Below are 288,358 nucleotides of genomic sequence, written 5' to 3' on the forward strand. Positions count from 1 at the left end.
TTTTGCTAATAAACCAACTAGTTAATAGCAATGTGTTGCTCTGAATTCTTCAGCAAAGAACCCATGGAGCAAATACATTGCAGTGACCCAGTAGAGGTTTTGAAGATGATGAAAGGTTTCGATAGAGTAAATAGGGAAAAAAATATTCCCTCTGGTGCGTGCGTCAGTAACTAGAGGTCATAGATTCTAAATCATTGGGAAAAGATCTAGCGAGGAGATGAGAAGAAACTTTTTGACTCAGAGTTGCTGGGGTCTGCAACGCTCGACCGGAAAAGGTGCTGGAAGCTGCAAAAAAACCCAAAGGCAACATGAGGGAAACCTGTTTACTCAGCGAGTGGTTAGGATCTGGAATGCGCTGCCTGAGAGGGTGGTGCAAGCAGACTCAATTATGGCTTTCAAAAGGGAATTGGATAAGTACCTGAAGGAAAAAAAATGTAGGGTTACGGGGAAAGGGCGGGGGAGTGGGACTGGCTGAGGGGCTCTTGCAGAGAGCCGGCACGGGCTCGACGGGCCGAATGGCCTCCTTCTGTGATGTAACCATTCTATCATTCTATGATTCCACAAATCATTTTCAAAGGGAGTTGGATGTGGCCTTGAGGTTGAGGAACTTACAGGGTTACCGGCAAAGAGCGGGGTGGGGGGAGGCGGGGGGACTAAGCACGATTGCTCCTTCAAAGAGGCACGACGGGCCGAATGACCTCCTGCTGTGCTGTCGGTGTCGATGAATCTATGAGTTCTATGAACCCATACAGCTGTAGCTCTGCAGGAAATGGTTAGAAAGTTGCCGCTGTGGGATGTACACCAAGCTGAACTCAGTGCCGATGGGGAAAGAATGGTCAAACAGCAAGGCATGAATGTTCAGACATTGTGTTACCGAGGAATATTGTCCCAACAACACGCCCGTCTCATTTTTCATGCAATTGCTGGAAAAGTTCAGTGGGAGCTTTTGTCCCTCTCGCCTTGACCAAATCAATCCTTCTTTCTCACATTGAAAGCTGTTTGGAAGCTCCATCTGTAGGCACGACAGTTGGGCCAGCGTGCAATCGATCGAGAGAGATCAGAAGATGGCATTCTCAGCTGCTGGCCTGACGTCGATTGGTGAGCTCAGCGGGGATGACAGTAGGGGGCGCTACCATTGGCTTTCGTGCCTCAAGGCCAGAGAGAGGACCATCAACCAATGGTCCCCACTCGTGACTTCTATCTCAGTTCGCCAACTCTGGTTGGACAGATTCCGAGAGGTGTGATCACATGACTTCCGGCCCCTGCCCCACATTCCCGCTATTGGTCGCCTGACATGACCGCCCCTTTAAAAAAATTCGTTCACGGGATGTGGGCATCGCTGGCAATGCCGGCATTTATTGCCCATCCCTAATTGCCCTCGAGAAGGTGGTGGTGAGTCGCCTTTTTGAACCGCTGCAGTCCGTGTGGTGAAGGTGCTCCCACAGTGCTGACTGTGTCGTAGCGGTTTGGTACAACGGAGTGTCTCGCTGGGCCATTTCAGAGGGGCAGTTAAGAGTCAACCACATTGCTGTGGATCTGGAGTCACATATCGGTCAGACCAGGTAACGACGACAGCTTTCCTTCCCTAAAAGACATTAGCGAACCAATTGGGTTTTTCTGACAATCCGGTAGTTTCATGGCCACCATTACTGATACTGGCTTTTAAAAAAAATTCGAGATTTATTTAATTAACTGAATTTAAATTCGCCAGCTGCCGTGCTGGCATTCGAACTCCTGTCTCGGGATCATTAGTCCAGGCCTGTGGATTACCAGTCCAGTAACAATATCACTATGCTACCATTCCCTGTAACGGCCTCACAGCCGCCACCAATTCGACAGCGAACAGACTCGTCATTACCTGATTGGATGATTCCCGACTATCAGTCAAACAACTTTTCTTCTATGTCTAACATCTTTATAACTAGTGCTCAAAAGTGCTCAAAGAACTGTTTTTATTAAAATGCCCCGATGATTTTACTCCTGGGTGTGCTCGCCGTGCCTGGGAGGTTAAACGTTCATTCCTGGAGACCAGGGTAACCCTGGAAGGCTGGTGACCCCGGTTCTACCCAGTGATTGTGCTGGAGCGTGCGTGTGTATAGACGCTGGGTGAGGGCACAGGACCGGGCACAGGAGAGTGAGCAATGAGGAAGGCCAATCGCCTGATCATAATCGTGTTAGCTGTGGCTCAGTGGGTAGCACTCTTGCTCCTCACCTCTGAGTCAGATAAGTCGTAGGTTCAAGTCTCACTCCAGGGACTTGAGCACAAAAACCTAGGCTGACATTCCAGTGCAGTGCTGAGGGAGTGCCGCACTGTCGGAGGTGCCGTCTTTCAGATGAGACGTTAAACCGAGGCCCTGTTTGCCCTCTCAGGGTGGATGTAAAAGATCCCATGGCACTATTTTGAAGAAGAGCAGGGGAGTTCTCCCCTGTGTCCTGGGGCCAATATTTATCCCTCAATCAACATCACAAAAACAGATTATTTGGTCATTATCACATTGCTGTTTGTGGGAGCTTGCTGTGCGCAAATTGGCTGCCGCATTTCCACATTACAACAGTGACTGCACTTCAAAAAGTACTTCATTGGCTGTAGAGCTCTTTGCGACGTCTGGTGGTTGTGAAAGGCGCTATAGCAACACAGTTTGGTTCATCTACCCAGAAAGATCCTGAAGTCCTCCACTTTCAGCATCCAGTCGTTTCTGAAGTTATTCCAAGATTTAAGCTTCCACTGCCCTCTGCCCCCTCCCCACTGCCCATTGCTCCTTCTCCCCCCACCCCACCGCCCCCTCCCCCACCCCACTGGCCCTTCTCCCCCCGCCCCTTCTCCCCCCACCCCTGCCCCCTCCCCCCCTCAAATAGCCGACCCTCACTGCCCAGGCATCCAGAGGGATGAAGAGCTGTGCGTATTGAAGGGAACACATAGTCAATTGAGCCATAACCCTGCAGATTAATTAGCTGATTCGGAGTAATTAGCAACTTTAATGGAGCGATATCATCATAGGCAGTCCTTCGGAATCAAGGAAGACCTGCTTCCACTCTGAACATGAGTCCTTAGGTGGCTGAACCGTCCAATAGGGGAGCCACAGTCCCTGTCACAGGTGGACAGATGGAGCGATATATGTGTAAAATGACACAGCTTCATTTTCTCATCGGTTCGAGATAATGATTATAGTGCATTGTCTCTGGCTGTGAATAATGTCATGTGTGCAAACTCTTTGTAGTCACCATGTAACTATGTACGATGTACCACCTGAGGGCGCTGCTGTTGGAGGCCCCAGGGGTTACCTGCCCAGGTGTGCAGGGGCATATAAAAGGCAGCCAGCCATGCTGCCCCTCACTTCAGAGTCGTATTAAATGGACTGAAGTCACACAGCTCTTACTCACAGTACAAGGCCTCGTGGAGTTATTCGATGGTAATTGCAGACGTAACAAATATCACCTGGGAGGGAGAATGAAGGTTTCATCGTGGCTTCCTGCTGTTGGATGTGGTCCCAGTAAATACAATAGTCACACCTGGCAGCAACTGTCCAACTGGTGTGTATCTGAATACTAATAATCTGTTTCTGCTGCGCAAGCTGCTAATGAGCTCCTTAATTGCTTGTGAAGTGGGAATATTTGTGAACCCAGCTGTCTGAACACACCCCACAGGCAGGGAAGCCGCTGTGTGAACAGGAAAGGGCAATCATCTCCAGGAAGGTGGACATTTTCCCGCAGGCAATCTTCACACAGTCTCCACTATCCGTCTTCACCCAACGCCTGCTACCTGCCCATGCACCAGATCTCTTGATATCCATGCCGAACAAAAGTCTTTCCATCTGGAGAGTCTTGATACGAAAGCTAAAGTCCCTTTCCTGCCGAAGCAGTCCATAGTTTTGGTCTCCGTATTTAAGGAGGGGTCATCATCATCATAGTCAGTCCCTGGGAATCGAGGAAGACTTGCTTCCACTCTAAAAATGAGTCCTTCGGTGGCTGAACAGTCCAATACGAGAACCACAGTCCCCGTCACAGGTGGGACAGACAGTGGTTGAGAGTAAGGGAGGGTGGGGAGTCTGGTTTGCCGCACGCTCCTTCCGCTGCCTGCGCTTGATTTCTGCATGCTCTCGGCAATGAGACTCGAGGTGCTCAGCGTTCTCCCGGATGCACTTCCTCCACTTAGGGCGGTCTTTGGCCAGGGACTTTCAGGTGTCGGTGTACTTACATTGGAGGCAGTTCAGAAAAGGTTTACGAAGTTGATTCCCGAGATGAAGGGATTGACTTATGAAGAAAGGTTAAGCAGGTTGGGCCTACACTCATTGGAGTTTAGAACAATGAGTGGCGATCTTATTAAAACATATAAGATACTGAGGGGGGCTTGACAGGGTAGATGCAGAGAGGATGTTTCCCCTCGTGGGGGAATCTAGAACTAAGGGGCATAGTTTCAGAATAAGGGGCCGCCCATTAAAACTGAGATGAGGAGAAATTTCTCAGAGGATTGTAAATCTGTGGAATTCTCTGCTCCAGAGAGCTGTGGAAGCTGGGTCATTGAATATATTTAAGGTGAAGAAAGACAGATTTTTGAATGATTGGGGAGTCAAGGGTTAAGGGGAGCGGGCAGGGAAGTGGAGTTGAGGCCAAGATCGGATCAGCCATGATCTTATTGAATGGCGGAGCAGGCTCGAGGGGCCAATGGCCTACTCCTGCTCCTATTTCTTATGTTCTTATGGCTCTGTGTTGCTATGGCAGCCCTCAGCTGTCCTTTACCACGGCAACCTTCACTGATTTCAGGCCCTAATGGCCGGCACCGATTCCCGACATGGCAGACTCTCAATCAAATCCACGATGGCAGCCCGCACACTGCACTGAATTAAGTTACAACAGATAAGCCAGCATTAGCTCAGTTCACTTTTGTGGTTGAGATTTGTTTATAGAGTCATGTCATTCATAAATTCGAGAAAGTAAGAAAAAAGAAAGACTTGCATTTATATAGCGCTTTTCACAATCTCAGGTCGTCCCAAAGCGCTTTACAGCCAATGAAGTGTGTACAGTGTGATGGAACACTCTCCACTTGCCTGGATGAGTGCAGCTCCAACAACACTCAAGAAGCTCGACACCATCCAGGACAAAGCAGCCCGCTAGATCGGCACACTACCCACCACCTTCAACATTCACTCCCTCCACCACCGGCGCCCCCTGGCTGCAGTGTGTACCATCTACAAGATGCACTGCAGCAACTCGCCAAGGCTTCTTCGGCAGCACCTCCCAAACCCGCGACCTCTACCACCTAGAAGGACATGGGCAACAGGTGCATGGGAACACCACCACCTCCACGTTCCCCTCCGAGTCACACACCATCCTGACTGGGAAATATATCGGCTATTCTTTCATCGTCGCTGGGTCACAATCCTGGAACTCCCTCCCTAACAGCACTGTGGGAGCACCTTCACCACACGGACTGCAGTGGTTCAAGAAGGCGGCTCACCACCACCTTCTCCAGGGGCAATTAGGGATAAAAGCTGGCCTTGCCAATGACTCCCGGAACGAATTTAAAAAAAAGTACTTTTGACAGGTACTCACGGTTGTAATGTAGGAAACGCGGCAGCCAATTTGCGCACAGCAAGCTCCCACAATCAGCAATGTGATGATGACCAGATAATCTGTTGTTGTTATGTTGATTGAAGGATAAATATTAGCCAGGACACCAGGGGATAACTCCCCTGTTCTTCTTTGAAATAGCGCCGTAGGATCTTTTATGTTCATCTAAGAGAGCAGACGGGGCCTTGCCCTTGGACGTCTCATCCAAAAAGATGGCACCTCCGACAGTGCAGCACTCCCTGCTGTGTTAACCTGGAATTTACTTCCTTGGAGTGGGACGTGAACCCACAACCTTCTGACTCAGAGGCGAGTGTGCTACTCACTGAGCCACGACTGACAGCCCTACCCTAGCACTGTTACATTCTTACACTGGTCCTTCATTGAAACACCAGTGAACTCGTCCCTTTTTGCCGTGGTAGGAAGTCATCCTCGATTCGAGGAACTGCCTAAGAAGAAGAAATCTCGCAGGAAGTTACTGGATTGTTCACTGTCACAACTGTCCTTTCATCATTCTAATTTGATTGCAGACATTCTTTTTGTAGTGTTTTGCTGTTCCTGTTAACGATACATTTGCTCACTAATTATTTCACGTTGTTTTTGATGTGGGTCTTTGGTTCCTTTCAAAAAATGTCAAAAGCCTTTTAGTTTTTGAAATGGAAAATATTTTGCAAGTGCAAAAATAACAATTATCAACTCACTTACATTCCTTAAAGTTTTTTCCGACACATTAACATATTCAATGACTGCAAACTGTTTAAAATTATTTGTTTTAAAGATTAAATTAAAATGCGGAGTCAATGCTCATGGTTTCAGTTTCAGGGAGCACTGCAATTTAGACCCTTTTCTCCACATCTTTATTACACGGGTTATACGGCACAGAAACAGGCCATTGGGCCCAACCAGGCCATGCCGGCGTTTATGCTCCACTCGAGCCTCCTCCTGTCTTTCCCCATCTAACTCTATCAGCATAACCCTCTTTTCCTTCATATGCTTGTCTAGCCTCCCCTTAAATGCATCGATACGAGTCACTTCAACCACTCCCTGTGGTAGCAGGTTCCACATTCTCACCACTCTGTTTATAGAAGTTTCTTCTGAATTCCCTCTTGAATTTCTTGGTGACTATCTTATATTGATGGCCTCTAGTTTTGCTCTTCCCCACAAGTGGAAACATTCTCTCTGTATCCACTCTATCAAAACCTTTCATCATTTTAAAGACTTCTATTAGGTCACCCAAAAAGAGGCCCAGCCTGTTCATCCTTTCCGGATATGTATACCCTCTCATTTCTGGTATCATCCTTGTAAATCGTCTCTGCACCCTCTCCAGTGCCTCTATGTGCTTTTTATAATATGGCGACCAGAACTGTGCGCAGTGCTCCGAGTGTGGTCTAACCAAGGTTCGATATAAGTTTAGCATAACTTCCCTACTTTCAATTCTATCCCTCTGGAAATAAACCCGAGTGACTGGTTTGCTTTTTTTATGGCATTATCTTCGAGTTGAGTCTATGTCATCATAGGCGGTCCCTCAAAGCGAGGGTGACTTGCTTCCACGCCAAAAAAGGATGAGTTCACAGGTGTTTCAATGAAGGACCTAATATTCCAGGTCCTGAACTACATCCTGAAGAGTGGAAGATGCCTGTGCGTGTTTAACGTGTGGTGACCGTTGCACACCAGCCACCCACAAGGGTTGACAGAGCTAGGTCTTGGTCCAGTGGCAAGGATTGACCAAGACGACTGGAGACCAGCTCTGCTGCACGGGCCTAGTGCGTACACATATCGCAGTGTGGACTGGGCCCGTGCTGCCCCTGGGCCCTCGGCTCCCCTGGGCCCCGATCACGTCGCTCCACCATCACTCACCGCTCCTGTTGTACCTGCCCACGCTCCAATCAGCGACCTGCGCCGAATGCCGGGTCGGGCCACACGCTGTTCCTTTGAAGGCCCCTGCTGATGGTCCTTGCAGTTTGGGGCCTCCGTGCCGGGATACACTTCAAGGTACAGCGCGTGCTGGAGAGTGACGGCTGTGAAGAGGACGGCTGAGCCTATGTACATAGTGCCCCACTGCAGTAACAGCGAAAGAGCTCAGAGAGACATACAGCGTTCCAGTCGGCCGCAGCAAGATACAGCGGCAATGCTCAGTGATAAACAAGAAGGGTTTATATTTACTTTGAATTGTCATCAGGAGCACCACCCCTGTAAACAGGGCCGTCTGCATTACTATCTTTTGTTTCTGGCACTGTTGGGTTCCTGGCAGCGAGACGAAAGGTAGTCGTTCTGTATTAAGGGCTTATTATTAATCTATCTTGGTGCAGGGTCAGTCTTCTGATGATATATGCTTAAGGGATGCACTTAATAGCAAGCTAAACAGTTGAAGGTACTGTAATATACAAGTCTTACATTTATATAGCGCCTTTAATGTAGAAAAGTGTTACGAGGTGCTTCACAGACACACAATCTAAATAAAATGGAAGCCTAAAGAAACGACGTTAGGAGAAGTGACTAAAATCATGATCAAAGAGGAGGGGTTTAAGAGAAAACCCGCAGAGAAAGGGTTTAGGGAGGAAATTCTAGAGTGTGGGGCCTAGGTGGCTGAAGGCATGACCTCCAATGGTGGGGTGAAAAGGGGGTCATTGAATATATTTAAGGCGGAGATAGACAGATTTTGGAAGGATAGGAAGTCAAGGGTTATGAGGAGCGGGCAGGGAAGTAGATTTGAGGCCAGGATCAGATCAGCCATGATCTTATTGAACGGCGGAGCAGGCTCGAGGGGCCGAATGGCCGACTCCTGCTGCTATTTCTTATGTTCTTATGAAAGCACGAGGACAGAGTCAGAGGGGCAGAGTTCGAGGGTGGAGCGGGGGAGGGTTCGGTGGAGGTTGTCAGGCTCGATGAGGTTACGGAGATAGGAAGCAGCAAGGCCGTTCGGGGATTTAGACACATGGATGAGAATTTTAAATGAGTCTTCCTTAGCTCAACCTGCAGCCTTAATTCATATTCATTTCTTAACCAACTGTTTCTCAAGTGTAAGAATTCTTGGCAGGTTGGGCTGTGATATTGTGTTGATCGTATTATAATTTTAACGAGTGTCACGATGTGTAATACTCATTGAAGGAGAATTGAACGCGATACAAAGTAAGTTGTGGTTTTGCCTTATTCTTCAGTGATGTGTAGGAGTTTTTCCAACGTTCATTACATCGAAACCTCCTCATTGCTCTCGCCTAAATTCAGTCCGAATGCCTGGTCTATAATGAGTGCCGATGGACCTACACTGGCTCCTGGTTAAGCACCGCCTCGATTTCAAAATTCTCATCCTTGTTTTCAAATCCTTTCTTATGGCCCTCGCCCCCTCTCCCTATCTCTGTAATCTCCTCCAGCCCCACAGCCCCCCAAGCTAACTGCGCTCCTCTAATTCTGGTCTCTTGAGTACCCCCGATTTTAAATGACCCACTATCGGTGGCCGTGCCTTCTGTTACCGAGGCCCCAAGCTCTGGAACTCCCTCTCTAAACCTCTCCGCTTCTCTACCTCTCTCTCCTCCTTTAAGGTGCTCCTTAAAACCTACCTCTTTGACCAAGCATTTGGTCACCTGCCCTAATATCTCCTTATGTGTCGCTTGTAACTTATATATATATATATATATAGCACCTTTAATATAGTGAAACGTCCCAAGGTACTGCACAGGAGCGTTATTAAACAAAGTTTGATGCCGAGCCACATAAGGAGATATTAGGGCAGGTGACCAAAAGCTGGGTCAAAGAGGTAGGTTTTAAGGAATGTCTTAAAGCAGGAAGAAAGCTTAAGGACTTAGCAACTAAAGGCACGGCCGCCAATGGTGGTGCGATAAAAATCAGTTAGTTACCTGACGGTTTACATATTGAAAACCACGGGCGGTAGAAATTGGGAAGTGGCCATTTTGAGCAAGGCTTGAAGACATTCTTAACATGTTGGGAAACTGTTTGCTCTATCAAAACCCTGAATCATTTAACACTTTTGAAATTGTTTCACTTCCACAATGTGAAACACTTTAAATTAAAGATTGTTGATAATTGCCGCTAAAGTGAAGTCATTAAACCTCATTCTTTGAAGCTGCAGGTGTTGGCATGCAAGGACATGAGTCAAGTCAGAAGCTGGATCTGAAGCCAAATTTGGCAATGTTTTGTTCAATTTGCATAGTGCAGCATTGCCGCAAAATGCACCCGAAGGTGCCAATTAAAGCTTCTGTAGATATGTGAAGAGAAAAAGATTAGTGAAGACAAACTTAGGTCCCTTGCAGTCAGATTTAGGTGAATTTATAATGGGTCACAAAGAAATGGCAGACCAGTTGAACAAATACTTTGGTTCTGTCTTCACGAAGGAAGACACAAATAACCTTCTGGAAGTACTAGGGGACCGAGGGTCTAGTGAGAAGGAGGAACTGAAGGATATCCTTATTAGGCGGGAAATTGTGTTAGGGAAATTGATGGGATTGAAGGCCGATAAATCCCCGGGGCCTGATAGTCTGCATCCCAGAGTACGAAAGGAAGTGGCCCTAGAAATAGTGGATGCATTGGTGATCATTTTCCAACAGTCTATCGACTCTGGATCAGTTCCTATGGACTGGAGAGTTGCTAATGTAACACCACTTTTTAAAAAAGGAGGGAGAGAGAAAACGGGCAATTATAGGCCGGTTACCCTGACATCAGTAGTGGGGAAAATGTTGGAATCAATTATTAAAGATGAAATAACAGCGCATTTGGAAAGCAGTGACAGGATCGGTCCAAGTCAACATGGATTTATGAAAGGGAAATCCTGCTTGACAAATCTTCTGGAATTTTTTGAGGGTGTAACTAGTAGAGTGGACAAGGGAGAACCAATGAATGTGGTGTATTTGGACTTTCAAAAGGCTTTTGACAAGGTTCCACACAAGGGATTGGTGTGCAAAATTAAAGTACATGATATTGGGGGTAATGTACTGACGTGGATAGAAAACTGGTTGGCAGACAGGAAGCAGAGAGTCAGGATAAATGGGTCATTTTCAGAATGGCAGGCAGTGATTAGTGGAGTGCCGCAAGGTTCAGTGCTGGGACCCCAGCTCTTTACAATATGCATTAATGATTTGGATGAAGGAATTGAGTGTAATATCTCCAGGTTTGCAGGTGACACTAAGCTGGGTGATAGTGTGAGCTGTGAGGAGGATGCTAAGAGGCTGCAGGGTGACTTGGACAGGTTAAGTGAGTGGGCAAATGCATGGCAGATGCAGTATAATGTGGATAAATGTGAGGTTATCCACTTTGGGGGCAAAAACACGAAGGCAGAATATTATCTGAATGGCGGCAGATTAGGAAAAGGGGAGGTGCAACGAGACCTGTGTGTCATGATACATCAGTCATTGAAAATTGGCATGCAGGTACAGCAGGCGGTGAAGAAGGCAAATGGTATGTTGGCCTTCATAGCTAGGAGATTTGAGTATAGGAACAGGGAGGTCTTACTGCAGTTGTACAGGGCCTTAGTGAGGCCTCACCTGGAATATTGTGTTCAGTTTTGGTCTCCTAATCTGAGGAAGGACATTCTTGCTATTGAGGGATTGCAGCGAAGGTTCACCAGACTGATTCCCGGGATGGCTGGAATGACAGATGAGGAGAGACTGAATCGACTGGGCCTTTATTCACTGGAGTTTAGAAGGATGAGAGGGGATCTCATAGAAACTTTGGCCCCAAGTTTCCACATGATTTGCTCCTGATTTTTAGGAGCAACTGGTGTAGAACGGAGTATCTTAGAAATCGGAATTCTCGTCATTTAGTTTGCTCCAGTTCTAGTCAGTTAGAACAGTTTCACTTTGGAACAGAATTTTTTTTTCAAAAGGGGGCGTGTCCAGCCACTTATGCCTGATTTCAAAGTTTCGTGAGTGAAAACTTACTCCAAACTAACTTAGAATGGAGTAAGTAAAGATTTTTGTACGCTCGAAAAAACCTTGTCTACACTTTAGAAAATCAGGCGTAGGTTACAAATTAGGCATAGGGAATGGGGGGGGGGGGGGGAGGGGAGGGGGGGGAAGGGAAGTCATTAAATTCTACAATCAATCCTTAGTTATACTTATACAAATATTATACAAATAAATCCAACCTGAATAAAAATTTATAAGCAAAGAAAAGATTAAATAAACCATGTTCCTACCTGTGTGAAAGTGCTTCAGGCAGGCCTTTCATGTTGGAGACAGGCAGCGGTGTGGCGTCAGTGTCTCGACGGCAGCGGCAGCAAGCTTCGAGCTGAGCTGCAGTGCTTGAGGCAGGCCTTCATTCTCTTTGTGGCTGGCCGCGAAGAAGCAGCACCGGACGGACCCGAGGCCATTCGGCCATGAGATATCAGCGGCGTCAGTGGCTGGCCGGCAGCCGAAGAATCAACACCTGACACACGCAGCTCTTTATGGTGCTTGAGGCCATTCGGCCACGCTTTAGGGGCGGCGTCAGTGGCTGGCCGGCAGCCGAAGATACAGCAGCAGCCTTCGAGCTGTGAGGGGGACTGAGGCCATTTGGACAGGGAGAGGCAGCCACATCGACAGTTTTATATTTAAATTTGCAGAATGGGTGCTGCATTGTCAACACCACGTATTATTGCAAAGTTGAACTGGCACTCTTATTTCTCCAAACACACAGTCCTTAATTTGCATGCACCAATGCAGACCGGTTCTGCAAGTTTAGCAGTGAAAAGCTGAACTCACTGATTTCAGCAGGTGATTTATTCAGCAGTGCTGCTAAAAGCACTCCCTCACACACAGAAATATCAAAAAAAATTAAATTACAAGCCTTTGCAGGGGTCCAAGAAACAAATCTTCACTTTTTCTGCAGTATTTTTAAAATTGGCCGAGTGCCAATGTTTGTGTGAGACTGCGCGTGCGCACACGCTCCAATGCGCACGCGCAGGGTTGCTGGCACCACGAAGGCTAATTTAAATTGTACCCGCCCCCTGCTACGTAGAAAATCGGCGCGAGTGTTAGGCTCCGCCCCCTTCTGCGAAGAGCGCGCGCCACGCCACGCCAAGCAGACATCGAGCTCCAAGGAGCTCGAGAATATCTGACTTTTTTTTAGGCGCAGTTTTCGGCGCGAAAAACAGGCGCCCAGCTCGGAGGTGCGCCGTTTTCGCCACGGGACGAAACTTGGGGCCATATAAACTTCTGACGGGACTGGACAGGTTAGATGCAGGAAGAATGTTCCCGATGTTGGGGAAGTCCAGAACCAACGTACACAGTTTAAGGATAAGGGGTAAGCCATTTAGGACTGAGATGAGGAGAAACTTCTTCACTCAGAGTGTTGTTAACCTGTGGAATTCCCTACCACAGCGAGTTGTGTTGATGCCAGTTCATTGGATATATTCAAGAGGGAGTTAGATATGGCCCTTACGGCTAAAGGGATCAAGGGACATGGAGAGAAAGCAGGAAAGGGGTACTGAGGGAATGATCAGCCATGATCATATTGAATGGTGGTGCAGGCTCGAAGGGCCGAATGGCCTGCTCCTGCACCTATTTTCTATATTTCTATGTTTCTATTAATGAACAACTGTATTGTGCAGGAATCTGAATCAGAATGTCAAACAGTGTAAGAATCTGAGCAGAGCATTTAAATTGCATTGGGTCTTGCACAGAGAAAGAGTTTCCTTCCCCTTCTGCTTCTGCCACCTTGCTCCTCTGCCTGCCTCCTCTTTTGGAGGGGCTGATCCCTCACTGGGGCACTGTTCCCGGAACCCCAGGAATTCCCTGCGTCCAACTTCAGTGAGTCTTGGCAGGTCACTTGACTGAAGGAAAATGTGCTATAGGACCAGGAGTAGGCCATTCAGCCTCTTGACCTGCTCCGCCATTTAATAAGATCATGGCCGATCTTCTACCTCAACTCTACCTTCCTGCACTATCCCCATATCCCTTAATTCCCTTAGTTCCCCAAAAATGACCTCTGTCTTGAATATACTCAACAACTGAGCATCCACAGCTCTCTGGGTAGAGATTCCAAAGATTCACAAGCCTTTAAGTGAAGACATTTCTCCTCATCTGTCATGTATGTACTTTTGGAATCACCAGCCACGAGATGGCGTCACTGTTGGAGGCCATTGGGCTGCACGCACATATGTGCAGCCCAAGTATAAAAGGCCAGCCATTTTGTATATTAGTCACTTTGGACCTTAATAAAGCAGAGCCAAGGTCATACCTCTTGGAGTTAAATAATACCAGTCTGACAGTTATGGCATCCACAAATTATCTCAGTCCTAAATGGCCGACCCCTTATTCTGAGACTGTGACACGTATTCTAGATTCCCCAGCCAGGGGAAACATTTTCGAAGCATTTAATCCTGTCACACCCCTTAAGAATGTTATATGTTTCAAGTATATCACCTCTCAATACCCTTACCCAATACAAATCTATCGATCTCAGTCTTATAGGCTCCTATTGTCCCCTGCACCCACGGCCTTGTGGGGCAAGAGATCCAGACTTCTACTTTTCTTTGTGTGAAAACCTGCTTCCTGATATTGCTGTTGTGTGGCCTAGCTCTGATTTTAAGATTATGTCCCCTTGAGAACCCATAGCCAACACATCAGCAAACACTTGGCTGAGCACAGACCAATGCTATTTACAGTGACAGCAGTATCCATGCCTAGAACTCTTCAGTTAGCAGTCCAGTTAATTTGCACGGAAGGGATTTACCCAGATTGTCATTCCTTGGAGCAGATCAAAGCATACTGCAATACTTGCCAATAGCCAGAGACCATTGCACGCGTGGGGCAGCACAAAGCTCAGAGACTCAGATTACACTGCTGACTCCGCATTGCAAACTGGAAAAACATCTGCTCATCAGCCTTCAAATCCTGCTTAAATTAATTGTCAGCAAACTGTCAGTGGGACTATCGGCTCCACGTATCTCCCACTCCTATGTTACCTCCAGACGTGACCATTCCAACGCACTCCTGGCTGGCCTCCCACATTCTACCCTACATAAACTAGAGGTGATCCAAAACTCGGCAGCCCGTGTCCCAACTCGCACCAAGTCCCGCTCGCCCATCACCCCCTGTGTTCGCTGACCTACATTGGCTCCCGGTTAAGCAACGCCTCGATTTCAAAATTCTCATTCTTGCTTACAAATCCTTCCACAGCCCTCGCCCCTCCCTATCTCTGTAATCTCCTCCTGCCCCACAGCCCCCCCCCCCCCCCGAGATGTCTGCGCTCCTCTAATTCTGCCCTCTTGAGCATTCCTGGTTATAATCGGTCAACCATCGGTGGCCGTGCCTTCAGCTGCCTGGGCCCCAAGCTCTGGAACTGCCTCCCTAAACCTCTCCGCCTCGCTACCTCCCTTTCCTCCTTTAAGACGCTCCTTAAAACCGACCACTTACCTGCCCTAATATCTCCTTATGCGGCTCAGTGTCAAATTGTTTTGCCTCATAACACTCCTGTGAAGCACCTTGGGACATTTCACTACGTTAAAAGGTGCTATATAAATACAAGTTGTTGTTGTTAAGGACTTGTCCACTTGCCTGGATGAGAGCAGATCCAACAACACTCAAGAAGCTGGACACCATCCAAGACAAAGCAAACCCCATCCACCACCTGTACTTAAAATAGGAATATCTTACGACGTTGATTCTCGTGTTACTTGTTACAGGAATGATAACAAATATAGTCGCAAGCTGTAACCTTTAGAAGTAATGACAAAAGCAGTGTATTGACGTAGGTAATGCAGTCAGTACAAAGCTAATGGCAATTAGACTATTCAAGTCCAGGCATGCATCTCATGGACTCCAAATTACAGGTTGAGAAGGTTATTTTAACACTGTGAACTCTGTGAATTTACCACTGGAACGTTGTGTGCAGAATAGAGAGGATGCAACTATCAGGGAAGACTAAGCAGGCTGGAACTCTTTCCTCTGGAAAATATAAGACCCGATAGAGGTCCTCAACACTATAAGGAGATTCGATAGAGCGGGCGGGGAGAAATCGGTGAGTCCAGAACAAGGGGGCACAATTTTGTTTTTAAATTCGTTCTAGGATGTGGGCGTCGCTGGCAAGGCCGGCATTTATTGCCCATCCCTAATTGCCCCGTGAGAAGGTGGTGGTGAGCTGCCTTCTGCAACCATTGCAGTCCGTGTGGTGAAGGTGCTCCCACAGAGCTGTTAGGGAGGGAGTTCCAGGATTGTGACCCAGCGACGATGAAGGAACGGCCGATATATTTCCAAGTCGGGATGACATGTGACTTGGAGGGGAACATGGAGGCAATGGTGTTCCCATGCGCCTGCTGCCCTTGTCCTTCTAGGTGGTGGAGGTCGTGGGTTTGGGAGGTGCTGCCGAAGAAGCCTTGGCGAGTTGCTGCAGTGTATCTTGTAGATGGTACACACTGCAGCCACGGTGCGCCGGTGGTGGAGGGAGTGAACGTTGAAGGTGGTGGGTAGCGGGCTGCTTTGTCCTGGATGGTGTCGAGCTTCTTGAGTGTTGTTGGAGCTGCACTCATCCAGGCAAGTGGATAAATATAAGATTAACCACTAAAAGATTTAATAAAAAATTGAGGAGGACTTTCTTTACACTGAGCGTGGTAAGAATGTGGGTCTTGCTATCTCATTGGAGAGGGTGAGCTGAATAGCTGGATGTGTTTAGGGGAAGCTCGATAAGTACATGTGGGTGAAAGGACGAGAAGGAATATACAGTTTTGACGAAAGGTCATCGACCTGAAACGTTAACCCGGTTTCTCTCTCCACAGATGCTGCCTGTCCCGCTGAGTGCTTCCAGCATTTTCTGTTTTTACTGATTATTATTTAAGGACAATGTCAATAGGGTGAAATGAAGTAAGTCGCGTCGGAGGAGGCTTGGGCAGAGTGTATACACCAGCACAGACCGACTGACCTGTTTCTGCACTGTCAATGCGATGTACTTCCATCAGTTCATCATCTGCTTCTGGTGGTGTGGATGGGTTGCTGCCACATGGAATGGGCGAAGCAGAGAAGTATTGATGCACTTAAAGGGGAGGCTTGGTGCATAAACGGGAAGGAAATAGAGTGAATATGGGGGCAAGGTGGGAGGAGGTAATCAGGGTTATCGTCTGGAGAATAAATACTGACGGAAGGCAGTTGGGACGAACGGCCTGTTTCTGTGTTGTGGATACACGGGGGCTGAAATTGCCCCTCTCCTTAAAGCCTGTTACCACCGCAAATCGGCCAAAACCAGCTTTCACCTGGTGGTCCAGTGAGGCTGTGTCCTTCTGCAACGGTGGTGTGGCTTCCCTTAAAGGGGAGGTTACACTGCCGCTGCCGGCATGTTTTATTTTGTCGGCCGACTACCGGACTATTTTGCCCCTGGATTCGGCCAGGCAGCCAACAGGCAGTCTGGCACCACCCCCCCCCGACTCTTGGGCGCCAAGCTGTTAGCCCGGCCGGAACCCTCCCTGGCGGCCCAGTGAGCCGAACTTTAAAAGCGCGGAGGCTCTCCCCTTTAAGTGACATCATCGCGGCGGTCACTCCGCTCCGCGCCCACCTTCTGCCCCTCAGTTGCCGTCACCGTCGCGTGTACGCCCCCCCCCCGGTGCTGTCACAGCCCCCATTATCATCGACTTCTGGATCCACGGGGAAAAAAAAACCCAACAAAGAGCCAAATGTCGCTCAAGAGGCGACCTGAACCACAGCTGCGGTAAAAGCCATCAAAGCAGGGTGGGAGCGCCCCATTTGGGGAGGGGGGCAATTTCTAACCCATTGTAATTCTATGCTGTGCTGTGCCTTCCGAGCAGCACTGATGTGTTGGAGAGAGACACGCGATAAATCCCTATCGCCAGTCCTTCAGCGGGGCTGCCATCATGGACAGAACAGCCTCGACATTGATACCATTCCAGCTCATGCTGCCAAATAAGGGCCTAAAGGAAATAAAACTGCTCGCACCAACACAGATACAGTTGCTGCTTTTTTTGGTTGGCATTGAGATGAAGTTTAACCCAGCTAAGCTTTACCGCTTATTGCACTCCGTTGAAAAATACTCTGCACTCCCGACCTTAACCCCAATGATGGACGGGCTATTTATTTCAAGCATTTCCTGCTTTCACTTCAGCCTGCTGAGCGTTGTGGGGCTTTTCACCTGACCTTGTGATTGCTGCTACACAATTGCTCCTGCACTTCCGTTGGTCTCCCTCCGTGCAGAACAACAGAAACAAAAAGATTGTGTGTGGTTGCGCTGTCGAGACGGAAAAGGGGAAGTCAGCTCCTAAACCTCTCTTCATTTATTTGGCAACACACAATTCGATTTGACATCAAGCGCGGCCACTTTAGAAACATAGAAAATAGGTGCAGGAGTAGGCCATTCGGCCCTTCGAGCCTGCACCGCCATTCAACAAGATCATGGCTGATCATGCAACTTCAGTGCCCCACTCCTGCTTTCTCTCCATACCCCTTGATCCCTTTAGCCGTAAGGGGCACATCTAACTCCCTTTTGAATGTATCTAACGAACTGGCTTCAACAACTTTCCGTGGTAGAGAATTCCACAGGTTCACAATTCTCTGCGTTTTTCCTCATCTCGGTCCTAAATGGCTTCGGGGGTAAGAATTCACATCCCTAGGGGCCTGCAGCATCTCATCCCTTCCTTCATTTTGTTTAAAAATCCCTCCATGGCCTCCCTATCTCTGTAATCACCTCCAGCCCCACAACCCTCCGAGATCTCGGCGTTCCTCTAATTCTGATCTCATGAGCATCCCCCGATTTCAATGGCCACCATTGGCGGCCATGCCTTCAGCTGCTAAGGACCTAAGCTCTGGGATTTCCCTCTATATAACCCTCTCTGCCTCTCTTTCCTCCTTCCCCACATTACAACAGTGACCACATTCCAAAAGTACTTCATTCTCTCTTGTAAAGTGCTTTGAGACATAAGAACACAAGAAATAGGAGCAGGAGTAGGCCATACGGCCCCTCAAGCCTGCTCCGCCATTTAATACGATCATGGCTGATCCAATCATGTACTCAGCTCCATTTGCCCGCCTGGTGGCCGTGAAAGGCGCTATATAAATGCAAGTTATTGCCATGGTAAAGTAAGAATACAGCACATGTAACCGATGAAAGTGAAACTCACCATCGTTTTTATTCAGGCAATGACAATGGAAAAAATATATTAGTACATGGAATTCAAATCTTATAATATCTTTTCAGATTTTTTTTTGTAGGTACAACTTTAAAAATCTTTATTGAACTATAACATATAAAAGACAAATATATCTGTATATAAAAAATTATGCAGGTGAAGGTTTCCAAAGTGAAAAGCAGCTGAGAATGGCCAAGGCAAAACAATGAAAAGAGACGACAGAGCTGGTGCGAGGTGTTCAGACAAGTCATGAAGTGGAAACGACACAGTAAAAGGACCTGTACTTGAATCACCAACACCCTATCTGCATTGGCACGGACACGATATCAGAAAGTTACTGATGCAGGCAGGACAGAAATGGAATAAGATCTCTCATGGAATTGCTGAGCGCAATCAGCGGGGAAGGTTTCGGAAATTTACAGCTGCGTCGAGCTGTAATCACTTGTGCTGTTGTGGAAGAAGCGGGGACAAACACAAGACTGTGGACCAAGCGTCTGAGCGTATGTACTATTGTCTGTCGGTCTCAAGGCTCAACATTTTCTCTAATTATTAAACGTGTATTGTTCAGTGTCGAGAGGTTTTTGTGCGTTCAAAATTCCATTATACTGTTGACATAGTGGGTGTGGTGGCATTGTGGTTAGGTCACCGGACTAGTAATCCAGAAGCCTGAACTAATGATCCAGAGACAGGAGTTCAAATTGCACCACGGCAGCTGGGGAATTTATATTCAGTTACTCAAATAAATCTGGAATTAAAAGCTAGTGTCAAGTAACAGTGACCATGAAACTACCGGATTGTCATTAAAAATCCAACTGGTTCACGGATGTCCTTTAGGGAAGGAAATCTGCCGGCCTTACCCGGTCTGGCCGACATGTGACTCCAGACCCACAGCAATGTGGTTGGCTGTGAACAGCCCCTGAAATGGCCCACTCAATTGGACCAAATCGCCATAACGATTCAGGATGGTGGCTCACCACCACCTTCTCGAGGGGCAATTAGGGATGGGCAATAAATGCCAGCCTTGCCGGCGAGGCCCACATCCCGTGAACAAATAAATAAACAACATGATGGCACCTGTGCAAATGTAAACACGGTTACGCTTTGCAGTGTCTGGCAGAAGCTCTCCTTGCTGTAATGAAGCCATTCAAGTGTGTGTGTGTGTGTGTGTGTGTGTGTGTGTATAACAGTACTGTGTGCTAACTTCTCAACCCGCAGGACCAGGCTCCCAAAACATCAACACGGTGAGAGTCCTGAGAAAAATGAGTTCCTTCACCTAAACCCAGTTAGAAATACGTTGCGATGCTTCAGGGTGGCACCCATGTCCTGCCTTCAGCCTGGCTTTCCCACCTCAGCCTCATTAACGACAATGCGTGTTCTGGATCAATGGCTCATCAGATTGGCCTGCAGACCTGGCTCTCTCTCTCTACCTACCTACCTGACCCCCCACAGAACTCTGGCCTCCGACAGCTTGGGTCCTCCAAAGGGCAAGATTCAGCGGGGGTTGGGGAGGAGAAACATGCATCAATTCCCACTCGGTTGGATGCACCCCGAGGTTGAAGTTTGGGTGTGTGGAACGTCTCGGACAAGCAAATCCCTCACGAGCTCTGATCAGGTTTTGGAGGCTCCTGTGTGAATGGGACCTTCAACCCTTAAAGTGGTCCTGGGAGCGATGCTCTCTCTCTCTCTCTCTCTCTCTCTCTCTCTCGTTCCATCGATGAGCGCGTGTGCTCCCTCAGTATGTCGAACAGCAAAAGCAATATTTACCGCCAGTACTTTTTAAATAATGTATGCCACAAAATGTATTATCGATACTGCTTTAAGAAAAGAAAAAAAACCCATTATTGACGTGTTCGTTGGGCCAGCGGATTGTTCGAAGGCCATGGAGCTGAAAGGGTCGGAGGTCACGGGTAACTCACTGGCCTGTCGAGAGTTTGCGATAGTCAAAGAACTCAAACTGGTGCACCCGCGCTGCCCATGTCAGCATTCACTTCAGAACCGAGCTGGGCACTGCTTCTCGAGAATTGCGGCACCAAAAACACCAAAACCATGAGCGCGGTTAGAACTCACCGCACGGATCCGCCAGCAGCAGACGCAGGTGGCGGAAAACATATCTGATGATCAAAGGCCAGTGTCACAATTACACACAGAAAGCACTGGATGGCACCGTTAACCATTCTATATTTAGTGGAGGAAGCGAGTACGATTGGGCGACGACAAAGATGGCACCGACGTGTCGGCAAAAGCAAATGACACGTCAGGGTGACTGGGCGGCGACAGGCTCGGGAATGTTTTGGCAATCTCGTGTGTTTGTGCAGTAAATATTGCGTGGAGACGGATCCAGCAGCCACGTGGTGCTGTGCAGACGATTGGGTGTTGCCGCTGTAAAGGGGGGGTCAGATGCGTTGTATTCGGGCAAGTCTCTAAAGTAAGGCAGCGTGCTCTAGGTCTGCGGGAAGCTTTATCGTGCACAGTGTCAATGTCGGGTCGGCAGGCCTCAGTCACTTTTCCCCAGTTTGGCAATCAGCTCATCACAAATCTTGGTCAGCTCTTCAATCTCTTGGTTCTGCGAGTTAAGAAAGAAAGACTTGCATTTATATAGCGCCTTTCACGACCACCGGACGGCTCAAAGCGCTTTACAGGCAATGAAGTACTTTTGGAGTGTGGTCACTGTTGTAATGTGGGAAACGCGGCAGCCAATTTGCGCACAGCAAGCTCCCATAAACGGCAACGTGATAATGACCAGATAATCTGTTTTTATTATGTTGATTGAGGGATAAATATTGGCCTCAGGACACCGGGGAGAACTCCCCTGCTCTTGTTCGAAATAGTGCCATGGGATCTTTTACATCCACCCGGGAGGGCAGACGGGGCCTCGGTTTAACGTCTCATCTGAAAGACGACACCTCCGACAGTGCGGCGCTCCCTCAGCACTGCACTGGGAGTGTCAGCCTAGATTTATGTGCTCAAGATCCTGAGTGGGACTTGAACCCACAACCTTCTGACTCAGGGGCAAGTGTGCTGCCCACTGAGCCACGGCTGACACCTAAAAGAAAGAAATGACGTTGGCAATCCGAAGCTGGAGTCATCGCCGACACTTTGGGTTTGCATTAAAAGAGAAAGTGTCGCCATTGGCTCCCCAATTGTAAATTTAAATGGGTGGTCACATGGTCCCTGCGGAGGGGCACAAAGCCACGCACACCAGGACCTTTCCTGTCCCGACGTGGGGCCGCGCTGATCCAACCAGCACAGTGCAGACAGTGCGGTAATCAGCCTCGACATTCCTGAGCGATGGAGTGAGAAAGTTCCCCATCCCAGCTGTGATCCCGGCTGGAAGTTGGGCGCAAGCTGAACTAACTGTGATGGCACCCAGGGGCGAACAGCCCACACACGTTCATTAACCCATGCCCACTAGCCAAAGTACCAGAATATAATCCCCATCCACAAAGAGACAAGCATGGGCAGCGTTCAGGAGAGGAGCGGTATGGGGGCCGGAGGGGGTGGGGGCGAGATTGAAGGGAAAAAATAAAGAATTATGATCATTTTCCTCCCCTTGAAATCTCCCGACACCACACACCCACACCACAGCTGTGAGCTGGGTCATTGAGGAGGGGCAGTCCAGTGTGACCTGCTCTCTGATTTCATTTCCCTTCCTCAGGACTGCTCCCAGTTTACATAAAGGCTATAAAGACAGACTTGCATTTATATAGCGCCTTTAAAGACCTCAGGACATCCCAAACCACTTAACAGCCAATGAAGTACTTTTGGAGCGTGGTTTCTGTTGTAATGTGGGAAACGCGGCAGCCAATTTGCGCACAGCAAGCTCCCACAAACAGCAATGTGATAATGACCGGAGAATCTGTGATGTTGACTGAGGGATAAATATTGGGCAGGACAGCGGGGAAAACTCTCCTGCTCTTCTTCGAAATGCCATGGGATCTTTGACGGCCACCTGACTGAGCAGACAGTTTAACGTCTCATCTCTCCAACGGGCTAGACTGAGATAAAGCAGCAATGCTCTGATTGTTGGAGAATAACGCGCCCTACCGCCCTGTAACATAATGCACTAGCGCTCTGACTTCCAAAGCTCATCCGCTTGTACCTTCTGTTGAATTGTCCTGTCCATGGAATCCACCTTCATCTGTTCCTTGCGTAGGCTCGCTTGCATGGCTGCTCCTTCTGCGTTCGCCTTCGCTCGCACTTGGGCAATCTCCTCATTGGCCCTGCAATAGGTCACAAGAGTTACTGAGCAAACCCCCTAAGGTGTGGGACCAGCAACATGGCCTCGGTAATGTGCTCGCACTTGGAACGTCAAAGCCCTCGAGTGGCGAGGTCTTCACGGCAGTCGCTATTATGAACGCGCGGGGACAGGCCATCAGTTCCTCTCCACCTCCTCGTATCACCTGGTCATTACCCAGTCCCAGAGATGAAAGGAGTGCTTCTCCGGAACATATCCACCCTGCTCTCACACCTCGCCCTCTGCACTCAGTGCCTCTTCATCCTCAGTGATTTCAATCTGAATCTCAACTCCTCTTGTCCGCTCTCCTGCCCTCACTGAACCTCTCCCTCCACATGAACTCTCTGACTGGCATTCACAGCCAAGCCCACGACCTTAGCCATCTCCTGTGGCCTCTTTATTCCTGTGGTCTCTGACCACTTCCTTGTTCTGCTCCAGCTCCACTTCCTTCTGCGTCCGTCTCTGGGCACTTGCAAATTCGCACCTGCCCAGCCTTTGGCCCTTACATTGCCACAATATTTCTGCAAGCTGTTGATGCGCTCAATTGCTCTCTCATCTCCCAGTGTTGATGCCCTCAGCAAAAGTTTCACTCGTCCCCCAGCTCGGCTATTCCCCCTGGTATAGCCCCATCATGGCTGCTACTCAGCTACTTTCGACATCAGCAGTACTGGCTGGGCTATATCAAGCTCTACCGGGCCCCATTCTCCTCCGCCAAATCCGCCCACTACTCGAGAATCGGCCTGTAACAGCAACAACCTGCATTTATATAGCACCTTTAACGTGGCAAAATGTCCCAAGGTGCTTCACAGGAGCGGTACCAAACAGAATTTGACAGCGAGCCACACAGGGCGATATCAGGATGATGACCAAAAGCTTGGCCAAAGAGGTAGGTTTTAAGGAGCGTCCCTCTTATCTCCAGACACCCATCCACAACCTCCAAACAGTAGTAGTGATGTTGGGGAGGGCATCAAACAGGAAATTAGGAGTGCATGCAATAAAGATGCAGCAGTTATAATGGGTGACTTTAATATGCACATAGATTGGGCTAGCCAAACTGGAAGCAATACGGTGGAGGAGGATTTCCTGGAATGCATAAGGGATGGTTTTCTAGACCAATATGTCGAGGAACCAACTAGGGGGGAGGCCATCTTAGACTGGGTGTTGTGTAATGAGAGAGGATTAATTAGCAATCTCATTGTGCGAGGCCCCTTGGGGAAGAGTGACCATAATATGGTGGAATTCTGCATTAGGATGGAGAATGAAACAGTTAATTCAGAGACCATGGTCCAGAACTTAAAGAAGGGTAACTTTGAAGGTATGAGGCATGAATTGGCTAAGATAGATTGGCTAATGATACTTAAGGGGTTGACTGTGGATGGGCAATGGCAGACATTTAGAGACCGCATGGATGAATTACAACAATTGTACATTCCTGTCTGGCGTAAAAATAAAAAAGGGAAGGTGGCTCAACCGTGGCTATCAAGGGAAATCAGGGATAGTATTAAAGCCAAGGAAATGGCATACAAATTGGCCAGAAATAGCAGCGAACCTGGGGACTGGGAGAAATTTAGAACTCAGCAGAGGAGGACAAAGGGTTTGATTAGGGCAGGGGAAATGGAGTACGAGAAGAAGCTTGCAGGGAACATTAAGGCGGATTGCAAAAGTTTCTATAGGTATGTAAAGAGAAAAAGGTTAGTAAAGACAAACGTAGGTCCCCTGCAGTCAGAATCAGGGGAAGTCATAACGGGGAACAAAGAAATGGCAGACCAATTGAACAAGTACTTTGGTTCAGTATTCACTAAGGAGGACACAAACAACCTTCCGGATATAAAAGTGGTCAGAGGGTCTATTAAGGAGGAGGAACTGAGGGAAATCTTTATTAGTCGGGAAATTGTGTTGGGGAAATTGATGGGATTGAAGGCCGATAAATCCCCAGGGCCTGATGGACTGCATCCCAGAGTACTTAAGGAGGTGGCCTTGGAAATAGCGGATGCATTGACAGTCATTTTCCAACATTCCATTGACTCTGGATCAGTTCCTATCGAGTGGAGGGTAGCCAATGTAACCCCACTTTTTAAAAAAGGAGGGAGAGAGAAAGCAGGGAATTATAGACCGGTCAGCCTGACCTCAGTAGTGGGTAAAATGATGGAATCAATTATTAAGGATGTCATAGCAGCGCATTTGGAAAATGGTGACATGATAGGTCCAAGTCAGCATGGATTTGTGAAAGGGAGATCATGCTTGACAAATCTTCTGGAATTTTTTGAGGATGTTTCCAATAAAGTGGACAAAGGAGTACCAGTTGATGTGGTATATTTGGACTTTCAGAAGGCTTTTGACAAGGTCCCACACAGGAGATTAATGTGCAAAGTTAAAGCACATGGGATTGGGGGTAGTGTGCTGACGTAGATTGAGAACTGGTTGTCAGACAGGAAGCAAAGAGTAGGAATAAATGGGTACTTTTCGGAATGGCAGGCAGTGACTAGTGGGGTACCGCAGGGTTCTGTGCTGGGGCCCCAGCTGTTTACATTGTACATTAATGATTTAGACGAGGGGATTAAATGTAGTATCTCCAAATTTGCGGATGACACTAAGTTGGGTGGCAGTGTGAGCTACGAGGAGGATGCTATGAGGCTACAGAGTGACTTGGATAGGTTAGGTGTGTGGGCAAATGCGTGGCAGATGAAGTATAATGTGGATAAATGTGAGGTTATCCACTTTGGTGGTAAAAACAGAGAGACAGACTATTATCTGAATGGTGACAGATTAGGAAAAGGGAAGGTGCAACGAGACCTGGGTGTCATGGTACATCAGTCATTGAAGGTTGGCATGCAGGTACAGCAGGCGGTTAAGAAAGCAAATGGCATGTTGGCCTTCATAGCGAGGGGATTTGAGTACAGGGGCAGGGAGGTGTTGCTACAGTTGTACAGGGCCTTGGTGAGGCCACACCTGGAGTATTGTGTACAGTTTTGGTCTCCTAACTTGAGGAAGGACATTCTTGCTATTGAGGGAGTGCAGCGAAGATTCACCAGACTGATTCCCGGGATGGTGGGACTGACCTATCAAGAAAGACTGGATCAACTGGGCTTGTATTCACTGGAGTTCAGAAGAGTGAGAGGGGACCTCATAGAAACGTTTAAAATTCTGACGGGTTTGGACAGGTTGGATGCAGGAAGAATGTTCCCAATGTTGGGGAAGTCCAGAACCAGGGGTCACAGTCTAAGGATAAGGGGTAAGCCATTTAGGACCGAGATAAGGAGAAACTTCTTCACCCAGAGAGTGGTGAACCTGTGGAATTCTCTACCACAGAAAGTAGTTGAGGCCAATTCACTAAATATATTCAAAAGGGAGTTAGATGAAGTCCTTACTACTCGGGGGATCAAGGGGTATGGCGTGAAAGCAGGAAGTGGGTACTGAAGTTTCATGTTCAGCCATGAACTCATTGAATGGCGGTGCAGGCTAGAAGGGCTGAATGGCCTGCTCCTGCACCTATTTTCTATGTTTCTATGTTTCTATGTACATGTACGCTGAGAACACCGAGCTCTACCTCTCCATTACCTCTCCTGAATCCTCTGTACTGCCAGACTGCTTGTCCCACATCCAATCGGGAATTAGTGATAATTTGCTCCAGCTAAACATTGGCAAGACGGAAGCTATAGTCTTCAGCCTCTGTCACAACCTCCCTTACCCGCACCAGTAACTCCATTCCCCCATCTCGGGCTGAACCAGGCAGTGAACAGTTCCGTGTCCCATTCAGTCCTCAGCTCAGCTTCCCACCCCCGTATCTTCCCCGTCACATTGCTCAACTCTGCTCCTACCTCGAGGGGAATGGCAGCATGGTGATTATGTTACTGGCCTGGATTACTGATCTGGAGTACACAACTTCAAATGCCAGCTGGGGAATTTAAATTCAATTCATTAAATCAATCTGGAATAAAAAGCTATGAAACTACCGATTGTCGTAAAAAGCAATCTGGTTCACTAATTTACAAAAGGAAATCTGCTGCCCTTACCCGGTCTGGCCGATATGTGACCTGAGACTCACGGCAATGTGGTTGGCTCTTAACTGCCCCTCTGAAATGGACCACCACACCACCAAGGGCAATTAGGGAAGGCAATAAATGCCGGCCTTTGCAATAAATGCCAGCCTTGCCAGCATCGCCCAAATCCCGTCAGTGAATTGAAAAAATATATAAGTCACTGAATCTATCCAAGCCTGTGTCACCTCCACACTCGAGTCTTGCATTGCACTCCTGGCCAGCCTCCCATCCTCCAGCCTCCAACACATTCCACTGCTGGAAAACCCTGCAGCTCGTATCCTATCCCACTCGGCCATCCCACTCGCCCTCACTGTAACGTGCTTAAAAACTACCACCCAAACGCTCTCTGACCTCTTGGGTATGGCCTCCCCGTCCACCCCACGTCTGATGGCTGTGCCTTTAGCTGCCTGGGCCCTCTGCTCTGCAATTCCGCCTCCACACCACGCACTCCTCTGTTTTAAAGACTCTACTGGCACCCAGCTTTGATCACCCCGCCTATCTTTCTTTGGCTCGAGGTCATTTCTGAATTGGCCTCAGTGAAGCACTTTGGGATCTTTCTCTGCAGCAAGTTGTTCCAGGGCACTGCTCAGCAAAGTTGTAATTTACCAAAATTCCCTGGATTCCGGGGAGGTCCCAGCAGATTGGAAAACTGCAAATGTAACGCTCCTATTTAAAGAAGGAGGCAGACAAAAAGCAGGAAACTATAGACCAGTTAGCCTAACATCTGTGGTTGGGAAAATGTTGGAATCCATTATTAAAGAAGCAGTAGCAGGACATTTGGAAAAACATAATTCAGTCAGGGAGAGTCAGCATGGATTTATGAAGGGGAAGTCATGTTTGACAAATTTGCTGGAATTCCATGAGGATGTAACGAACAGGGTGGATAAAGGGGAACCAGTGGATGTGGTGTATTTGGACTTCCAGAAAACATTTGACCAGGTGCCACATAAAAGGTTACTGTACAAGATAAAAGTCCATAGGTTTGGGGGTGATGTATTAGCATGGATAGAGGATTGGCTAACTAACAGAAAACAGAGAGTCGGGATAAATGGTGCATTCTCTGGTTGGAAACCAGTAACTAGTGGGGTGCCGCAGGGATCAGTGCTGGGACCCCAACTATTTACAATCTATATTAATGACTTGGAAGAAGGGTCTGAGTGTAACGTAGCCAAGTTTGCTGACGATACAAAGATGGGGGGAAAAGCAATATGTGAGGAGGACACAAAAAATCCGCAAAAGGACATAGACAGGCTAAGTGAGTGGGCAAAAATTTGGCAGATGGAGTATAATGTTGGAAAGTGTGAGGTTATGCACTTTGGCAGAAAAAAAATCAAAGAGCAAGTTATTATTTAAATGTAGAAAAATTACAAAGTGCTGCAGTATAGGGGGTACTTGTGCATGAAACACAAAAGGATAGTATGCAGGTACAGCAAGTGATCAGGAAGGCCAATGGAATCTTGGCCTTTATTGTAAAGGGGATGGAATATAAAAGCAGGGAAGTCTTGCTACAGCTATACAGGGTATTGGTGAGGCCACACCTGGAATACTGCGTGCAGTTTTGGTTTCTATAGTTACGAAAGGATATACTTGCATTGGACGCAGTTCAGAGAAGGTTCACAAGGTTGATTCCAGAGATGAGGGGGTTGACTTATGAGGAAAGGTTGAGTAGGTTGGGCCTATACTCATGGGAATTTAGATGAATGAGAGGTGATTTTATCGAAATGTACTAGATTATGAGGGGGCTTGACAAGGTGGATGCAGAGAGGATGTTTCCACTGATGGGGGAGACTAGAACTAGAGGGCATAATCTTAGAATAAGGGGCCGCCCATTAAAAACAGAGATGAGGAGAAATTTCTTCTCTGAGGATTGTAAATCTGTGGAATTCGCTGCCTCAGCGAGCTATGGAAGCTGGGACATTGAATAAATTTAAGACAGAGATAGACAGTTTCTTAAACGATAAGGCGATAAGGGGTTATGGGGAGTGGGCGGGGAAGTGGAGCTGAGTCCATGATCGGATCAGCCATGATCGTATTAAATGGCGGAGCAGGCTCGAGGGGCCGTATGGCCTACTCCTGCTCCTATTTCTTATGTTCTTATGTAATCCTACAAACCAGTGTTGTTCACAAGGATCCGAGGGCGTGGTGTACACTGCACCAATAATAACTTTCACGTGCTATCATATAAGCAACCGAGAGATACTCACTTGTCCAGCTTTTCCTCCGCGTGGAGTTTGAGAGCTTGGTATCTCTGCTCCTCTTGTTTAACCCGAGCCAAATAATCTTGGGCGCATTTCTTCAATACTTCCTCATTCTTCAGGTACAAGACAGAAAATAAGTTGCTTTACTTTTGTCATGCGGGGGGGGGGGGGCGCGATAGGGTACGTGTTTTTTGTAATATCCCCATTGGAAATTTCTGTAACTTTTTTAACTAATGACACGCTTAAGAAAGACGAAACCAAAGTGACATGTACCTTTTTGAATCCTTCCAGCACCCCTTTCATGTTCTCATATCTCCTGAAGAGATCGGATAAGGACCTCTCCACTGAATTAAGGTCTGCCAGAGCCTGATCCCGCTCCGTAATCAGCTGTTGCATGGACGTCTGAGAAGCCATTTTATTCTTCTGTTCATCTTCTGTGAGCAAGAATGGATGAAGGGTCACGCCAAGCACCCTGACACTGGGTAAAGACTTAAAATTCACTGCGGCTCAGTGGGTAACACTCTCGCCTCCGAGTCAGAAGGTCGTGGGTTCGAGCACATAAATCTCGTCCGACACTCCCAGTGCAGTGCTGAGAGAGTGCCGCACTGTCGGAGGTGCCGTCCTTCGGATGGGACGTTAAGTTGAGGCCCCGTCTGCTCTCTCTCAGGTGGATGTAAAAGATCCTATGACACTATTTCGAAGAAGAGCAGGGGAGTTATCCCCAGTATCCGGGCCAATATTTATCCCTCAATCAACATCACAAAAAACAGATTATCTGGTCATTATCACGTTGCTGTTTGTGGGAGCTTGCTGTGTGCTAATTGGCTGCCACGTTTCCCACATTACAACAGTGACTACACCTCAAAAAAAAAAGTACTTAATTGGCCGTAAAGTGTCCGGTGGTCGTGAAAGGCACTATATAAACCCAAGTCTTTTTCTTTTACATTTAGTTTGCCATTCCTCGTGATGCCTGTAGAGAAGGAACTGGGCAGGCCGAATGTCCAGCAGAGAACTGATGTGACAAATGGAAAGGTTGGGAATGGAGAAGTCAGAAATGTATTTGCCTTGCACCTCAAATAAGTAGCACAGTTGTGTATTATAACGGGCTAATCTATTGTACAAGTTTCCACTGGTCCTGCATGTTACTGGTGTGATTCACATAATTCCCATTAACAATGCCCACTTTATAGTGACGTTTAAAAAAACTTCAAAAAAAGACTTGCATTTATATAGCACCTTTCACGACCTCAGGACATCCGAAATGTGCTTCACTGTCAATGAAGTACTTTTGAAGTGTAGTCACTGGTGCACAGCAAGCTCCCACAAACAGCAATGTGATAATGATCAGATAATCTGTTTTTTATTGTGATGTTGATTGAGGGATAAATATTGACCAGGACACCAGGGATAACTCCGCTGCTCTAGTGCAATGGGATCTTTTACGCCCACTTGAGAGAGCAGACGGGGCCTCGGTTTAACGTCTCATCCGAAAGATGGCACCTCCGACAGTGCGGCACTCCCTCAGCACTGCACTGGGAGTGTCAGCCTGGATTTTTGTGCTCAAGTCCCTGGTGTGGGGCTTGAACCCACAACCTTCTGACTCTGAGGCGAGGGTGCTGCCCACTGAGCCCCGGCTGACGCAACGTTGTAACTTGTATTTTGTTTGGAAGTTAATTCAAGAACTATTTGTTAGGAATAGAAAAAAATATATAGAAAATAGGTGCAGGAGTAGGTCATTCGGCCCTTCGAGCCATGCTTGTCGGTGAGACAAAATGCAATTTTTAATTAACTTCACGTGATGTTTAATGCCGTATACCTCAGATCTAACGTCTGCCCATGGCGGCGGAGATCTGGGACTGTATGTTATAAGATGGAATTCTCTACCACAGAAAGTTGTTGAGGCCAGTTTGTTTGATATAGACATGGCCCTTACGGCTAAAGGGATCAAGGGGTATGGAGAGAAAGCAGGAATAGGGTACTGAGGGAATGATCAGCCATGATCTTATTGAATGGTGGTGCAGGCTCGAAGGGCCGAATGGCCTACTCCTGCACCTATTTTCTATGTTTCTATGTCCATGATGTACAAATGGGTGCTGGGATAACAAACCCTTGTGCTTATTTAAGCGCTGATCACAATTTGTAACCATGTCGATTCAGGGCAACGTCGTGTTTGTGGATCAAATAAGATCCAGAATAAAAACAACGAAGCAACTCGCAAGATCAAAAGCACAAAGCGAAGATCGCCAGTCAAACCCACACATCTATGGGAGCAAAGGTACCTTCCTCTGATCAAACGTGCTGAGTAAAAGAGACTCCAAAAATCAGCACAGCATGCTTTGGAGCTGTGGAGAATTCAGTACGAACCGTGCACCTAGAGTGGGGGAAATTTGCCCTCGTGTCTTTGTCAAAGGCTCCGCTTCCACGGAAAATTGACATCATCTCCATGAGCGCGTATCCTGCCCTCAAATCTTGTGGGAAGTGACGGATTGATATTGTCACAAAAGCACTGCTCATCCCCAACCACACAGGGATCCAGGGACTAGCTTGGGTGCCAGTACAGTTATCAGCCAAGTGGGGGCAGAGAGAGGGGCATGGCAAATCAGCCTGGGCCTTAACTGGAGTTTGCTCCCTCTCATTATGATGTGCGCAGGGTTGCTCTACGCCTTGGAATGCTGAAGCATTAACATGAACAGTCGGAGCAGCTCAGCCAGGGCCGGATTAAGGGCCTGATGGGCCGAAGGCAAACTGATCCAAACGGGCCGATAGTTATAAAAACAGAGCATGCTGGAAATCCCAGTGGGTCGCGCAGCATCTGTGGAGAGGAAGCCGAGTTAACGTTTCAGGTCGATGACCCTTCGTCAGAACTGGAGAGTATTCGCAAAGATCCTTAACAAGCGCTGAAAGGGGGAGGGGAGGAAAGAACAAAAGGGGAAGGTCTGTGATAGGGTGGAAGGCAGGAGAGATTAGAGAGACAAAAGGGATGATGGGCCAAATTCAAATGGTAATAGCAGGAGTTAGAAAAGCATTAGTCAAGATAGAGTGTAATGGTGGGATAATGACCAACTGCCATTAGAGACAAGGAGAAAAAAAGAAACAGGCTCCGAGAGGGGTGGGGGTTGGGAGGGGAAGGGAGCCAAAGAACATAAGAAATAGGAGCAGGAGTCGGCCATACGGCCCCTCGAGCCTGCTCCACCATTTAATAAGATCATGGCTGATCTGATCATGGACTCAGCTCCACTTCCCTGCCCGCTCCCCATAACCCCTTATCCCCTTATCGTTTAAGAAACTGTCTATTTCTGTCTTAAATTTATTCAATGTCCCAGCTTCTACAGCTCTCTGAGGCAGCGAATTCCACAGATTTACAACCCTCAGAGAATAGATTCCTCCTCATCTCAGTTTTAAATGGGCGGCCCCTTATTCTAAGATCATGCCCTCTAGTTCTAGTCTCCCCCATCAGTGGAAACATCCTCTCTGCATCCACCTTGTCAAGCCCCCTCATAATCTTATACGTTTCGATAAGATCACCTCTCATTCTTCTGAATTCCAATGAGTAGAGGCCCAGCCTACTCAACCTTTCCTCATAAGTCAACCCCTTCATCCCTGGAATCAACCTAGTGAACCTTCTCTGAACTGCCTCCAAAGCAAGTATATCCTTTCGTAAATATGGAAACCAAAATTGCACGCATTATTCCAGGTGTGGCCTCACCAATACTTTATATATCTGTGGTAAGACTTCCCTGCTTTTATACTCCATCCCCTTTGCAATAAAGGCCAAGATACCATTGGCCTTCCTGATCACTTGCTGTACCTGCATACTATCCTTTTGTGTTTCATGCACAAGTACCCCCAGGTCCCGCTGTACTGCGGCACTTTGCAATCTTTCTCCATTTAAATAATAACTTGCTCTTTGATTTTTTTCTGCCGAAGTGCATGACCTCACACTTTCCAACATTATACTCCATCTGCCAAATTTTTGCCCACTCACTTAGCCTGTCTATGCCCTTTTGCGGATTTTTTGTGTCCTCCTCACACATTGCTTTTCCTCCCATCTTTGGATCATCAGCAAACTTGGCTACGTTACAGTCAGTCCCTTCTTCCAAGTTGTTAATATAGATTATAAATAGTTGGGGTCCCAGCACTGATCCCTGCAGCACCCCACTAGTTACTGATTGCCAACCCGAGAATGAACCATTTATCCCGACACTCTGTTTTCTGTTAGTTAGCCAATCCTCTATCCATGCTAATATATTACCCCCGACCCCGTGCACTTTTATCTTGTGCAGTAACCTTTTATGTGGCATCTTGTCAAATGTGTTCTGGAAGTCCAAATGCACCACATCCACTGGTTCCCCTTTATCCACCCTGTTCGTTACATCCTCAAAGAACTCCAGCAAATTTGTCAAACATGACTTCCCCTTCATAAATCCATGCTGACTCTGTCTGACTGAATTTTGCTTTTCCAAATGTCCTGCTACTGCTTCTTTAATAATGGACTCCAACATTTTCCCAACCACAGATGTTAGGCTAACTGGTCTATAGTTTCCTGCTTTTTGTCTGCCTCCTTTTTTAAATAGGGGCATTACATTTGCAGTTTTCCAATCTTCTGGGACCTCCCCAGAATCCAGGAAATTTTGGTAAATTACAACCAATGCATCCACAATCCCTGCCGCTACTTCTCTTAAGACCCTAGGATGCAAGCCATTAGGTCCAGGGGATTTATCTGCCTTTAGTCCCATTATCTCACTGAGTATCACCTCCTTAGTGATTGTGATCGTGTTAAGTTCCTTCCACCCCCCCCCCCCCCCCATAGCCCCTAGTCTATCCACTGTTGGAATATTGTTAGTCTCCTCTGCCGTAAAGCCTGATACAAAATATTTGTTCAGAGTTTCTGCCATCTCCATGTTCCTCATTACTAATTGCCCAGTCTCGTCCTTTAAGGGACCAACATTTACTTTAGCCACTCTTTTCCTATATACCTATAGAAACTCTTACTATCTGTTTTTATATTTTGTGCTAGTTTACTTTCATAGTCTAGCTTCCATTTCTTAATCATTTTTTTAGTCATTCTTTGCTGGCTTTTAAATGCTTCCCAGTCTTCTGTCCTCCCACTAGTTTGGCCACTTTGTATGGCCTTGTTTTTAATTGGATACCGTCCTTTATTTCTTTAGTTAGCCACAGATGGCTATCTTTTCTCTTACACCCTTTCCTCCACACTGGAATATATTTTTCTTGAGTTGTGAAATATCTCCTTAAATGTACACCACTGTTCATCAAACGTCCTACACTTTAATCTATTTTCCCAGTCCACTTTACCCAACTCTGCCCTCATACCTTCATAGTCTCCTTTATTTAAGCTTAGTACGCTGGTTAGAGATCCAACTTTCTCACCCTCCATCTGAATTTGAAATTCAATCATGCTATGATCACTCATTCCGAGGGGATCCTTTACTAGGAGATTGTTTATTAATCCTGTCTCATTACACAGGAGCGGATCTAAGATTAGCGGTTACGCTCTGAAATTTTTGAACTCGATGTTGAGTCCAGAAGGCTGTAAAGTACTAAACGAAAGATGAGGTGCTGTTCCTCGAGCTTATGTTGAGTTTCACTGGAACAATGTAAGAGGCCGAGGACGGAGAGATCAGAGGACAGAGGCGCCTATAGTTATGTGTGTTCATGTTCATTACATACGATATATGATTCTGATTGTGAAAACATAGGCCAGTATATTCAACAATGAAAGCATATATTCTGTACCAAGTTGGTATATATTAACCTATACTTTATATATTAAATATAATATATAATAACAGTTAAATAATAACAGATAAATAGTAAAGATCTTGTCTCTGCAAAAATAAGTCTGTACACGTTAGGCCAATAAATAATATTTTCCTCGGCCTTGTTCTTCCTCTCTTATTGTCGATTCTATTCAGCCTATTTGGGAGGCCTTGTATTTTATTTTCCTGCATTTATTTGGTGGGCCTGGGGCTGCAGCCCCATCCGCCCCACGGTCAATCCGCCCCGCGGTCAATCTGTCCCGCATTCAATCCGCCCTGCGGTCAACCTGCCCCTGGGCTCAGCGCTATTCTAACTGAATCAGACAACGCAACGGGAAACATACCTATCATCTGTGCGATCGTTTTTTCATACTCTGCAACAATTTTTCTGCAAAATGAAAAAAAAATCAACAGTTAATTGATTTGATAATCAGAAAGCATTGATTATCAACACGCACAGTTTGGATCATGAAGGTCCTTTGTTGCTGCCGTTGACATTAGCTCCGCCTCCTTGCGCTATCTTTTGCGTGAGTGCGCGGCAGTGTTTCTGAATGAACAGCCACACTTGCGACTGTCACGATTTGTTGAGTTATTTAATGCCAGCAGATAAGAACATAAGAAATAGGAGCAGCAGTAGGCCCCTCGAGCCTGCTCCGCCATTCAATAAGAGCGTGGCTGACCTTGGACCTCAACCCCACTTTCCCGCCCTGATACGTCCTTACTACACAGTATAAATGCACACGAGGCCCATGCTTGAAAGGTCAGTCTGTGACCTGTCCTTTATTCCTTAGCACTCAAGTGATGAAGGTGGGTGGAGCTTCCCCTTTTATACCTGAAGGTCCAGGTTAGGAGTATCTCCCACCTAGTGGTCAGTGTTCTCACGGTGTACAACTTAGGTCAGTTTATACATGGGTTACAATGCTGGTTGAATACATGACATCACCTCCCCCCGCAAAGTCTTATTGGGATCACAGGTTGAGTCTCTCTGGTGGTTTACGCTCCCTTGTAGAGCGCCTGAGTTGGGGCTCCGGTTGTTAGGCGCTGGCCTGAGTGTCTGCTGTTTGCAGTGCCTCAGGCCTGTCCGGACTGCCCACAGTGACTGGGCTCTCCTCCCTTTGATTCCGGTGTTCGGTCACCTGTGGTGGAGTGAACTCTATATCGTGTTCTTCCTCTGCTTCTTCTATGGGGTTGCTGAACCTCCTTTTTGTTTGATCTACATGTTTGCGGCAGATTTGTCCATTGGTAAGTTTAACTACCAGAATCCTATTTCCCTCTTTGGCAACCACAGTGCCTGCGAGCCATTTGGGCCCTGCAGTGTAGTTGAGGACAAAAACAGGGTCATTTACATCAATACATCGCGCCCTCGCATTCCTGTCATGGTAGTGATATTGTGACTGGCGCCCGCTCTCGACAATTTCTTTCATGGTGGGGTGTATAAGGGATAATCGGGTTTTGAGCGTCCTTTTCATTAGCAGTTCTGCGGGTGGAACCCCTGTGAGCGAGTGTGGTCGGGATCTATAGGCCAACAGGAGGCGTGATAAGCGGGTTTGTAGGGAACCCCCTTGGAATCTGAGCATCCCCTGTTTGATTATCTGCACTGCTCGTTCTGCCTGGCCGTTTGAGGCCGGCTTGAACGATGTCGTTCTAACATGGTTAATTCCATTGCCTGCCATGAAGCCCTGGAATTCAGTGCTTGTGAAGCATGGGCCATTGTTGCTGACCAAGATGTCCGGTAGACCGTGGGCGGCGAACATTGCCTGTAGACTTTCTACCGTGGCAGAGGATGTGCTTGAACTTAAAATGTCACACTCGATCCATTTGGAGTAGGCGTCTACTACAACCAAAAACATTTTCCCCATGAAAGGACCTGCGTAGTCCACATGGATGCGTGACCAAGGCTTGGCGGGCCATGGCCAGGGGCTAAGGGGGGCTTCCCTGGGCGCATGGCCCAGCTGGGCACACGTGTTGCACCTGCGAACACAAAGTTCCAGATCTGCGTCTATCCCTGGCCACCAAACGTGTGACCTGGCAATTGCCTTCATCGTGACAATGCCCGGGTGCCCATCGTGGAGTTCTCTGATGAACACCTCTCTGCCCATCTGGGGCATGACTACGCGGTTTCCCCACAGTAGGCAATCGACCTGAATCGAGAGTTCATTCTTGCGCCTGTGAAATGGTTTAAATTTCTCAGGGCATGCCCTGTACGTGGCTGCCCAGTCCCCATTCAGGACACATTTCTTGACTAGAGACAATAGCGGGTCTCTATTTGTCCAGACTTTAATCTGACGGGCTGTCACGGGTGAGCCTTCGCTTCCGAAAGCTTCAACAGCCATGACCATCTCAGCACCATGCTCGGTGGTGGCTAGTGGGAGCCTGCTGAGTGCATTGGCGCAGTTTTCGGTGCCCGGTCTGTGCCGAATTGTGTAGTCATAGGCAGCTAACATGAGTGCCCACCTCTGTATGCGGGCCGATGCGTTTGCATTTATGGCCTTGTTGTCGGCCAAAAGGGACGTTAGGGGTTTGTGATCTGTCTCCAGCTCAAATTTCCTGCCAAACAGGTACTGGTGCATTTTCTTTACCGCATATACACATGCGAGCGCCTCCTTTTCTACCATCCCGTAGCCCCTTTCTGCCTGGGACAGACTCCTGGAGGCATAAGCTACCGGCTGTAACTGACCCTTGGCATTGACATGCTGCAACACACACCCGACACCATAGGACGACGCATCACACGTTAACACAAGTTTCTTACATGGGTCATATAGCGTTAATAGATTGTTGGAACATAACAAATTGCGTGCTCTCTTAAAAGCCCTTTCCTGGCTGTCCCCCCAGACCCATTCGCGACCTTTGCGTAGGAGGACGTGTAGCGGCTCTAGCAGCGTGCTCAATTTGGGAAGAAAGTTACCAAAATAGTTCAGGAGCCCCAGGAACGAACGCAGCTCCGTCGTGTTACGGGGTCCAGGTGCTCTCTGGATCGCTTCCGTCTTGGATGCAGTAGGGCTGATCCCGTCTGCTGCTACCCTCATCCCCAGGAATTCTACCTCTGGAGCTAGGAAGACGCACTTCGCCTTTTTCAGTCGCAGACCTACCCGGTCCAGTCTGCGCAGCACCTCCTCCAGGTTGTGGAGGTGTTCTTCAGTATCGTAACCCGTAATGAGGATGTCGTCCTGAAAAACCACCGCACCTGGAATCGACTTGAGGAGGCTTTCCATATTTTGTTGGAAGATCGCGGCGGCCGAGCGAATCCCGAACGGACATCTGTTGTACTCAAACAACCCCTTGTGTGTCGTGATGGTGGTCAGCTTCTTCAACTCACTCGCCAGCTCCTGGGTTATGTAAGCTGAGGTCAAGTCCAATTTTGAAAAAAGTTTGCCACCGGATAGCGTCGCAAAGAGGTCCTCCGCTCTCGGTAGCGGGTACTGGTCTTGGAGTGACACCCGATTGATGGTGGCCTTGTAATAGCCACATATCCTGACCGACCCATCCGCCTTGAGCACCGACACAATTGGGCTCGCCCAGTCACTGAATTCGACTGGCGAGATGATGTGGTCCAATTCGCCTTCTATCTTTTCCCGCATCACATTCAGCACTGCTCTGGCCTTGTGGTGTACTGGTCTGGCGTCCGGGTTTATGTGAATCACTACCTTGGGCTCCATGAAAGTGCCAATGCCGGGTTGAAATAATGAGTCAAATTTGTCCAGGACCTGTGAGCATGATACTCGCTCCACAGAGGAAATTGCATTGACATCGCCCCATTTCCAGTTCATGACAGCAAGCCAACTCCTCCCCAGTAGTGCAGGACTGTCCCCTGGGACAATCCAGAGTGGCAACCTGTTCTCCGAATCTTTGTGGGTCACGACTACCGTGGCGCTGCCTAGCACCGGAATGATCTGCTTTGTGTAAGTCCGTAGCTGTGCGTCAATCGGCGATAATTTTGGCCTCCTGGCCTTGGATGCCCACAACTTTTTGAACTGTTTGATACCCATCAGGGACTGGCTGGCACCTGTGTCTAACTCCATTGATACTGGGATGCCATTGAGGAGCACTTTCATCATTATCGGTGGTGTCCTGGTGTATGAACTGTTTACGTGCTCCACATGAATTCGCTGAACTTCAGCTTCCAGCGATTTCCCCCAGTGTCCATTTCTGCAATTTCTGCAGGTATTTTGCTCATCTCTGCAAACTCCGGCTGAGTGTATGCCTCCACGCCTCCAGCATGAGTTGCGGTTTGAAACAAAAGGTCCCTTGCCAGTCGATCGTCCCTGACTGCCCCTGTTATTGTCCTTGAGTGCACCATTAACAGGTGTTGATGGCCCCATTACTGGCCGCATTGTCCCTTGCAATGGCATGAATCGCTGTTCAGCTTGTCATTGTCTCTGTCGAACTCCCCCTCTGGGTTCGACTACATGTTGGGGCATGCCTGACTGCCCTTGTCTGCCTGAACTGTGTGCTGCTTTAACAATGTTGAATCTCTGTCCCAACCATTCCTTAACACAGTACCTCTCGTCTGTTCTGCTAGTGGCCATGCTCGCGTGGTTTAAATCCCAGTTTCTTGTCGCCATTGATACGTCCTTACTATACAGTATAAATGCACACGAGGCCCATGCTTGAGAGGTCAGTCTGTGACCTGTCCTTTATTTCATAGCACTCAAGTGATGAAGGTGGGTGGAGCTTCCCCTTTTATACCTGAAGGTCCAGGTTAGCAGTGTCTCCCACCTAGTGGTCAGTGTTCTCACGGTGTACAGCTTAGGTCAATTTATACATGGGTTACAATGCTGGTTGAATACATGACACGCCTGATCCTCATATCCCCCGTTTCCCCTCGAGTCCAAAAATCTATCCATCTCATCTTGGATATACTCAATGACTGAGCATCCACAGCCACTTAGGGAGGGAACAAGTCACTCTCTCGTTCTTTTTCTATCTCGATGTATTGCCCGCAAGGAAGTAAAATTGCAAATCAATAATAGGAAATACTTAAGATTTTTATCGCGCCTCCTCACAATAAAATGGCTCAAAGCTCTTCGCAGAATGAGTAAGTCTTCAGTTCCAGTAACCGTTACATAAGCAGCAAATTCGGAACAGAATTGTGATTGTTGACCACGCTTGGGGAGATCAAAAATAGTTTTTTTTCCACGAAAATAAGATCCTAATTTTTCTCACTGTGCCACATAAAAAGATTAAAAGCAGGCGGTTTCGCAGACTGCTGCGCCTGTACCAAACCCAACAGCTGTCCAAGGTATCTCACGGCCCTGCCTCTTGGTAGCAGGTTGACTCTCCCGTTTCCTTTGATCTGCTAAGACGTCAGAAAATCAAAGGGCAAAGCAATCAGAATGGTGGTGTTGTTGATCCTGGCTGCGTGGGTTGGGGGTGGGGAGAGCAAAGGTCACATGGCGGGGAGCGAAGAGGAGAGACAGAGTGTAAGTCACTCTGAGCCACATTTGGACAAAGGCAAGTTTGCCTCACCGTAGGGAAGGGCCGGGGGCAGGGTAAAGCAAGACTGAGGAAACGCCAGCGATACATAACCAGCACTGGTGTCGAATCGGAGGGAGTGCTGCATCTGCGGAGGGGGGGGGGGGTGGAGGGAAGTTATAGGAGATAGGAGGGAGCTGTACTCATTGGAGTTTAGAAGAACGAGAGGTGATCTTATTGAAATATGTAAGATTCTGAGGGAGCTCGACAGGGTAGATGCAGAGAGGAATCTAGAACCAGCGGGCACAGTTTCAGAATAAGGGGTCGCTCATTTAGAACTGAGATGAGGAGGAATTTCTTCTCCCAGAGGGTTGTGAATCTTAGGGATTCTCTGCCCCAGAGAGCTGTGGAGGCTGGGTCATTGAATGTATTTAAGATGGAGATGGACAGATTTTTGAGCGATAAGGGGATAAGGGGTTATGGGGAGCGGGTGGGGAAGTGGAGCTGAGTCCATGATCAGATCAGCCATGATCTTATTAAATGGCGGAGCAGGCTCGAGGGGCCGAATGGCCGACTCCTGCTCCTATTTCTTATGTTCTTATGTAGACTGTTCTTAGAGATGGAGGGACCAGAATTGCCACCCGCCCCAATGGGGCGCACCGACTGTTATTTAAGCAATGCGGCGATTTTCAGGCCTTTGTTGTTCTATTCCAGTCGGAGCGGTGTTGCTGTCGTCAGCGGGGTGCAAGTGCAGGCGGTCAGAACGGCCGATGCTCCGAGTCATCAGCGTCACAATGTTCCTCCCCTTCAGTTAAAGGGGAGGGTCGCTGCGGGCTCTGCAGCCACTTTAGTGGCAAACACTGGGCCACCAGGGAGGGTTTTGGCCGGGCCAGCAGCCCGGTGCCCAAGAAGGAGTACCGGGCTGCCTGTTGGTGGTTCGGCCGAACCCGTGGCTACCATTGTCGGACCAACCTCGGAGTCAGCCGACAATTAAAATAAAATGGCGGCTGCGGCAGTACGCCCTCCCCTTTAAGGCCGGACGTGTCGCCCAACCACACATGGCTTCCTGCCGGGGAACGCTGTCGGGGGCAGCGAGCAGCGGCCGATCCACTCCCACGCCGGGGCGGAAAGGGGTCACCGGCGGTCGGTAAGGGGTCGGCGCGTGCCCGACAGGGCGGGAAAACGCCCGGGGCGGTCCCGTACACCGCTCCAAAAATAAAGAAGGGCAACTTACAAAATGGCGGCTCTCCGCGCCAACCGAGCGGCGGGTCCTCGCCGACCCGTGGGCGCCTCCTTGAGGCAGAAAGGGACAATTTCAGCCCCGGAGTGTTTGATGCCAGTCCAACTTGCTCTGGCACATCCTTCTCTCCGAGCGATCAATGCCACCCTGAGCAGATTTATACGTCCAATAGGCTCAAGTTCCATAAGGCGGGTTAATGAGCCCTCGGCCCCCTCCTATTCTTAAGCCATTAATCTAAGATGGCAGCTTATTGAATCCATACATCTGAGCAAGATAAACCGAGCTGGTAAAATGTGTGTAACAAAGCTTTCTTTCAATAATATTCTCAAATGCTCAAATGTCAGTCTAAAGCTCTGTCTGTACTTCATTGGCCGGAAAGGTCAGTGTTGTGATTCCTAAAACCCGGCAGGTTCCATTTCACCCGGTTTATTCCCACCTTCTCCTTGCTGCGCGTGTCCTCAAGGTTCTGAAGTCGATTGTTCCATAGCTCGGCTCAATGTTGCCTGGCGTTTTAGGAACTTGCCGGCCGCTGCCTGATGGGATACCCTTTGAAGCCACGGGGCTGGATTTTCCGGTCCCTTGCGTTCGGGGTTACGCCCCGGAGCGGCGGGAAAGGCAGCGGTGACGTCTCCAGCGCCTCGCCGCGATCCACCGGTCGGGCTTTGCGACGGCGCTCAGCAGCTCCGCCGGGAAAAGCTTCGCCGAGTGTGCAACGCCTCTGGCTGCGACTCCGGCGCGGGTTTTACATTACTTTACCTTTCTCACCGCCGCCGGGATCGTGGGACCGTTCCGATTTCCCAGGCGGTCGTTGCGGGCGCGATTCCGCCCGGAATGATCCCGGCGGCGGTGAGAAAGGTAATGTAATGTAAAAATAAGTGCGAGTGTTTTTTGTTTTATATTTTTGTGAGATTTGTGTTGTGGTGGCGTGGGCAATGATTTAAGAATGTTCCCCCCTCCCCCCCGGCCTCTCTCGGAGCGTTCCCGACCTGGCCCTTTAGCTCGGGAGTTTCCCATCCTTGTGCCACGAGAGGTGTACGACGCCTCCCTTCGCGCTGCGCCCCCTGACACACGGCCCAGATGCCCGGACTTCCTTACCAAGGCGCAAATTGTTCCCGCCCCGCCTCCGATGTCGCCTCGAAAACCAAAGTCTAAAATCCGACCTTTTGACTCCTTTTGTTGTTTTGTAAACCCGACTCAATGTTTCTCTTCAATCTTCCAGGAGATTGGGTGGGGCTCTCTCAATATATCTTTCGAGACCAATTTTCGAAAGTCTGACACTATCCTTACTGCCCTCCTTTGAATTTTTCCCACTGCCTTCCATTCTTTTCATTGGTGGCATGTTCAAAACTTGAGACAAAGTGCGGCCTGTCTATTGCTTTGTCGAGTTTCCGGCCCCGATATTAGCGGGGAGGGTGTGGGGGAGCGGGGTAGTGTGTACCGCAGTGGGAGGGGTCGGGGGAACCTGGCGAGTCCAGGGATGCGGAGGTCTTGCTGAATTTAACAGCAGGACTCATTAGAATGTTTTTCTTCCTTGGGGACAGCCCCTGGAAATCGTGATCGTGGGGCAGGTTGGAGATCGGGGTTGGGCGGGTGGGGGGGTGGGGGGGTGGGGGGATGGGTTACTGGGAGGTCATCCCTCGCGGCCAGCTGTAAGAAATTGTGAATTGGAAAAAAATAACTTGAGACCAAAAGTCCCGAGACTGGTGTTAGGATTGAAGCCAATAGCTAAAGTGACTTGAACAGTGTGAACATAAATAACTGATAACAGGCAGCTCCAAACATCCGAAGGCCAAGAATGGCCTGTCTGACTCCAATCGTGGGGGGGGTAAATGTGAAGGGGAGGGCTTCACACAAGAGTTGAGGCAAAGAACTCGACATATTATAAGTTAAATGGATCCTGCTAATATCCTACTCCCGGCCCACCCCTAAAAAGAGATTAAAAGAATGACCTACAATGCGTTTCAGGGCAGACGGTGAAGGTTAGAAATGTCTGTGCCACCAGCCGTATGTCCGATCGGGACTAGTACCAGCTACTTGTCACGGTCGTATGTCTATCTTAATTGTGTGTTGTGTTTGACTATATTTGAACTACCACTCCCTTAATAAAATGCCTTAAAAGTCCTAAGACCCTTTGGGTATGTGTGTGTGACCTGTGATCCTAATCATACAAAGGAGGCGGGGGGGTGAGGGGAAAGAGAGGTCGCGATCAGTAGAAGGGAGGCCCGGGGGCATGGTGTGGGAATGAGGATGCACGCCTGCTCCTCCTGGCCCACAAAGTGTGCTATAAAAGGTACTTAACACTTACTTTCCGCCTCCCTTTCACTGTCGGGTTTCCCGAGACCTGGGAAACCCGGCCGGCAGCAGTTCCCCACCTCACCGTGCAAGCCCGCTTTAAATATGTTAATTTGGTGCCCCGCCTCTCCAGAACAGGACACCCGCTCACTTCGCTACCCGCCACTGCACAAATGCCAACGGGCGCGTACACGGAACGTTGGGGATTCGTTTCCTGTTTTTTAGGGTTTAAACCTTCCCCCCACCTCCTCCCACCCGTTGTGGGTGGGGTGGGGGGGGGGGTGGTTAATATCGAGGCCTCTGCATCACTTCTTTTAAGATATTGGGGGTAATTCCGTGATCCAGCACTCACAGGGTCCTCGTCTCTGAGCTTTGCTCCCTCCTCAAGCCCGGCTTCCACGCTCGGAGCCCTGGATCAGAAGTTAACCCTGCCACAGACCGGTGGCATTTGCCGCTTGCAATTGACAGTTCAATTCCCGTGACAGGCAAGCATGGGCTACGCTCAAAGGCCACACGTGGGTACAGTTCTTCCTGCAGTTGGTGCTCCATCGGCTCCAGCTAGAACCTTCCCAAGGTTTTGTTTAGTGTTGTTGTGTGCCAACAGTGCTTACAATTTCACTGCAAACGTTTTGCACTTATCTCAGTCAATGCACACGGTGATGCACTCACTAATATCTCCATCATCCCGCCTCTAGCACGGACAAACCTGGAAAATCTGACTGCAAGATCCAAGTGACCTTGGCCTCTTCGAAAGCTGCAATACCCTTGGTCACTTGGCCAATGCAATATCTTTGAATCTGTGAATTTTGGGCGTCCGCTGTACTTCATTTGGGATTTATCCCCGCCCTGAATTAAATCAGTTGAAATTGTTGCTAACTTGGCATTTGGCTTACATTTTAAGGCCAAACTTTTTTTAATGGACTGTTTACAACAACAACACAAACCCATCCACATCCAAACACTGAACCATATATGGGCTCAGACGTTCTGACTGATATAATCCGCGTGATGTTGATGCTTCAGAAATAAGCCAAAAGAATTCTGTTTATATGTGAACTGGGTGCTCACTAGGCAACCAGTAACTCCTGTGTTGTTTCTGTTTACCAGACTGCGAGCGAGCGTCGTATTCTTTCTCATTGTGCCAAGGACTTGTGCCAAACCAGTCAAAACAAGAGATATTGGATCGTTCGATGAAACCTTCAGGTTCTCAATAGCCTCGTGACTCTCGCCATGGTTTAGTCTGCACCGACGCAGATCCGCAGAACCTGTGCCTCTAACCCAGAACACATTTACTCTGCAAGTACCCTGCACCCTAATCGAGAGAATTATTCTAGTGCTCCCCTGTCCTTTCATGCCCTAGTCCCCTAGTCTGCCCCGACCGTTCAACATCTGAATCAGCCTGAGGTACACAGCCCACAGGAATCAGGGTCAAATGTATCTTTATGAATAAATGAAAAACATTTCTCAAACCTTGTACATGAAACACAAAACGTTAAAATGCAGGTACAGTAAGTAATCAGGAAGGCAAATGGAATGTTGGCCTTTATTGCAAGGTGGAGGGGGGGATGGAGTATAAAAGTAGGAAAATACTGCTCCAACTGTACAGGGCGTTGGTGAGGCCACACCTAGAGTACTGCGTACAGTTTTGGTCTCCTTAGAACCACAAAAACATATAAATTTACAGAGTAGAAGGAGGTCATTTCGGCCCAGTGTCTGCGCCGGCCGACAAAGAGCCGCACGGCCCTCGGTCAGCAGTCCTGAAGGTTACATATAAACCTATGAACAATGACGGAAAGACAAAGAGCACCCAGCCCAACCAGTCTGCTCACCACAACTGCAACACCCCTTATACTGAAACATTCTACACTCCATCCCAACCAAAGCCATGTGATCTCCTGGGAGAGGCAAAAACCAGATAAAAACCCAGGCCAGTTTATCATAGAAAAAATCTGGGAAAATTCCTCTCCGACCCATCCAGGCAATTGACACTAGTCCAGAGATCACCCTGGCCGTATTCTATTCCGTGCAGTACTTACCATTATATCTGCGCCGTCCAACAAAAGGTCATCCAGTCTAATCCCAATTGCCAGCTCTAGGTCCGTAACCCTGGAGGGTACTGCACTTTAAGTGCCCATCCAACCATCTCTTAAAAGTGGTGAGGGTTTCTGCATCCACCACTCTTCCAGGCAGCGAGTTCCAGATCCCCACAACCTTCTGCGTAAAGAAGCCCCCCCCCCCCTCAAATCCCCTCTAAACCTTCCACCAACCACCAAACTATGCCCCTTCGTAATAGACCCCTCTACCAATGGAAATAGACCCATACTATTCACTATGTCCAGGCCTCTCAATATTTTGTACACCTCGATGAGGTCTCCTCTCAACCTCCTCTTTTTCCAGTGAGAACAAACTCAGCCTATCCAATCTGTCCTCATAACTAAGATTCTCCATTCCAGGCAGCATCCTAGTAAATCTTTCTCTGCACCCTCTCCAGTGCAATCACGTCCTTATTTAAGGAGGGGTATACTTGCACCCAAGGCAGTTCAAAGAAGGTTCATGAGGTTGATTCCTGAGCTGAGAGGATTGACTTATGAGGAAAGGTTGAGCAAGTTTGGCCTATACTCATTGGAGTTTAGAATAATGAGAAGTGATCTTATTGAAAGATTCTGAGGGGGCTGGACAGGGCAGATGCAGAGAGGATGTTTCCCCTAGTGGGGGAATCTAGAACTAGGGGGCATAGACTGAGAATAAGGGGCCGCCCATTTAAAAAGGAAATGAAGAGGAATTTCTTCTTTCAGAGGGTTGTAAATCTGTGGAATTTTCTGCCTCAGAGAGCTGTGGAGGCTGGGTCATTGAATATATTTAAGGTGGAGATAGACAGATCTTTGAGCGATAAGGGAGTAAAGGGTTATGGGGAGCGGGCAGGGAAGTGGAGCTGAGTCCATGATCGGATCAGCCATGATCTTATTGAATGGCGGAGCAGGCTCGAGGGGCCGAATGGCCTACTCCTGCTCCTATTTCTTATGTTTTTATTTCTTTTTCCATAACACAGTACCTTTAACAAGCACCAAGATCTCAGGAAACAAGAATCCAAAATATACTGCATCAAGCAGCTTTTGCAACACAGCTGTCAAAAAAGCTCGAAGAGAAATACATTTTCTTATTAAAAGGCGTTAGACTGTAAAGTTGTACCTCATTTCAATTACTTCTTGTCTGCTCTCTTCATATTTTTGTTTCCATTCATTTGCTTCTATTTCCTTAGCCACAATCTGTAAGGAAGATAAAATTTGCCATTGACATGATGTCTTACAGGTGATCTAACACAATGCTAACAAGCCACATCATACAACTTCACAACAGCAATTCCCCGAGGCCCCTCAGTTCCGTTTCTTTACATTATTCATTCACAGGGTTTGGACGTCACCGGCAAGACCAGCATTTATTGCCCATCCCTACTTGCCCTGGAGGAGGAGGAGGTGGTGAGCCGCCTTCTTGAACTGCTGAAGTCCACGTTGCCGCGGAGTGTCTCGCTGGGCCATTTCAGAGGGCAGTTAAGAGTCAACCACATTGCTGTGGGTCTGGAGTCACATATAGGCCAAGACTGGGTAAGGGCGGAAGGTTTCCTTCCCGAAAGGGCATTACTGAACCAAATGAGTTTTTACGATAATCCGGTAGATTCATGGTCTCCATTACTGACTCTAGCTTTAAATTCCAGACTTATTAATGGAAATTAAATTCCCCAGCTGCCGTCATGGGATTTTAACTCCTGTCTCTGGATAATTAGTCCAGGCCTCTGGCTTACAAGGAACATAGCCAGATCCTGTTCCTGAAATCCTGATCTCAGTTCTGCCATCACTGGAATGTGTCACACATAGACCACCTGGCTCCCCTTCCCCTACCCCTAGAATATTGGAGGGACAGCCACCTGGAACCCACTCTAACACACACACCGGTTATACAGCAGCGTGGGTACAAGCCTGGTTAGGAGGCCACCCTCTCCTGTCTCATGTGGAGAAGGTGCAGGCGCAGAGAGACCGAGAGAGGACACACGTGGGGTAAAAAGAAACTTCAAAATTAAATCAAAAACTAGTTGAGAAGAAAGTCAGATGTTGATAAAGGATGATCACATTACAGGCCAGATTGAGGGAGTAGGAACAAACATATATACAACTTACACCATGCAACAACAACTTGTATTTATATAGCACCTTTAACATAGTAAAACGTCACAAAAGCGTTATCAAACAAAATTTGACACCGAGCCAAATAAGGAGATATTCGGGCAAATGAAAGTGGCAGATTTTAAGGAGCATCTTATAGGAGGAGAGAAATAGAGAGGCGGAGAGATTTAGGCAAGGGAATCCCAGGGCTTAGGCTGCCGAAGTGATTAAAATCAGGGATGTGCATGAGGCCAGAATTGGAGGAGTGCAGTGATTCCAGAGGAGATTCCAGAGATAGGGAGGGGCGAGGCCACAGATGGAGTTGAAAACAAGGATGAGAAACTTAAAATCGAGGCGTTGCCGGACCGGGAGCCAATGTCGGTCAGCGAGCACAGGGGGATGGGTGAGCGGGACTTGGTGCGCGTTAGGATATCGGCAGCCGAGATTTGGATGAGCTCAAGTTTCTGGAGGCTGGCCAGGAGAGCACTGGAATAGTCAAGTCTGGAGATCATTAACATAAGCAGTGCCTCTGAAACAAGGAAGACTTGCTTCCACTCTCAAAGTGACCGAACAATCCAATACAGGAATTACAGTCTCTGTCACAGGTGGGATAGACAGTGGTTGAAGGAAAGGGTGGGTGGGGAGTCTGGTTTGCCGCACGCTCCTTCCGCTGCCTGTGCTTGGTTTCTGCATGCTCTCGGCGACGAGACTCGAGGTGCTCAGTGCCCACCCGGATGCACTTCCTCCACTTTGAGCGGTCTTTGGCCAGGGACTCCCAGGTGTCGGTGGGGATGTTGGACTTTATCAGGAAGGCTTTGAGGGTGCCCCTGAAACGTTTCCTCTGCCCACCTGGGGCTCGCTTGCCGTGTAGGAGTTCCAAGTAGAGCGCTTGCTTTGGGAGTCTTGTGTCGGGCATGCGGACAATGTTGCCCACCCAATGGAGCTGGTTGAGTGTGGTCAGTGCTTCGATGCTGGGGATGTTGGCCTGAGTGAGAACACTAATGTAACAAAGGCATGGGTGAGGGTTTCAGCAGCGGATGAAGTATACTTGCTACTGCTGCACAACAATACTCAAGACAAAGCAGATGAGAGACCATTTCCACTTTACAGCAAATAATTGGATACCGAGCGGGAACAAGAAGCTGGTCTGACTGTTCCATTCCTCTGACAGTTACACTGAGACATAATTATAGCATCCAATCGGAGATCAGCAGGAGTTAACTGAAACCTATAATTGCGTTCGTGTGTCGAGGATCTCAGCAAGAACAAATTGGTACAATTTTAAAAACCTCCGGGGATGAAACCGAGGGACAGCTGTAATGTGACTTGGGTCAGCAGCGGAGAGATGAGTGACCAACTACTTCACTCAGAAAATGGTCAGTCTTCACAAGAATCAAACCGAGACACCGCCCCTGAAAAATCTAAAACTCCACCGAACAACTCTGCCTCCTCCATTTAAAAACAAATTGGTTTGCTTCCCGCTGTTAGATCAATCATGAATCACAACGGGAGAATGGTTGATGCCAGTGGGCTTATTATTCGAGCCAATGTGATCAGTACTTACTTACTGTGACAGGGGTATAATTTGTTTTTAATTTATTCGTTTGCAAGATGTGGGCATCGCCGGCATTTATTGCCCATCCCTAATTGCCCTCGAGAAGGTGGTGCTGAGCCGCCTTCTTGAACCGCTGCAGTCCGTGTGGTGAAGGCGTTCACACAGTGCTGACTTTGTCATAGTGTGTACAACGGAGTGTCTTGCTGGGCCATTTAAGAATCAACCACATTGCTGTGGGTCTGGAGTCACATATAGGCCAGACCAGGCAAGGGCAGCAGATTTCCTTCCCTGAAGGGCATTATCGAACCGGATGGGATTTTAATGACAATCCAACATTTACACGATCACCATTATGGACACTAGCCTTTTATTCCAAATTTGTTTAATTAACTGAATTTTAATTCCCCAGCTGCCGAGGTGGGATTTGAACTTGTGTCTCGGGATCATTAACCAGGGCCTGTGGATTACTAGCCCAGTAACATAACCACCATGCCATCGCACCACGCTAATGATAATGACCTCTTCTCTGATTAAACTCAGGACGGCTGTCTTGTCGGCCTGCATGCTGCTCAGCTCATCGCACACTGCGCCCTCCATCTCGCTCAGAAGGGCCTTAAAGGAGAGCATACTCTCACTGCAGCACATTCCTGGCTCGGAGATTTGCTGCAGAAACAAAACACAGTCGTTAATCATAAGAACATAAGAAACAGGAGCAGAAGTCAAACATTCGGCACCTCGATCCCGCACCACCATTTAATAAGATCACGCTGATCTTCTACCTCAACTCCACTTTCCTGCACTATCCCATATCCCTTGATTCCTTTAATATCCAAAAATCTATTGATCTCTGTCTTGAATATACTCAAAGACTGAGCCTCCACCGCCCTCTGGGGTAGAGAATTCCAAAGATTCACCACCCTCTGAGTGAAGAAGTTTCTCCTCATCTCAGTCCTAAATGGCCGACCCCTTATTCTGAGACTGTGACCCCTGGTTCCAGACTCCCAGCCAGGGGGAACATCCTCCCTGCATCTACCCTGTCAAGCCCTGTTGAATTTTATGTTTCAATGAGATCAACTCTCATTTATTGATCCAGTGACAATGAGGGAATAGTTATCTGTGTCCTCATAGGATGATGTGTGACTGGGAGGGGAAATTGGAGGTGATTGTGACATCATCATCATAGGCAGTCCTTCGGCATCGAGGAAGACTTGTTTCCACTCCCAGTGAGTTCTTTGGTGGCTGAACAGCCCAATACGAGAGCCACAGACCCTGGTACAGGTGGGACAGACATTTGTCGAGGGAAGGGATTGTGTATCCATGGTGTAACTGCTCTTGTGCTCAAGAACATAAGAAATAAGAGTCGGCCATTCAGCCCATCGAACCTGCTCCGCCATTCAATAAGATCATGGCTGATCATCGACCTCAACTCCACTTGCCAGCCCGATCTCCATATCCCTTTATTCCCTTAAACTCCAAAAATCTGCCTATGTCAGCCTTGAATATATTAATGACCCAGCCTTCACAGCCCTCTGGGGTAGAGAATTCCAAAGATTCACCACCCTCTGAGCGAAGAAATTTCTCCTCACTCATATACCTCTTTGTTCAACCTCAGTGCTCACTTTGGCCAACATGTTTCAGACAGGCAACAAACGTGGTCAGTCGCTGGGGCCTGACAGAACATTAATCTCCAGCAAATCCTGGGAGAAAAATCACGTGGGGACTTTTTCTTTTTAATTGTATGTTTTTTTTCCATTTTCTGTGAACACTCTTTTATTAGATATAAATATATTGGAGTTGGTTACAAGGGTTGTTTAATTGACAGCCAAGAATTATCCAATCGGGTAATGAGTCTCTCCGCTTTCCAATTAGCGTTGGTCCGTGAGGAGGGACCTGTTGGGCGACCAATATACACCAAATCATTTTATACATCGAATTGGGTATATAGAATTATGAGGGGCCTAGATAGAATGGATAGGAAGGACCTATTTCCCCTTGGCAGAGGGGTCAATAACCAGGGGGCAGTGATTGAAAGTAATTGGTAGGAGGTTTAGAGGGGAGTCGAGGAGAAATGTTTTCACCCCGAGGGTAGTGGGGGTCTGGAACTCACTGCCTGAAAGGGTGGTACAGGCACAAACCCTCATCGCACTTAAAAAGTACTTCGATGTGCATTTGACCAAGGGAAATCAGGGATAGTATTAAAGCCAAGGAAGTGGCATACAAATTGGCCAGAAATAGCAGCGAACCCGGGGACTGGGAGAAATTTAGAACTCAGCAGAGGAGGACAAAGGGTTTGATTAGGTCAGGGAAAATGGAGTACGAGAAGAAGCTTGCAGGGAACATTAAGGCTGATTGCAAAAGTTTCTATCGGTATGTAAAGAGAAAAAGGTTAGTAAAGACAAACATAGGTCCCCTGCAGTCAGAATCAGGGGAAGTCATAACGGGGAACAAAGAAATGGCAGACCAATTGAACAAGTACTTTGGTTCAGTATTCAGTAAGGAGGACACCAACAACCTTCCGGATATAAAAGGGGTCAGAGGGACTAGTAAGGAGGAGGAAGAGGGAAATCCTTATTAGTCGGGAAATTGTGTTGGGGAAATTGATGGGATTGAAGGCCGATAAATCCCCAGGGCCTGATGGACTGCATCCCAGAGTACTTCAGGAGGTGGCCTTGGAAATAGCGGATGCATTGACAGTCATTTTCCAACATTCCATTGACTCTGGATCAGTTCCTATCGAGTGGAGGGTAGCCAATGTAACCCCACTTTTTAAAAAAGGAGGGAGAGAGAAAACAGGGAATTATAGACCGGTCAGCCTGACCTCAGTAGTGGGTAAAATGATGGAATCAATTATTAAGGATGTCATAGCAGTGCATTTGGAAAATGGTGACATGATAGGTCCAAGTCAGCATGGATTTGTGAAAGGGAAATCATGCTTGACAAACCTTCTGGAATTTTTTGAGGATGTTTCCAGTAAAGTGGACAAGGGAGAACCAGTTGATGTGGTATATTTGGACTTTCAGAAGGCTTTCGACAAGGTCCCACACAAGAGATTAATGTGCAAAGTTAAAGCACATGGGATTGGGGGTAGTGTGCTGACGTGGATTGAGAACTGGTTGTCAGACAGGAAGCAAAGAGTAGGAGTAAATGGGTACTTTTCAGAATGGCAGGCAGTGACTGGTGGAGTACCGCAAGGTTCTGTGCTGGGTCCCCAGCTGTTTACATTGTACATTAATGATTTAGACGAGGGGATTAAATGTAGTATCTCCAAATTTGCGGATGACACTAAGTTGGGTGGCAGTGTGAGCTGCGAGGAGGATGCTATGAGGCTGCAGAGCGACTTGGATAGGTTAGGTGAGTGGGCAAATGCATGGCAGATGAAGTATAATGTGGATAAATGTGAGGTTATCCACTTTGGTGGTAAAAACAGAGAGACAGACTATTATCTGAATGGTGACAGATTAGGAAAAGGGGAGGTGCAACGAGACCTGGGTGTCATGGTACATCAGTCATTGAAGGTTGGCATGCAGGTACAGCAGGCGGTTAAGAAAGCAAACGGCATGTTGGCCTTCATAGCGAGGGGATTTGAGTACAGGGGCAGGGAGGTGTTGCTACAGTTGTACAGGGCCTTGGTGAGGCCACACCTGGAGTATTGTGTACAGTTTTGATCTCCTAACTTGAGGAAGGACATTCTTGCTATTGAGGGAGTGCAGCGAAGATTCACCAGACTGATTCCCGGGATGGTGGGACTGACCTATCGAGAAAGACTGGATCAACTGGGCTTGTATTCACTGGAGTTCAGAAGAATGAGAGGGGACCTCATAGAAACGTTTAAAATTCTGACGGGTTTAGACAGGTTAGATGCAGGAAGAATGTTCCCAATGTTGGGGAAGTCCAGAACCAGGGGTCACAGTCTAAGGATAAGGGGTAAGCCATTTAGGACCGAGATGAGGAGAAACTTCTTCACCCAGAGAGTGGTGAACCTGTGGAATTCTCTACCACAGAAAGTAGTTGAGGCCAATTCACTAAATATATTCAAAAGGGAGTTAGATGAAGTCCTTACTACTCGGGGGATCAAGGGATATGGCGAGAAAGCAGGAAGGGGGTACTGAAGTTGCATGTTCAGCCATGAACTCATTGAATGGCAGTGCAGGCTAGAAGGGCTGAATGGCCTACTCCTGCACCTATTTTCTATGTTTCTATGTTATGGACCAAGAGCTGGAAAGTGGGATTAGGCTGGGTAGGTCTTTGTCGGCCGGGACCGACACGATGGGCCGAATGGCCTCCTTCCGTGCTGTAAATGTTCATGGTTCAATGGCGGGAGTGTGGGAGCAGGGAGGCCAGGTGATGGAACCTTCAGGAATACATTCAACTTGTGATGGCGACCCTATAAAAGAAAGACTTGGATTTATATAGCGCCTTACACGACCACCGGATGTCTCAAACCGCCTTACGGCCAATGAAGTACTTTTGGAGTGTAGTCATTGTTGTAATGTGGCAAACGCGGCAGCCAATTTGCGCACAGCAAGCTCCCACAATCAGCAATATGATAATGACCCAGATAATCTGTTTTTGTTATGTTGATTGAGGAATAAATATTGGCCCAGGACACCGGGGATAACTCCTCTTCGAAATAGTGCCTTGGGATCTTTTACATCTGCCTGAGAGGGCAGACGGGCCTCGGTTTAACAGCTGATCCAAAAGACAGCACCTCTGACAGTGCAGCACACCCTCAGCACTGCACTGGGAGTGTCGGCCTAGATTTTTGTGCTCAAGTGCCTGGAGTGGGACTCGAACCCACAACCTTCTGACTCAGAGGTGAGAGTGACATAAGAAGTAGCATACATGTAACAAAAAGAATCCTGTATTTTCATATCACCCATACCAGTTGATTCATCTTTAATATTTTGGCATGCAATGAAATAGATCTCCAGGGGATAGAATGTTGGCTTTTAAACAGCAGTGGTGCCGATGATTCCTTGCAAAGCTGTCTGGCCCTCTTGCTCAAGATGCCCGGAGCTTTATCTGCATTATTATTGCAAGACATGTCGACAAGAAGGCCAGCTCGGGAAACTGAAACGTAAGCTTGCAGCCTGCATCATAGTCTTTTCAGCTCTTTGACTGCCTGTGGTGGACAGGAGCCAGAGGTCTCACCGGGCGGGTGTTAGCTCTGCAGACGCCCGTGTCTGGATTAAAGCCGTTCATACACAATCTCCACAATCTCATTTTGCTGAAAGGTAATCGGATGCCCGTCTGGCACACTCTGCGCCCGAGCCAACCACCTGTTCAGGCAAGGTTCGCAGCCCATGCAGCTTGGGATATTGCCCACAGCATTGTATCCGCTCTTAACGTCCCTGATAACAGGCAAAGTGCAAGTGTGCATTTCCAGACTGCTAACAAAAAACAGGTGGGGGGAGCAGGAGACACAATTTATATTCCAATTTCCACTCTTGTAAATATTTGCACTCAAACTTCAGGTGGAAAGATATACTTTAAACGTTCACTCCCTCCACCACCTTCAACATTCACTCTCTCCACCACCGGCGCACCGTGGCTGCAGTGTGCACCATCTACAAGATGCACTGCAGTAATTCGCCAAGGCTTCTTCGGCAGCACCTCCCAAACCCGCGACCTCTACCAGCTAGAAGGACAAGGGAAGCAGGTGCATGGGAACACCACCATCTCCCACTACCCCTCCTAGTCACACACCATCCTGACTTGGAAATATATTGCCATTCCTTCGTCGCTGGGTCAAAATCTGGAACTCCCTCCCGAACAGAACTGTGGGAGCACCTTCACCACACGGACTGCAGCGGTTCAAGAAGGCGGCTCACCACCACCTTCTCAAGGGGCAATTTGGGATGGGCAATAAACATTGGCCTTGCCAGCGACGCCCAGGAACAAATTTTTTTTTTTTTTTTAAACTGTGTTCTCTGGCTACGTACACTGGTTTTACTCAGACTTAGTGCCAGAGTTGGGAGTCAAGGAATTCCTTGCAGCAACCCTGTTTATCATGCAAGATGTTTCCGAAATTAAAAAGGCAACAAAATTTCCGCATTGCTCTAGAATGAAATACCCCTACCCCTCTGACTGCTTGCCAACCTTTTCAAACTATCTTGTTCTGCCTTCACAATGGTTTTTGTCAGTGTTTGTCAGCCATGGCTCAGTGGGTAGCACTCTCACCTCCGAGTCAGAAGGTTGTGGGTTCAAGTCCCACTCCAGGAACTTGAGCACATAAATCCAGGCTGACACTCCCAGTGCAGTACTGAGGGAGCGCCGCACTGTCAGAGGTGCCATCTTTCGGATGAGATGTTAAACCGAGGCCCCGCCTGCCCTCTCAGGTGGACGTAAAAGATCCCATGGCACTATTTTGAAGAGCATCAGGGGAGTTATCCCCGGTGTCCTGGCCAATATTTATCTCTCAATCAATGCCACTAAAGCCGATTATCTGGTCATTATTACATCGCTGTTTGTGGGAGCTTGCTGTGCACAATTTGGCTGCTGCGTTTCCCACATTACAACAGTAACTACACTTCAAAAAGTACTTCATTGGCTATAAAGCGCTTTAAGACATGGTGGTCGTGAAAGGCTCTCTATAAATGCAAGTCTTTCTTATTTCAGCTCATGCTCTTGCCTCACAAAAGGATGCCTGCAAACTGCACTTAACAAAGATCCATCAGCGGCCAAGTGACCTCTCAGGCCCCACTCCCGTATCCCAATCCCGAATTAAAAGGCGCACAATTGGCATTGCAGACCGACTATCACAGACAATGCCAGTCCGCATGTTACAATTTTAAACTCGTGGAAGACACAAATTCTTATATTTCTGCTGTATTTATGAGCCAGTCAAGTTCACTGCTAGAAAATCAGAATGCATTAAGGCGGCATGTGGGATACTTGCCTTTATTAGCCGAGGCATAGAATACAAGCAAAAGGGGATTATGCTTGAACTGTATAAAACACTGGTTAGGCCACAGCTAGAGTACTGCGTGCAGTTCTGGTCACCACATTACAGGAAAGATGTGATTGCACCAGAGAGGGTACAGAGGAGATTTACGAGGATGTTGCCTGGACTGGAGAATTTTAGCCATGAGGAAAGATTGGATAGGCTGGGGTTGTTTTCTTTGGAACAGAGGAGGCTGAGGGGAGACCTGATTGAGGTGTATAAAATTATGAGGGGACTAGTTAAAGTGGATAGGCAGAAAAAAACCAAAGAGCAAGTTATTATTTAAATGGAGAAAGATTGCAAAGTGCTGCAGTACAGCGGGACCTGGGGGTACTTGTGCATGAAACACAAAAGGATAGTATGCAGGTACAGCAAGTGATCAGGAAGGCCAATGGTATCTTGGCCTTTATTGCAAAGGGGATGGAGTATAAAAGCAGGGAAGTCTTGCTGCAGCTATACAGGGTACTGGTGAGGTCACACCTGGAATACTGCGTGCAGTTTTGTTTTTCAGATTTATGAAAGGATATACTTGCTTTGGAGGTAGTTCAGAGAAGGTTCACTAAGTTGATTCCGGGGATGAGGGGGTTGACTTATGAGGAAAGGTTAAGTAGGTTGGGCCTCTACTCATTGGCATTCAGAAGAATGAGAGGTGATCTTATCGAAACGTATAAAATTATGAGGGGGCTTAACAAGTTGGATGCAGAGATGGGGGAGACTAGAACTAGAGGGCATGATCTTAGAATAAGGGGCCGCCCATTTAAAACAGAGATGAGGAGAAATTTTTCTCTCAGAGGGTTGTTAATCTGTGTAATTCGCTGTCTCAGAGAGCTGTGGAAGCTGGGACATTGAATAAATTTAAGACAGAAATAGACAGTTTCTTAAACGATAAGAGGATAAGGAGTTATGGGGAGCGGGCAGGGAAGTGGAGCTGTGTCCATGATCAGATCAGCCATGATCTTATTAAATGGCGGAGCAGGCTCGAGGGGCCGTATGGCCTATTTCTTATATTCTTATGACCTGTTTCCCTTGGCAGAGGGGTCAACAACCAGTGGGCATTGATTTAAAGTAATTGGAAGGAGGTTTAGAGGAGATTTGAGGGAAAATTGTTTTACCCAGAGGGTGATGGGGTCTGGAACTCACTGCCTGAAAGGGTGGTAGAGGCAGAAACCCTCACCACATTGAAAAAGTACTTGGATGTGCACTTGAAGTGCCGTAACCGTGGGATTAGGCTGGATGGCTTTTTGTCGGCCGGCGTGGACACGATGGGCCCCTTCTATGCTGTAAATTTCTATGATTGTATGATTTACAAATTTTTGCTTGCAGTTTTAGCATCAGGTTCTCCCAGGTCAGATTCAGCACAGGCAAGACACTGCACTCTAATCATGTGCCTTCAACCCAGTATTCAGTAGGACACCCCTTACTGTATCTGGGTAACACAGGTACATTGTCCCAAAAACCGGAATTGTCTGAAAACCAGAATTTTTGAGGCGGCCAAGATGGCGACATCGGGCGGCGAGGGACGAGGAAACTGGTAAAAAACGCAGCGCCGGGGGGGCCGCGAGAATCGGCGGGCGGCGAGGAGCGGAGGATCGGCAGGAAATGGCGAGGAGCGCCAGCAGCGAGGTCCGAAATCTGGTAAAACCCAAAAACCGGCATGGACTCGGTCCCGAGGTTGCAGGATTTCAGACGTTGTACCTGTACTTCCAATTCCTGCCTTTTGTTCAGTGTTGCTGCACTGAACTCTGAATTTCCCAACAACTATTACAAGCTATATTTTATTTTACATTTTCTCTGACCAATGGTCTCACTATCAGGGCCCCTTTTAAAAAATCAACCTGCTGCAAAGACTTATGATTGATCTTAATATCCTTTTGTGTTGTCTACCAGTTAGGTTTGGAAGGTTTGCTGAAGCGAGCGGAGTGCGGGAGCTGAATAAACACGCTCAGTTAGTGAGCTGCCTGTAGAGTCAGGTCTCTCTAATCAATCATTCAGGTCCGGTCATTCCTCCAAACCAAAGCTCCTGATCATTTCACCAGGGGCTCACGATTAAAATGAAGAAAACAAGTGATAAGACAAAAGAATGTCAACCCTGCAGGCTAGATATCCCATCACAATGATACGTATCTGCTGGACATAAGGAATAGGAGCAGGAGTCGGCCATTCGGCCCCTCGAGCTTGCTCCACCATTCAATGAGATCATGGCTGATCTTCGACCTCAACTCCACCTTCCCCCACTATCCCCCTATCCCCTGATTCCCTTAATATCCAAAAATCTATCGATCTCGGTCTTGAATATACTCGAAGTCTGAGCCGCCACAGCCCTCTGGGTTTTAATTGGGGATTCAGCTTTTGAGATTTCAACTCTCGTTCAGTAAGAACCTGTGCCAATCCCACAAGGGACAAGTTTGAGCGTTCTCAGCAACATCGGTGGACAAGGCTCCCAACTCAAGTGGCCAGTTAGTTACTTGAGATGCAATGGGAACGCTAGAATAGTAGTCATGTTATTGGACGAGTAATCCAGCTCACGCTGGTCCCTGAAGTGCCATGTCTCCACTCTGCTCCCGGGCTGCCACACCTCCGCTCATTTTATGGCGGGGCCTCCAGGAGGGCGACGGCTTACATAAACATAAGAACATAAGCATTAGGAACAGGAGTAGGCCATCTAGCCCCTCGAGCCTGCTCCGCCATTCAACAAGATCATGGCTGATCTGGCCGTGGACTCAGCTCCACTTACCCGCCCGCTCCCCGTAACCCTTAATTCCCTTATTGGTTAAAAATCTATTGGCTTGGAGGAGGGCGTCTGGATTGGACATCACCAAAATCAAGGTCGCTGATTTAAGCGTGGGCAGATACAGCAGGAGCGGCGAGAGATTGTAGAGCGACGTGATCGGGGCCCAGGAGAGCAGAGGGCCAGCCCACACTGCGATATGTGTGAGCTATCGGTCCGTGCAGCGGAGCTGGTCTCCAGTCATCCTGGTTAACCCTTGCCATCATATAAAGGCCGAGCTCTCAAGCCCGTGTGGTGGCTGGTGTGCAACGATCACCACACGTTAAAATCCACGCACCGGCATCTTCCAACCCTGGAGTTCAGGACTGGAACATCGGGTCCTTCATTGAAACACCTGTGAACTCGTGGAAGCAAGTCATCCTCGTTCGAGAGACTGCCTATGATGATGATGGATGAACTGTTAATGTGTAGAGTGATTGTTAAACTTTTGTTAATAAACCATCTAGTTCTTAATAGCAATGTGTTGCTATGAATTCTTAAACAAAGAACCCATGAAGCAAATACACTACACTGATGAAGATTAAGATTCTTCTCACATACTGTCGCAGGACTTCAGATACTTACAGGTGATAAGGGTACAAGTTGTTCCTGGTCGAATTCTTTTGATTTATCCAAACCTGAAACCGAAGCAGAGAGAGACCCATGTTATGTTGGCATGTAATGGATTATAACATTGTGGTGTGCGACATTTCCTGTGACCTTGTCCACTTTTACTGACTGGGAAAATAGCAAGCTGGCCCTCAGAATCTTCTTCAGCTTGAAGGGAAAGCAATGTGGCATCCTACATTAATAGAGATTTGGTTGCTACCAATAATTCCCCTTTAGGTGAGTTTCCAATAGTCAATATCTCGATTGTAGGTGGAGGCCCTCAGACAAGGGAGGGGGAAAATCAGAAGAGACATACTGGCTCTTGTATACCTCTGAGATACTTGTTAAAGAGGAGCTTGGAAGCAGGTACCTGGGTACCCCCTTTAATCTGGGTAATGGTGCATAGACTGAAAGAAAGGAAAATAGAAAGAAAAACCTGATTTTTTGACATTAATTTCTGCTGGGGGCCCACTTTCTAGTGATACGATAGTGATGCTCAGCATTTTGCACAGTGTGTTTATTGCTTGTCCTTTAAGTATTGTGCAATGCCTCTGATAGTAATTAGTTGTATTCTACGCACTTGGGCATGGTGGCTCAATAAGTGGCAAATTCCTTTACCTAGTGACTTAAAAACTGGCACCGCAATGGCCACCTTGCTGTGGCAATGAAGGTTCTGTAGGCAGACTGACAGGCTGATGTTTCAGCGCGACAGTGTGACCAATGGAACGGGATGTCCCTCATGACCGTGAGCACTGTAAATACAGGGTGGGGGACCTCTGTTCAGCAAACCTCGGCTGAAGGAACACTCCAGCTGTGTAGTGGTTTTTGCAACAGAGCAGTTCTCAATTACGGTTGGAATAGCCCAAAAAACCACATCACACAAACCTCTGTACACAATGGCATTGACATTAGAACAACATTTGCAAAACGCATCATTAACTCATTCGCTTGCAGGGAACACCCTGTTGCCTCTTTTGTTGTTTTAATTTGAGTCCTTCTAGTCCGACTAATATATGTCACTTTGCGACCCTGGGGTTTCATTATCTCTGCACATCTCCCAAACCGCACTGTAACTTCTGAAGGGGGCTGAATCTGGATTTGGTAAACGGGCCATTTGCAACATCTGGGGCCACAAACGGCAGATCCAGCAATCTGGCCATCACCAGCTACATTCACCAAACCCCCAGTGGGGATTTATTCCCAGTACTTTTTGAGCTGGACATTATTTTCAGAGTATAAACGGGCAGAAAGGTCAAACAATTTTTGCCAATTATCCACCCAGTCACATGGCTAAATCCTAACTTTCCTCGATGTCAATGCACGGCATAAATTTTATTTCTCCTTCAGAACTGCTCTTGATTTCCAGACTACAAGTTTTCTGAACTCGCCATTTCTCAGCCTGTGGCTCATCATAAACCTCAACTACAACATGAAACCGCCCCCCCCCCACCGCTCCCCCCCCCACTGCTCCCCCCCCCCAGCTGATCAAAGGCCTTTCTGTCGGAAATTATGGATTTGTGTTGGCAGTATTGCTTTTTGTTAATGTAACGCGAATCCCCTTGTGTCACTGGTTGCGCACGGCTCGACAGGGCCCTTTGTTGTCATGCCAACCATTTCATGAGGCTCACCACATTCCTGGCTCCTTCCACAACAGCCTCTGACCTTTATCTTCATCAGCACAAGCAGGTTGTGGGTAGACATAGGGACAGGAGGAGGCCAATCGGCCCTGCCATTCAATGAGATCATGGCTGATGTGTGACCTAACTCCACATACCTGCCTTTGCCCCACATCCCTTAATACCTTTAGTTAACAAAAATCCATCAATCGCAGATTTAAAATGAATTAATCTAGCATCAATTGCCGTTTGCGGAAGAGAGTTCTAAACTTCAACCACCCTTTGTGTGTAGGAGGGTTTCCTAACTTCACTCCTGAAAGCTCTGGCTCTAATGTTTAGACTCTGCCCCCTAGTCCCAGACTCCCCAACCAGCGAGAAGAATTTCTCTCTATCTACCCTGTCAGTTCCCTTAATATCCTGAAAACGTCGATCAAACATTAACCTCCGATTAACTGTATAAATTCCATGGAATACAACCCTAGCTTGTGTAATCTCTCCCCATAATTTAACCCTTGGAGTCCGGGTATCACTCTGGTAAACCTACGCTACACTCCCTCCGAGGCCAATATACCCTCCCTAAGGTGTGATGCCCAGAACTGCTCTCAGTGCCCCAGGTGTGGTCCAACCAGGGCTTTGTGCAAACCAATGTCATGGCACTGAGGGCCAAAGATAACACCAACCATTTCTCCAGGGCAAAGCGAGAGATAATCTTGTCGGACGGAGTGAACAGTCCCAAGTTGCTCCAGCCAGCTACAATTTGTTGACATCCACACTAAAATGCAAAACCAGATGCAGAAAAAGTTGCGGTTCGGGCGGTGATTTAGGAGGCACCGTGTTTATCACCCGCCAAGCATGCCTGGCAAGTCACAAGTGACACATTGGTGACGTGCATGTGTTGTCACGCTGATCGCCAGCACCAGTAACTATGCTGGCGTCAGTTGTTCCAGAGAAGGCTCGGGGTCGGAGGTCACCATTTTGGTTTTATTTAAGTTGCCTTGGTAGGACAAACCCAAGATTTGATCACTGAAATGGCTGCTCGCGCTCCAGTCTGGTGTGGTAATGTGCGGACTATTTTGAAACTGTTGACAGTCCTACCGACGGACTGCTGTGAGCCGAGTGGGGCTGTACTGACTGAATTCAGCATTCAACGAGACAAACCGAAGCGATTACGGAGCTCAAACGTGTATCTCCTCACGATCCAGAGTCGAGCCCAGTCAGCCATTGGGGGAGCTGCAACATAATTCCTATTGGCACAAAGTGACTAGTCTTCATTGTAACTTGCAAAAATACTCAGCTCTCGATGACAAAGTTGACATCGAGCCGTGAAGCTGGGGATCTGGCAGGTCTACAAACACCTCGTCAAAATCTCGGGTTATTTCTGGTGTCACTAAAGGGCAATCAACACGGGCCAGTTGTAATTAGCAGCCCAGTCCATGGCATTTAGCTGCCAGCTTATCCTGGGCAGCAGCGCAAACTCACAGAAGGGTCGGCACTATGTTCAAAGTGGCCGTGTGACCCTTGCAATGATACACAATGGAGCACATTCACTCGCGACACTCAGTAACAACTTGCATTTATATAGCGCCTTTAACAAAGTGAAACGTCCCAAGGCGCTTCACAGGAGCGTTATCAAACAACATTTGACACTGAGCCACTTGAGGACATATTCGGGCAGGTGACCAAAAGCTTGAGCAAAGAGGTAGGTTTTAAGGAGCGTCTTAAAGGGGTAGAGAGGTAGAGAGGTTTAGGGAGGGAGTTCCAGAGCTTATGGTCCAGGCAGCTGGAGGCACGGCCATCAATGGTGATGCGATTAAAATCGGAGATGCTCAAGAGGCTAGAATTGGAGGAGCGGGAGATCTGGGAGGGTCGTAGGGCTGGAGGAGGCTACAGAGATAGGGAAGGCAAGGCCATGGAGGGATTTGAAGAAAAGCATTTGAACATTAAGCAGCGTAAGACATGACACATCTTCTCGGAACCTGAAACCGCAATAAACTAGAACTTCTAATCGTTTTCCAGTTGCAAGAGACAACAGAAATGCTCATATGTCTCAGATATCTTGCCGTAAGAACATAACTTGTTCACTACCTGCCCCTCAATCACGCGGTTTTAGCCCCAATTCTGCACAATGTCTCTGGCACGGCACACAGCAAACCCAAAGGTGACAGCTGTGGCTCAGTGGGCAGCACCCTCTCCTCGGAGTCAGGAGGTTGTGGGTTCAAGTCCCACTCCAGGAACTTGAGCACATAAATCTAGGCTGACACTCCCAGTGCAGTGCTGAGGGAGTGCTGCACTGTCGGAGATGCCGTCTTTTGGATGAGACGTTAAACCGAGGCCCCGTCTGCTCTCTCAGGTGGACATAAAAGATCCCACAGCACTATTTCGAAGAAGAGCAGGGGAGTTATCCCCGGTGTCCTGGGGCCAATATTTATCCTTCAATCAACATCACTAAACACAGATTATCTGGTCATTATCACATTGCTGTTTGTGGGAGCTTGCTGTGCGCAAATTGGCTGCCGTGTTTCCCACATTACAACAGTGGCTACACTCCAAAAGTATTTAATTGGCTGTAAAGCGCTTTGCGACGTCCGGTTGCCATGAAAGGCGCTATATAAATGCAAGTCTTTCTTTCTTTTCAAAGATACACTTCACACAGACAATGCTGGCACGTGACGAAATGGATGAGAAAACGCACTCGATGTTGGAGATGGACACAGGAGAAATGCAGCATGAAGAAAACAGATTGCCCGCAGGGGCTGAAAAGATAAATGAACCACTGAAAATGTGCACAGGATAAAAGCTTTTATTTAATGCCGATGTTTCTTCACAGTAAGTCGGTGCATTAGCGACAGGCCGATTGCATGTGTCTGGCCTAGTTTCAGGGCTTTGCTCGAGTTCCGAGACGGTCAATTCTCAACGCCTCTGGGAGCATTTTACGCAGAACCTGAGCTACGCGGCTTTGGACAAGCGGTTTGGTCCGACAGCAGACGGGTGCTTCAACCCCTCGGCAGTTGAGCACTGCTTCCCCAGGAGAGAAAGTGTCGACATATATCCCGCTATTCCGTTCTTGTGACAGCGTAGCGAGTTTAAAAAAATGATAAACCCCGCAGTCTCCTCAGCGAGGGACATGCAGCAGGGCCGTTTAAACGCAGAGCAGAGTAAGCCTCTTCGGGCCTGGGCAGGAGGAATGCAGAAAATGTGCCCTTGACATTCCCCAGTCACCGGGAGTCATGAGGGTATTTGCTCTGTGCTATCGCTGCATGGCTTCTGACCCGAGTTTGTGCCTTTTTTTGGGGGCCGCGGGCTTTTCGCTCGGGTCTCGACAAACCGGATGTGATCAAACGATTGCCGCGCAGGGCAGCCTGTGCAAAAACTCGGGCCTAGTCAGGGAGGCCTCGGGCGGCGGCGACGAACCCACCAAATCTCCGAAAAGGAGGCGGTCCGACTTTGGCAGACGGGCTGGGTCGAGGCGCAAAGGCCCCCTCAAACGGGGTTCCTTACCTTCCGAAGGGGCGGCAAATTCTGGTTTACAGGCGGCGGCCAGGAGGGAGGAACATTCAAAGTACTCGGTGTCCTCCTCCACCTCGGCCTTCCCCTCTGCGCAGCCGTGTTTCTGAGTGCCCGAAGTGGTGGAAGCCAGCTTCTCCTCATCAGTGGCATGCCGCTCTCTGTGGGCAAGGTCGGGGACGTCAGATGCTTCGAGGGGCACTGCATCCTGAAATGTAGATAACAGGGTTTGGATATTTAAAGCAGGCTATTCCTGTACGACAATCACCCGACAGCAGCCACTTTATTCCCGCTCACTGACTATTGCATGTTCAGACATCCCCTCTTAAAATCTGACCAAAACTAACCAGGGACTTGAACACACACAAAAAAAATCTAGGCCGACGCTCCCAACACAGTGCTGAGGGAACGCCGCACTGTCGGAGGTGCTGTCTTTCGGATGAGCTGTTAAACCGAGGCCCCGTCTGCTCGCTCAAGGTGGACGTAAAATATCCCATTTCTAAGAAGAGCAGGGGAGTTCTCCCCGGTGTCCTGGGGCCAATATTTATCCCTCAATCAACATAACATAAAAACAGATTATCTGGGTCATTATCACATTGCAGTTTGTGGGAGCTTGCTGTGCGCAAATTGGCTGCCGCGTTTCCCACATTACAACAGTGACTGCACTCCAGAAGTACTTCATTGGCTGTAAAGTGCTTTGAGACGTCCGCTGGTCGTGAAAGGCGCTCTAGAAATGAAAGTCTTTCCTCAATCCCCCTTTAAATTTATTTGATCAATTTTAATGAGATTTTTTTTGAGGAGCTTTGGTCATCGAAAATAATCGGAATGGTTTTTGAATAACCCGATGGCTTCTTTTCCGCGCTCCCGCATTGTCAGTATAACTGCAGGAAAACCGGTTTTCGAGAAGCTGTTGTTGGCCAAGTTTGAGCTGAATTAAAAACTCAAGCGCTCTTTAGCCGAATGAATAGTCAGGAAGCAGCCTTTGTGTTTGGTGATGGGCCTGTGACAGAGACGCAGCTGATTGGGCCTGGGTCTGACCTCATTCACGGAGTCATGAATGAGCACGGAGCAAGACAAGGCGAGCTGCCAGAGTTTGTGGCCCTCTGCGAGCAACAAAAGCTGCTTTTCATTTTAGTCAAATGTAAAGTTAATGAACGTGGATAAGCCATGGTACGTATTAAGTTACATGGCACTCTTAAATACAGAGCGCCGCCTACAGGTAAGGAGGGTTTAATTTGTAAAACCAAAGCAACACCGACAACAACTTGCATTTATATAGCACCTTTAACGTACAAAGACATCCCTAGGCACTTCACAGAAGTATTATCAGATAAAGAATTTGACACCGAGCCACAGAAGTAGACATTAGCGCAGGTGACTGAAAGCTCGGTCAAAGAGGTCGGTTTTAAGGAGCGTCTTGAAGGAGAAGAGAGAGGTAGAGAAGTGGAGAGGTTTAGGGAGGGAGTTCCAGAGCTTGAGGCCCAGGCAACAGAAGGCACGGCCACCGATGGTTGAGCAATTATAATCGGGGATGCTCAAGAGGACAGAATTAGAGGAGCGCAGACATCTCGGGGGGTTGTGGGGTTGGAGGAGATTACAGAGATAGGGAGGGGTGAGGCCATGGAGGGATTTGAAAATAAGGGTGAGAATTGTGAAATCGAGGCGTTGCTTAACCAGGAGCCAATGTAGGTCAGTGTATAAAAGCATATAAATAACAAAATAAGGGTTAAAACTGTGAGGGGAAACAAAAAACTGGGGGGCGGGGGGGGGGAAAGATATATGAAATTCCTCCTACTGATAATTTTAGATTAAAGGTCAGTATGTGTTTTTTCCCCACTAAATGTCTGCCCTGTTTCACCCTGATTCCGGTAGCTTTTTTGCAGTAAAGTTATTTTTAGCTCCATTTCATGGCCAGCTGTACTTGGCAGCACCAATCCATTCAATTTAAAATAATATCCCATAAGAACATAAGAATTAGGAGCAGGAGTCGGCCATTCGGCCCCTCGAGCCTGCTCCGTCACTCAATGAGCTCATGGCTGATCTTCGACCTCAACTCCACTTTCCCGCACTATCCCCTTATCCCTTGATTCCCTTAATATCCCCAAAATCTATCGATCTCTGTCTTGAATATACTCAAAGACTGAGCTTCCACAGGCCTCTGGGGAAGAGAATTCCAAAGATTCACCCCCCTCTGAGTGAAGAAATTTCTCCTCATCTCAGTCCTAAATGGCCGACCCCTTATTCTGAGCCTGTGACCCCTGGTTCTAGACTCCCCAGCCCGGGGGAAACATCCTCCTTGCATCTACCCTGTCAAGCCCCGTAAGAATTTTGCATGTTTCAATGAGATCACCTCTCATTCTTCTAAACTCTAGAGAATATAAGCCTAGTCTACTCAATCTCTCCTCATAGGACAATCCTCCCATCCCAGGAATCAGTCTGGTGAACCTTTATTGCACTCCCTCTATGGCAAGTATATCCTTCCTTCGGTAAGAAGACAAAAACGGTACACAATACTCCAGGTGCGGTCTCACCAGGGCCCTGTATTTTGATCGGGGTGGAGGAGAGGTGAGAGATCGGGGCCCAGGAGCATCGCGATAATGGCCCAGGAGAGGCGAGAGTTCGGGGCCCAGAAGAAGTGAGGGCCAAGGGGCAGCACGGGCCAGCCCACACTGCGATATATGTGTGCACTAGGTCCATGCAGTAGAGCTGGTCTCCAGTCGTCCTGGTTAACCCTTGCCACGGGACCCAGACCTAGCTCTGTCAAGCCCGTGTGGTGGCTGGTGTGCAACGGCCACCCCACGTTAAAAAAATCCACGCACAGGCATCTTCCACCCTTCAACATGTAGTTCAGGACCTCTGTGAAACATCTGTGAACTCGTCCCTCTTTGGTGTGGAAGTGGGCAATGCTCGATACAGGAGGCACAGCCAACTGGGGAACAATTTTCATCGAATCACAGAATGAGGCCATTCGGCCCGTCGTGCCCATGGCAGCTCTTTGAAAGAGCAGTCATACGTAGTCACACCGCCCCCGCCCCCCCCACCACTTTTTGCCTGTAACCCTGTAAGTTCCTCATTGTCCAGCATTTTATAAATCTGTCATCTATTAAACATCTTGCATCTGCATGCACTTCCTGACTACTAAGATTATTTCCTGTTGTCATATTTTTGTCACCCTTTTGTGACAACTTTTTCCGTTATAAATTGTCCGCATTTTACATGGTCACGGGCAATGTAATCATGTCACGCTGTCATTACCCCCTCCCACCAGCAGTGGCGCTATAGGACTTCTGGTTTCCCATCTCTGAGCTTGTGCTGTCGAGAAGCTGCTGCCCTCCACCCAACACGGTTTCCCAAACTGTTTTGGTTTAAAGTTAAAATATAAAAGAGAGTTAAATATTGTATACAATAAAAGGACAGAATGTAGGATTTTAAAATGGGGAGTGAATTCTGCAGGCCCTCCAGTAGTAGCATAGAAAATAGGTGCAGGAGTCGGCCATTCGGCACTTCGAGCCTGCACCGCCATTCAATAAGATCATGGCTGATCATTCCCTCAGTATGCCTTTCCTGCTTTCTCTCCATATCCCTTGATCTCCTTAGCCGTAAGGGCCATATCGAACTCCCTCTTGAATATATCCAATGAACTGGCATCAACAACTCTCTGCAGCAGAGAATTCCACAGGTTAACAACTCTCCGAGTGAAGAAGTTGCTCCTCATCTCAGTCCTAAATGGCCTACCCCTTACCTTAAGACTACGTCCCCTGGTTCTGGACTTCCCCAACATCGGGAACATTCTTCCTGCATCTGTCCAGTCCCGTCCCGTCAGAATCTTATACGTTTCTATGAGATCCCCTCTCATCCTTCTAAACTCCAGTGAATAAAGGCTCAGTTGATCCAGTCTCTCCTCAAATGACAGTCCAGCCATCCCTGGAATTAGTCTGGTGAACCTTCGCTGCACTCCCTCAATAGCAAGAATGTCCTTCCTCAGATTAGGAGACCAAAACTGAACACAATATTCTAGGTGAGGCCTCACCAAGGCCCCGTACAACTGCAGTAAGACCTCCCTGCTCCTATACTCAAATCCTCTCGTTATGAAGGCCAACATGCCATTTGCCTTCTTCACCGCCTGCTGTACCTGCATGCCCACTTTCAATGACTGATGAACCATGACACCCAGATCTCGTTGCACCTCCCCTTTTCCTAATCTACCGCCTTTCAGATAATATTCTGCCTTCGTGTTTTTGCCCCCAAAATGGATAACCTCACATTTATCCACATTATACTGCATCTGCCAAGCATTTGCCCACTCACTTAACCTGTCCAAGTCACCCTGCAGCCTCTTAGCGTTCCCCTCACAGCTCACACCGCCACCCAGTTTAGCGGCACTCCACTCGTCACTGCCTGCCAATGTGAAAAGGACCCGTTTATCCCGACTCTCTGCTTCCTGTCTGCCAACCAGTTCTCTATCCATGTCAGTACAATACCCCCAATACCATGCGCTTTGACTTTGCACAACAATCTCTTGTGCGGGACCTTGTCAAAAGCCTTTTGAAAGTCCAAATACACCACATCCACTGGTTCTCCCTTGTCCATTCTGCTAGTTACATCCTCAAAAAATTCCAGAAGATTTGTCAAGCATGATTTCCCTTTCATAAATCCATGCTGACTTGGACCGATCCTGTCACTGCTTTCCAAATGCACTGCTATTTCATCCTTAATGATTGATTCCAACATTTTCCCCACTACTGATGTTAGGCTAACTGGTCTATAATTACCCGTTTTCTCTCTCCCTCCTTTTTTAAAAAGTGCTGTTACATTAGCTACCCTCCAGTCCATCGGAACTGATCCAGAGTCGATAGACTGTTGGAAAATGATCATCAATGCATCCACTATTTCTAGGGCCACTTCCTTTCGTACTCTGGGATGCAGACTATCGGGTCCCGGGGATTTATCAGACTTCAATCCCATCCATTTCCCTAACACAATTTCCCTCCTAATAAGGATATCCTTCAGTTCCTCCTTCTCACTAGACCCACTGTCCCCTAGTACATTCGGAAGGTGGTTTGTGTCTTCCTTCGTGAAGACAGAACTGAAGTATTTGTTCAATTTGTCTGCCATTATTTTGTTCCCCATTATAAATTCACCTGAATCCGACTGCTATCCCTATCCCTAATACACTCCAGGAAATCCTCCTCCACCGCATTACTACCAGTTTGGTTAGCCCAATCAATATGTAGATTAAAGTTGCCCATGATAACTGCTGTACCTTTATTGCACATATCCCTTATTTCTTGGTTGATGCTGTCCCCAACCTCACTACTACTGTTTGGTGATCTGTACACAACTCCCACTCGCGTTTTCTGCCCTTTGGTATTCCGCAGCTCCACCCATACCGATTCCACATCATCCAGGCTAATGTCCCTCCTTACTATTGCATTTATTTCCTCTTCAACCAGCAACGCCACCCCGCCTCCTTTTCCTCTCTGTCTATCCTTCCTAAATGTTGAATACCCCTGAATGTTGAGTTCCCAGCCTTGGTCACCCTGGAGCCATGTCTCCGTGATGCCAATTACATCATATCCGTTAACTGCTGTCTGCACAGTTAATCCGTCCACCTTATTCCGAATACTCCTCGCATTGAGGCACAGAGCCTTCAGGCTTGTCTTTTTAACACACTTTGCCCCGTTAGAATTTTGCTGTAATGTGGCCCTGTTTGTTTTTTGTCTTGGGTTTCTCTGCCCTCCACTTTTACTATTCTCCTTTCTATCTTTTGCTTCTGCCTCCATTTTATTTCTCTCTGTCTCCCTGCATAGGTTCCCATCCCTCAGCTATGTTAGTTTAACCCCTCCCCAACAGCACTAGCAAACACTCCCCCCAGGACATTGGTTCCAGTTCTGCCCAGGTGCAGACCGTCCGGTTTGTACTGGTCCCACCTCCCCCAGAACCGGTTCCAATGTCCCAGGAATTTGAATCCCTCCCTTCTGCACCACTCCTCAAGCCACGTATTCATCTGAGCTATCCTGCGATTCCTACTCTGACTAGCAATTGGCACACGTAGCAATCCTGAGATTACTACTTTTGAGGTCCTACTTTTTAATTTAGCTCCTAGCTCCCTAAATTCATCTAGTAGGACCTCATCCCGTTTTTTTACCTATATCATTGGTACCTATATGCACCACAACAACTGGCTGCTCACCCTCACTTTTCAGAGTGTCCTGCACCCGCTCCGAGAGATCCTTGACCCTTGCACCAGGGAGACAACATACTATATTGGAGTCTCGGTTGCGGCCGCAGAAATGCCTATCTATTCCCCGTACAATTGAATCCCCTATCACTATAGCTCTCCCACTCTTTTTCCTGCCCTCCTGTGCAGCAGAGCCAGCCACGGTGCCATGTACTTGGCTGCTGCTGCCCTCCCCTGATGAGTTATCCCCCTCAACAGTACCCAAAGCAGTGTATCTGTTTTGCAGGGGGATGATCCCTCATCCTCTAAGCTAATTTTACCGGGAGTCTGCATTTGGTCTTAGCTTCCCCTGTCTGCAGTGCCACGGGAGATGGACTGGTAATGTCAATATTTCCTTCCCAGCTTTACTCAACATCTGTGTCCTTTGAGATGTCAACTAGAGGAGTTGTTGCTGTTCGGCACAGACTCCACCGTTTGCGATTTGCAAACCACCGGGAGCCAGGAGGTCAAGCTCTGTGGCTGCAATCCGATTTGCCGGGACAACGGCCCAGATTCCACACCGCCGCTCTGCATTGCGGCAAAACAGGAGCGGCTTGGCTGCAGCTCCAAAGGTGGTTTGTGGATACGCTCATCTTCTGCTGCTGGGGAAACTGCTCAAAATTGGGATTTACTTTCGATAAAAGCTAGACGGTTCGACCCGCTCAGGGCCCAGCCTCCGGGACACCCACTCCTCCCCCTCTCGGCCTCCGATTGGCTGAATGCAAAACAAAGAGGGAGTGTTGCTTTAATCCGATTTCACCACTTTCATCTTATCGGGGTCTTGCGTTCCAGAGCACTGTGAAGCTTATAACAAAGCCGCTAGTTGCCAGTGTGTGTTAAAGCCAGTGTCGTGTGCGTCTGACGACACTCAGAGATAGCGGCTGTGAAATTCCTTCCACTCAGGCCCCCAGCTGTAACTCCGGCAGGGGCACCGCGAATCCTCCTGGAATCTCAGGGAACAATGGGTACCGTTCGCCATTACATCACAGCCCTAAGTGCGAGCAATGCTGAAATTTAGTTTCATCGGATTCCACGGGATATATGGCACAGAAACAGGCCATTCGGCCCAGCCAGTCCATGCCGGCGTTTATGCTCCACTCGAGCCTCCTCCCGTCTTTCCTCATCTAAATCTATCAGCTTAACCCTCTATTCCCTTCTCCCTCATATGCGTGCCCAGCCTCCCCTTAAATACATCTACAGCTGGAGCGTCCGAAATCCGGAAACCTCAAGACCAAGGCCGTTCTGGATTTCGGAATGTCTTTCTGGAGTCCTTTGCTGCTCTCCCTCACTGGTGTTTTGGTGAATCCAGAGGTTCTTGTATCTGTGTGAAGCCAGTTTGATTGACTGGACTGTTTTGCCTTGCTGAAACTGATTGGACAGTCCATCACTTTTCGGCAATAACCAACCACGGTAGATTTCAGGATGTTTTGCCGATCCCGACGACTGCATTGTGCGAGTCTGATTTTCAGCCGGCTGTTTTGTTGTGCCATTTTGGAAGTTGGCGGAGTTCTGCCGGGGTCTCGCGCCGAAGGTTTTGGGCGGACGGCCGGCGTGCGAGGCTGGGAGTGCCGGAATCATAGAAACATAGAAAATCTGTGCAGGAGTAGGCCATTCGGCCCTTCGAGCCAGCACCGCCATTCAATAAGGTCATGGCTGATCATTCACCTCAGTACCCCTTTCCTGCTTTCTCTCCATATCCCTTGATCCCTTTAGCCGTCTAACTCCCTCTTGAATATATCCAGTGAACTGGCCTCAACAATGTTCTGCGGCAGGGAATTCCACAGGTTAATAACTCTCTGAGTGAAGAAGTTTCTCCTCATCTCAGTCCGAAATGGCCTACCCCGTAACCGAAGACTGTGTCCCCTGATTCTGGACTTCCCCAACATCGGGAACATTCTTCCCGCATCTAACCCGTCAGAAAATTATACGTTTCTATGAGATCCCCTCTCATCTTTCTAAACTCCAGTGTATAAAGGCCCAATTGATCCAGTCTCTCCTCATATGTCAGTCCAGCCATCTCTGAAATCAGTCTGGTGAACTTTCGCTGCACTCCCTCAATAGCAAGAATGTCCTTCCTCAGATTAGACCACCAAAACTGTACACAATATTCCAGGTGAGGCCTCACTAAGGCCCTGTACAACTGCAGTAAGACCTCCCTGCTCCTATACTCAAATCCCCTAGCTATGAAGGCCAACATACCATTTGCCTTCTTCACCGCCTGCTGTACCTGTATGCCAACTTTCAATGACTGATGTACCATGACACCCAGGTCTCGTTCTACCTTCCCTTTTCCTAATCTGCCGCCATTCAGATAATATTCTGCCTTCGTGTTTTTGCCCCCAAAGTGGATAACCTCACATTTAGCCACATTATACTGCATCTGCCATGTGTTTGCCCACTCACCTAACCTGTCCAAATCACCCAAATCGGCATCCTTTGTAGTTTTAATGCGCCCGTGTTCTGGCCGAGGGAAGACCCTGGGGTGGGGGGAGACCCTGTGTTGTGGACCCAGGAGCAGCAGTGCCTGTGGAAGTGATGGCCTACACGAAGGGGTAGGGTGGAGGTTTTGTTTTTTGATTCTCGAGTGTTTTGTGAGTTTTTGTTTTGGGGGATTTCCTGGGCCTGGCTCGCGGCGGTAATCGGCTCGGCAGGGTGTCCGGATTTCGGAGTATTTTCCTGATTCCAGACAGCCCCACCACGGATCAGCCCGGTGTCTGTATTCCAGAGCATTCTGAATTTTGGAACTCCGGATTTCAGATGCTCAACCTGTATACTGTTCGCTTCAACCACTCCCTATGGCAGCGAGTTCCACTCTCTGGGGAAAGAAGTTTCTCCTGAATTCCCTCTTGGATTTCTTGGTGACTATCTTATATTGATGGCCTCTAGTTTATGCTCTTCCCCACAAGTGGAAACACTCTCTCTGTATCCACTCTACCAAAACCTTTCATCATTTTAAAGACCTCTATTAGGTCACCCCTCAGCCTTCTTTTTTCAAGGGAAAAGAGACCCAGCCTGTTCATCCTTTCCTGATATGTAAACCTCGCATTTCTGGTATCATCCTTGTAAATCTTCTCTGCACCCTCTCCAGTGCCTCTATATCCTTTTTATAATATGGCGGCCAGAACTGTGTGCAGTGCTCCAAGTGTGGTCTAACCAAGGTTTGACACAGGTTTAGCAATTTGATAACCACACGCGTTAGGAAACATGTAGCAAGGCACTGGAAGCGTTAATGTGTGCGTGGGTGTGTGTGATGCTATGTGCCCGCCCCATCTAATTACAGCCCGTCCTCAACGTGCCACGTTGAGGTATTTAAAATGTTGACAGCTTGAAATTGTGCCGTAAGACTGTGCTGGAGTCATACTGTTCCTTTGTCTTGGATGGATGCAAATACATTTAAATAAAAAACTGCAAGCAGTGTGGCACCAAGTACACTGATTTTGCTGACTGTTTTCGATGCTGATTGGGGGTTGCCGTGGCGAAGGAGTTAAAAGGCCGGGACTGAACAGGTTAGATGCAGGAAGAATGTTCCCGATGTTGGGGAAGTCTAGAACCAGGGGTCACAGTCTAAGAATAAGGGGTAAGTCATTTGGGACCGGGATGAGGAGAAACTTCTTCACTCAGAGAGTGGTGAACCTGTGGAATTCTCTACCACAGAAAGTTGTTGAGGCCAATTCACTAAATATATTCAAAAGGGAGTTAGATGTAGCCCTTATGGCTAAAGGGATCAAGGGGTATGGAGAGAAAGCAGGAATGGGGTACTGAAGTTGCATGATCAGCCATCATCATATTGAATGGTGGTGCAGGCTCGAAGGGCCGAATGGCCTACTCCTGCACCTATTTTCTATGTTTCTATGTTGTGGCGTCACCGATGCAGGAGACACGGTTGACGTTCCCGAGTGAGTTTGGCGGTATAACCTGCATTTGCCAGCACAGCAGCCAACCCCACTTCACAGTAACACATTGCACGTGAAGGGTTCGGAGACATTCTGGGGGATGACACCAGGCATTGTACTCATGTAATTCCTTGCTTCATCCAAGCCAACAAAGGTCATTTTCCAGAAATAATCAGGAACCTAAATCATCGACATAACCAAGGTTTTGCCCTGCGCGATCCAATTCTGTTTCCAATTTTCGTAAAACTTTATTTTGCAATTTACACAGCGCCTTTATGTAGGAAAACGTTCCAGGGCGTTATCAAACAAAACATGCCACAAAAGGAGATATTGGGACAAGTGACCAAAAAGAGGAAGGTTTGAAAAGGGGAGGGTTAGTGAGGCGGAGAGGTTTAGGAAGGGAATTCCAGAGCTTAGGGCCCAGGCCCGCCAATGGCAGCGATTAAAATCGGGGATGCTCAAGAGGCCAGAATTGGAGGAATGCAGATATCGCGGGAGAATTGCGAAGCTTGCAGAGATCACAGAGCTAGGGAGGGGCGAGGCCTTGGGGGGGATTCGAAAACAAGGATGAGAATTTTAAAATCGAAGTGTTGCCGGACCGATAGCCAATGAAGGTCATTGGGGTGATAGGTGAGCGGGACTTGGTGCGAGGTAGGACACGGGGCAGCAGTTTTAGATGAGCCCAAATTTGTGCAGCATGGAAGAAGGAAGGCCGGCCAGGAGAGCATTGGAACATTAGAACATAGAATTAGGAGCAGGAGTCGGCCATTCGGCCCCTCGAGCCTGCTCCGCCATTCAATAAAATCACAGCTGATCTTCGACCTCAACTCCACTTTCCTGCACTGTCCCCATATCCCTTGATTCCCTTAATATCCAAAAATCTATCGATCTCTGTCTTGAATATACTCAAAGACTGAGCCTCCACAGCCCTCTGGGGTAGAGAATTCCAAAGATTCACCACCCTCTGAGTGAAGAAGTTTCTCATCTCAGTCCTAAATGGCCAACCCCTTATTCTGAGACTGTGACGCCTGGTTCTAGACTCCCCAGCCCGGGGGAAACATCCTCCCTGCATCTACCCTGTCAAGCCCTCCAAGAATTTTGTATGTTTCAATGAGATCGCCTCTCATTCCTCTAAACTAGAGAGAATATCGGCCTAGTCAAGACATAAGTGAAATAATTGAAGATGAACAAAAAAGTGAACTAATGAAGGATTATCGTCTAGAACCTAATATATGAGTTATCTTTATATATTTCTAGTTTAATAAATGTTGCTGAATGTTGCCTGTACCAAATGCCACACTATTGGATCAGGCTTACCAGCAGAGCTGGTCTCCAGTCGTCCTGGTTAACCCATGCCACTGGACCAAGACCTAGCTCTGTCAAGCCCGTGTGGTGGCTGGTGTGTAACGGTCACCCCACGTTAAAAAAATCCACGCACAGGCATCTTCCGCCCTTCAACATGTAGTTCAGGACCTGGAATATTAGGTCCTTCATTGAAACACCTGTGAACTCATCCCTTTATGGCGTGGAAGGAAGTCATCCTCGATAGGAGGGACTGCCTAATACTATAGTCAAGACTAGAGGTAACAAAGGCATGTATAATGCAGTGTGAAAATTGTTATGGTGCAAAATTGAAATCCATTCTAAACTAAACAATCATACAGTTTAAACATTGCATAGATGGTGTCATGACTACAGGGATCAGGCAATTTCCATATTTCACTGGACACTGCAGAGGTGCTCATTCTGTTGGCCAGCAGAGGGCAGCATCAAACCAGATTCATCCCAACACACGGTAAGCTCATCAGTTGACTGCAATGTCAGGCCCTGGTGGGAGGACACTGCAAGGGCAAATTGATAAGATGGCGGATAAGGCAAGTGAGTGGCAAGTGGAACTCTTTAGAAGAATATAGAAAGTTAAGAGGCAAAGTTAAAAAGAATATTAGGAACACTAAGAGAGAGCACGAGAAGTTCTTGGCCAGTAAAATTAAGGAAAACCCTGAGATGTTCTATAAATATATTAAGAGTAAGAGGGTAAGTAAAGAAAGGATAGGGCCTATTAGAGACCGTGAGGGTAATCTTTGTGTGGAGGCGGAAGATGTTGATAGGGTTCTTAACGAATACTTTGCATCTGTTTTCACAAAGGAAAGGGGCAATGCAGATACTGCTATCGAGGAGGATTGTGATATTCTGGATGAAATAAATATAGTGAGGGAGGAAGTATTAAGGGGCTTAGCAGCTTTGAAAGTAGATAAGTCCTCAGGCCCGGATGAAATGCATCCCAGGCTGTTGAGCGAAGTAAAAGAGGAAATAGCAGAGGCCTTGACCATCATTTTCCAGACCTCTTTGGATCTGGGCATGATGCCAGAGGATTGGAGGACTGCTAATGTAATACCCTTGTTGAAGAAGGGAGACAGGGATAGGCCGAGTAATTACAGGCCTATCAGCCTAATGTCAGTGGTGGGAAAATGAATGGAAAAAATCCTGAAAGACAGGATAAATCTACATATGGATAGGCAAGGATTAATTAGGGACAGTCAGCATGGATGTGTTAAGGGAAGATCGTGTTTGACTAACCTGATTGAATTTTTTGAGGGAGTAACCAAGAGGGTCGATGAGGGTAGTGCGTACAATGTAGTATATATGGACTTTAGCAAGGCTTTTGATAAGGTCCCACATGGTAGACTGGTCATGAAGGTTAAAGTCCATGGGATCCAGGGCAAAGTGGCAAGTTGAATCCAAAATTAGCTTGGAGGTAGGAAGCAAAGGGTAATGATTGATGGATGTTTTTGTGATTGGAAGGATGTTTCCAGTGGGGTTCCGCAGGGCTCAGTACTGAGTCCCTTGCTTTTTGTGGTATATATCAACGATTTAGATTTGAATATAGGGAGTATGATGAAGAAGTTTGCAGACGACACTAAAATTGGCTGTGTGGTTGATAATGAAGAGGAAAGTCATGGGCTGCAGGAGGATAGCAATCTACTGGTCAGGTGGGCAGAGCAGTGGCAAATTGAATTTAATTCAGAGAAATGTGAGGTGATGCACTTTGGGAGGGCTAATAAGGAAAGGGAATACACATTAAGCGGTAGGCCACTTAATAGTATAAATGAACAATGGGACCTTGGAGGGCATGTCCACAGATCTCTGAAAGTAGCACGCTAGGTGGATAAGGTGGTTAAGAAGACATACGGAACGCTTGCCTTTATTGGCCGAGGCATAGAATATAAGAGCAGGGAGGTTATGCTTAAATTGTATAATACTTTGGTTAGGCCACAGCTGGAGTACTGCGTGCAGTTCTGGTCGGCGTATTTTAGGAAGGACGTGATTGCACTAGAGAGGGCGCAGAGGAGATTTACTAGGATGCTGCCTGGAATGGAGAATCTTAGTTATGAGAACAAATTGGATAGGCTGGGTTTGTTCTCATTGGAACAGAGGAGGTTGAGAGGCGACCTCATCGAGGTGTACAAAATATTGAGGAGCCTGGACATAGTGGGTCTATTTCCATTGGTGGAGGAGGCTATTACGAGGGGGCATAGTTTTAAGGCGGTTGGTGGAAGGTTTAGAGGGGATTTGAGAGGGGGGCGTCTTTACCCCAGAGGGTTGTGGGGATCTGGAACTCGCTGCCTGGAAGAGTGGTGGATGCAGAAACCCTCACCACTTTTAAGAGATGGTTAGATGGGCACTTAAAGTGCCGTAACCTGCAGGATTACGGACCTAGAGCTGGTAATTGGGATTAGACTGGATGATCTTTTGTTGGACAGCATAGATATAATGGTAAGTACTGCAGGGAATAGAATACGGCCAGGGTGATCTCCTGGACTAGTTTCGATCGCCTGGATGGGTCGTGGAGGAATTTCCCCAAATTTTTTCTCCCTAAATTGGCCTGGGTTTTTATCTGGTTTTTGCCTCTCCCAGGAGATCACATGGCTCCGGTTGGGGTGGAGTGTAGAATGTTTCAGTATAAGGGGTGTCGCAGTTGTGTGAGGCAGACTGGTTGGGCTGGGTGCCCTTTGCCTTTCCGTCATTGTTCATAGGTTTACATGTAACCTTTAGGGCTGCTGACCGAGGGCCGTGCGGCTCTTTGTCGACCGGCGCGGACACGATGGGCCGAAATGGCCTCCTTCTGCGCTGTAAATTTCTATGTTTCTATGTTTCTATTAAGAGCTACAATTACAGCTCATTTTTTCTTTGCAAGCTCTTTCTAAACCATTAGACTATGAGACTTGAGCACAAAAATCTATGCTGACACTCCAGTGCAATGCTGAGGGAGTGCCGCACTGTCAGAGGTGCCGTCTTTCGGATGAGTCGTTAAATCGAAGCCCAGTCTGCTCTCTCAGGTGGCTGCAAAAGATCCCATGGCACTATTTCGAAGAAGAGCAGGGCAGTTATCCCCAGTGTCTTGGCCAATATTTTCAATCCACATCACTAAAAAACAGATTATCTGGTCATTATCACATTGCTGTTTGTGGGATCTTGCTGTGCGCAAATTGGCTGCTGTATTTCCCACATTACAACAGTGTCTAAACTTTTTTTTTTTTAAACGCACTTCATTGGCTGTAAAGCACTTTGGGAAGTCCTGAGGTCGTGAAAGGCGCTATATAAACGCAAGTCTTTTTTTCATACATTATTGTGACAGATATTTATTTTCCTAAGATGCATTTATTTATTATTCGTTCACGGGATTATGGGCATCGCTGGCAAGGCTGGCATTTATTTCCCACCCCTAATTGCCCTCGAGAAGGTGGTGGTGAGCTGCCTTGAACCCAGAGAGGGCAGTTAAGAGCCAACCACATTGCAGTGGGTTTGGAGTCACATATAGGCCAGACCGGGTAAGGGCGGCAGATTTCCTGAAGGATATTAGTGAACCCGATGGGTTTTAGTGACAGTCCGGTAGTTTCATGGTCACTGTTACTGATACTAGATTTTTATTCCAGATTTATTTCATTAACTGAATTTAAATTCCCCAGCTGCTGTGGTGGGATTTGAACTAATGTCTCTGGATCATTAGTCCCGGCCTCTGGATTACCCATCCTGTAACGTCACCACTGTGCCACTGTACCCCGATCTCAGTTGGAAAATTCACAGCAGAAAGACTAAATAAATTTGCATTGGGTGTTTTACAGCAAGGCAAAAGAAACTTGCCAATCAGCAATGGGCCAATCCTCGTCGCCCTTGATTGCAACCTGACCCGTTCCCTCTCTGGGCATCAGCCTCCTATTGTGATGGCTTACCACAATTTATGGGCATGGACACGATTGGAATAAATACCAATCTCTCGTGAGGCTGCACGGGGTGGCAGGGGTTGGAAATCGGATGGAAGCTCTCTGTCAGCCTCTCTTGCGGTCCACCCATTTCTACTCCCTCCCCGGCCCTTTCTCACCGAGCCCTTACGTTTTGCTCTGTCGCTGACCTCTTACAGCCCCTCAGTTGATAGCCCGATGGATTCACCTCTCTTGCTGCCCCTCTTTAAATGCTGCCTCTCGTTATTTCTTTCTTATTAACGCGCATTTGAAGCCAAGCTTAAAAACTGGACAAGCATCCTGGTCAGGAGGTAATTCCTGAATTGGTTAAAGCTGTGATGAAAGATTAAATAAATAGAAACATAGAACTTTACAGCGCAGAAGGAGGCCATTTCGGCCCATCGTGTCCATGCTGGCCGACAAAGAGCCGCACGGCCCTCGGTCAGCAGCCCTGAAGGTTACATATAAACCTATGAACAATGAACAATGACAGAAAGGCAAAGAGCACCCAGCCCAACCAGTCCGCCCCACACAACTGCGACACCCCTTACACCGAAACATTCTGCACTCCACCCCAACCGGAGCCATGTGATCTCCTGGGAAATAAAGGAAATTTTAAACTGAAGGTTCTCCCGAGTTGCAGTGTATCCGAGGATTGGAGAGTCGGTAACATAACGACCATTTTCAACAAGAGAGACGCAGCTAACCTGGGTGATTGTTGATTAAAGATGAAATTACTCCACACTCTATCAGCCATGACCTTATTAAATGGCGGAGCAGGCTTGAGGGGCCTACTCTGGTCCTATTTCTTATGTTCTTACAAAGAAGTTAATTAAGCTGAAGGAGAACCAGCGGAGGTTACACAGGGATATTAATGAGATGGCAGAATGGGAATTCATTGTCAGTAAATGTGAGCTGGAACATTTTAGTTACAAATTGTAGACTTTATATGGGGGTGGCGGGGGGGTGGGGAAACTGGGTGATGTGGAAGAGCAGCGGGATTTGGGAATTCAGGTTCACAAGACCTCAAGTGTATAAGGCCTTCATAGAATCATAGAAGTTTACAGCACGGAGGGAGGCCATTTGTCCATGCTGGCCGACAAAGAGCTATCCGGCCTAATCCCACTTTCCAGCTCTTGGTCCGTAGCCCTGTACCTTACGGCACTTCAGGTGCACATCCAAGTACTTTTTAAATGCGGTGAGGGTTTCTGCCACTACCACCCTTTCAGGCCGTGAGTTTCAGACTCCCATCACCCTCTGGGTGAAAATATCCCCTCAAATGCCCTCTAAACCTACTTTAAATCTTTTCCCCCTGGTTATTGACCCCTCTGCTAAGGGAAATAGATCCTTTCTATCCACTCTATCTAGGCCCCTCATAATTTTATACACCTCAATTAAATCTCCCCTCAGCCTCCTCTGTTCCAAAGAAAACAACCCCAGCCTATCCAATCATTCCTCATAGCTAAAATTCTCCAGTCCTGGCAACATCCTCGTAAATTTCCTCTGTACCTTCTCTGGTGCGATGACATCTTTAAAAAAAAACGAATGGAATACCGAGTTATGTGGCACGAGATATAAGTTGAGATCTTATGGTGAATCTACATGAAATCTTAGTAGGACCACGTTTGAAGTAATGGATGCTGTTTTGGGCTTCTTCGATAGAAAGGACGTTGAGGGAAGAGAGGGCACAGTGTGGATTGACCAGGGTACTGTCGGGCATGAGAAAAAGCAAGACTTGGGAAACTGAAGCTGTATTTTCATTAGCACAGAGGAGACTCTCAGGTTATTTAACAAAGAATAATAATACATTTTGCATTTCAGGTTGTAACACTCCGACTTGCATTGCCACAAAAGATGTGTGAGTTATGTAATGTTTACAAGGAGTTTAGAATTAGTGAACATATTGTACAATATGCAACATGTTGTATCTGCATAACACACAGGATGTTATACAATAAATATGTAAGTGTTACATCTCTTAGTATTTTGTTTCTAAGTCAACCACTTGCTTCCCATCAACAGGCCCCTATAAGCCAGGTCTGGCCCATGTTACATAAGAACGTATGAAGGAGCAGGAGAGTTGGCCATTTGGCCCCTCGAGCCTGCTCCACCATTCAATGAGGTCACGGCTGATCTTCGACCTCAACCCCACTTTCCTGCACTGTCCCCATATCCCTCGATTCCCTTAATATTCAAAAATCTATCGATCTCAGCCTTGAATATACTCAACGACTGAGCCTCCACAGGCCTCTGGGGCAGAGAATTCCAAAGATTCACCACCCTCTGAGTGAAGAAATTTCTCCTCATCTCAGTCCTAAATGGCCGACCCCTTAATCTGAGACTGTGACCCCTGGTTCTAGACTCCCCAGCCCGGGGGAAAACATCCTCCCTGTATCTACCCTGTCAAGCCCTGTAAGAATTTTGTAAATTTCAATGAGATCACCTCTCATTCTTCTAAACTCTAGGGAATGTCAGCCTAGTCTACTCAATCTCTCCTCATTGGACAATCCCAGGAATCAGTCTGGTGAACCTTCGTTGCACTCCCTCTAAGGCAAAGCACTCATTCTTGTATTATTTTTCCACAGCGAAGTATCGTTACTCTTATCACGGAGTACACTTTATTCCTTTTTAACTGTAATTCTGTGCTGTGTTCCAGTCTGTTAAATTAACCGAGAACTCTGTGCAACAGTTGCCCGGACCTCGAGTCAGCTGGGCACTGCCGTGGACCCCTTCCTAGTGACGGCAGCAGAAAGCTGTCTGGAAACGCTGGGAGTTGTGAAGCCCCAATGGAAAGTCTCATCGATGGCAACACCACCCTCCAGCAAAACTGCAATGGGGCAGCCGCTGAAAGTTTTCATCAGTAAAAACATGCTGCTCAGAGCAAGTTCAAAGCTGGGGCTGCCTCTCTCAGCTTATGGAAGGATGTGCGAACCTTTCCAGTTTGTGATCAGAACTTGCTAAACGTGTGTAACTCTCTCTCAGCCATTTCATGCTGTCCGTACTCCTGGCAGGTTAGTGAAGTTGCAGGGAAATGCAATGTGTAATGGAATTCCTGGATAGTTTCTTCACTCAAATGTTTGCGCTAATGATGCTCCTTAGTTGAGCCCGGCGCACAATTTTTTTTTTTGCTTTGTTCACGGGATTTGGGAGTCGCTGGCAAGGCCGGCATTTATTGCCTGTCCCTAACTGCCCTCAAGAAGGTGGTGGTGAGCCACCTTCTTGATAACTGAGTGTCTCACTGGGCCATTTCAGGGGGCAGTTAAGGGCCAACCACATTGCTGTGGATCTGGAGTCACATATCGGCCAGACCGGGTAAGGGCGGCAGATTTCCTTCCCTAAAGGGAATTAGTGAACCCGATGGGTTTTTACGACAATCTGGTAGTTACACAATCACCATACTGATATATTCAATTAACTGAATTTAAATTCCCCAGCTGCCCTGGTGGGATTTGAACTCATGTCCCTGCATTAGTCCAGGCCTCTGGATTACTAGCCCCGTAACCAGTAACCACTACGCTACCGTTCCCATTGAGTGAAGTTGATGAGGGATTGTTGCTGCATTTGGGAGGTTTCGCGATGGCTCAGCCCTGGACCAACCCAGCTGAAAACTCTGCTACAGCATTGCCATGACGATGTATCTAGTACAGTGAGATGTCTTTCCATGGCTGCTTTGGGGTTCTAGGTTAAGCTGACAAATTAACAGTTTGTCCAGGCAGACGTGACGTCAGCAGAACAACACGATGTTGTCACTGTGTGTGTCACCATCGTGCTCGGTGTAGTAACACGACTTCACCAAAGCTACGCTGTCCGAAGGAGCAGCTCCGGTCAGCATGGGAAAACACAGCACCGAAAATAACCAAGGAAGACTTGCATTTATATAGTGCCTTTCACGACCACAGGGCGCCCCAAAGCGCTTTCCAGCCAACGAAGTACTTTTGAAGTGTAGTCACTGTTGTAATGTAGGAACTTAGAAAAGGAAGCCCTCAAAAGTAAAACAATAACCTGCCCAATGCCCCATTTTGGTTTGGGCATGAGCAGAAAGCCAAAACCTGCTAAAGAACATCTCCCTCACAACTACCCCTGAGTTCTGACAAAGGGTCACCGGTGCAATGAGACCTGGGTGTCATGGTACATCAGTCATTGAAAGTTGGCATGCAGGTACAGCAGGCAGTGAAGAAGGCAAATGGTATGTTGGCCTTCATAGCTAGGGGATTTGAGTATAGGAGGAGAGAGGTCTTACTGCAGTTGTACAGGGCCTTGGTGAGGTCTCAACTGGAATATTGTGTTCAGTTTTGGTCTCCTAATTTGAGGAAGGATGTTCTTGCTATTGAGGGATTGCAGCGAAGGTTCACCAGACTGATTCCCGGGATGGTAGGACTATATATGAAGAAAGACTGGATCGACTGGGCCTGTATTCACTGGAGTTTAGAAGAATGAAAGGGGATCTCATAGAAACATATAAAATTCTGACGGGATTGGACAGGTTAGAGGCAGGAAGAATGTTCCCGATGTTGGGGAAGTCCAGAACCAGGGGTCACAGTCTAAGGATAAGGGGTAAGCCATTTAGGACCGAGATGAGGAGAAACTTCTTCACTCAGAGAATTGTGAACCTGTGGAATTGTCTACCACAGAAAGTTGTTGAGGCCAGTTCGTTAGATATATTCAAAAGGGAGTTAGATGTGGCCCTTACAGCTAAAGGGATCAGGGAGTATGGAGAGAAAGCAGGAATGGGGTACTGAATGATCAGCCATGATCTTATTGAATGGTGGTGCAGGCTCGAAGGGCCGAAAGGCCTACTCCTGCACCTATTTTCTATGTTTCTATGAAACATTAACACTGTCTCTCTCCACAGATGCTGCCTGATCGGGAGATTTCCAGCACTTTCGGTTTTTATTTCAGAATCCAGCCTCCGCAGTATTTTGCTTCTGTCCATGCCAACTCAAGTGTCCCCGAAAGTTAATGCCCGACTCTGGCACAGGTTCATGTTCAACGGAGCAAACCGAACACATTGGAGAGAGGCTCCAGTGTTGTATCTTGTATCCTTGCCTCCAATCCATGCCCCCCTCAAGTGCAACTCTTCAATGGCAGCACCAGACTGGTAAACGAACCCTGTTGTCAGTCCTGGTGTTTATTTTTGGAAATATGATGGGAGCAACAGAATATTCGAGCTCTGTGAATGCCGCTCGGTAAGTGGAAGGGTTAGCCTGGTTTCCGTGGCAGCTCTCTCATCTCTGCGCCAGAAGATCATGGGTTCAGCCCCCATTCCAGAGACCAGAATCTAGGCTGACACTCCAGTGCAGTGCTGAGGGAGTCTTTTGAATGAGATATTTAACCGATGCTCTGTCTGCTCTCTCAGGTGGACGTAAAAGATTCCATGGCACTATTTCAAAGTTGAGTAAAGGATTCCTCCCCATCTCCTGGCCAACAGTACTAAAAAACAGATTATTTATCTCATTGCAGTTTGTGGGCCAAATTTTCTGCCGTGTCTCTTCATTACAACCGTGACTGCAATTCAGAAGTACTTCATTGGCTGTGAAGCGCTTCGGGACCTGCTGAGGTTGTTAAAGGCGCTATATAAATGCAAGTTTGAACTGGATTTATAAAGTAGTCAGAAAACTCTGGTGTAAGGACCGACCAAAATATGGGTTATAAGGTACTAGATGGAGCAATGAAAACTACTTGCATGTACACCAGCAGGGCTAGATGGAGATCGTCCTCCTCTCCTCCTCCTCCTCCACCCTACCCCGCCCCACCCACCCTACTCCTGGTCTGGTTAGGCCACAAACCAGCCTGATCACCAGCCACGTAGCACGGAACTATTGGCTATGCATATGAGGTACAGGTTCAGTTTCCAATCACACTGGGAGTGCCTGGCCACAGGGACACTTCAAACCCTCAAAAAAAACACCTGGTCGTGGTCCACCTCCATGGGATTGCTATTCTGCTGGGGCATCATCACTCCTCTTGGGCAGTGCAGCCACTCTGCAGCGATTCACAGTCAGGATAAAAGGCTTGCAACAGGCACAGACGATGTGAAGCGGGCACTGTCGCTAGGCAAAGCTGTGAAGGAGGAAACCCACAAGACCGAGGTATGTACACAATCAGAGTAAGCTTCTTGTACTCACTGATTCTAGATGGGTGGGTGGGCCGAGTGATGAAATCTGATCAAAGGGCACTGTCATGTACTTGCTTCATGGGTTCTTTGCTTAAGAATTCATAGCAACACATTGCTATTAAGAACTAGTTGGTTTATTAACAAAGGTTTAACAATCACACTACACATTACCAGTTCATCCACTAGGCTCACAACTGCATACCTCATCGTGGATGACATAAACTCAACTGGCTGGGGTTTTATTGAGTCTTGTGAACATCATGTGACTGGCTAAGCCACTCCCAGTGCAACCGCTCCACAAATGTGAGAGCATCCTCACAGGTGTATACACCACTGGCGTATACACCACAGGCACGATGGTATTTCTGCTCAATCACCATGTGATAAGACAAGGGTGGAATTTCCCCGCTTTGACCAAACAACATGGAAAATTACCTGCTGGCACACATCCAACACCAGAGACTGATTTTCATACTTCTTCACCCGGCAAGCATTCCTTCACAGAGAGAGAGAGAGAGAGAGAGAGAAAAGAGAGGGGAAAAAAAAATACAGGAGAACAGTCAAATCACATCGTTGCATACAGCGAGCACAAGATATCATCTGACCTCGGTTTGAATAACTCACAGAGCCAATGCGCATGCTTAGCATGTGGGCTGTTAATAGTCAAAAGGAACGAGAAATAGAATTTGCTTGAAATGCAAGAGACTGAAATAAAAAGGAAGCTTTAATTTCATTGCATGCCAGCACAGTTCCAGCCTCCCGGTCGGTGCAAATTAATGTTACATACAGGTTGATTCTGCAAATACAATGCCCAGACAATCTCATTTTACCCAATCGAGATACTATCCCTCCGTGCTGACTGAGGTGCGGGCAAGACAATCGCCGCGAGCAAAGTTTAGTCGTGCTGTTCTGCTTACAAGCTCTACGTTTTATTTGTACTTTAAAACTCAACATTCACAGGTATTTTGCTGTGAATTGAGCCAAATGCACTCAGTACAAACAACTTGTATTTATATAGCGCCTTTAACGTAGTGAACGGTCCCAAGGCGTGTTATAGACAAAAAATTTGACACCGAGCCGCATAAGGAGACATTAGGGCAGTAGGTTTTAAGGAGTGTCTTGAAGGAGGAAAGAGAGGCGAAGAGGTTTAGGCAGGGAGTTCCAGAGCTTGGGCCCTACGCACGGCCACTGATGGTTGAACGATTACAATCAGGGATGCTCAAGAGGGCAGAATTGGAGAAGCGCAGACATTGGGGGGGGGGGGGGGTTGTGGGGCTGGAGGAGGTAACAGAGATAGGGAGGGGCGAGGCCATGGAGGGATTTGAAAACAAGCGTGAGAATTTTTAAACCGAGGCGTTGCTTAACCAGTCCCCAAGTTTACAAACCGCAGCCCAATAACCAGAACATACATGCTTTCTTTTATATATGGATACACGTTCAGGTAGGCATGATGGAGTAGGTGAGGATTTTGATCCCGGTAGTGCTTGCAGATACTTCTGTTCTAGTGATTTTGAGCATGATGTCTGGGGACGTGAAAATCCAATTTGTTAATTAGTTCAGCAAACATTTCAATTCGAAGGCACAAGCTGACGCTTTTTGGTGAATCGCTCAAACCCTTAAACACAATGGCAATGCTGATTGCCAGAAACAGTCATAGCGGACCTTCCCCAACCTCCTCCATCTACTCCTACATTATGGGTGTTCATCAAGATCAGCATAACAGGGTTCTCCTGTGAGGAGAGATTGAGTGGAATGGGGCCTGTACTCTTTGGAGTTTAGCAGAAGGAGCTGCGATTTGATTGAAACATATATAAGATTCTGAGGGGGATTGACAGGGTAGATGCTGAGAGGTTGTTTCCCTCTGGCTGGAGAGTCTAGAACTAGGGGGCACAGTCTCAGGATAAGGGGTCAGCCATTTTAGACTGAGATGAGGAGGAATTTCTTCACAAAGAGGGTTGTAAGTCTTTGGAATTCTCTACCTCAAAGCGCTGTGGATGTTGCATCATTGAATATATTCAAGGCTGCGATCGATTGATTTTTGGACTCTAGGGGAATCAAGGGATCTGGGGATCGGGCAGGAAAGTGGAGTTGAGGTAGAAGATCAGCCATGATCTTATTGAATGGCGGAGCAGGCTCGAGGGGCCGAATGGCCGACTCCTGCTCCTAATTCTTATGTTCTTAGAAAATATTTAGCCCCTGGGAGGTTCGGGTTGGGGAAAATAAATGGCTGTTGTTGCTGTATGATGGCAAGCGGGTCAGTAACAAGGAGTCACCGATTTTTAAAAATTAGCAAAAGAACCAGAGAGGAAATGAGGTGAGGCCTCGGCTGCTAATTAGGGTGAAATTCCTGTCAAAGGTGGAATATGCACTGCCTCGTTAGTGAAAAAGTCCATTTGAATAAAGGGCACTTTATAATGTCTTTACGCTAAAGTTAGCAAAGGCAGCACATTCACCTCCCTGTCTGCCAACCCTCTCAATCAGGCGAAGGTTGTGGTCTGGGCAACAGGGAGGGTTCGTTGGCAACCAATGACCCAGACAAAGGATGATTCATTCATCACTGACAAAAATAATACCGTTTTTCAATAGTCATTGTCACCACAAAAGGATCTCCAATGAATGACTTTGCTTCACATAAGCCCCTCGAGCCTGCTCCGCCATTCAATAAGATCATGGCTGATCTTCGACCTCAACTCCACTTTCCTGCACTATCGCCATATCCCTTGATTCCCTAAATATCCAAAAATCTATCGATCTCTGCCTTGAATATACTCAAAGACTGAGCCTCCACAGCCCTCTGGGGTAGAGAATTCCAGAGATTCACCTCCCTCTGAGTGAAGGAATTTCTCCTCATCTCAGTTCTAAATGGCCGACCCCTTATTCTGAGACTGTGACCCCTGGTTCTAGACTCCTCAGCCCGGGGGAAACATCCTCCCTGCATCTACCCTGTCAATCCCTGTAAGAATGTTGTGTGTTGTTCAAGGTATCAATTACAGAAACACAGTGGTCATTAAGCAACAGAAACATGTACTTCACAAGAGACCAGTCATTTCCCGAGCTTCACAATGCATCAAATCGGAAAAATATACAAAACTCCTTTTTGCTGGTTTAATGCTGAGCCGAAATCAAAAAGTTAAAGCTATCCTATCATCCTCCCCAGGATGCTGCTTTCCTTGTATTAGTTATAGTTTATCGTCCGTCCTCTTGTCACCTCCAGACTCGACTATTCCAACGCTCTCCTGGCCGGCCTCTCATCCTCCACTCTCCAGAAACTGCAGCTCATCCAAACCTCGGCTGTCCCGAGTCCTAACTCGCACCAAGTCCCATTCACCCATCACCCCTGTGCTCGCTGACCTACATTGGCTCCCGATCGGGCAATGCCTCATTTGTGACATTTTCATCTTTGTGTTCAAAGCCCTCCAGTGCCCTCGCCCCTCCCTATCTCTCTAACCTCCCTCAACCCTCAGAGATCTCTGCGCTCCTCCAATTCTGGCCATCTTGTGCATCCCCCTCCGATTTTAATCGCTCTGTCATCGGCGGCCGTGCTTTCATCTCCTGCAGCCCTACAACCCTTGCAGAACTCTGTGTTCCTCCAATTCTGCTCTCTTCTGCATCCCCAACTTTCTTGAGCCCTCCACTGGTGGCCGTGTCTTCAGTTGTTGAGGCCGTTGGCCCTGGATTTCCCTCCCTAAAGCGCTCCGCCTCTCCATCTTTCTGCCCTCCTATCTTTGCAATTCTCTGCTCTAGAGGGCTCTGGATGCCGAGTCTCTAAATATATTCAAGGCTGAGATCAATAGATTTTTGGAGTCTGGGGGAATCAAGGGGTATGGAGATCGGACGGGAAAGTGGAGTTGAGGTCGAAGATTAGCCCATGATCTTATTAAATGGGGGAGCAGGCTCAAGGGGCCGTGTGGCCTACTCCTGCTCCTAATTCTTATGTTATGTTCTTATTTAAGACGTTTCTTAAAACCTAGCTCTTTGACCAAGCTTTTGGTCACCTGTCCTAATGTCGTCTCCTTTGGCTCAGTATCAATTTTGTTGTCGGATTACGCTCCTGTGAAGCGCCTTGCGATGGTTTATGAGGTTAAAGGCACTATATAAATGAAAGTTGCTGTTGTTATTGCTGATCAGTCACCAACTTGGGACCAAATGGTTAAAAAGGGCCATTTTGGGGATTCTGATACGTTTGAACATTAAGTGTCATGGATTTGCAATGCAGTTCGCTTCTTGGAAGTTTTGATTGCCGATTGAAACATTTCTGAGGCAGGTTACCAACGACAACAACGCCCCCCCCCCCCCCCCCAACCCCCTCCCCACTACCTCAGTACTCCCCTCAAAGGCATGTCACTAGGCAACAGTGCCCCTTTAACAGTGCTCCAGCAAGTGCTCCAGCAACAGCTACGTTCCACTCCGTCATTAATCAACAAACAGGACCGTCCAGTCAGATCGAGTTTAGAACATTTTAAAAAGTCGTCCTGTAACTATAAAGGACAATAACCAAAGAAAATGATGCGCAATTGTATTGCCTGATGAAACAAATTGTCCCTGGCTCGGAGCTCTTTAATCTCCTTCAAGACGCTCCCTTTCCCCCCCCCCCCAGACGACAATGTTTCATGTAGAGATGACAGGGAGTCTCGGGCCAAACAAACAACGGACTGTTTGCACGATGGCTGCTAATCCGGAGTGAATACTGTGCAATTTGTATTCATCAATGAAGCGCATACAAGGAAAGTCACTTAATCAAATATAAATCAGCGCAGAGATGGGTCGGCTCCAGTTTAAAGGAATTAGCCGCAAAACACATTTAAGTGGGCAAAAGTAGAATTAGTGCATCCACAGATGGATCAAAAATGCTCAGAAACGCACAGGGATCGCTCCGGAGGTGGAACACCATCAACTGTTGTCTCGGTGGTATAGTAGTGTCCCAGTGCACTGAGGGGTCTGCACACCCAGGGTTCACAGAATAGCCATGCTGCAGTGTCACCCGGACCAGGATAGCCACATGGCATTCAAACACCGAGGGGCAGAGCCAACGATCACAAGACTATTAAACTATCCATCCAGAGAGATCCGAATGTTTGAACAGCCGATTGTTTCCCAAATGCTTCCAGGGACCCCCTGCTCTATCTGGGGGTTTATTCCACATCTTGATCACGTTTTGTGTGGGGAAAAAAAACTTCTTGATATCTTTCCCAAAAATGACCCTTTTCTCATCTGAACCTGTGTCCCTCGGTTCTACTCAGTCGTTGAGTATATTCAAGGCACAGATTTTGATATTAAGGCAATCAAGGGATGTGGGGATGGTGAAGTCAAGGTAGATCAGCCATGATCTCATTGAATGGCAGAGCAGGCTCGAGGGGCCAAATGGCCTTCTCCTGCTCCTATTTCTTATGTTCTTGTGTCTACTTGTGCAATTTAATTTGAGGTGGTATTCAGAGGTAACTGTTTCTATACCCTTTACAAGATCACCTATTCATTATTCACTTATCCTGGCTGAGCAGCTCAAGGTTGGTTACAGCACAGGAGGCAGCCATTCGGCCCATCGAGCCCGTGCCGGCTCTCTGCAAGAGCTCTTCAGCCAGTCCCACTCCCCCGCCCTTTCCCCGTAGCTCTGCAATTTGTTTTCCTTCAGGTGTTTATCCTATTCCCTTTTGAAAGCAGCGATTGAGTTCTGCCTCCACCACCCTCTCAGGCAGCGCATTCCAGATCCTAACCACTCGCTGCTTAAAAAAGGATTACCCTCCTGTCGCCTTTGGTTTTTCTGCCAATCGCCTTAAATCTGTGTCCTCTGGTCCTCGACCCTACCGCCAATGGGAACAGTTTCTCTCTCTATCTGCTCTGTCCAGACCCCTCATAATTTTGAGCCCCTCGATCAAATCTCTTCTCCACCTTCTCTGCTCCAAGGAGAACAACCCCAGCTTCTCCAGTCTCTCCACATAGGTGCCTCATAACTTAAGACTCCCGACACTGGAGATCAGGGGCGTGGTTCTGCTCCAGCTCCAGTGCTTGACTGTCTCTCTTGTACCTTGGTGACCAGAACTGGACGTGATCAGCATCCAGCATCTGACCACAGCACTGAACATTTGATTACCTCCTCTACTATACAGTCCACTGTTTCCGCCGTGTAGCTGAACATCCTCTTGAATTTGTTGATTGTCGCTCAGCATCGGTTGGATAGACTTAGCGTCAAGACTTGACATCTCTCTGCATTAAATATCATCTGCCGTTTTTGTTCTACAGTTACACATTTTCTCCAATTCCTCTACACTCTTGAAGCTGTCTCCACTGCCCCATTTCATTTAGTGGCATCCGCAACCTTCACCACTTTGCATCAAGTTTCGGAGTTGAGGTCAATTCTTTCATTAGAAACAGTAGCGGTCCCAGCACTGTGACCTGAGGCATCGCTCTCAGTACTGATCACCACCCCACCCCCACCCCCACCCGACTCTGAAATAACTCCTCCAACAAATACTTGTTAATGCCGACCCTTCACCCAGTTTCTTCTCCATTCCCAGGGTTTGGCCTACTTCCTCCTAGCTTTCAGTTTCATTGAATATGAGCCCATTGTGTAAACTTTGTCAAAAGCCGATAGGAAATTGAAACACGTCACCGCTCAAGGCTTACCTCAACAACAACTTGTATTTATATAGCTCTTTTAAAGGCATGTCACAGGAGCATTACCAAACAACATCAGCCATAGAAGATCGGCCAGGATCTCATTGAATGGCGGAGCAGGCTCGAGGGGCCGAATGGCCTACTCCTGTCCTAATTCTTATGTTATGTGACACTGAGCCATATAAGGAGACATTAGAACAGGTGAACCAAAGCTTGGTCAAATTGGTAGGTTTGTATTTATATCGTGCCTTTAACGCAGTAAAACGTCCCAAGGCACCTCACAGGTGTATTATAAGAAAAAAATAAATACATTTGACACCACATAACACAAGAAGGAATTACAGCAGGAATCTTGGTTAAAGAGATAGGTTTTAAGGAGTGTCTTGAAGGACGAAAGAGAGGTAGAGAGGTGGAGAGGTTTAGGGAGGGAGCTCCAGAGCTTAGGGCCCAGGCAACAGAAGGCACGGCCACCGATGGTTGAGCGATTATAATCAGGGATGCTCAAGAGGGCAGAATTAGAGGAGCGCAGACATCTGAGGGGGATTGTGGGGCTGGAAGAGATTACAGAGATAGGGAGGGGCTAGGCCATGGAGGGGTTTGTAAACCAGGATGAGAATTTTGAAAACGAGGTGTTGCTTAACCGGGAGCCAATGTAGGTCAGCGAGCGTCTTGAAGGAGAAGAGAGAGATGGAGAGGCGGAGAGTTTTAGGGAGTGACCTCCACGACTTAGGGCCTAGGCAGCTGAAGGCAGTGTCACCGATGGTGGAGCGATTATAATCGGAGAATGTGCAAGAGGTCTGATTGAAGGAGTGCAGAGATTCCGGATGGGGTTGTAGGGCTGGAGGAGGTTACCAAGATAGTGAGGGGCCAGATCGTGGAAGCAGACCTCAACAAAGTTGAGGGGGTTAGACGGGCCAGGCCGTTCCCCTTTGGAATCAATTGTAACTGCTGATAACTAGGCTAGTGTTACACAGATGATCCTCACGTTTAATTCAGATAATCAGTTCCATTATTTTACATGGAATAGAAGACTAATGGATCTGTTGTTGCCCGTGTCTGTTCAGTCACCCTTTTTGAATATAGACACCGCATTAGCCTGTTTCCAACTGTCTGCTGTCTCTCCTATGTCCAGTAACACCCTCATAATGACTGCAAGTGTTTCACAAATCTCTTTCAATGTCCGGGATAAATGAATCTGTCCTCTGGGATCTATTTGCTTTGAGTTCAATTAGCCTGTCTAGGACTTCCATTTCATTGATGATAAAGTCAATAATTGCATTTATATAGCGCCTTTAACATTGCAAAGCATCCCAAGGTGCTTTAAAGGAGCGTTATCAAACAAAATTTGATACATAAGGAGATATAAGAACATAAGAAATAGGAGCAGGAGTAGGCCATTTGGCCGCTCCGCCATTTAATAAGATCATGGCTGATCTGATCATGGACTGAGATCCATTTCCCTGCCCGCTCCCCATAACCCTTTACTCCCTTATCGCTCAAAGATTTGTCTATCTCCGCCTTAAATATATTCAATGACCCAGCCTCCACAGCTCTCTGGGGCAGAGAATTCCACAGATTTACAACCATCTGAGAGAAGAAATTCCTCCTCATCTCAGTTTTAAATAGGCAGCCCCTTATTATGAGACTATGCCCCCTAGTTTTAGTTTCCCCTACGAGTGGAAATATCTTCTCTGCACCCACCTTGTCGAGCCCCCTCATTATCTTATATGTTTTGATAAAATCACCTCTCATTCTTCTGAACTCCAATGAGAATAGGCCCAACCTGCTCAACCTATTTTCATAAGTCAACCCCCTCATTTCCAGAATCAACCTGGTGAACCTTCTTTGAACAGCCTCCAATGCAAGTATATCCTTCCTTAAATACGGAGACCAAAACTGTATGCAGTACTCTACGTGTGGCCTCACCAATACCCTGTACAGTTGTAGCAGGACTTCTCTGCTTTTATACTCTATCCCCCTTGCAATAAAGACCAACATTCCATTTGCCTCCCTGATCACTTGCTGTACCTGTATACTAACTTTTTATGTTTCATGCACAAAGACCCCCAGGTCCCTCTGCACTGCAGCACTTTGCAATTTTTCTCCATTTAAATTATAATTTGCTTTTCTATTTTTTCTGCCAAAGTGGATAACCTCACATTTTTATCACATTATACTCCATCTGCCAAATTTTTGCCCACTCACTTACCCTGTCTATATCCCTTTGCAGATGTTTTTGTGTCCTCACAATTTGCTTTCCCACCCATCTTTGTATCATCAGCAAACTTGGCTACATTGCACTCGGTCCCTTCATCCAAGTCATTAATATAGATTGTAAATAGTTGAGGCCCCAGCACCGATCCCTGCGGCACCCCATTAGTTACTGTTTGCCAACCGGAAAATGACCCATTTATCCCGACTCTCTGTTTTCTGTTAGTTAGCCAATCCTCTATCCATGCTAATATATTACCCCCAATCCCGTGAACTTTTATCTTGTGCAGTAACCTTTTATCTGGCACCTTATCGGATGCTTTCTGGAAATCCAAATCCAAATACACCCCCCTTATCCACCCTGCTTGTTACATCCTCAAAGAACTCCAGCAAATTTGTCAAACTTGATTTCCCTTTCATAAAACCATGCTGACTCTGTTTGATTAAATTATGTTTATCCAAATGCCCTGCTACTGTTTCCTTAATGATGGACTCCAGCATTTTCCCAATGACAGAGACGGATGTTAGGCTAACTGATCTGTAGTTTCCTGCTTTCTGTCTGCCTCGTTTTTTTTACATAGGGGCGTTACATTTGCGGTTTTCCAATCCACTGGGACCTCTCCAGAATCCAGGCAATTTTGGTAGATTGCATCCACTATCTCTGCAGCCACTTCTCTTAAGATGTAAGCCATCGGGTCCACGGGACTTCTCCAACTTTAGTCCCATTATTTTACCGAGTACGACTTCTTTAGTGATAGTATTAAGTTCCTCTCTCCCTATAGCCCCTTGATTATCCACTATTGGGATGTTTTTAGTGTCTTCTACTATGAAGACCGACACAAAATATTTGTTCAACGTCTCTGCCATTTCCCTGTTCCCCATTATTAATTCCCCACTCTCATCCTCTAGGGGACCAACATTTACTTTAGCCATTCTTTTCCTTTTTATATACCTGTAAAAACTCTTACTCTGTTTCTTTATTTTGTGCTAGTTTACTTTCACAATCTATCTTCCCTCTCTATTATTTTTTTTAGTCATTCTTTGCTGGCTTTTAAAAGTTTCCCAATCCTCTGGCCTCCCACTAGTCTTGGCCACATTGTATGCCCTTGTTTTCAATTTGATACCATCCCTTATTTCTTTAGTTAGCCACGGGTAGTTATCCCTTCTCTTAGTCTTTCCTTCTCACTGGGATATATTTCTGTTGCGAGTTATAAAATATCTCCTTAAATGTCTGCCACTGCTCATCAACTGTCCCATACTTTAATCTATTTTCCCAGTCCACTTTAGCCAACTCTGCCTTCATACTTTTGTAATCGCCTTTATTTAAACAGGGGACAGAGATAGGTTTTAAGGAGCGTCTTAAAGGAGGAAAGAGAAGTAGAGAGGCGGAGAGGTTTAGGCAGGGAGTTCCAGAGCTTACGGCCCAGGCAACAGAAGGCACGGCCACTGATGGTTGAGCGATTATAATCAGGGTATATGCCCTAGAGGGCAGAATTAGAGGAGCGCAGATATCGCGGGGGGTGGGGGGGGGGGGGGGGGGTGAGGCTGGAGGAGATTACAGAGATAGGGAGGGGCGAGGCCATGAAGGGATTTGAAAACAAGGATGACAATTTTGAAATCGAGGCGTTGTTTAATCGGGAGCCAATGTAGGTCAACAAGCACAGGGGTGATGGGTGAGCGGGACTTGGTGCGAGTTACGGCATGGGGCAGCCGAGTTTTGGATGAGCTCAGGAGCGAATAAAAATTACTTCCTTGTTCTTCCTGCACACAGAGAAAAATTATCATTGTGCAAGAGTGGGGCCTATTATATCCATGACCTGCATTTCACTGACCCACATTCCCTCTGCTTCTGTAGAGTAGACGTGGCTTTAGAATTCATCCTACGGTATTTCAATTCGTGATAATTCAATCCCATGTAATTTATTGCTTTGGGAATAACTGCGGCAGCAATAATATTTCAACACCCAGTTTTGTGAAGGGGATTTATTTTTGTGCTTCAACCCAGTTTGAATCAGTCAGCAAAAAAGAGCGATTGTGTCTTTGACAAGGATTACTGTTCCAGCTCATATTGTAGCAGCATTTTTGGGTAGTATTAAGAAACTGGTATTTACAGCAGTAAATAGCATCAAACATTTGTAAGGCATAAAATAATTGTCAAAGCCTCTCCTGGAAGAAAAGACTTTGTTTCTTCCACTGAGGGAGATTTCTGCAGTTTATTGCCAGTCTTAAACTGCATTTTTTTCTCAAATTAATTCTTTGAATTCTATTTTATACCTTGAGTGAAGACTTCAAAACCAGCGATGTGCTACACAGAATACATTCTATAATTCTATAGATGCTAAAAGCTGCAGTGCCCCAGATATCAGGAAAACTTTTTAAAAAAGTGCTTGGGGTGGATTTTCGACGACTCTCTGCTCAGTTTCTTGCCCCAGAGCAGCGGCCATAGCGGCGGTGAGGTGCTCTAGCCGGGCGACCAGCCTCCAGCGCCGGGCAGCGATCCTCGGGTCCGGTTTTGCGGCGGTGTGCAACGTCTCTGGTTGCAACACCGGCGCGAGTTTTGACTTCAGCCGACCCGTCCGCCCCGCAACACGCCCCGCAGTGACTGCCTGGGAAATTGGGCGGTCCACCGATACCGACCGCAGAGAGGTGCGAAAGTAACTGTGATTGTTGCTTCTTTTAATTTTTTTGCGATTTGTCTTGTGGAGTGGGCAATATTTTGGGAATGTTTGTGTGTTTTTACTTCAATCTCCCCAGGCGTCTCTTGGAGCGCTCCCGGTCCGGTTCTTTAGCTCGCGAGTTTCCCATCCTAGCGCCCCAGACAGGTGAACATAAGAAATAGGAGCAGGAGTAGGCCATACGGCCCCTTGAGCCTGCTCCACCATTCAATAAGATCATGGCTGATCTGATCATGGACTCAGCTCCACTTGCCTGCCCGCTTCCCATAACCCCTTATCGTTTAAGAAACTGTCTATTTCGATCTTAAGTTTATTCAATGTCCCAGCTTCCACAGCTCTCTGACGCAGTGAATTCCACAGATTTACAACCCTCTGAGAGAAGAAATTTCTCCTCATCTCAGTTTTAAATGGGCGGCCCCTTATTCTGTATGATCAGCCATGCTCATATTGAATGGTGGTGCAGGCTCGAAGGGCCGAATGGCCTACTCCTGCACCTATGTTTCTATGTTTCTATCATGCACTCTAGTTCTAGTCTCCCCCATCAGTGGAAACATTCTCTCTGCATCCACCTTGTCAAGCCCCCTCATAATCTTATACATCTCGATAAGATCACCTCTCATTCTTCTGAATTCCAATGAGTAGAGGCCCAACCTACTCAACCTTTCCTCATAAGTCAACCCCCTCATCCCCGGAATCAACCTAGTGAACCTTCTCTGAACTGCCTCCAAAGCAAGTATATCCTTTCGTAAATATGGAAACCAAAACTGCACGCAGTATTCCAGGTGTGGCCTCACCAATACCTTATATAGCTGTAGCAGGACTTCCCTGCTTTTATACTCCATCCCCTTTGCAATAAAGGCCAAGGTACCATTGGCCTTCCTGATCACTTGCTGTACCTGCATACTATCCTTTTGTGTTTCATGCACAAGTACCCCCAGGTCCCGCTGTACTGCAGCACTTTGCAATCTTTCTCCATTTAAATAATAACCTCTCTTTGATTTTTTCTGCCAAAGTGCATGACCTCACACTTTCCAACTGCCAAATTTTTGCCCACTCACTTAGCCTGTCTATGTCCTTTTGCAGATTTTTTGTGTCCTCCTCACATATTGCTTTTCCTCCCATCTTTGTATCGTCAGCAAACTTGGCTACATTACACTCAGTCCCCTCCTCCAAGTCGTTAATATAGATTGTAAATAGTTGGGGTCCCAGCACTGATCCCTGCGGCACCCCAGTGTACAACGCCTTCCTTAGCGCTGCGCCCCCTGACTCAGGGCCCAGCTGCCCAAACTTACCTACTGAGGCACAAACTGTTCCCGGGCGCTAACCTTACCGCCATGCCGCTATTACTGCCCCAAGATCATCAAAGCCCAAAATCCAGCCCCTTGTCTTGTTAAGCTACTCCAAAAATACTACACTTCCATCCGGTGGTTGTAAGCAAGTTTCGACTCTGGCTTTATTCACCAATTTCCTTTCTTAACGCCGATGGTGGCACTCGTTAGCAGCAGTGATTTTAAGCCCCCATCACGCGGCATGCTACATGCCGATTTCCGAGGGTTACTGAGGCTATGATGTCACTGTACTCTCTCCGCGGTCTCCCAGGATGCCTGATGGCGATTGGCTCCCATGGCTTCCCCAATGACGCACCTGGCCTCCACTCGGCTCGTCACGTCACGTGACTCCCATTTGCATCACGGGACTGTTTCCATTGGAAGCAGTTCTGTTCTAGAAAGCCAATTCCCTTGCTGCCTCTGCTCCCCTGTTCATACTATAGCGAAGGGTGTCAATGAAAGATAATGGCACATGTGTGAGATTTCATGGCCCATTTGTGTCTTTGCTGGTCTGGCTAGGAATTGTCGCTATTAACGGATGTCTGCAGAGTCCAGAAATGTGGGACACACACTGTGCACATGGGCTGTTCTCCTATCCTGCTCCTGGCCAGATCTGGCCATCGTGCATCATGATGACCATAAGAAATAGGAGGAGTAGGCCATTTGGCCCTTCGAGCCTGCTCCACCATTCAATGAGATCATGGTTGCTCTTCTACCTCAGTGGTCAAGACACCAAGCATGGCCTCCTATCAGAGGAAGCCGTGGTGGCCCCCAGCAGCAGTGACACCAATTTCTTCACAGGGTTGCTTCCAGCTGTGTTCTTGCCCATGTAGGCAACCTCATAAAGGAAGTGGCTTTTCTCTCTCCCTCCCACAATCTTTGGCTCGATTCCCCGCTGGCTTTGACACCGACTCCCTGCTCATTCACACAGATGCTACCCTGGTGGACATAGGTGAATGTGTGAAGGGGACAACCCAAAACCCACCCAGCCACCTCCCTGCCCAAGTGTTGTTCATCTCAGCGATATTGGTTAACGTCATGGGGCACTGCAGTTTTGCGGACATCACTATTGAACAAAACGGTAACTACGGAACTGTACGATGCATGCAATGAATTAGCACAATAAAGAAGCAGAATCTGATCGTGCAAGGCAGTTCCAGGTACTTACATCAGAAAACAGAGAAACTTCACTTGCTCAATAGTCCTGGTGCACACGCAAACAAGAGATCACAAGAGAAAGACAGGAAGACAGACACACAGATGGAGAATCAACGGGTTCACAAAGACAAAGGGAGAAAAGAAAGATCACACAGAAAAACTGGTAAGTGCAACACAGTTGTTAGTCAAAGGCAGCTTCGGTGGAGCATTGCGATGAATTATTTTATTGCGTTGGTTTGATATAAAGGAGAACATTGCTGCTCGGCTTAACATGACAATGCCCATCCCCCTGGTGCTTTGACAGGTTTGCCCTACAATCCTTCGAAGCAGTCACCAAACCTGGCATTTCATTACGTTATCCGCACACTATTTTGATTGATTAAAAGTAATATTTTATCGTCATTAGCTTGAGCACACCAAAAGCCGCACTGATTCCAAACATGGAGATTGGAAACTCTTATCAAACCTCAACCTTAGAACGATTGCCCCGCTGTCTGGGATTGAAGGGAAAGCCCGGAATGTTTTGCATTGCTGAAAATTCTCACTTACCTGCATTATCCCCATCCAGCTGCACATTCTACAAGCAGGGCTTAACCAAAAAAACAATGCAGGGTCAGGAGCAATCATCAGGCAGTCATGAAAGGAGACAATGCTTTGAAACCTGCAAGGTCACCCCTCACTTTGAGCTCGTCAATGACTCCGTGGGTAAGCTTGGTGGCTGTGGTTTTCAGAGACCCGGTATTGGTTGGCCCTCTCCACCCTCATTCCTCAATCTTTGTGATACTGCAACTCAGGGCAAAACGCCGCAGAAACACCACTGGGTTTGTTGTTGCAAAAAATAGCACATGCTCATTGCAGCTGCCCATCTTACCAGTTATCTAATAATGCCTCTTCGTGGATCATTCCCCCTTCATTAGAAAAGCTCCCTTCTCCCCACCCTCATCCCCCGGGAAAAATCCAGACAGCTATGTGCTTTAAAGAATCGGGAAAACTCGATTCTCTGTGTTGATGTGAGACACAGCCTCGCAGTTGGGTTCTGAGGAAGGGTCATTGACCTGAAACGTTAACTCGGTTTCTCTCTCCACAGATGCTGCCTGACCTGCTGAGTGTCTCCAGCATTTGCTGCTTTTATTATTCCGGCTGGCCATTTACTTGGCTGCAGCGAGGATTTTCTCAGGAAGGAGGGTAAGGTGTCGGAGCCCCTTCCTCGGCAGCTTCCTTTCCCGAGGGCCGCGATTCCGCCTGTAATACGGTCCCCACTATTGGTGCTGGCAGCCCGTGTGTAACATAGAAAAACATAGAAAATAGGTGGCGGAGTCGGCCATTCGGCCCTTCGAGTGGCCTATCCCAGTGGCCTCTCTGGCGTGATTCTGAACACCTGCGAGTGGACATTCGGTCTTCTGCCGCCCCAGAGGGGCAGCAATGGCGGCGGAAAGCACTTGTGCCCGGGGGCCAGCCTCCAGCGCCCCGCTGGGACATTCGGTGCCAGTATGGATGGGGTGCGGAGCATTACTGCCCGGGAGAGGCGGGCCGGTATGCAACGCCTCTGGTCGCGACACCGGCTCGATTTTTGGTTGCTGCCCGACCCGTAGCGCCCCCTGGTGGGACCGCCGGTGAAAGCGGGCGTACCGAGCTTTGGCGGCCACGGTGAGGTCAGTAATGATCAGATTGTTCAGCATCATGCTGCAGCCACTTGACTTATACTGCGTTACTTCACTGAATGTTCCAAACGCAACAATATACCTGCTGTATTACACCAGTAATGGATCACAGACACATCTGTGCGTTTAAGAAGGCCCCTAAATATAGAGGGATAGCGTAATCTGTTGTACAGATTGGTGCTAACACCTTTCCTGTCTCTATTTATTTACGTCACCAAGCAGTTAACAAAGATCTCACTGTCTGAAAATTTTCCTCGTGCATTCGGGGAGCGGGCCGGTACTGGACCTATCACAGGCCCTCACTTCCTCTCTCCCCTCAAATGGATATCGCAGCACGGCTGTTCATTCCAGCTCTGCGGCATCCGGGCACAACGCGCTGATACGCAGGGGCGCGTGCGGGGAGAGGAACACCAGGCCAAGGGGCAGCAATCTGGGCTGAGGAAGGGAGGGGCAGCGAGAAGGAGGGGCAGCAAGAGGAGGGGAGGAGCAGCGGGAGGGGAGGGGCAGCAGGAGGGGAGGGGCAGCGGGGTTTACTCTGCGTCCACTTCTCTGCCACTGGGACCTGGAGCCAGAAAGTTAAAGTGGCTATTGCGACTGTGTGAAGTCCTACCCAGTGTGTTGAGGAACAGGAGATGTTTCCCCAACAAATTGGGAGAATGGGAGTGTTCCTATTTTTAAACCTGTCTGAACTCCTCCGTCCGCCCCTTGAGACCTCATCAGCCTCATCGTTAATCCATTCCAAAGCTTTCAGAATGTCTGCAGCGCGTAATATCCATGCAACAGCTGGGGCTGCCAATTGCCAGTGCTAAATATGAACGCTGAGGGGCCCCAGGTTCATCTCCCGCTGGTCCTCACACCACTAACACTTTACTGTAGTGAGTGTCGCTGGTTCTTGGCCAAACCACCTCGTGAAAGATTCAGAGAATGCTTACAGCACAAAAGGAGGCCATTCGGCCCGTCGAGCCCGTGCCGGCTCTCTGCAAGAGCACCTCAGCCAGTCCCACTTCCCCAGGATTCGGGAGAGTGCCATATACTGTCTCAGATAGAGGGAGCACGCATCAGTAAGATCGATTCAAAAGTTTGCAGCTTCTAGTCGCTGATAATAAGGTAATGACAGCAATTTGGAGACATCTCAAATATTCACTCCCTCCACCACCGGCGCCCCCTGGCTGCAGTGTGCACCATCTACAAGATGCACTGCAGCAACTCACCAAGGCTTCTTCGGCAGCACCTCCCAAACCCGTGACCTCCACCACCTAGAAGGACAAGGGCAGCAGGTGCATGGGAACACCATCATCTCCAAGTTCCCCTCCAAGTTACACATTTGTAAATATATCGGCCATTCCTTCATCGTCGTTGGGTCAAAATCCTGGAACTCCCTCCCTAACAGCACTGTGGGAGCACCTTCACCACACGGACTGCTGCGGTTCAAGAAGGCGGCTCACCACCACCTTCTCAAGGGTAATGAGGAATGGGCAATAAATGCCGGCCTTGCCAGCGACGCCCACATCCCAGGAACGAATAAAAATATCAATGGCCCAATCTCTCTTTCCCTCCCCCTCTTTCAACCACTGATTGGACGATCCTGGAGTTATTGTAGCAACAGTGAAAAGGGCACTGTGGCACTTTGTGCACTGATAAATTGCAATAGAAGCTTTTACCTTGTGGATAAGATGAGGGGGGAGTATTTTATGGTCCACACTGTGTGGGTGATCAAAAGAAATGCTGCACCTTATGGATATTGAAGACAATTTATTGCATAGCTGTCTAGCACAGGGACATGCACTGTTCAAGTATAAGCGCCAGACAGAATAAAGGAAAGCATCTCTGGAGCAGGAATTCGAAGAGTGCCGCAGTACATTGTGATGAAGGTTGGGGATCCAGTCAAAGGGATCTACAGCACGGTAGCACCAATTCTCCCGCCTGCTCTCCCTCTGAGTAAGGGATTGGCAAATTTACCGTACAGCGCATTGAGAAGGACTGTTCTAAACGCGTGCAAAACCCCGGTGTAAGAAACATTCGGAGCGCTGCACAGAAAACAGTTGTGGCCAATGTTCCCTCTAATTTTTTTTTTAGGACGGGCCCCTTTAACGGTCTGCGCTGCTCATTCAAAATTCTGTGCATGCGCGTCTTTTTCCCCCTTTAAAAGCCGGCTGGGCGGGACCTCCAGTGTGCTGCTGGGCCGCGCAGCTTAAAGGGAAGGTCAGCTGTGGCTACTTGCGTTGTCTGAAGTGCCCCGTCCCTGTGCAGCATCCGAACAGATGGCCCAGTGCGTTCTGGAGCGCTGACTCTCCACCTCCCTCCCTCCCTCCCTCGTTCCACCATACACGGAGACCAGGTTGTTGCACGGACTGCCGCGTGGTGAGCGAGGTGCCAAGCTCAAACTAATTCAAATAAAATTCCGGGGATTGAAAAAAAGATTGAAATGTTAATTTAAAATATATTGTGTGGCACATATACAAAACTGTCTCGTGCAGACGCAGGCGTAGCAAGCCGACTGGCTGCCTTCTGTGCTGTGCAAGTCTGTGCACATATCAATCGGGAGAGTGAGGGTCGGGACTAGAGAAATACGGTATCTGTGAGCGGGTGGAGTAAGTAGAGAGTAAATCCTCATAGACAAATAATAAGTCTTGCATATTTAAATAATCTAAATCGCTAACCTCTATACTGAAGAAAATAGATGGTTTTAACCACAACAAACTTTAACATTTACAAATACAGGTACGACATCTCAAATCTGGCTGCCCGAAAATCGGAATTGTCCCAAAGCCGCCCATTTTTGAAAAAATCCCAATTGATTTTCAGTAAAATAAAATCCTCAATTACTGTCCAAAAACCGGCGGGCCAGGATAGTTATCTGCTTCGACGCTGTGCTTTAAATGGTGTGCGATCGGTCCGAGCCTTGCCGAATGACCCTCGACCTGGCCGGCCATGACCCACCCTACCACTAGTACTTTGCCTGTCTTGGTAGCATACATACACTCCTGATTTTCTTGTCCGAAATCTGGAAAAATCCCACAGCCGGCATGGTCTCGGTCCCGAGGTTACCGGATTTGAAAAGTCGTACCCTTATTACTTCTCGCTGTGCTGCGGCGATTCCCGAATACAACGCGATACTTAACAGGAGGGTAAAGGTATTAATTTGGCAAAAACTCACGTTATCACTCGAGGCCTCGTCTTCTTGGGAGACGCCTTGGCCGCTTTCTCGTCGTCTGGAGCTCCCTCGGGATTGGCCAGTCCGTTGCCGTCGGTCGCTGGCTCGGGTGGGGCGAGGGCCTCCGACCCATCGGCCAAGGTCTTCGAGGGCTTGAAAGGGTCAACCGCACCGTCAAGGCGATCGGGGTCAAACTTACAGGAAGCCTTTGTGGGCGAGTTCTGCAGAGCGGAACAGCCGCCAAATGGGTTGAAGTTGGGGTCGTCCCATTGGCTGGAGTCCAAATTGTAGGACATTTTGGGAATGGGAATGTCGTCCAAGTTGGCGCTGGGGCAGCCAGCGTCCTTTTCCATGGGGGGAGCAGCGGCAGCGGCGGGCTTGGCGACTCCCGCCCTGGCTTTCTTCCCGCTCAGCTTGCTGCCGAGCTTTTTCCCCGCTTTCTTCGGCGCCGGTAACCTGTGCTCGGCATTTTCCTTATCGTCCGAGAAGTCAAATTCCAGCTTGAGGGCCGAGCCCTTGGGCTCCGTCTGCAGTCCCGCCTCACCCACCTGCGGCCCTGTCGCGGCCTCCGGGGAACGCCGCCGGTGAGCCGGGGGAGAGTTCTGGAGCTGGGAGCCTCCCGTGTTGAAGGGGTTCTGAGCTTGGTCAAAGTCGTCGGGGTCGAAGTTGTAGGAGGACGCCCGCACCATCGTGGCAGGGTCTGCCGCCACTGCCCCGGCCTCCGGGGTCTCGACTGCCACCTTCTCCAGAGTCGGAGGCTTGGCCTTTTTCCGCTTGGAGATGCTCGGCGGGATCTGCGCCTCCGAGCCTGCAGCCTTTTGCTCCGTTGCTGGTGGGTCTTCCTCGGGGACAGTCATGTCTCCGTCCCGTGCGCCGCTGCCTTGGTTTTGTGACGGGGCGTCGGGGAGCTGACCTGCTGACGGAGGTACCGGTGAATCTCTCTCTGTCCGTCCTTCAGCCGCAGCGTCCTCGATCGTCGGTGAGGCTTGCACTGCGGAAGAGCTCGTGGCAACACCGGAGGCATCAACGATTCTCTCCAAAGCTGCACAGCCAATGGTAGCAGTTCCTATTTGGTCGTGCGGCTGGAAGCCACAGGAAGCATTGCTCGGGACCGATTCCGACAACGAGTCTTTCTCAACGAGACTCTTTAAAGGCTGGGCAGCTTCTGCTGACAACGGCGTGTCTTCTGGCTGAACGTCTGCAATGGGAACGGCGGTGCGGCCAATAGGAAAGAAAACAAAGAAGTGAAAGACTGCGATACAGACACCGCGATCTCAGCAGAAACAGTGCATCCGATCTGTCCTGGCTTTATTGAGTCTGCACTATCGGCTATATGGCAAAGAAACAGCAAGATCATAAGAAATAGGAGCAGGAGTAGGCCATTAGGCTCCTCGAGCCTGTTCCGCCATTCAATAAGATCATGGCTGATCTGATCATGGACTCAGCTCCACTTCCCTGCCCACTCCCCATAACCCCTTATCCCCTTATTGTTTAAGAAACTGTCTATTTCTGTCTTAAATTTATTCAATGTCCCAGCTTCCACAGCTCTCTGAGGCAGCGAATTCCACAGATTTACAACCCTCAAAGAAATTGCTCCTCATCTCAGTTTTAAATGGGCAGCCCCTTATTCTAAGATTATGCCCTCTAGTTCTGGTCTCCCCCATCAGTGGAAACATCCTCTCTGCATCCACCTTGTCAAGCCACCTCATAATCTTATACCTTTCGATAAGATCACCTCTCATTCTTCTGAATTCCAATGAGTAGAGGCCCAACCTACTCAACCTTTCCTCATAAATCAACCCCCTCATCCCCGGAATCAACCTTGTGAACCTTCACTGAACTGCCTCCAAAGCAAGTATATCCTTTCGTAAACCAAAACTGCACGCAGTATTCCAAGTATGGTCTCACCAATACCCTGCATAACTGTAGCAAGACTTCCCTGCTTTTATACTCCATCCTCTTTGCAATAAAAGGCCAAGATTCCATTGGCCTTCCTGATCACTTGCTGTACCTTGCGTTTCATGCACAAGTACCTCCAGGTCCTGCTGTACTGCAGCACTTTGCAATCTTTCTCCATTTAAATAATAACTTGCTCTTTGATTTTTTTCTGCCAAAGTGCATGACCTCACACTTTCCAACTGCCAAATTTTTGCCCACTTACTTAGCCTGTCTATGTCCTTTTGCAGATTTTTTGTGTCCTCCTCACACATTGCTTTTCCTCCCATCTTTGTATCATCAGCAAACTTGGCTACGTTACACTCAGTCCCTTCTTCCAAGTCGTTAATATAGATTGTAAATAGTTGGGGTCCCAGCACTGATCCCTGTGGCACCCCACTAGTTACTGGTTGCCAACCCGAGAATGAACCATTTATTCCTACTCTCTGTTTTCTGTTAGTTAGCCAATCCTCTATCCATGCTAATATATTATCCCCAACCCCGTGAACTTTTATCTTGTGCAGTAAGCTTTTGTGTGGCACCTTGTCAAATGCCTTTTGGAAGTCCAAATACACCGCATCCACTAGTTCCCCTTTATCCACCCTGTTCGTTATATCCTCAAAGAATTCCAGCAAATGTGTCAAACATGACTTCCCCTTCATAAATCCATGCTGACTCTGCCTGACCGAATTTTGTTTTTTCAAATGTCCTGCTACTGCTTCTTTAATAATGGACTCCAACATCTTCCCATGGGCTGATCTGATCCTGGCCTCAACTTCCCTACGCCACCCACTCCCCATAACCCTCGACTCCCTGATCACTAATGCGTCCATTATCTAATACGGCCAGGGTAATCTCCTGGACTAGTTTCGATCGCCTGGATAGGTCGAAGAGGAATTTTCCCAGATTTTTTCTCCAATTTTTATCTGGTTTTTGTCTCTCCCAGGAGATCACATGGCTCCGGTTGGGGTGGAGTGTAGAATGTTTCGATGCAAGGGGTGTCGCAATTGTGTGGGGTGGACTGGTTGGGCTGGGTGCTCTTTACCTTTCTGCCATTGTTCATGGGTTTATATATAACCTTCAGGGCTGCTGTCCGAGGGCCGTGTGGCTCTTTGTCGGCCGGCGCAGACACGATGGGCTGAAATGGCCTCCTTCTGCTCTGTAAATTTCTATGTTTCTATTAATGTGTCAATGGTTCCACCAAATGCACCAAGCTGCTCTTTGCCACTGTACCCAACCATTTCAACTCAAGAGTGTATTGGACGCTGCTTAATAAAGGGAATCAGACAATTATGAAGTAAGTATAAACGCAAAGAGGCACTATTAACTGTCTCGTACATGCTGGTACCAGGGACGCACACCGAGACAGACATCAGCTGCTGCTGCTGGAGGGCCATTAACTCGGTGAAAGACGCACTTTGGTCTTCCCAACACTTGCTGGTCTTCCAGAGCAAGGAGATGTCCACGGCCGAATGTTGCAGACTGGCGCAATCCACGGTCCAGGAGTAGGTGGTGAGGGACGCACTAAAGGTTGGTGCAGTCGCCGCAAAGGCACGGTGGGGAAGAGCCACAGTAAACCCGGGGGATGGAATCAGACCCCCCTCGAGCTGTACTTGTTAATCTGCTTGTATACATAGAGCACCATGTACTGAAAAACACCTGTGTTGTGCCATGTATAATGAAAGTTTCTGCACTGTTTAGTAACTTGTAAAGAAATGTAAATGTATCCCCATCCTGTCCATGTACTGCTTTCATCTGCATAGTGCTACATGTAATGTGATTGGTGATCGGTATTGAAATGTATCCTGGAATGTAATGTAAACCTGTCCTTACCTGCTCCATGTAATACCCTTATTTACACAGTGCTACATGTAACATGATTTACGGATTGTACTAAACTGTACCTTGAAATGAAATGCACGCTAGTGCATTGTATGGAACTGCTGTCAGCATCCAAACAAAAATTGTATGGAATTGCTGATCGCAAGCTACTGAGCTATTTTCCAATGTATTGGGAAAATTTTATATGAATAAAGTATATTTTTGGAAAGAAAAGTTCAAGTTGCTACCAGTTTCACCCCGTTAAGTGACGCCGTATACTGGAACTCCTGTGTTGCAGTGGGCCCAATCTTGGATTTCTCTCAACTTTCTGATCTCAACCATGCCACCAGGGGAGTTGCAAAGGAGAGGCCAAGCCCTTCCCCACAGCGATGGAGGATCGGCAAAATACAGGCGAGACCACAAAGAAAAAAGACTTGCATTTATATAGCGCCTTTCACAACCGTCGGTCGTCTCAAAGCGCTTTACAGCCAATGAAGTACTTTTGGAGTGTAGTCACTGTTGTAATGTAGGAAAGGCAGCAGCCAATTTGTGCACAGCAAGCTCCCACAAACAGCAATGACCAGATAATCTGTTTTTTTTCGTTATGTTGATTGAGGGATAAATATTGACCAGGCACTGAGGAGAACTCCCCTGCTCTTCTAAATAGTGCCATGGGATCTTTTACGTCCACCTGAGGGGGCAGACGGGGCCTCGGTTTAGCGGCTCATCCGAAAGACGTCACCTCCGACAGTGCAGCACTCCCTCAGCACTGCACTGGGAGTGTCACACTTCCCTCCCTTCCCCGGTTGCCGACGTCACTTCTCGGTCAAGGGAAGGTTCTTGGAGCACGGAGACTTGGAAGTAATGGGAAAGAAGAGAAAATGAATGAGGAAAAACGAATGCGTGATGCATAGAAACATAAAAAATAGATGCAGGAGTAGGCCATTCGGCCCTTCGAGCCTGTACCACCTTTCAATAAGATCATGGCTGATCATTCCCTCAGTACCCTTTGCCTGCTTTCTCTCCATACCCCTTGATCCCTTTTGCCGTAAGGGCCACATCTAACTCCCTTTTGAATATATCCAATGAACTGGCGGTAGAGAAATCCACAGGTTCACAATTCTCTGAGTGAAGAAGTTTCTCATTTCGGTCCTAAATGGCTTGTCCCTTATCCTTAGACTGTGACCCCTGGTTCTGGACTTCCCCAACATCGGGAACATTCTTCCTACATCCAACCTGTCCCGTCCCGTCAGAATTTTAATCAGACGCAGAAACGGGGAGACCCAGAAAGAGCGCTCAGAGATCTGTGTGTGGAGAGCGAAGGGTCTGGGGGAAACTCTGGGCAATAATGTGGTGCAGGGACTTCAGTACCTTCCAAAGCAAATGATGTGACCAATATAACGTGAAGGGACAACATGAAACGTACCTAAGGAGGGATATACTTGCCATAAAGACAATGCAACAAAGGTTCACCAGACCGATTCCTGGGATGGGGGGATTGTCCTATGAGGAGAGATTGAATAGACTAGGCCGATATTCTCTAGAGTTCAGAAGAATGAGAGGTGATCTCATTGAAACAAACAATATTATTACAGGTCTTGACAGGGTAGATGCAGGGAGGATGTTTCCTCCTGGCTGGGGCATCTAGAACCAGGGGTCACAGTCTCAGAATAAGGGGTCAGCCATTTAGGACTGAGATGAGGAGAAACTTCTTCACTCGGAGGGTAGTGAATCTTTGGAATTCTCTACCCCAGAGGGCCGTGGAGGCTCAGTCTTTGAGTATATTCAAGACAGAGATCGATAGATTTTTGGATATTGAGGGAATCGAGGGATATGGAGATCAGGCGGGAAAGTGGAGTCGAGGTCAAAGATCAGCTATGATCTTATTGAATTGCGGAGCAGGCTCGAGGGGCCGAATGGCCGACTCCTGCTCCTAATTCTTATGTTATTGTATCATGGAAGGTGCATGTTCCGGAATCCAACAGCTATTTCTGTTATGATTAGACAGAATAGTCACTGATTTAGAAAAAACAGTCAACCAGTGCCCGCTTTGAATGGAATCTGTGCAGCATCCTACCCAGAAGGCACTTCAGCGGATACAAGGTTTGCTTCCCAAACCCGCCAGTGATATCTGCCACAATCAAAGCCAAACAAAGTCGTAGCTAAAGGCTATTTGCTTTAATGGCACTTGATAGCTTAAATCTCTGAGCCGACAGGAAATGAGGTGTCATGGTACATGAGCCATTGAAGTTTGGCATGCAGATACAGCAGGTGGTGAAGGCGGCAAATGGCATGTTGGCCTTCACAGCTTGGGGATTTGAGTATAGGAGCAGGGAGGTCTTACTGCAGTTGTACAGGGCCTTGGTGAGGCCTCACCTGGAATATTGTGTTCAGTTTTGGTCTCCTAATCTGAGGAAGGACGTTCTTGCTATTGAGGAAGTGCAGCGAAGGTTCACCAGATTGATTCCCGGGATGGCAGGACTGACATATGAGGAGAGACTGGATCAACTGGGCTTGTAGCCACTGGAGTTTAGAAGAATGAGTGGGGATCCCATAGAAACATATAAAATTCTGATGGGATTGGACAGGTTAGAGGCAGGAAGAATGTTCCCATTGCTGGGGAGTTCCAGAACCAGGGGTCACAGTCTAAGGATAAGAGGTAAACCATTTAGGACCGAGATGAGGAGAAACTTCTTCACTCAGAGAGTGGTGAACCTATGGAATTCTCTAACGCAGAGAGTTGTTGAGGCCAGTTTGTTAGATATATTCAAAAGGGAGTTAAATGTGGCCCTTACGGCCAAAGGGATCGAGGGGTATGGAGAGAAAGTAGGAAAGGAGTACTGAGGTTGAATGATCAGCCATGATCTTATTGAATGGTGGTGCAGGCTCAAAGAGCCGAATGGCCTTCTCCTGCACCTATTTTCTATGTTTCTATGTAAAAGCAGTGTGGCCAGAAGGACAACGCAAACAACAGGTTTAGAACCACTGCCAGAGCCGTGGGAATGACGCACTTTTGCTGCTGCTAATCGCGGTCCACACACCGCCCCCGGATCAATAATGCAGTCAGGCTGAATCTGTCGCACGTGATCAAAGGCGGCATCTTGTATCTGCTGGCCTGGAGTACCCCTGCTATAGGGTCCTGCAGAACCAATTCACACTTTATTTTAATAGGAGCTTCAGAGGAGTTGGAGAGAGATATTTTGGGAACGTTGTGTTGTTATATTAAGGCAGCAGCAAAGGGAATAAAATCCTGCATTTATATAGCACCTTTCACAACATCAGGACTTCCCAAAGTGCTTTACAGCCAATGAAGAACTTTTGGAGCGTAGTCACTGTTGTAATGTCAGAAAAGCAGGCAGCCATTTTGCACACAGCAAGCTCCCACAGAAATGTGATAATGACCAGATAATCTGTTTTTTTTTTTAAAGTGATGTTGATTGAGGGATAAATATTGGTCAGAACACCGGGGATGACTCCTCTGCTCTTCTTCGAAATAGTGTCATGGGATCTTTTACGTCCGCCTGAGAGAGCAAACGGGATCTCGGTTTAACGTCTCATCTGAAAGATGGCACCTCCGACAGTGCAGCACTCCCTCAGCACTGCACTGGGAGTGTCAGCCTGGATTCTTGTGCTCAAGGCCCTGGAGTGGGATTCGAACCCACAACCTTCTGAATGTTTAGGACAGCTTCAGGGGCACAGAATATGTTCATTAGGCAGGTTGAAATTATGTTAAATAAAATAACTGGATCGGCATTTGCAATGAGGAACGTGGATTGCGACTCTCATATTTCAAGTTATTATTTTTTCATACATAGAAACATAGAAAATAGGTGCAGGAGTAGGCCATTCGGCCCTTCGAACCTGCACCACCATTCAATATGATCATGGCTGATCATGCAACTTCAGTACCCCATTCCTGCTTTCTCTCCATACCCCTTGATCCCTTTAGCCGTAAGGGCCACATCTAACTCCCTCTTGAATATAGCTAATGAACTGGCCTCAACAACTTTCTGTGGTAGAGAATTCCACAGGTTCACAATTCTCTGAGTGAAGAAGTTTCTCCTCATCTCGGTCCTAAATGGCTTACCCCTTATCCTTAGATTGTGACCCCTGGTTCTGGATTTCCCCAACATTGGGAACATTCTTCCTGCATCTAACCTGTCCAATCCCGTCAGAATTTTATATGTTTCTATGAGATCCCCTCTCATCCTTCTAAATTCCAGTGAATATAAGGCTAGTCGATCCAGTCTTTCTTCATACGTCAGTCACAGTAACAAGTAGCCTCATTGTATTTTACCATAATTTTCTTAAAGGTGTATGTCGGACCCAGTGAGTGCATTTCTGACCAGTCGGTCCTGCCTCCCTCAGGATTGGCTCAGGTGCCAGATACAATCACCGACACATGACAAACACATTACAGTTCCACTGCCAAATGAAACAATCTCCTTTAGAGGGAAGTGACCTCAATCCGACACGCTGTTAACAGGCTTCCGTAGAATTCAACGGGGAAGCATTTTGACCATTTTTTTAAAAAAAACACTTAATGATGGAAGAAAAGTTGGTTTGTAAATAATGCAGCATGCATTTTTCATCAGGCTGCAGATGTGGTTTCCAAGTTGAAAGTTATTAATTGGACTCTGGAAACCAACGCTCCTTAATTTGTGAGACTCAAGTCATAGAATCATATAGAATGGTTACAGCACAGACCCGTGCCGGCTCTCTGCAAGAGCACTTCAGCTAGTCCCACTCCCCGCCCTTTCCCCATAGCCCTGCGATCTTTTTCTTTCAGGTATTTATCCAACTCCTTTTTGAAAACCACGAGTGCACTATTTGAGCGCACTGTAAACCTCTGCCCTGATCCAAGGCGTGTTTAAATGTCACTCATTGCCTCTGCAATCAAAGATTAAGATGATCTGCAAAGAATGTTACTGCCATTTGTTCACAGGTTGGTACTGTAATGTTACGCACTGGTCAACGGTGTAATCTTCACCCCGGGCCATTCAACACTTTCCCCCCTCGTTCCTTTTTCTCTCTATCCTTCCCTGACCGCTCTCTCCTGTCAGCATGCCTCCTTCCATCTCTCCTCTCTCGGATACTCTGCCCTCCCCAATCCCTACCGCCATCCTTCATTACGCTTCGACCTTCCTATTCTCCTGCCGCCGTCCCAGGCTTGACTCCCTCATAGATAAGCTTACAGCCTCCCTCTCTGCCTCTCTTGGCATCCAACAAAGGGCCCATCGAGCCACTCATCACCGCCTCCTTATGAGCAGCAACTCAACCATCGGTGGCCGTGCCTTATGTTGCCTAGGCCCCAAACTCTGGAACTCCCTGCCTAAACTCTCTATCTCTCTTTCCACCTTCAAGATGCTCCTTAAAACCTACCTCTTTGAAGCGCTAATTTCTACTTGTGCTTCTCGATGTCAAATTGTTATCGCATAATACTCCTGTGAAGCGCCTTGGGACGTTTCACTGGGTTAAAGGCGCTATATAAATACAAGTTATTCTTGTTGTAACTGAAGTAGCTTGTTGGGTTTAAGCGTTCTGAGGCGAGGTGTTTTCAGTCCTATTCTGGGTTTGTTCAGAGACCAAAGGTGGGACAACAACAAGATTGGGCCAGTCTGGCCCACAGTCAGGCTGCTACTCACCATAGCTTGGGAGGAAAGCACACAGGCTGTTGCCCACTTACAGATCAGGCCTGGCCTTTCACTACTCATGTGGTATTGGCCTTTCAACTGTTGGATAATAATTCCGCACATTAGAGGAACATCAATTCTGTCATCGCGTTCATCGCAACGGTCTAATAAACCGAATGCCACGCATGTACACGCAAGATATATTGTGGATATTTCCATCTCCAATAACCAATCGATGCACAGAGGCAACACTGCAGACAAAATAACCTCGTACTTTAGAAGTAAAACGTGTTTTTTTTTTCATTCCAGTGCATGGGCATGTGACCTGCTGCAAGGCTTCTGCTGCTCGCAGTGGAGCCTGGCACCACTTCCTGTCCGCCTCCTGCCCTCTGATTACAGAGCGTACTGTGAGGCACTTCCAGTTTAATGATATGGCTGACATCGGGCACTCGCTTCCGATTGTTATAGCGAGTGGTCCTAATGGAGACTTGCTGCTTTACTGAAACGGGAATCACTCATTCTGGTCAGCCGTGGCTCAGTGGGTCGCACTCTCATCTTCTCATCTCTGAGTCAGAAGGTTGTGGGTTCAAGCCCCACTACAGACACGTGAGCACAAAAAACTAGGCTGACACTGCAGTGCAGTGCTGAGGGAGTGCTGCACTGCTGAAAGTGTCTTCCTTTGGATGAGATGGTAAACCGAGGCCCTGTCTGCCCTCTCAGGTGGCCATACAAGATCCCATGGCACTATTTCGAAGAAGAGAAGGGGAGTTCTCCCCGGTGTCCTGAGGCCAATATTTATCCCTCAATTAACATATAACAAAAATAGATTACCTGGTCATTATCACATTGCTGTTTGTGGGAGCTTGCTGTGCGCAAATTGACTGCTGTGTTTTCCACATTGCAACAGTGACTACACTCCAAGAAGTACCTAATGGCCTATAAAGCACTTTGAGACGTTCAGAGGTCATGAAAGGCGCTATACAACTGCAAATCTTTCTGGTCCTGGTCCTAATCTCCGAGCTCAGACCACTTCTATTTTGATCCTAATTGGTCCGCAATTGCAAACATCAGCCTCTTGATGTGGCCCCACTCTGACTCTCAGTGATGGTCAGAGTGTTGAGCTTCGTTTCTCTTTTGTGGGTGAAGCTGCAAAGTAGGTGAGTTGGGCTTCACTCCACCTTATGCTGCACTAGACAGTGAGTTACGGTGTGATACCATCAGAGAGGTGAGAGTCACCGTGCGATACAGTCAGAGGGGCGAGAGTCACCGTGCGATACAGTCAGAGGGGCGAGAGTTACCGTGCGATACAGTCAGGGGGGCGAGAGTCACCGTGCGATACAGTCAGAGGGGCAAGAGTCATCGTGCGATACAGTCAGAGGGGCGAGAGTCACCGTGCGATACAGTCAGAGGGGCGAGAATCACCGTGCGATACAGTCAGAGGGGCGAGAGTCACCGTGCGATACAGTCAGAGGGGCGAGAGTCGCCGTGCGATACAGTCAGAGGGGCGAGAATCACCGTGGGATACAGTCAGAGGGGCGAGAGTCACGGTGCGATACAGTCAGAGGGGCGAGAGTCACGGTGCGATACAGTCAGAGGGGCGAGAGTCACCGTGGGATACAGTCAGAGGGGTGCGATACAGTCAGAGGCGAGAGTCACGGTGTGATACAGTCAGAGGGGCGAGAGTCACAGTGCGATACAGTCAGAGGGGCAATAGGCACAACACATCGAAACATCAATCAATGGGACCATGTGTCAAACACAGACACAGGACATCATCAGGGAGAGACTATTTGCTGCTGTCTCAAAATCCAAAGATATCTGCTGTTCAGGAGACACGCACCCTCACATGGTCCTTGGGGACTCAGCAAGGTAGACATGTCCATTTGTCTTCAGAACTGCACTGCACCTTTATCAGACACTTTGTGACCAATTTCTTTGGCCATTGTGTTTAGTGACATTATAAGCGCACTCACGTGGGCTCCCTCTGGTTGGTATGTCTCGGGAAATCGCAAATGACTCACACAGTCAAAAAAAGAGAAATCCTCCCCTTCGACTCCAGAGCAGCGCTCGGTCTTGTATTCATTCGGTCTCAGGAAGTGGGCATCGCTGGCAAGGCCAGCATTCATTGCCCTTCCTCAACAACTGAGTGGTTCGCTTGGCCATTTTAAAGATTCAACCATATTGTTGTGGGTCTGGAGTCACATACAGGCCAGACCGGGTAAGGACAGCAGATTTCCTTCCTTAAAGGACATTCGTAAACCAGATGGGTTTGTACGTCAGTCCGGTAATTTTGTGGTCTCGCTTTTTAATTCCAGATTTACTTAATTAACTGAATTTTAAATACCCCAACTGCCATGGTGGGATTTGAACCCGGGTCTCTAGATCATAGTCCAGGCCTCTGGATTACTAATCATCATCATCATCATAGGCAGTCCTTCGGAATCGAGGAAGACTTGCTTCCACTCTAAAAGTGAGTTCTCAGGTGACTGAACAGTCCAATACGGGAATTACAGTCTCTGTCACAGGTGGGACAGACAGTGGTTGAAGGAAAGGGTGGGTGGGGAGTCTGGATTGCCGCACGCTCCTTCCGCTGTCTGCGCTTGTCCTCCACATTCTCGGTGATGAGACTCGAGGTGCTCAGCACCCTCCCAGCTGCTCTACCTCCACTTAGGGCAGTCTGGGGCCAGGGATTCCCACCATGCTACAGATCCCTTTTATAACGATAAAAGGTATTTGGCTGCTGAGTCGATGCCCCACCACGTCTTTGTAAAGTTTGCCTCACTCGGTACACTACTCCGCAGCCGAGGAGCTGGGAAAGGAAGGGCTGCCCATCCAGTGGTCAGGGTGCCACTCAATCGGGCAGAGTGTGGGTGAAGGCTGACTCTTACCCTCAATTCCTGAAACGCTCAGCAGGTCAGGCAGCGTTTGTGGCGAGTTAACATATGGGGCCGGTGGGGTGGGGGTGCCTTCTGCCAAAGCTGGAGACTTGGCCGGCCAGAGAATCACAGAGCATTGAGATGCTGGTCACTGCCCTACAACACACGGCCTACGTTTTTGCTTTCTAAAGCTCTGGAGCCAAGATCCTTGCCTTACAACAGAGAGACTGCTAATGTGTAGCCAAGAGCCTTGCGATGAAGCCATGAAAATCCTGGACAAGAAGTGAATGAGCATTTAAGCAAATCCAATAAGTTCCTTTTACTACCTTCAAGTGAAGTTCTAGACTCCAAGAAATTTGTATGTTGTCCAAAAAAAACAGAGCTCTGACATCCAGTTCCCACCACCAGCTCCATGTGTTATTATTTCACGGACATCGGTCTCTGAGTCAACGTTTTCCACTATTCCTCGGTCACCTTTTAGCAGAGTGAAGGATACCTTTTTGACGGGACGGGGAGAGAGGAACAGGCCAAAGCAAAGCGCAGAGAGACAGCGGGAAGTGGGTGGGCAATGATGGTCGAGTTGAGTGGTGGCGAAGCCCCAGGAATTTTAGCGCTGGGGCACGAGAGCAAGATGTAAACGAGCAAAGTCCAGCAGACTTACTCCTGCACATGCTCGGAGCCAGGGCTGCAGTGGCTCCTGGGAATGTTCGTCAAGTTGTTCAGTCCAAATTGTTGTTTGCCGGGGGGGGGAGGCGAGGGGGGGGCATACCCAGCTGTAGAGAGGGTGTAACTCAGTCCCAAGATGTTCAGATAGCTGTGAGATGTGCCATGGTGCTTGCGGAAGGGAGGAGAGAGGAGTCTTGGGAGCTAAGTTTATAATAAAGTTTAGGGTTTTCCACCTGTGGCATCTTCAAAACGCTTTGCGATCAATTTAATTGTAGCGGGGCTTACCTTGTGGATTCGGTAATGAGTGTCATTATGGTTGTACCTTCGCTGAAGTGCGATTGGCTGGGGAGTAGGAACACTGGCCATCAGGGGGCTGGAATTTGGGGAAGAACATAGAAACATACAAAATAGGTGCAGGAGTAGGCCATTCGGCCCTTCGAGCCTGCACCACCATTCAATATGATCATGGCTGATCATGCAACTTTAGTACCCCATTCCTGCTTTCTCTCCATACCCCTTGATCCCTTTAGCCGTAAGGGCCACATCTAACTCCCTCTTGAATATATCTAACAAACTGGCCTCAACAACTTTCTGTGGTAGAGAATTCCACAGGTTCACAATTCTCTGAGTGAAGAAGTTTCTCCTCATCTTGGTCCTAAATGGTTTACCCCTTATCCTTAGACTGTGTCCCCTGGTTCTGGACTTCCCCAACATCGGGAACATTCTTCCTGCATCTAACCTGTCCAATTCCGTCAGAATTTTATATGTTTCTATGAGATCCCCTCTCATTCTTCTAAATTCCAGTGAATGTAAGCCAATTCGATCCAGTCTTTCTTCATAAGTCAGTCCTGCCATCCCGGGAATCAGTCTGGTGAACCTTCGCTGCACTCCCTCAATAGCAAGAATGTCCTTCCTCAGATTAGGAGACCAAAACTGCACACAATACTCAAGGTGTGGTCTCACCAAGGCCCTGTACAACTGTAGTAAGACCTCCCTGCTCCTATACTCAAATCCCCTCGCTATGAAGGTCAGCATGCCATTTGCTTTCTTTACTGCCTGCTGTACCTGCATGCCTACCTTCAATGACTGATGTACCATGACACCCAGGTCTCGTTGCACCTCCCCTTTTCCTAATCTGCCACCATTCAGATAATAATCTGCCTGGCAGTGACTAGTGGGGTGCCGCAAGGTTCTGTGCTGGGGCCCCAGCTGTTTACATTGTACATTAATGATTTAGACGAGGGGATTAAATGCAGTATCTCCAAATTTGCGGATGACACTAAGTTGGGTGGCAGTGTGAGCTGCGAGGAGGATGCTATTAGGCTGCAGAGTGACTTGGATAGGTTAGGTGAGTGGGCAAATGCATGGCAGATGAAGTATAATGTGGATAAATGTGAGGTTATCCACTTTGGTGGTAAAAACAGAGAGACAGACTATTATCTGAATGGTGACAGATTAGGAAAAGGGAAGGTGCAACGAGACCTGGGTGTTATGGTACATCAGTCATTGAAGGTTAGCATGCAGGTACAGCAGGCGGTTAAGAAAGCAAATGGCATGTTGGCCTTCATAGCGAGGGGATTTGAATACAGGGGCAGGGAGGTGTTGCTACAGTTGTACAGGGCCTTGGTGAGGCCACACCTGGAGTATTGTGTACAGTTTTGGTCTCCTAACCTGAGGAAGGACATTCTTGCTATTGAGGGAGTGCAGCGAAGATTCACCAGACTGATTCCCGGGATGGCGGGACTGACCTATCAAGAAAGACTGGATCAACTGGGCTTGTATTCACTGGAGTTCAGAAGAATGAGAGGGGACCTCATAGAAACGTTTAAAATTCTGATGGGTTTAGACAGGTTAGATGCAGGAAGAATGTTCCCAATGTTGGGGAAGTCCAGAACCAGGGGTCACAGTCTGAGGATAAGGGGTAAGCCATTTAGGACCGAGATGAGGAGAAACTTCTTCACCCAGAGAGTGGTGAACCTGTGGAATTCTCTACCACAGAAAGTAGTTGAGGCCAATTCACTAAATATATTCAAAAGGGAGTTAGATGAAGTCCTTACTACTCGGGGGATCAAGGGTTATGGCGAGAAAGCAGGAAGGGGGTACTGAAGTTTCATGTTCAGCCATGAACTCATTGAATGGCGGTGCAGGCTAGAAGGGCTGAATGGCCTGCTCCTGCACCTATTTTCTATGTTTCTATGTTTCTATGCCTTCCTGTTTTTGTCACCGAAGTGGATAACTTCACAGTTATCCACATTATACTGCATCTGCCATGCATTTGCCCACTCACCTAACCTGTCCAAATCACCCTGCAGCCTCTTAACATCCTCCTCACAGCTCACACTGCCACCCAGCTTAGTGTCGTGTTTCCATCGAGATTCTGCCCCGTGTATCCTACCCAGTAAATTCCGAATGAGCCTCCCACCTGCTGGCCTCACTCGTGTCGAGGAGAGATATTGGGGGGGGGGTTCCCGTTACCCCAGGAATTCCAGCCAGTTCTTCCTTATATGGAACTCTCGCCGGCCGAGAGCAGACACGAGTAACGCTGCAGCCCTTTGGGGCGAGGCGAGTGACTATCGCCCACTCCAGGCCCATTCCCCCGCCAGCAAGGTGGGGCCGTTGGAATGTCACCACCATCGGGTTAAGCAGCTCACAGTGAGGAAGAAGAATGAGAGAGTCAATGGGAATGACCTGGTTGCGGGTGTGATGGGCGCAAAAATTGTCACTGTAAAAATTATACAATATTTCATCTGCAGAATGTAATATAACCCGCATTATATACACCTCTATAACACAAGAGTGTAATATTCCTCCATCTGGTGCTGCTTTCCGACATTACAACAGTTACATTACAACAGTGACTACACTCCAAAAGTACTTCATTGGCTGTAAAGCACTTTGGGTCATCCTGAGGTCGTGAAAGGTGCTATATAAATGCAAGTCTCTCTTTTCAGTTGCCTCGGAGGTTAGAGAGGAATTTTCCAGAGTATTTTTTTCTTTATCGGCCCTGGGTCTTGGTGGTTTCTCTGCCTCTCCCAGGAGATTACATGGCTGTGGCTGGGTAGGAAACGGCTCGTTATAATGCTCCGGCCAGCATGAGTGTAGGGGGAGGCTGGCTTGATGGACCTAGTGGTCTTTTCCTCCCGTCATTTTTACCTGAAATACTCCAGCCTGTGTATATGAAGACAGTATAAGAAGACAGAGTTTGTAGGGACGAGTTCAATCTTTTTTGCCTAGAATATTTTGGGAGATGTGGGGGGTGTAGGGAGCTGGTGTCATAGCCGACATTACACAACAGGCTGCTGTGATCCAGTCATATGATTAAAACTGAACTGCCTTTGAATCTAGGGTGAATACTCAGTTCAAAACTGGAAAAACGCCCACACAAAAAAAGGTATCAGCCGTGGCACAGTGGGTAGTACCCTTGCCTCTGGGTCAGAGGTTGTGGGTTCAAGTCCCACTCCAGGGACTTGAGCACAAAAATCCAGGCTGACTCTCCCAGTGCAGGGCTGAGGGAGCGCCGCACTGTCAGAGGTGCCGTCTTTCGGATGAGACGTAGAGCTGAGGCCCTGTCTGCTCTCTCCGGTGGATGTAAAAGATCCCATGTTCAGCCATGAACTCATTGAATGGTGGTGCAGGCTCGAAGGGCTGAATGGCCTGCTCCTGCTCCTATTTTCTACGTTTCTATTATTTCAAAGAAGAGCAGGGGAGTTCTCCTCGGTGTCCTGGGCCAATATTTATCCCTCAATCAACATCACTAAACAAATTATCTGGTCATTATCACATTGCTGTATGTGGGAGCTTGCTGTGCGCAAATTGGCTGCTGTGCATCCTACACTACAACACAACTACACTGCAAAAAGTACTTCATTGGCTGTAAAGTGCTTTGAGCCGCCATGTGGTCTTTCTTTATCATGTTATTGAGAGCACAGCATAGATCGGAAAAGGGTTAATTGGAGCCGGCAGTTTCCCTCCAAAATTCTCAAACGCCAGCCTTGAACTTTGAAACCATAGTTCTCGATATCGGCCTGCAGACAGACTGCTTATACTCACAGGGCTCGATTGTAGGAGTAGGCTTTGTTATCAGGCTGAACTAGATTGTATTGGCTGAACATCAAGGATGTGCTGACTCCTAAGGCTATAAATAGCAAAGTGTATTAAGCCAGTGATTGCAGAACTGGATCATAATTTGCCAAAGGAAGACTTTGACATTCGGATAATTACACTGGAGCAGTCACATCGAATGGAAATGGAAAATGGCACAGCAAGAGCTCAGTCTTCCAGATGAGACGTTAAACCGAGGCCCCGTCTGCTCTCCCAGGTGGATGTAAAAGATCCCGCGGCACTATCTTGAAGAAGAGCAGGGGAGTTCTCCCCGGTGTCCTGGGGCCAATATTCATCCCTCAGTCACCATAACAAAAACAGATTATCTGGCCATTATCACATTGCTGCTTGTGGGAGCTTGCTGTGCGCAAATTGGCTGCCGCATTTCCCACATTACAATAGTGACTACACTCCAATAGTACTTCATTGGCTGTAAAGCGCTTTGGGACGTCCAGTGGTCATGAAAGGCGCCATATAAATGCAAGTCTTTTTTTGGGGGGGGCGGGGGGAGAGGACTCTCCTCTTGGGAGAGAGAGTCACCATGTAACTGTCCTCGCACATTCCCACAACAAATAACACATCCCTCTCGCACACAAGCAATCGGCCTTTAGTCAGTGTGGATTCACTCCTTGTCGAGCACCTCCGAATAATCACAATGTCAGAACAAGCCAACTGAAAGTCCTTCCAGTGGTTCAGCTAATCATCCAAAATATTCCAGTCAGTCAGATCAGGAAGGTGATACAAATTATTCAGTTGATCAAAGATGTTGGCTAAATGATGCCGATTAGAAAGGTCCCACATTGAATCCCTCGTGTCTGGAAGCTACATCGAGACAGTGGTTTGTACTGCCCCTCCACTCCGATTCACACACAGATTCGTACACAGGTTCCCTGATCGCAGGTCAGCGACACTCCCCATGCCCCGGCGAGCGAGAATGAATAATGGGAGCATCACTTTGATGTGTCGGAGGGAGCCGACGTTGAACAGTTTGCTCTTTGTTGCTGCACAGTCAAACAATCAGCCTCACAGATTGCAGACTGGGTGGATGTCCTTCTACAATGGCACCACTGAGCTAATGATCAACGCACCACATTGTATCGCTGCGTTTATTCTGTCTCCCAAATTGTTTAGTCTGCAACACCCGCCCTTGGGGAAAAATCCATCCCAACTAAACATCCAAACTGTGAACTGGTACATCCAAGAGAAGGGAGACTTCAGAATGACTCACAGATGGACTTTGCATTGGAAATATTTTGCTGGTAAACTCTGCAAGTTCAAGACCCATTTCCCCTTCAGAGAGGCCAATAAACGGCTGCAAATCCCCACTGAAGTGACAGCAATATTTTGGGTGGGAAAGGGTTACTCCATTTCCACTCAAAGCAGCCAGGAAAATGCCCGAGAGTTCCCACTGCAAAGAGGAGAAAACTTTTTTCTTGATAGGTTATGGGGTAAAGGGCCAGGAACGGACGTTGGGTGGCCAGCAGTTTATTGAGACTCGGGGGTCAAGGGAGCAGGACCTCAAGGTTAAGGTAAACTTGGAGAGAGCATGTGGGGCGATAGGAAAGACGTGGGATCAGGGCCTGACTTGATGGGCAAGAGGGGGGGGGGGGGATTTGGCTTGATGGGCAAGTGAAGGGGGCGGGGGGGGGGGTGAAGAAACAGCAGAGGCAAATGAACAGAGGGACTCAATTTTCAATTCAAGGTAGCTGGTGAGGTCTTTGCAATTTGTTGGGGAGAGTGGAGGAGGCAGGGGGGTGGGTTTGAAGGACATGGTTTGTCGTGGAGAAAAGACAGCAAGGGTTATCTTTGCTCTCGAAGACGATCCTTAGTACTCACAGGTACTGAAGACAATCCTACTGCCCCCTCCTTCAGGATCGGCTCGCTCAGCAGACACAAGGGATTGAATGTGGGACCTTCCTAATCTGTATCATTTAGCCAACATCTTTGATCAACTGAATAATTTGTATCACCTTCCCTGACTGAATGGAATATTTTGTAAATAAAAAAGTGATGATTATCTGAACCATGGGAAGGACCATCAGTGGGTTTGTTTTGACATTGTGATTATTTGCAGATGATGGTGAAAAGTATTAGCCAATCTCTATTGGGTGACCGGAAAAGGTCCAATGGATTGATGAAATATGCAATGGAGTTTGCTTGGATCAATTAACAGGATATGTGGTTATCCACTTGTATATCCACTCTCACTGGTAACAGATCGTTGACTGAGACAGTTGTTGGGCAGATGGTAGGGTCCAGGCTTGTGAATTAGTAAGCCGGCCTGGGCGAGACACCTGGCTAATGACAGGTATAAAGACCCAGTACAACAACAGATGCAAAGAGGATGTTTCCCTTTGTGGGGAAATCTAGAACTAGGGGACATAGTTTCAGAATAAGGGGCCGCCCATTTAGAACTGAGATGAGGAGGAATTTCTTCTCTCAGAGGGTTGTAAATCTGTGGAATTCTCTGCCCCAGAGAGCTGTGGAGGCTGGGTCATTGAATATATTTAAGGTGGAGATAGACAGATTTTTGAATGATAAGGAAGTTAAGGGTTATGGGGAGCGGGTGGGGAAGTGGAGCTGAGCCCAAGATCAGATCAGCCATGATCTTATTGAATGGCGCAGCAGGCTCGCGGAGCCGAATGGCCGACTCCTGCTCCTATTTCTTACGTTCTTAAGGTCCTTCTGAGATCCAGCCGAGATATCAAAACTCGCTATTGGTTAGCAACCAGGTGTTGGCCAAGTAAGCGATCTCTGAATTTGTTATATGAATAAAGTGCAGTCGAGGTTTGAGCGGGTCTCCATCTTCTCCCACCAAGAGCTGAAGGGTGTGGGCAAATGCTGGGACCAAGCACATTTAACCTGCCCATTGTGCTGTTACCATTAGTTAGTTGGTAGGAACCCACATGGGGATGGGTTCTAAATGTTAAAAACCAAGGGGCCGAAATTGATCAACTTTCCGCCCACTGCCGCCGACGTTCCGCTGGAAGATCCGCCCAGTGCCACGTTCGGGGAGGCCTGGTGCGGGCGGGAGGAGAGCCGACAGGAACCGCCCGCTGACGTCCACGGATGGCCGAGTGGCACAACTGAGCTCCCACCCGCCGAGCTCCCATATTGATGCGGAGCGGGAGTCGTCGGGACTCGGCGGCAGAACGGGGGTGGGCCCGCTGGCTGGAGGCTGGTCTGTCCCCGATGGTTAAGTCTGAAGACGGTAAGGTTAGTGAGCATTTTTTTTCCCCCACAGCGACTTACCTGGATGGGGGTCCCCTGAAGGTCTTCCGAAAGTTTATAAAAACAATTTTCTTGATTTGTATTTCCAGCCGTTTGACCCTCCGTGGGCCCGACTCCATTCTCGGCGGCACTTGGGCGGCAAGCGCCTCTGCTGCCGAGAATGAGACCTCCCGCCCAGATTGGCGGTGTATGTCGCTCATTTGCCACCCGCCAACCTTCGAGGGACCTTGTTCATGAATAACCCGCCCAAAGTACCGTCCGGTACCTCGGCGATCATCGGCGGCACTTGGGCGGGCAGAGGCCTTGACCAGATTCGGCCCCCTATAATGACTCGAGGACAAAGGGCAGTGGGACCTCTGTTGTAGATCTAATGGATGTTTTGCAGTATAATCCACACTTTTTGACTATGTGCAACCTTATTAATCTCCAAAGACAAGAGATTATGTATACACTGCTGAGGATCTGGGATCGAGCTTTAACTAGACTGCATTCTGGGGAGTGACTTTCACAGCGTCTCTATTCCTGAGCCCAGCTCTGAAATACTGTGCTTATTTGACCCCTTGACCTCTGCCTGTAGCATCTGAGAATAATATGTACCGAAAGTTTAATGAACTGCAGCTCCAACAGCTGTCCCTGCCGCAGTTGGATCTGACGCCACCAGTGGGACTGGAAGCGAGACTACACCTGTCGATGGATAATCCAATTACAAACATTTTTTTTGTTAACTCTTACGCAGTCATCTGCCTCACAACTAATAGTTTACGTCAGCAGGCCAGACTCCTGTTCTCCTGATAGAAAAACGGGATGTGTTGGATATCCTTCCCCATCTATCCAGATCAGGGCATCTTCTGGCCAATTGACAGGCCTATTCAACAACTTGATTAATACATGAGCATTTATAAGTGTCAGCTGTGGCTCAGTGGGCAGCACTCTCACCTTGGAGTCAGAAGGTTGTGGGTTCAAGTCCTACTCCAGCGACTTATGGGCAAAAGATTCAGGCCAACACTCCAGTGCAGTGCTGAGGGAACACTGCACTGTTGGAGATGCCGTCTTTCGGATGAGACTTTAAACCGAGGCCCCATCTGCCCTCTCAGGTGAATGTAAAAGATCCCGGGGGACTATCTCGAAGAGTTATCCCCGGTGTCCTGGGCCAATATTTATCCCTCAATCAACATCACAGATTATCTGGTCATTATCACATTGCTGTTTGTTGGAGCTTGCTGTGTGCAAATTGGCTGCTGCATTTCCTACATTACAGCAGTGACTACACTCCAAAAGCATTTCATTGACTGTGAAACGCTTTGAAGTGGTCGTGAAAGGTGTTATATAAATCATTCTTTACATCACCAGTGACTCGATTTGTCTAATGATTTAATTGGTCTATGGGAACCACATGATCATTGGTATTCACTCTCATTGGATCATGACAGCCCATTCTCACCCTCTCCCACTTTCCAGCCACCCTCCTTTCTATTCCTCCATTTTATGGTAAGTGTTACATTCAGCCCCTCGAGCCTGCTCCGCCATTCAGTGAGATCATGGCTGATCTGCGACCTAACTCCATTTACCCGCCTTTGCCCCATATCCCGTAATACCTTTGGTCTCCGGTCTAAAATTATTAATTGCCGTTTGTGGAAGAGAGTTCCAAACTTCTACCCTTTGTGGGTAGAAGTGTTTCCTAAGTTCACTCCTGAAACGCCTGCCTCTAATTTTTAGATTATTCCCCTGAGAAAGACATTACTGAATAAAATGGCCTCAAAATTCTGGCAGAGAAGAAACGGAATAATTTAGATCATCTTCCGGATCTGATGGAATGGAATATTCTGTAAAAGTGATCGTGATTATCTCTCAACGTGAGTCATGTGAACTGCAATGGGACATAAAGTCAGTCAAATTGTCCAGAGAGTTGAAGTGTGTAGAAATTTATACTAATTAATCAAACTGAAACGTTGTTCATTAGGTATACCTAATGTGTGGACTAAATCTCAAGCCATTTATACATCCTAATACAAGTGTTAGCGTGGCGATAGGCAGTGAATGGGCTTTGAAACAACTGAATATATTTGGGAAGAGCAACTCCAAGCATTAGTGTACGATGCTGTGCAGAATATTTATTCAGTTGGTGTTTTTGTGAGCTTCCCGAACTCCCTTTTTGTTCCTGCATGCGATGCCAGTGAAAAGAGTGAGCTGGAGGGGAGATTGTGGGCTGTGATTCTGGGCCCTCCCGAGACAGAGAGCGTCCAGCCTCAGGGTTTAAATGCTGAGAGCTCTTTCTAACTCTCTGCCAGATCACTTTTCTAAAATACCCGTCATTTACTCCTAAAGCTGTAACACTGAAGTGGCGAGTGAGTGACTGCGAGTGTATGTGTACAAGTGCGTTTGTATATAGGTGTGTGTGTGTACAAGTGTGCGTGAGTTTGTGCTTGTGTGAGTGCGTGCATGCCTGGGGGTATTAGTATATGAGTGTGTGTGTGTGCGCGTGTGTTTGTGAGAATGTGTATATGAGTATGTGTGGGTGTGTGAGAGGAGTGAGCGAGTGAGTATCAGTGCGTGTGTTATATATACACACACACATATAAATATATATACACACACACATATATACATACATATTTACATACACATACATACATGTATGTGTGTGTGTAATATGTAATATATACACACAATGTATATATTATAAATGTATAGTATATATATTATATATATAATATAAAAAGATATTTATATATATATATATATACACACACAATATATATAGGAGTGTGAGAGAGAGTGAATTGAGCGAAAGTATGCGTAGGAGTGTGCATGCGTGTGTGTGTGAGTGAGTGAGAGTGTGAGTATGAATGCGTGTATGTGTGCGTGTGAGAGTGAATTGAGTGAAAGTGTGCTTGCAGGTATGAGTGCATGTGTATATATGCATGTGTGAATATATAGGAGTGTGTGTGAGAGAGAGTGTGAGAGTAAGTGCGTGGAGTGTGTGTGCGTGAGCGTGCATGGCACGGCTGCCCTGCTATCACATCTTAGTCGCAGAAAAGCAAGAGGAAAATCGACACTCAGTTCCCGCTGTCAGACAGCAGATTGTGATGTGATCGTACTCGCCCATTGGAACCACTTTGGTTCTTTTCCCACAGCGTTGGCAGATTTAAGATTTTTTGCTTTATAAACAAAATCTTTTAACCCATGAAAGCCCCGCCAAATTGGGGCGCTTACCAATAGTGAGGCGGAGACACACAAACAGACACCTCTTTCCATCATCTCCACATAACACACTTTGCGATATATTTTCCGTGAAATGTGACTCTAGTATAGTAGTGTGAATTGAGTTGTTTTTAATGGATTGAAGGCGTGACAGGCTTCTTCGTTCCTGTGTAAATACTGCGATCGCTTCGGGGAGCGGGAAAGGCACAGTTGGCTGAAGGATAGGTTGGCATGCCAACCACCAGAATATTTTAACTCCGTTGCCTCTCGACCAAGAGCAGCATAGCTATCCCAGGCCACAATCTTCTTACTTTGCTTTTGATGTCAGCCTGAGGCTCAGTGGGCAGCACACTCATCTCCAAGTCAGAAGATTATGGGTTCAAGTCCCACTCCAGAGGCTTGAGCACAAGGTCTGGGTGCATCAGTTGCAGTGCTGAGGGAGTGCTGCACTGTCGGAGCTGCCATCATTTGCATTAAACCAAGGCCCCGCCTGCTCTCTCAGGTGGATGTAAAAGATCCCGCGGCATTATTCCTCCCCACTGTCCTGGCCAATATTTATGTCTCAATCAACATCACCAGAACAGATTATCCAGTCATTTATTGTGTCAGCCGTGGCTCAGTGGGCAGCACTCTTGCCTCGGAGTCAGAAGGTTGCGGGTTCAAGTCCCACTCCAGGAACCCGAGCACAAAACTCCAGGCTGTCACTCCAGTGCAGTGCTGAGGGAGTGCCGCATTGTCGGAGGTACCGTATTTCGGATGAGATGTTAAACTGAGGCCCCGTCTGCTCTCTCAGGTGGATGTGAAAGATCCCACAGCACTATTTCGAAGAGGAGCTGGGGAGTTATCCCCGGTGTCCTGGGGCCAATATTTATCCCTCAATCAACATCACTAAAAACAGATTATCTGGTCATTATCACATCGCTGTTTGTGGGAGCTTGCTGTGCGCAAATTGGCTGCCGCGTTTCCCACATTCCAACAGTGACTACACTCCAAAAGTACTTCATTGACTTTAAAGTGCTTTGGGACGTCCTGAGATCGTGAAAGGCGCTATATAAATGTATGTTTGTTCGTTCCTTCTTTCGCACTAGATGTCACGGAACAGAGGAAGAGGTTTCTCCGGCATCAGCACAGATAGAACTAACGTGCATTTACCAGGATGTGCTTTGCCTTCTCCATTTTAAGCATCTGTAACACGATGATGGGTCTCATATTATGTCCTCGCAGGAGTTGAACTGAGATGAGGCAGCTTTTAATTCGCACCATTTTAAAAGGAAACCTTTGTGTATCACAGAGCAGGAATTGTGCAGTGAGCGGGGAAATATGAGCGAAGATAGGGTTGAGTGCTGGGCATTAAGGGCATGGTTTTGGACAATCCTTAATGGGAAGGCTACTTAAAGTTGAAATATTTGATTTGAGCGAGTGAGTGAGGACAATAGAGGGATGGTTATACGAATGAAAGTCGAGGGCTTTAAAATGTTTTAATGCCCATGCGAGCGAATGTCATTTTATCACAAATGTCCTCTCCACATTCAGGCATGTAGTGAACAACACATAAAGCAGGGTGTCTTAAAATGATTCAACACTCAAGGGGTTCTGAGCAGGTCATAAACTGAGAACAGTTTGCAAACCCGGTGGATTTCCAACAGCCTAGCATGGAGTCTGGTATTTTGTTTTATTTCACACGGTATTCCTGCCCTGAGTGATGTTATTTTGTTTTATTTCACACAGTATTGCTGGCCTGAATGATGTTTCGTAGCTGTGGCGTTGTGTGGAGATTCACCACTTGTTTAAACAACCTCCTACAAAGCTGGGCATTCTCAGCCGTGGCTCAGTGGGCAGCACTCACGCCTCTGAGTCAGAAGGTTGTGGGTTCATAGAAACATAGAAACATAGAAAATAGGTGCAGGAGCAGGCCATTCAGCCCTTCTAGCCTGCACCGCCATTCAATGAGTTCATGGCTGAACATGAAACTTCAGTACCCCCTTCCTGCTTTCTCGCCATAACCCTTGATCCCCCGAGTAGTAAGGACTTCATCTAACTCCCTTTTGAATATATTTAGTGAATTGGCCTCAACTACTTTCTGTGGTAGAGAATTCCACAGGTTCACCACTCTCTGGGTGAAGAAGTTTCTCCTCATCTCGGTCCTAAATGGCTTACCCCTTATCCTCAGACTGTGACCCCTGGTTCTGGACTTCCCCAACATTGGGAACATTCTTTCTGCATCTAACCTGTCTAAACCCGTCAGAATTTTAAACGTTTCTATGAGGTCCCCTCTCATTCTTCTGAACTCCAGTGAATACAAGCCCAATTGATCCAATCTTTCTTGATAGGTCAGTCCCGCCATCCCGGGAATCAGTCTGGTGAACCTTCGCTGCACTCCCTCAATAGCAAGAATGTCCTTCCTCAAGTTAGGAGACCAAAACTGTACACAATACTCCAGGTGTGGCCTCACCAAGGCCCTGTACAACTGTAGCAACACCTCCCTGCCCCTGTATTCAAATCCCCTCGCTATGAAGGCCAACATGCCATTTGCTTTCTTAACCGCCTGCTGTACCTGCATGCCAACCTTCAATGACTGATGTACCATGACACCCAGGTCTCGTTGCACCTTCCCTTTTCCTAATCTGTCACCATTCAGATAATAGTCTGTCTCTCTGTTTTTACCACCAAAGTGGATAACCTCACATTTATCCACATTATACTTCATCTGCCATGCATTTGCCCACTCACCTAACCTATCCAAGTCACTCTGCAGCCTAATAGCATCCTCCTCGCAGCTCACACTGCCACCCAACTTAGTATCATCCGCAAATTTGGAGATACTGCATTTAATCCCCTCGTCTAAATCATTAATGTACAATGTAAACAGCTGGGGCCCCAGCACAGAACCTTGCGGCACTCCACTAGTCACTGCCTGCCATTCTGAAAAGTACCCGTTTACTCCTACTCTTTGCTTCCTGTCTGACAACCAGTTCTCAATCCACGTCAGCACACTACCCCCAATCCCATGTGCTTTAACTTTGCACATTAATCTCTTGTGTGGGACCTTGTCGAAAGCCTTCTGAAAGTCCAAATATACCACATCAACTGGTTCTCCTTTGTCCACTTTACTGGAAACATCCTCAAAAAATTCCAGAAGATTTGTCAAGCATGATTTCCCTTTCACAAATCCATGCTGACTTGGACCTATCATGTCACCATTTTCCAGATGCACTGCTATGACATCCTTAATAATTGATTCCATCATTTTACCCACTACTGAGGTCAGGCTGACCGGTCTATAATTCCCTGTTTTCTCTCTCCCTCCTTTTTTAAAAAGTGGGGTTACATTGGCTACCCTCCACTCCATAGGAACTGATCCAGAGTCAATGGAATGTTGGAAAATGACTGTCAATGCATCCGCTATTTCCAAGGCCACCTCCTTAAGTACTCTAGGATGCAGGCCATCAGGCCCTGGGGATTTATCTGCCTTCAATCCCATCAATTTCCCCAACACAATTTCCCGACTAATAAAGATTTCCCTCAGTTCCTCTTCCTTACTAGACCCTCTGACCCCTTTTATATCCGGAAGGTTGTTTGTATCCTCCTTAGTGAATACCGAACCAAAGTACTTGTTCAATTGATCCGCCATTTCTTTGTTCCCCGTTATGACTTCCCCTGATTCTGACTGCAGGGGACCTACGTTTGTCTTCACCAACCTTTTTCTCTTTACATACCTATAGAAACTTTTGCAATCCGCCTTAATGTTCCCTGCAAGCTTCTTCTCGTACTCCATTTTCCCTGCCCTAATCAAACCCTTTGTCCTCCTCTGCTGAGTTCTAAATTTCTCCCAGTCCCCAGGTTCGCTGCTATTTCTGGCCAATTTGTATGCCACTTCCTTGGCTTTAATACTATCCCTGATTTCCCTAGATAGCCACGGTTGAGCCACCTTCCCCTTTTTATTTTTACGCCAGACAGGAATGTACAATTGTTGTACTTCATCCATGCGGTCTCTAAATGTCTGCCATTGCCCATCCACAGTCAACCCCCTAAGTATCATTCGCCAATCTATCCTAGCCAATTCTCGCCTCATACCTTCAAAGTTACCCTTCTTTAAGTTCTGGACCATGGTCTCTGAATTTACTGTTTCATTCTCCATCCTAATGCAGAATTCCACCATATTATGGTCACTCTTCCCCAAGGGGCCTCGCACAATGAGATTGCTAATTAATCCTCTCTCATTACACAACACCCAGTCTAAGATGGCCTCCCCCCTAGTTGGTTCCTCAACATATTGGTCTAGAAAACCATCCCTTATGCACTCCAGGAAATCCTCCTCCACCGTATTGCTTCCAGTTTGGCTAGCCCAATCTATGTGCATATTAAAGTCACCCATTATAACTGCTACACCTTTATTGCATGCACCCCTAATTTCCTGTTTGATGCCCTCCCCAACATCCCTATTACTGTTTGGAGGTCTGTACACAACTCCTACTAACGTTTTTTGCCCTTTGGTGTTCTGCAGCTCTACCCATATAGATTCCACATCATCCAAGCTAATGTCTTTCCTAACTATTGCATTAATCTCCTCTTTAACCAGCAATGCTACCCCACCTCCTTTTCCTTTTATTCTATCCTTCCTGAATGTTGAATACCCCTGAATGTTGAGTTCCCAGCCCTGATCATCCTGGAGCCACGTCTCCGTAATCCCAATCACATCATATTTGTTAACATCTATTTGCACAATTAATTCATCCACCTTATTGCGGATACTCCTTGCATTAAGACACAAAGCCTTCAGGCTTGTTTTATTAACACCCTTTGTCCTTTTAGAATTTGGCTGTACAGTGGCCCTTTTTGTTCTTTGCCTTGGGTTTCTCTGCCCTACACTTTTCCTCATCTCCTTTCTGTCTTTTTCTTTTGGCTCCTTTTTGTTTCCCTCTGTCTCCCTGCATTGGTTCCCATCCCCCTGCCATATTAGTTTAAATCCTCCCCAACAGCACTAGCAAACACTCCCCCGAGGACATTGGTTCCAGTCCTGCCCAGGTGCAGACCGTCCGGTTTGTACTGGTCCCACCTCCCCCAGAACCGGTCCCAATGCCCCAGGAATTTGAATCCCTCCCTGCTGCACCACTGCTCAGTCCCACTCCAGAAACATGAGCACAAAAATCTAGGCTGACACTCCCGGTGCAGTGCTAAGGGAGTGCTGCACTGTCGGAGGCGCCGTCTTTCGGATGAGACATTAAACCGAGGCCCCGTCTGCTCTCTCAGGTGCACGTAAAAGATCCCATGTCACTATTCCGAAGAAGACAGGGGAGTTATCCCCAGTGTCCTGGGGCCAATAGTTATCCCTCAATCAACATAACAAAAATAGATTATCTGGTCATTATCACATTGCTGTTTGTGGGAGTTTGCTGTGCGCAAACTGGCTGCCGCGTTTCCCACATTACAACAGTGACTGCACTCCAAAAAGTACTTCATTGGCTGTAAAGCGCTTTGGGACGTCCGGTGGTCATGAAAGGCACTATATAAATGCAAGTCTTTTCTTTTTCAGTATGACAGGAAAGGTTTGAGTTCACTGGGAATTGAATACACTCAGATCCCCTTCAATGTTCTGCCCTCCCTTTCCTGAAGGCACAGTCACCATGGTTCCACACGGGAGGCGAGACAATGAGTATCCGCTGGCAATTTAAGCCCGGGAGCAAGAGTGGACCTCAGTCCTGTCTCTGCGCATGGTCCTTCCAGCAGGTGACTGGCACGGAGGAGCAGGTGCCCTGGTTGATATTTTATTGCCCTCCCTCGCCCAATGGCAGTGTCGGGCAGTGCGTGCGGGCTTAGATACAAGCCAAGTAACTCGACAGCGCCATCCATGTGTTCCTGCCTCGAGGCCAGCGTCCAACAATGCTTCAACGCCTTTACAACCAGCCCCTGAGCCCAGTGACATGCAGAGAATGCTGGACACGCTCAGCTGGACTGCGAAGAGAGAAACGTTTCTGGTCCATGACCCATCACCAAGATGCTGCAGCATCGCTGAATGATGGCTTCGAACCAGGAACAAATGGACGGTCCCGTTATGACGAAAGCTCACAGGCCTGAAAGGTTCACCAGACTGATTCCCGGGATGGCAGGGCTGACATATGAAGAAAGACTGGATCGACTGGGCTTACATTCACTGGAATTCAGAAGAATGAGAGGGGATCTCATAGAAACATATAAAATTCTGAGGGGATTGGACAGGTTAGATGCAGGAAGAATGTTCCCGATGTTGGGGAAGTCCAGAACCAGGGGATACAGTCTAAGGATAAGGGGTAAGCCATTTAGGACCGAGATGAGGAGAAACTTCTTCACTCAGAGAATTGTGGACCTGTGGAATTCTCTACCGCAGAAAGTTGTTGAGGCCAATTCGTTAGATATATTCAAAAGTGAGTTAGATGTGGCCCTTACGTCTAAAGGGATCAAGGGGTATGGAGAGAAAGCAGGAATGGGGTACTGAGATGAATGATCAGCCATGATCATATTGAATGGTGGTGCAGGCTCAAAGGGCCGAATGGCCTACTCCTGCACCTATTTTCTATGTTTCTATGAAACCTTAACTCTGTTTCTCTCTCTCTGGAGAGATGCTGCCTGACCTGCTGAGTGTTTCCGGCATTTTCTGCTTTTATTTCAGAGGTCCAGCATCCGCAGCATTTCGCGCCCATTTATATGCAGTTCCCCACCTCAAGCAGTCTGCTGCTGCTGCAGCAACCCTCAACAGACGACACGGCTGACCTCCCGCGGCGATCCCCGTGTACCCAGAGTGCAGCCACTCAAACCTCGACGGCTAATTTTCCGACTTTGCCTTTCGCTTTTGGGGACGACCGGCGGAGCGTGCTGATTGGCCGCTCATTCTCAAGGGGCCAGTGGCACTCCGCCCCTCTCCTACCCCGGGATTTTGAACTCTGGCTTCATTTACATTCGCCAGGCGGGCTACAGACAGGACGTCCCCACACAGCTCGCCAGGTTGGACAGCGGAAAGTGGCCATCTACCGCCAGGAAGGGGTCATCTGGGGGGGTGGGGGATCCCGATCACCGAGAACGGGGGGTCCTGAGCCGGCAGTGGCCCAGATTATTTCTGTGGGACCTAGAGGCGGAATGCTGCTCCTTTGAGGCCTACAACAATAATCGGGCCTCTTCCCTTCCATTGCCTATGGAACAACAACAACTGTGTCACTGTGCAAGATCGGTGTGTTACTCTGCAGCGTGTTGTACAACAACAACTTGTATTTATATAGCGCCTTTAAAGTAGTGAAACGTCCCAAGGCGCTTCACAGGAGTATTATAACACCGAGCCGCATAAGGAGAAATTAGGGCAGGTGACCAAAAGCGCGGTCAAAGCGGTTGCTTTTAAGGAGAGTCTGGAAGGAGGAAAGAGAGGCGGAGAGGTATAGGGAGGGAGTTCCAGAGCTTGGAGCCAATGCAGCAGAAGGCACAACCACCGATGGTGGAGCGATTATAATCAGGAATGCTCAAGAGGGCAGAATTAGAGGAGCGCAGCCATTTCGGGACTGGCGCAAGCCTGCACTGCATGGGTCCTGAAGCAGTTCCTACCTAAAATCTAACAGTGGGGGTTCCAACTTACGTCACCGGGCTCCTATTTCCATATTAAAAGGGGGCCTATCTCCTGAAACAGGCGGGCGCTTCGGACACCCAGAACTAGGCCCCTTTCAAAATGGCGACGGCCCCATCACCAGCCTCACCGGGCGTTAACAGCCTCGGAATGGGCCCGCACCCTTAACGCCTGGTGAAGGCAGTCAGAAATTCCTCCCCAGTGTGCCCTCCGGTAAAATGCTTCGGACGCCCCCTTTTAAAATGCCGTCGCCGGTGTGAGCGGGGCGGTAAGACGACCGACCCCATTTGGAGGCCGGTTACCGCACCTCGGGAATTCAAGCGCTCGCCATGCCCGCGGTTTCCCGACCTCGAGTGTGGAAGGTGGAGCGGACGATAGCCATCAGTTCGCTGGGACATCCTGCCCAGTGCAACTGGGTCATAAATCCAGGTCCGGCAGGTTTCTGCCATAGCAACAAGCCCATAATACTGAGAGCACAAAGGACAATTGTCTGCTGCAAGGTGATAAAACACTAAAGGAGGAGGCAATCATGTCATAAAACTTGATCAAAGCTTTCGCGTTGTTCAGGAAAACATTCCCTCCCCCGACAATGCCCCTCAGCCCTGAGTGTAGGCATGCTGTCCACTTTTTGCTGATCATTTATATCTCCCCTTGCTGCAGCACGCCCCGGAGAGGAGGTGGAAGAGATATTTACAACACGCCGACACCGATTGTACTCTGGGCTTCTTACTGACCATGAATAACCACAGCTCTCTACAGCTGCTGTTTCCCATCACTCACATTCAAAGCACAGGGTTTGCCGCCATTTAGGATGAACAGAAAACAAGAAAAGGTTCCCAGCAGACAGGAGGGGGAAGCGTGTCCTGCGCCAATATCTATCTCTCAATCAACATCACTGAAACAGATTATCTGGTCAGATTATCACAGTGCTGTTTGTTGTGCGCAAATTGGCTGCCGTGTTTCCCACACTACAACAGCGACTACACTCCAAGGGCACTTCATTGGCTGAAAAGCGCTTTGGGCGCCCTTGAGCTTTGCGATAGGCGCTACAATAATGCAAGTCTTTCGTTCCTGCATCGATGACATAAGAACACAAGAAATAGGAGCAGGAGCAGGCCATACGGCCCCTCGAGCCTGCTCCGCCATTTAAATGCGATCGTGGCTGATCCGAACGTTAAGCCGCTTCGTGCTAAACGGTGCATGAATGGGAAACGATGCAGGAGCTGGCACTGGGAGGAACATGACCATGATACCGAGTGGGTCCATTCCTGTCCTGCAGGGAGAGGAACACCCGCTACCCGCACATCCCCGAGTTTCCCAGCCTATCCTGGCCCACTCCTCCCGTCCACACCGTGCCCGCTGACCAGGGCCTCGCATTGCGGGGGGGCACCGCATCCTTGTGGCAATAACTGCGAGCCTGCCTTACCCAGAGAGCAAATAAAACCCACAAAAAGTGCTGCAGCCTTTCTCCCTGAAGCTGAGCGACTGATTCCTTCCTCCTGGAGGCAGGCAGATCAATGATTCAAAGTGTCAGAATATTTCATTTGTATACACATTAAAGCACCTCTGCTTTTATGCTCAAGTCCCTAATAATTAAATGAGATAACTAAGAGGGCTAACTGCGAGCCAATTCGAGGGAGAAGGGGCTATTCTCGTCCTCCGACACAGCTTGCCTGCAGTTGCTATCCTCCTGCGCCCTAACAATGCTGCAACTGTTGTTAATCACTGTCGCCAAGCCGCATATTGTGCTCTGCACGTTGCTGTGGCAAGCAGCACATTCAGTAGGTAAGCCGAGTTCAGGGCCCCCCTGATTTAAGCTCACGTTTGAGGCCCCCAGTTGATTCTGGTCATCAAATTGTCGCAACGAAAACCGAACAGCAACAGATTTGGAAGGTTGTTTTGGAGCACAGCTATCTCCCAGATCCTCCTGTGTGGTAAAAGGGTCTTCAGCACACAGTTACCGCAGAGCGGGTATAAATCAGCCTCGCACTGCTCATTACAGACAGACGTAACTCGGAGGTTCACCTAATTGACAGTAACATCGACAATAAATAACACTGACACTACGTCTTGTCCCCTTGCACAGCTACTGAACCGTGGAAATGCAGGAAATAATGATGCACCCCGAGGATAATGTATTTGTTAAAATTCAACCGTAGAATCTTTCTAATCAGTACACTCCTTTTGTGCCCCGCTCGCTCCTGTTCTGTTGCTGATCTGCGACAGCACAAAACAGCACTGAACCTCGCTTCCGAGCCATGTCGCTGCCGAGGGCTACAGCTGCTAATGTGGATCTCGCTACAACGAGCTGCGTTTATCAAAGTGCAGCTCCCTTTGTATGTTATTTTCTTAATTTCTCTTTGTCTTCCTGCATCATCTACACTCTGTGCTCCTGTCTCTCCGCACAACACACACCCTGTCCCCTCCCCCACAACACACCCTGTCCCCTCCCCCACAACACACCCTGTCCCCTCCCCCACAACACACCCTGTCCCCTCCCCCACAACACACCCTGGCCCCTCCCCCACAACACACCCTGTCCCCTCCCCCACAACACACCCTGTCCCCTCCCCCACAACACACCCTGTCCCCTCCCCCACAACACACCCTGTCCCCTCCCCCACAACACACCCTGTCCCCTCCCCCACAACACCCTGTCCCCTCCCCCACAACACACCCTGTCCCCTCCCCCACAACACACCATGTCCCCTCCCCCACAACACACACCCTGTCCCCTCCCCCACAACACCCTGTCCCCACCCCCACAACACCCTGTCCCCACCCCCACAACACCCTGTCCCCACCCCCACAACACCCTGTCCCCTCCCCCACAACACCCTGTCCCCTCCCCCACAACACACACCCTGTCCCCACTTGCCCCACAACACCATGTCCCCTCCCCCATCACCATGTCCCCACATCGCCAGCACCGTGATCCCCTCTCCCTCCATCACATGTTCCCCGTCCCCCTCTCTCCACACCCCCCTCACACACACCCTCTCCCCTCTCTTTCCGCACCGTCCCCTCTATTCCCCCTCTCTCCCCTCCCCCCCCTCACTTCCCCCCCCTCTTAATTCCCCCCCCCCTCCCCATTTACCCTATCTTCGCTGTCATCCTACACCACCAAAGACAACTCCCCTATAAAGGAGATCTACTCTCTGACCTCCCCCTTTGCGCTGCTCTGAATCACTGCTCCTTGCACTTGTTCCCAGCTCCCGATAGGAAACCTCCGGCTTGTGTTCAGTGACAGGCCCCGGGCGCAGGATCAGTGCGGCCTTTAAAGAGTAAAGTTCACCCAGCCGTTTCCATCGACGCCCCCTCCACCTGCTGGGCCCCACCCACAGTCCCACAGTGGGGGCCAAACTGACCAAACCGACCAAACCCTCGGGCTGATTGATTGCTGTGGACAGCACAGAGCGCCACACAAATCACTATTGATTCTCAAGGCGGCCAATGAGAGAACGATTGATTAATGCTAGCGAGCAGGGACGAGAATATTTTACGAGTATATTTGTTAATGCGTGGCGATTGAGGTTCCGTCAGATGGTAGTGATTGCAGCTTTGAATTCTGCACTTGCAGACTCTAAATGGAGTACACAGATAGCATGATAAAGAGCTCATGAATATTAATGAACTATAATAATTAAATTTCCAAAACTAATTTCAAGACAATGGGCTACAAAACGACCATCTGATCAGGGGATGTGTTAATCTACTGATTTGCTAATAAATCATAAGATGTGATGCCCAGGATAATCTCCAGCATGTTGGTAATCGAAAAATAAGCAGGCAGATAGATAGATAGATAGATAGATGAGGCTGATTCAGGAAATCATGACTACATTGTGTGTAGATTAGTGCACCTTAACCAGGAACATTATAGAGTTCACAATTTATGGCATGCCTGCTCAATATTCATTCCTTCCTGGCATTCATTTTGCTTTCTTGCTTATCTCGAACCTGCTGTTCCTGATGCACATGTTGTGTATTGGTGGTTCGACACGTCACACTGCGAGTTATTGCTCTCAACCAATTTGACACTTGACAGTCTGAGGCACTGCTGAAGATCAATGGGCTGGTGTGGAGCATAGTACCGCGTGGGTCAGTGTGTTATTGTGCAAGATTGGTGTGCTAATCTGCAGTGTTCTAACAACAAATCGTATTTATATAGCACCTTTAACGTAGTGAAACGTCCCAAGGTGCTTCACAGGAGTATTACGAGGTTAAAAAAATTTGACACCGAGCCGCACAAGTAGAAATTAGCCTAAGTGACCAAAAGCTTGATCAAAAAAGGGATGTTTTAAGGAGCGTCTTGAAGGAGGAAGGAGAGGTAGAGAGGCGGAGAGGTTTAGGGAGGGAGTTCCAGAGCTTGGGGCCCAGGCAACAGGAGGCACGGCCGCCGATGGTTGAGCGATTATCATCAAGAATGCTCAGGAGGGCAGAATTAGAGGAGCGCTGACATCTCGGGGGTTGTGGGGCTGGAGGAGATTATAGAGATAGGGAGGGGCGAGGGCCATGGAGGGATTTGAAAAGGATGAAGAATTTTGAAATCGAGGCATTGCTTAACCGGGAGCTAATGTAGGCCAGCGAGCACAGGGGGTGATGGGTGAACGGGACTTGGTGCGAGTTAGGACACGGGGCAGCCGAGTTTTGCATCACCTCTAGTTTACGTAGGGTAGAATGTGGAAGGCCAGCCAGGAGTGCGTTGGAATAGTCGAGTCTGGAAGTAACAAAGGCACGGATGGGGGCTTCAGCAGCATTCTTGATAAACCTCATTCTGTACAATGTTGCATATAATAAGTGCTAAACACCTTTAAGATGGCATCTCTTGCAGTCCAGGCTATGCAGGCAGTGTGGCACCTGGTGTATGTGGGAGAGCTGTGAGAGAGAGGAAGGTTGAGTGTGGGCCCTGTAACTACATTGGAACAGAGTTTGAGGAAGCAATGTGTTAGGCAGCTGGTTCTTTGCCCAGTGCTCGTGTCCCGTGAGGTCTGTGTCCTTGTAATATTGGCCCTCACATCACAAATAAATCTGCTGTGATTTGTTTTTGTTTTTTTTTAAAACAGAGCACATTACAAATTTCTATAAACGCCCTTTAGTCATGTGGCTAACTGCATTCCTCAACATCATCATGACCATGAAACAGTGACACGGAGCCATTGTTGTTGAAATGATTACATTAGAAGCATTGGAGGCAATTCAGAGAAGATTCACGAGGTTGATTCCTGAGATGAAGGGATTGTCTTATGAGGAAAGGTTGAGCAGGTTGGGCCGATACTCATTGCAGTTTAGAAGAATGAGAGATGATCTTATTGAAACATATAAGATTCTGAGGGGGCTTGACAGGGTAGATGCAGAGAGGATGTTTCCCCTAGTAGGAGTATCTAGAACTAGGGGGTATAGTTTCAGAATAAGGGGTCGCCCATTTAAGACGGAGATGAGGAGGAATTTCTTCTCTCAGAGGTTCGTGAATCTTTGGAATTCTCTGCCCTAGAGTACTGTGGAGGCTGGGTCATTGAATATATTTAAGGTGGAGAGAGACAGATTTTTGAACGATAAGGGAGTCCAGGGTTATAGGGAGCGGGCAGGGAAGTGGAGCTGAGTCCATGATCTTATTGAATGGCGGAGCAGGCTCGAGGGGCCGAATGGCCGACTCCTGTTCCTATTTCTTATGTTCTTATGTAGAACGAGGGAGTTGTGCTCCAATATAAAAGAATATATGAGAGACCGAGGAACACTCATTTGCTTCTAAAAAGAGATAGAAATGTTTTTACTGTATTAGGATCACATGTTTTTTTTATACATTCACGGGATGTGGGCATCGCTGGCAAGGCCGGCATTTATTGCCCATCCCCAATTGCCCTCGAGAAGGTGGTGGTGAGCCGCCTTCTTGAACTGCACAGGGTAGTTAAGAGTCAACCACATTTCTGTGGGTCTAGAGCCACAAGTAGGCCAGACCGGGTAAGGGCGGCAGATTTCCTCCCCTAAAAAGGACATTAGTGAACTAGTTGGGTTTTTAATGACAATCCGGTAGTTTTGTGGTTACCATTACTGAGACCAGCCTTTGAGAGGTGATCTCATTGAACCTTACACAATTCTTACAGGGGCTTGACAGAGTAGATGCAGGGAGGATGTTTCCCCCGGGCTGGGGAGTCTAGAACCAGGGGTCACAGTCTCAGAATAAGGGGTCGGCCATTTAGGACTGAGATGAGAAGAAACTTCTTCATTCAGAGGGTGGTGAATCTTTGGAATTCTCGATTCCAGAGGGCTGTGCAGGCTCAGTCATTGAGTATATTCAAGACAGAGAGCGATAGATTGTTGATATTAAGGGAATCAAGGGATATGGGGATAGTGCAGGAAAGTGGAGTTGAGGTTGAAGAACAGCCGTGATCTTATTGAATGGCGGAGCAGGCTCAAGGGGCCGAATGGCCTGCTTCTGCTCCTATTTCTTATGTTCCTATTACAGATTTATTGAATTAACTGAATTTAAATTCCCCAGCTGCCGTGGTGGGATTTGAACTCATGTCCCTGGATCATTAGTCTGGATCTCTGGATTACTGCTCCAGTAATATAACCACAGGGTCACATGTAACGCTACACAGCCCTTTAATCAGCCGCTGAACTCCCTCAACATCCTTTGGCATCAGGACACTGCCCCGATGATCACAGCAGCTGGAGGATCGGGATCAGGATCAGGACCAGGACCAGAATCGGGACCAGGACCAGAATCGGGACCGGGACCGGGACCGGCATCGGGACACTGCCCCGAAGATCACAGCAGCTGAAGGATCGGGATCAGGACCAGAATCGGGACCGGAATCGGGACACTGCCCCGACGATCACAGCAGCTGGAGGACTGGAATCAGGATCGGGATCAGGACCAGGATCGGGACACTGCCCCGAAGATCACAGCAGCTGAAGGATCAGGATCAGGATCGGGATCAGGACCGGAATCGGGACACTGCCCCGACGATCACAGCAGCTGCAGGACGTGAAGTCCAAGGGCAGAAGGTGATCAGGAGCAAGGTTCCTGACTCAGAAATCTGCAGACTAAGACATTGGGCTACACAAACAACTCAGTGGTAGACTTTTAGGACAGCACATTCGAGAAGGAAAAATTACATTTGCACCCAACAGATATTTTGCTCTGTTCCCCAATTTTAGCAAAACTGTATACTGTATGCCAATATACAGTAGGAACGCGCCAGCAATATAAAGCTAAAATAAGAGATAGGTCTGCATTTATATAGTGCCTTTCATCACCTCAGAATGTCGCAAACCGCTTTACAGCCAATGAAGTACTTTTGGAGTGTAGTCATTGTTGTAATGTAGGAAACGCAGCAGCTAATTTGCGCACAGCAAGCTCCCACACACAGCAATGTGATAATGACCAGATCATCTGTTTTTTTGTTACATTGATTGCAGGATAAATATTGGCCCAGAACACCGGGGATAACTCCCCTGATCTTCTTCAAAATAGTGCCCTGGGATCTTTTCTGTCCACCTGAGAGGGCAGACAGGGCCTCGGTTTAACGTCTCATCCGAAAGATGGCACCTCCGACAGTGCGGCACTCCCTCAGCACTGCACTGGGAGTGTCAGCCTAGATTCTTGTGCTCAAGTCTCTGGAGTGGGACTTAAACCCAGGACTTTCTGACTCAGAGGCGAGGGTGCTGCCCACTGAACTAAAAAATGTTTTAAATGTCACCAACTTGATGGAAAAGAATGTTACTTGTTTACAAGCGTTGGATGGTGACGTGAATCGCACTGAAATGCATCACGTTGTACCACACGCCTGGTGCTAACAGGATAAAAACGATACATGACATTTTTGACACAGAATAATGAATGTTTTAGGAAGGCCATGTCCCCTCAAGTGCACTGCACATCACCAGAATAAACCTTTTGTTCGCACTGGTTCAACTATTTTTATCCAGATTTTCGACATGTTGCGTTGCAAGTTAATTCTCACATTGTGCCATGATTCACCGTCTCACTGACCCGGGTCACAATACCAGCTCACCGCTGCATCCTGTATAATACCTTTGTTTGCAGCACAGGGTCGATTAACTGCTTCACTGCAGTCACAAGATCTGTGACATAATCGGCAAATCTCTCTTCTTTATTTATTACAGTGGTGCGGGGATTCTGATCCTGATCCTAACTCGAGTCTTGATCTTGATCCTAATCCTGAGCCCAATTATAGTATGGTCCTGATTTTGGTCCTGAGCGACGGGGAAAGGGCGGGGGAGTGGGACTAGCGAGTGTCGGCACAGGCACGGTGGCCCAAATGGCCTTCCATGCTGTAACCATTCTATGTTTCCATCCTGGTCCTAATCCTTCTCTTCCATCAGGCCAATTTGAACACCATTTAGCACTGGCCCAGGAATGGTCAACTAACTCAGGACAGACCAGCAAACGAACCTAGCACTGTCCTGATCTGTTGTGACTCAGCTTTAAGCAGCGGAAGCCATCTGGAAAGCCCAAACATTCAAATTAGAAGCAACATTTCACATCAGAAAGCAAAGTCAGATCAAACAGGGCTCTCAAAGGCCTGTCATTGAGAGCGCTGCCGATACGCTCTCCAGCGCACATTTAAAAGAGACTCATTGTCGGTGATGTATTGATAGTTTTTGAAGTCCGAATTTTCTATTTGTAACTTGGGAGAACTGCGTTCCGATTTTAAATCGGGCCCATTCTTCCCTCATCGGTGCGTACTTCCCGTCAGTCAGCAGTGCGGTCAGGGCAGCTGGTGTAGCGGGTTCCCAGGAGCTAGCACAGGAACAACACCCCACCTCTTCTAACCACCACCCCCCCCACCCACCCCCAGCCAGTGCCCCACCCCTCCCCCCCCCACAGACAGCCAGCCCCCCTCCGCCCCCCCCCGCCCAGCCAATCCCCCTCCGCCCCTCCCCCCAGCCAGTCCCCCTCCCCCCCCACACAGCCAGTCCCCCTCCGCCCCCCCCCAGCCCATCCCCCTCCGCCCCCCCCCCAGCCAGTCCCCCTCTGCACCCACCCCCAGCCCGTCCCCCTCCGCCCCCCCACCCCAGCCCGTCCCCCTCCGCACCCCCCCCAGCCCGTCCCCCTCCGCACCCCCCTCAGCCCGTCCCCCTCCGCACCCCCCTCAGCCCGTCCCCCTCCGCACCCCCCCGCCCCCCCAGCCCATCCCCCTCCGCCCCCCCCAGCCAATCCCCCTCCGCCCCTCCCCCCAGCCAGTCCCCCTCCGCCCCCCCCCCAGCCCGTCCCCCTCTGCCCCCCCCCCAGCCAGTCCCTCTCCGCACCCCCCCCCACATAGCCCGTCCCCCTGAGCCCCCCCCCCCCAGCCAGTCCCCCTCCCCCACCCCCACATACAGCCAGTCCCCCTCCACCCCCCCAGCCAGTCCCCCTCCACCCCCCCAGCCAGTCCCCCTCCCCCTCCGCCCCCCCCCCCATTAACAGACAACATGGATCAGACTGCAATGAAAGGGCCAGTTCACTTGAGACAGGAATCCGTATCCCACTGTCCCCACCCGAAGGTTTCATTTTGTAGGCGGCTGAGCTCTCCGTTAATCATTGAAAGCTTTGCATTGCCAGTCTGTCACGACAGATTCCGATGCCTTGAAAGGAGTTGCCATCTCTACACAGAGGGAAGCGGAGGCAGTCACAGTCCTGTAATTGCCCGGGAGCATCTTCTCCAAAAGCTCACTCCCTGCACCACCAGAGGCATTAAGTTTTTCTCTCCCGATTTATAAATAAATTTAGATCAGGCAGTGGGGACGGTGCCTTCTGCCCCGTTTACCACAAAGTGCCCTTGCACGGGTTGGCAGTGCCCCGTTAATCACACCGATCAATCAAGAATCTAGAATCAGTGCCGGAGCTGCAGGGAGCAACAATATACCAGAAGCAGCTGGCTGTGGGTTCACCACAACAGGAACAAGAATCATTGTGGAAATGAGTGTACTCAAAGACAGATGTCTCGGGAGCAGAGGATGCTCTTGTATCTGGAATGTCTCATATTTGGAGCTTTTACACCGGTTACCAACCACTTAAGATTCCTCGCTTCCCCTATGTTCTCCCCTTCTCTGTGGAAGTGGGGTAAACCTGGTAAAAGGTTGTACGGCCAGCGAAGGTACTCTGCTGCAACAACAACAAATTGCATTTATCTAGCGGCTTTAACGTAGTGAGACATCTCTAGGATTTATCGAATAAAATTTGACACAGAACCACAGGAGGAGATATTAGGGCAGATGACCAAAAGCTTGGTCAGAGAGGTAGGTTTGAAGGAGCGTCTTAATAAAGAGAGGTAGTGAGGGTTTAGGGAGGGAATTCCAGAGCTTGGGGCCTAGGTAACAGAAGGCACAGCCACCCATAGTGGAGCGATTAAAATTAGGGACGTTCTAGAGGCCAGAATTGAAGGAGCGCAGATATCTTGGGGGGGTTGTGGGGCTGGAGGAGCTTACAGAGATAGGGAGGGGCGAAGCCATGGAGGGATTTGAAAACAAGAAATTTTTAAAAATCGAGGCGCTGCTTAACCGGGAGCCAATTTAGGTCAGCGAGCACAGGGGTGATGGGTGAACGGGACTTGATGCAAGTTAGGACAGGGGCAGCAAGGTTTTGGGTAACCTCAAGTTTATATAGGGTAGAATGTGGGAGGCCGGCCAAGCTGCGTTGGAATGGTCAATTAGAGGTGACAAAGGCGTGGATGAGGGTTTCAGCAGTGGATGAGCCGAGGCAGAGGTGGTGACGGGTGATGTTCTGGAGATGGGGAAGTAGGTGGTCTTAGTGATGCTGCGGATATGTGGTGGGATGTTCATACCCTGGTCATTCTTGATGTAGTGACCTTTGACAATGAGTGCCAGCAATCCATTTGATCATGGGGGTGGGGGGGGAGGGGAGGGGGGCATCCATCTAACTGCGTCCTGACCCATTAGCAGACACTTTCCCAGCAAGGGTTACTGGACTGTGACTGCACTCCCTCGCCAGGTAACTGAGCTCATTGCTGTGGCCCAAACAGAGATTGGCTAACTCAGCACAGACTGAGGATCGAACCCAAAACTGTCTGGCAACAACTGAGGTAGTGCTAGGCCAGTTGTGAAGTCAACCAAAGGTCACTTAGGCCAGAGACCGGCCCACCCAGACATTCCCTCGTACCCCCTGCCTGTGCCCCATTGGTATTTTAGCTCTAGATTCCGCAAAGAAGCAAAAGTTTTATTCCATCGCTTGCCAACTTCTTAAACTTTTTAAAATTTCGTAATTAAATAAAAATACGTCTGTTCTGTCGGCTGTTTCCAAACATGAAACTTTAACTGTGATTCAGCTACCTGCAAGTGACATTCTGTAAAAGCACAAATGCACAGCGCTCCGTTGTTTCTGGGCAGAGAGAGACAAGGCAGCTGCTAGTATAACTCAGATCTGCGAGCCGCACATCGCTTTGTGCAGGTACCCGTTCGGAGGCAGGTACCTCCACTGGTCGTCCGAGTCAGAAAGTTGTGGGTTCAAGTCCCACTCCAGGGACTTTGAGCACATGATCAAAGCTGACATTCCCAGTGCAGCGCTGAAGGAGCGCAGCACTGTCGGAGGTGCCATCTTTCGGATGAGACGTTAAACAGAGGTCCCGTCTGCTCTCTCAGGTGGACATAAAAGATCCCACGGCACGATTTTGAAGAAAAGCAGCGGGAGTTAGCCCTGGTGTCCTGGCCAGTATTTATCCCTCAACCAACATCACTAAAACAGATTATCTGGTCATCATCTCACTGCTGTGTGTGGGAGCTTGCTGTGTGCAAATTGGCCATCTACATTACACTTCAAAATTACTTCATTGGCGATAAAGCATTTTGGGACACCTTGCTATTGTGAAAGGCGCTATATAAATGCAAACCCTACCTTCCCGCTCAGATGAATGTAAAGGTTCCCATGGCACTATTCAAATTAGAGCAGGGTGGCACTCTCCCAATATTTATCCCTCAACTAACACCACTAAAGCAGATTATGAGATATGATTTCTGACACAGGGTCATCGACCTGAAACGTTAACTCTGTTTCTCTCTCCACAGATGCTGCCTGACCCGCTGAGAATTTCCAGCATGTTCCATTTTTATTTCAGATTCCAGCATCCGCAGGATTTTGCTTTTGTTATCAGATCATTGGCCCGTAAATTGCGGGCTCTCCGTTGCGTGCGATGTGCGCACACACCCAAAGAGGCCTTGCATGTGTCGGTGCTCGGCACGCGTTGCGCGTGCGTCAAGAACCGGCATTTGCGATCGGTCAAAATGTCTTTTGACAAATCGCAAGCACCCCCGGGAGAAGGACATATTTGCGCGCAAAGGTTTGGGCTATTTGTCCAACTCCTGCCCAGCAAATGTCCTTCAAACTCTTACGCCCGGTAAAAGCAAGCGTATAGCCTACTTTTACCGGGCGTAAGAGTTTTAAAAGACAGGAAAATTAAATGTTATGACTAATTTTTATATCAAAAACCCTGACCATTGAGGCAAGTTTATTTTTACCCCAATTAAAATATATTTTAATTTTTTTTAAAGTTTTATCTAAAACATTTAATTAAATTCAATTTTAATTAATTTTAAATATGAGAGATGTTTGTTTTTATTAATTGCGTTGTGTTTCTATGTTTTTGGGGGTATTCTCAGTGATAATAATGGGAGCACATACAGACGGAACTCGCCATTATTATCAATGAGAATACTCCACGTTCATTGGTGGCCCAGGCCCATGTGATTCCAGGTTGTGCGTACGTTCCTGGGATTTGAGAGCCCATCGCTGGGCTGCGGTTGGAGGCCTGGGACCACAAGTCTACGTTCCTCCAGAACCACCAGGTACTTCCGTTAAAAAAAATTTTGGTCGGAGGCATCCGCCCGCAGGAAGACTCCCACCGCAATTCCTGGGCCATTATCTACTGCGTTATCCTACATTACAACAGTACCTACACTTCAAAAGCATTTCATTGGCTGCAAAGCACTTTGAGACATCCTGAGGCGTGATATAAATGCAAGTTCATTTTTGTTAAAATGGTGGCACATTCCAGGTTATTTTCATCTCACTGAATAGAGGAGAGCTCAGGTCTGGGTCAGCTGATCTCCGCTAGGGCTGGGGCAGGCCCTAACACTTGTCATCAGGCTGTAGCATTCACCTAGGCCCACTGCTCCTGCCCGTCACCCTGCTGGAAGAGTTTGTGCCTGAACATCGGGTGCGAACATGGACCACCTCAATTCTGACACCCCTCCCCACCCCTCAATCAAAAAGGATGCGTTAAGGCTCGGAATTTGGCAAGTGTCTCATCGCCTGACTCATAGAAACATAGATAGAAACATAGAAAATAGGTGCAGGAGTAGGCCATTCGGCCCTTCTAGCCTGCACCGCCATTCAATGAGTTCATGGCTGAACATGCAACTTCAGTATCCCATTCCTGCTTTCTCACCATACCCCTTGATTCCCCTAGTAGTAAGGACTTCATCTAACTCCTTTTTGAATATATTTAGTGAACTGGCCTCAACAACTTTCTGTGGTAGTGAATTCCACAGGTTCACCACTCTCTGGGTGAAGAAATTCCTCCTCATCTCGGTCCTAAATGGCTTACCCCTTATCCTTAGACTGTGTCCCCTGGTTCTGGACTTCCCCAACATTGGGAACATTCTTCCTGCATCTAACCTGTCTAAACCCGTCAGAATTTTAAACGTTTCTATGAGGTCCCCTCTCATTCTTCTGAACTCCAGTGAATACAAGCCCAGTTGATCCAGTCTTTCTTGATAGGTCAGTCCCGCCATCCCGGGAATCAGTCTGGTGAACCTTCGCTGCACTCCCTCAATAGCAAGAATGTCCCTCCTCAGGTTAGGAGACCAAAACTGAACACAATACTCCAGGTGTGGCCTCACCAAGGCCCTGTACAACTGTAGCAACACCTCCCTGCCCCTGTACTCAAATCCCCTCGCTATGAAGGCCAACATGCCATTTGCTTTCTTAACCGCCTGCTGTACCTGCATGCCAACCTTCAATGACTGATGTACCATGATACCCAGGTCTCTTTGCACCTCCCCTTTTCCTAATCTGTCACCATTCAGATAATAGTCTGTTTCTCTGTTTTTACCACCAAAGTGGTACTCCCCAAAGCCTTTCCACCATCTACCAGGCACAAGTCAGGAGTGTGATGGAACACTCTCCACTGACCTGGATGGGTGCAGCTCCAACAACACTCAAGAAGCTCGACACCATCCAGGACAAAGCAGCCCGCTAGATCGGCACGCTACCCACCACCTTCAACACTCACTCCCTCCACCACCGGCGCACCGTGGCTGCAGTGTGCACCATCTACAAGATGCACTGCAGCAACTCGCCAAGGCTTCTTCGGCAGCACCTCCCAAACCCACGACCTCTACCACCTAGAAGGACAAGGGCAGCAGGTGCATGGGAACACCACCACCTCCACGTTCCCCTCCGAGTCACACACCATCCTGACTTGGAAATATATCGGCCGTTCCTTCATCATCGCTGGGTCAAAATCCTGGAACTCCCTCCCTAACAGCACTGTGGGAGCACCTTCACCACACAGGACTGCAGCGGTTCAAGAAGGCACCTCACCACCACCTTCGAGGGCAATTAGTTAGGGATGGGCAATAAATGCCGGCCTTGCCAGCGACACCCACATCCCGCGAACGAGTAAAAAAAATTTAAAAATTGCCACGTAGGCAAGTTCCCGGCGGGCTCCAGTGCCTGAGGAATTGGATAATGAGATACGTTTAACCAAATTCTGTTCTTTGAGCAATCCAGGGTGGTTTCTTAGATTCTTTAAAATTTGTATTAAAAAGTCTACAAGTCTTCACAGCTCCTTCAAGAGAAGAGGGGGTGAGAAAAAGGAAAGCAGAGAGGCAAAGAGAGTGGAAAGTTTCAGAAAAGATTCACCTCCCCCCCACTGGTTTTAGATCCCCCTGTGTTATGCATCATTCCTGGGTTGATGGAGCAGACAGGTAACACAAGCCTCATCGCTGGCAATGCTGCGGAGAGGGTAGCCCTCACGTGGTCTTCTCCTCCCGACCTCCAGCAAGGACCTGGCCTGGGCCGGGAGCACGATATCTGGGTGTGGTGATAACGGGCCTGAGCCTGCTTCGCAACACACAGAATGATACAGCGCAGGAGGCCACCATTCGGCCCATCGTGCCCATACAGGACACAGTGTAGTGCATGGTACAACCATATGCTGTGTGGCCACACCACGTCGAGAACCTCCACCGCTACTGGCACAACGTGCACGGTGAATGAATTTGCACCTGTCTATCATCCCGTCAAATCCCCCAAAATGGGAAAAGAGGCAAAGTGTGTAACTGCACCTTGTGATCCAGATCCAAGAGCAAGATTTTGGTCAAGCTCTGGGACCTTGCATGGTTGGGGGTTGGCAATATCTATGAGCATAACTCGAGGCCATCAATATCAGATAGTCACCTAGAAATCCAATGGGGAATTCAGGAGAAACTTCTTTACCCAGAGATCGGTGAGAATGTGGAACTCGCTGCCACAGGGAGGGGTTGAGGCGAATCGTAACGATGCATTTAAGGGGAGGCTGGACAAGCATATGAGGGAGTAGGGAATAGAGGGTTATGCTGATAGATTTAGATGAGAAAACACGGAGGAGGCTCGAGTGGAGCATAAACGCCGGCATGGCCTGGTTGGGCCGAATGGCCTGTTTCTGTGCCGTATATCCCGTGTAGGTGCAAGCATGCATCTGCAACTCATCTGTCTGGTGTCTCGGCTATTTGAATTCAGGGACTGGAGCATGCCTTCCTAGTCTCAAGTGTAGTTACAGATCTTGGATCAAGGCTGTTGGCACCAGGATGGAGACTGTGGCCAGTCTGGACACCCTCAGGACATGGTGAAGGAGCGGTGTTTGGGATTGGGGGCTCAGTACAGTGTCAGCGGGCCAGGCTTGAGCATTTCAACGTGAGCATTTCAGGCCCAGACCCATTGGCCACCTCTCGAACAGTAACATTAAACCCAAAGGCTTTGGCTCCTCCCAAACACAGCAATCACCACTTGCTGATGTCTGTCTGATTCCTCTCCAAACACGTGGGAGTAGCTCACAAACAAATGATTCATTTCAAAATATTTAAACATGGTCTGAATATTCCAAAGCAGTGGCTGTCTCTCAGTTGAACACATGCGGCAACCAGCAACCAGCAGCTCACTTATTTTTGCTTGTGCTCCGTCTTTCAGATGAGACATTAAACTGAGGCCCCGACTGCCCTCTTAGGTGGACGTAAATATAGTAATGTAGAAACATAGAAAATAGGTGCAGGAGTAGACCATTCGGCCCCTCGTGCCTGCACCGCTATTCAATTAGATCATGGCTGATCATTCAGTACCCCTTTCCTGCTTTCTCTCCATACCCCTTGATCCCTTTAGCCGTAAGGGCCATATCTAACTCCCTCTTGAATATATCCAATGAACTGGCATCAACAACTCCCTGCGGTAGGGATTTCCACAGGTTAACAACTCTCTGAGTAAAGAAGTTTCTCCTCATCTCAGTCCTAAATGCCTTACCAATTATCCTAAGACTGTGTCCCCTGGTTCTGGACTTCCCCAACATCGGGAACATTCTTCCTGCATCTAACCTGTCCAGTCCCGTCAGAATTTTATATGTTTCTATGAGATCCCCTTTCATCCTTCTAAACTCCAGTGAGTACAGGCCAGTCGATCCAGTCTCTCCTCATATATCAGTCCTGCCATCCCGGGAATCAGTCTGGTGAACCTTCGCTGCACTCCCTCAATAGCAAGAACGTCCTTCCTCAGATTAGGAGACAAAAACTGAACACAATATTCCAGGTGAGGCCTCACCAAGGCCCTGTACAACTGCAATAAGATCTCCCTGCTCCTATACTCAAAACCTCTAGCTATGAAGGCCAACATACCATTTGCCTTCTTCACCGCCTGCTGTACCTGCATGCCAACTTTCAATGACTGATGTACCATGACACCCAGGTCTCGCTGCACGTCCCCTTTTCCTAATCTGCCGCCATTCAGATAATATTCTGCCTTCGTGTTTTTGCCCCCAAAGTGGATAACCTCACATTTATCCACATTATACAGCATCTGCCATGCATTTGCCCACTCACCTAACCTGTCCAAGTCACTCTGCAGCCTCTTAGCGTCCTCCTCACAGCTCACACTGCCACCCAGTTTAGTGTCATCTGCAAACTTGGAGATATTACATGCAATTCCTTCATCTAAATCATTAATGTATATTGTAAATAGCTGGGATCCCAGCACTGAGCCCTGCGGTACCCCACTAGTCACTGCCTGCCATTCTGAAAAGGACCCGTTTATCCCGACTCTCTGCTTCCTGTCTGCCAACCAGTTCTCTATCCACATCAGTACATTACCCTCAATACCATGTGCTTTAATTTTGCGCACCAATCTCTTGTACGGACCTTGTCAAAAGCCTTTTGAAAGTCCAAATACACCACATCCACTGGTTCTCCCTTGTCCACTCTGCTAGTTACATCCTCAAAAAATTCTAGATTTGTCAAGCAGGATTTCCCTTTCATAAATCCATGCTGACTTGGACCGATCCTGTCACTGCTTTCCAAATGCGCTGCTATTTCATCTTTAATAATTGATTCCAACATTTTCCCCACAAAGATCCCGTGGCACTACTTCGAAGAAGAGCAGGGGAGTTATCCCCGGGGTCCTGGGCCAATAGTTATCCCTCAAATCAACATAACAAAAAAAAAATGATCTGGTCATTATCACACTGCTGTTTGTGGGAGCTTGCTGTGTGCAAAATGCCTGCCGCGTTTCCCACATTACAACAGTGCCTACACTCCAAAAGTACTTCATTGGCTGTAAAGCGCGTTGAGACGTCCGGTGGTCATGAAAGGCGCTATATAAATGCAAGGCTCTCTTTCTTAATACAAGTATAAAAGGGGAAAGCGTGCAACATCCCGATTTAAACAATCACAATCAATTAAGGGATCTCCAATGTCATTTTGGCGGGGTGGTGGGGAGCAGCATTTATGGACATAATTTTGAAAATACTGCACTTTTTTTCCAGAATACACTGTATTGACCCGTACCATTCATTCCTGTGACCTTCCAGATAATCCTTTATGACAATCCACTGAATCATGACCCCCAGGAAATTGAGCTGGTCGATGATGACAAAATGAAAGGGTTTTTATTTGCCAGAGAGGGCCTCTGTCTTGAAAAATAACTGCTTCTGCGGCAGGGGAGGCTTTGCCGGCAATGCAGCGGCAGGAATTGAAAGCGGTGTGATCATTCCCGCTGTGCACTAAACGGGGAAAGAGATGTTGAAATGTCCGTGCACGTTCCTCATGGCTGATCTGAAACGGTTAAACTACAAGCAGGCTGTAGCCAATAGCTGGCACTCTGTCAAGTTACATTGGAACAACACCGGGGTTTTTTTTTAATATCCCCTTTCTTCTTCTTGCCTCAGCTCCCATAAATAGCACCGTGGGGCTCTGTTTTGCTCTATCCCCTTACCTGCTCTGTCGCTCGCTGGCTTGTCTCGGGGCGTCCTGCCCAGCTCACCTGCAGTAGTCTCCGATGGCCCCCGGACAGGTGTCGCACCCTCGGGTGTCTCGAAATTCGTTTCGGAGTCAGAACTGGAGAGGAGGGGGAAAAATAAAAATCAAAAATTGCTCCTTTTCAGTTTCTCTTTTCATCACATTCATATCTTTGAAATAAAAAATCCTGCCCTGTCCTCCCCCAGCCCAGGATATATATATATAGATTTTTTTTTCTCAAAAGAAGCACAACTTGCCTAAAACTTAACCTTTTCTCTTCCAGCTTGAGCACTTCATCGCCTCCCTCCTCTTCATTTTCTTCTGTTGTCCCCCCTCGCACCGCAGACCAAGTCCACTTGGCCCACTGAATGGGAGACAGGATTTGCCACGGACTGAAAGCCATTGGGGGGAAATTTGGTAAAAATTCTGAGCTTCAAACAAAATGGAAACTACAAAAAAAAGACTGGTGTGTGTGTGTGTGTGTGTGTGCTTCTGCTGAGATCACGGATGTGGTTAAATATGAATTATCAAGTCACTGCATGGCTTCTTCCTCCAATGCTTCAAGCCTGGCCGCTTATGTGCAGTACATGACAATTTCACTTCCTCCTCGTCCTGTGTGTGTGTGTGTGTAAGGGGTGTCTGTTAAATAGATCCAGCAGATTTCGCGCAGAGCTTATTTTCTCTCCATGGTGCAGCCCTCGATAGGAGGGGAAGAAAAATGCACACAGCAATCCGTTTGCATGCAACTCCCTCCCTCCAGTAGCATCCACAAGCCTTTTGCAAAATGCCAAACAAGAGTCAGCTGGCTGGCGGGGAGCAGCGCTCGCTGTCAAAGCCGCCCCCTTTTAGATTGTGCTAACCAGAAGTTGGCGATGGGGAGGCTGCGGAGGGGCTCTGCAAGCCACAAAGGCATGTGTGTCTCTCATCCTGTGACTCAGTCTCCCCCTGCGTTTTTTTTTTTGCTGGTGCGGTGGTGGAATCCAACTCACTGCTGCCGCGACTCCTGGCAAACCCAAGTTCATTAAAGCTTCCAGCCCAGGAGCAGGGCTGAATGCAAAATAATTTCACATTCGTGACAGGACTGCTTGAAAGATGGCTGTGTTGCCAAGAGACACGTCAAGCCCATGTCCACATTGTATTGCAGGATATTTACCATGTGCTGGAGTTGTATTGGCAATTAATATACTGTATGAATTATTTAGGTGTCTTTCAATCATTCATTCGCGGGATGTGGGCATCGCTGGCAGTGCCCATCCCTAATCGCCCTCGAGGGCAGTGGTGAGCTGCCACCTTCAACCATTGCAGTCCGTGTGGTGAAGGGGCTCCTACACAAAGTAAGACAATAGCGCCTTTCACAACCACCCGAAGTCCCTAAAGCACTTTACAGCCAATTAATTACTTTTTTGAAGTGTCTTCGCTTTTGTCATGCAGGAAACACAGCAGCCAATTTACACACAGCAAGCTCCCACAAACAGCAATGTGATAATGACCAGGTAATCTGTTTTTGTGATGTTCATTGAGGGATAAATATTGGCCCCAGGACACCGGGGAGAACTCTTCTTCGAATTAGTGCCGTGGGATCTTTTACATCCACCTGAGAGAGCAGACGGGGCCTCAGTTTAACGTCTCATCGAAAAGAAGGCACCTGCGACAGGGCAGCACTCCCTCAGTAGTTTCAGCCTAGATTTATGTGCTCAAAGTCCCTGGAGTGGGACTTGAACCCACAACCTTCTGACGTGGAGGCAAGTGTGCGGCCCACTGAGCCACAGCTGACAGCATGCTGTTAGGGAGGGAGTTCCAGGATTTTGACCCAGCGACGATGAAGGAACGGCGATATATTTCCAAGTCAGGATGGTGTGCGACATGCAGGTGATGGTGATCCCATACACCTTGTCCTTCGAGGTCATGGACTTGGAAGAAATACTTTAGCGCATAATATAATCAGTGTAATTTTTTTTTTAATTGGACAATTTTTAATGCCAAAGCATCAGTCATATGAGGCCATATATATATATTTAGCTCCTAAATACTAACCTCTTTAAACTGTCTCGCTGCCTCTGTAGTCCTTCGGCTGGCTGCCAAACCGCATTGAAAATAGGTTGGAAAGCCAAATAGTATTCTTGAAAATTAAATAAACTATAGGCTGCTGATCCCAAATCTTCCGGTATACTGGGGACAGCGAGAGGTTTGAGCTACGCCCTGAGCGCAACAGGCGGTATAACTCCAGACCCTGACTCTGGAGCGCACCGGTGCTGAGACCCTCAGGCACCAGCTGGATGCCGTGTAGCTTCTGCACCGGCAGAAGGCCCAGACGCAAAGTGCCAATTTACAAACCTGCTTTTGGCTCTTTTTATATTGTCGGAGCGAAGAGACCCTCCTCCCCCCAATCCCGAATCCAGGAGGTGTCTGTGTCGGGGCAGACATACACAGCGCACCTTCTCAGCTGTGGCTCAGTGGGTAGCACTTTCACCTCTGAGTCAGAAGGTTGTGGGTTCAAGTCCCACTCCAGGGACTTGAGCACAAAAGTCTGGTCTATCATTCCAGGGCAGTGCTGAGGGAGTGCTGTATTGTTGGAGGTGCTGTCTTTCAGATAAGACATTAAACAGATTTCAGATTTCTGAATGATAATGGAGTCATGGGTTCAGGGAAAGTGGAGCTGAGCCCAAGATTAGATCAGCCATGAAAGGCGGAGCAAGCTCGAGGGGCTAAATAGCCTACTCCTATTTCTTATGTTCTTATAAACCGAGGCCCCGTCTGCTCTTTCAGATGGATGTAAAAGATCCCGTGGCCCTATTTTGAAGAAGAGCAGGGGAGTTATCCCCGGTGTCCTGGGCCAATATTTATCCCTTAAACAACATCACAAAAACAGATTATCTGGTCATTATCACATTGCTGTTTGTGGGAGCTTGCTGTGCGCAAATTGGCTGCCATGTTTCCTACATTACCACAGTGACTACACTCCAAAAGTACTTCATTGGCTGTAAAGCACTTTGAGACGTCTGGCGGTCGTGAAAGGCGCTATATAAATGTAAGTCTTTCTTTGTTGCTGAGTTCAGAATGACCAGCAGTGCAGCAATAACTTGCGTTTATATAGCGCCTGCCTTAAATGTAGCAAAGCTTCCCAACCCAAGGCACTTCTCAGGGATTTTAAATCAGACAAAATTTGACACTGGTCCACAGAAGGAGATATTAGGTCAGGCGGCCAAAAGCTTGGTCAGAGAGGCAGGTTCTTAACAGGAGAGAGAGGTGGCACACATAATTGATCGCCCTGCAGTCGAATGCACAGACCTTTTAATCAGTTAACCATTAAAGGCCACCAAGAACAAACAGACGCCCCTTGCTCCCAGCATTGCTATGGTGCAAATGACGGGTAATGTAATGAATGGGATAAGCTCCTGCCGTCACTTGCATAGATTTACATACACCTGCCCCCTGTCGGGGAACCAGCAGAGTGGTGCCCGCCAATTCTCCACCACGTTCTTCTGAACTTACACCGGGTTCCCTGGCCAATCTCCAAACTGAATTCCAGCTCTTGTCCGTAAAGCCAAACGCACTGTTTGACAAGTCTGCTGCAGACTTCTGACTGGTAAATAACCCGGGGGGTTACAACAACAACAACTTGTAGTTATATAGCGCGTTGTAGGACAGAAAATTGACACACAGCCACATAAGACATGAGGACAGGTGACCAAAAGCTTGGTCAGAGAGGTGGGTTTTAAGGAGCGTCTGAAAGGAGGAGAGGCGGAGAGGTTGAGGGAGGGAGTTCCCGAGCTGAGGGCCGAGAAGCTGAAGGAAGCTACATACAAAACTGACGGACAGGAGTATGTTCAGAGTGCTTCCGCAGGTCCCAGAACTATTTTCCTCCCAATATTCCAGAAATTACAGTTTGTGGGAATGACAACTGAAAACAGCAGAGATTCCAAACCCTGCCGAGCCATTATAATATGCTGATTGATACAGCTCACTCAAAACAGGTGTCACGCTTGCTGCTAAAGTCGCATCCGGTTACAAGCAAGATCAGCTGTTTAATTTATTGCAGCGACTGTTACAGGTTTACTGCAAACCTTTTGTTTTAAAGGGATTGTAATTTTCTCCGTTCTCCACCCAATCTGTCCCAGCACACACGCCTTCGTTCACTGGAGATCGGTTTCCAGTCTCACGGTGGCTTTTTTATTCATTCACGGGATGTGGGCGACGCTGGCAAGGCCGGCATTTATTGCCCATTCCTCATTGCCCTTGAGAAGGTGGTGGTGAGCCGCCTTCTTGAACCGCTGCAGTCCGTGTGGTGAAGGTGCTCCTACAGTGCTGTTAGGGAGGGAGTTCCAGGATTTTGACCCAGCGGCCATGAAGGAACAGCCGATATATTTCCATGTTGGGATGGTGTGTGTGATGTGGAGGGGAACTTGGAGGTGGTGGTGTTCCCATGTGCCCTCATCCATTCATTTGTTTACCTCTAGACTTGACCATTCCAACGCACCCCTGGCTGGCCTCCCACATTCTATCCTATGTAAACTTGAAATGATCCAAAACCCGGCTGCCCCGTGTCCTAACTCACACCAAATCCCACTCACCCACCACCCCCTGTGCTCGCTGACCTACATTGGCTCCTGGTTAAGCAACGCCTAAATTTCAAAATTCTCATCCTTAATTTCACATCCCTCCATGGCCTCGCCCCCTCCCTATCTCTAATCTCCTCCAGCCCCACAACCCCCACCGCACCTCCTCTCCCCCACCCCCCCCCCGCCCCAAGATGTTTGCACTCCTCTAATTCTGCCCTCTTGAGCATCCCTGATTATAATCGGTCAACCATTGGTGGCCATGCCTTTTGTTGCCAATGCCGCAAACTCTGGAACTCCCTGCCTAAACCTCTCTACCTCTCTATCCTCCTTCCAACGCTCCTTAAAACCTACCTCTTTGACCAAGCTTTTGGTCACCTGCCCTAATTTCCCCTTATGAGGCTCAGTGTCAAATTTTTCATTTCACAATACTCCTGTGAAGCCCCTTGGGATGCTTCACTACGTTAATGGCGCTATATAAATACATGTTGTTGTTGTATTAGCCCTTGTCCTTCGAGGTGGGCGAGGTCGTGGCCTAGGCATCTCTTTCGGGTGTACTGAAGTGATACCATGCACGAGGGGCTCAGGAGGATGCCCCCCCGCCCCCCCCCCCGAATCATGTTACTTACTTGCAAAGCGCCTGTTGGTTGAAACTGTCCCATGTAGAGTTACTAATGAGCACATGAGAACATTGGCAGGAAGTGCCTTCGCTATTTGACCAAAGAACTTCACCTGGAGTTGGCCCCAACTCCGGCTGTTGGCCATTCCTAGCCTTTGAACACTGCCAATCCGTCTCAGGAATCTCAGCCATTTCAATTCTTTTTGCTGACATAGTTCCCCCTGACTGGATGGTCCTGTTTGACTATTATGAGTCTGCCGGCTTAAAACGGGCTGGTTTTAGCTTTGGTGCCTCAGTGATGCATAAAGCCTAGATCCATTAGCACCAGCAACCCGAGATCTTTACAAATGAATGGAATTTACCCCGAGGTTCAACGGCACATACTCTTACTGATTCATGAAGACACGAAGCTTGGACACTCCGCAACCCATTAATGCCTTTGTCAAATGGCCACAAAGAGGAATTTCACACAGATGTGTTGACATTTATATTACTGTAGTGTCAGTCCTGGCTCAGTGGGCAGCACACTCGCCTCTGAGTCAGAAGGTTGTAGGTTCAGGTCCCACTCCAGGGACTTGAGCACAAATTCTACACTGACATTCCCAGTGCAGTACCGAGGGAGTGCTGCACTGTCGGAGGTGCCGTCTTTCGGATGAAACGTTAAACCGAGGCCCCGTCTGCTCTCTCGGGTGGATGTAAAAGATCCCATGGCACTATTTCGAAGAAGAGCAGGGGAGTTATCCTGGGTGTCCTGGACAAAATGTATCCCTCAATCAACATTATCACACTGCTGTTTGTGGGAGCTTGCTGTGCGCAAGTTGGCTGCCTACATTACAACAGTGACTACACTTCAAAAAGTAACTCATTGGCTGTAAAACACTTTGGGACATCCTGATATTGTGCAAGGCGCTATATAAATACAAGTCTTTTTACACAGTGTGATTTCAATCTATTGTTGGCCACAAACGATCTGTTACAAAAGGCACATACGATGGGAGATTTCAATCACAGTCCAACCTCTGTCCTATCTCTCTGCTGTTTCACCCCATTGAATTGATTCATCTCATCTGGTGTCTTGTCGGATGTCAATCAGGTCGGTATTTGTGCACTCTGCTCGTGGAAAGTGGAAGCCCAGTCATGCGACAACCTTAAGAACACAGTGTCGAAGTACAGCGAGCTGGGTTTCATCAGCATTTCAGATCTTAAGCCATACTTGATGGAAGGGAACTTGACCCAGCCTCATTCCTCAAATGGTTATAACTCACTCATCACTGCCCACACTGATGTATCACTTGCACAACCACAGGTGCAATAACAAGAAACTCCAGAAAGCAGCACCAAGTCACATATTTAGCAGTGAATAAGCTCGTGCGTTTTCTCCTTCATCACCTTTAGTGAATTTTTTCTCCTTTCGATTCATAGCATACAGAGTGTGCACTTCCTGTCCACAAATCTGACTTCCTGTTGACTTGATGGTTACACTTTGTCAACTTTCCCCCACTGTAAACGGCCATGTCAACATTTCCGATTCCATTCTCTATGTCCAGCGTCACGGTCGAGTTACAGAATCTTGCCACTAGATGGCTCAGTGGAACAAGCCTCTGCTCCATGTATTGGGACCATTTTGAAGGAACAGAGAGACCTGGGGGTGCTTGTGCACAAATCTTTGAAGGTAGCAGGAAAGGTTAACAAAGCAGTTAATAAAACATCCCGCGCTTTATAAATAGAGGCATTGGGGCCGAAATTGCCCCTTCCCTTAAGGCCCGTGACTGCCGGAGATCGGTGGCCACACTGCGGAGTGCAATGGCCGCCGATTTTTCGTGGAATGGCCACCATTTTGAAAACTGCTCTCCTGCGGTATCCCGGCGGTGCCCCGCTCTCTCCCCCCCGCCTCTCACTCACGCCCCGCTGCTGCCGATCCATCCCAAGTGCGTCACCACCGATGTCCCCGCCCCCCCCTCCACCGAACGCGAAATTCCGTGGAGAAAATCTTGCTGCCGCCACTCGGTGCCACCGACAGCTTTTTCTGTCGGTGCACCGTGTTTGTAAAATGGCCGCCGTCTTATTTTTTTTTTCCAGGCAATTACGGCCCGGGTTTGGCCGGGCCACCAACAGGCAGCCTGGCCCCCCCCAGCGCCCACTCTTGGGTGCCAGGCCACCGGCCCAGCCAAAACCCTCCCTGGTGGCCCCGTGGACCGAACTTAAATAATGGCAGAGCTCACAGCGGCCCTCCCCTTTAAGTGAAGGGGAGAGACGCGGTGACGCACCAGCGTGATGACATCATCAGCGCTATGCTGGTGAGTGACAGCGGTGGAAGCTCCGCCCGCCCCCACTTCCGCCCCCGTTATGACCGACTTCCGGTGCGCTCGGAAAAAAAGCCAAAGAGCGGAAACTCGCGCAAGATGCCACCGCGGCGGAGAAAACAACTCAAACGCGGTAGGTGCGCTCCGTTACCGGCGGGAGGCAAGTCCGGCCCCAGAGAGTACAAAAGCCAGGACGTTATGCTGAACCGATATAAAAGGTTAGTTTGGCCCCGGCTGCAGTAGTGCGTCCATTTCTGGGCACCCCACTTTGGGAAGGATATGAAGGTTTTAGAGATGGGGCAGAAGAGATTTACTACAATGGTTCCAGAGATGAGGGATTATAGATAGGTGGATAGACTGGAGAAGCTGGGTTGTTCTTAGATCAGAGAAAGCTAGGAGGAGATTTGATCGAGGTGTTTAAAACCATGAAGGGTTTTGATAGAGGAAATAGAGAGGAACTGTTTGCAGTTGCTGAAGGGTCGAGAACCAGAGAGCACAGATTTAAGGTGATTGGCAAAAGAACCAGAGGCGAAATGTAGGTAAACGTTTTTACACAACGAGTGGGGAGGATCTGAAATGCCTGATAAGGTGCTGGATACAGATTCAATAGTAGCCTTCAAAAGGAAAATGAATAAATACTAATGGGATTGCTCTTGGAAAGCCGGTGCAGGCTCGATGGGCTGAATGGCCTCCTTCCGTGCTGCACTATTTTCCGATTCTATAAATGACTAAGCAATGCCACATGCAATTTATTGGTAACATATTAGCCATCCCACATATAGTGCATACTTGTTATAAAAACCTGCATTCTTTTGAAGTGCTGCCCGATTTTTCACATATTACCAACATTTTCTCTTTGTATTCAGATATCCAGTGTTACACTTTTCTTTCACAGCACATTTAATTTTGCTGCTTATTTTAGGTGTTTCATTCTGTGCGCGAGCAGACTGTTTAGATACCAATTGCGGCATTTTGCTGATGAAGTATTGTTTGCCCGAGTTGGGAACAATATTTTTATTCTGTTGAAAAGCAATATACTTAAACTGGAACTCATCCAAAACTCTTCTGCCCTTGTCCTAACTCGCACCAAGTCCCATTCACCCATCACCCCCTGTGCTCACTGACCTACATTGGCTCCCGGTCCAGCAACGCCTCGATTTTAAGATTCTCATCCTTATTCTCTCCATGTTCTCTCCCCTCCCTATCCCTGTAATCTCCAACAACCACCCAAAATCTTTGCACTCCTCCAATTCTGGCCTCTTGTGCAAGCCTGATTTGATTCATTCCACCATGCCTTCAGCTGCCAAGGCCCTAAACTCTGGAATTCCCTTCTGTAACGTATGCACCTGTGAGTATACTCACAGTTAACGACTCCGCTCCCCCCCCCCCGCCCCCACCATGGTAGATTAAGTTAGAGGTTGCACTATGCTTTTGCCATGACAATAACCATAGCCAGCCTCAACATCAACGGAGGCAGAGAGGCACGCCGTAGATTTAACAATTTTTCGCTCCGAGAGGGGAAATATGTGGTGTGCTTCCTGCAAGAAACCCACACCGTTCCGGGAGACGAGGCCACCTGGCTCCTGGAATGGCAAGGAGAGGTCCGCTTGAGCCACCTCACCCCGCTACTTCTTGTGGGGTGGCTATCTTGCTAGCCCCACATTTTCAGCCGGAGATCTTGGGGGTCGAGGAGCTTGTGCCAGGCCACTTGCTCCATGTCACGGTTCGCCTGGGGGACGTGCTGCTCCATTTAGTGAACGTGTACGCCACTCAGCCTGGCCCGCAGCAAGTGCGCTTCTTCGAAGAAGTGTCCGCTCTTCTTGGCTCCGTTGGCGACTGCATTGTCCTCCGAGGGGGGAGAAGGCGGGGTGGATTTTAGCTGCACCCTCGAGGCGAGGGACCGCTCCGGTGCCCCGCAGAGCATGACGGCGATGGTGAAGTTGAGAGACCTGGTCGGGTCCTGCGACTTGATGGATATCTGGCAAAATCTCCATCCCGGCTCCAGCGCCTTTACTTGGGTGAGGCCTGGAAGCGGATGGTCGAGAATTGACTGCCTTTACGAGTCTCGGGCGTGCGTCCTCTGTGTTTTGGCGGCCTCCCTGCGGCCGGCGCGGTGCTCAGACCACCACCTGGTGTAGGTGGAGCTTGCTTCACTCGGCGCGTGGGTGGGGTCTGCGTTCTGGCACTTTAACAACCTGTTGCTGGAGGACGAGCGGATCCAGGATTCGTTCCCTCGCTTCTGGGCCGAGGTTATGCTGGGACACGGGCAAGGCTCACGTCCTTCTCTTCTGTCAAGAGTGCGCGAAGGGGTCGACCAAGAGGCGGGAGGCCAGGGTGGGGCGCCTGGAGAAGGAGGCGCTCGATCTGGAAGCCCGGCTGGGACAAGTCGTCGAGGACCCGGCCCTGCGGACGATGTACGAAGCGAAGAAGGCCACGCTGAAGGACCTGCAGTTCGTCAGGTCCCGAGGCGCGTCGTGAGGTCGCGGACCCGGTTCCTGCGGGATCTGGACCGCGGCTCCCCCTTCTTCTACTCACTGGAAAAAAGACAGGGTGTCCGTAAGCAGCTCTTGACGCTGCTGGCCGACGACGGATCTCGTGTCTCGGATCCGGAGGGCATTCGTAACAGGCCCCGAGACTATTCCGGGGTTCTGTTCTCTCCGGAGCTGTCCAGCGAGGAAGCGCGTAGAGTTTTGTGGGAGGACCTGTCGAAGGTCGGCCCGGAGGGCGCCAAAAATCTGGAAGCTCCGCTAAGCCTGGCGGAGCTGACCGATGCCCTCGACCAGCTCTCGAGGGGAAAAGCCCCGGGGCTGGACGGGCTGACCGTGGAGTTCCACAGGGTGTTCTGGGACGTCCTGGGGGGGCGACTATGCGCGGGTCCTGGGGGAAAGTCTGGTGACCGGGGAGATGCCCCTCTCTTGGCGCAGGGCAGACATCGTCCTGCTGCCTAAGAAGGGCGATCTCCGCCTACTTAAGAACTGGCGCCCGGTCTCCCTCCTCAGCACGGACTACAAAATCTTCGCCAGGGTGATGTCTGCTCGCCTTGGCACCGTGCTGGACCACATGATCCACCCCGACCAGTCCTACACGGTCCCGGGCCGGACAATCCATGACAACATCCCTCTGGTCCGGACCTGGTGCATCATTCCCAGGAGGCTGGTGTGTCGGTCGCCTTCCTTTCCCTAGACCAGGAGAAGGCGTTCAACAGGGTGGATCATGAGTATCTGTTCGGAACTCCGTGCGCTTTCGGGTTCGGGATGTATTTCGTTGCCCGGATCCGACTTTTGTACGCCGCCGCGGAGTGTCTGATTAAGGTTAACGGGTCTTTGATGGTGCCCCTTTTCTTTGGGAGAGGGGTGCGCCAGGGATGCCCCATATCCGGCCAGTTATATGCCATCTGCGTGGAGCCTTTCCTGCGCCTCCTGCGGACGGGGTTGACGGGACTGGCTCTGCAAGGTGCAGTCATGGAGATCGTCCTCTCGGCTTACGCCGATGATGTGCTCCTCACGGTCGAGGATCCCGTTGACCAGCAGAAGATGCGCGAGTGCCAGGAGATTTACTCGGCCGCATCCTCAGTCAGGATCAACTGGGATAAATGTTCCGGACACCTGGTGGGTCAGTGGCGGGTGGACTCCCTGCCGGAGGAGCTCAGGCCTTTTGCCTGGAGCACGACCCATCTCCTCTATCTGGGAGTCTACCTTAGCCCCGACGAGGAAGCATGGCCGGCGAACTGGCAGGAGCTGGAGGCCAAGGTCACCGCTCGCCTAGGGCGCTGGACAGGACTGCTCCGAGTGCTGTCCTACAAAGGTCGAGCGCTAGTCATAATCCAGCTGGTGGCCGCTATGCCGTGGTACCGGCTGGTCACTTTGACCCCTCCCCCTGCGTTTGTCGCCAAGATACAGAAGAAGCTGGTGGACTTCTTCTGGAACAACAGGAAGCACTGGGTCTCTGCCGCGGTCTTGAGTCTCCCGCTTGAGGAGGGCGGTCAGTCATTGGTGTGCGTCAGCACCCAGCTAGCGACTTTCCATCTTCAGACCCTGCAGAGATACCTCTACGTTGAGCCCCCTCCTAGGTGGCATGCGCTGGTGACGTATTTCTTCCACCAGCAGCACGGCCTCAACTACGACACGCAGCTCCTGTTTGTGAGCCTGGGGGGATGTCAGGACAGCCGTCCAGGGGCTGCCTGTCTTTTACAAGGAACTCACCAGGGTCTGGAACAAAGTCTCCACCAAGCGCAGCTCTCCACCAGCTGGAGTGGTGGCTGTCCTGCAGGAGCCGCTGCTCGGGAATCCGTACCTCCACGACCGAGGTTTTAGGTGGCAGTCGGACGAGAGGGCTGTGGCTAGCGAGGTGACCAGGGTCAGGGACCTGCTCGATGGCGGAGGAGCGGGCTGGATGGCGCCAGACACGCTGGCACGGCGTCTAAACTGGGCCAATGTCCGCCGCGTGGCCGATGCCATCGAGTCGTTAAAAACAGCTCTGGCCCCTGACTCCGTTAGGTGTATCGAGGAGGCTCAAGCACGTGGGGAGATCCCGTCCGAACTGACCCCCGTCCAGACGGAATTCCTCATCGGTGCCAAACCCCAAAACCTCCCTCGGGAGCCGGCGCCTCACAACTTGAGCCTCCTTGGGGAAATCCCCTCCGTGCTTTTCAGTTCTGCGTGGAGGACTTTCCTGTACGGGCTGCTCCTGCACACTCTCAACTTTGCCATCCTCGTCTGCCATCCGGACACGCCATGGCACAACATCTTGCCATCCGGAGGAGGTGGGGGTCCCCGATGGAGGGCACTATACGCGGGAGTCCTCCCAATATTTATCAGGGACTTGGCCTGGAGGGTGGTGCATGGAGCAGTCCCGTCCAACAAATTTTTAAGTCGGTTCACGGGCTCCCAGGCCGCCTGCAATTTCTGCGGTCTGGAAGAGTCCGTGTTCCACGTTTTTATGGAGTGTTCGAGGTTGTAGCCCCTGTTCCATTATTTGAAGGGGCTGCTCCTCAAATTCTGGTTGCACTTCAGTCCCACACTCCTGATCTTTGGGCACTCTGTGCGGAGGGGAGCGGGCAGGTCGGAAGACCTCCTCGTAGGACTGCTCCTGGGCACGGCCAAGGGGGCCATCAGCCAGTCCAGGCAGCGGGCGGTCGAGGGGGTCGTTCAACCTGACTGCCTGCCTCTCTTCCGCGCGTACATCCGAGCCAGGGTGACCTTGGAGATGGAGCACGCGGTGTCCACCGGTACGCTCGCGGCCTTCCGCGAGAGGTGGGCGCTGCAGGGACTGGGGTGCATCATCACCCCCCGGCAACCAAATTTTAATTTCATCCTTAATGTCTGAAGTTTAATTTCTTTAAGTTTGTTGGTTTTAGTGCCCCTTTAATAAGGGGGCACTTGTATTCATGTTTCAACTTAATATAGTTGTAGAGCTGTTGAGTTGTGAGTGGCTTAATCCAGTCATGTGTTCACAAGACTCCATAAAACCCCAGCCAGTTGGGTCTCGGTCATCCACGATGAGGTATGCAGTTGTGATCCTGGTGGATGAACCGGTAATGTGTAGTGTGATTGTTAAACCTTTGTTAATAAACCAACTAGTTCTTAATAGCAATGTGTTGCTATGAATTCTTAATCAAAGAACCCCTGAAGCCAAATAAATTACACCTCCCTAAACCTTTATATCTCTCTCTCTCCTCCTTTAAGACGCTCCTTAAAACCTACCACAAGCTTTTGTTCACCCCCTGCCCTAATATCTCCTTATGTGGTTCGGACAACGCCTTGTGAAGCGCCGGGGGAAGTTTGACTACGTTAAAGGTGCCATAAAAATGCAAGCTGCTGTTGTGTGCGAAAGGTCAGAGAGCACACGCTGCTGTCCTCCACAAGTTGTTGTTGTTGCAAAATGGATAATTTTTTTAAAAGTCCTAACATGAAACAGCTCCTTAACACAGACGTGACGAACTGCAGCAATGACGGGCACAGTGTGATCAGCTGGAGAGCAGACTAGCTGGGAGCTTTGATGATATCATTGTGCTTCCAAATTGGCAGTTGTACAATAAAGTCACTTTAAAAAAAAATAAAAAGGCGTTTATTTGTAAACCTGGCTCTCCTTTTGCGGACCTCACCCAGCCCATTATGTCGGGAAAAAAAACGCCTCGCCGGCTTCTGCCCACGGGAATAAAGCCAGGAAAGGCTGGAAACACACAGCGGGTCCCCTCAGCGTCTAGAGACAGAGATTGAGGTTAAGCGCTCGGGAGCTGTTCAATCTTAGCGTGTCTTCCCAGCCACCAGATCACTGGGCCCATCACACCTCTGCTGGCTGTCAGAGAGAGAGAGAGAGAGATCGCCCCTTTGTTCCATCCTCTACACTTCTTAAATCATTCTTTTCATTCTATGCATCCCCCCCGCCTCCCCCATCTTCCCTTTTAAAATACAAATTATGCTGCTCCCTCTCTCCAACAAAAAATATTTGGTGCACTTTTAGAGGGGGGGCAGAAATTTGTTATCGAGCTGCTTGGAGGCGGTAACGGTCGGGAGGCGCGAGACTTAGCGACAGGCGCCGATGTCTCGCCACTCTCCGGAAATTTGGGTTACCGCCCCGGGGCGCTGCATCAAATTCCCGGGGCGGTAATGGGGCGAACGCCTCAACGTCGCTAGGAACTGGGCCGTGCATCGCTGTCGTGTCCAAGGGGCCTCTCCCTCACCGAAGGAGAAGGGCCCACGTTGCCGACGACAAGGTCCGACCTGAACCACCGGGGAGCTGGAGTGTCGCGCAGTCGGCCTGACACTCGAGCGGAGCGCCGGGCCGGGCCAGTGCAGCCAGGATCCCGCGAAGAAACCGGATTAGGAGCGGCAACAACAAGGCGACAAGTTTCCGCCCCCCCACCCCCCCCCCCCACTCAACCACCTCGCCTTTAACCGTTGCCCCGGCAACGGCCGGCCGGCCGGCCGAGTCGCGCCTCTTGCGGTTCCTGGTGTTTGCGCCCAGCGCTGCTGCCGGGGGCAGAAGTAAATTTCGGGCCCGGGGCGCTAACGGGGGTGATGCACATGCCGATGACATCACAATCTCCGGGCGCAAAGCCATAGCGCCGCCGCTGAACCCCCACCCAATATGGCGGCAGTCGCCAACAGCGCCCGTCGTTAACTCATTTGACCCCCATTAGTCCCCCCCGGGCACACTAACGGGAGACTCAAATCCACCCAATTCTCTCCCTTCATTTCCTTTGTGCTGAGTACTCATAGAGCCTGTCGTCAAAGAGAGAGAGAAACTGTTCCCATTGGCGGAAGGGTCGAGAACCAGAGGACACAGATTTAAGGTGATTGGCAGAAGAATCAAAGGCGACAGGAGGGAAAACTTTACGCAGTGAGTGGTTAGGATCTGGAATGCGCTGCCTGAGAGGGTGCTGGAGGCAGACTCAATCGTGGCTTTCAAAAGGGAGTTGGATAAGTACCTGAAGGAAAAATGTGCAGGGCTACGGGGAAAGGGCGGGGGAGTGGGACTGGCTGAGGTGCTCTTGCAGAGACCCGGCACGGGCTCGACGGGCCGAATGGCCTCCTTCTGTGCTGTAACCATTCTATGAAATTGCAAAATATTGTAACTGGAACAACTGAACATATTGCAGAATCCACCCAGGTTAGTACCGAACGTCTTGTGTTTGAGGACTATTAACAATGATCGTACACTTCTTCCTCCTGACATGGTACATTGTTTTTACCGCATGCGTCAACGCATGGTGTGAAATACAATCAGAGGCATGTGTCTTTGCAGGATGTTAGGGAAGGGTATGAAGGGATATGGAGAAAAGGTGGCTTGAATGAAGTTGAGGTTCAGACCAGCCATGATCTCACTGAATGGCGGAACAGGCTCGAGGGGCTGAATGGCCGACTCCTGTCGCTATGCATTCACAGGCTTTTTACAGAAGTACAACAGGCAGACAATTCAGATCGGAGGAGGGAGACAATTTGCAAAATCAAACATGCAGCTTGCAAATTAAATGGATCCCTCGATTAATGAGGGAGTGATTTGCCCAGGAATCATGTTAAATGTTTTTTTCAATGATCTCATTCACAGGCAATGCTTTTAGTTGAAAGCGAGAACACAATTATTACCATAACAGGAGTAGACCATTCAGCCCCTCGAGCCTGTTCTGCCATTCAGTGAGATCATGGCTGATCTGCACCACAACTTTATTTAGCCACCTTCTCTCCATATCCCTTGATGCCCTTACCTAACATAGCAAAGTGGTTATGTCAGTACACCAGTAACCCAGAGACCAGGACTAATGATCTGGTGACTCCAGACCCACAGCAACTATTAACTGCCCTCTGAAATTGCCCAGCGAGACACTCAGTTGTACCTAACCATGACAACAAAGTCAGCACCGTGGGAGCACCTTCATCAATGGACTGCAGTGGTTCAAGGTGGTCGTTCACCACCACCTTCTCCAGGGGCAATTCGGGATGGGCAATAAATGTCGGCCTTGCCAGCGATGACCACATCCCATGAACAAATACATTGTGCCCTCTATAGTTGCGGCGATATGACTGGCAAGCTCAGTGTGAGGAAAGTACTATTTCGCAGGCTTTTCAGCAGCATAGGCCTTTTAGATTCAAATCTATGATCGTCAGCAGTGTGTGTAACTGCCCTTGTCCAACTACGTCAGGGGAGCATTTGCCAACTGTGGTTATCTTGTGTTTATGGGATCATAGCATGGGAACCGTGCGGGACTAGTTAGGATGCTGCTCGAATCATACCATCAGAAATTTACAGCACGGAAAGAGGCCATTCGGCCCATCGAGTCGACGCTGGCCGACAAAGAGCTATCCAGCCTATTCCCACTTTCCAGCTCTCGGTCCGTAGCCCTGTAGGTTACGGCACTTCAGGTGCACATCCAGGTACTTTTTAAAATGTGGTGAGAGTTTCTGCCTCTACCACCCTTTCAGGCAGTGAGTTCCAGACCCTTACCGCCCTCTGGGTGAAGAAAGTTCTCAACACCCCTCTAATCCTGCCAACAATTATTTGGTTTGGGGAAACATTAAAACCCAGTTCCAAAAATGAGTGATTTAATGTAAAGTCGACATAAAGCAGAGAATATTGAAACATTGTCGGAGTGAGACTGGACTGCTGACGGTTTTAGCCACAGGCGTTAATCTTGGTAGAAAACGCCTTCCGCACACTCACACAATACCGGGTAAATGTACTTCACCTGTGTACATTTCCTCAACAAACATCCGCCAACATTCAGTGACCTAAAAGTAAAGCATTCACAACAATCAAAAGAACACACACCCACTCTGCTTTACATCCTAGCCGCACAGAAAGGTCAAACTTCGCATGCATACACCACGTGACTATCAGTATGGAGATCGCAGCTCAACACAAACGTCAATTCATAGAAACATTACAGCACACAAGGCCATCGTGCCTGTGCTGGCTCTGTGATTGAGCAACCAACACCCCCCATCTCTTGCCCCTAACTTCCTCAACAATCAGCTGCGGCTCAGTTGTCAGCACATAATAATCTTGTCGCCCATGTCCCGCACACTTCAGTCCCTGCGGTGCCCACCGCTCGCGGAAGTATCATAGAAATTGACAGGATGCAAGTGTTATGTATGTAAACATTGTAACTGTGTAAGACTTGCCACCAGAGGGCGCAACTGTTGGAGGCTCAAGGGCCACCTGCACACCTCGTGCAAGGGAGTATAAAAGGTTGTCTGCCATGCTGCTTAGGCACTCTGGAGTTGTATTAAAGAACTACGGTCACATCAGTTTTAACTCACAGTACTCAGTCTTCTGTAGTTCTTCCATACTTAACAGGAAGGACTGTAAATAATGTCTCTCCTCAGCCTCCTCTGTTTCAAAGAAAACAACCCCAGCCTATCCAATCTTTTCTCATCGCTAAAAAGGCCTCATGCTCCTTCTCCAGGGCTACCCTCAGCCCGTGTCCAGCCTCGGCCCGCCTCGGCCCGCGTCCAGCCTCGGCCCGGGTCCAGCCTCGGCCCGGGTCCAGCCTCGACCTGTGGATGGCGGCCTTGGTCGGACCCGGAGCAGGCCCACGAGTCGGTTCTCCGACTTGCCCCGCCAAGGATCAGGAGCGTGGGACTGAAGCGGAGCTAAAGGTTGAGGAGCAGCCCCTTCAGATGATGGAAACAAAGAGGTGCACATTTCTCCACGGGTTTACATTAAAGTCTGGGGTCATCGATTTTGTTCACATGGGAGCTCGGCGCAAGTGCGTCAAACATGGGTTATGGACGGAACAAGGAGCGCGCAGGAATTTCAGCGGAGGTGAGTCTCTGCCATGTTCTCAGGACACCCACAGCTCCATCAAGGTGGTATTTTACCAATTGCCACACTCGCAATCCTGTGGTCTCTCCTGTGAAATAACCAATTTAGTGCCAATTTGGGGCAGTGTTGTGTTATTGCCGAGGAGCTGGGCAGGGATTTCACATTGGACCCTTCCAGTCAGCAAAAAAAGTTCTAGTTTCATCCAAGCACGCTGGGCTGGATCTGAGCGAGAATATTTTTTTACCAGGAGACTTCAACCACTGGTGGTTTGATAAGGACACTCCCGCTTATTTATTTAATAATCAGTGGATTTGCAATTCAAAGACTGAAATTCAAAACTGGTTTATACAAACACACCAAGCCCTTTCTCCCATCACTCCCTCCTAACTCACCGAGATTAGTGTAGGCCTCAAATTTAAATCCCAGCCTGGCCTTGCCCCAGCCTATCTTTGTGGCCTCTTCTAGCTCCACAATTCCTCCCCATTTCTCCATCCTTTTGACTCCAGCTTGTTGCACATGCTTTAAAGGAGGAGAAATAGAGGAGACTCCCCCCACACCGCCCCCCCCCCACACCCTGCCCCCCACCATTGGCAGCCATTCTTCAAACTGCCCAGGCCCTACCCACTGGAAATCACCCCGCTTCACCGTCTCGCTGCCTCCCTCTCCTCCTTTCAGGCCTCCGAAAAACCAGTCACTAGGACCCACCCCCGTCCCCACTTCCCCTTCAGACTGCCCTTAAACCCTCAGTGAAGCATCTTGGGATATATTTCTGTGCTAATTGTTGTTACAGCTTGTTGTGTATCTGTAAAGCATGCACTCCCATGTTCCACCACCAGGGAGCTCATCCCCTGAAGTCCCAAGGGATCCCAGCATCCCTTGGGAGCACTGTATATAAGCTGGGGCCTAAGACCTGTTCCTCACTCTGGAGTGTCTTATTAAAGACTGAGGTCACTGTTACTTTAACATCCCTGTGTGCAGCCTCATCTGTGTTTGGAACACAACAACTGGCGATGAGAATACGAATCCAAAGCAAAGATGCAGCAAACTGTGGGCATCCTGGAGAAGTTCTCAGAGGGTGAGGACTGGGAAGCCTATGTCGAATGGCTAGTCCAGTACTTTGTAGCCAACGAGCTGGACGGAGAAGGAAGCGCTGCAAAAAGGAGAGCAGTCCTCCTCACAGTCTGCGGGGCATCGACCTACAGCCTCATGAAGAATCTTCTGGCTCCGGTGAAACCCACAGATAAGTCATACGAGGAGCTGTGTACACTGGTTCAGGAGCATCTTAACCCGAGGGAGAGCATGCTGATGGCGAGGTATCGGTTCTACACGTGCCAGCGATCTGAAGGTCAGGAAGTGGCGAGCTACCTCGCCAAGCTAAGGCGACTTGCAGGACAATGTGAGTTTGATTGCTACCTGGAGCAAATGCTCAGAGACTTTTTTGTACTGGGCATTGGCCACGAGACCATCCTACGAAAACTTTTGACTGTAGAGATACCGACCCTCAGTAAGGCCATTGCGATAGCATAGGCGTTTATGTCCACCAGTGATAACACCAAACAAATCTCTCAGCACACAAGTGCTAGCAATGTTCATAAATTAATTGGAACTGTGTTTGCGAGCAGAAATGTACAGGGCAGAACCCACGAGTCTGCAACTGCCAGCAGGCCTCAGGTGACCCAGATGACTCAGAGTCCGCAACAAACGATGAATGCAAGGCAATTCACACCTTGTTGGCGTTGTGGAGGCTTCCATTCAGCCTGTTCATGCCGCTTCAAAGGGTATGTTTGCAAGAGCTGTGGAACAATGGGGCACCTCCAACGAGCTTGCAAATGAGCTATAAGCTCTGCAAAACCTGCTAACCACCACGTGGCAGAGGAAGATCGGTCCATGGTGGATCAAAGCAAATTTGATCCTCAGAGAGAGGAGGCAGATGCTGAAATACACAGGGTGCACACAGTTTCGACGAAATGTCCACCTATAATGCTAAACGTAAAATTGAATGGCTTACCTGTAGCCATTGTACTGGACACTGGCGCTAGCCAATCTACCATGAGTAAAAAGATGTTTGAGAGACTGTGGTGCAACAAGGCATTCAGACCAGCCCTGAGCCCCATCCACACGAAACTGAGAACGTACACCAAAGAGCTTATCACTGTCCTGGGCAGCGCCATGGTCAAGGTCACCTATGAGGGCACGCTGCATGAAACTCTGGATTGTCCCGGGCAATGGCCCCACACTGCTTGGAAGAAGCTGGCTGGGCAAAATCCGCTGGAACTGGGATGACATCCGAGAGCTATCACATGTCGATGAGGCCTCATGTACCCAGGTTCTTAACAAATTTCCTTCTCTTTTTGAGACAGGCATTGGAAACTTTTCAGGGGCGAAGATGCGGATCCACTTGGTCCCAGAGGCATGACCCATTCACCACAAGGCGCGAACGGTACCTCACATGATGAGGGAGAGAGTGGAAATCAAGCTGGACAGGCTGCAACGCGAGGTCATCATCTCCCAAGTGGAATTCAGCGAGTGGGTCAGCCCGATTGTTCCAGTACTCAAAAGTGATGGCACGGTCAGGATTTGCGGCAATTATAAAGTAACTATTAATCGTTTCTCGCTACAGGACCAATACCCGCTACATAAGGCAGACGACCTATTTGCGACGCTGGAGGCAAGGCGTGACCTGACTTCGGCCTACATGACGCAGGAGCTGGAGGAGTCTTCGAAGGGCCTCACCTGCATCAACACGCACAAGGGACTGTTCATCTTCAACAGATGTCCATTTGGAATTCGGTCGGCTGCAGCGATCATCCAGAGAAACATGGAGAGCCTACTTAAGTCGGTACCCCACATGTTGGTCTTTCAGGACGACATATTGATCACCTTTCGGGACACCGCCGAGCATCTACAAAACCTGGAGGAGGTCCTCCAGCGACTGGATCGCGTAGGGCTGCGGCTGAAGAGGTTGAAATGCGTCTTCATGGCAACAGAAGTGGAGTTTTTGGGGAGGATGATCGCGTCGGACGGCAGATGCCAAGACAGAGGCTATCAGGAACGCGCCCAGGCCACAGAACGGAGCTGCGGTCGTTCCTGGGACTCGTCAACTATTTTGGTAACTTCCTACTGGGGTTAAGCACCCTTTTAGAGCCCCTACATGTGCTTTTGCGCAAAGGTGAGAACTGGGTATGGGGATAAAAACAAGTAATTGCTTTTGAGAAAGCCAGAAACATTTTATGTTCCAACAAGCTGCTTGTATTGTATAACCAGTGTAAAAGACTTGTGCTAGCATGTGACGTGTCGTCGTACGGAGTCGGGTATGTATTATTGCGGGGAAGTTGCAACCTGTCGCCTATGCTTCCAGGAGCTTGTCTAAGACCGAGAGGGCCTACAGCATGATTGAGAAAGAGGTATTAGTGTGTGTTCAGGGTAAAGAAAATGCATCAGTACCTGTTTGGCCTCAAATTTGAACTAGAAACCGATCACAAGCCCCTCACATCCCTGTCTGCTGAAAACAAGGGGATAAATACTAATGCCTCAGCCCGCATACAAAGGTGGGCACTCGCGCTATCAGCGTATAACTATACCATCCGCCACAGACCAGGCACCGAGAACTGTGCGGATGCTCTCAGTCGGCTACCATTGCCCACCACGGGGGTGGAAATGGCGTAGCCTGCAAACTTGTTGATGGTGGAGCAGCCCGCAGACCTGTTGATGGTCATGGAAACGTTTGAAAATGATAAATCAGCCCGCCAGATTAAAACTTGGACCAGCCAAGATCCTCTGCTGTCCCGAGTAAAAAAACTGTGCACTGCATGGGAGCTGGGCCAGCATCCCCTTTGAAATGCAAGAGCTAATCAAGCCGTTCCAGCGGCGAAAGGACGAGCTGTCCATTCAGGCAGACTGCCTGTTGTGGGGTAACCGCATAGTGCTACCAAAAAAGGGCAGGGAGACGTTCATCTCGGATCTCCACAGCACACACCCGGGTATAGTAATGATGAAAGCGATAGCCAGATCCCACGTGTGGTGGCCCGGTATCAACTCTGAATTAGAGTCCTGTGCACGGCAATGCAGTGTATGTGCTCAGTTGAGCAACGCGCCCAGAGAGGCATCACTAAGTTTGTGGTCCTGGCCCTCCAGACCATGGTCGAGGATCCATGTCGACTATGCGGGCCCGTTTCTCGGTAAAATATTCCTGGTGATGGTAGATGCTTTTTCAAAATGGATTGAATGTGAAATAATGTCGGGAAGCACCACCACCGCCACTATTGAAAGCCTGAGGGCCATGTTTGCCACCTACGGCCTGCCTGACATATTGGTCAGTGACAACAGGCCATGTTTCACCAGTGCCGAATTTAAAGAATTCATGACCCGCAATGGGATCAAACATGTCACCTCGGCCCCGTTTAAACCAGCCTCCAATGGGCAGGCAAAGCGGGCAGTACAAACCATCAAACAGAGCCTTAAACGAGTCACAGAAGGCTCACTCCAAACCCGCCTGTCCCGAGTACTGCTCAGCTACCGCACGAGACCCCACTCGCTCACAGGGGTGCCCCCGGCTGAGCTGCTCATGAAAAGGACACTTAAAACCAGACTCTCGCTGGTTCACCCCAACCTGCATGATCAGGTAGAGAGCAGGCGGCAGCAACAAAATGTAAACGATGGTCACGCCACTGTGTCATGGGAAATTGATCTGAATGACCTTGTGTCTGTGCTAAACTATGGACATGGTCCCAAGTGGATCGCAGGCACGGTGATAGCTAAAGAAGGGAATAGGGTGTTTGTAGTCAAACTAGACATTGGACAAATTTGCAGAAAGCATCTGGACCAAATGAGGCTGCGGTTCACAGACTGCCCTGAACAACCCACAGCAGACACCACCTTTCTCGAGCCCACAACACACACCCAAAGGATCAACGACACCATGCCGGACCAGGAAATTGAACCCATCACGCCCAATAGCCCAGCAAGGCCAGGCTCATCCAGCAGCCCTGCTGGGACAACAACAAGCCAGCCCAGCGAGGGCACAGCCAACACACCAGAACAGAGAGAGAGGCGGGAGAGAGGCGGGAGTCGAGAGAGGCAGCGGCCTATAAAAGACTCAGCAGTCCGGGGAGCGTCGAGAGAGGCGGGAGTCGAGAGAGGCAGCGGCCTATAAAAGGCTCAGCAGTCCGGGGAGCGTCGAGAGAGGCGGGAGTCGAGAGAGGCAGCGGCCTATAAAAGGCTCAGCAGTCCGGGGAGCGTCGAGAGAGGCGGGAGTCGAGAGTCGAGAGAGGCAGCGGCCTATAAAAGGCTCAGCAGTCCGGGGAGTGTCGAGAGAGGCGTACCGGTGCAGCTCCAGCTGAGAGAAGGCAAAAAAGAAGTAGAAAGAAATCAAAAGGTGACGTCACAGCCAACGTGGTAAGTGATTGGCTGCTGATTGGTGAGTAGTTTTTCTTTTTCTTTATTAGTCAGTAACTTTTAACATTGTTGTCGGCAATTTAAGTGTATCTAAGGGTTAAGTCATGGCAGGACAGCTCGGTCACGTGATATGCTCCTCCTGTACCATGTGGGAACACAGGGACAACACCAGTGTCCCTGACGACTACATGTGCGGGAAGTGTGTCCACCTCCGGCTACTGACGGTCCGCGTTGCGGAGTTGGAGCTGAAGGTGGATTCACTCTGGAGCATCCACGATGCTGAGAATGACGTGAGTATCACGTGTAGCGAGTTGGTCTTACTGCAGGAGAAGGGTCCACAGCCAGCGAGGGAATGGAAGACCAGCAGGAAGAGTAGTGCAAGGAAGGTAGTGCAGGGGTCCCCTGTGGTCATCCCCCTGCAAAACAGATACACCGCTTTGAGTGCTGTTGAGGGGGATGACTCATCAGGGGAGGGCAGCAGCAGCCAAGTTCATGGCACCGTGGTTGGCTCTGTTGCACAGGAGGGCAGGAAAAAGAGTGGAAGAGCGATAGTGATAGGGGATTCAATTGTAAGGGGAATAGATAGGCGTTTCTGCGGCCGCAACCGAGACTCCAGGATGGTATGTTGCCTCCCTGGTGCAAGGGTCAAGGATGTCTCGGAGCGGGTGGAGGACATTCTAAAAAGTGAGGGAGAACAGCCAGTTGTCGTGGTGCACGTTGGTACCAATGACATAGGTAAAAAAAGGGATGAGTTCCTACGAAATGAATTTAAGGAGCTAGGAGCTAAATTAAAAAGTAGGACCTCAAAAGTAGTAATCTCGGGATTGCTACCAGTGCCACGTGCTAGTCAGAGTAGGAATCGCAGGATAGCTCAGATGAATACGTGGCTTGAGCAATGGTGCAGCAGGGAGGGATTCAAATTCCTGGGGCATTGGAACCGGTTCTGGGGGAGGTGGGACCAGTACAATCCGGACGGTCTGCACCTGGGCAGAATCGGAACCAATGTCCTCGGGGGAGTGTTTGCTAGTGCTGTTGGGGAGGAGTTAAACTAATATGGCAGGGGGATGGGAACCAATGCAGGGAGATAGAGGGAAACAAAAAGGAGGCAAAAACAAAAGACAGAAAGGAGATGAGGAAAAGTGGAGGGCAGAGAAACCCAAGGCAAAGAACAAAAAGGGCCATTGTACAGCAAAATTCTAAAAGGACAGAGGGTGTTAAAAAAACAAGCCTAAAGGCTTTGTGTCTTAATGCAAGGAGTATCCACAATAAGGTGGATGAATTAACTGTGCAAATAGATGTTAACAAATATGATGTGATTGGGATTACGGAGACGTGGCTCCAGGATGAGCAGGGCTGGGAACTCAACATCCAGGGGTATTCAACATTCAGGAAGGATAGAATAAAAGGAAAAGGAGGTGGGGTAGCATTGCTGGTTAAGGAGGAGATTAAGGCAATAGTTAGGAAGGACATTAGCTTGGATGATGTGGAATCTATATGGGTAGAGCTGCAGAACACCAAAGGGCAAAAAACGTTAGTGGGAGTTGTGTACAGACCTCCAAACAGTAGTAGTGATGTTGGGGAGGGCATCAAACAGGAAATTAGGGGTGCGTGCAATAAAGGTGCAGCAGTTATAATGGGTGACTTTAATATGCACATAGATTGGGCTAACCAAACTGGAAGCAATACGGTGGAGGAGGATTTTCTGGAGTGCATAAGGGATGGTTTTTTAGACCAATATGTCGAGGAACCAACTAGGGGGGAGGCCATCTTAGACTGGGTGTTATGTAATGAGAAAGGATTAATTAGCAATCTCGTTGTGCGAGGCCCCTTGGGGAAGAGTGACCATAATATGGTGGAATTCTGCATTAGGATGGAGAATGAAACAGTTAATTCAGAGACCATGGTCCAGAACTTAAAGAAGGCTAACTTTGAAGGTATGAGGCGTGAATTGGCTGAGATGGATTGGCGAATGATACTTAAGGGGTTGACTGTGGATGGGCAATGGCAGACATTTAGAGACCGCATGGATGAACTACAACAATTGTACATTCCTGTCTGGCATAGAAATAAAAAAGGGAAGGTGGCTCAACCGTGGCTATCAAGGGAAATCAGGGATAGTATTAAAGCCAAGGAAGTGGCATACAAATTGGCCAGAAATAGCAGCGAACCTGGGGACTGGGAGAAATTTAGAACTCAGCAGAGGAGGACAAAGGGTTTGATTAGGGCAGGGAAAATGGAGTATGAGAAGAAGCTTGCAGGGAACATTAAGACGGATTGCAAAAGTTTCTATAGATATGTAAAGAGAAAAAGGTTAGTAAAGACAAATGTAGGTCCCCTGTAGGTCAGAATCAGGGGAAGTCATAACGGGGAACAAAGAAATGGCGGACCAATTGAACAAGTACTTTGGTTCGGTATTCACGAAGGAGGACACGAACAACCTTCCGGTTATAAAAGGGGTCGGGGGGTCTAGTAAGGAGGAGGAACTGAGGGAAATCCTTATTAGCCGGGAAATTGTGTTGGGGAAATTGATGGGATTGAAGGCCGATAAATCCCCAGGGCCTGATGGACTGCATCCCAGAGTACTTAAGGAGGTGGCCTTGGAAATAGTGGATGCGTTGACAGTCATTTTCCAACATTCCATTGACTCTGGATCAGTTCCTATCGAGTGGAGGGTAGCCAATGTAACCCCACTTTTTAAAAAAGGAGGGAGAGAGAAAACAGGGAATTATAGACCGGTCAGCCTGACATCGGTAGTGGGTAAAATGATGGAATCAATTATTAAGGATGTCATAGCAGTGCATTTGGAAAGAGGTGACATGATAGGTCCAAGTCAGCATGGATTTGTGAAAGGGAAATCATGCTTGACAAATCTTCTGGAATTTTTTGAGGATGTTTCCAGTAGAGTGGATAAGGGAGAACCAGTTGATGTGGTATATTTGGACTTTCAGAAGGCGTTCGACAAGGTCCCACACAAGAGATTGATGTGCAAAGTTAGAGCACATGGGATTGGGGGTAGTGTACTGACATGGATTGAGAACTGGTTGTCAGACAGGAAGCAAAGAGTAGGAGTAAATGGGTACTTTTCAGAATGGCAGGCAGTGACTAGTGGGGTACCGCAAGGTTCTGTGCTGGGGCCCCAGCTGTTTACACTGTACATTAATGATTTAGATGAGGGGATTAAATGTAGTATCTCCAAATTTGCGGATGACACTAAGTTGGGTGGCAGTGTGAGCTGCGAGGAGGATGCTGTGAGGCTGCAGAGCGACTTGGATAGGTTAGGTGAGTGGGCAAATGCATGGCAGATGAAGTATAATGTGGATAAATGTGAGGTTATCCACTTTGGTGGTAAAAACAGAGAGACAGACTATTATCTGAATGGTGACAGATTAGGAAAAGGGGAGGTGCAAAGAGACCTGGGTGTCATGGTACATCAGTCATTGAAGGTTGGCATGCAGGTGCAGCAGGCGGTTAAGAAAGCAAATGGCATGTTGGCCTTCATAGCAAGGGGATTTGAGTACAGGGGCAGGGAGGTGTTGCTACAGTTGTACAGGGCATTGGTGAGGCCACACCTGGAGTATTGTGTACAGTTTTGGTCTCCTAACCTGAGGAAGGACATTCTTGCTATTGAGGGAGTGCAGCGAAGGTTCACCAGACTGATTCCCGGGATGGCGGGACTGACCTATCAAGAAAGACTGGATCAACTGGGCTTGTATTCACTGGAGTTCAGAAGAATGAGAGGGGACCTCATAGAAACATATAAAATTCTGACGGGGTTAGACAGGTTAGATGCAGGAAGAATGTTCCCAATGTTGGGGAAGTCCAGAACCAGGGGTCACAGTCTAAGGATAAGGGGTAAGCCATTTAGGACCGAGATGCGGAGGAACTTCTTCACCCAGAGAGTGGTGAACCTGTGGAATTCTCTACCACAGAAAGTTGTTGAGGCCAATTCACTAAATATATTCAAAAAGGAGTTAGATGAGGTCCTTACTGCTAGGGGGATCAAGGGGTATGGCGAGAAAGCAGGAATGGGGTACTGAAGTTGAATGTTCAGCCATGAACTCATTGAATGGCGGTGCAGGCTAGAAGGGCCGAATGGCCTACTCCTGCACCTATTTTCTATGTTTCTATGTTTCTAACAGACATTTGTACCGAGACGGTCCACCAGGGAAAGAAAGGCTCCCGACCGCCTCACCTTGTAAATAGTTTTCACTTTGACTTTGGGGGGGAGTGATGTTGTGTATCTGTAAAGCATGCACTCCCATGTTCCGCCACCAGGGAGCTCATCCCCTGAAGTCCCAAGGGATCCCAGCATCCCTTGGGAGCACTGTATATAAGCTGGCCCCTAAGGCCAGTTCCTCACTCTGGAATGTCTTATTAAAGACTGAGGTCACTGTTACTTTAACCTCCCTGTGTGCAGTCTCATCTGTGTTAGGAACACAATACAGCTCACAGGACAGGCATTAGGATCCTGTGGGAGCTATTCACAGTTGCTGGATTAATTCTGATTGATACCAGTTTGAGACTCCATTTTGGGTTATATAAAAGCACAGTTAAGTGAAGTTACATTACTCCTGGCTCAGTTTGACAGTTATTTAAGCGTACACAACACGAATGGTGCTTTACGATCCGTAGGTTGATGTCTTATACCAAGCATGCCAGCAGCATTGTAGGATTCCTGCCTGTCCATCTGCTTCCAGAGTTCGGAAACAATTTTGTTCCCCGCAAACGTTGTTCCTACACATTATTTGTTCAGGCAGAGCATTGCTGAACTGGGCTATCCTTTCAAGCTTTTGAGAAGCTAAAAATTCACATTCCTGTGATCTGAAAGTGACAGGGCTGATGGGGCGGGCCTAGAGGCAGCCGTAGCCTCTCGCCTCTGAGTCAGAAGGTTGTGGGTTCAAGTCCCACTCCAGGAACTTAGGCATATAAATCTAGGCTGACACTCCCAGTGCAGTGCTGAGGGAGTGCTGCACTATCAGAGGTGCCGTCTTTCAGACATTAAACTGAGGCCCTGTCTGCTCTCTCAGGGTGGACATAAAATATCCTATTTCGAAGAAGAGCAGGGGGAGTTCTCCCCAGTGTCCTGGGGCCAATATTTATTCCTCAACCAACATCACTAAAACAGATTATCTGGTCATTATCACATTGCTGTTTGTGGGAGCTTGCTTTGCGCAAATTGGCTGCTGCGTTTATTACGTTACAAGTGACTACACTCCAAAAATACTTCATTGGCTGTAAAGCACTTTAGGACACCCGGAGGTTGTGAAAGGCGCTATATAAATGCAAGTTCTTTCCCGTTTTTTTTCCCCCCCCAAGGTCCGCCTGCCCCAAAGGTCTCTCCCGGAGAGTCACCACGGCGAGGTTTGCGTTGCAACGGATGCTATGAAGTGCAAGGTGCTGACTTTTCCAACCTCTCTTTAGTCACAAGTTTAACAATAAACCTAAGGCCTCGCGTCCGACCTGCGATGCACTGGTTGTGCCTCTGTACGATGAACACGTGGAATGTGCAGCAGAGAGACAGGCCGGTCGGCCCAATGGCTCCGTGCCGGGGTTTATGCTCCACACCAGCCACCTCCCACCCCATCACCATATCCCTCGATCAGCGAATCCATCCATTCCGTTCTCCCTCAGGTACTATCTAGCTTCCCCTTCGAGGCATCTATGCTATTGGCCTCAATTACTCTGGGAGTAATCCCGAGGCCTGGACTAATGATCCCGAGACCCGAGTTCAAATCCCACCACAGCAGCTGGGGAATTTAAATTCAGCTAATTAAATAAATCAGGAACTAAAAAGCTAGTATCAATTTTGGTGACCATGAAACTGCCGGATTGTCGGAAAAACCCATTGGGTTCATCAATGTCTCTTCAGGGAAGGAAATCTGCCGCCCTTACCCGGTCTGGCCTATATGTGACTCCAGACTCACAGCAATGTGGTTGATTCTTAACTGCCCTCTGAAATGGCCCAGCGAGACACTCAGTTGTACCAAACCGCGACGACAAAGTCAGCATTGTGGGAGCACCTTCACCACACGGACTGCAGCGGTTCAAGAAGGTGGCTCACCTCCACCTTCTCAAGGGCGATTAGGGATGGACAATAAATGCCGGCCTGGCCAGCGACACCGAAATCCCATGAATGAATAAATTTAAATGACACACTGTTTCCAGATCAATGCCTAATCATCGTCAAACATTCCTTCAAAGAAGCATCAATTATGGACAAACGCAGGATTATTAAATGATAGGTATTCCTGCATTCTTTGGCCTCACCACGTTCAAATACCAAGAAATCGCCTTTTCACTAGCTCTGTGAAACCCAACCATTTTGTAAGGCTCCATCTGTCCCATCGGGTCTATTTGTTTAAAGGCAGCCATGAAGCAGGATATGTGCACGGTTTTATTTATTCATTCCAATCATGTGCATCATCTGCTTTGCTCCGAGAACATTTTTATTCCTGCAATAAAACACTCGAAGCTGTTGAAACCTCCGCTACTTGTTAGAGACGGATAGATCTTTAGTTATTGAGAATAAAGAGATATGGGGATAGTACAGGAAAGTGGAGTTGAGGTCGAAGATCAGTGTGATCTTATTGAATGGCGGAGCAGGCTCGAGGGGCCGAATGGCCGACTCCTATTTATGTTATGTGTTCACTTTTCTGAGGGATGGCTTCCTTCTTGGATTGAAAAAGTGCTTCTAAATACTTGCCCGCACGCCTGCACACCCCCCGGGCCTGAAATTTGCCCCTCGTCGCTCGAAGGGATAGTCCACTGGGCACCTGATGCTGCCCGCTGGTAACTCAAAGGGTTGGAAGTTGCACTCATCAGTCAGGCTCTGGAGCTGTGCTAGAGCAGCCTGGGAGTGTGGGGTGGGGGGGAACGGCACACAGACATCTCTCTCCAGATTCCCTTACCCGTTGAGACCACGGTCTCTATTCAGTCATTAACTCCCGCCCCCCCTGCCCCCCCCACCCACTCCCAACCCCAGCAGTGCAGCGGAGATCAGGACTGGGTCTTTACTCGTTGGAGTTCAGAAGGATGAGGGGTGACCTTATAGAAACATTTAAAATCATGAAAGGGATAGACAAGATAGAGGCAGAGAGGTTGTTACCACTGGTCGGGGACACTAGAACTAGGGGGCACAGCCTCTAAATACGGGGGAGACAATTTAAAACCAAGTTGAGAAGGAATTTCTTCTCCCAGAGGGTTGTGAATCTGTGGAATTCTCTGCCCAAGGAAGCAGTTGAGGCTATCTCATTGAATGTATTCAAGTCACAGATAGATAGATTTTTAACCAATAAGGGAATTAAGGGTTACGGGGAGCGGGCGGGTAAGTGGAGCTGAATCCACGGCCAGATCAGCCGTGATCTTATTGAATGGCGGAGCAGGCTCGAGGGGCTAGATGGCCTACTCCTGTTCCTAATTCTTATGTTCTTATGAAATGTTCCCCCGGGCGGGAGCCCGTTTTGTGGGACTCCATGACCGGCGTCCTGACATGAACGGCTCGGGTTAGGACCCAGATGACACACTGTGTTCACACACCACAATCAGGTGGAGCGTGCGCGCTTTGACAGTTGGAAAACAATATTTTGAAATTTATTACTAAAAATCACACAAGGGTCAGGGATATCACTGCGAGGCACGTATCTAGTGTGGAGCCCTGGTGTCAGGGCAAGTGGGTCAACGGTTAAACAACTCCTCGATTTCATAATTCTCATCCTTGTTTTCAAATCCCTCCATGGCCTCGCCCCCTCCCTATCTCTGTAATCTCCTCCAGCCCCACAGCCCCCCGAGATGTCTGCGCTCCTCTAATTCTGCCCTCCTGAGCATCCCTGATTATAATCGCTCAACCATCGGCGGCCGTGCCTTCTGTTGCCTGGGCCCCAAGCTCTGGAACTCCCTCCCTAAACCTCTCCGCCTCTCTACCTCTCTCTCCTCCTTTAAGACGCTCCTTAAAACTGACCTGTTCCTGCGTCTCAGTGTCAAAATTTTATCGCATAATACTCCAGTGAAGAGCCGTGGGACGTTAGAGGCGCTATATAAATACAAGTTGTTCCTCTTTTAAGAGGATCCTTAAAACTGATCTCTTTAACCAAGCTTTTGGTCACCTGCCCTAATTTCTTCTTATGTGGCTTGGTGTCAAATTTCTTTATTTTGTCTTATAACTCTCCTGTGGGTCCAGAATTGACCCTATAATTCCTGGTATGAGAGCGAGTGGGTCCAGAATTGACCCTATAATCCCTGGTATGGGGACGAGAATGGACCAGAATTGACCCTATAATCCCTGGTATAGGGGCGAGTGGGTCCAGAATTGACCCTATAATCCCTGGTATAGGGGCGAGTGGGTCCAGAATTGACCCTATAATCCCTGGTATAGGGGCGAGTGGGTCCAGGATTGACCCTATAATCCCTGGTATAGGGGCGAGTGGATCCAGAATTGACCCTATAATCCCTGGTATAGGGGCGAGTGGATCCAGAATTGACCCTATAATCCCTGGTATAGGGGCGAGTGGGTCCAGAATTGACCCTATAATCCCTGGTATGGGGGTGAGTGTTTCACAGAATGGGCCCGATAGTGACAGTCCTGTCTCTGAGCCATGTGGCCACCCAGTGAGGTTGCATCCTGTGGGCGCGGTGGGGGGACGGGGGACGGGGGGAAGACCAGACCACCCTGCTTGGGCAGGGCAGCGGTGTTTAGAGGACTGTGCTTTGCTCCTTGCACAGCAACATTGTGCAGCACCACGCCGCGGGACACAGAGCCGAGTGTCTGGACGGGAGACGGAGTTGCAGAGCTGACAGATGGCGCCAGTTTGAAGATGAAGCACCTGCCCTAATATGGAGATAGAGCCGCACGGTTATCAGCAGCCGAGCGCCCTGTGGCAGGTTTATAAACACCCCGTGGGTTCCCACTGTTCTTCCTCACAGGCTGCCTGTCACCGTTGGAGCACGGATCTTGTGCCAAAAGCAAAAACAGACCCTGCAGAACAACCGACAGGTTCTGCAAACTGAATATAGCTGGGGGAGTGTGTGTCCCCTTCTTACACAGAGCGGGCATCCGGGGGTTTGAGGATCATTGAAAGCAGTGACAAGCCTTGAGAGAGAGAGAGAGAGAAAAGGAGAGAGAGAGAGAGAGAGAGAAAGAGAGAGAAAAGGAGAGAGAGAGAGAAAGAGAAAAGTAGCGAGTGAGAAAAGGAGCAAGAGAGAAAAGGAGCGAGAGAGAGAGAGAAAAGGAGAGAAAGAGAGAGAGAAAGAGAGAGAAAAGGAGAGAGAGAGAGAGAGAGAAAAGGAGCGAGAGAGAGAAAAGGAGAGAGAGAGAGAGAAAGGAGAATAATCTGTTTTTTTTTAATGTTGATTGAGTGATAAATATTGGCCCAGGACGCCGGGGATAACTCTCCTGCTCTTCTTCAAAATAGTGCCCTGGGATCTTTCACATCCACCTGAGAGAGCAGTCAGGGCGTCGGTTGAACGTCTCATCCGAAAGACAGACTTGTTGGTACTGTAACCAAAGTCAAAGACTTCAGACATACTTCAGCCCTAGCGTTCCGGAAATGCGACTGAAATTTTCCTGAGGCTGTTTTAGACAGAGGATAAAGGCTGTGGAAGGAATTGATTTGAATCGGCCTGGTTTAAAGGGATGGTGGAGGGCTCTGTCGTCGATCAGTCACTCGGGGACAGCCACAGGTTAATGGAGGTTCCCAGAGTCAGTGACTGGGGTTTACAGGGTTAACCGGCTGCTCAACCAATTTAACCAGCTTCACACTCGGCAAGGTGTCGGAAACCTGAGGGCACCGGTTGGCCGTGTGCGAAGTTGCCGTTCACTTTGGCCGCATCTGGGCAGGTGACCCGTACAACAACCTGCCTTTAAATAGCGCCTTCAATGTAGTCAACCATCCCGCGGCGTTTCACAGGAGCGATGACCAATCGACACCGAGCCACATAAGGAGATATTGGGACAGGTGACCAAAAGCTTGGTTAAAGAGGGAGGTTTTAAGGAGCGTCTTGAAGGAGGAGAGAGAGGCAGAGAAGGAATTCCGAAGTTTAGGACCTAGGCTGCTGAAGGCACGGCCGCCTCTGGTGGAGCGATTATAATTGGGGATGCGCAAGAGCTCCTCTGCTTCCCAGATTTTCCAATTGTACATTTTAATGGATGGAAAATTGCTGCTGAAAATCCCTCGACCCCTGCCCGCCACCCCCCCCCTCCCCCTCTCCCTCCCCCACCATCTTGGCTTCATGGGTATGGTGTTAAGCCACGTAACGCAGGAAGACCTCAGGACTGATCCCTGATCTCAGCCCGGGAAGGCGATGGGATACAACATCTGGACTCCATCTGCCCAGACAAGGGAGGGACAACATTCAGCTGTGGTCACAGCCGCAGGGAAAAGCTCCTAGACTCTCGTCTCCGAATCACCAGCCAACTTCGTCAGAGCAAAGGCTGACGGAACCCAACAGGCCAGGCTGCTGCCTGATTTAATGCCTGGTCTCTGCAGCAAGAGTGTTTCTCTTGGTCTGGGGCAGCGCTGCCCCAGAATAGGAAGGACCACCGATAGTTCCAACGCACTGATCCCCAAGAGAAGGCAGACGTGCGCGCCGGGTCAGTGAGGTGATGCTCCCTAAAGTCAAATAGCCCACAGGCGCTCAATACCATGGCTTATACATGAAGGTTGTTCACTTGGCGAGATACAGGGAGACTATCGGTCCCTCATAGAATCGAACACCAGCTTGGGTTAATGTTTCTATCAACAGTTCACCAGATTGATTCCTGGGAAGAGAGGGCTGTCTTACGCAGGGAGGTTGAGTAGAATGGGCCTATACTCTCTGGAGTTTAGAAGAATGAGAGGTGATCTCATTGAAACATACAAGATTCTGAGGGGGATTGACAGGGTAGATGCAGGGAGAATGTTTCCCCCGGGCTGGGGAGTCTAGAACCAGGGGTCACAGTCTCGGGATAAGGGGACGGCCATTTAAGACTGAGATGAGGAAGGATTTCTTCTCTCAGGGGATTATGAATCTTTGGAATTCTCTGCCCCAGAGGGCAGTGGATTCTGAGTCTCTGAATATATTCAAGGCTGAGATCGACAGATTTTTGGAGTCTGGGGGTATCAAAGGATCTGGGGATCGGGCGGGAAAGTGGAGTTGAGGTTGATGATCAGCCATGATCTTATTGAATGGCGGAGCAGGCTCGAGGGGCCGAATGGCCTGCTCCTGCTCCTATTCCTGCTCCTATTTCTTATGTTCCCTCTTTCTCTCTCTTTCACTCTGGCCTAGGCTCATGGCAAAGCACAGCACAGGAGAGGAAGGGAGAAGATCCCGTGGGGCTGGTATACGGTACTTGTTTGATCCAGTTAGTTACTCGATTGTCATACAGCGCAGGAGGAGGCCATTCGGCCAATCGGAATTGTGCTGACTCTTTGAAAGAGCGATCCAATTAGTCCCACACTTTCCCCATGGCCCTGCAAATACTTCCTGCACAATGACAGAAATCTCCCCACCACCAACCTTAGGCCTGCAGTTACCGGTCGTTACTCTATTGGTACGTGAACAAAAAGCGCGTTGCGTTATCAGGAACGTCGTAAAATGGTCCAGTGTCTCAACACTTCTCGTAAACTGTGAACACTTCATTGATGATATCTTCACGTGGAGCATTGTGGTTTTAAACTGAAGGCACAGATCTTAATATAATTAGTTCATCATCATCATGGACAGTCCCTCGGAATCGAGGAAGACTTGCTTTCACTCTTAAAATGAGTCCTTAGGTGGCTGAACAGTCCAATACGAGAACCACAGTCCCTGTCACAGGCGGGACAGATAGTCGTTGAGGGTAAGGGAGGGTGGGACTGGTTTGCCGCACGCTCCTTCCGCTGCCTGCGCTTGCTTTCTGCATGCTCTCGGCGATGAAACTCGAGGTGCTCAGCGCCCTCCCGGATTCACTTCCTCCACTTAGGGCGGTCTTTGGCCAGGGACTCCCAGGTGTCGGTGGGGATGTTACACTTTATCAAGGAGGCTTGAGGGTGTCCCTTGTAATGTTTCCTCTGCCCACTTGGGGCTCGCTTGCTGTGTAGGAGTTTCGAGTAGAGTGCTTGCTTTGGGAGTCTCGTGTCGGGCATGTGGACGATGTGGCCCACCCAGCGGAGCTGATCAAGTGTCCACAGATTGCTGACGGTTTGCATTCATCGATGACCCTGAACACCATGAATGGTGAACAACTGGCTTTGTAGCCACACAGCCAGAGGAATCTCTGCCACAGGAGGCCGCTACTGGGCCCATCGTGCTGGCGTGGTGCGAGCTGTTCTACTGCCTTGAGCCCCAGGTCAGGTGAAAAACTGCTTTGATGAATCCTCAAATCCTGCTGTGTTTGAGAGAGTCGAGATCGCACACATCAAGCGAGCAAACGGCGAAGCAGTAAGGACGCTGACACGGCAGCATTGCAGTAACAGCCCGGCCAGAAACAGTCACGGAGCAGTCAGCAGAACGCAGCGACAGACGAGCTCAGCGTCATGCCAAGCTCGGAATGTGTGGAGGTGGGAGCGAAGGGGCATTAAACTGAGGGCCTTGCTGGAGAAGGATGGTTCGAGGCCAGAGAGGGGAAGGTCAGAGGCAACAGGAAAAATGTGGTATGCTTTGCCATGAGCCTGGGACACAGTGAGAGAGAGAGAGGGGGGGAAGGAAGGAGTAAGGAAGGAAATGAAAGAAGGACAAGAAGAAGGAAGACAATTGAGAGTTTTTACATCACAAAGTGAAAACAAAAATAAAGGTGAAGGAATCACCCACGGAATAAAAGAGACAGTGACAGCATGGATACAAAACTGACGAAGTGACAGGGAAAACAATTGCAGGACTGAGGGGAAAGGGCGGGGTGTGGGACTGGCTGAGGGGAAAGGGCGGGGTGTGGGACTGGCTGAGGGGAAAGGGCGGGGTGTGGGACTGGCTGCGGGGAAAGGGCGGGGTGTGGGACTGGCTGCGGGGAAAGGGCGGGGTGTGGGACTGGCTGCGGGGAAAGGGCGGGGTGTGGGACTGGCTGCGGGGAAAGGGCGGGGTGTGGGACTGGCTGCGGGGAAAGGGCGGGGTGTGGGACTGGCTGCGGGGAAAGGGCGGGGTGTGGGACTGGCTGAGGGGAAAGGGCGGGGTGTGGGACTGGCTGCGGGGAAAGGGCGGGGTGTGGGACTGGCTGAGGGGAAAGGGCGGGGTGTGGAACTGGCTGCGGGGAAAGGGCGGGGTGTGGAACTGGCTGCGGGGAAAGGGCGGGGTGTGGGACTGGCTGCGGGGAAAGGGCGGGGTGTGGGACTGGCTGCGGGGAAAGGGCGGGGTGTGGGACTGGCTGCGGGGCTGTGCCTGTCGCAACAAAAATATATCCCAATGAGAAGGAAACATAGAAACATAGAAAATAGGTGCAGGAGTAGGTCATTCGGCCCTTCGAGCCTGCACCACCATTCAATAAGATCATGGCTGATCATTCCCTCAGTACCCCTTTCCTGCTTTCTCTCCATACCCCTTGATCCCTTTAGCCGTAAGGGCCATATCTAACTCCCTCTTGAATATATCCAACGAATTGGCCTCAACAACTTTCTGTGGTAGAGAATTCCACAGGTTCACCACTCTCCTCATCTCAGTCCTAAATGGCTTACCCCTATTCTCAGACTGTGACCCCTGGTTCTGGGCTTCCCCAACATCGGGAACATTCTTCCTGCATCTAACCTGTCCAATCCTGTCAGAATTTTATATGTTTCTATGAGATCCCCTCTCATTCTTTTAAATTCCAGTGAATATAAGCCAAGTCAATCCAATCTTTCTTCACATGTCAGTCCTGCCATCCCGGGAATCAGTCTGGTGAACCTTTGCTGCACTCCCTCAATAGCAAGAATGTCCTTCCTCAGATTAGGAGACCAAAACTGAACACAATATTCAAGGTGTGGCCTCACCAAGGCCCTGTACAACTTCAGTAAGACCTCCTTGCTCCTATACTCAAATCCCCTCGCTATGAAGGCCAAAATGCTATTTACCTTCTTTACCGCCTGCTGTACCTGCATGCCAACTTTCAATGACTGATGTACCATGACACCCAGGTTTCGTTGCACCTCCCCTTTTCCTAATCTGTCACCATTCAGATAATATTTTGCCTTCCTGTTTTTGCCACCAAAGTGGATAACCTCACATTTATCCACATTATACTGCATCTGCCATGCATTTGCCCACTCACCTAACCTGTCCAAGTCACCCTGCAGCCTCTTAGCGTCTTCCTCACAGCTCACACTGCCACCCAGCTTAGTGTCATCTGCAAAGACTATAAGAGAAGGGATAACCATCCGTGGCTAACTAAGGAAATAAGGGATGGTATCAAATTGAAAACAAGGGCATACAATGTGGCCAAGGCTAGTGGGAGGCCAGAGGATTGGGAAACTTTTAAAAGCCAGCAAAGAACAACTAAAAGAGCGTTAGAGAGAGGGAAGATAGATTATGAAAGTACAGGCAACTCTCGATTATCCGTACACAGATCTAACGGAGAACCCACTGCAACGGCACTCTTAAAAAGCTTTCGCACTTGTGAATACCAGCTGACGCAATGAGGGTTGTCACTTCGTCCCCAGTCAGGAACAGATGAAAAACAAAACCTATACTGCAGTCGGTTCTGGTTACTTACAGGAAGATTAAATCATTGGGAGGGATCCTTGGGATAGATGAAGTTCCGATACACATGATAGTGTCCCATGTACAGCTGCACCGAGATGGACATTTCACTGTTTTTCTAATCTCAGCACTGGATAACAAGCTGATCCCAACTGCAACAGAAAGCAATGCAAAGCTCCTATCCAAACTACAGTACTCATTTGTGGCCTTTCACGCGCTCTTACAGCCCTGGGTGCAATGAATTATTTATTGAATGTTCCCACTCGAGAGAGGTTAAAAATATCCGCTTCCAACACAATAGGGTTCACCGTGTCTTTGCCCGCGGTTTTCCCTTTCTCTCCACGTGAAAGACCGCGGATCAAATTACAGGGGCATTTAAATTACAGAGGCATGTATTTTATTACCTTCACGCTATGATAACACGCACTAAGCCTTTGTGGTTGGTTCTATCACCGTCAAATTTCAGCTCTGAGACATGCACTCGCCCTCGCGGCAAAATCGTTTACCCGGAATAGCCCGGTCTCCAAGGGACCCGGATAATCGACAGTTGCCTGTAAACTAGCATGAAATATAAAAACAGATAGTAAGAGTTTCTACAAGTAAATAAAAAGGAAAAGAGTGGCTAAAGTAAATGTTGGTCCCCTAGAGGATGAGAGTGGGGAATTAATAATGGGGAACAGGGAAATGGCAGAGACGTTGAACAAATATTTTGTATCAGTCTTCACGGTAGAAGACACTAAAAACATCCCAATAGTGGATAATCAAGGGGCGATAGGGAGAGAGGAACTTAATAGTATCACTAAAGAAGTCGTACTCGGTAAAATAATGGGACTAAAGGCGGACACATCCTCTGAACCTGATGGCTTGCATCCTAGGGTCTTAAGAGAAGTGGCTGCAGAGATAGTGGATGCATTGGTTGCAATCTACCAAAATTCCCTGGATTCTGGGGCGTTCCCAGCGGATTGGAAAACCACAAATTTAAAAAAGGAGGCAGACAAAAAGCAGGAAACTATAGATCAGTTAACCTAACATCTGTCGTTGGGAAAATGCTGGAGTCCATTATTAAAGAAGCAGTAGCAGGACATTTGGAAAAGAATAATTCAATCAAGCAGAGTCAGTATGGTTTTATGAAAGGGAAATCATGTTTGATAAATTTGCTGGAATTCTTTGAGGATGTAATGAGCAGGGTGGATAAAGGGGAACCAGTGGATGTGGTGTATTTGGATTTCCAGAAGGCATTCGATAAGGTGCCACATAAAAGGTTACTGCACAAGATAAAAGTTCACGCAGTTGGGGGTAATATATTAGCATGGATACAGGATTGGCTAACTAACAGAAAACAGAGAGTCGGGATAAATGGGTAATTTTCCGGTTGGCAAACAGTAACTAGTGGGGTGCCGCAGGGATCAGTGCTGGGGCCTCAACTATTTGCAACCTATATTAATGACTTGGATGAAGGGACCAAGTGTAATGTAGCCAAGTTTGCTGATGATACAAAGATGGGCGGGAAAGTAAATTGTGAGGAGGACACAAAAAAAATCAGCAAAGGGATATAGACAGGGTAAGTGAGTGGGCAAAAAATTGGCAGATGGAGTATAATGTGGTAAAAATGTGAGGTTATCCACCTTGGCAGAAAAAATAGAAAAGCAAATAATAATTTAAATGGAGAAAATTTGCAAAGTGCTGCAGTACAGAGGGACCTGGGGGTCCTTGTGCATGAAACACAAAAAGTTAGTATACAGGTACAGCATGTAATCAGGAAGTCCAATGGAATTTTGGCATTTATTGCAAGGGGGATGGAGTATAAAAGCAGAGAAGTCCTGCTACAACTGTACAGGGTATTGGTGAGGCCACACCTGGAGTACTGCGTACAGTTTTGGCCGTATTTAAGGAAGGATATACTTGCATTGGAGGCTGTTCAGAGATGGTTCACTAGGATGATTCTGGAGATGAGGGGGTTGATTTATAAAGATAGGTTGAGTAGGTTGGGCCTCTACACAATGGAGTTCAGAAGAATGAGAGATGATCTTGTCAAAACATATAAGTTAATGAGGGGCTCGACAAGTTGGATGCAGAGAGGATATTTCCACTCATAGAGGAAACTAAAACTAAGGGATATAGTCTCAGAATAATGGACCGCCCATTTAAAACTGAGATGAGGAGGAATTTCTTTTGTGAGGATTGTAAATCTGTGGAATTCTCTGCCACAGAGAGCTGTGGAAGCTGGGACATTAAATATATTTAAGGTGGAGATAGACAGATTTTTGAGCAATAACAGAATAGAGGTTTATGGAGAGCGGGCAGGGAAGTGGAGTTGAGGCTTAGATCAGATCAGCCATGATCTTATTAAATGGCGGAGCAGGTTCGAGGGGCCAAATGGCCGACTCCTGCTCCTATTTCTTATGTTCTTATGTTCTTAGAGCCAACAGGGGTTCGACGGGCTGAATAGCCTTCTGCCATGCTGTAACTATTCTACGACTCTAATCAAGCAGAAAAGCTGTAAAAGAAACTACTTGGTGGTAGAAAAATCGGTATTTTTATTAAAGTATCAAAAAATAGATGTTGAAGTCAAAGCGAGGAGCAAGGAAATTAAAGGTTTTCAACAAAGCTGCATTAATTTAATTCCATGAATTGAGCACCAGAGGGCAGTGTGACCTGATGGCCCAGCCCCAGTGAGCAGGGTGAAGGTGATTGGTGCAGAGCCAGCGATCTCTAGGGACTTCCCCGTGTCAGCCGACATACAAACAGACGCAGACTTTGCATATCATGCAAAAGTAGCAAAACAGAGGGAAATATATTCCTAAATCTACTAACTTAGAAACGGGGGATTGTGGAGAGCTGGAAAAGGCCAACCAGCCAGCCCCAGGGTCTGGATAGTATCGTGTCCCACCACATCTCACATCTCCAGGCTCTTGACCAATTCCCTCTTGAATTTGCTGAAACAAATCAGGCCTCCCGGGCAGACTGCGCCCGCATGCACCACTCAGTGTTGCTGAATCCAAACTGGTTTTTCTCAGCCCGAGACCATTTGCTTTTGTAGAATCTGGGTCTGTGCGCACATCGGGGTCGAAATCTGGTCCTGCCATTTTTGAGGCGCCTGAGTGCTGCTTTTATCACCGGGCGTTAGGCGCAGCCTCATGCTGCCAAATTCAGTTTTTATGGCCGACGGTGAGAGAGCAGCGCTAAAACATGGCGTAGCACACTCATCCTCGGGCGGGAGCTCAGGAAACCCAATGAATTCCGCATCGGCAGGCGGCCGCCATGCTTTCTGGGAAACAGGGAAAGAAACCTCAAACTCCTCCCCCCCCCACACACACACACACACAAACTTCCCCCACCCCACACACACACACAAACTTCCCCGACTCCCTCCCACACACACAAACTTCCCCGACCCCCTACCACACACACACACAAACTTCCCCGACCCCCCCCACACACACACACACACACACAAACTTCCCCACCCCCCCCCATACACACACACACAAACTTCCCCCCCCCCCACACACACACACAAACTTCCCCAACCCCCCCCCACACACACACACACTTCCCCGACCCCCCCCCCACACACACACAAACTTCCCCAACCCCCCCCCACACACACACACACTTCCCCGACCCCCCCCACACACACACACAAACTTCCCCGACCCCCCCCCACACACACACACACTTCCCCGACCCCCCCCACACACACACACAAACTTCCCCGACCCCCCCCACACACAGACAAACTTCCCCGACCCCCCCCCACACACACACAAACTCCCCCGACCCCCCCCACACACACACACAAACTTCCCCGACCCCCCCCCCACACACACACAAACTTCCCCGACCCCCCCCACCACACACACACACAAACTTCCCCGACCCCCCCCCCACACACACACACAAACTTCCCCGACCCCCCCCCCCCACACACACACAAACTACCCCGACCCCCCCCCACACACACAAACTTCCCCGACCCCCCCCCCCACACACACACAAACTACCCCGACCCCCCCCACACACACAAACTTCCCCGACCCCCCCACACACACACACACAAACTTCCCCGACCCCCCTCACACACACAAACTTCCCCGACCCCCCCCCACACACACAAACTTCCCCGCCCCCCCCCACACACACACACAAACTTCCCCGACCCCCCCCCACACACACACACTTCCCCGACCCCCCCCCACACACACACACTTCCCCGACCCCCCCCCACACACACAAACTTCCCCGACCCCCCCCCACACACACAAACTTCCCCGACCCCCCCCCACACACACACACACACTTCCCCGACCCCCCCCCCACACACACACACAAACTTCCCCGACCCCCCTCACACACACACCCTTCCCCGACCCCCCCCCACACACACACACAAACTTCCCCGACCCCCCCCACACACACAAACTTCCCCGACCCCCCCCACACACACACACTTCCCCGACCCCCCCCCACACACACACACTTCCCCGACCCCCCCACACACACACACTTCCCCGACCCCCCCCACACACACACACTTCCCCGACCCCCCCCACACACACACACACACTTCCCCGACCCCCCCCACACACACACACACACACTTCCCCGACCCCCCCCACACACACACACACAAACTTCCCCGACCCCCCCCCCACACACACACACTTCCCCGACCCCCCCCCACACACACACAAACTTCCCCGACCCCCCCCCCACACACACACACACTTCCCCGACCCCCCCCCCACACACACACACAAACTTCCCCGACCCCCCCCCATACACACACACACACACACTACCCCGACCCCCCCCCACACACACACACTTCCCCGACCCCCCCCCATACACACACACACACACTACCCCGACCCCCCCCACACACACACACTACCCCGACCCCCCCCCACACACACACAAACTTCCCCGACCCCACCCCCACACACACACAAACTTCCTCGACCCCCCCCACACACACACACAAACTTCCCCGACCCCCCCCCCACACACACACAAACTACCCCGACCCCCCCCACACACACAAACTTCCCCGACCCCCCCCACCACACACACACACAAACTTCCCCGACCCCCCCCCCACACACACACAAACTACCCCGACCCCCCCCACACACACACACAAACTTCCCCGACCCCCCCCCCCACACACACACACAAACTTCCCCGACCCCCCCCACCACACACACACACACACTACCCCGACCCCCCCCACACACACACACTACCCCGACCCCCCCCCACACACACACAAACTTCCCCGACCCCCCCCCCCACACACACAAACTTCCTCGACCCCCCCCACACACACACACACTTCCCCGACCCCCCCACACACACACACAAACTTCCTCGACCCCCCCCACACACACACACACTTCCCCGACCCCCCCCACACACACACACAAACTTCCCCGACCCCCCCCACACACACACACAAACTTCCCCGACCCCCCCCACACACACACACAAACTTCCCCGACCCCCCCCCCCACACACACACACAAACTTCCCCGACCCCCCACACACACACAAACTTCCCCGACCCCCCCCCACACACACACACAAACTTCCCCGACCCCCCCCCACACACACACACAAACTTCCCCGACCCCCCACACACACACACACTTCCCCGACCCCCCCCACACACACACACACAAACTTCCCCGACCCCCCCCACACACACACACTTCCCCGACCCCCCCCCACACACACACACTTCCCCGACCCCCCCCACACACACACACTTCCCCGACCCCCCCCCACACACACACACTTCCCCGACCCCCCCCACACACACACACTTCCCCGACCCCCCCCACACACACACACACACACTTCCCCGACCCCCCCACACACACACACACACACTTCCCCGACCCCCCCCCCACACACACACACTTCCCCGACCCCCCCCACACACACACACACACTTCCCCGACCCCCTACCACACACACACACAAACTTCCCCGACCCCCCCCACACACACACACACACACACAAACTTCCCCACCCCCCCCCATACACACACACACAAACTTCCCCCCCCCCCACACACACACACAAACTTCCCCAACCCCCCCCCACACACACACACACAAACTTCCCCGACCCCCCCCACACACACACACACACTTCCCCGACCCCCCCCCCACACACACACACTTCCCCGACCCCCCCCACACACACACACAAACTTCCCCGACCCCCCCCACACACACACACACACTTCCCCGACCCCCCCCACACACACACACAAACTTCCCCGACCCCCCCCACACACACACACAAACTTCCCCGACCCCCCCCACACACACACACAAACTTCCCCGACCCCCCCCCACACACACACAAACTTCCCCGACCCCCCCCACACACACACACAAACTTCCTCGACCCCCCCCCCACACACACACACAAACTTCCCCGTCCCCCCCCCCACACACACACACAAACTTCCCCGACCCCCCCCCCCACACACACACAAACTACCCCGACCCCCCCCCCACATACACAAACTTCCCCGACACCCCCCCCCACACACACACAAACTACCCCGACCCCCCCACACACACACACAAACTTCCCCGACCCCCCCCACACACACACACAAACTTCCCCGACCCCCCCCACACACACACACAAACTTCCCCGACCCCCCCCCACACACACACAAACTTCCCCGACCCCCCCCACACACACACACAAACTTCCTCGACCCCCCCCCCACACACACACACAAACTTCCCCGTCCCCCCCCCCACACACACACACAAACTTCCCCGTCCCCCCCCCCACACACACACACAAACTTCCCCGACCCCCCCCCCCACACACACACAAACTACCCCGACCCCCCCCCCACATACACAAACTTCCCCGACACCCCCCCCCACACACACACAAACTTCCCCGACCCCCCCACACACACACACACAAACTTCCCCGACCCTCCACACACACACAAACTTCCCCGACCCCCCCCCACACACACAAACTTCCCCGACCCCCCCCCACACACACACACAAACTTCCCCGACCCCCCCCCACACACACACACTTCCCCGACCCCCCCCCACACACACACACTTCCCCGACCCCCCCCCCACACACACAAACTTCCCCGACCCCCCCCCACACACACAAACTTCCCCGACCCCCCCCCACAAACACACACTTCCCCGACCCCCCCCCACACACACACACAAACTTCCCCGACCCCCCCCACACACACAAACTTCCCCGACCCCCCCCACACACACACACTTCCCCGACCCCCCCCCACACACACACACTTCCCCGACCCCCCCACACACACACACTTCCCCGACCCCCCCCACACACACACACTTCCCCGACCCCCCCCCCACACACACACACACACTTCCCCGACCCCCCCCACACACACACACACACTTCCCCGACCCCCCCCACACACACACACACAAACTTCCCCGACCCCCCCCCCACACACACACACACTTCCCCGACCCCCCCCCCACACACACACACAAACTTCCCCGACCCCCCCCCATACACACACACACACACACTACCCCGACCCCCCCCCACACACACACACTTCCCCGACCCCCCCCCATACACACACACACACACTACCCCGACCCCCCCCACACACACACACTACACCGACCCCCCCCCACACACACACAAACTTCCCCGACCCCCCCCCCACACACACACAAACTTCCTCGACCCCCCCCCACACACACACACACTTCCCCGACCCCCCCCACACACACACACAAACTACCCCGACCCCCTCCCACACACACACACAAACTTCCCCGACCCCCCCCCACACACACACAAACTTCCCCGACACCCCCCCCACACACAAACTACCCCGACCCCCCCCACACACACAAACTTCCCCGACCCCCCCCCCCCACACACACACACAAACTTCCCCGACCCCCCCCCCACACACACACAAACTTCCCCGACCCCCCCCCCCACACACACACACAAACTTCCCCGACCCCCCCCCACACACACACACAAACTTCCCCGACCCCCCACACACACACAAACTTCCCCGACCCCCCCCCACACACACAAACGTCCCCGACCCCCCCCCACACACACACACAAACTTCCCCGACCCCCCCCACACACACACACACAAACTTCCCCGACCCCCCCCACACACACACACTTCCCCGACCCCCCCCCACACACACACACTTCCCCGACCCCCCCACACACACACACTTCCCCGACCCCCCCCACACACACACACTTCCCCGACCCCCCCCCACACACACACACACACACTTCCCCGACCCCCCCACACACACACACACACACTTCCCCGACCCCCCCACACACACACACTTCCCCGACCCCCCCCACACACACACACTTCCCCGACCCCCCCCACACACACACACACAAACTTCCCCGACCCCCCCCCCACACACACACACACTTCCCCGACCCCCCCCCCACACACACACAAACTTCCCCGACCCCCCCCCACACACACACACACTTCCCCGACCCCCCCCCACACACAAACAAACTTCCCCGACCCCCCCCATACACACACACACACACTACCCCGACCCCCCCCCACACACACACACTTCCCCGACCCCCCCCCATACACACACACACACACTACCCCGACCCCCCCCACACACACACACTACCCCGACCCCCCCCCACACACACACAAACTTCCTCGACCCCCCCCCACACACACACACACTTCCCCGACCCCCCCCCCACACACACACAAACTTCCTCGACCCCCCCCCACACACACACACACTTCCCCGACCCCCCCCACACACACACACAAACTACCCCGACCCCCTCCCACACACACACACAAACTTCCCCGACCCCCCCCCACACACACACAAACTTCCTCGACCCCCCCCCCACACACACACACACTTCCCCGACCCCCCCCACACACACACACAAACTACCCCGACCCCCCCCCCCATACACACACACAAACTTCCTCGACCCCCCCCACACACACACACACTTCCCCGACCCCCCCCCCCACACACACACACACACTACCCCGACCCCCCCCCACACACACACACTTCCCCGACCCCCCCCCATACACACACACACACACTACCCCGACCCCCCCCACACACACACACTTCCCCGACCCCCCCCACACACACACACAAACTTCCCCGACCCCCCCCCACACACACACACTTCCCCGACCCCCCCCCACACACACACAAACTTCCCCGACCCCCCCCACACACACACACACAAACTTCCCCGACCCCCCCCACACACACACACTTCCCCGACCCCCCCCCACACACACACACTTCCCCGACCCCCCCACACACACACACTTCCCCGACCCCCCCCACACACACACACTTCCCCGACCCCCCCCACACACACACACACACACTTCCCCGACCCCCCCACACACACACACACACACTTCCCCGACCCCCCCCACACACACACACTTCCCCGACCCCCCCACACACACACACTTCCCCGACCCCCCCCACACACACACACTTCCCCGACCCCCCCCCACACACACACACACAAACTTCCCCGACCCCCCCCCACACACACACACTTCCCCGACCCCCCCCCACACACACACAAACTTCCCCGACCCCCCCCCCACACACACACACACTTCCCCGACCCCCCCCCACACACAGACAAACTTCCCCGACCCCCCCCATACACACACACACACACTACCCCGACCCCCCCCCACACACACACACTTCCCCGACCCCCCCCCATACACACACACACACACTACCCCGACCCCCCCCACACACACACACTACCCCGACCCCCCCCCACACACACACAAACTTCCTCGACCCCCCCCCACACACACACACACTTCCCCGACCCCCCCCACACACACACACAAACTACCCCGACCCCCTCCCACACACACACACAAACTTCCCCGACCCCCCCCCCACACACACACAAACTTCCTCGACCCCCCCCACACACACACACACTTCCCCGACCCCCCCCACACACACACACAAACTACCCCGACCCCCCCCCATACACACACACAAACTTCCTCGACCCCCCCCCACACACACACACACTTCCCCGACCCCCCCCCCACACACACACACACACACTACCCCGACCCCCCCCCACACACACACACTTCCGCGACCCCCCCCCATACACACACACACACTACCCCGACCCCCCCCACACACACACACTTCCCCGACCCCCCCCACACACACACACACAAACTTCCCCGACCCCCCCCCACACACACACACTTCCCCGACACCCCCCACACACACACACACAAACTTCCCCGACCCCCCCCCACACACACACACTACCCCGACCCCCCCCCACACACACACACTTCCCCGACCCCCCCCCATACACACACACACACACTACCCCGACCCCCCCCACACACACACACTTCCCCGACCCCCCCCACACACACACACACAAACTTCCCCGACCCCCCCCCACACACACACACTTCCCCGACCCCCCCCACACACACACACACAAACTTCCCCGACCCCCCCCCACACACACACACTACCCCGACCCCCCCCCACACACACACACTTCCCCGACCCCCCCCACACACACACACACAAACTACCCCGACCCCCCGGCAGCCATACAGAGCAAATATCGCGAGAGAGGCGACAAAGAGGCGTCACCACGCGGGTGGTGTTAGCCGGCGCAGCACTGCCTCTTGGCGCCTCTGCCCAAGAGCCGACTCAATTTCAGCCGGGGTGTGATCGCCACCTACCGTCGAACTTCGGCCGTTGCCGCCCGTTAGCCGCCCATCGCCGGCGGTATCGGGCGGCGTCCACAACCAAAATTCGACCGAATTGATCGCGCACATGCTCACTCGGACCTTGAATACACCAATGAGACCCAGTCAGCCCACCAAGCTTTCATGGTGCATTGTGTCAATGCTGCTCCCTCCGTGTTTCTAAGGGTCACCACCTCGTGACCCCACCCACAACCTTCTCCGGGACTTCCATCCGTGTGCTGAAACACGGCATTTCGTTGCTCGGCTTTAGCTCTCAGATGGCCAAGCCCATCCCCCGTGCTCTTCAGGAACAAGCACTGGATCCGAGAGAAAGCGACAGCTGCCAGCCGTGGCTCAGTGGGCAGCACCTCGCCTCCGAGTCAGAAGGTTTGTGGGTCCAAGTCCCACTCCAGGGACTGGAGCACATAAATCCAGGCTGACACTCCCAGTGCAGTGCTGAGGGAGTGCTGCACTGTCGAAGGTGCCGTCTTTCGGATGAGATGTTAAACCATGGCCTTGCCTGCTCTCAGATGAATGTAAAAGATTCCATGGAATTATTTCAGGGGAGTTCTCCCCGGTGTCCTGGGGCCAATATTTATCCCTCAATCAACATCACTAAAAACAGATGGTCTGGTCATTATCACATTGCTGTTTATGGGAGCTTGCTGTGTGCAAATTGGCTGCTGTGTTTCCCACATTACATCAGTGACTACACTCCAAAAAGTACTCCAACAGATGTAAAAGGCTTTGGGATTTCCTGAGGTTGTGAAAGGCGCTATGTAAATGCAAGTCTTTCTTTTAAAATTCATGTTTGAGTTTTGGGCTGTGGAAGGACAAGTAGGCAGTCACTTAAATAAAAATGGAACAATTTGGTGAAAGAACATACACTTCAGGTGAATACTTGTGCAGGAAGCGATTGCCCGGCGCTGGAGGATTGCGATTGGACATGCCTCAATGAACCACCCAATACTTGGATGCGTTTCAGTTTCTGGTTACGTTCTTTACTCACATTGCTGTCGACACCATTGCCTGGAGGGGGTTAGTAGCCATGTGAGTCAGTGGTGCATGCAGGCATCTGACACTTTGTTTTTGAAACTTGAGATCGAGGACAAATTATTGAACTATTTCACGTTATCGTTTCAGCCACTTCCCCTTTCTCTCAACTTGTGCACTCCACATTAGGCAGATCCATACGCAAGTCCGCACTACCTCCGAATCATTCCACGACTTCGCCCCTCCCCATCTCTAATCTCCCCCCCACCACCCCTCCCGTCCCCCACACTACTCTAATTCTGTCTCCTTGAACATCCCCGATAATCGTTCCACCATCGGTGGCCATGGCTTCAGCTGCCTGGGCCCCAAAGCTCTGGAACTCCCTCCCTAAACCTCGCTACCTTTCTCTCCTCCTTTAAGACGCTCCTTAAAACCGACCTCTTTGACCAAGCTCTTGGTCATCTGTCCCAATATCTCCTTATGTCCGGCACCTGGGAATCCCTGGCCGGAGGCCGTCCAAAGTGGAGGAAGAGCATCCGGGAGGGCGCTGAGCACCTCGAGTCTCGTCGCCGAGAGCATGCAGAAAATAAGCGCAGGCAGCGGAAGGAGCGTGCGGCCAAACCTATCCCACCCTCCGCTTCCCTCAACCACTGTCTGTCCCACCTGTGACAGAGACTGTAATTCCTGTATTGGACTGTACAGTCACCTGAGAACTTACTTTTAGAGTGGAAGCAAGTCTTCCTCGATTTCGAGGGACCGCCTATGATGATGAAATGGCATGGTGTCAAATTTTGTTTGCTAACGCTCCTGTGAAGCGCCTTGCGACGTTTGACTATGTTAAAGACGCTATATAAATACAAGCTGTTGTGTGCAAAAGGTCAGAGGGCGCATGCTGCTCCACAGAGTCCCATGTGTCGGGTCAGCTTTCTGAGCCTCAAACAGCCCAATACTAAAGCAGATTATCTGGTCATTATCACATTGCAGTTTGTGCGAGCTTGCTGTGCGCAAATTGGCTGCTGCGTTTCCCACATTACAACAGTGACTGCACTTTCATTGGCAATAACGTTCTCCTCCAAGCTGCAAACCATCCTGACATGGAAATATATCGGCCGTTCCTTCATCGTCGCTGGGTGAAAATCCTGGAACTCCCTCCCTAACAGCACTGTGGGAGCACCTTCACCACACGGACTGCAGCGGTTCAAGAAGGCGGCTCACCACCACCTTCTCAAGGGCCATTGGGGATGGGCAATAAATGCTGGCCTGGCCAGCGATGCCCACATCCCTGAACAAATAAATGAAATAAAACAACAGCATTTTGATGGACAAAATGAAAGTGCAGTGTCAGACTTACCCGAGTGATGGGGTGAAGCTCCCCAGCGTCATGTCTAACACGGGAACAGGGCCGTTCATCTTTAATCGGCGCCGGTACCGGATTGCGAAACTGTGCATCTAAAGCACAGCAGGAAAGCCCACGTTCCCCATCAGCCTTCGAGAGGCCCCAAGCAGCAGCCCGCGGGACCTCGGGCTCCTTCAGCGAGAGATCGACGGCCTGCACAGCATCCCGGAAAAATATTCAGGGAACTGCGGGCGGATCGGTGATCAGTGATCACGTGTACCCCTTCCCGGGGTTGGTAGAGGCTGCACTTTGCATATCGATGCAAACACAGGCAGAAATACTTTTCAGGAAAATATTGGCACTGGAGGGACGGAACTCCAGTCATCAGCTGTGCAATACGCTTACGTCTGCGCACAGAGAGACTGAACTCCAAGTCATAGTCAACATCTTCACCGAGGCGTACGAAAGCATGGGCCTTACACTAAACATCCATAAGACAAAGGTCCTCCACCAGCCTGTCCTCGCCGCACAGAATTCCCCCCCAGTCATCAAGATCCACGGCGCGGCCCTGGACACCGTGGACCATTTCCCATATCTCGGGAGCCTCTTATCAGCAAGGGCAGACATAGACAACGAGATTCAACACCGCCTCCAGTGCGCCAGCGCAGCCTTCGGCCGCCTGAGAAAAAGAGTGTTTGAAGACCAGGCCCTCAATTCTGGCATCAAGCTCATGGTCTACAGGGCTGTAGTAATACCCGCCCTCCTGTATAGCTCAGAGACATGGACCATGTACAGTAGGCGCCTCAAGTCGCTGGAGAAATACCACCAACGATGTCTTCGCAAGATCCTGCAAATCCCCTGGGAGGACAGATGCACCAACATTAGCGTCGTCAACCAGGCCGACAGCTCCAGCATCGAAGTACTGACCACACTCGACCAGCTCCGTTGGGCAGGCCACACTGTCCGCATGCCCGACACAAGACTCCCAAAGCAAGCGCTCTACTTGGAACTCCTACACGGCAAGCGAGCCCAAGGTGGGCAGAGGAAACATTTCAAGGACACCCTCAAAGCCTCCCTGATGAAGTGCAACGTCCCCACCGACATCTGGGAGTCCCTGGTCAAAGACCGTCCTAAGTGGAGGAAGTGTATCTGGGAGGGCGCTGAGCACCTCGAGTCTCATTGCCGAGAGCATGTAGAAACCAAGCGCAGGCAGCGGAAGGAACGTGCGGCAAACCAGGCTCCCTGCCCACCCTTCCCTGAGCAACTGTCTGTCCCACCTATGCCAGAGACTGTAATTCCCGCATTGGACTGTACAGTCACCTGAGAACTCACTTTGAGTGGAATCATAGAAACATAGAAATGAGGTGCAGGAGCAGGCCATTCGGCCCTTCGAGCCAGCACCACAATTCAATAAGATCATGGCTGATCATTCAACCTCAGTTCCTGCTTTCTCTCCATACCCCTTGATCCCTTTGGCCATAAGGGCCATATCTAACTCCCTTTTGAATATATCTAACGAATTAGCCTCAACAACTTTCCGCGGTAGAGAATTCCACAGGTTAACCACTCTCTGAGTGAAGAAGTTTCTCCTCATCTTGGTCCTAACTGGCTTACCCCTTATTCTTAGACTGTGACCCCTGGTTCTGCAACTCTCCAGCAACAGGAACATTCTTCCTGCCTCTAACCTGTCCAATCCCATCAGAATTTTATATGCTTCTATGAGATCCCCTCTCATTCTTCTAAACTCCAGTGGATTCAAGCCCAGTTGATCCAGTCTCTCCTCATATGTCAGTCCTACCATCCCGGGAATCAGTCTGGTGAACCTTCGCTGCCCTCCCTCAATAGTAAGAACGTCCATCCTCAGATTAGGAGACCAAAACTGAACACAATATTCCAGGTGTGGCCTCACTAAGGCCCTGTACAACTGCAGCAAGACCTCCCTGCTCCTATACTCAAATCCACTGACTATGAAGGCCAACATGCCGTTTTCTTCACTGCCTGCTGTACCTGCATGCCAAACTTCAATGCAAGTCTTCCTCGATTCCGAGGGACTGCCTTTGATGATGATGTTTTTTGAAAGGTGAGAGATTGGGAAATGTTGGTGTTCAGAGGGACCTGGGTGTCCTTGTACACCAATCACTGAATGTGCAGGTACAGCAAGCAATTAGAAAAGCAAATTGTTATGTATGCAACCCTATGAAATCTGCACACTGCTGCCACCAGAGGGCGTATCTGTTGGAGTCCCAAGGGATCCCAGCATCCCTTGGGAGCACTGTATATAAGCAGGCCTCGCATGCTGTACCAACACTCTGGAGTTAGATTAAAGAGACTAAGGTCACACTTACGTCTACAGTACTCAGTTACATTACATTATTCAAGACATAACACAAATGATATGTTAGCCTTTGTTACAAAGGGACTGGGGTACAAGAGTAAAGACGTCTTACTGCAATTATATAGGACCCTGATGAGACCACATCTGGAGTATTGTGCACAGTTTTGGTCTCCTTATCTAAGGAAGGATATATTTGCCATTGAGCACCAGAGTGGTTCCTGGGATGAGGGGATTGCCCTATGAGGAGACATAATCTTCCCTAGAATAAAAGGCGATCGCATTGAAACACACAAAATTCTTACAGGGCTTGACAGGGTAGATGCAGGGAGGATGTTTCCCCCAGGCTGGGGAGTCTAGAACCAGGGGTCACAGTCTCAGAATAAGGGGTCGGCCATTTAGCACTGAGATGAGGAGAAATTTCTTCACTCAGAGGGATTCTCTATCTCAGAGAGCTGTGGAGGCTCAATCGTTGAGTATATTTAAGACAGAGGTCACTAGATTTTTGGATATTAAGGGAATTAAGGGATATGGAGATAGTGCAGGAAAGTGGAGTTGAGGTAGAAGATCACCAATGATATTATTGAATGGCGGAGCAGGCTCGAGGGGCCGAATGGCCTACTCTGGATTCTAATTCTTTGGTTGTTAATGCATGGAACACCAGGGTCTGCTCCCCAGACAACTTGCAGCTGCTAATGGTTACCCTTCCCGAGCCATTGTTTGAGTTCAGCTGCTCCAACCCGATACAGGCTCTTTGCTCAGATTAGCAACCGGCAATTGAGGCGAGATCAATTGTCAGTTTTAAATTGGAGATTGATAGATTGTTAACCAAAGGTATTGAGGGATATGGGCCAAAGGCGGGTATATGGAGTGAGGTCGCAGATCAGCCGTGATCTCATTGAATGGTGGAACAGGTTTGAGGGCCTGAATGGCCTCCTCCTGTTACTCTGTTCCCAACAGGCAGCCAGGAATCGAGGAGCTGCCCCTTTCAAACAGAGCCTGCGAACCTCGGGTACTACGAGCAAATGGAACACGAATCCTCCTCCAGGCTGCAGACCGGGGGAGGGCCCTGGGCACCTGTGTAGTGGCTCGAGGGGGAATTCAAGGGCACTGCACTGTCCGGCCCAGATCCCCGGGGATGCCGGGGTGGACCCTGAATGTAGACGGAGCAACGAGGCGACAGTGCGCACACGGAGCCTTCATCCTCAAATATTCTGGCGGATAATCCCGATGGCAGGTAATTAGGGTATGGATCATGGTGGGGTTAGAATCAGGGAAGGGTTACAGCACAGAAGGAAGCTATTCGGCCCGTCGAGCCCGTGCCGGCTCTCTGCAAGAGCACCTCAGCCAGTCCCTCTCCCCCGCCCTTTCCCCGTAGCCCTGCACATTTTCCCTTCAGGTACTTATCCAACTCCCTTTTGAAAGCCACGATTGAGTCTGCCTCCACCACCCTCTCAGGCAGCGCATTCCAGATCCTAACCACTCGCTGCGTAAAATCTTTTTCTCTAACGTTGCCTTTGGTTCTTCTGCCAATCGCCTTAAATCTGTGCCCTCTGGTCCTCGACCCTTCCGCCAATGGGAACAGTCTATCTTCCATTGGTTCCACTGCATTAACTATTTGACTATCTTTACCACGCAGTCACGCTATTGAAAGTTGCATTGCTTTTACCACTGTTTTTACCTCTGACAGTGCTGCCCGGTGCAGTGCCCTCGAGTGCCGCCTCGAGCCACTATACGGGTGCCCAGGCCCCTCCCCCGGTCTGCAGCCTGGAGGAGGATTCCCTTCAGCAACTCAAACCCCAGTCGTTGTTTCTCACGTCCCATGTCCTTCGACCCCTGTGCCCTACTTTGCATTTATCCGCGTCAAATCTCTTTCGTTATTTGCCTGCCCCAAACGGATCTACAATCTGTGCCCGCTTCTCCTGTCTCCTCCACGCTCCCTCCGTTAAAGTTGTCGTCGGCATATTTGTCAACAGCTTACAAATAGTTTCGGTCCTTTATTATAGATCAGCAGCGATGGTCGTCCAAGCACTGGCCACTGCTGAACTCCACAACTCCAGCCTCGAAAGACAGACAGACTTGCATTTCTGTAGCGCCTTACACGACCGCCGGACGTCTCAAAGCGCTTTACAGCCAGTGAAGTACTTTTGGAGTGTAGTCACTGTTGTCATGTGGGAAAGGCGGCAGCCAATTTGTGCACAGAAAGCTCCCACAAACAGCGATGTGATAATGACCCAGATCATCTGTTTGTTGTCTTAATTGAGGGATAAATATTGGCCCAGGACACTGTCCTTCGAAATAGCGGCGTGGGATCTTTTACAACCACCTCATTAGCGGGGAGATGAGGCAACATCTCTTCACCCGGAGGGTGGTGGGGGTCTGGAACTCACTGCCTGAAAGGGTGTTCGAGGAAGAAACCCTCACCACATTTAAAAAGTACCTGGATGTACACCTGAAGTGCCATAACCTACAGGGTTACGGACCTAGTGCAGGAAGGTGGGATTAGGCTGGGTAGCTCTTTTTCGACCGGCGTGGACACAACGGGCTAAGTGGCTTCCTTGTGTGACGTAATATTTCTCTCATTCTCGGGTTTAGATCCCAACCAGGGGACACTTGGCCATTTATCCCTCCTGGGTGTAATAATCAAACCATCACCAGAGGATGTAAGCAGGTAACAGGAAACTGCGCTCACCTCAACGTGGCATCATCATAGCAGTCCCTCGGAATCGAGGAAGACTTGCTTCCACTCCCAAAGTGAGTTCTCTGGTGGCTGAACAGTCCAATACGAGAGCCACAGACCCTGTTACAGGTGGGACAGACATTCGTTGAGGGAAGGGGTGGGTGGGGCTGGGTTGCCACACGCTCCTTCCGCTGCCTGCGCTTGACCTCTTCACGCTCTTTGCGTTGAGATTCGAAGAGCTCAACGCCCTCCCGGATGGACTTTCTCCACCTCGGGCAGTCTGCGGCCAGGGTCTTCCAGGTGTCAGTGGTGATGTCGCACTTCACCAGGGAGGCTTTGAGGGTGTCCTTGTAACGTTTCCGCTGCCCACCTCTGGCTCGTTTGCCGCGAAGGAGCTCCGCAGAAAGCATTTGCTTAGGGAGTCTCGTATCTGGCATGTGAACGATGTGGCCTGCCCAGCGAAGCTGATCGAGTGTGGTCAGTGCTTCAATACTGGGGATGTTAGCCTGGGCGAGGACACTGATGTTGGTGCGCCTGTCCTCCCAGGGGATTTGTAGGATCTTGCGGAGACATCGTTGGTGATATATCTCCAGCGACTTGAGGTGCCTTCTATACATCGTCCATGCCTCAGATCCATACAGGAGGGCGGGTATTACTACAGCTCTGTAGCCCATGAGCTTGGTGGTAGATTTGAGGGCCTGGTCTTTAAACAGCTTTTTCCTCAGAAGGCCTTTGTTTGAAGACGTTGCATATGTTGCATATCAAAGACATAACCAGTGGGTGATCTCTCGCACTCTCTCCTGCTTTTTAAATCAGCTTCTTATCCAGCCCCACGTTCCACCTTGGACTGCTGTGCATTCGCTGATTCAGATGTGCCCGGTGTGATATATTCACAGAGTACAAGCACACACAGCTTCCCAACATGGCAGGCAGCTCTCTCGGTCGTCTCCGGAAATCTGTCTGGTTCTGCTTATTAATAACCCTGCACTTGCAGTACACAATACGTCCACATCCACAGTGTGGAGCTACAAACATTACAAACTTACAGACATTACACTTCTCCCTCCTTAATGAAGAAGTTATTATAACAAACATCATACATAACTTTCATGTTTATACATAACACAGGATATAAACTTTTTTTTTCCATATTTACAAATTTAACTTTACCACTTGTTTTCTGTTTCGAACAGAACCCTCCAAATATGGTATCGAATCTAAATTCATTCGAGGCTCATCCTGAGGAACGTTTTCCTCCAAGGAATTTCCTTGATTTTCATTTGAACTCATTCTAACTTCAGGCTCTTTGTTTTCTTGACTCGGACTCAGACTTTCATTCTGATTCTCTCCTGGATTTGTTTCCAGTACATTGGATTTAGGATTTGCTACTGGTGTATCAAAACTATCTGATGAGTCAGAAATAATTGAATCATTCCCACCTTCAACTCCTTCCATGTCTGTAGGTAAAATATGATCAATATGAACAAACCTAACCTGTCCATTATCAAACATCTTTACCAAATATGTGCGAGGACCATATATCTTCACCACTCTTCCTGGTAACCACTTTAACCATTTATGGTGATGATTCTTCACTCTCACCTTCTGGTTTAATTTCACACTTCTCTCTTTTACTCTACCTTTATCATGATTCTCTTTCTGTCTTAATTGTGTCTCTTCTACGGACTGTGCCAAATTTGGCTTTAACAACGAGAATCTGGTTCGTGGCTGTCGTTTGAGAAACAACTCTGCTGGTGTTCTACCAGTAATTGTATGAGGAGTATTTCGATATGTAATCAAAAAATTAGCCAATTTGTGATCCAATGACAACTGTCGTTTCCTTGGATTAGGATCTAACATTTGTTTTATGAGGGCACGTTTTACAATTTGTACAGTGCGCTCTGCTGCACCATTCGAAGCAGGATGATATGGTGGAACCTTGGTATGTTTCACACCATTTTTGCTCGTGAATTGTGCAAATTCTTCTGAACGAAATTGTGGTCCATTATCCAAAACAATTTCTTCAGGGAGGCCAAATGAAGAAAATAATCTTCGTAAAATGTCTAATGTTTTACTTGTTGTTATTTTCCACATTGGGAACACCTCAACCCACTTCGAATGGCTATCAATCACAATGAACAATTGTTGTCCTTCTAACTCAGCAAAATCAATATGTAGCCTTTGCCACACCCTGGGAGGCCATTTCCATGGCTGTAATGGTACTGATGGTGGTTGCTTGCTTACCGATTGACATGTCGTACACTGACTCACGATGTACTCTATATCTTTATCAAGACCTGGCCACCATAAATAACTGCATGCAAAACTCTTGGTCAAGCACATTCCCAGGTGCTGGTCATGGAGGTCTCCTAATAATTTGGACCTGAATTTATTTGGTATAACGACTCTTGCACCCCACATGATACAATCTTTATCGACTGATAATTCATTCCTACGAATGAAGAATGGATGTGTATCTTTGTCTAGATACCTGGTTTGGCCATCCATTTGCAATATACTCATACACCTTTGACATCACTGGGTCACGTTTGGTTGCTCTACCAATCTCTTCAGCTGTGACTGGCAGTTCATCAATGTATGGAAAATAAAACACTTCTTCCCTATTGGGTGTAACTTGTGATTGGGAAGGTAATCTAGACATTGCATCAGCATTACTGTGATCAGCTGATTGTCTATATTGAATATCATATGTATATGCTGACAAAATCAAAGCCCATCTCTGCATTCGGGCTGCAGCTAATATTGGAACTGGGGTCTTTGGATGGAGGATTGCTGTTAGGGGCTTATGGTCCGTAACGATGGTAAACTTACGACCATACAAGTATTTGTGAAACTTATTGACCCCAAAAATTAATGCCAAAGCTTCCCTTTCAATTTGCGCATAATTACTCTCACTGGCACTGAGAGTGCGTGAAGCAAAAGCAATTGGTCTCTCCTCCCCACTACGTGATACATGAGAGATTATTGCCCCAATTCCATATGGAGAGGCATCACTTGCTAGCTTAATCTCCTTAGATATGTCATAGTGAACTAACATGGTGCTCCCTACCAATTTGCTTTTACACTCCTTGAATGCTGTATCGCATTCTTTTGACCACTTCCAATAGACCTGTTTTTTCAAAAGTTCATTCAGTGGATGTAATACTGTAGCCAAATTTGGTAGGAACTTCCCATAATAGTTCAAAAGGCCCAAGAATGAACGAAGTTCAGTGACATTCCTGGGAGTGGGTGCATTTCTGATCGCATCCAATTTTTCCATGGTTGGATGTAAACCATCTTTGTCTACTCTGTACCCTAAGTACTCCACTGAGTTTTTAAATAACTCACACTTACGAGCAGACACTCGCATGCTGTGCTTCTCTACCCATTTGAGGACTTCATTCAATATGTTATAAATTTGCCTATTTGGTGCTGAAATTAGTATGTCATCCAAATAACATACTACCCCTTCAATACCTTGCAAAATCTGGTTCATCACCCCTTGGAATATGGCAGGGGCGGAAGACACTCCAAACAGTAACCTATTAAATTGATATAGACCTAGATGAGTATTTATAGTCAAACATGACTTGGACTCCTCATCTAGTTCAAGCTGTAAGTAGGCATTCGTAAGATCCAGTTTTGAGAAGATCTGACCACCTGTCAGTGTTGTGAACAAATCTTCTATATTCGGCAATGTATTGGGGACATTACCCTCTAGAACCTGGTTTATGGTTACTTTATAATCACCACACAATCTTACCTTACCATCGGACTTCGGTACAACAACAATGGGTGTAGCCCAATTACATTGATCTATCTTACAAATAATGTTCTCAGTCTCTAGTCTTTTGAGTTTTTGCTCAACTTTCTCCTTGAGTGCATCTGGTACGGAATGTGGCTTGTAGTAAACCAATCTAGCGTCCTTCTGTGCCCTGACACTAGCCTTGAAGCCTTGGATCGGACTGCCCGTTTCGCAGAACACCTTCGGATACTTCTTGATAATCTTATCCATTGTTGAAAATCTCGCTTCCACACAGAAAATCTTACTCCAATCCAGCTTCAGTGAGCTCAACCAATTTCTTCCGAGTAAGGCAGACTTGTCTCCTTTCACTACTATTAGAGGCAAGTTCTGAAATTGATCTTTATATTTCACCGGTACGGTGATACGACCTACCACAGGAATTTTCTCTCCCGAGTAGCCTCGCAGCTCTATCTTGGATTTCTCCAATGGGAAATCACGCAATTTGTCGAGGTGTGGCGAAGCTTCCCAACATGACAGGCAGCTCTCTTGGAAGTCTCCGGAAATCTGTCTGGTTCTGTTTATTATTAACCCTGTACTTGCAGTACACAATACGTCCACATCCATAGTGTGGAGCTACAAACATTACAAGCTTGCCAGACATTACACCCGGGAACAGATTGCCCAGAGAGCCTCAGTAAAAGACCGTGCGATGCAAGCTCACAGTCAACATTCGCCGCAATGTTTTGCAACCAGTCTCTCTCAATATGAAAATTTGCCACTTGTTTGACAAAGCAAAGCTTTAGTGCCAGTTGGCTGGTTCTTTTACTGCTGTCTAGATTGCAGGCTGTCCTTAATTGTTACCAGAGGAGATCAGTGTAATCCCCGAATTTATACATGAGAAATAATGGCTCAGGAGGAGGATATTTAGTAGCTAAATTCTTCCGAAATATTTCGGGTATAAATTTAGGAAGAATGCAAGGAACTCCCCCTAGTGTCCAAGTGGGTAACAGCAATGTACAGTGTGGTACTGAGCCCCATCGATTCATCTCCCAACTCCCCAAAGCCTTTCCACCATCTACAAGGCACAAGTCAGGAGTGTGATGGAACACTCTCCACTTGCCTGGATGAGTGCAGCTCCAACAATATTCAAGAAACTCAATACCATCCAGGACAAAGCAGCCCGCTTGATCGGTACCCCATCCACCACCTTCAACATTCATTCCCTCCACCACCGGCGCACCGTGGCTGCAGTGTGTACCATCTACAAGATGCACTGCAGCAACTCGCCAAGGCTTCTTCGACAGCATCTCCCAAACCCGCGACCTCTACCACCTAGAAGGACAAGGGCAGCAGGTGCATGGGAACACTACCACCTCCATATTCCCCTCCAAGTCACACACCATCCTGACTTGTAAATATATCGGCCGTTTCTTCATTGTCACTGGGTCAAAATCCTGGAACTCCCTCCCTAACAGCTCTGTGGGAGCACCTTCACCACACGGACTGCAGCAGTTCAAGAAGACGACTCACCACCACCTTCTCAAGGGGCAATTAGGGATGGGCAATAAGTGTCGGCCTTGTCAGCGACGCCCACATCCTGAGAATGAACAAATAAAAAAGACTAGAAGGTCACCGAGGGTCAGATCCTGGTTAGCGGACCTTGCCCATGGTCGGGTGAAATAAATAATTCGGCGTTCCCACTGTCCCATGACACCTGCTTAAAATTTTTCAGATGTGGACAGTGGAGGAGAACCGGGATTGGGCTGGGCGGTGATGCTCTCTGCAGTTGAATAGCCTATCAGCACTCACGGTCCAGTCTTGCCCATGAAGGATGGGTGCAAGTGGAACTGTAACCCAGTGGGAGTCAATGCCTTCAGGGGAGGAGAGAATAAACAAAACTTACCACGAGATCTGATCCTGCAGTCTAGAGTATTTATGGGTGGGTCAAGCGAGAGCGCAAGAGGTTCCTCAGGGTGACCTTATATTTTATGCACCAGCATAGCCTGGATATCTGCATTTAGAACGTACTGCCATTAAACACCACACGTGTCAACCGTGGCTCAGTGGGCAGCACTCCGCCTCTGAGTCAGGAGGTTGTGGGTTCAAGTTCCACTCCAGAGCCTGGAGCACAAAGCTCTAGGCTGACACTCCCAGTGCAGTGCTGAGGGACCGCTGCACTGTCGGAGGTGCTGTCTTTTGGATGAGACATCAAACCAAGGCCCAGTCTGCTCTCTCAGGTGGACGTAAAAAATCCCGTGGCACTATTTTGAAGAAGAGCAGGAGAGTTATCCTGGTGTCCTGGCCAACATTTATCCCAAAACCAACATAACAAAAAACAGATTATCTGGTCATTATCACATTGCGGCGACCCGGCACGGAAATCGGTGCGGTCCCAGCCTGCAAGACCACCAGCAGGCCGGGGCCATTAGAGGGAGCAGCGTGCGGCAGCATGCCACTGCAGGGAGATTTGATGTCACCCAAATCCAGGTCGCTGATTGGAGCACAGGCAGGTACAGCAGGAGCGGCGAGGTCGGGGCGAAGGAGCGGCAAGGGTTCATAGAGGGATGTGTTCGGGGCACAGAAGAGGCGAGGGCCCAGGGGCAGCACGGGCCCAGCCCACACTGCGATATCTGTGCGCACTAGGTCCATGCAGCAGAGCTGGTCTCCAGTTGTCCTGGTTAACCCTTGCCACTGGACCAAGACCTAGCTCTGTCAAGCCCGTGTGGTGGCTGGTGTGCAACGGTCACCACATGTTAAAAAAATCCACGCACAGACATCTTCCACCCTTCAAGATGTAGTTCTGGACCTGGAAATTTAGAACTCAGCAGAGGAGGACAAAGGGTTTGATTAGGGCAGGGAAAATGGAGTACGAGAAGAAGCTTGCAGGGAACATTAAGACGGATTGCAAAAGTTTCTATAGATATGTAAAGAGAAAAAGGTTAGCAAAGACAAACGTAGGTCCCCTGCAGTCAGAATCAGGGGAAGTCATAACGGGGAACAAAGAAATGGCAGACCAATTGAACAAGTACTTTGGTTCGGTATTCACTAAGGAGCTCACAAACAACCTTCCGGATATAAAAGGGGTTAGAAGGTCTAGTAAGGAGGAGGAACTGAGGGAAATCCTTATTAGTCGGGAAATTGTGTTGGGAAATTGATGGGATTAAAGGCCGATAAATCCCCAGGGCCTGATGGACTGCATCCCAGAGTACTTAAGGAGGTGGCCTTGGAAATAGCGGATGCATTGACAGTCATTTTCCAACATTCCATTGACTCTGGATCAGTTCCTATGGAGTGGAGGGTAGCCAATGTAACCCCACTTTTTAAAAAAGGAGGGAGAGAGAAAACAGGGAATTATAGACCTCAGTAGTGGGTAAAATGATGGAATCAATTATTAAGGATGTCATAGCAGCGCATTTGGAAAGAGGTGACATGATAGGTCCAAGTCAGCATGGATTTGTGAAAGAGAAATCATGCTTGACAAATCTTCTGGAATTTTTGAGGATGTTTCCAGTAGAGTGGACAAGGGAGAACTAGTTGATGTGGTATATTTGGACTTTCAGAAGGCTTTCGACAAGGTCCCACACAAGAGATTAATGTGCAAAGTTAAAGCACATGGGATTGGGGGTAGTGTGCTGACATGGATTGAGAACTGGTTGTCAGACAGGAAGCAAGGAGTAGGAGTAAATGGCAGGCAGTGACTAGTGGGGTACCGCAAGGTTCTGTGCTGGGGCCCCAGCTGTTTACATTGTACATTAATGATTTAGACGAGGGGATTAAATGTAGTATCTCCAAATTTGCGGATGACACTAAGTTGGGTGGCAGTGTGAGCTGCGAGGAGGATGCTTTGAGGCTGCAGAGTGACTTGGATAAGTTAGGTGAGTGGGCAAATACATGGCAGATGAAGTATAATGTGGATAAATGTGAGGTTATCCACTTTGGTGGTAAAAACAGAGAGACAGACTATTATCTGAATGGTGACAGATTAGGAAAAGGGGAGGTGCAACGAGACCTGGGTGTCATGGTACATCAGTCATTGAAGGTTGGCATGCAGGTACGGCAGGCGGTTAAGAAAGCAAATGGCATGTTGGCCTTCATAGCGAGGGGATTTGAGTACAGGGGCAGGGAGGTGTTGCTACAGTTGTACAGGGCCTTGGTGAGGCCACACCTGGAGTATTGTGTACAGTTTTGGTCTCCTAACTTGAGGAAGGACATTCTTGCTATTGAGGGAGTGCAGCGAAGATTCACCAGACTGATTCCCGGGATGGCAGGACTGACCTATCAAGAAAGACTGGATCAACTGGGCTTGTATTCACTGGAGTTCAGAAGAATGAGAGGGGACCTCATAGAAACGTTTAAAATTCTGACGGGTTTAGACAGGTTAGATGCAGGAAGAATGTTCCCAATGTTGGGGAAGTCCAGAACCAGGGGTCACAGTCTAAGGATAAGGGATAAGCCATTTAGTACCGAGATGAGGAGAAACTTCTTCACCCAGAGAGTGGTGAACCTGTGGAATTCTCTACCACAGAAAGTTGTTGAGGCCAATTCACTAAATATAATCAAAAAGGAGTTAGATGAAGTCCTTACTACTAGGGGGATCAAGGGGTATGGTGAGAAAGCAGGAATGGGGTACTGAAGTTGCATGTTCAGCCATGAACTCATTGAATGGCGGTGCAGGCTAGAAGGGCCGAATGGCCTACTCCTGCACCTATTTTCTATGTTTCTATGTTTCTATGTCCTTCATTAAAACATCTGTGAACTCATCCCTTTTTGGTGTGGAAGCAGGTCATACTCAATACAAGGGACGGCCTATGATGTTGCTGTTTGTGGGAGCTTGCTGTGCACACATTGGCTGCTGCATTTCCCACATTACAACAGTGACTACACTCCAAAAAGTATTAGCTGTGAAGTGCTTTGGGCTGTCCCGAAGTTGTGACAGGTGCTATATAAATGCAAGTCTTTCTTTCTCTCCAAAGCTGACAGAGGATCAGACGAGGCCAACAAACTGAAGCGACCAACTTGTGCGGCCCTCGGTTTTTGCTCGATCGTTATTTGTCGCTCGATCGTGCAGCGGGTCCTTGGTTTGTGCAGAGTGCAGCATGAACGACCGGAGGCAGGCCGATCCAGAGCTGGTCTGATCAGTCAGAAGACTGCATGTCAGGCCCCTGGGATGCAGCTCACCGCTCAGATTTCTACATCGCATGAATAACAGGACCGTCTGCAATCTCACCAGCAGCATCGAAAAACAGGGAATTTCATGAGGCCTTTCAGCCCCTCGAGCCAGTACCACCATTCAGTGAGATCATGGCTGTTCGACATCTTAACTCCATCCACCCGCCTTGGTTCTGGAATCCTTAATACTCTTGCCTAATAAAAACCTATTGTAATGTAAGCACATGTGAGCATGCTCACAGGTTTGTAGAGCTGTGACTCCCAGGCCGCCTGCATTTTCTGTGGTCTGGAGGAGTCCGTGGTCCACGTCTATGTTCAGTGTGTGAGGTTGCAGCCCTTGCTCCATTATTTGAAGGGGCTGCTCCTCAAATTCTGGCTGCACTTCAGTCCCACACTCCTGATCTTTGGGCACCCTGTGCAGAGGGGAGCGGGCAGGTCAGAGGGCCTCCTCGTAGGACTGCTCCTGGGGACGACCAAGTGTGCCATCAGCCGGTCCAGGCAGCGGGCGGTCGAGGGGGTCGTTCAGCCCAACTGCCTGCCTCTCTTCCGAGCCAGGGTGTCCCTAGAGATGGAGCACGCGGTGTCCACCGGTACGCTCGCGCCTTCCGCAAGAGGTGGGCGCCAGAGGGACTGGGGTGCATCATCACCCCCGGCAACCAAATTTGAATTTGACCATTAAGGTTCACAAAGTTTTGTTTGTTAATTCTCATGCCCCTTTAATAAGGAGGCACTCGGCTTTATTGGTTAATGAAAATAGTTGTAGAGCTGTTGAGTTGGGAGTGGCTTAGCCAGTCACGTGATGTTCACAAGACTCAATAAAACCCCAGTCAGCTGGGTTCGGGGGATCCACGATGGGGCAAGTGGTTGTGAGCCTGGTGGATGAATTGGTAATGTGTAGTGTGATTGTTAAACTTTTGCTAATAAACCAACTTGTTCTTAATAGCAATGTGTTGCTATGACTCTTAAGCAAAGAACCCATGAAGCAAATACATTGCACCCATCAATCTCAGTTCTGAAATTTTCAATTGACCCCGGCCTTTACAGTGTTTGGGGGTGAGGGGAGGGGGGAAGAGAGTTCCAGATTCCCATCACCCTTTGTGTAAAGCAGGGCTTCCTGACATCACCCCTGAACAGCCTGGCTCGAATTTTAAGTCTACCCCCTCTTGTTCTGGACTCCCCCCACCAGAGGATATCATTTCTCCCTGCTATTCCTTCAATACCTCAATTCGATTGGCCTTTAATCTTCTATACTCGCCGAGTCTATGCAACCTGCCCTTATAACTGGAGAGTGGAGCTGAGGTGGAAGATCGGCCATGATCTGATTAAATGGCGGAGCAGGCTCGAGGGGCCGAATGGCCGACTCCTGCTCCCATTGCTAATGTTCTAACCCTTTTAGCCCCAGTATCACAGAATCGAATCAGAGAAATTTACAGCACAGAAGGAGGCCATTCAGCCCATCGTGTCCACGCCAGCCGACAAAGAGCTATCCGGCCTAATGTATTTGAATATATTTAAGATGGAAATAGACAGATTTTTGAAAGATAAGGGAGTCAAGGGTTATGGGGAGCGGGCAGGGAAGTGGCGTTGAGGCCAGGATCAGATCAGCCATGATCATCATCATCATCATAGGCAGTCCCTCGGAATCGAGGAAGACTTGCTTCCACTCCTAAGATGAGTCCTTTGGTGGCTGAACAGTCCGATACGAGAGCCACAGATTCTGTCACAGGTGGGACAGATAGTCGTTGAGGGAAGGGGTGGGTGGGGCTGGTTTGCCGCGCGCTCCTTCCGCTGCCTGCGCCTGACCTCTTCACGCTCGCAGCGTTGAGACTCGAAGAGCTCAATGCCCTCCCGAATGCACTTTCTCCACCTTGGGTGGACTTCGGCCAGGGTCTCCCAGGTGTCAGTGGTGATGTCGCACTTCACCAGGGAGGCTTTGAGGGTGTCCTTCTAACGTTTCCGCTGCCCACCTTTTGCTTATTTGCCACGAAGGAGCTCCGCATAGAGCAATTGCTTTGGGAGTCTCGTATCTGGCATGCGAACTAAGTGGCCTGCCCAGCAAAGCGCATCGAGTGTGGTTAGTGCTTCAATGCTGGGGATGTTGGCCTGTACGAGGACACTGATGTTGGTGCGTCTATCCTCCCAGGGGATTTGTAGGATTTTGCGGAGACATCGTTGGTGATATATCTCCAGCGACTTGAGGTGTCTTCTGTACATTGTCCATGCCTCTGATCCATACAGGGGGGGCGGGTATTACTACAGCCCTGTAGATCATGAGCTTGGTGGAAAGTTTGAGGGCTTGATCTTCGAACACTCTTTTCCTCAGGCAGCCGAATGCTGCACTGGCGCACTGGAGGCGATGTTGAATCTCCGCATCAATGTCTGCCTTTGTTGACGAGAGGCTCCCGAGGTATGGGAAATGGTCCACATTGTCGAGGGCCGCGCCGTGGATCTTGATGACTGGGGGGCAGTGCTGTGCGGCGAGGACAGGCTGGTGGAGGATCTTTGTCTTATGGATGTTAAGCGTAAGGCCCATGCTTTCATATGCCTCGGTGATTACATCGACTATATCCTGGAGTACAGCCTCAGAGTGTGCGCAGACACAGGCATCGTCCGCGTACTGTAGCTCGACGACAGAGGTTGGGGTGATCTTGGACCTGGCCTGGAGGCAGCGTAGGTTAAACAGCTTCCCACTGGTTCTGTAGTTTAGTTCCACTCCAGCGGGGAGCTTGTTGACTGTGAGGTGGAGCATGGCAGCGAGGAAGATTGAGAAGAGGGTTGGAGCGATGACGCAGCCCTGTTTGACCCCGGTCCAGACGTGGAATGATTTTATTAAATGGCGGAGCAGGCTCGAGGGGCCAAATGGCTGACTCCTGCCCCTATTTCTTGTAATCCCACTTTCCAGCTCTCGGTCCGTAGCCCTGCAGGTTACAGCACTTTTTAAATGTGGTGAGGGTTTCTGCCTCTACCACCCTTGCAGGCAGTGAGTTTCAGATCCCCACCACCCTCTGGGTGAAGACATTTCCCCTCAAATCCCCTCTAACCCTCCCCCCAATTCCTTTAAATCGATGCCCCCTGGTTGTTGACCCCTCTGCTGAGGGAAAATCATTCTGTGAATCTGCACAGGACTCCCTCCAAGGGCAACATCTCCTTCCCGTGTGACCGTTGAAGGTGAGTGCATTGCTTGAATATAATACGCTCAGTAAATGGGCAGAGAGGTGATTCATGGTGAAACACAGGCCACACAATCACTGGCCAGGAAGCTTCGAGAGCAATATTGAAATCAACAGCACAGCATTTTAAGCGGGACCAACATCAATCGATGCCTTGATCTGGTTCCAAGGTTAGAAGAGCTGTTTCCCCTTCCCGAGAGCGCTCGCCCTGTTGTTCTTCCTGTGATTCCCAAACTCGGGTGATATCGTGGAACAATACAGACGCTGTCTTTGGCTATTTTGTCTCTGAATTTTGTTATTTTAGTTACCTGATGCCGGAAATCGGGTCAGATTCTCCTCCCACTCGAGCTGGGATGGAGGGACGTTCCAGGCCGCGCGCTATCTATCCGCGAGGAACGGCTACAGATCCTACTCATGGCCACACAATTGAAGGTAGGCAGCGATGCAAAAGCTGCTCAGCGGGAGGAATTGTGTGTGTAAACCTGCCCCCAATAAACCTTCCTGCCGCATGCTGACACTCAGCATGCAAAAGTAACTCACGGCGGAGGATTCATTGCTGTTTGCAGGCCGGGGCAATGAAGCATTTTAATTCGAACTCTCACTGGAACTCAATCCCCCCTCCCGCATCAGGGGATAGGGGTATGGGGAGCGGGTGGGGCAGTGGACCTGAGTCCATGATCAGCCATGATTGTATTAAACGGCAGAGCAGGCTCGAGGGGCGTATGGCCTACTCCTGCTCCTATTTCTAATGTTCTCATCACCTAAACGCACCATGTCGTGTCGGACTGATGTTAGACTGGCAAGATTCCAAGTTCAGTCTGTCGCTCAGAGGGTGAGGCAGCACGAGGTGACACAATTGGACTCGGTAATGTCCGTCTTGGAAGTTCGAGCACCCCCCACCCCGATTACCGCTCTCATCTACCCCGTGCTGGGCGACGAACGTATGGCGATGCTTTCCACAGCTGAATAGCAGGCTTACACTCATTTCACACTGACAACACTGCCTTTAGGGAGCCAGACAGCCACTGTACCTGACCTACAGGGGAGTCGGGAGCTACAAGAAAAACTGGAGGGGTACAACAACAATAGCAACAGCAACTTGCATTTTGTATAGCGCCTTTAATGTGGCAAAACATCCCAAGGTGCTTTGCAGGAACGTTATCAAATAAAATTTGACACCAAGTCACATAAGGAGATATTAGGGCAGGTGAAGGAGGTAGGTTCTAAGGAGCATCTTAAAGAACATAAGAACATAAGAAATAGGAGCAGGAGTAGGCCATACGGCCTCTCTAGCCTGCTCCGCCATTCAATAGGATCATGGACTCAGCTCCACTTCCCTGCCCGCTCCTCATAACCCTTTACTCCCCTTTCGCTCAAAAATCTGTCTACCTCTGCCTTAAATATATTCAATGATCCAACCTCCACAGCTCTCTGGGGCAGAGAATTCCACAGATTTACAACCCCCTGAGAGGCGGAGATGTTGAGGGAGGGAATTCCAAAACTTGGGGCCCAGGCAGCTGAAGGTGCCACCGATGGTGAAGCGATTATAATCAGGGATGCTCAATTAGAAGCAGAATTAGAGGAGTGCAGACATCTCGTGGGGTTGTGGGGCTGGAGGAGATTACAGAGATAGGGAGGGGGCGAGGCCATGGAGGGATTTTAAAAACTTTAAAATTGAGAATTTTAAAATTGAGGCATTGCTTAGTGTTTGTGTTGGTCAGCGAGCACAGGGGGGTGAGGGGGGGGTGGGAAATGGGACTTGGGGCGAGAGGGGGAATGGGACTTGGGGAAAGGGGGGAATGGGACTTGGGTTAAGGGGGGGGAATGGGACTTGGGGCGAGGGGGGGAATGGGACTTGGGGTGAGGGGGGGAATGGGACTTGGGGCAAGGGGGAGAATGGGACTTGGGGTGAGGGAGGTAATGGGACTTGGGGTGAGGGGGGGAATGGGACTTGGGGTGAGGGGGGAATGGGACTTGGGGTGAGGGGGGGAATGGGACTTGGGGTGGGGGGGGGAATGGGACTTGGGGCAAGGGGGGGAATGGGACTTGGGGTGAGGGGGGGAATGGGACTTGGGGCGAGGGGGGGAATGGGACTTGGGGTGAGGGGGGGAATGGGACTTGGGGCGAGGGTGGACGCGGGGCAGGCAAGAGACAGGAATCATCCCTGCAGTCTCGTACAATTCGGCTGGTCACGAGCTGCACTGGGAGTGAACCCGCTGTGTCCACACTGTGCAATGATGTTGTCACAGATACAAAGGACAGACTTGGCGGGTTCCCAACGATGCTCCCCAACTCACTGGCAAAGCAGGCGGTGGGAGGGGGGGCAGGGAGCTTTCCGACCTGTGACCCTAGCCCAACAGAGACGCCAATCAGCCTGAGCTGGGCTGTAGGACAAGTCCTTCTCTGGCTTTGTTCGAATGAACCTGGGGTTGAATAACTCAAGGAGGGAGCGGAGGAGTGAGTCAATAGATTTCTGTTCACCGCAGGCTCAGTTCTGCTCTTGAATTATTGTATTTAATAAATGATTTATTACTGTCGGCTGTGGCTCGAGGGGATAGCACTCGCATAAGGTCATTTGTTCACGTCCCACGCCAGAGACCCGAGCATACATTCCACGCCGACACTCCCAATGCAGTGCTGAGGGAGTGCTGCACTGTCGGAGGTGTGGTCTTTCGAAGGAGACGTTAAACCGAGGCCCCGTCTGCCCTCTCAGGTGGATGACAAAGATCCCGCTATCTCAAAGAGCAGGGGGTTGTTCGCATCGGTGTCAAGAGACAATATTTTTCTCCCTCAACCAAAATCGCTAAAAAAAAATCGCAGATTATCCGGTCGTTTATGTTTGTGGGAGCTTGCTGTGCGCATATCAGCTGCCATGTTTCCTACATTACAACAGTGACTACACCCCAAGAAAGTACTTCACTGGCTGTAAAGCACTTTTGGGGGTGTGCCGGGGTGGTGACAGGTGCTATATAAATGCAAGTCCCTGGGTTTCTCGGTGTGGGTACCTGAAAGAGGAAATCCCGTCAGCGGACGCGCCGCACAGGAAGAGGCAACACGGCGATGCCGAGCAGTGACGTCCCCAGCTCGTGCGGTACAGCGCGGTGGGACACGGGCCTTTCCCGCCCCCGCGGTAACCCAGAGAGGCCGCTCGGCGATCCCTGCTGTGCCGTCCGGCGCCAGCTGGCGAGCCCAGGCCCACTGCGTCCCTGCAACGAGAGAGGGGAAAAAAATCTCAGCGGGCGAGGCAGCCCAGGTCAGTCCGCACGAGGACCCCTTTTCCGGACGCAGGCGGGCGCGAGTGTGTAGAGTGGGGGAGGGGCGGAGCATATAAAAATGGCATGGCCAACTTTTTCCCCCCTCAGGGTTGGAAGAAAAAAAAAGACTACATCGAAATCTGCAACTCCCAAACCCGCCACCTCTACCACCTAGAAGGACAAGGGCAGCAGGCGCATGGGAACACCACCACCTCCACGTTCCCCTCTATAACGTACGCACCCGAGAGTAAGCTCACAGGTTTGCAGAGCTGTCGCATTATGAGTGGCTTAGCTAGTCACGTGATGTTCGCAAGACTCAATAAAACCCCAGCCAGTTGGGTTCGGGGGATCCACAATGAGGTATGCAGTTGTGAGCCCGGTGGATGAACTGGTAATGTGTAGCGTGATTGCTAAACCTTTGTTAATAAACCAACTAGTTCTTAATAGCAATGTGTTGCTAGGAATTCTTAAGCAAAGAACCCATGAAGCAAATACATTGCACCCTCCAAGTTACACACCATCCTGATTTGGAACTATATCGACCGTTCCTTCAATCGTCGCTGGGTCACAATCCTGGAACTCCCTCCCTAACAGCACTGTGGGAGCACCTTCACCACACGGACTGCAGCGGTTCAAGAAGGTGGCTCACCACCACCTTCTCGAGTGCAATTAGGGATGGGCAATAAATGCCGGCCTTACCCGTGATGCTCACATATCATGAATAAATGAATTTAAAAAATCATTTTAGACTGCGATGTCTAATATGTCGAATGACAACAGAATTCCCCTTAAATTCAAAGTCTAAAGTAACTCATTATTCTACAAGGTCCAAGGTCATGAGATGACCTTGGTGAAGCTGAGTGCGGTAGAGCCTGCAATATTGTTTCAAAAACATCCTTCATGGTGTAATGTATTTGCTTCATTGGTTCTTTGCTTAAGAATTCATAGCAACACATTGCTATTAAGAACTAGTTGGTTTATTAGCAAAGGTTTATCATACTACACATACAGCAGAGCTGGTCTCCAGTCGTCTTGGTTAACCCTTGCCACTGGACCAAGACCTAGCTCTGTCGAGCCCGTGTGGTGGCAGGTGTGCAACGGTCACCACACGTTAAAAAAATCCACGCACAGGCATCTTCCACCCTTCAGTATGTAGTTCGGGACTTGGAATATCAGGTCCCTCATTGAAATACCCGTGAACTCATCCCTTTTTGGTGTGGACGCAAGTCATCCTCGATACGAGGGACTGCGTAATACTAATACACATTACCAGTTCATCCACTAGGCTCACAATTGCATACCTCATCGTGGATGACCGAGACCCAACTGGCTGGGGTTTTATTAAGTCTTGTGAACATCGATGACCTCTCAGCTCAACTGGGAGAAGCTCGGAAATTGCTTACAACCCGTAGGCTCTCTAACTTCCCCCAGTTCAGACAGAAGGCCACCGAGCTGAAACGTTAACTGTTTCTCTCTCCACAGATGCTGCCTCACCTGCTGAGAATTTCCAGCATTTTCAGTTCTTACTTCAGGAGAACCCACAGCTGTTCAAACAGTTCAGAATGAACTTTATACAGCGCACAGTCAAACACCATCACTGGCAGTGTAGAGAGAGATACGAGTATGGGGTAGTTTCAGAGCTGTGTGTTGGGCATAATTTTTCGGGAAACTCCATCGAATTGTTAGTGGGTGATAATTAGCAATCCGAGTTCGGGTAGCTGTGAAAGGTAAAAGCACTTGCTGCATTATGTGAGGGGAAGCTATGACGGGGGAAAGGAACAAGACTATACTGATGGGGGTTAGATGAAGAGAAACAAAGAAAGACTTGCATTTATATCGCGCCTTTCAAGACCACCGGACGTCTCGACGCGCTTTGAGTGCAGTCACTGTCATATTGTGGGAAACGCAGCAGCCAATTGTCACACAGCAAGCTCCCACAAACAGCAATGTGATAATGACCAGATAATCTATTTTTGTGATGTTGATTGAGGGATAAATATTGGCCCCAGGACGCCGGGGATAACTCCCCTGCTCTTCTTCGAAATAGTGCCGTGGGACCTTTTGCCTCCACCTGAGAGCAGACGGGGCCTCGGCTCAACGTATCATCTGAAAGACGGCACCTCCGACAGTGCAGCACTCCCTCAGCACTGCACTGGGAGTGTCAGCTTAGATTTTTGTGCTCAAGTCCCTGGAGTGGGACTTGAACCCACAACCTTCTGACTCCGAGGCGAGGGCGCTGCCCACTGAGCACAGATGTGGGAGTTATTTTTAGCCCATCATCTCCCCCACATCCTGACCTCTTAAAAAGGTATTGCCCCCTGTTGGGGGTATAGTTTGACAAGTCCCTCTCCAAAACTTTGCCCACTGACTCCACTTCATATTCCAGACTGTACAGCGAGTTAGGGCAGGATATTCAGCCATGAGAACCAGCACAATGTATAAGCTCTGAGGGGGAATAGACAGGATAGATTCTGAGAGATTGTTTCCCAAAACTGGAGAGCAGGGAGGGGCGGGGGACAGTCTCGGGATAAGGGGTTGGCCATTTAGGACTGAGATGAGAAATTTCTTCACTCAGAAGATGGTTAATCTTTGAAATTCTCTGCCCCAAAGGGCTGTGGATGTTGAATCATTGAGTATATTCAAGGCCGAGATAGATAGATTTTTTGACTCACGGGGAATCAAGGGATATGGGGATCGGGCGGGAAAATGGAGTTGAGGTCAAAGATCAAAGATCAGGCTCGCGGGACTTTAGGGCCTAATTCTTATGCTCTTATGCAGTGCCTCCTGATCCAGTTCTAACCTCAGCGCCCACAGGCACACTCTCCTGCAGGGTAGCAAGGGGAAGTGGGGACCCTGGTTGATTTTGCTCTCCCGATCCTGGGTCAGGCCGAGAAGAACAACCCCCACACCAGCTGAAATCAGCAAACTCCACGCAGACCAGGAGTAAAACCTGGGAACTTCTGGTCTGGATGGCAACATCCTAACCACCAATCCATCAGGCGAGTGAGGCACCCATTGTTAAAGGGGCACTGGCTTCATGGGGAGGGTGGGGTGGGGGGGTGAGGTTTGTAATAGCTTAGAAATTTGGCTCCCGGTCTGGCAACACCTCCATTTTAAAATTCTCATCCCTCCATGGTCTCACCCCCCCCTCCCTATCTCTGTAATCTCCTCCATCCCTATGACCCTCTGAGATCTCCAATTCTGGCCTCTTGAGCATAACCGATTTCCATCACTCCACCATTGGCGGCTGTGCCTTCAGCTGCATAGGCCCTAAGCTCTGGAATTCCTGCTTAAACCTCTCTTTCCTCCTTTAAGACGCTCCTTAAAACCTACCTCTTTGACTAGACCTACCTCTAGGACTCTGCCCCAATAGCTCCACATGCGACTTGGTGTAAAGCTTTGATCGATAACGCTCCTGTGAAGCGCCTTGGGACGTTTTACGACGTTAAAGGCGCTATATAAATATAAATATACGGCAGTGAAAAGGGACGTCATCAAGGTCCGGGTCGGTGATTGGAGCGTGGGCAGGTACAGCAGGAGCAGCGAGGTCGGGGCGAAGGAGCGGCGAGAGATTGTAGAGGGACATGATCGGGGCCCAGGAGAGCAGTGAGTTCGGGGCCAGAAGAGCCGAGGACCCGGGGGCAGCACGGGCCCAGCCCACACTGCGATATGTGTGCGCACTACACCCGTACAGCAGAGCTGGTCTCCAGTCGTCCTGGTTAACCCTTGTCACTGGACCAAGACCTAGCTCTGTCAAGCCCGTGTGATGGCTGGTGTGCAACGGCCAACACACATTAAAAAAATCCACGCACCCTTCAACATGTAGTTCGAGACCTAGAATATTAGGTCCTTCATTGAAACACATGTGAACTTCTTGACGTGGAAGCAAGTCATCCTCGATTGGAGAGACTGCCTATGCTGGTGATGTTGGGAATGTTTAACCGAACACTGTCACGAACAGTTCCCACTGCTGAGAATGTGACCCGAGGAGGTTTGTCCCACTGCTTCCTGACAAAATTAGATTTCGGAATGACCAGCAAGTTCCCACTTATTTTCAGTGAAAATTACTGTTTGCGTTGTGAATAATGAATGTCTTCTTCCGTGTCTCCACAAATAGACTCCGGCCTTGAATCAATTCAAAGGACAAACAATCTGCGTCACTGTGTTTCCCAAATAAACCCTCCCTTTTCAACGGCCTGACTAACACCGAGGAAGCAGATCGATAATGTTACAGTTTCACTCCGGTCATCCATGGTCACATCACAAGAGCAGGGCTTTTTTATTTTAATTGTGAATTGTTAATCCCTCAATTTGCTCTTTATTTATATTTCGCGCTGGTAGGAGAGAGAGAGAGAGAAAGAGAGAGAGCCTGTTTCTTGTCCCTGGCCTATTTATGGTCCCAATTTTAACCCCCGGTGGATCTCCCTACTCAGGTCCGAGTTAAAATTACAGTCGGGTCTCGATGATGTCATCGGGCCACAAGATGCACGTGAAGGACCCCGTTGGCACCAGGCAGGTGTCCTTGCTGCCCGCTCAGGAGGGCTGGGTAAAATTGTAGATGTTATGATCGTGGCAGCTTTCGGACAGGTCAGAGCCAGGGCGATTTTAACTGCCCACCCCGCCAGGTTTCCGCTGAGCGAGTCGGGTTAAAATTGCCCCTAGATCTCCGTAATGTGGATAGACTGCTGCACAATTCAGGAAAAGGGGGAACAGTCATGTAGGAGCGGAAAGCACCAGTAAAAAAAATCTATATTGTAGACGCGCAGGTCACCCACAGCAGTGACCCCTGACCCTGCGTGCCTCTCCCCACCACAGCAATAACCCCGGACCCTGACTGCCGCTCCCTACCAACCTCTCCACTCCATCTGCCCAACAACCCACTCACTCACAAGGTTGCTATTATACCTGACAGAAACTTCAATAAATACCTTCCCCGTGCACTACCTGAAAGTGCCAGCCTCTCCTGGTGAATGAGCAAATGGATTATAATGTTGGAAAGTGTGAGGTCATGCACTTTGGCAGAAAAAAAATCAAAGACCAAGTTATTATTTAAATGGAGAAAGATTGCAAAGTGCCGCAGTACAGCGGGACCTGGGGGTACTTGTGCATGAAACACAAAAGGTTAGTATGCAGGTACAGCAAGTGATCAGGAAGGCCACTGGAATGTTGGCCTTTATTGCAGAAGGGATGGAGTATAAAAGCAGGGAAGTCTTGCTACAGCTATATAAGGCATTGGTGAGGCCACACCTGGAATACTGCGTGCAGTTTTGGTTTCCATATTTACAAAAGGATATACTTGCTTTGGAGGCAGTTCAGAGAAGGTTCACTAGGTTGATTCCGAGGATGAGGGGGTTGACTTATGAGGATAGGTTAGAAACATAGAAACATAGAAAATAGGTGCAGGAGTAGGCCATTCGGCCCTTCGAGTCTGCACCGCCATTCAATAAGATCATGGCTGATCACTCCCTCGGTACCCCTTTCCTGCTTTCTCTCTATACCCCTTGATCACCTTAGCCGTAAGGGCCATACCTAACTCCCTCTTGAATATATCCAATGAATTGGCATCAACAACTCTCTGTGGCAGGGAATTCCACAGGTTAACAACTCTCTGAGTGAAGAAATTTCTCCTCATCTCAGTCCTAAATGGCCTACCCCGTATCCTAAGACTATATTAGTTCTGGACTTCCCCAACATCGGGAACATTCTTCTCGCATCTAACCTGTCCAGTCCTGTCAGAATCTTGTACGTTTCTATGAGATCCCCTCTCATCCTTCTAAACTCCAGTGAATAAAGGCCCAGTTGATCCAGTCTCTCCTCATATGACAGTCCAGCCATCCCTGGAATCAATCTGGTGAACCTTCGCTGCACTCCCTCAATAGCAAGAACGTCCTTCCTCAGATTAGGAGACCAAAACTGAACACAATATTCCAGGTGAGGCCTCACTAAGTCCCTGTACAACTGCAGTAAGACCTCCCTGCTCCTATACTCAAATCCCCTAGCTATGAAGGCCAACATACCATTTGCCTTCTTCACCGCCTGCTGTACCTGGATGCCAACTTTCAATAACTGATGAACCATGACACCCAGGTGTCGTTGCACCTCCCCTTTTCCGAATCTTCCGCCATTCAGATAATATTTTGCCTTCGTGTTTTTGCCCCCAAAATGGATAACCTCACATTTATCCACATTATACTGCATCTGCCATGCATTTGCCCACTCACCTAACCTGTCCAAGTCACCCTGCAGCCTCTTAGTGTCCTCCTCACAGCTCACACCGTCACCCAGTTTAGTGTCACCTGCAAACTTGGAGATATTACACTCAATTCCTTCATCTAAATCGTTAATGTATATTGTAAAGAGCTGGGGTCCCAGCACTGAGCCCTGCGGCACTCCACTAGTCACTGCCTGCCAATGTGAAAAGGACCCGTTTATCCCGACTCTCTGCTTCCTGTCTGCAAACCAGTTCTCCATCCACGTCAGTACATTACCACCAATACCATATGCTTTGATTTTGCACACCAATCTCTTGTGCGGGACCTTGTCAAAAGCCTTTTGAAAGTCCAAATACACCACATCCACTGGTTCTACTCTGCTAGTTACAGCCTCAAAAAATTCCAGAAGATTTGTCAAGCATGATTTCCCTTTCATAAATCCATGCTGACTTGGACCGATCCTATCACTGCTTTCCAAATGCGCTGCTATTTCATCCTTAATGATTGATTCCAACATTTTCCCCACTACTGATGTCAGGCTAACCGGTCTATAATTACCCGTTTTCTCTCTCCCTCCTTTTTTAAAAAGTGGTGTTACATTAGCTACCCTCCAGTCCATAGGAACTGATCCAGAGTCGATAGACTGTTGGAAAATGATCAGCAATGCATCCACTATTTCTAGGGCCACTTCCTTAAGTACTCAGGGATGCAGACTATCAGGCCCCGGGAACTTATCGGCCTTCAATCCCATCAATTTCCCTAACACAATTTCCCACCTAATAAGTATATCCTTCAGTTCCTCCTTGTCACTAGACCCACTGTCCCCTAGTACATTTGGAAGGTTATTTGTGTCTTCACTCATGAACAGAAGTATTTGTTCAATTGGTCTACCATTTCTTTGTTCCCCATTATAAATTCACCTGAATCCGACTGCAAGGGACCTACGTTTGTCTTCACTAATCTTTTTCTCTTCACATATTTAGAGAAGTTTTTGCAGTCAGTTTTTATGTTCCCTGCAAGCTTCCTCTCGTACTCTATTTTCCCCCTCTTAATTAAACCCTTAGCCTTCCTCTGTTGAATTCTAAATTTCTCCCAGTCCTCAGGTTTGTTGTATTTTCTAGCCAATTTATATGTCTCTTCCTTGGTTTTAACACTATCCTTAATTTCCCTTGTTAGCCACGGTTGAGCCACCTTCCCCGTTTTATTTTTACGCCAGACAGGGATGTACAATTGCTGAAGTTCATCCATGTGATCTTTAAATGTTTGAAAATTGTTTATCCACCATCAACCCTTTAAGTATCCTTTGCCAGTCTATTCTAGCCAATTCACGCCTCATACCGTCCTTAAGTTCAGGACCCTAGTTTCCGAATTAACTGTGTCACTCTCCATCTTAATAAAGAATTCTACCATATTATGGTCACTCTTCCCCTAGGGTTCTCGCACAATAAGATTGCTAATTAGTCCCTTCTCATTACACATCACCCAGTCTAGGATGGCCAGCTCGCTAGTTGGTTCCTCGACATATTGGTCTAGAAAACCATCCCTAATACACTCCAGGAAACCCTCCTCCACCGTATTACTACCAGTTTGGTTTGCCCAATCAATATGTAGATTAAAGTCGCCCATGATAACTGCTGTAACTTTATTGCACACATCCCTTATTTCTTGGTTGATGCTGTCCCTAACCTTACTACAACTGTTTGGTGGTCTGTACACAACTCCCACTAGCGTTTTCTGCCCTTTGGTATTCCGCATCTCCACCCATACCAATTCCACATCATCCAGGCTAATGTCCCTCCTTACTTGCATTAACTTCCTCTTTAACCAGCAACGCCACCCCGCCTCCTTTTCCTCTATGCCTATCCTTCCTAAATGTTGAATACCCCTGGATGTTGAGTTCCCAGCCTTGGTCACCCTGGAGCCATGTCTCCGTGATGCCAATTACATCATATCCATTAACTGCTGTCTGCGCAGTTATTTCGTACACCTTATTCCAAATATTCTACACATTGAGGCACAGAGCCTTCAGGCTTGACTTTTTAACACACTTTTTGTTTTTTGCCTTGGGTTTCTCTGCCCTCCATTTTTACTATTCTCCTTTCTATCTTTTGCTTCTGCCTCCATTTTATTTCCCTCTGTCTCCCTGCATAGGTTCCCATCCCCCTGCCATGTTAGTTTAACTCCTCCCCAACAGCACTCGCAAACACTCCCCCTAGGACATTGGTTCCGGTCGTGCTCAGGTACAGACCGTCCGGTTTGTACTGGTCCCAACTCCCCCAGAACCGGTTCCAATGTCCCAGAAATTTGAATCCCTCCCTTTTGCACCACTGCTCATCTGAGCTATCCTGCGATTTCTACTCTGACTAGCACGTGGCACTGGTAGCAATCCTGAGATTACTACTTTTGAGGTCCTACTTTTTAATTTAGCTCCTAGCTCCCTAAATTCGTCTTATAGGATGTCATCCCGTTTTTTACCTATATCGTTGGTACCTATATGCACCATGACAACTGGCTGTTTACCCTCCCCCTTCAAAATGTCCTGCACCCGCTCCGAGACATCCTTGACCCTTGCACCAGGGAGGTAACATACCATCCTGGAGTCTCGGTTGCGGCCGCAGAAATGTCTATCTATTCCCCTTACAATTGAATCCCCTATCACTATAGCTCTCCCACTCTTTTTCCTGCCCTCCTGTGCAGCAGAGCCACCCATGGTGCCATGAACTTGGCTGCTGCTGCTCTCCCCTGGTGTGTCATCCCCCTCAACAGTACCCAAAGTGGTGTATCTGTTTTGCAGGGGGACGACCGCAGGGGATATTCCTTGCACTGCTCTTCCTGTTGGTCACCCATTTACTATCTGGCTGTGTACCCTTTACCTGTGGAAAGATCAACTCGCTAAACGTGCTATTCACGTCATTCTCAGCATCGTGGTTGAGTAGGTTGGGCCTCTACTCATTGGAATTCAGAAGAATGAGAGGTGATCTTATCGAAACGTATAAGATTATGAGGGGGCTTGACAAGGTGGATGCAGAGAGGATGTTTCCACTGATAGGGGTGACTAGAACTAGAGGGCGTGATCTTAGAATAAGGGGCCGCCCATTTAAAACAGAGATGAGGAGAAATTTCTTCTCTGAGGGTTGTAAATCTGTGAAATTCGCTGCCTCAGAGAGCTGTGGAAGCTGGGACATTGAATAAATTTAAGACAGAGATCCACAATTTCTTAAACGATAAGGGGATAAGGGGTTATGGGGAGCGGGCAGGGAAGTGGAGCTTCCATGATCAGCCAGCTCGAGGGGCCCTATGGCCTACTCCTGTTCCTATTTCTTATGTTCTTATGTTCTCTCGTTGTATATGAGCTACCAGTGATCCCCTGCACCCCCAACTCCTCAGCTACACCTGCCCCCAAGTGGCCTCTTGCTGTGCTCTCCTGTAAACCCCTCTCCATGCTCTACCATCTAACTCCCCCCTCCTGCCTCCTCCCCAATGTCCTCCCCCCCTTCCTATACTCTGCCTGCCTCAGTGATTTCCTCCTTTCTCTTTTCTGTACACGATAAGCCCCAAATGAGACAGCGCAGGAAACAGAATACACAGGCAGCAGACCGTGATGACATTGGTATGCTCCTGTTGTAACAAGACATTTCGGAAAAGTTTGTGGAGGGAAAGGCAGCTCGCACCGACGCGCAACTATTGAGCAGGCGAGATGCAGCTGTATGAATGATTGCTGTTGTATTTTCAGCTTGTTTTGATGCATGAGCCAGCGCCCAGGGGCATAACTTGTGACCACAGCCCAGCTGAGGCAGTCTTCGCTGGGTTTCAAATCACGCTTTGTATCCTGTTGTATGCCAGCGCACTTTGTCTTTGGTTATTTGACCATTTCTGCTGCCATTAAGTGTACTGTCCGTGCAATGGGCAGATTCTGGGACTAGATGGCCTGCGTCAGTGTGGCTGAAAGGACTCAGTGGTCAGCTGGACGTAATCAGTATTTGTGATGAAGGTCTCTGTGAAAGACACTTTCCTCGTGCCGAGTATATCCAGCTCCTAAACCCGAGTCTCAGACTGCCATCTCTCCCTTTTTCCATTATTATTTGAATTCCCGGCCCTGCTCTCCTTGCACTGGCTCGAGCTGCACAGTTCCACAGGGCCCCAACTTTCCTCCGGTTGCCCCGCAGGAACTCTGGCCAGTTTTAACCAAATAAAATCTCTGCTATCATAGCACTGTGAGACACCTCCTCACGGATATATTATTTATAACATCACAAACACACACACACAAGATGGTGCTACAGGGACTGGTCATGTGACATGATCCTTTTATTATATACATCATAAGTTACATTACCACAGTGATCCACTAGGGGGAGCTCTATATTACACACACATCCCGTTGAAGTTCCTTGCTACTCTTCCCCCTTCCCCTATTTTAAGTGTTGCTTCAGTAAGAGGCCCGTCCCATTGACATGGGCACTATAAATCCAGCACTTGCTCCTTCAGTGCTGTCTCTGTACCAGTGTACCCCTCAAAAAGTCTGGAACTAGGGGGGTCACAGTCTCAGGATAAGGGGTCAGCCATTTCGGACTGAGATGAGGAGAATTTTCTTCCCTCCAAGGGTTGCGAATCTTTCAAATTCTTTACTGCTGATGGCTGTGAATGCTGAGTCTCTGATATATTCAAAGCTGAGATCAAAAGATTTTTGGACTTTCGGGGAATCAAAGGATATGGGAATGGTGCAGGAAAGTGGAGTTGAGGGAGAAGATCGGCCGTGATCTCATTGAATGGCTGAGCAGGCTCGAGGGGCTGAATGGCCGACTCCTGCTCCTAGTTCTTATGAACTAAAATATACGTCCGTTCCCCGCCCCCGCCCCCGCCAATCAACACTCCAGTCAGACTGTGATACCGAGCTGTTTCGGTGCTTCCTGGCCTGGTTAGGGTCCATCGCTCTGAAAGCAAGCGCTGTAAATTTTGCATTGTGACGGAAATGTCTTTGGCTTGTGCTTGCACATTTTCCTGCAAAGCAAACGATTTGCCCGTTGGATTTACCACGGCCTTTTCCAGCCTTCTAAATCCGACGATGCACACCGATCACCCACCCAGCTGCATTCAAACCAGTGCATCTTCTGTGCTGTGCATCTGCAGTGATCGCCACACAGCACTGCGCGCCATTTCACTCCCCCTTGCTAAATAAAATAGATGCACTTTATTTTAACACAAGAAATAGGAGCAGGCCACAAAGCCCTTCGAGCCAGCTCCGCCATTCAATAAGATCATGGCTGATCATCGGCCTATTTTTACCAAAAATTGGTCGAGCAAGCAAAAAGTTTGCACCTGCAAAGGAGGCAAGTGCCAGGGTAGTTAGTAAAGGCTGTTTTCCTCCAACAGTGTTTACAATGTTGTGGCCACTGGGAAGCAATGGGCCCATAGCTTTGATAGAGGGCTTCCGCTCCTGCTATGGATGCTGGGATAGCTTAGCCTCCATCAAGAGCATTGGCTTCCTCTCAGTTTCCATAGAAATGCTGGTTTGCAGACACGTGGTTCGGTGGGAAGCCGGGAGATGACAGTCTCACCATGGGGGTGGCTCCTACAGAATGTAACGGAGTTGATCAGAGCTGACGCGAGCCCTCTCCGTGAGTCGAATCAAATATGGTGATTGGTATGGCAAGCAAGAGATCGCCGAGTCTTGCACGATCGTGGGCAGAGACCACAAAACATGCCTTAATGCCCTCCTGGCACTTGGCGTGGAGCTAAAACTCCTCCTGTTCCCAGCAAGCGGGGAAGACAATGTTGAAGGAACATTGATGAGAACACGCACTGCTGAAACAAGTGGCGGATTTACACTGGCCATGTTTGCGGTTCAAGATCATCATCTATTATCACTAACTGCCTCGGGGCGTTTGATAATCGGTTATATATTTGCAAGAATAACGCATCAGTTTAAGTTCATATTTGAAATATTGAGCTTATTTACCGGTCAGTGCAAAAAAACTATTAAAAAACATTATGTCTGCTGGGGGCGGGGGCCGGGGGTGGGGGGGGGGTGGTGGAAATCTGAAAGAGGTTATAAAGCAGTGACTAGAATGTTTTTATTGCAAACAAGAATGTGTCCCCAGCTTGAATCTCCTGGCATATGCCAGACGCTGCATTAGACCAATAAACTCGGCCTGCTTGGGGTGGCTGAATAACAACTCAAATCGCCAATAAGTGGACCCAGTGCTGAAGCACCCAACTATCGGGGCGGGGGAGGGGGGCATGGGTCCAGAAATATACCCCTGGGATGAAATGGACACAGAACATCGAAGAGGACGAGGGCAGTACGGGCCTGCACGCTTTTGAATGTTTGAAAGAAGAGAAAGAGAGAGAGAATAAAAAGTGGCAAAGCGTGGAGCAGTGCATAAAGAATCTTTCAGAATCAGAGCAAGCTGACCTTCATCAGGCCGCTGGACTGCAAAAGCCAGCCATCATTGACCTGGCAGTGCCAACTGATACCAGTAACAGCTCTCCCTGTTCTTAGATTATTAAAACACACATAACTTTCAAAAATAAACAGCAAAGAAAACACAAAAACAGACCAACTGCAACATTGGATTTGCGAGAGACTTGCGTGCAGTGATAAAATGACATGAAATATATATATATAGAGAGAGAGACAAACAGTTACTCTAATTGCATTTCAGTTTGACGAAGATGAAGGGTGACTTACATGCTTGCCTGGTGTTTTAGGGGTCTCACTCCTGCCTTGTGCTGATTCAGGGACTGAATGCCTCCCATGCTCAAACTTTGCTTGGTGCTGATGCCGCTGACATTGAGGCAGTCCACACCCACCCACGCACACACAGACACGGAGAGAGTCAGGCAGAGCCCTTTCAATGCTGCAGTGGGACCGCAGGCTCCTGCATCGATTGCCCAGGACTCCTGGCTGCTGATCTGCTGCCAGCTCCTTTACCCAATCACACAGAGCTGGCCAGCATCGGTTTGAAGTCACTTGTGAGGAATTGGAGAGGTCTGCAGGCTGGTTTTTGTGTGTGTGTGTGTGTGTGGGGGGGGGTAACAACCACAGTTACCCAGCCAGCTGACAGCAATATTGCTCAAAGGCACTTGTGCTCAAAAGCTGCTGCTGCAGCTCAGTGAAGGACTGGCCAAGTGTGTTCCAGTGCACTCTGTTATTCATTGCAGAGGGGGGAGGTTTGCCGACAATGCTGTGTTTGTTTTTCTTGCTCGAGTTTGGTGCGGCTCCACCTCCACGTGAAAATGGGCTCTCCCAGAGTCCGCATTCCAGCACAGTGCATTGCAAGGGCCCAGCCAGCACTGTCCTGCGGGCATGTGCAGATTAGTACGTTGCTTCGTCAAGTTTGGTGGAATTCAGCACCCTGTAATTGAGCAATTTAAATGAAGGCAGTGCACAGCACTTGTGAATTGCACAGCCCAGCTCTTGTGCTAGTTTAAATTGAGAAACGCAGGCAAAGGCCTGGGGTGCAGCACACTTTTGGTTATATTACTAGATACTTACTAGGCATTATTACTGTGGATTCACTGGTTGTTCAAAGGAAGAGAAAGATTTGCATTTATATAGCGACTTTCATGACCACCGGACGTCCCAAAGCCAATGAAGTACTTTTTCCAAGTGGAGTCACTGTTGTAATGTGGGAACTGTTATGTACTTCACCCCTTGTAACCTGCATCACACCTGACCACCAGAGGGCCCACCTGTTGGAGTCCCAAGGGATCCCAGCATCCCTTGGGGGCACAGTATATAAGCAGGCCACCCACGAGGTACCTGCACTCTGGAACCTTAATAAAGGAGCTAAGGTCACACTTGCTCATTGCACACAGTACTCAGTCTGACCATTTATTATGAGTGTAACAGGAAACGCAGCAGCCAATTTGCGCACAGCAAGCTCCCACAAACAACATCATCATCATAGGCGGTCCCTCAGACAAGGATGACTTGCTTCCACATGAGTTCACAGATGTTTCAATGAAGGACCCGATGTTCCAGTCCTGAACTCCAATTGAGGGGGTGGAAGATGCCTGTGCATGGATTTTTTTAACGTGTGGTGACGGTTGCACACCAGCCACAAGATAATGACCAGATAATCTGTTTTTTAGTGATGTTGATTGAGGGATAAGTATTGGCCCAGGACACCAGGGATAATTCCCCTGCTCTTCTTCGAAATAGTGTCGTGGGATCTGTCTGAGAGAGCAGACAGGTCCTCAGTTTAACATCTCATCTGAAAGGCAGCACCTCTGACAGTGCAGCACTCCCTCAGCACTGCACTGGGAGTGTCAGCCGAGATTTTTGTGCTCAAGTTCCTGGAGTGGGACATGAACCCACAACCTTCTGACTACAGGGTGACTGAAACGAGGGTGCTACCCACCGAGCCACATACCATTTTTATCTTTGCGAAGCTTATTAATTTCAATGTAGCCAATATTAAAAAGTGGTCACTGTACATTTAATACATGACTGTTAAAGAGGAGTTAAACTCTAATAAGCTTAACCCTGACACATCCTTAAGGACTGAATAAAATGACTTGTTGGCAGCATCCAATGTTGTGGGCCCATGTTCGCTAGGAACTGGATAGGAATTGCTTTTCATATAAGAGCGCTTTCATCCCATTTGGGTTGACTCCATGTCCCAGAGGTGAAAGTTCATTCATCCAGTTATGAAGCACTTGAGAAATTTTCTGACTTTGAGGTGGATCGGGAATTTGCAATCGCACCAACCTGCTAACTGAGTCGCTGCATACCATCACTCCAATACTAGAATGCTATGGCTGGGGACTTGGGAACAGTGAATGGCTCATTGTATAGGCTGGGCTGTCTGACGCATTGTTCAAGCATTCGATGGGAGGTGCTTTCCTTCAGTATCAGCACTGAGCACAAATCACTCAGTAAATGAAGGGCACAGAGGATTGTAAAGGCACAGAGAGGTTGGTCTGTAAATTACACAGGCGGGCGGAGGAGGCAGATAATGAACAGCAGGTCTGTGTTTGTGTATCTTGGAACGTAGTGTAATTGTGATGCCATCTGTTAGGAATGAAAAGGCTAACAGAATCCACAACAACAACAACAACTTGTATTTATATAGTGCCTTTAATGTAGTAAAGAACATAAGAAATAGGAGCAAGAGTAGGCCATACGGCCCCTCGAGCCTGCTCCGCCATTCAATAAGATCATGGCTGACCTGACCATTGACTCAGCTCCACTTCCCTCCCTGCTCCCCATAACCCTTTACTCCCTTATCGCGCAAAAATCTGTCTATCTCCGCCTTAAATATATTCAATGACCCAGCCTCCACAGCTCTCTGGGGCAGAGAATTCCACAGATTTACAACCCTCTGAGAGAAGAAATTCCTCCTCATTTCAGTTTTAAATGGGCGGCCCCTTATTCTGTCCCCTAGTTTTAGTTTCCGCTATGAGTGGAAATATCCTCTCTGCATCCACCTTGTCGAGCCTCCTCATTATCTTATATGTTTCGACAAGTTCACTGTTATGCGCCTAGTAAAGTAATGCAACTGAGTACTGAGGACATGAGTAAGTGTGACCTTAGTTCCTTTATTGTAACTCCAGAGTGTTGGTACAGTATGGGAGGCCTGCATATATACAGTGCTCCCAAGGGATGCTGAGATCCCTTGGGACTCCAACAGGTAGGCCCTCTGATAGCGGTATGATACAGGTTGCCAAGGGTTACATACATAACATCACTCCCTCCCAAAGTCAATAGTACACTATTTACAGGGTGAGACGATCTGGGGCTTTTCGCTCCCTTGTTGATCGTCTCGGTACAAATGCAGGTGTGGGTGAGTTGGTTGGTTCTTCGCTGGCTGCTGGGCAGCTGGCCTTGCCGGGCTGCTGGGGATGATGAAATCAGCTTCGTGGTCAACCATGATGTCGGTTGCCACTTATGTGTGTGTTGGAGGGTCGAACTTGGTGGTGTCCTCATCGGGTTGCTCGTGACTGTTTGTGAATCGCAGTTTGGTTTGGTTCAAATGCTTTCTGCAAGTTAGTCCATTGGCAAGTTTGACCTGAAACACCCTACTCCTTTCTTTGGCTATGACAGTGCCAGCAAGCTATTTGGGACCATGTCCATAGTTGAGTACAAATACAGGGTCATTGACTTCAATATCGCGTGACAAGTTTGCGCGATAATGGTACATGCTTTGTTGATGCCGCCTGTCCTCGACGTGATCATGGAGATCAGGGTGGACAAGAGTGAGCCTTGTTTTGAGCGCCTTTTTCATGAGCAGCTCGGCTGGGGGAACCCCGGTGAGTGAGTGGGGTCTGGTGTGTTAGCTGAGCAGGACTCAGGACAGGCCGGTCTGCAGGGAGCCTTCCGACAGATTTTTCAAGCTTTGCTTGATGGTTTGGACTGCCCGTTCTGCCTGGCCATTGGATGCGGGCTTGAACGGGGCAGATGTGACGTGTTTGATCCCATTGCGGATCATGAATTCCGTGAATTCAGCACTGATGAAGCACGGTCCATTGTCGCTGACAAGGACATCAGGCAGGCCGTGCGTGGCAAACATGGCTCGTAGGCTTTTGATGGTGGCAGTGGACGTGCTTACAGACATTATTACACATTCAATCCATTTTGAATAAGCATCCACAACAACCAAAAACATTTTGCCTAGAAATGGGCTGGCAAAGTCAATGTGGATCCTAGACCACGATTTGGAGGGCCATGACCACAAACTTAGCGGTGCCTCTCTGGGTGGATTGCTCAGTTGAGAGCAAGGATTGCATTGGCACACGTATGACTCCAAATCTGAGTCAATGCCGGGCCACCACACATGGGATCTGGCTATAGCTTTCATCTTTACTGTGCCTGGGTGGGTACTGTGTCATCATAGGCAGTCCCTCGGAATTGAGGAAAACTTGCTTCCATTCCTAAAGTGAATTCTTTGGTGGCTAAACAGTCCAACACGAGAGACACAGACCCTGTCACAGGTGGGACAGACATTCGTTGGGGGAAGGGGTGGGTGGGACTCATTTACCACACGCTCCTTCCGCTGCCTGTGCCTGACCTCTTCACGCTTTTAGCGTTGAGATTCGAAGAGCTCAAAACTCTCCCGGATGCATTTTATCCATAGTTTAGTACAAACACTTTGTCCCCTATCTCATTCCATCGCCCCCTCGAATTTCTGTCATGGTACTCAGTCAGCTTACGGCGCTTTGCCTCAACGATTTTGTGCATGTCTGGGAGGATTAATGAGAGCCTTGTTTTTAAAGTCCTTTTCATCAACAGTTGCGCGGGGGGGGATCCCAGTCAGTGAGTGTGGACGAGATCTGTATGCCAGCAGCAGTCACGAAAGGCGACCCTGCAGCGTGGGACCTTGGATTTTAAGCATGCCTTGTTTAATGATTTGCACTGCTCTCTCCGCCTGGCCGTTGGAGGCTGGCTTGAACGGTGCCGTCTTGACGTGATTTATGCCGTGGTCAATTATAAAGTCTTGGAATTCTGTGCTGGTGAAGCACGGACCATTGTCACTGACTAATATGTCAGGGATTCCGTGCGTTGCAAACATGGTTGCGAGGCTCTCCACAGGGGTGGAGGTTGTGCTCGATCCACTTTGAAAATGCATCTACAACTACGAGGAACATTTTGCCCATGAATGAGCCCGCATAGTCTACGTGCACCCGCGACCACGGTTTGGTAGGCCAGGTTCAGGGGCTCAGTGGAGCCTCCCTGGGGGCATTGCTGAGTTGGGCACAAATGGTGCACCTTCGGACGCAGAGCTCCAGGTCCGCATCAATACCAGGCCACCAGACGTGGGATCTGGCTATGGCCTTCATGAGAACGATCCCCGGGTGCTCGCGGTGGAGCTCCTGGACAAATGCCTCTCTGCCTCGCAGAGGCATGACTACTCGGCTGCCCCACATCAGGCAGTCTGCTTGTAGTGATAGCTCATGCATGTGCCTGTGAAAGGGTTTTAATTCCTCGGGGCAGGCATCGCGAGCCTCTGCCCAGTCACCGGTTAGGACACATCTTTTTACTAAGGATAACGTGGGGTCGCTGGCCATCCAGGCTCTGATTTGGCGAGCCGTCATGGGTGAACCTGTGGACTCAAAGGCATTGATTGCCATGACTATCTCACAGTCCTGTTCGTCAGACCCTACCGTGATCGCCAGGGGTAGCCTGCTGAGCGCATCGGCACAGTTGTCTGTGCCTGGTCTGTGCCTTATGGTATAGTCGTAGGACGCCAGCATGAGTGCCCACCGTTGAATTCGCGCCGAGGCGTTGCCGTTTATTGCCTTGCTCTTGGATAGGAGGGACGTGAGGGGCTTGTGGTCGGTTTCTAACGCGAACTTGGCCCCGAAAAGGTATTGGTGCATCTTTTTGACACCGTACACGCACGCGAGCGCCTCCTTCTCTACCATTCCGTACCCGCGCTCCGCCCGCGAAAGTGACCTGAAGGCATAAGCTATGGATTGTAATTTGCCCGCAATATTGACATGTTGCAAAACGCACCCGACCCCATACTCTGACGCATCACATGTGAGAACTAGCTTTTTACCTGGGTCAAAGAAAGTCAAAACACTGTTGGAACACAGAAGGTTGCGTGCCTTATTGAAGGTGCGTTCCTGGGCGTCCCCCCAAAACCAATCGCACCCCTTCCTGAGTAGCACGTGGAGAGGCTCCAGCAGCGTGCTTAAGTTCTGCATAAAGTTCCCAAAGTAATTGAGTAGCCCGAGAAAGGCACGCAGTTCTGAGACATTCCGGGGCCTGGGTGCCAGGCAAATTGCTTCTGTTTTGGACTCTGTTGGGCGGATTCCATCAGTGGCAATCCTTCTGCCCAAAAATTCAACCTCGGGTGCGAGAAACAGGCACTTGGATTTCTTGACTCGTAGGTCTACCCGATCCAACCGCTTTAATACTTCCTCCAAATTACGGAGACGGGAGTCGGTGTCCCTGCCCGTGATAAGTTTGTCGTCTTGAAATACAACCGTCCCCCGGGATGGACTTGAGCAGACTCTCCATGTTGCGCTGGAATATGGCAGCTGCCGACCTGATGCCGAATGGGCATCGATTGTACATGAAAAGGCCTCAATGTGTGTTGATGGTGGTGAGTAGCTTGGATTCCTCAGTCAATTCTTGCATCATATACGCAGATGTGAAGTCTAATTTTGAGAAAAGTTTACCTCCAGCCAATGTGGCAAATAAGTCCTCCGCTCTGGGCAGCGGGTACTGGTCCTGTAGGGAGACTCTGTTTATGGTAGATTTGTAGTCCCCACAGATTCGAACGGATCCATCAGGCTTCATGAATGGGACGATGGGACTTGCCCAGTCGCTAAATTCCACAGGTGATATAATGCCTTCCCGCAGAAGCCTGTCTAGTTCGTGTTCAATCTTTTCCCTCATCACATAGGGTACAGCTCTGGCCTTGTGATGGACCGGTCTAGCATCCTGTGTGATGTAGATTTTGACTTTGGCCCCTTTGAAAGTGCCCACACCTGGCTGAAAGAGATGTTCAAATCGCTTTATAACTGTTGAGCAGGAGGTCCATTCCTCTAATGACATGGCATGGACATCATCCCATTTCCAGTTTAGTTTTGCCAGCCAGCTTCTCCCCAGCAGTGCTGGGGGGTCTCCGGGGACAATCCACAGGGGAAGTCGGTTCACTGTCCCTTTGTGTGTGACAGAGAGTATGGCGCTGCGGAGGACTGGTACGATTTCTTTGGTATAGGTCCTTAGTGTGGTTTCGACCCTTGTGAGTTTTGGTCTGTCTCTTTTATGCGGCCACAGTTGTTCAAATTGTTGAGCGCCCATGAGAGATTGACTCGCTCCCGTATCCAGCTCCATGTTGACAGATATCCCGTTGAGTAGGACCCTCATCATTATAGGAGGCGTCCTGTTGTAGGGGCAGTGGCCATTGATCGTGTTGACCCGCTGTACACCGGTGTCCCGGGTGCTGTCCCCACCATCTTCTGGTCCGCTTTCCGACCCATCCGATTCGTATACCAGCCGAGCTGCCGTTTTTTTGCACATGCGGGCTAAATGCCCTGTATATTCACAATTTCTGCAAACAGCCTGCTGAAATCGACATCCCCTTGCCGAGTGCCCACCCCACACCTACAGCACAGACCTGTTCCATTGTTCAAAGAGTTTCCAAAGAATGAGCTGCGTCTGGCTGATCTCTCTTGAGCTTCTCTCAGTTTGTAGTTGATTGCTCGCATTGTGGGTTAATGAGGTGTGAATGGCCGTTCCTGTGGCCCTTGATGGCTTCTGCCTGCTGTCGAGAACCTGTTCTCCCGGTTTTGTCTGTGTGTGGGGGTAGCAGCTTGTTTAGTGCTGTGAACTTCTTGTTCCAATATTTCGTTAGTTGTCATACCTGCATTGTAAATCAACCTCGTTTCTTCTTCCCTACCAAGAATGTCTGTTCAACCAGTGCTGCTGCCTCTAAGGTCAGGTTCTTGGTCTCTATGAGCTTTCAGAATATGCCTGCGTGGCCTATTCCTTCAATGAAAAAGTCTCTCAGCATTTCTCTCCTCAGTTCATCGGAGAACTCACATAAACTAGCCAACCTCTGAAGTTCCGCCACGAAGTCGGGTATGCTTTGGCCCATACAGCATCTGTAGTTGTAGAACCTGTGTCTGGCCATGTGTAGGCTGCTCGCTGGCTTAAGGTGGTCTCTTACCAGTGTGCTCAATTCTTCAAACGACTTGTTTGCTGGTTTCTCGGGTGCCAACAGATCTTTCATTAAAGCGTATGTTTTCGAGCCACAGCTGGTCAAGAGATGGGCTCTTCTCTTGTCTGCCTTATCGTCGCCTAACCAGTCTTTGGTTATAAAGCTTTGCTGGAACCTTTCTATAAAGTCCTCCCAATTGTCTCCCGCATTGTACTTTTCATCTGATCCGTTGTTTGCCATTCTGTGGATTCTGTAATCCCGTAACTCGTCGCCACTGTAAAGTCCTGTCCCCTCAGTACAGATTCACACGAGGCATGTAGTGAAGTCAAGGTCACTCTGGACCTGCACCTTTAGTTCACAGCTCTGGAATGCTGCACTTGCCTGAGACCTGTCCTTATATACCTGTCTCTTGCAAGTGCACCCCTGGTGGTAAGGTATGCTGGTGGTTACAGGTCATATCTTATTACAGTCATGTATAGCATGTTAGGATACAGTTATATATAATAATGTAAGATACATGACAGGACAGATCCTGTCACTGCTTTCCAAATGCACTGCTATTTCATCCTTAATAATTGATTCCAACATTTTCCCCATTACTGATGTCAGGCTAACTGGTCTTTAATTACTTGCCTTCTCTCTCGCTGGAACATAACAGATTTTTGGCTTTCTCAAAAGCAGCCTCTTGTGATTTCCCCCATACCCAGTCGTCTCCCTTGCATAGTAGCATATGTAGGGGTTTTAGCAAGGTGCTTAACCCAGATAGGAAATTACCGAAATAGTTGAGGAGTCCCAGGAACGAGCGCAGCTCCGTCACGTTCTGTGCTCTCAGTGCTCTCTGTTTGACGTCGGTGGGTCTGATGCCATCTGCCATGATTCTTCTCCCTACGAATTCAACCACTGGCGCCAGGAAAACACACTTCAAGTGTTTCAACCTGAGCCCCACGCGATCTAGCCGACTTAGAATCTCTTCCAGGTTCTGCAAGTGTTCAATAGTGTCCCGACCTGTAACCAATATGTCTTCCTGGAAAACCACGGTGCGCAGAACTGACTTTAGCAGGCTCTTCATGTTCCTTTGGAAAATTGCCGTGGCCGATCGAATCCCAAAAGGGCATCTGTTGTAGATGAACAGACCTTTGATGCAGGTGAGGCCTTTCGACGATTCCTCCAGCTCCTGCGTCATGTAGGCCGAGGTCAGGTCCAACTTGGTGAATGTCTTTCCTTCAGCCAGGGTCGCAAATAGGCCATCTGCCTTGGATAGTGGGTACTGGTCCTATAGCGAAAAACAGTTAATCATTCCTTTATAGTCCCCACAAATTCTGACCGTGCCGTCGCCTTTGAGAACCAGAACAATCAGACTGGCCCACTCATTGAACTCCACCAGAGCGATGATGCCTTCTCGCTGCAGCCTGTCCAGCTCAATTTCCACTTGCTCTCACATCATATACGGTACCACCCGTGCCTTGTGGTGGATGGGCCGTGTCCCGGGAACCAAGTGGATCTGTACCTTTGCCCCCGAGAAACTTCGGATGCCCGGTTCAAACAACGATGGGAACTTGCTCAGAACCTGGGAACGTGAGGAGTCATCAAAGGACGAGAGCGCTCGGATGTCGTCCCAGTTCCAGCAGATTTTTCCCAGCCAGCTTCTGCCGAACAGTGTGGGGCCACCTCCTGGTCCAATCCATAGTGGGAGTTCATGCACTGCTCCATCATAGGAGACTTTTACTGCTGCGCTGCCAATTACAGGGATCAGCTCTTTGGTGTAAGTTCTTAGCTTGGTATGAATGGGGCTAAGCTTGGGCCTGTGTGCCTTGTTGCATCACAGCCTGTCGAAGGCCTTTTTGCTCATGATAGACTGACTCGCACCCGCGTCCAATTCTATGGTTACTGGAATTCCATCCAGTTCGACTTTTAGCATGATCGGAGGACATTTCATGGTGAAGGTGTGTACCCCGTACACTTCTACCTCCTCAGTTCAAGTCTCTAGTTCAGCCTGATCCGCCATGGATCTGTTCTCCTCTGCAACATGGTGGTTTGCAGGGTTTGCAGCTCGTCTGCACATTCACTGGTGGTGTCTCATTGTTCCACAGCCTTTGCACAAAATAATGTTTGAAGCGGCATTGATGGGCTCGATGATCACCTCCGCAGCGCCAACAAGGTGTTAACTGCCTCTCATTAACGATTGATGACGGACTCTGGGTCATCTGAGGTCGTGCAGCTGCAGGCGTGTACGTTCTGCCATATGCATTCCTGCCTGAAAACGACGTTACTTTGTGTACAGTACTTGCAGAAACCTCTTTATGCTGCGAAATTTGTTTGGTGTTATCGCTGGTGTACATAAATGCCTGCGCTATCGTTATGGCTTTGCTCAGATTCGGTGTTTCAACAGTCAATAGTTTGCGAAGGATAACCTCATGGCCAATGCCAAGCACAAAAAAGTCTCTTAGCATTTGCTCCAGAAATCCAGCGAATTCGCAATGTCCTGCAAGGCGCCTTAGTTCGGCGACGAAGCTCACCACTTCCTTGCTTTCAGACCGCTGACACGTGTAGAATCGATACCTTGCCATCAGAACACTTTCCTTCGGATTTAGGTGCTCCCGGACCAGCGTAAACAGTTCTTCATAGGATTTTGTTTCGGTTTCACCGGAGTGAGAAGATTCTTCATGAGGCCATAGGTTGTTGTCCTGCAGATGGTGAGGAGGATCGCCCTTCGTTTGGCAGCATTCTCATCCCCTTCCAGCTCGTTGGCCACGAAGTATTGGTCGAGTCGCTCCACGAAGGCCTCCCAATCGTCCCCTTCTGAGAATTTCTCCAGGATACCAACAGTTCTCTGCATTTCGCATGGTCGTTCATTATCTCGTCGCCAATTGTTATGTCTCGAATAAAGCAATGTAACTGAGTACTGTAGACAATGAGTAAGTGTGACCTTAGCTCCTTTATTCAGACTCCAGAGTGCTGGTACAGTGTGGGAGGCCTCCTTATATACAGTTCTCCCAAGGGATGCTGGGATCCCTTGGAACTCCAACAGGTAGGCCCTCTGGTGGCGGTATGATACAGGTTGCCAGGGGTTACATGCATAACACCCACCATTTAACTGTTTGACAAAAGTTTCATTGCGGAGCATAAATGTCTCTTTTCAACCACAGAGCATGGCGCCTTTTTTTAAATGTAATGCTTCAGCATGGATTGCACAGGGGAACTCTGTACCCTGCACTGGCGGGGTATAGGTTTGGAACCTGTGATTCCTCCACATGCTGAGGTCGCAATATTAGCTACGTCACTGTTGTGGCCACTTAAATGGTAAGTAATATCTGCAAGTCCCAGTGTTCATGCTCTTGCACACCACATAGTGGCCAGTGTCAGAATTACATTAGCAGAAACCTCTGGTAACCTTTGACCTCCCCGCCCCCCCCCCCTCCAATTTATCTTTTGTTTTCTTCTTTCTTCTCTCTTTTTTTTCTCTTTGTCTATAATGGCAGCTAGTCATTACTCTGCCATTCACACCCTATCCAGACTAACCTTTCCCTAACATCTGCCATTCTCATTTCAATTCGGCCCATCATCCCTTTTGTCTCTCTAATCTCTCCTGTCTTCCACCCTATCACAGACCTTCCCTTTTGTTCATTTTTCCCTTCCCCCGTTCAGTGCTCTTTCTGAACATTCGCCAGTTCTGACGAAGGGTCACCGACCCGAAAACGTTAACTCTGTCTCTCTCTCTCCACACATGCTGCCTGACCTGCTCAGATTTCCAGCATTGCCTGTTTTTATTAACAGGAAACTGCCAGCTGGATTTTTTGCCGGAAAAGACTTTCACAACCTCAGGGCGACCTAAAGTGCTTTACAGCCAATGAAGTAGTTTTTGAAGTAGGTCACTGTTGTACTGTGGGAAAGCATGCAAAGGGATAGGGGGAGAAAGTACATTTAAAATGCCAAAAAATTACATTTTTTATATATATATATTCATCTTTTAGATACAGCTCATCTGTCACGGAACATGTACAAAATAATTTTACAGGTGGGTTATTTTAAAATTAGAACTCAAAAAATAAATATAACAACGATAACTTGTATTTAATGTAGTGAAATGTCCCAAGGTGCTTCACAGGAGCGTTATCAAACAAAATATTACGCCGAGCCACAGAAGGAGAAATTAGGGCAGATGACCAAATGTTTGGTCAAAGAGGTAGGTTTTAAGGAGCGTCTTAAAGGGGGAAAGTGAGGTAGAGAGGCGGAGAGGTTTAGGGAGGGAGTTCCAGAGCTTGGGGCCCAGGCAACAGAAGGTACGGCCACCGATGGTGGAGCGATTATAATCAGGGATGCTCAAGAGGACAGAATTAGAGGAGCACAGACATCTCGGGGGGTTGTGGGGCTGGAGGAGATTACAGAGATAGGGAGGTGGCGAAGCCATGGAGGGATTTGAAAACAAGGATGGGAACAGCAGAGTGCTTTTTAATTGCTGGTGATCTGAGGATAAAAGGGCAATTAAATTTGTTAAAACTTTTACATACTGCGGCCCTGCCGCAGTCCTCATTGGTTTAAAGTGGTGATAAAGCGACAGCACGGTTTAACAGCCTTCTCCCCGGGGGTAGGTAAAGCATATTTATAGATCCCTAGCTGCTGCAGGTCAGGTATCGATGCCCTGAAACACTGTCGTCACTCTGGCTCTACAGTGAGACTGCGTGTGTTCACCAGGGGGCTGTCAGCACAAGCTGTACAGAGAAAGTAAGGGCAAAGCTGGGGGCATCGTTTCTTTTCCTTTAATTACTGCATCGTAACACGGAGCTGCCCAGAACAATGCAAACCGTAAAGAGCTCAAATGAGCTACCACAGTCATAGAGAGTGAAAAGAAGTGTTGGTATCACACAGGGACCAGAGGCCGAATGTTTTCAGGACAAGTGTTGATGACTGGGACTGTTAGCAGCTCGTATTCTGGAGACGTCTTGTTATCTGTTCCTGTGAATTGTTGTATTAAACCTCATGCGAAAGAAAGACCTGCATTTATATAGCGCCTTTCATGACCTCAGTATGTCCCAAAGCGCTTTACAGCCAATGAAGTACTTTTTTGTAATGTAGGAAACGCTGCAGACAATGTGCGCACAGCAAGCTCCCACAAACAGCAATGTGATACTGACCAGATAATGATGTTGATTGAGGGATAAGTATTGAGGGACAAAGCGTGCCACGGCCCGGCCCGGAAATCGGCTGCAAGCCCATCAGCAGGCCGGTGCCATCAGAGGGAGCAGCATGCGGCGGTATACCACTGCAGGGAGCAGCGCGTGCTGCTGCAGGAGGGCGACCGCTGACTGCAGCGCGGGCAGGTACAGCAGGAGCGGCGAGGTCGGGGCGAAGGAGCGGCGAGAGTTCGTAGAGGGATGTGATCGGGGTCCAGGAGAGGCGTGAGTTCGGGGCCCAGCAGAGGCGAGGGCCCAGGGGCAGCACGGGCCCAGCCCACACTGCGATATGTGTGCGCACTAGGTCCGTGCAGCAGAGCTGGTCTCCAGTCGTCCTGGTTAATCCTTGCCACTGGACCAAGACCTAGCTCTGTCAAGCCCGTGTGGTGCCTGGTGTGCAACGGCCACCACACGTTAAACAAATCCACGTACAGGCATCTTCCACCCTTCAGGATGTAGTTCGGGATCCGGAATATGATTGAAACACCTGTGAACTCATCCATTTTTGGCGTGGAAGCAAGTCATCCTCGTTTCGAGGGACTGCCTATGATGATGAAAGATTGCCAGGACAATGAGGATAACCCCCCCTGCTCTGCTTCGAAATAGTGCATGGGATCTTTTACATCCACCCGAGAGAGCAGACGGGGCCTCGGTTTAACATCTAATCTGAAAGACGCGCCTCCGACAGTGTAGCACTCCCTCAGCACTGCACCTGGAGTGGGACTTGAACCCACAACCTTCTGACTCAGAGGTAAGGGAGTGCTACCCACTGAGCCACAGTTAGATTCTAATGGCTTCGCTGCTCATCATCCAGCTCCACTGTCCCTCTAAATTACTCCAAAACTATCTGAGCAATCGTTGCAGGAACTTTGACCATTTCTAAAGTTCCTAGGTTTAAAAGTTTAATCTGTTGCGATATCCCTTTTTTAATGTTTCTGTTGCTGATTAACTGGTATCTCCACAGTAAGATACCAACAATGACAGACAGGTAAAGACCCTTTGGTCCACTCAACCTGTCCCACATATCTGCGATACCTTGTGGATCACACTATATAAACACCCCAACCCCACCCGAAACCACATGATCTCCTGGGAGAGGCGAAAAAACTCAGGCCAATTTGGGGGACCAAATCTGGAAAATTCATCTGCAATCCATCTAGGCGACCGAAACTAGTCCAGGAGATCCCTCTGGCCCTGAATTCCCTGCAATACCTCCCCGTCCAGCTCTCGTTGGAAGGGATTCAGCCAATCAGCATACAGGCCGTCAGCCTGCCCCAGAGGCCCACTGTTCTCTGGGAAAAGAACCACCTCCTGACCTCTAACCCAGATCTGACCTTGTACAGTTTACAATTGTGACCCCCTGGTCCTCCCTAAGCTATTTACTTGGAACAGACTGTCAACTGGAATAGAATCTATTCCCTATGACCTTTTCCTGTGTGTCTAGGAAATAAAAGGGAGGAAGGGATAAACTGAGTAATTACAGGCCAGTTAGTTTAACCTCGGTGATGGGCAAATTACTGGAATCAATTCTGAGGGACAGTATAAACCTTCATTTAGAAAGGCACAGATTACTCAAGGACAGTCAGCATGAATTTGTTAAGGGAAGGTCATGTCTGACTAACTTGATTGAGTTCTTTGAGGAGGTAACAAGGAGGGTCGATGAGGGCAGTGCGTTTGATGTAGTTTACATGGATTTTAGCAAGGCTTTTGTCAAGGTTCCACATGGCAGTCTGTTCAAAAAAGTAAAAGCCCATGGGATCCAAGGAGAGAGGGGCAAATTGGATCCAAAATTGGCTCAGTGGCAGGAAGCAAAGGGTAATGGTTGAGGGGAGTTTTTGTGACTGAAAGGCTGTTTCCAGTGGGGTTCCACAGGGCTCAGTACTCGCTCCCTTACTTTTTGTAGTATATATTAAGGATGCGCTTATTTGTACTGCAAAAATGGCCAATGAGCTCCACCCCTTATTTCTGATTCTGATAAGCCATACCCTGAAGTTTCACAGGAATGTGTAACTGGAACCATCATCCTAAGGTCTCACTCACTTTGCAAATTGTAACTCGATCCACTTTGACTTCCTGAAGCAACAGAGGACAGAGCTCCCAAGAAGACAGCGACTGAAATGCCTCACCCCACCCAGTCCAAGTGCATGCCTCCCCCAGCCAAAGTGCCTTACCCCCCTCTTCCCACCACTTGCCTCCACCCACCATCGATGGGGCATTGTGTACGGATTGTTAACAGGTTTATTGGGTATGAAGTGAATAATGACAGCGTTGTGACTTCTGGTTATCATCCACTCCAATGATGTCCCTTGTAGGGGTTTGGAAGAACGTGATCCGTCTTCCCTGAGTTCCCTCTCTCCCCTCCGATCCCCTCCCACCAGCCCCCCTCCTCCCCCCCCCCCCCGCCGCCCAGTCTCTCCTCCCCTCCCCCAGCCTCTCTCTCTCCCCCCAGTCTCTCTCTCTAACCCCCATCCCCACCTACAGCCTCTCTCTCCCCCCCCCACAGCCTCTCTCCCCCCCCCACAGCCTCTCTCTTCCCCCCTCCCCCCAGTCTCTCTTTCTCTTCCCCCGCCCCACAGCCTCTCTTCCCCCCCCCGAGTCTCTCTCTCTAACCCCCCCTCCCCCTACAGCCTCTCTCTCCTCCCCCCACCCCAGCCCCTCTCACCTTCCCGCCACCATCGGGCCCATGCCAGCCGGGGTGGGGGGGGTGGGGAGGAGAGTTGGAGATTCAGGTCCTGTTTTTTGGCACCACGTACATGGAATGATTCGGCCAGGAGGGGGGGCGGAGCTTGACAGGAGGTGGGGCTTGTCGCCTGTCGGTCAAAAAATGCAGTACAAATAGTTAGTCCCATATATTAATGATTTAGACTTAAATATAGAGGGTGTGATAAATAAATTTGCAGATGATGCAATAATTGGCCGTGTGGTTGATAGTGATGAGGAAAGATATCGATGAACTGTTCCGATTATAATCAGTGAGTTTAAGGGGTTAAGAGGGATGACAGCACTGGGTTAATAAAAATCAGATTCACTTTAAAGGTCTGTGTAGCAGGAAGGCAACATCAAAAGATAAATGGATAAATAGATAAGAATGTAAGAAATAGGAGCAGGAGTAGGCCATACGGCCCCTCGCGCCTGCTCCGCCATTTAATAAGATCATGGCTGATGTGATCATGGACTCAGCTCCACTTCCCTGCCCGCTCCCCATAACCCCTTATCCCCTTATCATTTAAGAAACTGTCTATCTCTCTCTTAAATTTATTCAATGTCCCAGCTTCCACAGCTCTCTGAAGCAGCGAATTCCACAGATCCACAACCCTCTGAGAGAAGAAATTTCTCCTCATCTCAGTTTTAAATGGGCGGTCCCTTATTCTAAGATCATGCCCTCTAGTTCTAGTCTCCCCCATCAGTGGAAACATCCTCTCTGCATCCACCTTGTCAAGCCCCCTCATAATCTTATATGTTTCGATAAGATCACCTCTCATTCTTCTAAACTCCAATGAGTAGAGGCCCAACCTACTCAACCTTTCCTCATAAGTCAGCCCCCTCATCTCCGGAATCAAATGAGTGAACCTTCTCTGAACTGTCTCCAAAGCAAGTATATCCTTTCGTAAATATGGAAACCAAACTGCACGCAGTATTCCAGGTGTGGCCTCACCAATACCTTGCACAACTGTAGCAAGACTTCCCGGCTTTTATACTCCATCCCCTTTGCAATAAAGGCCAAGATTCCATTGGCCTTCCTGATCACTTGCTGTACCTGCATACTAACCTTTTGTGTTTCATGCACAAGTACCCCCAGGTCCCACTGTACTGCAGCACTTTGCAATCTTTCTCCATTTAAATATTAACTTGTTCTTTGATTTTTTTTTCTGCCAAAGTGCATGACCTCACACTTTCCAACATTATACTCCATCTACCAAATTTTTTCCCACTCATTTAGCCTGTCTATGTCCTTTTGCATGTTTTTTGTGTCGTCCTCAAACATTGCTTTTCCTCCCATCTTTGTATCGTGAGCAAACTTGGCTACGTTACACTCAGTCCCTTCTTCCAAGTCGTTAATATAGATTGTAAATAGTTGGGGTCCCAGCACTGATCACTATGGCACCCCACTAGTTACTGATTGCCAACCCGAGAATGAACCATTTATCCTGACTCTCTGTTTTCTGATCGTTAGCCAATCTTCTATCCATGCTAATATATTACCCCCAACCCCGTGAACTTTTATCTTGTGCAGAACAAAAAGGGCCACTGTACAGCAAAATTCTAAAAGGACAAAGGGTGTTAAAAAAACAAGCCTGAAGGCTTTGTGTCTTAATGCAAGGAGTATCCGCAATAAGGTGGATGAATTAATTGTGCAAATAGATGTTAACAAATATGATGTGATTGGGATTACGGAGACGTGGCTCCAGGATGATCAGGGCTGGGAACTCAACATTCAGGGGTATTCAACATTCAGGAAGGATAGAATAAAAGGAAAAGGAGGTGGGGTAGCATTGCTGGTTAAAGAGGAGATTAATGCAATAGTTAGGAAAGACATTAGCTTGGATGATGTGGACTCTATATGGGTAGAGCTGCAGAACACCAAAGGGCAAAAAACGTTAGTAGGAGTTGTGTACAGACCTCCAAACAGTAATAGGGATGTTGGGGAGGGCATCAAACAGGAAATTAGGGGTGCATGCAATAAAGGTGTAGCAGTTATAATGGGTGACTTTAATATGCACATAGATTGGGCTAGCCAAACTGGAAGCAATACGGTGGAGGAGGATTTCCTGGAGTGCATAAGGGATGGTTTTCTAGACCAATATGTTGAGGAACCAACTAGGGGGGAGGCCATCTTAGACTGGGTGTTGTGTAATGAGAGAGGATTAATTAGCAATCTCATTGTGCGAGGCCCCTTGGGGAAGAGTGACCATAATATGGTGGAATTCTGCATTAGGATGGAGAATGAAACAGTAAATTCAGAGACCATGGTCCAGAACTTAAAGAAGGGTAACTTTGAAGGTATGAGGCGTGAATTGGCTAGGATAGATTGGCGAATGATACTTAGGGGGTTGACTGTGGATGGGCAATGGCAGACATTTAGAGATCGCATGGATGAATTACAACAATTGTACATTCCTGTCTGGCGTAAAACTAAAAAAGGGAAGGTGGATCAACCGTGGCTATCAAGGGAAATCAGGGATAGTATTAAAGCCAAGGAAGTGGCATACAAATTGGCCAGAAATAGAAGCGAACCCGGGGACTGGGAGAAATTTAGAACTCAGCAGAGGAGGACAAAGGGTTTGATTCGGGCAGGGAAAATGGAGTACGAGAAGAAGCTTGCAGGGAACATTAAGGCGGATTGCAAAAGTTTCTATAGGTATGTAAAGAGAAAAAGGTTAGTAAAGACAAACGTAGGTCCCCTGCAGTCAGAATCAGGGGAAGTCATAACGGGGAACAAAGAAATGGCAGACCAATTGAACAAGTACTTTGGTTCGGTATTCACTAAGGAGGATACAAACAACCTTCCCGATATAAAAAGGGTCAGAGGGTCTAGTAAGGAGGGGGAACTGAGGGAAATCTTTATTAGTCGGGAAATTGTGTTGGGGAAATTGATGGGATTAAAGGCCGATAAATCCCCAGGGCCTGATGGACTGCATCCCAGAGTACTTAAGGAGGTGGCCTTGGAAATAGCGGATGCATTGACAGTCATTTTCCAACATTCCATTGACTCTGGATCAGTTCCTATGGAGTGGAGGGTAGCCAATGTAACCCCACTTTTTAAAAAAGGAGGGAGAGAGAAAACAGGGAATTATAGACCGGTCAGCCTGACCTCAGTAGTGGGTAAAATGATGGAATCAATTATTAAGGATGTCATAGCAGTGCATCTGGAAAATGGTGACATAATAGGTCCAAGTCAGCATGGATTTGTGAAAGGGAAACCATGCTTGACAAATCTTCTGGAATTTTTTGAGGATGTTTCCAGTAAAGTGGACAAGGGAGAACCAGTTGATGTGGTATATTTGGACTTTCAGAAGGCTTTCGACAAGGTCCCACACAAGAGATTAATGTGCAAAGTTAAAGCACATGGGATTGGGGGTAGTGTGCTGACGTGGATTGAGAACTGGTTGTCAGACAGGAAGCAAAGAGTAGGAGTAAACGGGTACTTTTCAGAATGGCAGGCAGTGACTAGTGGGGTGCCGCAAGGGGCCCCAGCTATTTACATTGTACATTAATGATTTAGATGAGGGGATTAAATGCAGTATCTCCAAATTTGCGGATGACACTAAGTTGGGTGGCAGTGTGAGCTGCGAGGAGGATGCTATTAGGCTGCAGAGTGACTTGGATAGGTTAGGTGAGTGGGCAAATGCATGGCAGATGAAGTATAATGTGGATAAATGTGAGGGGGTTATCCACTTTGGTGGTAAAAACAGAGAGACAGACTATTATCTGAATGGTGACAGATTAGGAAAAGGGAAGGTGCAACGAGACCTGGGTGTCATGGTACATCAGCCATTGAAGGTTAGCATGCAGGTACAGCAGGCGGTTAAGAAAGCAAATGGCATGTTGGCCTTCATAGTGAGGGGATTTGAATACAGGGGCAGGGAGGTGTTGCTACAGTTGTACAGGGCCTTGGTGAGGCCACACCTGGAGTATTGTGTACAGTTTTGGTCTCCTAACTTGAGGAAGGACATTCTTGCTATTGAGGGAGTGCAGCGAAGATTCACCAGACTGATTCCCGGGATGGCGGGACTGACCTATCAAGAAAGACTGGATCAACTGTGCTTGTATTCACTGGAGTTCAGAAGAATGAGAGGGGACCTCATGGAAACGTTTAAAATTCTGACGGGTTTAGACAGGTTAGATGCAGGAAGAATGTTCCCAATGTTGGGGAAGTCCAGAACCAGGGGTCACAGTCTGAGGATAAGGGGTAAGCCATTTAGGACCGAGATGAGGAGAAACTTCTTCACCCAGAGAGTGGTGAACCTGTGGAATTCTCTACCACAGAAAGTAGTTGAGGCCAATTCACTAAATATATTCAAAAGGGAGTTAGATGAAGTCCTTACTACTCGGGGGATCAAGGGTTATGGTGAGAAAGCAGGAAGGGGGTACTGAAATTTCATGTTCAGCCATGAACTTATTGAATGGCGGTGCAGGCTAGAAGGGCTAAATGGCATGCTCCTGCACCTATTTTCTATGTTTCTATGTTAACCTTTTGTGTGGCACCTTATCAAGTGCCTTCTGGAAGTCCAGATACACCACATCCACTGGTTCCCCTTTATCCACCCTGTTCGTTACATCCTCAAAGAATTCCAGCAAATTTGTCAAACATGACTTCCCCTTCATAAATCCATACAGGAAGGGTATACATTTACAGGGCTGTGGGGGAAAGAGCAGGGGGAGTGAGACTAATTGGATAGCTCTATCAAAGAGCCGGCACAGGCACGATGGGTCGAATGGCCTCCTACTGTGCTCATAGAATCATACAAATTTACAGCACGGAAGGAGGCCATTTCGGCCCGTCGTGTCCGTGCCAGCCGACAAAGAGCTATCCGGCCTAATCCCACTTTCCAGCTCTCGGTCCGTAGCCCTGTAGGTTACGGCACTTCAGGTGCACATCCAAGTACTTTTTAAATGTGGTGAGGGCTTCTGCCTCTACCACCCTTTCAGGCAGTGAGTTCCAGACCCCCACCATCCTCTGGGTGAAGAAATTTCCCCTCAAATCCCCTCTAAACCTGCTACCAATTACTTTAAATCTATGACCCCTGGTTGTTGACCCCTCTGCTAAGGGAAATGGGTCCTTCCTATCCACTCTAACTAGGCCCCTCATAATTTTATACACCTCAATTAAATCTCCCCTCAGCCTCCTCTGTCCCAAAGAAAACAACCCCAGCCTATCCAATCTTTCCTCATGGCTAAAATTCTCCAGTCGAGGCAACATCCTCGTAAATCTCCTCTGTACCCTCTCCGGTGCAATCACATCTTTCCTGTAAAGTGGTGACCAGAAATGTACGCAGTACTCCAGCTGTGGCCTAATTAGTGTTGTATACCGTTCAAGCATAACCTCCCTGCTCTTGTATTCTATGCCTTGGCTAATAAAGGCAAGTATTCCGCATGCCTTCTTTACCACCTTATCTACCGGTATCATTCTATTTTATCCTATGAGCCTGGTCCACCATTCAACAATATCATGGCTGATCTTCGACCTCAACTTCATCTTCCTGCCCCATCCCCATATCCCCTGATTCCCTTAATATCCCTAAATCTATCGATCTCTGTCTTGAATATACTCAACGACGAAGCCTCCACATCCCAATCACTCCGGCCAACTAAGAATGTAACTGAGCAACAGGTTATTTTTCCTTTGGTAGGTTGCTACGCTCTTGTCGTTTATTCCAAATAAAGTAAGCAAGTGCAGTACCAGACAGAAAATTACCGACTGATGGCAAGAGCTCCCAGCAAATCGGGCGTGAGCTGGCTCCCGATGCTGGACCGAGCCAGACACTCGATTAACGGAAGGCTTTAGAGCTAGTGTCTGTGCGATGGAAACATTGACTGTGCCTGAACCAGGATTGAGCACACAACTGCGCAATTACAGCAGTAATTTGTAAACATTACCTTCTTCAGTCTGGCATTCCCTTTCCAATTACTAACAGTGCAACGCTTACTTCAGCCTCTACATGTTGTATATTGTAGATGTAATGTCTTTGCTTCATGGGCTCTTTGCTTAAGAATTCATAGCAACACATTGCTATTAAGAATTAGTTGGTTTATGAGCAAAGGTTTAACAATCTGTCATGTATCTCACACTACTGTATATAACTGTATCTTACCATGCTATACATGACTGTAACTAGATATGACCTGTAACCACAAGCATACGTTACCACCAGGGGTGCACTTGCAGGAGACACTGCATTCCTGTTCCACACAGGTATATAAAGGCAGGTCTCAGGCAAGTGTAGCACTCGAGAGCTGTGAAATAAAGGTGCAGGTCCAGAGTGACATTGACTTCAGCATGTGCCTTGTGTAAGTCTGTACTGCAGGGTCAGGACTTTACAGTGGCGACGAGTTACGGGATCACAGAATCCACAGAATGGCTACCAACGGCTCAGATGAGAAATACAATGCTGGAGACAATTGGGAGGACTTTATAGAAAGGCTCCAGCAAAGCTTTGTAACCAAAGACTGGTTGGGCGACGATAAGGCAGACAAGAGAAGAGCCCATCTCTTGACCAGCTGTGGCTCGAAAACATAAGCCTTAATGAAGGACATGCTGGCACCCGAGAAACCAGCAAGCAAGTCGTTTGAGGAGTTGAGCACACTGGTGAGAGACCACCTGAAGCCAGCGAGCAGCCTACACATGGCCAGACACAGGTTCTACAACTACAGATGCTGTGCGGGCCAGAGCATACTCAACTTTGTGGTGGAACTTCGGAAGCTGGCTAGTTTATGTGAGTTCTCCGATGAACTAAAGAAAGAAGTACTGGGAGACTTTTTTATTGAAGGAATAGGCCACGCAGGCATATTCCGAAAGCTTATAGAGACCAAGAACTTGATCCTAGAGGCAGCAGCACTGGTCGCACAGACATTCTTGGCAGGAGAAGAAGAAACGAGGTTGATCTATACTGCGGGTACGACAACTAACAAAACATCGGAACAAGGGGTTCACAGCATGAAACAAGCCGCTACCCCCACACACAGACAAAGGCAGGAGAGCATGCCTTCAACAGCAGGCAGTGGCGCCAGAAGTCATCAAGGGCCACATGAACGGCCGTTCACACCTCATCAACCCACAATGCAAGCAATCAACTACAGACTGAGAGAAGCTCAAGAGAGATCAGCCAGACGCAGCTCATCCTTCGGAAACAATGGAAGCGGATAATGCTGGAGATGTGGGGGAAGGCACTCAACAAGGGGGCTGTCGATTTCAGCATGCTGTTTGCAGAAACTGCAACTATACAGGGCATCTGGCTCGCATCTGCAGAAAAACAGCAGCTTGGCTGGGATATGAATCGGAAGGGTCGGAAAGTGGACCAGAAGACGGTGGGGACAGTGCCCGGGACACCAAGCTACAGAGGGTCAACACGATCAATGTCCACGGTTCTTACAACAAGACGCCTCCAATAATGATGAGGGTCCTACTCAACAGGATACCCGTCAACATGAAACTGGACACGGGAGCTAGTCAATCTCTCATGAGCGTCCAACAATTTGAACAGCTGTGGCCGCACAAAAGCAACAGACCAAAACTCACAAGGATCGACACCAAACTAACATAAGAACATAAGAACATAAGAATTAGGAACAGGAGTAGGCCATCTAGCCCCTCGAGCCTGCTCCGCCACTCAACAAGAGCATGGCTGATCTGGCCGTGGACTCAGCTTCACTTACCCACCCGCTCCCCATAACCCTTAATTCCCTTATTGGTTAAAAATCTATCTATCTGTGATTTGAATATATTCAATGAGCTAGCCTCAACTGCTTCCTTGGGCAGAGAATTCCACAGATTCACAACCCTCTGGGAGAAGAAATTCCTTCTCAACTCAGTTTTAAATTGGCTCCCCCGTATTTTGAGGCTGTGCCCCCTAGTTCTAGTCTCCCCTACCAGTGGAAACAACCTCTCTGCCCCTATCTTGTCTATCCCTTTCATTATTTTAAATGTTTCGATAAGATCACCCCTCATCCTTCTGAACTCCAACGAGTAAAGACCCAGTCTACTCAATCTATCATCATAAGGTAACCCCCTCATCTCCGGAATCAGCCTCGTGAATCGAGGTGAAGGTACCCCCTCCAAAGCTAGTATATCCTTCTTTAAGTAAGGTGACCAAAACTGCACGCAGTACTCCAGGTGCAGCCTCACCAATACCCTGTACAGTTGCAGCAGGACCTCCCTGCTTTTGTACTCCATCCCTCTCGCAATGAAGGCCAACATTCCATTCGCCTTCCTGATTACCTGCTGCACCTGCAAACTAACTTTTTTTTGGGATTCATGCACAAGGACCCCCAGGTCCCTCTGCACCTCAGCATGTTGTAATTTCTCCCCATTCAAATAATATTCCCTTTTACTGTTTTTTTTTCCAAGGTGGATGACCTCACACTTTCTGACATTGTATTCCATCTGCCAAACCTTAGCCCATTCGCTTAACCTATCTAAATCTCTTTGCAGCCTCTCTCTGTCCTCTACACAACCCGCTTTCCCACTAATCTTTGTGTCATCTGCAAATTTTGTTACACTACACTCTGTCCCCTCTTACAGGTCATCTATGTATATTGTAAACAGTTGTGGTCCGAGCACCGATCCCTGTGGCACACCACTAACCACCGATTTCCAACCCGAAAAGGACCCATTTATCCCAACTCCCTGCTTTCTGTTTGCCAGCCAATTCTCTATACATGCTAATACATTTCCACTGACCCCGCGTACCTTTATCTTCTGCAGTAACCTTTTGTGTGGCACCTTATCGAATGCCTTTTGGAAATCTAAGTACACCACATCCATCGGTACACCTCTATCCACCATGCTCGTTACATCCTCGTTATATCCTATACCAAAGAAATCGTCCCAGTCCTTGGCAGCGCCATGCTCTCAGTCACACACAAAGGGACGGTGAACTGACTTCCCCTGTGGATTGTCCCCGGAGATCTCCAGCACTGTTGGGGAGAAGCTGGCTGGCAAAACTAAATTGGAAATGGGATGATGTTCACGCCATGTCGTCAGAGGAACGGACCTCCTGCTCAACAGTTCTAAGTCGTTTTGAACATCTCTTTCAGCCAGGTGTGGGCACCTTCAAAGGGGCTAAAGTTAAAATCTACATCACACAGGATGCCAGACCGGTCATCACAAGGCTAGAGCTGTGCCTTATGTGATGAGGGAAAAGATTGAACACGAACTGGACCGGCTTCTGCGGGAAGGCATTATCTCACCCGTGGAATTTAGTGACTGGGCAAGTCCCATCATCCCCGTCATGAAGCCTGATGGATCCGTACGAATCTGTGGGGATTACAAGTCTACCATCAACAGAGTCTCCCTACAGGACCAATAACCGCTGCCCAGAGCGGAGGATCTATTTGCCACGTTGGCTGGAGGAAAATTTTTCTCTAAACTAGATCTCACATCTGCGTATATGACGCAAGAACTGACCGAAGAGTCTAAGCTACTCACCACCATCAACACACATCGAGGTCTTTTTATGTACAATCGATGCCCATTCGGCATCAGGTCGGCAGCTGCTATATTCCAGTGCAACATGGAGAGTCTGCTCAAGTCCATCCCGGGGACAGTTGTGTTTCAAGATGACATACTCATCACAGGCAGGGACACCGACTCCCAGCTCCGCAATTTGGAGGAAGTACTAAGTCGATTGGATTGGGTAGGCCCAAGAGTTAAGAAATCCAAGTGTCTGTTTCTCGCGCCCGAGATTGAATTTTTGGGCAGAAGGATTGCCGCTGATGGAATCCGCCCAACAGAATCCAAAACTGAAGCAATTCATCTGGCATCCAGGCCCCGGAATGTCTCGGAACTGCACGCCTTTCTCGGGCTACTCAATTACTTTGTGAACTTTATGCAGAACTTGAGCACGCTGCTGGAGCCTCTCCACGTGCTACTCAGAAAGGGGTGCGATTGGTTTTGGGGGACGCCCAAGAACGCACCTTCAATAAGGCATGCAACCTTCTATGTTCCAACAGTGTTTTAGCCTTTTTTGACCCAGGTAAAAAGCTAGTTCTCACATGTGATGCGTCAGCGTACGGGGTCGGGTGCGTTTTACAGCATGTCAATGATGCGGGTAAATTACAGCCCATTGCTTATGCCTCCAGGTCACTTTCGCGGGCAGAGTGTGGGTACGGTATGGTTGAGAAGGAGGCGCTCGCGCGCGTGTACGGTGTCAAAAAGATGCACCAATACCTTTTTGGGGCCAAGTTCGCATTAGAAACCGACCACAAACCCCTCATGTCCCTGCTATCTGAATGCAAGGCAACGCCTCGGTGCGCATTCAGCTGTGGGCACTCATGCTGGCGTCTTACGACTACACAATAAGGCACAGACCAGGCACAGACAACTGTGCCGACGCGCTCAGCAGGCTACCCCTGGCGACCACGGAAGGGTCCGACGAACAGGACTGTGAGATGGTCATGGCAATCAATGCCTTTGAATCCACAGGCTCGCCAAATCAGAGCCTGGGCGACCAGCGACCCCATGTTATCCTTAGTCAAAAGATGTGTTTTAACTGGTGACTGGGCAGAGGCTCGCGATGCCTGCCCCGAGGAGATCAAACCTTTCCATAGGCGCATGCATAAACTACCACTATAGGCAGACTGCCTGATGTGGATCAGCCAAGTAGTTATGCCCTTGCGAGGCAGAGAGGCATTTGTCCGGGAGCTCCACCGTGAGCACCCGGTGATCGTCCTTATGAAGGCCATAGCCAGATCCCACGTCTGGTGGCCTGGCATTGACGCGGACTTGGAGCTCTGCGTCCGGCGGTGCACCATTTGTGCCTAATTCAGTAATGCCCCCAGGGAGGGCCCCCTATGCCCCTGGCCCTGGCCCAACAAACCGTCGTCGCGGGTGCATATAGACTATGCGGGCCCATTCATGGGCAAAATGTTCCTCGTAGTCGTCGATGCATTTCCAAAGTGGATCGAGTGCACCATTTTAAACTCAAGCACCACCTCCACCACTGTGGAGAGCCTTAGAACCATGTTTGCAACGCACGGAGTTCCTGACATATTGATCAGTGATAATGGTCCGTGCTTCACCAGCGCAGAATTTCACGATTTTATAGTTGACCATGGCATAAATCACGTTAAGACGACACCGTTCAAGCCGGCCTCCAATGGCCAGGTGGAGCGAGCAGTGCAAATCGTTAAACAAGGCATGCTTAAAATCCAAGGTCCCACGCTGCAGAGCCGCCTGTCGCGACTGCTGCTGGCATACAGACCTTGTCCGCATTCGTTGACTGGGGCTCCCCCCGCGCAACTATTGATGAAACGGACCTTAAAGACAAGGCTCTCATTAATCCTCCCAGACATGCATGAAATTGTTGAGGCAAAGCGCTGGAAGCTAACTGAGTACCATGACCGAAATTCGAGGGGAGGTGGAATGAGATAGGGGACAAAGTGTTTGTGCTAAACTATGGCATGGGTCCCAAATGGTTTGCAGGGACAGTAACAGGCAAGGAAGGAAACAGGCTACTGGTTGTACAAATGGACAATGGCCAAACCTGCCGGAGGCATGTAGACCAAGTAAAAACTAGATTCACCAACAACACTGCAGAACCAGAGGAAGACCACAATGTGGAACTCACACCACACCTGGTGGACAGACAGAGGGAACAACCTGAGGAAAGGGCAGTCTCAACAGACAGCCCAGGCGAGATACCAGCAATCATACTGAACGAAACAGACAGCCCAGGCGAGATATCAGCAATCACACCGAAAGAAAAACAGGCACCAAGGCAAACAACTGAACCACAACCAAGATGCTCCACGCGAGAGCGTAGACCACCTGAGAGACTGAATCTATAAAGACAATAAGACCTTGGGGGAGGGTAATGTCATGTATCTCACACTACTGTATATAACTGTATCTTACCATGCTATACATGACTGTAACTAGATATGACCTGTAACCACAAGCATACGTTACCACCAGGGGTGCACTTGCAGGAGACACTGCATACCTGTTCCACACAGGTAGATAAAGACAGGTCTCAGGCAAGTGTGGCACTCGAGAGTTGTGAGATAAAGGTGCAGGTCCAGAGTGACCTTGACCTCAGCATGTGCCTCGTGTAAGTCTGTACTGCAGGGTCAGGACTTTACACAATCACACTACACATTACCGGTTCATCCACCAGGCTCACAACCACCTGCCTCATCGTGGATCCCCCAAACCCAACTAGCTGGGGTTTTATTGAGTCTTGTGAAGATCACGTGACTGGCTAAGCCACTCACAACTCAACAGCTCTACAATTATTTTAGTTGTGCACTTTGATCAAGTGCCCCCTGGTTGAAGGGGGCGGGGGGGGGGGGGGGGGTACACTCCAAACCCTTTCAAACAAGTGCCCTGTTGTTTTTTTTTGAGGGCACAAAAGCACAAATTATACAAGTGCACTATCTAAAGCCGGGGGAGGGCAGGGGGCACTAAAACCGACAAACATAGACAAATTAAATTTAGACACTAACAGATCAAATTAAAATTTGGTTGCCGAGGGTGATGATGCACTCCAGTCCCTCCGGCGCCCACCTCTCGTGGAAGGTCGAGAGTGCACTGATGGACACCCCGTGCTCCATCTCTAGGGACACCCTGGCTCGGATGTAACCGCGGAAGAGAGGCAGGCAGTCGGGCTGAACAACCCCCTCGACCGCCCGTTGCCTGAACGGCTGATGGCCCCCTTGGCCGTGCCCAGGAACAGTCCAACGAGGAGACCTTCTGATCTGCCCGCTCCCCTCTGCACAGGGTGCCCAAAGATCAGGAGTGTGGGACTGAAGTGCAACCAGAATTTGAGGAGCAGCCCCTTCAAATATTGGAACAGGGGCTGCAACTTCGCACACTCCATAAAAATGTGGAACACGGGCTCCTCTAGATCGCAGAAATTCCAGGCGGCCTGGGAGCCCGTGAACCGGCTTAGAAACTTATTGCACTGGGAACCCTCGCCTCCTCCGGACAGCAAGATGATATGCCATGGCGTGTCCGGACGGCAGACGAGGATGGCAACATGGAGATTGTGCGAGAGCAGCCTGTACAGGAATCCCCTCCGCACAGAACTGAAAGGCACGGAGGGGATTTCCCCAAGGAGGCTCAAGTTGTGAGGCGCCAGCTCCCAAGGGAGATTTCGGGGCTTGGCGGTGATGAGAAATTCCATCCGGACGGGGGTCAGTTCGGATGGGATCTCCCCACGTGCCTCAGTCTCCTCGACACACCTAACGGAGTCAGGGCCCAGAGCTGTTTTTAGCGACTCGATGGCATTGGCCTGCATGCCGGACGTCGGCCGAATTTAGGCGCCGTGCCAGCATGTCTGACGCCATCCAGCCCGCTCCTCCACCATCGAGCAGGTCCCTGACCCTGGTCACCTCGCCAGCCACAGCCCTCTCGTCCGCCTGCCACCTAAAACCTCGGTCGTGGAGGTACGGATTCCTGAGCAGCGGCTCCTGCAGGACAACCGCCACTCCAGCCGGTGGAGAGCTGCGCTTGCTGGCGACTCTGTTCCAGACCCTGATGAGTTCCTGGTAAAAGACAGGCAGCCCCTGGACGGCGGTCCTAACGCCTCCCAGGCTCACAAACAGGAGCTGCATGTGGTAATTGAGGCTGTACTGCTGGCAGAAGAAATACGTCGCCAGCGCACGCCACCTAGGAGGGGGCTCGACGTAAAGGTATCTCTGCAGGGTCTGAAGACGGAAAGTCGCTCGCTGGGCGCTGACGCACACCAACGCCTGACCGCCCTCCTCAAGCGGGAGACTCAAGACCGCGGCAGAGACCCGGTGCTTCCTGTTGTTCCAGAAGAAGTCCACCAGCTTCTTCTGTATCTTGGCGACAAACGCAGGGGGAGGGTTCAAAGTGACCAGTCGGTACCACAGCATAACGGCCACCAGCTGGTTTATGACTAGTGCTTGACCCATGTAGGACAGCACTCGGAGCAGTCCTGTCCAGCGCCCTAGGCGAGTGGCGACCTTGGCCTCCAGCTCTTGCCAGTTCGCCGGCCAGGCTTCCTCGTCGAGGCTAAGGTAGACTCCCAGATAGAGGAGATGGGTCGTGCTCCAGGCAAAAGGCCTGAGCTCCTCCGGCAGGGAGTCCACCCGCCACTGACCCACCAGGAGTCCGGAACATTTCTCCCAGTTGATCCTGGCGGAGGATGCGGCCGAGTAAATCTCCTGGCACTCACGCATCCTCCGCAGGTCAACGGGATCCTCTACCGTGATGTCCCAGAATGCCCTGTGGAACTCCATGGTCAGCCCGTCCAGCCCCGGGGACTTTCCCCTCGAGAGCTGGTTGAGGGCACCGGTCAGCTTCGCCAGGCTTAGCGGAGCGTCCAGATTTTCGATGCCCTCCGGGCCAATCTTTGGCAGGTCCTCCCACAAAACTCTACGCGCTTCCTCGCTGGACGGATCCGGAGAGAACAAAGCCCCGTAATATTCTCGGGTCCTGTTACTGATGCCCTCCGGATCCGAGACAAGAGATCCGTCATCGGCCAGCAGCGTCAAGAGCTGCTTATGGACCCGGTCTTCTTTCCAGCAAGTAGAAGAAGCGGGAGCCGCGGTCCAGGTCCTGAAGGAACCGGATCGGCGACCTCACGAACGCGCCTCGGGACCCGACAAGCTGCAGGTCCTTCAGCGCAGTCAACAGCTCTACAACTCTTTTTGGTTGTAAACAAAATAAACATGAAATCAAGTGCCCCATGATTAAAAGGCGGGGGGGACACTACAAACACTCTTGAAGTGCCCCCTTTTTTTTGTTTTTTTTTGCTTTTTTTTAGGGCAGTAAAAAACACAAATTATACAAGTGCCCCCGGGCTAAAAGGAGGGAGGGGGGACACTAAAACTCGGCAATTAAACAAATTAAACTTTAAACACTAATAATCAAATTAAAATTTGGTTGCCGGGGGCGATGATGCACTCCAGTCCCTCCGGCGCCCACCTCTCGCGGAAGGCCGCGAGCGTACCGGTGGACACCGCGCAGGAAAGGCTCCACGCAGATGGCATATAACTGGCCGGACATGGGGCATCCCTGACGCACCCCTCACCTAAAGCAAAAGGGCGCCGTCAAGGACCCGTTAACCTTAATCAGACACTCTGCGGCGGCGTACAAAAGTCGGATCCGGGCGACGAAATGCATCCTGAACCCGAAAGCGCGCTGAGTTCCGAACAGATAATCGTGATCCACCCTGTCGAACGCCTTCTCTTGGTCAAGAGATAGGAAGGCGACCGACAGACCAGCCTCCTGGGAGTGATGGATGAGGTCCCGGACCAGATGGATGTTATCGTGGATTGTCCGGCTCGGGACCGTGTAGGACTGGTCGGGGTGGATCATGTGGTCCAGCACGGCGCCAAGGCGAGCAGACATCACCCAGGCAAAGATTTTGTAGTCCGTGCTGAGGAGGGAGACCGGGTGCCGGTTGTTAAGTAGGCGGAGATCGCCCTTCTTTCCAGCGAGTAGAAGAAGGGGGAGCCGCGGTCCAGCTCCAGGAGGAACCGGATCTGCGACCTCACGAACGCGCCTCGGGACCCCACAAGTTGCAGGACCTTCAGCGCAGTCAACAGCTGTACAAACCGATGAGCGTGATCACCGGTGCATACTTTACAGTCGAATATCTGGAATATCTGAGCAAGCCACATGCTCGAGTGCCTTTGACACGCCAGATATGAGGAAAGTTAACGATCAGAGAAGAATCTTCGGCCCACCAAAACTTTCCTCCGACTCAACCATTCTAGCATTCAACTATATTTTGAGCAAAAGCCCAATATGTTTAACTCCACCGAGGAGGTAATTGCAAATATTGGTCTTTCTTTAAACAAAAAACAATCGTGCTATCTGTTTAAACCTACGTTTCATTCTGAATGTGAAGTCAGAAGGTTGCGGGTTCACGTCATGGGATCTTCTACGTCCACTTGAGAGAGCAGGCGGGGGGTCTCAGTTTAACGTCTCATCCGAAAGACTCCAGATTTGGAGGAGCACAGAGATCTCGGAGGGTTGCAGGGCTGGAGGAGATGACAGAGATAGAGAGGGGCGAGGCTGTGGAGGAATTTGAAAACATGCTGAGAATTTCAGAATCAAGGTGTTGCCGGCTCGGAAGCCTATGTCGGTCGGAGGGACGACAACACACTGGGTGAAGGGGATAGAGCTGTTATGAGCTGTAATGAGCCCTGCACTTATTTTCCCAATACAAACTAAACAGTACTTAATATGAGTCCCTCAGCTCCAAATTAAAAGGAATTGGCTTTTCAATGATCCTTGCCTGTAGGGTTGCTCTATAGAGGGATTCCCTCGGCAGCTCACGCATCATTCAACAGAAGTAATGCCAGGCAGGATATCCCCTTCATCCTGACCACTGACCGCACGGAGACAGTGAGTCTGCGGCCTGCTCACAGACTGCTCACCGCGAATTTTCCATTCGGTTATCTGTTTTTTTGCTGAGCATTCACCAGGATTGGGCTGGTATATAAAATCCAGGCCGACACTCCCAGTGCAGTGCTGAGGGAGCGCCGCACTGTCGGAGGTGCCGTCTTTCGGATGAGACGTTAAACCGAGGCCCCGTCTGCTCTCTCAGGTGGATGTAAAAGATCCCATGGCACTATTTCGAAGAAGAGCAGGGGAGTTATCCCCGGTGCCCTGGCCAATATTTATCCCTCAATCAACATCACTAAAAAACGTTATCTGGTCATTATCGCATTGCTGTTTGTGGGAGCTTGCTGTGCGCAAATTGGTGGCTGTGTTTCCTACATTACAACAGCGACTACACTTCAAAAGTATTTCATTGGCTGTAAGGCACTTTGAGACGTCTGGTGGTCGTGAAAGGTACTACATAAATGCAAGTCTTTCTTTTTCTTCTTTTGCTATTCGTGAGGCCTTACTGTGTGCCAATTGGCTGCTTTGTTCGCCTACACAAAGATGGCATTACATAGAAACATAGAAACATAGAAAATAGGTGCAGGAGTAGGCCATTCGGCCCTTCGAGCCAGCACCACCATTCAATTCGATCATGGCTAATCATTCACCTTTCCTGCTTTCTCTCCATACCCCTTGATCCGTTTAGATGTCAGGGCCACATCTAACTCCCTTTTGAATATATCCAATGAACTGGCATCAACAACTCTCTGCGGTAGGGAATTCCACAGGTTAACAACTCTCTGAGTGAAGAAGTTTCTCCTCATCTCAGTCCTAAATGGCCTACCCCTTATCCTTAGTCTGTGTGCCCTGGTTCTGGACTTCCCCAACATCGGGAACATTCTTCCCGCATTTAACCTGTCCAGTCCCGTCAGAATCTTATATGTTTCTATGACATCCCCTCTCATCCTTCTAAACTCCAGTGTATAAAGGCCCAGTTGATCCAGTCTCTCCTCATATGTCAGTCCTGCCATCCCGGGAATCAGTCTGGTGAACCTTCGCTGCACTTCCTCAATAGCAAGAACGCCCTTCCTCAGATTAGGAGACCAAAACTGAACACAATATTCCAGGCGAGGCCTCACCAAGGCCCTGTACAGCTGCAGTAAGACCTCCCTGCTCCTATACTCAAATCCCCTAGCTATGAAGGCCAACATACCATTTGCCTTCTTCACCGCCTGCTGTACCCGCATGCCAACTTTCAATGACTGATGAACCATGACACCCAGGTCTCGTTGCACCTCCCCTTTTCCTAATCTGCCGCCATTCAGATAATATTCTGCCTTCGTGTTTTTGCCCCCAAAGTGAATAACCTCACATTTATCCACATTATACTGCATCTGCCATGCATTTGCCCACTTACCTAACCTGTCCAAGTCATCCTGCAGCCTCTTAGTGTCCTCCTCACAGCTCACACCGCCACCCAGTTTAGTGTCATCTGCAAACTTGGAGATATTACAATCAATTCCTTATCTAAATCATTAATGTATATTGTAAAGAGCTGTTTTCCCAGCACTGAACCCTGCGGCACCCCACTAGTTACTGCCTGCCATTCTGAAAAGGACCCGTTTATCCCGACTCTCTGCTTCCTGCAAGCAGTGCCATTCACAAACACCTACCTGCTTTTGCACAGGCACAGATCAAAGCTAGCTATCCAGGAAGGTTTATCTGCCTCTAGCACTGGGTCACTGAGCTCTGGTCATGGTCTAAGGATAAGGGATAAGCCATTTAGGACCCAGATGAGGAGAAACCTCTTCACTCAGAGAATTGTGAACCTGTGGAATTCTCTACCACAGAAAGTTGTTGAGGTCACTCGTTAGATATATTCAAAAGGGAGTTAGATGTGGCCCTTACGGCTAAAGGGATCAAGGGGTATGGAGAGAAAGCAGGAATGAGGTACTGAAGTTGAAAAAATGATCAGCCATCATCATATTGAATGGTGCACCTATTCCTGCACCTATTTTCTATGTTTCTATGGTGCAGCTCCCCACATTGCTTGAGATCAACTAACTTTGCACAAACCTGCCGACCTTCTTGAGCAATGTGCCTTGGCCTCACCCACTGAGACATCCTGGAACCCTCGAGGGGTTGTATATAAGAAAGAAAGTCTTGCATTTCTATAGCGCCTTTCACAGCCTCGAAACGTCCTAAAGTGCTTCACAGCCAGTGAAGTACATTTTGAAATGTAGTCACTGTTGTAACATAGGAAACATATAGCACTCGTTTCAGAGCTAATGATGGCCTGTGTCCAAGCCCACATGGTATGAATCAAGCTCTCAATGGGCCAGGACTTGAGCCATGCGTCTATGTGGCAGTTTTTGGGAGCGGGGGAGGACTACAAATATAGACCAAATTAGACTTGCCCTTTTGCCGGCACCATTCTTTCGTAAAAGTGGAAGGAAGCCCATGAGCTTCGATGTCCCTGGGTCAGTGAGCCGAAAAACGATCCCTGTCAGAAGCGGACACATCGGCTGCTGGGAAACTGGCTCAACACTGCCCGAGATACAGTCACCACCGTGTAGGCTATTTATCCAGTGGCAGTGTCAGCTCTGTCTCAGTGGAGTCAGAAGGTTGTGGGTTCGAGTCCCACTCCAGAGACTTGAGCACAAAAACCCAGGCTGACACTCCTAGTGCAGTGTTGAGGGAGTGCCGCACTGTCGGAGGTGCCGTCTTTCGGATGAGACGTTAAACCGAGGCCCCGCCTGCCCTCTCAGGTGGACGTCAAAGATCCCGTGGCACTATTTCGAAGAAGAGCAGGGGAGTTATCCCCGGTGTCCTGGCCAATATTTATCCCTCAATAAACATAACAAAAATAGATTATCTGGTCATTATCACACTGCTGTTTGTGGGAGCTTGCTGAGCGTAACTGGGCTGCCGCATTTCCCACATTACAACAGTGACTACACTCCAAAAGTACTTCATTGGCTGTAAAGCGCATTGAGATCGTGAAAGGCGCTATATAAATGCAAGTCTTTCTTTCAGTGTGTAACTGAGTCCCGCCAGGCTGGGTGACCCCAGGGTAAATCCGTGGTCTGTGGCTGTTATAATTAGCCCTGCCGCAAGGAGGGGGACTCCACTTCTGACCGCTTTGCACCAACCCCCCCAGCTGGGAGTGCACTGGTGTAGAATCTGGCTGAGTAACGCACCCCCTCCCCACCCCACCCCCAGAGGTCTCTCAGTCCCTGTCTCCTGTTAACGTCCTCTGAGTGAGTCAAAGCCTATTGCGATTACACTTTGGAGGTTGGCTCCCAAGGATCTAGGTCAGCAATGAGGTGTCTCTGACATTCTGGTGTCCCCCCGCCCCACTGCAGTTGCTACTGGTGTTATTCCCTGTTCAATGGCAGTATGGACAACTATTGACCATTCCCTTGCAATATCACATGCAGCATTGCAGTCCTCGTGTGATGATATCCTCTGCTGGAATACCACAAGAGAGACACTCAGCACACTGGATCTTGACTCTTCGACCTCTGGTCTCCCGGCACCCACCAGCTCTTCAAACACCAGTCCCTTGTGCTGCATCGCGGGATTCCCTCCCCACATCTTCAGGATGCTACTTCAGGTTCGTCCCTGTGGTGACGTTTGCGACTCGAACCAGTCGGCCTGTTGCAGGGAGAGAGCAGATGGGGGCGGCACGTTCTGTCCGTAATCCTTACAATCTGGTGCCCTGACCACCATCAGAGGAGAACCAAACTGCTCCATAATCTCCTCACTCTGAGCTTGGCACTGCCAGCTGGGGCCTTCTGTCCCTCTCCGCAAGACCGGATCCTGGTTGGATGTCTGAGGTCAAGACCCAGTGTGATTTTTTTTATTCTCCTTGCCAATACAAAATCCAAAAAGAAATCTCGGCGACTATTGAACTCAAAAACAAACCTCCCCCAAACGTCGGTAAGAATCTATAAACAGAACGTGCTGCAAACACTCAGCGGGTTAGATAGCATCTGAGCCAGAGGAAACAGACGTAAGGTGATTGGCAGAAGAACCAAATGCGACGTAAGAAAAAACGCAGCCAGTGGCTAAGACCTGGAATACACTGTCCGAAAGGGCTGTGTACGTGGACTCAATCCTATTTTTTAAAAGGGAATTGGATAAGTATCTGAAGGAAAAAAATTTGCAAGGCTACAGGGAAAGGTCGGGGGGAGTGAAACTAACTGAGAGTCGGCACGGGCTCGACGGGCCGAATGGCCTCCTTCCGCACTGGAACCATTCTATGATTCTATTTTGTGACACGACCCGATAAAAAACTAGCTTCAGCCTCCTGAACTTTGGAGTCTTTGAACCCTGGGCCTCCAGGCGTATGCGTGCTTAATGGCCCACGGATCCCAGGGGCGCAGGCGGGTCGGAAGCGTCCCTGGGATCACATGGGCCAGGTCCTCCAATCAGAAAGGAGGATTCCTAATATCCTAATTAGCCATGATCTTATTGAATGGTGGTGCAGGCTCGAAGGGCCGAATGGCCTACTCCTGCACCTATTTTCTATGTTTCAATGTTTCTATATTTCTATGAATGGATTCCCCATGAGGAATTCCCAAATAATAAAATAATTCATACAACTGGAATAAAAATGAATGTCCCCTTTTTCAAATGTAATTAAAAGTCCCTTCAATAAAGCATATACACTAAAATCATAAACATTTGAAAAGTAATTTTGAACATTATAACCCAGGCCCAAGTTTGTATAAACTGATTTTAAGTGTTTGTGCGGGAATTTTTATTTTTTAATTTTTAATTTAAGGTTTAATATTAACGCTTACACTGGTGAAAGCAGGCCCTGCGACTGCTTGTACCAGGTGGAAGGGTTTTGTGGGCATTTGCAGTAGTTGCCAAATAGTCCAACTCTGTGCCAGCGAAGGCGGTTTTTGAGTCAGTGCGAACCTTGACGCATCGCGGGTATGCAGAAACCCGGAACTTGCGGGGCCGTTCTGAAGGCTGCGTATATGCCATTATCGGAAGCGCACAATCGGGCCACTGTGTGTATTCCTACGGGATTCGTGTGTCCACCTTGAACCAGGTGGCCTAATTTGGAGGTGAACCAAAATTCGACTGCCTGTGTCCCAACTCGCACCGAGTCCCGTTCACCCATCACCCCTGTGCTCTTAGACCTACATTGGCACCCGGTTAAGCAACGCCTCGATTTCAAAATTCTCATCTTTATTTTCAAATCCCTCCATGGCCTCGCCCCCTCCCTATCTCTGTAATCTCCTCCAGCCCCACAACCCCCCCGAGATGTCTACGCTCCTCTAATTCTGCCCTCTTGAGCATTCCTGATTATAATCGCTCAACCATCGGTGGCCGTGCCTTCAGCTGCCTGGGCCTCAAGCTCTGGAACTCCCTCCCTAAACATCTCCGCCTCTCTACCTCTCTTTCCTCCTTCAAGACGCTCCTTAAAACTGTCATGTATGTAACCTTCATGTAACAATACTGCAATACTGTATATACTTGAGAAATGCACAGACTGACCATAGGGGTGAACTTGTGGGAGACACTCCTCACCTGGTCATCCAGGCATATAAAGGGAGGTCCCACGCAGGGTCATCACTTCTTGGTCCTGTGAATAAAGGTTCAGGTCACAGAGTGACCTTGTCCATAGAATATGCCTCGTGTGGATTTGTGGTATTGTGTAAGGACTTTACAGTGGCGTCGAGAAACGGGAATCAACGACCAACGATAATGGTCACCGGTAGCACAGAGGAACGGTACTGTGTTGGTGAGGACTGGGATGATTTCATTGAGAGGCTTCAGCAGAGCTTTGTCACGAAGGACTGGCTGGGAGACGCAGCGGCCAACAAGCGAAGGGCTCATCTACTGACCAGCTGTGGATCGAAGACTTACGCGCTCATGAAAGACCTGCGAGCACCCGAAAAGCCAGCAGACAAAACCTTTGAAGAGCTCAGCAAGCTAATCAGTGAGCACCTCAAACCGGCGAGCAGCATACACATGGCCCGACACAGATTTTATACCCACCGACGTCGGGAAGGACAGAGCATACCGAACTTCGTTGCGGACCTCTGGCGCTTGGCCAGCCTCTGTAAGTTCACAGACACCTGCAGGTTGGAGATGCTAAGGGATTTCTTTATTGAGGGCATCAGTCATGCCGGGATTTTCAGAAAGTTAATCGAGACCAAGGACTTGACCTTGGAAACGGCGGCGTTGCTGGCTCAGACTTTTACGGCGGGGGAGGAGGAAACCAAGATAATATACGTGCGCAACTCTGACTCCAACGTGGCGATGGATCAGGGGGTCGATATCATAAACACAACTCAAAGCCCAGCAGGCAGGCAAGGGCAGTTCGACACACCCCAGGCAGCAATAGACCCCAGAGTAGGTTTTCAACACAGACAATGGCAGGCTGAACAGACATTTACGCCATCCCAGTGGATAATGCGCCTGGGATGGAGCCATTGACACCCACTAACAGGGTGCTCAAGAGCAGTCAAAGGGATAATCAGCGAGGAATGCCTGGTAACAGCTCTTTTGTTCACAACAATGGGAATCTCAGTTCATGCTGGAGGTGTGGGGGCAGACATGCTGCCAGGACTTGCAGGTTTCAACAGTTCGCCTGCAGAAATTGTAATCTCACTGGCCACTTAGCCAGAATGTGCAGGAAGCCTGCGACCAGGCTAATTTACAAGGCGGATGGACCAGAAGAGGGGTCTCTGAGGATGCTGAAGTTCAGCGGGTTCATGTGGCAAACATTCCCAGCTCATATACCAAAACGCCACTTATGATGATGAAGGTCCTATTAAGCGGCATCCCAGTATGCGTGGAGCTGGACACGGGGGCCAGCCAGTCACTCATGAGCGTTCAATAATTCGAAAAGCTTTGGCCACTCAAAGCCAGCAGACCAAACTAGAACGCATTGAGACTCAATTACGGACGTACACCAAATAAATCATTCCAGTGCTAGGCAGTGCAATGTTAGCTGTCACACACAATGGATCAGTGAACCGGCTGCCGCTCTGGATTGTCCCAGGCAATGGTCCCGCACTGTTGGGAAGGAGCTGGCTAGCTGAGATGAACTGGAAATGGGGGGATGTGCACGCAGTGTCATCTGTGGAGCAAAGTTCATGCTCACAGGTCCTACAGCAATTTGAGTCGCTATTCCAACCTGGCATCGGGACGTTCAAAGGAACCAGAGTAGTGATTCGCATCACCCCGGATGCCAGACCAGTGCACACAAAGCCAGAGCTGTGACGTATGTGATGCGGGAGAAAATTAAAAGCGAATTGGACCGTTTGCTGAGAGAGGGCATCATCTCGCCCATTGAATTCAGCGACTGGGTGAGCCCCATTGTTCCCGTCCTAAAAGCGGATGGCTCGGTCAGGATCTGTGGCGACTACAAGGCCACTATCAACCGGGTGTCATTGCAAGACCAATACCCGCTTCCGAGAGCGGAGGATGTTTTTGTCACGCTGGCAGGCAGCAAGCTGTTCACCAAGTTGGACCTCACTTCAGCCTACATGACCCAAGAACTGGCCGACGAATTCAAACTACTGACCACAATCACCACACACAAGGGACTGTTTGTTTACAACAGGTGCCCGTTTGGCATTCGATCAGCGGCCGCGATTTTTCAAAGAAACATGGAAAGCCTGCTCAAATCCATTCCTGAAATGATTGTATTCCAGGACAACATCCTCATCACGGGTCGGGACATTGAGGAACACCTCCACAACCTGGAAGAGTTGCTACGCCGACTGGACCGGGTAGGCCTGCGACTCAAGAAGCCTAAGAGTGTGTTTTTGGCTCCCGAAGTCGAGTTTCTGGGCAGGAGGGTTGCTGCAGACGGGATTCGGCCTATCGAATCTAAAACAGAGGCGATTCGACGAACGCCCAGGCCCTGCAACACATCGGAGTTGCGTTCATTTCTGGGACTCATGAACTATTTCGGGAACTTTCTACCGAACTTAAGCACATTGTTGGAGCCGCTACACGTGCTCCTGTGTAAGGGTTGTGATTGGTTTTGGGGGGACTGTCAAGAACGGGCTTTCAATCGGGCACGTAACCTACTCTGTTCAAATAAGTTGTTGACTCTGTACGGCCCCTGTAAGAAATTGGTTCTGACATGTAATGCATCGTCCTGTGGGGTTGGGTGCGTGTTGCAGCAGGGTAATGCTGAGGGGCAACTCCATCCTGTGGCTTATGCCTCCAGGTCGCTCTCTCAAGCAGAACGTGGATATGGGATGGTTGAGAAGGAAGCACTCGCATGTGTCGATGGGGTGAAAAAGATGCACCAGTACCTTTTTGGCAGGAGGTTCGAATTAGAAACAGACCACAAGCTGTTAACATCCCTGTTGTCAGACAGCAAGGCTGTCAATGCCAATCCGTCAGCTCGCATACAGCGATGGATTCTCATGCTCGCTGCGTATGACTACACCATCCGGCACCTGCCGGGCACTGAAAATTGCGCTGATGCGCTCAGCAGGCCTCCACTGGCCACCACCGAGGGGGCAGCGGAGCAAAGCGCTGAGATGGTCATGGCCGTTGATGCCTTTGACAGCGCAGGCTCCCCCATCACAGAATCTGGACCAACAGAGATCCCCTCCTATCTTTGATTAAGAAATGTGTCCTGACTGGGGATTGGGCGCCCGCACACTGAGCATGCCCTGAGGAGGTCAGACCGTTTCACAGGCGGCTGGATGAACTCTCCATCCAAGCTGACTGTCTACTATGGGTCAGCCGGGTAGTCATGCCCCAGAGGGGCAGGGAAGCTTTCATCAGGGAACTCCACAGCGAGCACCCAGGCATCGTGCTGATGAAGACCATTGCCCGGTCACACGTTTGGTGGCTGGGCATTGATTCAGACCTGGAACACTGTGTTCGCAGGTGCACGACGTGTGCTCAGCTGGGAAATGCCCCGCTCAGCACATGGCCCTGGCCCACCAGGCCATGGTCACGCATTCACGTAGACTACGCGGGTCCGTTCATGGGGAAAATGTTTCTCATTGTAGTTGGCGCGTACTCGAAATGGATCGAGAGCATCATTTTGAATTCGTGTACGACATCCACCACTGTGGAGAGTCTACGTGCGGTCTTTGTGATCCACGGTTTGCCGGACATCCTTGTTAGCGATAATGGCCCATGTTTCACCAGCTAAGAATTCCGGCAGTTCAAGTCTAGTAATGGCATCAACCATGTCAGGACAGCACCGTTCAAGCCGGCCTCCAATGGCCAGGCGGAACATGCGGTCCAAATCATAAAACAAGGCATGCTCAGGATTCAAGGTCCCTCCCTTCAATGCCGCCTGTCGCGCCTCCTGCTGGCCTATAGGCCCCGACCGCACTCGCTCATCGGGGTCCCGCCCGCGGAGCTCCTTATGAAACATACACTCAAAACTCGGCTGTCCCTCATTCATCCTGTCTTGTCCGACACTGTTGAAGGCAAGCACCAGTCCCAAAATGAGAACCATGACCATAATTCAAGGGGGAGATGTATAGAAATTGGTGACCCCGTATTTGTCCTTAATCACGCTTTGTGGCCCAAATGGCTTGAAGGTACTGTAATAGACAAAGAGGGAAATAGGCTCATCGTGGTTAAACTTAACAATGGGCAGATATGCCGCAAGCATCTGGACCAAGTCAAAAAAAGGTTCAGCATGGACTTTGAGGAACCTGAGGAAGATCATGAGATGGTATTCACACCACCGCCAGTGAACGAGCAACAAGAACATTCAGCAGCATGCACAGTTCCTGCAGTCAGCCCAGACAGGCCGGAATCACCACAGGGGACAGACACGCAGGCCAAGGCTCAACAGCCAGAGCCCCAACTGCGGCGCTCCACGAGGGAGCGCAGACCACCCGAAAGACTTAACCTGTGATCCCAATAAGACGTTGGGGGTAGGTGATGTCATGTATGTAACCTTCATGTAACAGCACTGCAATACTGTATATACTTGAGAAATGCACACATTGACCACAGGGGGTGAACTTGTGGGAGACACTCCTCACCTGGTCATCCAGGTATAAAAAGGGAAGTCCCACGCAGGATCATCACTTCTTGTTCCTGTGAATAAAGGTTCAGGTCACAGAGTGACCTTGTCCATAGAATGTGCTTCGTGTGGATTTGTGGTATTGCGTAAGGATTTTACAAAAACCTACCTCTTTGACCAAGCTTTTTGTTACCTAATTTCTCCTTATGCAGCTCGGTGTCAAATTATCTCCTAACACGCCTGTGAAGCGCCTTGGGAGATTTCACTATGTTAATGGCACTATATAAATACAAGTTGTTGTTGTTAATATGGGGGATAAGGCGTGATAGTGGAGTTGAGGTCAAAGATCAGCCATGATCTTATTGAACGGCTCAAGGGGCCGCAGGGCCTACTCCAGCTCCTATTTCTTATGTCCTCCTGGTCTTATAACACGTATACAGCCAGAAATCCAACACATTTATAATCAACGACTGATGACTGCCTGGAATAATGAACCCGCTGTTCAGCATGTTCTCGTGTCCTTTGATGTCATTTTACAGTCATTTTCCTGCATGAGATTTCGCTCTTTTCCAACTTGTGATTGTTACATTGCTTCTTCCAGGTCTCTGCACGAACTGGGCTTGAATTGGGCAGGTTTCCCCCGAACATGCCTCCGGAGTTTTTATGGGCTGTGCCGCTCAGCCTACGAAGCTCTGCGCCTCCCAGGCATGCTGTCTAGCCGCAGCTCCGAGTCCTGAGTGTTGTTAACACTATTGTGCTGACGTGCACGTTTGTGCATTCTGTACTGGCTAGATTTTCAGTTTTCGGCAAAAACCGTAGTTTTATGCCAAAATTTCCCTAATCACTGCGCTATCGGTTTAACTTTCGGCCTTTACGTCTGCGGTAAAGTCGGCGTTACACGACGATTCGTGGTGCAAACCGTGAGTCTCGGCAACTTCGGGGCCGGTAGCGCTGCGAGAGAGGCCTTGGGTGGGGGGTGGGGGGGGAATGTTTAAATGGCAAAAATTGCAAAAAAAATACCCTTACCTACTAAATCGCTGAAAAATAATTAAAAAATAAAAACTTTAACTTATCTTTGTTGCCAGTCTTCATACTTACCGCTGCTGGCAGGGCTGCATATTCTGGGTGCGGCGTAAGGATCGGGAGAGTGGCGAAAGTGCGACGTAAACGCAATCTGTGTCGTTGCACATCGACGCGCCTCTCCCTGCCGGTACGTGGAAACGCCGCCACAAAAATACCTGAGGAACCCACCGATCGGGTTTTAGCCGCGGAGGGTTAAATCGTGGCGAGAACCCGGTCACAAACCTGGCGGAAATCCGGCCCCGCAGCTCAATTGACCAGATTCTGTTTGCCGTTTGTACCCTTAAAGCTCCTTCGGAATTGTGAATAGCGCGTTGTTACAGGTGTATTTTAATTGGACACACTGCTGTTCATAGAATCATAGAATAGTATAACACAGAAGGTGGCCATTCAGCCCATCGAGTCTGTGCCGGCTCTTTCGAAGGGCAATAAAAGAAGAATGACTCGGATTTATATAGCGCCTTTCACAACCACCGGACGCCTCAAAGAGTTTTACAGCCAATGAAGAACTTTTTGGAGTATAATCACGTGCAGCAAGCTCCCACAAACAGCAATGTGCTAATGAACAGATATTCTGTTTTTTTGTTATGTTGATTGAGGAATAAATATTGACCAGGACACCAGAGATAACACCCCTGCTCTTCTTCGAAATAGTGCCATGGGATCTTTTGCATCCACCTGAGAGAGCAAACAGGGCCTCGGTTTAACGTCTCATCCGAAAGACGGCACCTCTGACAGTGCAGCACTCCCTCAGCACTGCTCTGGAGTGTCAGCCTGGATTTTTGTGCTCAAGTTCTTGGAGTGGGAATTCAACCCACAACCTTCTGACCCACTGAGCCAAAGGTGACTCATGAAAGCTGAATCACCACACTATATTGAACGCAGAAAGCAATAGTTAGCGGGTGTCACCTGCAAGAAGAGCCCTGTATTGGTTGGAGCCGGTTTAATTCTGGACACGGTAGGTGTCATGAAGTACTCCAGCCACAGGGTGGTATTTTTCCGATTGGACTGAAAGGCACAAAGAGAAAGTAAAACCAAAGAGAAAACCAGCAGCAGCTGCATCCATTTTAGCTTACACTGCCTGAACTTTTAGTGATTAAAAACTAACCTCCCGCTGTATTAAACCTTCCCAGAAGTACAGTGCTATAAGTAACTTCTTCTCGTCCAATTGTTCTGGAATTGTTGTTTTATATGCAATGTACAGAAAGAGATAAGTAATTTCTCTTGTTTACTGCTTGTATTTGATTGTTAATGTTGAGTTACAAGAATGTTAGATTTGTCTTTTATTCTTTATGAACAGTTTTCACACTACATTATTAAGGATTTGGATTCTGAAGCTCTGACATTTGGTCATATTTCTTGATGTAGTGTTGAAGCTAACTGGAGAATCAGAGCTATGTCGCATTACACTACGCTCTGACAGAAACCGGTACAAGCCTACTGTGATATATTCTTACAACATCACTGAGAAGGGTACTACACACAAGATGGTTCCAATACAGAAAACTGTCATCATGTGACTTTGCCACATGACTCTTTATTATTTACGTCAGTAGTTGCAGTACATCAGTAGCAACCTAGGTGGAGCAATAGTCCACCTAGGGGGCAGCTCTATTACACTTCTCCCTCCTTAATGAAGATGCAATCATAACAAAATAATCATTATACATAAATTGCATGGTTATACACAACAAAAGGTGCAGACTTATTTTTCCATATTTGCAAATCAGACTTAACCACTACTGTTTTTCTGTTTCGAAGAGGATACCTTCACTCTTGAACAGAACTTCCCAAGCTTGATGTCGAACTTAGACTCATTCTAGGCTGAGTCTGAGGAGAGTTTTTCTCCAAGGGCAACCCTTGATCTAGATTTTGACTCTTTACAACTTCAGACTGTTTATCTGCCTGACTCAGACTCAGACTTAAATTCTGACCATCTCTTGGTCTTGTTTCTAGTACATCTGATGTAGGATTTGCTACTAGTACCCTACTTGTAACAAGACTATCTGACTCATCAGAAATAATTGAATCACTCGAACTTTCAATTCCTTCCACATCTGTAGTAAAATATGATCAATGTGAACAAATCTAACCCTCCAATGATCAAACATCTTGACCAAATATGTGAGAGAACCACATATCTTCACTATTCTTCCTGGTAACCACTTTAACCATTTATGGTGATGATTCTTCACTCTAACCTTCTGATTCAATTTCATACTTCTCTCTCTTACTCCATTTCTATCATGATTCTCTTTCTGTCTTAATTGTTTCTCTTCCACTGACTGTGCCAAGTTTGGCTTTAACAACGAGGACCTGGTTCGTGGCAGTCATTTGAGAAATGACTGCTGGTGTCCTACTAGTAGTTGTATGAGGAGTATTACAAAAATTATTAGAAAATTTGCTAATTTGTGGTCTAATAACAACTGCCGTTTCTTTGGATTTGAATCCAACATTTGCGTGATGAGGGCACATTTTACAATATGTACTGTGCGCTCTGCTGTACCATTTGAAGCAGGGTGGTATGGTGGAACTTTGGTATGTTTTGCACAATTTCTGCTCATGAACTGTGCAAATTCTTCTGCACAAAATTGCGGCCCATTATCAGACACACTTTATTCTGGGAGGCCATATGAAGAAAACAATCTTTGCAAATTGTCTAGTGTTTTACTTGTTGTTATTTTCCACATAGGAAACACCTCTACCCACTTTGAATGACTATCAATCACAATGAACAATTGTTGTCCTTCTAGCTCAGCAAAGTCTGTATGTAACCTTTGCCACACACTGGGAGGCCATTTCCATGGCTGTAATTGTACTGATCATGGTTTCTTGCTTACCGATTGACATGTTGTACACTGACTGATGATGTACTCTATATCTTTATCTAAACCTGGCCACCATAAGTAACTGCGTGCAAAACTCTTGGTCAAGCACATTCCCAGATAATGGTCATGAAGATGTCCGAACAATTTGGACTTGAACTTATTTTGGATAACTACTCTTGAACCTGACATGATAGAATCTTTATCCACTGATAATTTATTCCTATGAACGAAGTATGATGAATATCTTTGTCTGATATCTGGTTTGGCCATCTATTTGCTGTGTAATCATACACCGTTGATATAACTGGGTCACGTGTGGCCAATCTCTTCAGCTGTGACTGGCAGTTCATCAATGTATGAAAAATAGAACACTTCTTCTACCTAAGAGATAATGTTCTCAATTTCTAGTCTTTTGAGTTCTTGCTCAAATTTCTCCTTTAGTGCGTATGGTACGAGATGTGGCTTAACTGGTCTGGCGTCCTTCTGTACCCTGACACTCGCCTTGAAGTCTTGGATCGGACTGCCTGTTTCACGAAACACCTTTAGATATTGCTTGTTGAAATCATCATTTGATGCAAATTTAGTTTCCACTCGAAAATTCTCATTCCAATCCAGCTTCAGTGATCCTAACCAATTTCTACCTATCAAGGCAGGCTTGTCTCCTGGCACAACTGAGAGGTAAGCTCTGAAACTGATCTGTGTATTTCACTGGTATGGTGATACGGCCTACAACACGAATTTGCTCTCCTGAGTAGCCTTGCAGCTCAATCTTCGATTTCTCCAGTTGAAAATCATGCAACTTGTCACAATATAGCGATTCCAGTACTGCACTTATGTATGTCTAGTGTCGATTCCCATGCGTATCCTGGTTCCTGCAATGTCTACTTGGATGACGTTACATCGTGAATCATTGTTAGATGCCCACCTGCTCCTGGTAACCTGTATCTCCAAAACCTCCTCGTCCTGTTGCTTCTCTTCAATGCTATGTAGTCTCTGGTGATTGCTACTCCTAGCATTGAACATCAGTTTACTCTTCAGTCGGCTCGCCTTCGCAGGATGCCCAGGTTTCTTGCAGAAGAAACACTCTGCCTTCACATATGGACAACTTTGAGCAATGTGTTGTCCCAGGCACTGATAGCCTGACTTCGATGCACTGTTACCTTGGCCAGTTGCTGAGACCTTGCGGCCCAACTGCCTTTCACTTTTAACCTGCAGGCGATTCACCCCGGTTGTCTGATGACTGGAAATGGCACGGAATTCTCAGGAGTATTGGTCGGCCATATCCATCAACATTGCTTCTCTAACAAGTTAAATCAAAAGTCAAGTAAAGGGTTGTCTACAATTTTCTTCTGATTTCTTAATTTTTCATCCCACAAACAAAGCAATGCTCAGTCCTGAAAGTTTCCGAAATGACAGTGAATGGATAATTTTTTAAAAAGTACAATGTACTCACTGATACCCTCATCAATTAATTGATCCCATTTTCCAAAATGATAAATTTCAGCAATTTCCAGATGCTCTGGATTGTAGTGCTTCTCTGTCAGTGTCGTGCCCTTCAGCTTGACTGGAATAAGCAATTTTTTCATGCTTTCATCCACCTCGGGGCCTGCTTCATGAAAATAGCCTGTTTCCTTTCTAAAACTACCCGGTTACATTTGTCATAATTGGGGACTTCAACGATACTATTCACGGTGAAAAATATTTATAACCGCTCCACATACACTCCGAAAGTCTATCGGTCATGGTGGAACTCACCCAAGAACTCTATTATTCCCAAGGCACAGCCATCTGGATTCTGGCAACACCGATAGTTCAGCCAAATGTGCTTGAATATTACCTTGGATTTTTAGCTGCTCTGCAAAACAAAGAACCTCTCAAAGTCTCTCTGTCAGTAGGCAGGATGATCCACCAACAAAAATATCGCTAGGGAATTCAAATCCTATCCTCATCGCCAATGTGATATATTCTTACAACATCAGTAAGAAGCACACTGCACACAAGATGGCTCTAACACAAAAAACTGTCATCATGTGACTTTGTCACATGGCCCTTTATTATTTACATCATTAGTTGCATTACCACAGTTGTCCACTAGGGGGAGAGCAGTAGTCCACTAGGGTGAGCTCTGTAACACCCACCTTTTGCTGGACTCCAGTATTACAGAAGCTACTCTACACCATTGCATGCCACTCCCATTTTCACATTAACAGTGAATATTTATCCAGTGCTATCCTTGCTGGACGATGGGCCAAATGGCCTTCTTCTATGATACCGTTCTATGATTCTATGTTCAACAGAGGTCAAGAAAAAGAAGGAAGTCATGGCTTCCTGTGCTGTCTTGTCGATTGACCTCCTGACTGTTGCAAATGAAATATTTTAGCAAACAGCAATGCAAAATCTGTTTGCACTAAAGTAAAGGTGAGCGCAGCAGTTTGTGAAAAAATACAATCGCATGGTGCACCTACACGTGATGTGTGTTTAGACATTAAGCACAGCAGCAGCAAGTTTCATCACAGTGACTGAGGATGACTGAATTCAGAACTTATGCTGGATAAGTCAAATAGAGAGCAAACTGCCCTCCTGTGTTCGGTTAAACCTTTGTGCAAAGCAGAAATGTTTATGGTGATGGGGAAAAGGCAGATTATGTTGTGGGACAATTTAAAACTTTGTTTCCTTTTGGCTGGCGTTTCTCATGGACCCAGCAAAGGTAAATAGTATCGATGCATTTAAGGGGAGGCTAGACAAGCATATGAGGGAGAAGGGAATAGAGGGTTATGCTGAAGAGTTAGATGAGGAAAGACAGGAGGAGGCTCGAGTGGAGCATAAACGCCGGCATGGACTGGTTGGGCCGAATGGCCCGTTTCTGTGCCGTATATCTTATGTAAATAAAAGAATGAAATGTCTGTGACATGGGACGGTTCTGCACAGAAAGATCCCAAATCAGTGCTGGAGCGGAGGTGGGGGCACCATTGCACACTCCCTTCCCGATTTGGCACTCCCACTGAGGATAAGAAAAGAAAGACTTGCATTTCTATAGCGCCTTTCATGCCATCAGGACGTCCAAAAGTGCTTTACAGCCAATGAAGTACTTTTGAAGTGTAGTCACTGTTGTAATGTAGGAATGTAACAGCAGAGAGTCAAGAGTGCATCATCGTTCCCACTAATTCATTTCATTTTGCCACCTTCTTGGTTGAGGCTCAGCCTTGGCTCAGTGGGTAGCACCCTCGCCTCTGAGTCCGAAGGTTGTGGGTTCAAGTCCCATTCTAGGGCCTTGAGCACAAAAATCCAGGTTGACACCCCAGTACAGTGCTGAGGGAGTGCTGTCTTTCAGATGAGACGTTAAACAGAGAGTGGACGTAAAAGATCCCATGGCACTATTTCGAAGAAGAGCAGTGTCCTGTGCC

At 49.0% G+C, this 288,358-nt stretch overlaps 1 protein-coding gene across 3 annotated transcripts; it reads right to left on the bottom strand.

Annotated features, from left to right (window-relative positions):
• Positions 1–18,600: 18,600 nt before the first annotated feature.
• Positions 18,601–239,133, bottom strand: tacc1 (transforming, acidic coiled-coil containing protein 1). Of its 3 annotated transcripts, XM_070865964.1 has the most exons (14): positions 238,946–239,133; positions 225,794–225,994; positions 154,767–154,888; positions 105,243–106,437; positions 86,876–86,936; positions 64,967–65,180; positions 59,829–59,881; positions 50,053–50,196; positions 47,011–47,087; positions 35,219–35,262; positions 29,371–29,531; positions 29,104–29,210; positions 22,725–22,845; positions 18,601–21,188 (listed from the first exon to the last, which is right to left on the bottom strand). In XM_070865964.1, exons 1-14 carry the CDS (start codon positions 239,011–239,013, stop codon positions 21,120–21,122), a joined length of 2,637 nt encoding a protein of 878 aa, XP_070722065.1. In that variant the 5' UTR covers positions 239,014–239,133; the 3' UTR covers positions 18,601–21,119. The 3 variants fall into 3 exon arrangements, with proteins under 3 accessions (XP_070722065.1, XP_070722067.1, XP_070722066.1); XM_070865966.1 differs by lacking the exon at positions 225,794–225,994; XM_070865965.1 differs by lacking the exons at positions 225,794–225,994; positions 238,946–239,133 and adding an exon at positions 155,059–155,466.
• Between the last annotated feature and the right edge of the window lie 49,225 nt (positions 239,134–288,358).

This window comes from Pristiophorus japonicus, chromosome 22, assembly GCF_044704955.1.
Source record: "Pristiophorus japonicus isolate sPriJap1 chromosome 22, sPriJap1.hap1, whole genome shotgun sequence".
Lineage (NCBI taxonomy): Eukaryota > Metazoa > Chordata > Chondrichthyes > Pristiophoridae > Pristiophorus > Pristiophorus japonicus.

Excerpts from the sequence above, each read along its gene's own strand:
- tacc1 (XM_070865964.1), bottom strand. The coding sequence starts at position 239,013 with ATGGGAGGCATTCAGTCCCTGAATCAGCACAAGGCAGGAGTGAGACCC. Across the intron at positions 154,889-225,793 it reads GACGGGATTTCCTCTTTCAG|TTCTGACTCCGAAACGAATT; the intron begins GTACCCACACCG and ends CCTCCTCTCCAG. Across the intron at positions 86,937-105,242 it reads ACGAGGCCTCGAGTGATAAC|GAATGCTTGCCGGGTGAAGA; the intron begins GTGAGTTTTTGC and ends CTCTCTGTGAAG.